At 42.6% G+C, this 288,358-nt stretch overlaps 7 protein-coding genes and 2 long non-coding RNA genes across 16 annotated transcripts in view; 3 read left to right on the top strand and 6 right to left on the bottom strand.

Moving 5' to 3' along the window:
• The first annotated feature begins 93,506 nt into the window (after nucleotides 1-93,506).
• On the top strand, nucleotides 93,507-98,321 carry LOC308384768. Its single transcript, XR_013969393.1, has 3 exons — nucleotides 93,507-93,859; nucleotides 97,275-97,765; nucleotides 98,038-98,321. It is a non-coding gene; the product is annotated as an uncharacterized lncRNA (long non-coding RNA).
• A 16,027-nt stretch (nucleotides 98,322-114,348) lies between these two features.
• On the bottom strand, nucleotides 114,349-116,320 carry LOC308384764. The gene is made up of 3 exons (XR_013969391.1): nucleotides 116,194-116,320; nucleotides 115,558-115,687; nucleotides 114,349-115,124 (listed from the first exon to the last, which is right to left on the bottom strand). It is a non-coding gene; the product is annotated as an uncharacterized lncRNA (long non-coding RNA).
• Nucleotides 116,287-227,106, top strand: thrb (thyroid hormone receptor beta; the record flags this gene model as incomplete). Of its 4 annotated transcripts, none has more annotated exons than XM_080863351.1 (11): nucleotides 116,287-116,703; nucleotides 185,411-185,474; nucleotides 201,928-201,997; nucleotides 203,901-203,951; nucleotides 216,920-217,020; nucleotides 217,094-217,241; nucleotides 217,865-218,070; nucleotides 219,062-219,148; nucleotides 219,276-219,422; nucleotides 219,572-219,830; nucleotides 221,341-227,099. In XM_080863351.1, the coding sequence occupies 9 exons, from the start codon at nucleotides 201,991-201,993 to the stop codon at nucleotides 221,580-221,582; spliced, it is 1,248 nt and encodes a 415-aa protein (XP_080719477.1). In that variant the 3' UTR covers nucleotides 221,583-227,099. The 4 variants fall into 4 exon arrangements, with proteins under 4 accessions (XP_080719477.1, XP_080719479.1, XP_080719476.1 ...); XM_080863353.1 differs by having other exon boundaries at nucleotides 219,122-219,148; nucleotides 221,341-227,096; XM_080863350.1 differs by lacking the exons at nucleotides 116,287-116,703; nucleotides 185,411-185,474; nucleotides 201,928-201,997; nucleotides 203,901-203,951 and adding an exon at nucleotides 214,576-214,909 and having other exon boundaries at nucleotides 221,341-227,106.
• Nucleotides 135,428-151,788, bottom strand: LOC308385212 (uncharacterized protein; the record flags this gene model as incomplete). The annotated part of the gene is made up of 4 exons (XM_080864018.1): nucleotides 151,401-151,788; nucleotides 151,039-151,151; nucleotides 150,757-150,933; nucleotides 135,428-135,548 (listed from the first exon to the last, which is right to left on the bottom strand). The coding sequence occupies exons 1-4, from the start codon at nucleotides 151,407-151,409 to the stop codon at nucleotides 135,428-135,430; spliced, it is 420 nt and encodes a 139-aa protein (XP_080720144.1). The 5' UTR covers nucleotides 151,410-151,788.
• Nucleotides 227,107-236,898: 9,792 nt separating the features above from the next.
• On the bottom strand, nucleotides 236,899-245,993 carry nr1d2b (nuclear receptor subfamily 1, group D, member 2b). The gene is made up of 8 exons (XM_080863349.1): nucleotides 245,658-245,993; nucleotides 243,370-243,600; nucleotides 240,985-241,073; nucleotides 240,485-240,629; nucleotides 239,105-239,805; nucleotides 238,553-238,738; nucleotides 238,263-238,473; nucleotides 236,899-237,744 (listed from the first exon to the last, which is right to left on the bottom strand). Exons 1-8 carry the CDS (start codon nucleotides 245,674-245,676, stop codon nucleotides 237,548-237,550), a joined length of 1,779 nt encoding a protein of 592 aa, XP_080719475.1. The 5' UTR covers nucleotides 245,677-245,993; the 3' UTR covers nucleotides 236,899-237,547.
• Nucleotides 245,994-270,247: 24,254 nt separating this feature from the next.
• On the bottom strand, nucleotides 270,248-273,041 carry rpl15 (ribosomal protein L15). Its single transcript, XM_080862454.1, has 4 exons — nucleotides 272,901-273,041; nucleotides 271,936-272,117; nucleotides 271,702-271,838; nucleotides 270,248-270,607 (listed from the first exon to the last, which is right to left on the bottom strand). The coding sequence occupies exons 2-4, from the start codon at nucleotides 272,105-272,107 to the stop codon at nucleotides 270,302-270,304; spliced, it is 615 nt and encodes a 204-aa protein (XP_080718580.1). The 5' UTR covers nucleotides 272,108-272,117; nucleotides 272,901-273,041; the 3' UTR covers nucleotides 270,248-270,301.
• Nucleotides 273,042-273,458: 417 nt separating this feature from the next.
• Nucleotides 273,459-274,395, bottom strand: LOC308384111 (uncharacterized protein). Its single transcript, XM_080862461.1, has 3 exons — nucleotides 274,262-274,395; nucleotides 274,077-274,194; nucleotides 273,459-273,945 (listed from the first exon to the last, which is right to left on the bottom strand). Exons 1-3 carry the CDS (start codon nucleotides 274,367-274,369, stop codon nucleotides 273,785-273,787), a joined length of 387 nt encoding a protein of 128 aa, XP_080718587.1. The 5' UTR covers nucleotides 274,370-274,395; the 3' UTR covers nucleotides 273,459-273,784.
• A 233-nt stretch (nucleotides 274,396-274,628) lies between these two features.
• Nucleotides 274,629-278,464, top strand: nkiras1 (NFKB inhibitor interacting Ras-like 1). The gene is made up of 4 exons (XM_080862460.1): nucleotides 274,629-274,775; nucleotides 274,987-275,087; nucleotides 275,319-275,560; nucleotides 277,106-278,464. The coding sequence occupies exons 2-4, from the start codon at nucleotides 274,994-274,996 to the stop codon at nucleotides 277,346-277,348; spliced, it is 579 nt and encodes a 192-aa protein (XP_080718586.1). The 5' UTR covers nucleotides 274,629-274,775; nucleotides 274,987-274,993; the 3' UTR covers nucleotides 277,349-278,464.
• Nucleotides 278,465-278,866: 402 nt separating this feature from the next.
• LOC308384109 (ubiquitin-conjugating enzyme E2 E1-like) overlaps nucleotides 278,867-288,358 on the bottom strand; it is a 15,713-nt gene continuing 6,221 nt past the window's right edge. For all 5 annotated transcript variants that reach the window (XM_080862456.1, XM_080862457.1, XM_080862459.1 and 2 more), the window contains exons 4-6: nucleotides 280,922-281,054; nucleotides 280,469-280,616; nucleotides 278,867-279,601 (exon numbers count right to left, since the gene is read on the bottom strand). In XM_080862456.1, the coding sequence (XP_080718582.1) occupies nucleotides 279,504-279,601; nucleotides 280,469-280,616; nucleotides 280,922-281,054 (379 nt within the window). In that variant the 3' untranslated portion in view covers nucleotides 278,867-279,503. The remainder of the gene's footprint in view (nucleotides 279,602-280,468; nucleotides 280,617-280,921; nucleotides 281,055-288,358) is intronic.

Below are 288,358 nucleotides of genomic sequence, written 5' to 3'. Positions count from 1 at the left end.
AGTATTGAGTTGTATTTTTGTTATTGACCAAATACTTATTTTCCACCCTGATTTACCAATAAATTCTTTACAAATCCTACCATGTGGATTCATGAATTTTTTTTTTCACATTCTGTCTCTCACAGTTGACGTGTACCTCTGGTGCAAATTACTGACCTCTGTCATCATTTTAGGTGGGGGAACTTGCACAATCGGTGGCTGACTAAATACTTTTTTGCCCCACTGTAGAATATGATGCTGAATATTAAACAGAAATTGTGTAAACATTTTACATTTTCGAGGGTCCCCATGCTTCCAAGACCACCCTTCAGATACCAATTTTCAGGTATCTGAAAATTGTAATTAAGTTCAATTTAAGTACAATATCTGTACTTTCTATTCCTTACATTTTTAAAACAGGCTCACTGCATTTTGGTTTGACACATTTTGGGAGAGTTAATATGTCATCGCTGCCAGCCTTCAAACGTGAAGCCGATTTGAGCCTAAACAGTAACACATGAAAGGTTTGTGTAATAATCACCAGTGGGTGTCACATGAAAAGAGATGACATGTGCCAAACTCAGGGGTTAAAAGTGGTTTTGTTGTTTCTTTTTTTTTTTTTCTTTTTTTTTTTTTGTGTCCCGTTTGGATCTTTAGTCATCAGAATTGTTGTCTTAAGGCCAAGAAAGATGCCAAGCAGATTTACTTTACCAAGTGGATCATCATGGCCTTGCCATATTGGTCCATTTGATTGACCTTTATTATAATTATGAATTTATTTTATTTTCAGTTGCTACAAACGGGACAAACATGACTGGGGGATAGGACAGGGAGAAAGAATGAAAGAAAGAGAGGGAGAGAAAGAAAACCAAAGGGGAGAAGAGACGGTAAGAAGGGGGGAAGAAAGAAAAAAAAACAAACAAACAAAAAAACAAAACACCTGGGTCTCCTGTATGGAGAAAAAAAACAGAAGAGAAAGCAAACAACAAAGAGCAACATAATAAGAAAAACAGCACCATCACAATAAACTAGCTAGCAGTAGATAACAGTAGATACTAAATAATAAACGATATTGTGCAGCACGCAAGATAGACAGCGCACAATGTGCTTTGAGGCAGCAGCCAAGAAAGCTGTAGTCCATTTGATCGACCTTTGTTGTTATTATTTATTTTATTTTATTTTCAGTTGTTACAGACGGGACAGACATGAGTGAGGGATAGGAAAGGGAGAGAGAAAGATGAAGGACAAGAAAAACAGAAGGGAAGAGGGACAGTGAGAAAGGAAACTTAAAAAGAGAAAGAAGAGAAAAAAATCTCCTGGATCAGCTGTTGAGAGAAAAAGAAGAGAGCAACATACTAAACACAACACCATCACGTTAATCTAGCTAAGTGTAAACAGCAGTAAATACTAAATACTGAATGTTGTTGTGTAGCACGCAGGACAGACAGCGCACAATGTGCTTGGAAGTAGTAGCCAATAAAGGTGTAGTTTATGTCTATGAACAGTGAACACCCGTGTGCACACCTGTGTGGATCAGCGCGCTCGTATTCAAAAGGTTTCCCCATGTAATGGTCTGCTAGAGGATGTAGAGAGCCATAGCCCCGTCCCCCAGGGCATGAAGCAGGCATGGAGGACATCCAGAGGCCCCAGAGTGCGAGAGCCCAAGGAGGACCACTGGAGGGGCATCCGTGCCACCCTCCTGGGAAGAGCTGAGGAGAGCCCCAGATGAGGGGTCACCCAGTAGCTACGGAGCAGAAGCCAGAGGGGGCCGGACAGGCGTGCCCGCCGGCTCTGCTGGCAGCCAGCTGTGCCAGAGTGAACCGAGCCGCAGGCCCAGAGGCCCGAGGGCCCCCTTTGCCCCGGAAGAGGCCTGACCGAGCATCAGGCGCCAGGCCCCGCCAAGTGAGCTGGTACATACCTGAGCGCCCATCCCCGGACACCAAGAACCACCAACGCACCGACCCCTGAGGGCATCAGTCACCGGCAGGGAGTGTGGTGAGGGGAGATAGGCCTCCATACTTTGGAGGGCCTGAGAGTTGCCAGAGAGGTGGAGTGCTATTGAACTTAATAATTCTCAAGCCCTGCAATTCTGCATCTGCTGAGCTGATAATGAAGACTGTGGTCAAACTCATGGAGACCAGCTAAGACAGGACAGAACAACCTCAAGTATGCCACAAGGGTACGACACCAAGAAACTATCAGCCGACTACCCTGCCTCAATACAACATGTAGGGTCCTTTAGGGCATCACAGCAACCAACACAAGCATCCACACAAGGACAGGTCAGAAAGGCTTTGAAAATAAAACCAAAGGGTCAAAGCACCAGGTCCTGGTTGATAGAACAGTACACCAGCACTATAAGACCAGACAGACCAACCTTAGCACCACCTGGATTGGCTACAAGAAAGCCGATGACTCACACATGGATACTGGAGTGCTTGGCACTGTACAAGACTAACAGTATGCTGATAACATTAAACAGGAACCCTGTAGGACTGTGGAAGACAACAATGGAGACAACTGGAAGACAATGGCAGAAGTCACTATCAGCTGCTTATTATACCAAAGCAATGCATTGTGCCCACTGGTGTTCTGCATAGCCTCAATCCTCTAAGCCAGCTCATAAAAACAGCTATGAATGTAGCTTCAGGAGCAGAGTGATCATGAGCCACCTGCTGTAGATGGATGAGGTCAAGCTGTATATCAGGAGTGAGTGAGACACACTCCCACTGATCTAACTCCATCAGTAAGATGCTAGAATGGCCCAGCCAATTATCTGACCTGACTCAAACTGAAAATCTATAGGAAGAGCTAAAGATCAGAGTTCATAGAAGTGGCCCACAGAACCTTCAGGGTTTGAAGACTGTGTGGAAGAATGAGCAATGCATGCAACTAGTTTCTCCACTTGAAGCTTTCATCACCAACAAAGGCTTTTGAATGAAGGATTAAATGAATTTATTGTCTGTTCAGCACTTCAATAGTGTTCAATACTCAGCTGTAAAACAGCCTGTTTCAGTTGTTTTCAATAAATTGCATTCTCAAAAAAAATTTTTGTCTCACGCCCATTTCTTCTGGTTTCATGCTGAAGCTCTACTTGGAACCTTGTTAAGATCCAACCATGCAAAATATGATTTTGTTGACATTTTTTAAATGGTCTTAAACCTTTGATCAGGACTGTGAATATAAAGCTGAAGTGGCACAGGATGAACTCAACGGTGCAATGGATCATCATTCTCAATTTTGTCCAAGCAGTGAGCGCATGCAGTTCTGCCGCTTGAACCCAGTTAGTCATAATCCATGCAGTCTTTCATTTAGCGGGACGAGCGGTTGGTGTATTGTCATATGGAAATAAGAGGAGCTGATCAAAGCTCCCCTTCCCTGGATGAGCTCCTCATTTGTCTCTCCAAGGACTTCCAGCTTGCCAGCCAGTACAGCTCCTAATACAGATGTCTCAGTGCTCATGGCCAACCACCCACCATCATTAAAATTTCATACTGACACACAGACAGATTCCTGCGAGCACTACAGACTCCACTGTATCCACCCGCGTGACTCCTTCTCACCTGCCCTGCTGTAACTGGCTTAATGGACTTGTGTGAGGAGAGCTCCATGTGTGTTCAATGTTTTCAATGTGATCATTAAAGATCAGCAAGTTATATTACATTACAATCATTTCCTCTAGCTCTTCAGCCATCCATATTTGCCAGGAAAATGGGAAATAAGTTTAGCATTTCTTTTAGAAAAATAGTTTTTTATCCAAACGAGCTTGAAAGTCACCTTTATTCTTCAACAAATCCTGAACTCTCTAAGGCAAATGTTTTTTTTTTAATTTATTCTAGTAGTCTTCAGGAATAGTTCTCCAGGCTTTTCAGAGGACAATGCAAAGCTTTTCTGATCCATTGAGTTTGATGCATTTTGTTCTGTTCTCTGTCAAATTGACCCCTGTTTCAATGACCTTGAGGTGTGGGGTATGGTGAGGCCAATCCATGACTGACTGTTCTATTGTGTTGATATGCTTTTATCATCTTGTTGGTACAAAAATGTAATTTTAAGCATGACGTTTTTATATATTTAACTAAAGAAATGCAAACAAATGATCGGTTCTACAAGAGGCTTTTGCTAAGAAAGTGCATATGGACATAATCTATACAATGTATTCTTTGCCACCTTTTCTGTTATGTAGAGACACGATAGCTGAACAAGTTAGATGCAATGTTTGAGTGATTTGTAGGTCAGTGTCAAATGGCTTAACAAGCAAACAAAAAAGGTTTGTCTGAAAATGGTCAGATACAAGGAAAGGATTGAAAATGAATGGAAGTGCAGCCAATATTCAAAAAAACCCTTTGAAAGGCCTTTAGAGAACCAATGAAACTATTACTCAACATAACAAAACAAAAACAAGAACATCTGGATCCTTATAAGTGAAACACTGAGGAAAACCTTTGCAGGAGACCAGACGCTTTTCATTCCATGCTCCTTAGAGTACGATGACCTGGATGACTGAGAACCTACAGTACATGGACATGTTCCTGTATCTCCTGTACTTCCCAACCTCTTTCAGCAGTACTTTACTGCACTTCCTCGTTTCATCTCAATACACACACACACAATACAAACTAGGGCAACGGTCAATCATTACATTACACAGGTTATTTTTCCTTATTCAATATATTGATTAGATTTATGCATAATTAACTACTAGCAGAATCACACATAGATATATTCTATTATAGCACTCTATTACTTGAACCATAAAAGGGCTGATATGAAGTATTTTATTCCACTTCTGAGTAGAATCGGGGGATCTCGTTCTCCTTGACAATTAGATAAGGTCTTCTTTATTTTATTAATTTAGAATGTTTGTAAATTCTTTATAAACGTGCTACACACTTTAGCTTTAAATAAACTGTCAAATAATGAAAATCATAGTTGTTTATTAGTAACATAGTAGCAGCTTAAAAGTCAGTAATAAATATAAGAGGATCTCTGCAGTAGGGCTGGGCCATTTTATACCGTTCACAGTAATACCGGTATAATGTTGGGCAACGATAAGAAAATGAAATATGGCGATAGAATATGGGTAAAACACGCATGTGCAGAGCCTTTGTTTTCATACACACATGGCGGCGAAAGCAGATCGTTGAATGAAACAGATGAACCTGAACTGGTTTGTAAAAATGCTGCAGCTTCACTGGTGTGGAACTGGTTTGGCTTTCGTCCGTCAGATACACAACAAAGCACTATTTTTGGTAGCGCATGGTAGCGGGCCGTCGTTATTACCGTATTGTTTGGAAAATACGGCGCACTTAAAATCAATACTTTGATTTTTCTGAAAGTCGACAGAGCCCCTTATAATCCCGTGCGCCTTATGTATGAACTCTGGTTGTGTTTACTGACCTCGAAACGATTTTATGTGCACGGTGCTCGAAAATCTGTCAAGTGTTTCAGTGCGACTTTGCTAAGCTACGAAGCTGCACTGCTTGATGGATTGTGGGAGCGTTACAGCTGTCGTAGGCGGAGCCTCGCGGAGTGATACGTACTGTGCTTCAACATAATATTACCGTATTGTGTGTGTATAACCTCTTTTTAAGTTGTGTGGATATTATACATGGTTATGCTGAGGATGTGTCGGCCAGTTTCCACTGGAAATGCCTTTTGGTTAAACTGTCAGCAAAGAATTTGCATTTGCACTGTTAAAGTTTATATAACTTTAATGCAAAAAACAGCTGCTTGTTTAAGTGAAAATACATTGATGGGTTTTTTGCACTAATAAAGTTGTGGAGTTGTAAAGTATTTTGTCTAGTGTTAGTTATGTCGTCGGTTATATCGTTATCGCAAATTTATCGTTATCATGATAAATATTGTTGGTCATATTGCCCTGCTCTAGTGTGCATTTTCAGATGCTGCTCATAAACCAGCAGCATCTGAAAAGGCTGCTCCTCCTCAGCCTTGATGCCTCCCCCCCCCCCCTTCAAAAGCCAAATCAAAACCAAAAAAACCCTCCTGCTTTGATTAACAGTTAATGGAGAAGTTAAGACGCATGACAACTCACTGCTCCACGCAGTGATACCAGGATGAAAATCCATCAAGACATTTATTCCATCTTCTTCCCTATTGTTGTTCAGTCATAGCAGGAATGAGCAGGTGGTGCCTTCTGTCCTTTTGTCATTCAGCTGCAGTGCCAGGATCAAGGGGAAAGGAAGTGTCAAAGCTAAATTGGTGACATCTTCTGAAATGATACGCCCTGTCAAACCGACAGCTGGAAACAACAGATATTTTGTAAAGCGGGAAGGTTGACACATTTGAATGTTGTAGCTGTTAAACTGCTAATTTATTTCTTCACAGTTTTCTCTGGTTTATATAGAGAGGGAGTTCGGGGTAGCACTTTTGTTTTGTTTGGTTTTTTTTTCAGGGTTTAGGCAGCATGTGGTTGGAATAGATTGCCTTGGCTCACCCTAGAGTTTATGCTTTTAGTTTTTGGTGTTACTGGAGCAGCAGTAAACCTCACCTTAGGTTCTGAATTTGCGACTGGTCTTCTTGTTTTGGGGACAGCGAGGAGTCTCTTTTTAACCCTTATGTTGTGCTCCCATACCCTTAGACCCCGGTATAACAGCTAGCTTAAGCTTACAAATATAAAGAATATTAAATACAGTTTTGAAATTTATTAATAACAATAAAAATAGTTAATTAAATCATGAATTTGCTTTAAATCACTTTCTTTGGAAATTCAGTTTAGTAGCCACGCGCAGGCCTGACTACTGCCACTACGCCGTTACGTATTTAAAATACAAAATATGAGTAACTGTATTCCGTTACAGTTACCCTTTTAAAAGGTTAAGAGGGAGAAAAAGGAAAAGTACGAGCTGTCACCGAGCAGAAACGGGAGCTGGAAGCATGTAAATATAATAATAACCACTGCAGCCAAAAAGAGAGCCTGACGAGCCCAGTTGTAAGTAAGCTGTTAAGACTCGACTGTACACTGTGTTCGTGTTTTCCTCCGAAAACAATAAGTTCCGTTGCAGCAGCCTTTCAACGCCTCTCTCTGTCTCTCGCTAGCAAAGTTGACCCACACAACAAAGCAAAGCTAGTTTTCAGCTGCGAGCCCGACAAGAACCCGACGTATCAGCCAGAGGTCCCTTTACTACGGTTCGGAGCCGCGGACCTGTTTTATATACGCGCGAAATAGTTTTCTATACGAGATCGCTGCAAAAAGTGCAGCCTTACCTAATGTCCACCTACTGTTACTCATTTATATTAAGATTTAAACATGTAGCTGGTGTTGGTATGGAGAGTAACCTTCAGTAATAGTAATAAATCACACAGCAATAGTACATTCATGTAGTTGTAAAAAGCATGATAATATAATAGGTAATCCAAAGTATTCAGAATACGTTACTGTCACTGAGTAACGTATTCGGAATATGTTGCAAAATACATTTTGGGGCATGTAATAATAATAATAATAATAATAATAATAATAATAATGGATTGGATTTATATAGCGCTTTTCAAGGCACCCAAAGCGCTTTACAATGCCACTATTCATCCACTCTCGCATTCACACACTGGTGGAGGCAGCTACAGTTGTAATCTGTAATCTGTAATGGAATACATTTTAAAAGTAACCTTCCCAACACTGCAGAGACATGACCCAGCCAATCAACTGACCCGAATCCAACTGAAAAATAAAAGGAAAGGACTAATGCTCAGAGTTCACAGAAGGGGTCAAAATAACACCTGAACAATGCAACTAGGTACTCTATACGGGATGTATCTTGAAGCTGTCATCATCAACAAAGGTGGTGTGTTAAATACATTTCAGTAAGCCTGATCAATACCTGTATCATCTGAACTATGGAACATTCAGTTTGACTGCATTTAGCTGGATGTGAGCAGACAGGCTGTCTCTGAACACCTCAGAGTTCACGCTGCTGCCTCTGTCCTGTGTCACATCGTTAATAGACACCAGTGTCCCAGTGCCACTGGCAGCCATGCACACCCGAGCCATCACTGTGTTTTACAGATGATGTGATATGTTTCTGATCACGAGCCGTTCCACACCTTCGTCATACTGTTTTCTTGCCATCGTTCTGGTTGATCTTGGTTTCATCTGTCCAAAGGATGTTTTTCCACAACTGTGCTGGCTTTTTTTTTTTTTTTTGGGTGGGGGGGTGGGGGGGGGGGGTGTTTTCTTTTAAATCAAAGTCCAATCTAGCCTTTCTATTCTTGAGGCTTATGGTCGGCCTGCACCTTGCAGTGAACCCTCTGCATTTAGACTTGGACATCGATACAGCTACCTCTCCTGGAGAGTGTTGTTCACCTGGTTGTGATGGGGTTTCTCTTCACCGTGGAAATGATTCTGTGATCATCCACCACTGCTGTCTTCTGTGGACGTCCAGGTCTTTTTGTGTTGCTGAGTTCACCAGTGCTTTCTTTCTTTCTCAGGATGTACAATCTGAAGATTTTGCCACTCCTAATATTGCAGCAATTTCTCAGATGAGTTTTTCTGTTTCCACAGTTTAAGTACGGCCTGTTTCACCTGCATGTAGAGCTCCTTTGACCACATACAACATGTGTTCACAGCAGAATCTTCCAAACGTAAGCACCACACCTCAAATCAACTGCAGGCCTTTTATCTGCTTAGTTATAACACAGATTGAAATGAAGGGATTGTGTTAAAAATGCATTAGTTCATTTTTATGCAATCCTTTTGTTCAACCTTCACTTCAGCTACATCTGAGTTGTTTCACACGTTGTTTTCCAGTGTGTGCCTGTCTACTGTTTTGTATTTGTCCCACAAGACTGCATCTACAGTGGGGCAAAAAAGTATTTAGTCAGCCACCGATTGTGCAAGTTCCCCCACTTAAAATGATGACAGAGGTCAGTAATTTGCACCAGAGGTACACTTCAACTGTGAGAGACAGAATGTGAAAAAAAAATCCATGAATCCACATGGTAGGATTTGTAAAGAATTTATTGGTAAATCAGGGTGGAAAATAAGTATTTGGTCAATAACAAAAATACAACTCAATACTTTGTAACATAACCTTTGTTGGCAATAACAGAGGTCTTCCATTTTCTGATGATTGCTCCCACAGTTGATTTTTTCACACCAAGCTGCTTGCCTATTGTAGATTCACTCTTCCCAGTCTGGTGCAGGTCTACAATACTTTTCCTGGTGTCCTTCGAAAGCTCTTTGGTCTTGGCCATGGCGGAGTTTGGAGTCTGACTGTTTGAGGCTGTGGACAGGTGTCTTTTATACAGATGATGAGTTCAAACAGGTGCCATTCATACAGGTAACGAGTGGGGGACAGAAAAGCTTCTTACAGAAGACGTTACAGGTCTGTGAGAGCCAGAGATTTTCCTTGTTTGAGGTGACCAAATACTTATTTTCCACCCTGATTTACCAATAAATTCTTTACAAATCCTACCATGTGGATTCATGGATTTTTTTTTCACATTCTGTCTCTCACAGTTGAAGTGTACCTCTGGTGCAAATTACTGACCTCTGTCATCATTTTAGGTGGGGGAACTTGCACAATCGGTGGCTCACTAAATACTTTTTTGCCCCACTGTATATATCGCTTCTGTTTGCTATTTATTCCTGTTAAATAGCACTACTGGCATGGAGCACCTACAAAGGGCTATTCTATTCTGTTCATTTAAAATTTATTGTCATAAAGCAAAGAACCAAAATTAGAAAAACGTTTTCCAAATATTTATGGACCTAACTCAATATCCCGCCCACCAACAGGCGTCATGATGAAGAGATAATTAATGTTATTCACTTCACCTGTCAGTGTTCAAAATGCCTCACTGGTGTATATAATGGAACCTAACAGTAGCTGTTAAAATGTTGCTGATAATACTGTAAACCAGTGGGAAACTGTGAGAAGTCACATAATTAAGGTTCCAGCCAGAGTATAGTGTCAGAAATACTACTTCCTACTACTTTCCTAACAAAGGTAATAATGCACGGTTAGGCACAGAGAATGTTGTGCTGATAGACGCTGCAAAGTACTCAACTGAAATCAAAGGAAGATCCAGCACTTGAGAACAAGATAATCAGCCTCCAATCCCTCTCCTCTTTGATTGCAACCCCAGGGCCTTGAGTCGGTACAGGAGCACTCATTAAAAGCCTAACAGAGAGTCCAGAATGATCCTGGCATATTGCATCCTTTCTAACCTCATCCACAGTACATATACAGAGGTCTGTACGGTGGCTGGGAAGTGCAAATCACATTTACAACATCAACAACAAACATGTTGTCAATTTTTTTAGTTTTTTAATGTAAGTTTTCGGAAATGTTATTTTGTTGTTGATGTTGTAAATGTGATTTGCACTTCCCAGCCACCGTAGGTCTGAGAGGTAGACTAGCAGGGATTAAAACTCATGTAGCAAGTTTGTAGTGTTGAATAAGCTTAAGGTTAGAGAGAACAGCTAACAGTGCCCTGCTGTTTATATTTTGAACTTCCATATATGTTTCCCAAACAGCATTAAAACATGTTTAAAATTTCAGTATTCTGGGAACCTAAGTGAGTTATATTTGTATCTTCTAATAATCAGAATACTTTATGAATCCCAAAGGAAATTATCTATTATTATTTATTATTATAAATATGTTCAGTATTTTGTGCTTTGTCTGTTTTTTCCCGCTGAGAAGACTTGTTTGAGTTTCAAAGTATTTTTTACATGCTTTGTATGACTAATAACTGCCTGCTTTACTGCCTGGTTTCAGTTATTGTGTAAATGTCCTGTTTATAAGGTTGGAGAAACCTGCAGTCAGCTGAGACTGAAGACGTCACCTGATGATGATGAAACGTTTCTCCCACTGAAAACGTCCAGATGAACAGCATCAACCTTTTTGGGTGTTGCTGATTTACCCATGAAACAATATGAATGTAGCCTCTATTTATAATTCATTAAATCATTATTATTATAAAACTTCTATTAACTCACCAGCAAACAAATAATAATAATGGATTGGATTTATATAGCGCTTTTCAAGGCACCCAAAGCGCTTTACAATGCCACTATTCATTCACACACTGGTGGAGGCAGCTACAGTTGTAGCCACAGCTGCCCTGGGGCAGACTGACAGAGGCAAGGCTGCCATATCGCACCATCGGCCCCTCTGGCCAACACCAGTAGGGTAAAGCGTCTTGCCCAAGGACATAACGACCAGGACAAAGAGTACGGGGATCGAACCGGCGACCTTCCAGTTACAGATGCGCTTCCCAACCCCCTGAGCCACGGTCGCCCGCTACAAACAGCTAATTTGATAAACTGTATATGTTTAGCAAGTGACTGCTTGTAAGTATCACTTTTAGTTTGTCTTTAACAATCCAACGTGTTGCACGTCTATTTCATCCCATGTCTACTTGAAATGTGAATAACCAAAGTATATAATGACTGTGAAACTGTATTACTCTTCAGCACTATTGGAAAGCAATACAGTCCTGATAGATGTTTGAGTCTTATCACAGAATTATCATTATTTTTATGGTCAAATTAGAACAAATGTAATTAAATTGGCCTGCTATATAAAACAGCTTTAACTGTACTTGTAAATTGTAACTACCTGTGGGAAATTCACAACAAACCAAAGTGACTGGGCACATATATAGTGGAAGTCTACACGCTTTCATTGACAGCAGTGGAGTTTCTTCAGGTCTATCGATGGCTGTTTCCAAGCTCCCTTTAGTGCAGCAGCTGCAGAGCTTAGATCCCACTAGAATATTATGAAACTGACCTAATTTTCAAGGCTTGCTGCAGGCAGTGAAATTGTGCCTTTTGTAGTTTTCATTTTAGCCTAAATAATTGATTCAACCCTCCTTTGCCTGTAATCTTTCATTTAGAATACCAGCCAGTGACAGACTCAAGGTTTGTGCCATTATAAATTAAAATGGATAAATGTGTAATAACTGCTGTTTCAATCAAATTTTAAACTCATGTGACATGATTTAAACTTCCTGGCAAAAAATTTAAAAGCCACATCTTAGTCATATGTATGCACTCATTATTTCTAGAAATGCGGGGGTTTAAAGTTAAACTTTAAATGCAACAAAGATAATAAGACTACTAACCTTTAGCCAAATGTGTCACTGGATATCTGACACATATTTGGTTCACTGTAAATCATGTACAACATGAAGCATGCCTGCCCAAAAAGAGGCCTGCTGGCTCTCTTCCCCATATGGTGGATATACACAACACCCAAAGTTTGTTTAGTAACTCCAGTCATGTGCTCACCCAGTGACCAGGGTCTGATGAAAGATTCAGAGTAAGATTATGGAAACTACCATTGCTGCTCATGCTTCTACTGTGTGTGCTCGTCTGATATCGCTTTCTGTAAATACAGCTCATGCTTCAGCTGTCTGCAGCAAGAAACCCACAGACACAGCTAACAGGTGGATGTGAGTGTTCTGCTGACAGCCCCTCAGCTTCCATCTCATTGAAACAACTTATCAGTGGAGAGAGGCCCGAGTGCCTCAAATGGATTTGACCAGTCGGAATTGAAACAACCATTTTAATATTACTCTGTAGGAGCTTCTAACTGTGAAGTAGACTTTCTGTTTTCCTCACTGTCTTCCTGTGAGACATGTATCAAATCGTATTCAAAAATCTAAATGATCCACTTGTCAGCTCGACCCTCTTCCCACTGTGCTAGTAAAGCTTGTGTTCCCTCATTGGCTCCTCTCATAACTAGTATTATCCACTCTTCCCTTAACACTGGGATTTTTCCTCCATCCTTTAAAACTGCTTCTGTCACTCCGATTCTCAAAAAGCCTGATGCAGATCCCAATAATTTTAATAATCTCCACCCTATATCAAACCTCCCCTTTATTTTAAAGATCCTTGAGAAAGTTGTTGCCTCCCAGCTTCACTCACATCTCAAAGACCATAATCTCTACGAACAATTTGCATCTGGTTTCCGCCCTGATCATAGTACAGAAACTGCTTTGTTAAGGATTACTAATGACCTTCTGATGGCAGCTGATTCTCATCCTTCTGGATCTTCGTGCGGCATTTGGCACAATTTCTCATAATGTCCTCCTAAGCAGATTAGCATCCATTGGCATTAGTCACACCTGGTTCACCTCATATCTCTCAGACCGCACCCAGTTTATCCAACTTCAGTCACACTCTTCAAGTCTCTATCCTGTTTCTGCTGGTGTGCCCCAGGGTTCAGTATCAGGGCCTCTTTTATTCGTTATCTACATGCTCCCCCTTGGCTGAATATTCCAAAAATATATATAATATAATATATTATCAGTTTTCATTGTTATGCTGATGACACCCAGCTCTACATTTCCTCCAAACCTAATTCATCCCTCCCACCTACTTCCCTCTCGAACTGTCTTATGGAGATCAGATCCTGGTTCTCCTCCAATTTTCTCAAACCTAACAGTAATAAAACAGAAGTCTTACTCGTTGGCACGGCCTCTACCTTAACAAAATCTCACAGTTTTTCCATTAAGATTAAAAATTCCCCCATCCTTCCCTCCCCGCAGGTTAAGAGTTTGGGTGTCATATTTGACAGTACTCTCTCATTCCAGTCTCACATCAATTACATAACCCTTTCTGCATACTATCACTTACGTAACATTAACCGACTTCGTCCCTTCCTTACTCCCCATGCTGCTGCCATCCTCATCCATAGTCTTATTACTTCCCAGATCGATTATTGCAACTCCCTCTTATTTGGTCTCCCCAATAAGTCCCTCCATAAAATTCAACTTCTTCAGAATTCTGCAGCTCGGGTCATAACTCATACTCCCTTAAGAGACCATATTATCCCATTTCTTCAACAGCTTCACTGGTTGCCCATAGAAGCCAGGATAAACTTTAAAATCTTACATCTCATATGTAAGTGCATCCATAACCTTACCCCTCATCTCTGTGATCTGCTTCATATCACCACTGTTTCCTGCTCTCACAGATCTTCGTCTGTCACTCATCTTGTTGTTCCTTCTGCTCGTGTCATCACTGTGGGGAACAGAGCTTTCCGTCGCTCTGCTCCTCGGCTCTGAACCTCACTTCCTTCAGCCTTAAGAAATATAGATTCCTCAAAACCTACTTGTTTTAACTGGCTTACTCGATTTAATACAGATTTTACTTGCTGTCAAATCGTTTTTTGTTTTTTAATTTGTTGTTTGTGGTTGTAATTTGCTGGTTTCTGTATTTTAATCTATTTTATTTGACTGTTTTATTGATGTCTTTTTCTCTTTGTAAGGTGACCTTGGGTTTTAGAAAGGCACCCTCAAATAAAATGTATTATTATTATTATTATTTGAGAAGTCTCCTAGATGTTGTTGATCTTAACAATGCAGACTGTCCAAGTATTAGAGAATAAGAATACATAGATTTAATATTATTCTTGATATAAATGAATATTAATTTAAGGCTGAAACCGAGAGTGAAATAGCTGGTCCAATGCTTCCTTTGCTTTAACTTTATTTTCTCTCACGTATTTACTTTATTGTTGGTGACTCCTTTTACACTGTGCCATGTCTAAATTTGCTGATTGAAAGAGCTCTCTCTGTTCTTGCCATGTTGCCTTTTTCATGTTAAACTCTAAGAACACCGAACGTGACACCTGAAACACAAAGGGAGAAGAACTGATAACCTGACAAGAGACAAAGGGGAACTGTCACAATATAAACACAGCAGGGTGATTAGGAAAAATAGAGATACATGGGAACACAGCTGGAACGAATAGACATAACGAGACGGGGGAAGTGAACTGAGCACACTGAACACGGGACTGTCAAAATAACACAGGAAGCACACCGAGACGTAAACTAAAACACACGGCTTGACACTGAGAAACACATGGGAACAAGAAAAAGAGAGAAACATGGGAACAGTTTAGGGATATGAGACACGGAGAGAGAGAGACAAAGATGGAAACAAGAGATGCTGTAGGAAACTAAACAACCTCAACATTAACCTGAATCACTAAAGATAAACAATATCATCAGAAACATATAGACATAAGAAAAGCAAACTAATTCTTCAAGGTCAAAACAATAAAACAACAAGTCCCAAAACACAAACACTGGCTCACAGAACCAGAACCGTGATATGGGCAATGTGAGACTGCAGGACAGTAAGACAGACGAGCTAATGACAGTCAGTAAGGAATCAAGGGGAGTTGTGTAGTTGTGTTTCACAGAGACACCACTAAGGGAAAACACTATAAATCCCATTATTACCATCAATGCAATGGTTCAGGCAAAGAGGAATAAATGAAACAGATTCAGCAGTGTAAAAACAGTCATGCAATTAAAACCCTAAATGTAAAAAAGTGTTTAAATTAAAAGTACACAATGTGTCTCATTTCAGAATCATATATTATAATTATTGCTTCAACACAAGCAGGAGCTAATCTTGTATAAAAACAATCATTTGTATGTTGAAAATAGTTATAAAGTGTCATTATTGCTGCATCTCTGATTCACATGTATGTTTTTATAGTTTCAGCATGAACTCTTTTATTTTCTTCTTTTTTTAATAATGTTGTGAGTTTTCACGTGGCATCCTGGTTGTTGTCCCCTTTTCCTCCCTCCACTAACCAAAGAAGTCCACTGTGGCATGATCCACTCTTCAACAGTGTTCTCTTCTACTCTTGTTTATGTTTACAATGTCTACAAGCTTGAGTAATTGCTGTAATATTTCCATACAAAGATTCATATATTTTTGTAAATTTCATATTATTTCACCGTGCAAGAACGCTTCTTTTGGTACATTTGGCACACAGCTTGAGCCAACAGAGCTAAAATATAAGCTCATCACTCTCAGGAATTAGATGCATTCATTTACCAAAGATACCAGCTTACTGCTGGAGATTGGCTTCATGGTCATCAAGTTTAAATACAATGCTGTGCTTTAAGAGGAATAATCAAATAATTAAAAATTTATTCTAAATTTGAATAGTAAAGTCAAAACAGCAATGATTTGAGTGGAAATGGAAATCATCCATACCCATACTGGGGTATGGATCAACTGGATTAGACCCAGAGATTCAAGATTGAGTCTTTTTGCTCTGGATTTTGTAGCAGTTAGACCATCTTGAAGGAAAGATTATTGTAATGTGGTTTAAGTTATGTTCTTTGATTAGTTGTTTTTCATGGTTTTGTGTTTATAGTTCCTAGTCTTTAGTTTTCTGTCAGATTGAGTGTATTTCTTTTGTCATGAGTTGGATCAATAAGAGTGAGAAAGTCTTTTATTACACTCACAGCAAACATGGATGTTAAACTCACCAACTATTAAAATACAGTTATATCCTAAGACTCCCCAGCAAGTTGGCAAAATCAAGATTAAAATCCTTGACACATTTTGGTGGTACTTTGAATCTAGTTTAGAAGACAGGTGACAGCTGCCAACAACAACATACTGAAGCAGCCACCTTAACCAGTGATCCAAGGAGAGCTAATAAATGAACAAGCGCAGGGAAAGTGTTCCAAGAAAGACAGAGTGTTATGTCCACCACTAGTCGAGGAAGACTTCCTGGCTTATTTGTCAGATCAAACTTTTGCAGTTTAACTGGACAAAGACTCAGAAGTGTTTGGTGTTCAAAAATGAGTAAAACAGAGCCATCAGGGCAACATAAGAACAAACAGCAGACAGAGGAACCTAGAGAGACGGCTCACCATGCACACTGCCGTGGTCTTCAATAGAAAAACAGGCCGCTGGACAGACCACTGACCTCTATCATTTAGCAGTTAAATTGTCATTCTTAAGTTAATTGCTTTATTATTGCAAACAGATGGCAAATAACTGCCAACCTGATTGCACTCAATCACAGACTGAGAGCACACTGATTCCATCGTCTTCACACAGATCTCCTCCCGGTCTTCAAAGCAAACAATTCAAAAGCAGCACGACTTCAAATTCAGTGATATTGGCTGTCCCCGAATCACCAACCAGTTTCCTCAGACAGCTTTACTGTTGCAGTGCAGATTGTTGTTTTTTCTAAGTAAACTTTCCCAGTAAAGCCCAAAACATGGGTGAGTTATGCCCAGATGTAGCGTTACTAAACATTGCTTTCATACATTTATTATAAAGATGAAACATTTGAATATTGAATAACACATTTAGTAAAGTTCAGAATATTTTACTTTTCCACATACGGGCCAATTGACATATAAAAGTCGTTCCAAACAGACTTACAAAAAAAACCCAAATAAATACAGCAACATATAACAACTGGGCTGACCATTGCTGCCAAGTAAGATACAACATCATAAACACACAGTAAGTTCACAGTTTACATATCAATGTCTGGTAACCCAGTGTTTGTGTTCTTTGTTTAAGTTATACTCTTTGAATTATGTTTTTCTGTTTGTATTGTATTTATGGTTCCTGGTTTCTGTTCTTGGTGAAGGTTTAATTCTGGCTCTTCCAGAACTCTCCATGTTTTGGATTTTAGCCAGTCCTACATGGAAGGCAATCCTCCCCCAAAATGCGTGACAATGAGTAACAATGTTCTAATCTTTTGCACCCGATGTGAAACGCCTCTGTGTGAATTTAGGTATTTTAAGTGGGAATGTCCTAATTTACTGTTTACCAGAAAATACACGTTTTAAAGAATTACATTTTACGGAAAAGTCTTTTCTTCACTTTTGATTTATGTAAGTACTGGAGTCCCCTAATATTGTGACAATTATATTAAAGATATATATCTACATGTCCAAATATGCTAAACAACATGTTTTCATAGGTTGCGCTAATTTCGTCACATGACTGTACGTGGTTAAGAGCCATGCTTACAGTTAAAGCTTTGTGCATGTCATCAAGCACCTTTGGAATCATGGGGCCTTAAAAAAGCAGTGAGCATCAGTCAGCGTTAAATAAAAAAACCCACCTGTTAAGCACAATTACAGACGACAGAGACTCACAGTGAGCGAATGGTGAAACTCCCGCAGTCTGAAATGAGTCTTCATTTGATCAAACTAGACAAATGAACTGTGAAAGTTATTGACACACAATGAACAACTCTTCATTTCATGAGGGAGGGAGAGCGATGGTAGCCATAATGCCAGACCCATTTTTCACAACTGTTCCTTTTTCAGAGTAACCATGCCATTAATAATACATTAGCTTTTTATGAAATGAGAACCGGGGCAGCTAAGTTTCCCCACGATGCATGTTGAAACACATAATGTACAACTCAGCCCATTTATAAAATTGTGGCCTAATCTACACTTCTGATGACTGAAGTCATCAATAGAGTTGCTGATGACAGCATTAGTCATTAGTGTGAGAGTCGAGGTGGCAACCAGTCAAAGCATTAGCAGTGTGATGTAGGTGAGGAAGACATCCTCTCAACATACCTTACTGGCTTGCAAATCTAATCCAATGTAACTTTACTTAGAGAGCACTTTAAAAACAACATAGTTGAAAGACAGCAATAAAATACAAAAACACATAGTTTCATATTTCATATCAATGAAATATGAAAAGTAAACATAAAAACTGAAAATGATATTTACAATAAATAATACTAAAAAACCAAAAAATGATTAAAACCGACTAGATGCTAACTCTGGTACCAGTCTTGAAATGCAGAGAAGAAAAGGTGCATTTTTAAATCTGGACCATTTATAAGTGTGACTGTGAGGCCTTAACAGTAACAACATAAAGTCCATTGCAGTACTGAAGACAAGTGGTCACAAATGCTTGGAACGGCCTCTCTCCAAGCCACTAAAAGAAACAAACGAAACAGCTAAAAAAGCTTTGGCAGTTTGTATTTATGTGTTTCTTTATTTTTGTTTTTAAATGTTCACCCCAAAGTTGATGACAACTGATCTGACATGCAAGAGCACCAAGTGGGGAGGTGTTACACCTGGACCAATAGAGATAAGAGATAACTCTTTATTGTCATTGCAGTCATACCTAGTACAACGAAATTGGAAACTGTCCCACGTCGGCACTACGCACAAAACTACACAACACAAAATAGTAACTTAACTTAACAAATAAAAATGAGTGTATGTTTTTATTGCACAATAGTATCATTATTATTGTTATTAGACCCCCCAAAACTCCAGGGAGGTAGCCAATCAGGTCAGCTGTTAGCATGGATTAGGGCTATTGCGCTGTTGTAAAAGCTGTCCAAGGCCTAAATATAATAACCTCGGTGCTATTCTCTTTACAATGTAACAAGGTTAAAGCCAGCCACTCTGCTGTCTTTCAGGGATTCTAACACAGGCCTGAGAGCGCCAGGGTCACTGTGTTTCGTAAACCTTACTGTCATTCGCATAAAAATGAAATCAGACATTGTGTTTTTTAAATAAGTGATCCCAATGGGAAGGAAGTAAATACTAAGAAGTGGCCCAAGGATGGAACCTTGAACCACTCAACTTAGGAGGGAGCATGATGAACAGAAATGACCAAGAGAGACAGAAACCCCTTTGTCAGTCATGTACCAATTGAACATGGCAGTGCCTGTAATGCCAGCTTGGTGGAAATATCTTTCAAACTTTCAAAAGTGCAGACTGTGCTCTGGAAAGCTTTAAAAATTAACTGAAACACCCAAAAATGCTGTGAGTGTTTAAAAATACAGCACCTGAGAGGCCACTACTAGTCTAAGACTGAAGAGCCAACAAAGGCATTTCAGCAGAGCTGTACCCCTGCATGTTTACAACTTCCAGGTACCCTGCCTGAGGTCAGGTTGATGTTTGTGAGCTTTTGAATATAAGGTCCAATAGTGACCCAGACTTGTTTATAACTGAGCAGAGAGGAGAGCCAGGTTAGAGTAACAATTTTCCCCAGAGATAGAGGCACAAATTCAAACCTGTGGTTCAAAACTGCAGAAGGAATGGTAATAATAGAAATGTCTTAAGAAGGTCTAATAGTTCAAATCTTGTCGATAAGGACTTTTTTTTAAATCCACATGTTCCCACAGCAGCTTGTATACAGATGGATTTGGGTGAGTTTAGTTTCAAATACTAAATGAGACATTTAATTTACACACAGACTTGCGATGCAATTATTTCCAGACTACTACTTCTTATTAGTCATCTGGTCAACCATGTGTCCTTTTTGTTTTCAGTTGTTTGTTTTGCTCTCACACATATCTCCTGAGTAGTCCTAGCCTGTTCTCTGGCAAATCTCTCCAGCTCCTCCAGATTTGATGGTCTTCTCACAAAAACCTTTGTCTTCAGTTTGTCCCAAAGATTTTCAGCAGGATTCAAATCAGGGCTTTGTGCAAGCCAGTCAGTAATGTTCACTTTGGCCTTCAGGAGGTAGCTCTTCACCAGGAGCTCTTTGGGTCACTGACATGTTTGAAGACAAAGTGATGACCCAGACCCAGTGCCAGTTTTGCAGCTGACTGCTTGAGGTTTTCTTCCAGATTCTTCACAGATTCTTCTTTCTTCATGACTCTTCACACCTTGATGAGAATCCCAGCCCGGGACACACTGAGGCATCCCCACAGCATGATACGTACACTATTGTGTTTCAGTGTGGGGATGGTATGCCTCTCCTTTCTTTCACCAAACATAAGCAGCATCTCTCCAAAGAGCTCTATTTTCATCTCATCTGACCAAATGACAAACTTCCAGTATTTATAATCTTTCTGCAGGTCATCCTTCAGTCTAGTTTGTGTATCTTCTGCATTAGTGGAGTTTGCCCTTTATTGTGCAGAGTTGTAGGTAGGGCTGCCACGATTAGTCGACTAGTCACAATTACGTCGACTATCAAAATTGTCGACGACTAATTTAATAGTCGACGCGTCGTTTGAAGCTTTGTTAGATCCCAAAAGACGCAGGAATAAGTAGCAGGATTTAAGAGTGTAATAACGGACTGAAACAGAAGATGGCAGCACTGCATGTACAAGGATGCCAGCTGCCGTTAAACCCCGAAGAAGAAGAAGCTGTGTCCCAGAATTCATAGCGCGGCCCAGCGCAGTTTCCAACAATGGCGGCAGCTAGTTAGTTTTAATGTTACTCTTATTATTCTTTCTGGGTCACAAAATAAACGTTTAACATATTTTCAGGCGAGAATGTAGCTGTGTAAACCTCAAATATCTGCTCAGTTTATCAAGACATCACATATTTTCAAAAGCGCTCCGACGTTTTCGGAGACGTCTGTTACCCACTAGCTCGATAGCGAGCCGGGGGCTAGGCTCACTAGAGCCGTGAGAACACCGGACTCCCGGCTAATCGTTTTCAAACCCACCGCCGTCTTTCGCTACTCAGGTTAAACATGATATATGAGTCACTTAGATAACTTAAAAATGTTATTGTTTGGCTTTTTTTCAGTGTTTTATTTGTTCCTGAGTAAATCGGTTTGGCTGAGATTAAAGTTTTTACACAGCTGAATAAACGTCAAGCAGACAGCTGATTATCAGAAGTGTGAGATGCTCAGAGTTTACTCCGGTGTCCTGTTATATTTTAGATAGCAAGGAGTTTATTAAACTTCACCGAAACAATCTGCAGATTTCATTAAAATTTAATAAACTATCATCTTGTCTTTATTTGTAGTTAGCACCTTAAACACTTAAAGCTGTCAGCTAATGATAGTTATATAAGAGCAGATGCTGCTGGTGCAATAAGCTTACCTGTACGTCCAATGGATGATGATCTGATTAGTCGACTAATCGCAAAAATAATCGGTGACTAGTCGGCTATCGAAATAATCGTTTGTGGCAGCCCTAGTTGTAGTGATTGTCTTCTTTGAAACTACAAATCCCAACTTGACTAAGTCATTCACTTGACAATTGTTTTTTTTTTCTGGAATACTTCTGTTATTGTGTGCAAATAGAAATAATTTATGCTTTCTCAAGAAAACTAGTATATTTAGAAATTTTCTGTTGAAAATATTTTGTTCTGTTCAAAAAGCACTTTGGAAACTTCATCAAAAAAGCGCATTTTAAGCTAATGTTAAAAGTAGAAAGGGTTACTGTCTCCCAAATTTAAAGTGGGAGCTGATTCTATAAGAGAGGGGCCTGAAAACTGAAGGCTCTACTTTTAAAACAATACAGTGACGATACTGTGAGATCCTTAAGATAAACTATGTTGCCAAAAGTATCCACCACATCACTTTCATAAGCACACGTCTACAAAATCAAGCATGCTCCTTCAGCAAACATTTATGAAAGAATGGGTTGCTCTCACTGCATTCCTGCATGATACCATGACAGGACGCCACCTGTGCATCGAGTCGAGTTGTGAAATTTTCTCACAACTAAATATTCCACAGCCCTGTCCTTTTTCTGTCCTGCTGCAAATAAAAGGAGAAAAACTGTCACATGGTGATTTCCATTATTTTCACAAGAAACATCCAACATTTTAAGAGTGAAGAGCAAAAGTAGCAGCTGTTAGCTAACTACTCCTGTTTGCTCAGTACTGGTTTGTACAAATTAACAAACTGTGGTATTTGAACCTTGGTAAAAAAAAACAACTTTTTTACAAAAGATATTAGAACAGCAGTCATACTGCTTCAAGGTATTTCCCGATGTTTATGCCTTTTGTCACTTGCATTTCAAGTCTCCACCATCTGTAGGACAATTAAGCGGCGTGACCAAAGTGAATTTTTTCTCAGAGCGTTGTGAGATTTGACAATCACACAGTTGCATCAACCCTTCGGTCTGGATTTGACTCTTTTTAAACCATTTTGTCCTTGATGTGTCAAGCGAGAAAATGTTCTCAGGCACAGATGCTCATTAATACAAAGTGTGAATATCTAAGGACACCTCAGAGGGATCGCAGAAAAGAAATCCTAGTTGTGGAACAGCAGAATATTTATGTGAACTGTACTTTACCTCATATTGAACTTCATTTCACTCATTCACTCTCATATTCTGTTTCATATTTCTAATACAAGCAGCCATTCATCTCTTTGTAAGACCAGAATTACATTCTTTCATTTTTTTCAGCTAAGCACAGCGTTTCGATTTACATTTTGGCATGGTGGGTTTTATTTAGCCATAAATAGTGCAGAGCTTTATCTCTGTAACACACATTTACACAATTTGTTCTCACTTTTTCCTCCATCTCCCAGGAATCTCTGTTTCCCTGGATCTCTTTCTTTGTTTCTATGTACACGTTTATTAAACTGCAGTAGAGCTGAAATGTCTGACATTGCATCCGTGTTTTGAAAAAAGAGAAGTTGGTTTCTCTCACCTGCCAAAAAATGCTTTATAGCATTGTAAAATATTTGTGATGTGTGGTTTAGTCTAGGGATTTAGTAGGTTATATTCATTTAGCTTAACAAATGCCTAAAACATTTAATCGAATAACAAACAGATCGAAACAGAAAGCAACACAGAAATGCAGTACTTTTTATCATACTGCCCACTGCTATTTAATGTTAAGGACTGCACAAATTTGCACACAGTCGCACTAAACTATATCAAGATTTATGTTTGACAAGCAGCTCCAGGTGAACATTTATCCACAATAATGAACGTGTATTTCAGCAGATATATGTTCAACCTCCAAAGACCTGTTAGCAAATCTTAAGCTCTCTTTCTACATGACTTACATAAATATTCCCCTGAACATAATAATAATAAATAATATTAATATGTTTTATTTATAGGCATCTGTCAAAATAGACGCAAATAAATAACAAAATCACAGTATGGATAAAATCACATCATAAAATGAAAATCAAACAGAATAGGCAAGCTTTACAAAATGTGTTTTAAGGCTGGCTTTAAAGATGAGTGAGCATCCAGTGTTTTTCCACCATTTTCCTATTTTATCTCCGGTACCTGCCCAGTAGGCGGAGCCTCGATACTGCTCAGAAAATACTGCACAGAACAAGGAAAGAACAAAATATTGCACTGGCAATAGCAGCGACAGTGTGATTGTATGAGAGAGGTCTGCTCACACTCTTAGTTTGCATTAAAAGTTCTGACAGCTGTTTTTCAGTCTGTTGGTTTTTCAACTGACGGATCTGAATCTTTTTCCAGAGGGCAGGATGTTGAAGAGGTGGTGGTTATGATGGAGGTGGTCTTTTATAATTGCCCTGGCTCTGGAGAGACATCTCGAACTAGCAATGGAGTCCAGGGAGGAGCGTGTACAGCCGATCACCTTCTCTGCAATTCTGATGACCCTCTGGAGTCTCTTCTTATTGGCTGTTGTGCAACCAGCGTGCCACACAGAGATGGTGTGCACCACCACACTCTCAGTTGTGGCTCAATAGAAGGACACTAGTAGGTCAGTCTGCAGCCTGTTCCATCTCAGAACCCTCAAGAAATGGAGGCGGTGCTGGGATTTATTCATTAGGGCTGGTGTGTTTGTGGTACAAGATCGGGCCTCGGATACGTGGGTACCGAGGAACTTAAAGGAGGGCACACTTCCCACATTCCACCTTTTATGGAGAGGGGAGGGGGATCAGTTCTTGTTTTGCGGAAGCCCATGACCACATCCTTGGTTTTCCTGGTGTTGAGGGTGAGGTTATTGTAGTCACACCATTCTGTCAGATGAACTGTCTGGACCTCATCTCTGTAGGCGGTGTCATCATCGTTGGTGATGAGCCCCATCAGAGAGGTGTTGTCTGCAAATTTGATGATGATATTGCAGGGTGCGTGGGGATGTAGTCACTGGTGTAGATGGTGTATAGGAGAGGACTCAGCACACATCCCTGTGGTGAGCCAGTGCTGAGTGACAGGGTGGATGATCTCCTTGACTGATTGTGTTCGGTCAGTAAGAACATTTCTGATCCATGCACATGTAGGGTCCAGTTTTACCAGGTGGGATGATGGTGTTAAAAGCCCAGCTGAAATCAATGAAGAGCATCCTTACTGAAGTCCCAGGATTCTCCAGGTGATGCAGAGCAGAGTGAAGGGCAGTGGAAATTACCTTATAGGCAAACTGGTGGGGGTCGAAGCTAGGTGGGAGGCAGTCCTTTATGTGCTTTAGGACCAGCTTCTCAAAGCACTTTATAACTACTGGAGCAGGGGTGGCAAACTCTAGGCCTCAAGAGCTGGTGTCCTGCAGGTTTTAGATGTGTCCTTGATCCATCACAGCTGATTTAAATGGCTAAATTACCTCCCAAACATTTCTTGAAGTTCTCCAGAAGCCTGGTAATGAACTAATCATTTGATTCAGGTGTGTTGACCCAGGGTGAGATCTAAAACCTGCAGGACATCGGCTCTCGAGGCCTGGAGTTGGAGACCCCTGCTGTCACGGTCTGACTGGCAGACCGTGGGGGGTGTGGGGAAGGGGGACCCAGGTGCGGTGCTCTATGTACAAGCAGTGCGTTTATTTACAGTGATGGAACTGATACACAACAATAATACATCCCCGTGTGCTCCCGACTTCCACTCCGTGTCTTCTCCCAGTGTTTGTGCCCATGTGTCTGCTCCCTCGTGCCAGTGCACTCTGTGTCTGCTGCCCTCTCATCCAGCAATCCTTCCTGGGAAAATAGAGGCAGTAGTTAGTACCCTCAGTTCACTTGGTAAGCTCACACTCACAAACAGACCAGCTGGAGAACTGACGGGAAGTCTCACGAAATGATCCCGTGTCGGTGGGAGCTCCAAGACTCTCTTAAGTAGCTCCCCCAACGAGGCCTGATCAGCAGCAGGTGTGTGGCTTCGGGTGTGGCCAGTCCGCCAGCAGGGCCACACCCACCAGGCCTGAAGGCGCCCGCAGAAACACATACACACACAAGCAGGGATAACGAGGGACAGCAATACAAAATATATATTATAATATTAGTCCATAAGTGCTCAGGGAGCGACCCAGGACCCTGACACCTGCACTGGAGTCATGGGTCTGTAGTCACTGAGGCCACTGATGGTGGTGGACTTGGGGACTGGGACTATTGTTCCTGACTTTAGGCAGTGAGGGACAGTGACATGTAACAGGGAGAGGTTGAATAGTCTGGTGAACACAGGAGCCAGCTGGTCAGCACACTCCCAGGTATTCTGTCAGGGCCAGCAGCTTTCTCTGATTTACTTCTCTGAACACACTGCAAACCTGGTGTTCTTGGAGGCTAAATGTGTGGGGCTGTGCTCAGAGGAGGCTGTGGGCAGGGCGGTGTGCATAGTAGAGGTGTCTGCACTTCTCTCGAAACGAACAAAGAAGTGGTTAGGTTCCTCTGCTAATGAGATGTCCATGTTATCTGTATTTGTCCCGTTGCCTTTGTAATTGGTCATTTGTTTCAGACCCTCCCATACCGATCTGGAGTTGCTATCTGAGAGGTGATCTGATAGCTTATTTGAAAAGTCAGTTTTGCTGCTCTGATGCCTTTTTCTGCTCTTGCTCTGCTGTACATATCCTGGTCCCCAGATTTGTATGCAGAGTTGCGTGCCTTTAACAATGCCTGAACCTTGCTTGTCATCCAGGGTTTATGGTTGGGGTAGAACCGGACCCGCTTTTCCGTGGTGGCAGTGTCCATGCAGTGTTTGATGTAACCCAGCACTGCAACTGTGTGAGTCTCGAGGTCATCATGTTCAAAGGCACTCCACTCTGTAAGGGCAAAACACTTCTGCAACTGAGCCAGAGCTTCCTCAGAAAAGGTGTTAATGGTTCTGATGGTGGGCTTTGTCCTTTTCCTGAGTGGTGTGTATGCCGGGACAACGAGCAGAGAGAGGTGGTCGGACAGCCTCAGGGTGAGGGTGAGGGGAACAGATCTGTAGGCCTGCCTGATATTTAAGTGAACATGGTCCAAGGTGTTTTTCCTTCTCATACAGCATTTCACATGTTGAACAAATTTAGGTAGCACAGTTCACAAGCATGCTTTGTTGAAATCCCCTGCAATGTACTCCCTCTGGATATGGCCATTGCTGTTCAGATATTGAGTCGTGCAGGTAGGCTAGGCAGTTCTCTAGGCAAGTAGAAAGGTCTGCACATGACAGACATTGCCTCTATGTCCGGGGAGCAGACTGTGGTGATGATCTTAGTGTTTGTGCACCAGTTGTTATGTGTGTAAATGCACAAACCTCCTCCTCTGCTTTTCCCCGCTGTAGTCTTTCTCTCGCTGCGGTGCATTGTGCGCCCTGCTAGCTGCAGTGTCAGGAATGTCCTCTTGTAGCCATGTCTTCGTGACACAACAGTCGTGGACAAGTGGCTGTGCGGCGAGAAGTAGGATCAGTTCATCTATTTTGTTAACGACCGACTGTGCGTTGCTCAGGAAGATGCTGGGGAGCGGTGGTTTAAAAGGCTGCTTCTTTAGCCTGTCCTCCTGCCTCCTGCCTGTAACGGTTCCTGTTCAGGCGCCACTCTGTAACGTGGTCTGGCGAGGAAGGAGCAGCTAGCAGGTCCAGCGGGTGTGTGGTGTGGAGGTTAGCCGGACAACTTGGAGGCCAGTCAGTTAAATAGAACAAAAGACCTTTTTTTGAAATTAACAGAACAAGACCATACAAGCCAGATCTCCACGGCTCTACCCTATTTGTACATACATGTGCCAGGGTTAGGTAGACACCGGCGCCAGGCGCCAGGCTATTACAATGGTACAGCCTCTCAGGGTTCATACGCCTTTTTCAGGGTCAAATTCAAGCACTTTGTAAGCACTTTCAAGGTCCACTTTCAAGCAGTAAGACTGTGAAAATTGGAACAAATCATCCTAGGTGAACTTAAACACCTTTGTTCCCGTTTTGTTAAGACATAGAAAAACGCACCACACAAAAATACTGCAAAGGGAAACGGTAGCCTCATATGCATATTGTGTATAAACTCAAAATGCACATTTCACTTAAAAATTAAGATGTGAAAATGTGAACAAATCAACTTGTTAGAGATATTCTTCTCCTGTTGAAAAAAAAAACAAAAAATAAATGAGTCTTCTCATCAGATATTGATGCTTCTTTCCTGTATGACACAAAAAATAGGAGACAGATGTTTGTTTGTTTGCTTTTTAAGTTAATTCCCAATAAAACTGTTCTATTGCTAACTACATTGCTGTCTGTATTATTGCTGAAGTCCTAAATGATCACCTTTAAAGTGTTTGTGCTAATAACATCATGTACAGTCAGACAGGCATGGAGAACAGCACTGACTGGGAGGCTTTGAACAGATCACATAGTTCAATTCAACATATACGACTTTAAGAATGCACAAGCATCTACTTAAAATCTATTTATTTAATCTATCATCTGTGATATTATTATGTACAATTCTAATGTACTTTGCACATCTCTCTTAAATAAACAGGCAGCCTTAAAAGTATGAAATATTCATATACAAATACACATATAAATGTGTGTACTGTCTGAGTGTGAGCTTGAAGACATTTATACTGTTTAAGTAGTTTAATGTGTCGGTGCTGACGATAAACACATTTTGAATGAAAGCCGGGGAACTTTGGTAGCACAGAAACAAGAGGCTATTCTTTGTGACCATATGGATCACTCATATTACCATTACTCGGGCGACTGTGGCTCAGGGGGTTGGGAAGCGTATCTGTAAGCGGAAGGTCGCCGGTTCGATCCCTGGGCTCTCTGTCCTGGTCGTTGTGTCCTTGGGCAAGACACTTTACCCTGCCACCTACTGGTGTTAGCCAGAGGGGCCGATGGTGCGATATGGCAGCCTCACTTCTGTCAGTCTGCCCCAGGGCAGCTGTAGCTACACCTGTAGCCTCCACCAGTGTGTGAGAGTGACTGAATAGTGGCGTTGTAAAGCGCTTTGGGTGCCTTGAAAAGCGCTATATAAATCCAATCCATTATTATTACTTCACCCAAAGGCACCAAGTTAATACTCAAAAAAGCTGCAGCAATACACACAAATATAAACAGTACTTGGTGACAGCTTTGCGTTTAGCCTCTAACCCTCTGGTGTTCAGGGAATAATTGGCTGTTTTTGTTCTCTATATTTCACCTTTAAAAACGGTTTATCTTGCCAATCTGTTACTTTCTCATTTTGACAAACTGTATCGGCACAATTTATCTACATTCAGACAAAATTTAAAACATGAGTAGAAAAAAGTGATATTTCTGACTGTAAAAACCACAAACATGTTTAAAGAATCAAATAGAAATTGTACATTTTGTACATTTTTAAAAATATGCACAAGTTTTGCAAACAACAAAGCTTTATGGTACTGTTTACTTGTTTTCCATGTGGAGGCAGCGTTTACACTGCAATCTGCCTTTGGTGGCTTTTTTACAGCAACTGTGACGTTCACTTGTAGAACTGACACACAAAACAAAACAACGACCACACACACACTAACTACACAAGACGACACACTAACTTGACTCCAAACACAAATCTATCATGTTTCAAAACTCGCTCTCCCTTTCTTTCACTCGCTGTCTCTCGCCCGTGTCACTCCTAAAAATCCCCCTCTTCCTAAACAACCACATGCCACATGTTGCGTCCGTCGACCCCAGAGGGTTCATCAGAAAGCCTGAAGTTGGCTAGTTGTGTAACGGGCTAATGTTTAAAGCTTTCACTTGAGTAACTCATATTACTGCTACTGCTAAGTAATGTTAGCTAAGTTCACAGCATATTCCATAAATGTCCAGGCCATAACTAACTGTATAACAGCGCTGCCGCATTGCATCACACTCAGTGCACTTCAATCATTTCTCCAGCAGGTTTGACAGCAAAATAATCATCATAATGTTAAAAATGAGCATGTGTAACGTACACGTACTGGGAAATTATTTACTAGGACTCACCTATCATGTGACTGCAGAGCGCAAACTCCGCCATTGTTGTTTTCCATCAAACACTCATTAAAACAGCAGCTGCAGGTATGTTAGCGCACTCATCCCCACAGTTAGGGGAGGGGCGGGGTCACATATTGAAACAGACAGAGGTGCAAGGCAGCCCAGGCAGAGACATTTTGCTTTTACATTTTTTTCTCTACCTATTAAAAAAGTGAGACAGTTATTTGTGGAGAATGAAATGCAGTTACGCTTTCAAGCACTTTTAAGCACCACATCTGAAATTCAAGCACTTTTCAAACCTTAAAAAGACAATATTAAAATTCAAGCATTTTCAAGGATTTCAAGCACCCGTACGAACCCTGTAAACAGATGCACAGAGAGCAGCATCCTCAGCTGTAATGGCTGCCGCTGCACTCACACCAGGAGACTCTCCAACTACTACAATAATTGGACGACACCCCCTAGCAGTGCTATACCATAATAAGGGTTGTTAGATACCGTCTCCTCTGTATCGCTCACCGTTCAGGATGCTCATCTGGCAATATCCCCTCCAGAGTCTCATGCTCTCTACCTGCAAAGTAAGCCACAAATTTGGTAATCTTCACCTCACCAGTCCCAGCTTCCCTGGCTCAGTTCATAACCTCACTCTCCCTTTGTTTACAGTATCGTCAGAGAGCATTCCCTTCGTGTCATTGCCTACCTTTGTGTTTGACAATAAACTTGTGAAAGACCTTATCACGTTTGAATCTGCATTTGAGTCCACTCCCACATACTGGCCTTCTGGCCCCCATGACACAAATAGATCATTGTTAGTAAGGGAAAAGACTAGATCTGAACAGCCAGAGATTAGGGAAGAATAATTAATGTCAGTAAAGTGAGAGAGAGGATTTAGCCACCTGAGCAGGAAGTGGGTAGAGGCGACAGGTAGAAGGTTTAGATTTCCTAATAAATCCAGATATTTCCTCAAAAGTCAGGAGAGTGAAAGTAGAGACGAAAGAGGAAGGGGGGTCATACAGTGTGCTATATGTGGAATTATCTAGAGCCAAATGCTGATCTATGTATTACTAATCTTGGTATTGAAAAAGGCCATAGAAATATTGCACTGCTAAGTGCAGTAAAACTGAGATGGAAAATTGTCAGGTGGCTGAAGAAGAAGAGAAAAGACGCCTAATATTCACTTCACCCGACTTGATTAATGTTCTTAATTCTCCCACTGAAAACGTCCAGATCAACAGAATCAACTTTTTGGGATTTATTTCTAAAGGTGCTATTGACATTGAGGCATGACATGAATTCTCACCAGATGTTGGTAACACCGCCTCCAATCCACACATGCAAAGACATCCAACCATACATGCCTATAAATTAAGTTATGTATAATAATGAGAAATGACACCATTAAAATTTATTTAGTACTTCATATAGAAGCCTTTATTGGTGATGCGTCCCTCAAGGTGCCTCCTGTAAAGAGAAACTAGTTGCACTGGATTTAGGTCAGGCGATTGGCTGGGCCAGTCTAACAGTTTTCTTGGTTGTATGGTTTGGAATCATCGCCTTGCTTAAACATCCATCCTCATTTCATCCTCATCATACTGGCGGATAACAGCAAATTTGTATCAAGAATTTCTCAGTACATTTTTACATGTCTCAGTACATGTACAGTACAGTCTACAGTATATGTAGAAATGCTGTTGAAGTTGCATCCTGTTCTAACTGCAAAAAAATAGATTATGCAGTATATGTTGCAACATATTTGTACCATCATGTGAATCTTTGGAAAACATTTTTTAAATGTGAAATAAAAGTATACCTGGCTTGCCAGTGTGCTCACTGATCTCTTCAAACCTGCTCTAAATGTGTCGAATCAAAGTGTATAGAGCAAAGCATGCTGGGTAAAGAGCCCCAAGCAAATATCAGCTATGACAAATGTGGCTTTGATGGATACAAATTGAATTATTCAGACTCTGAGGCTTTGGGATGGATGGGGAAAAATCATTGGTTTGCTTTCTCATGCCCATCCTTCATGCTATGGAACAATGACAATAGCAGAGGCAAAACAGAGGTCATCATATATCATCTACTGCATCACACAATTAATCAATACTTTTGTTTGCTTGTTGGTGCATGTGTGTGAGTATGGGAGAAAGCAATGGGGATACACAGGTGGAAGGAGAGTTCTATTTCAGTCCTGACGTGATCAATTCACCACACTAAATTTGTTCAAGTCAGTGTGAGCAATGGCAATCTAAGAGACAACAGCAAAAGTCAAAAGAGCTTATTCACAAGTAGATACTGCTATATACAGTGAAACACACACACTTTACTGAGGTGTAGCTTTAAAAATGCATTATACCATTAAATACACAGAATATGTCAGGATGTTGGTCAATGTGTTTGTTGGACTTCCTTTCAGATACTAGATAATCCAGCTGTTATGTAGCTACTCATTTGGCAAATTAGGCTGTCAATCTCCCTCCCATCACCCCAACCAGCTGCAGCAGCTGTCTCCCTCTCCCTGAGCCTGGTTCTGCTGATGGTTTCTTCCTGTTAATGGGGAGTTTTTCCTTCCTAATATTGACAAGTGCTAGCTCAAAGGAGGTCATTCGTATTATTGTAAGGTCTTTACCGTATGATATAAAGCATCTTGAGGAGACTCATATTGTGCTATATAAATAGAATTTAATGGAATTGTCCAATTAGTCACTAACATGTTTAGTTTGCAAATTAGTAACAGTTGAGTTTTGTCTGTTTTTGTGAGATACAGTAAAGTCACTATAGTTTGTTGTTTTTTAGGATCTATCCAAAGAGGCAGTGTATATCCTGGATGCCAAATGCATGTCTTTGGACTGTGGGAGGAAGCTGGAGCAATGGGCGAGAACCAACGCAAACACAGGGAGAACATTCAAACTGCACACAGAAAGGCCATGGCCAGATGGGGGATTCAAATCCAGGACCTTTTTGCCAAAAGGCAATAGTGCTAACCATTGTGCTACCGTGCTACCCTGCGCTAAATTTTACTTCACAGTAAATGACAAAAAATCATGAAGTTCTTTGTTATTTTATGACATTTTTATGTTCACATTAGTAAAGAATGAGCAAATCATTCTAGTTTGTTCTGAGATGATACAATTTAAACTTTCCTACATCTGTTTTCTATGTTTTCGTCAGCAATATCATTCTTTGTGGGAGGAAAACTTTAACAGGAAGAAACCTCCAGCAGAGCCAGGCTCAGGGAAAGACCGATCTGCTGTAACCGTATGGAGGTTCTCCAGAAGAAGATTATAGATATCCATATTAAACATACGACCATTTCCAAGCAGTTTCATGTTTCTGTGACCACGACTGCCAATATTATTAAAAACTATATGGTTCATGAGACTGTAGCCAGCCTCCCAGGATGTGGTTACCAACCCCAGGTTGATACTGCAAATGTTAGAAAAACAACCAAGGAAACCATCGGAAAAGATTCAGTGCTAAACTCCAGACTCAAGGTACGTCACTTTTTGATCCTACCATCCATCGCATTTTGAACAGTAATGGGCTCCATGAAGACCCAGGAGAGCTCAGCTACTAACAGAAAAGCACAAAAAAGCCAAACTGGAATGAACCAAAATGCATGTTAATAATAACGGATACTTTATTGATCCCCGTGGGGAAATTCCTCTCTGCATTCACTTAGTGAAGCAGTGGGCAGCCATTGGGCACCAGGTGAACAGTGTGTAGGGACGGTACCTTGCTCAGAATTACCTCGGGGTAGCTGTTCAGGGTAATTGAACACCTGACCTTCCGATGATGAGGCCTACTCTCACTACTGAGCTATCCCTGCTTGTTGACATGTTCAAAACTTTCTGGGAGAACGTCCAGAGTTTTCCAGACACTTACATCAGCTGTAGGTTTGCAAAAGGAAAAATTAAGCTTTAAAAGAACAAAACACCTACTGTGAAACATGGAGGGGCTAGGCTGGCACGGGAACCTTGAATCTGTGAACAGTACAATGAAGTCTCAAGACTATTAAGGCATCTTGGAGCAAAACATACTCCTCAGTGTCAGAAAGCTCAGCCTCAACAAGGTAATTACCTAAAGCACACAGCCAAACGCAGTCAACAATGGCTGAGAAACAAGCCACTGTACTCTTCTTAAATGGCCGTGAGCCCGGATTTTGATCCCGTTGAAAATCTATGGAAATATCTGAAAATTGGAAATTCCACCTGTTAGTACTGACTGCTGCAAAACGTCGTAGGACCAAATATTAAAGTAAGGCAGCATATTTTTTGTTCGCGCCATTTACATATATTATACAAAATATTCAACCAAATCAGTGATCAGGAGCAAAGTCAGAGTTTATTGTGAAATAAAAATGAGGCATGTTAATTAAAATGATTTAAGAGATTATTTTTTGTTTGTTTGCTATTATTGTATAAGGGTACCAACAAATGTATACGTCTGTATCTGTGAAATACTATTTAGATCTGTATGTTTTTATTATAAATATTTTGATTCTTTTTAATAAATTAGGTGGTCAGTTTACTTACATAAGTAGTATGTCACACAGATTGCTTCACTATACCTGTCTATTAATCTGTTCCCCAGGACACAAAATAAATCCTGCTGGATAAAAATTAAAATGTAAACCTCGTCTCTGAAGCCAGAACCTCCTCTCTGCAGTGCAGTGCACATCACTGTGCCTTTGGTGTACAAGTAGCATACTGGGTGAAATATAAAAGTGGTCATTAGTATTCTGTTAGCTGCACAGTCAGCAATATTATTTGTTCTGTTTTGTTTTTTTCTTTCCTTCTTGCTTTTTTGGATGTCTCTGTGGAGTCCGTCTCAATAGGTGGAAATCAATCTATTATTTAGGAAAAACCCATATCCCAGTATCATTTGCTCGATGGCTTAGGCACCATAGAGTCCAAAAGCTTTAGTATGGATTGTGCCTCTGAGAAGTCAGTGCTGTCTTTGTGAGATCAAAGCAACTGAGAATAAAATGATCTGTGCGGTGTTTAAGACAGCTCTGAGGGCCTGCAGACGTGAGTGGACTGCCTGGACTAGGTCAGAGCGCTCAGAAGAGGTGATGGATTCCATCAGGCCCAAGGTGAGATGGATAAAAGGTCAAGAACAGAAGCCTGCTGCAGTGTACATCCAAGAAAAAGTGTTGCACGTATGTGGCAGTATAAGGTAATGTCTACAGTTTTTGCATGCTCGGCCACAATTTATTTAATTTAATGTTCAGCATCGATACAGCTCATACATTCAGCAAGCGTGTAAGTAAAACATGAAGAGAACTGGACAGCACTTAAGGATTTCTACATATACTGTAAAAAATAAAAAATTATGGGGACACTGTGATGTTTGGATTAAGTGATTACTAAAGTTAACATAGAGAGATCAATCGGTGAGAAAAATGTTTAAATAAATATGAATAGTATTAAAAGTATTGGTAGCAATGATACATCTGAGTATTTTTTTTCTCTGTAAGTTTTTGATGCGTAAGAAATTAATGAATTCATTACTAGTTAAGGTTAATGAAAACTTGGCTCAACAGAGCTCTGACTCAGAGAAACTTGGATTTGTTCTTAATTTCTTCGAACAGTGATGAATAGTAAGATGCCCTAGCTTCAGTGGAGCTCAGTGAAGCTAGGCCATACCTTGCAAAGGATATGCTAAGCATCACTGGGCGTATCCATTAGACGACCACTTGTAGTGGCTGAACCCATATGGAAAAGATATATATAAATCTTATAAAGTTTGTATCTGTCTTGTGTGAAACTTGTATGAAAAGCATATAAGAGTGAAAACAGATATAAGGTCCCTTGAAAAATTATATAATGAAACTTGTATGTTTTGGATACTTCCTAAAACAATGTATGAAAGTAATGAGAAAGTGGCCACTTTCATGAGTAAATCATGTAAGCCTTATATGTGATTACTCATGAAAGTGGCCACTTTCATGAGTAATCACATATAAGTTTTTACGATTTCTTTTCCATATGGGAAAGCATGGAAAGCCTGGCTAGCACACTATGGTCAGCAGTCCGTCCCCTGGATATCCTAGCAGAGCAATGTTGCTGTTGATGTTGTAGCTCCGTCTGGCTCCACAGTGGATACTTTGGACATGAACACCAAGTGCATCAGTAAAGTCGGTGTAGGAAAGCCAGATTGAATAATTCTAAGGTAGTGTACCGTATAGTAGATAAGACAGACACGAGTATGGAAAGCTGAATAAATAGAGCAGGTAGAGGCAAACAGGACCTGAATCCACATGATGTTGTTGTGTCAGAAAACAACCTGCAGCTGATGCTGACAGATGACAGCAAGTATGGCCCAGAACACACCAGCCAAACAGGTAGGGCAACAGAACACAACAGGCAGCAAAGGCAAGCTTGTCTGACTATATTATACTATACTACACCTTTATCCACTAAACTGAGAAAAAATCAAGTCTTTGTAAGATCAGTCAATATCAAGAGAGCGGCAGCAGCAGCCAAATGTGCCAAATCCGCAGTCGTGTTGAGGGAGAAGAGGCAAGCATACGAAGGAAGTGAAGAGGTATTCCTACTAGGATGTTAATTCCTTCACTTCCATTGCATCGCTTCACTCATCATGTTGAAAGACAGCACACTCTCTGCCATATGAGCACTTTTGTTAATGAAGTGACACTGAAAGAAGACCAAGTTCTCCAAGGAATATTTAGTTACCGAGTCTCAAATTACTGTTGAACTCTTGCCATTTGGAACTATTCTTTGCAAATGTACTTAAAACCAAGACTTGACACTCTGTTTACTGCAAACTCTTTTTTTTGTTGTTGTTGTTTTTTAATCCACTCACAGAGCTGCGCGCGTGTGCAATTGTGCACTGCTGGCACGTCTCTGCACACAGAAAAAATCTAACCTGAATTGAAATTAAAATTAAAACTTTAACAAATCTGTTTTGCAGTGTTAGTCAGTGACTGGCTGCTCCCGTATGGGATTACAATGACGCCACCTTATCCCACAGTCCAGCCAATGATGGGATTCACATTCGTATATACGCAGCTAATCAACATCGCTGACAGGCTATGACAGCGTCCTTATGTGCGACACCGGTGTTTTAGCAAAGCGGCTGATGTGGAGTGAAGCCACGTTGATGACTAGTGATGGGATTTCCGGCTCTTTTTAGAGAGCCGGCTCTTTCGGCTCCGAACCGGCTCTTCAGGTTGTTTTGTTGCTTTAATTTATTTATTATTAACAACAATATAAAATTATGCACAAAAGGAATTACTAATGTAAAAAAAAGTGGTTTTATTTATAAATGTTTATATATAAACATTTATGCGATGCGGTGGCCCCTAGAGACAAAGCACGTACAAACTCCAAAACGCATTTCTAGCATGAACTGAACTTCCAAAACAGAGCTACCTAGATCACTTAAATTAAACAATCGAAAGCATATGTGTATTGTTTGTGTATTTTTACACAAGCACTTATATATATTCAAATAATTTTTTTAAAAAAGTACATTTACCTGTTACTACCACACACCAAATCCGGTCGTTGGTACTTCCTGGCTTGTGTAGCCACCAGGTAACAAAAGCTCAACACTGCCCCCTAGTGTCCTGGAGCACTTCTGTTGTTTTTTGTACGTGTTTTGGAGTTTAGGCCACCGTAAATATACTTTTATTCATTCACTCCACATAAAATGTAATAAATAAATCATATAATGCAAAAGCCAACTAGTCACAGTTCAACTTTTAACTATTTAAATTTTCAGCTTTTTCCTTTTGAACAAATTTAAAGTGAAACAACACAAAACACTGCAAACCACAACACAATTAAATATAAGTTGAAATATGAAAACAAAAAGAAGATGCACATTCTCTGTCATATGGGCCCACATGAATAAACTTTCTGAATCCTTTATCATCTGCAGCTGAAAATAGTTGTGGATGTTTACTATACCTTTCTAATGTGGCGTTGTTGTCCCTGGCTCTCTCTCTCTCTCTCTCTCCCTCCCGCTCTGTTCCTGTGCTACTGAGTGTAACTACCGCCCCTCCCCCCTCTGCCCAGTGCAAAGCACAAGGCTGGCATGCAGAGTGAAGCAGAAAAAAGTGCGAGAGAGAGGGTGAGAGAAAGAAAAAAAAAGATAAGGAGTTGGCTCGCGTCGTTCATGTCAAAGATCCAGCTCATTTCGTTCGCAACTGACACATCACTATTAATGACAACGTGTACAACCATTGGAGATGTGAGCAGGACAGACGGAACAACTGACAGGAAAAGTGTGGACTTTATACCAGTTTTTAAATTGTGTTGATCGGCCACGTAAAACCAGAGTTATGATAAAATATCTGCAATGTTTGGTTTTCTTCCTGAATACTGTCGTTGTTTATATTTACTGCAGGAAGAAACGGTAAAAACGGCGTTTTATAAGGAAAACGCTCGAAAGCCTGCGAGCAAAAACAAACCCCCTCCCTCAGCCTTTCCTATTGGTGGAAAAAATGTACCATGTGGACCAATCAAAAAATGATATGGCAACATGGCCTTTAGTTGTTTAGGGAGGGGGAAGTTTTAGGAGTGACGGCGGTGTTTTGAGATGTGAGAGATTTGCGATGTTTAGCACAAATCTTGTGTAGTTAGTGTGTAGTGTAGTCCAGCGGTCCCCAACCTCCGGGCCTCGGACCGGTGCCGGTCCGTGAGTCGTTTGGTACCGGGCCACGATTGTTGAGGCTCAGGTGTGAAATGTGTGGTTTTCAGGGTTTTTTATCGGTTTTCAGTTATTTTGTTATCGTTTTTATCGTTAACTCGGTTTTCCTGGGTCTTTTCACGTGTGTTATGAATAAATCTTCTTTTTTCGGTACCGGTACTAGTTTTATTTTGTTGTTTTTATCCGCGACACCTTAAAGGCCGGTCCGTGAAAATATTGTCGGGCATAAACCGGTCCATGGCGCAAAAAAGGTTGGAGACCGCTGGTGTAGTCAATAGTTTTGTTGTGTGTCAGAACAACGAGGCGACTGCTGAGTGTTACAGGTGTTACAGCAGTGACACATCTGCTGCTGTCAGGCCTGCAGGTATCAGGCTGTTGTTCTCCTTCATCTCATAGTGGACAGAAATTATTTTTTGGAGCGGCACAAATAATTTGTGTGGCATCAGATTTGATGCAGAACAGCTGATTGTTCTGTGAATAGTTTGAAATGTTTGTTTAAAAAGCGCCTTGGCTGCATTTTTAGGTAAACAGCTGCAAAACACTTTGTTGTTTGCAAAACTCAGTTACTTTTTTGAAGAAGTAACTATATAATTAGTTAGAGTTACAGACTTTCTCCCAGACCACAGACTCAGAATACAGTCAGAGCTTTATTTAATAAAAAAAAAAAGAAAGAAAGTTGTGTTTTCAAAATTGGAGTTGAAGTTATTTTTCCTTCCAATAGTGTTAACATGCTGCACAGGACAGGAACAAGATTTTTATAATTTTCATTGTAAGTGGGCTAAAGCAGTTAATTAAAAGTAGTCTAACATAAATGCTGTAATTAGATTACTTTAATAAACATGTAACTTGGATGGATTGGATGCTGGCGTGACCACAGTGCACACGTCTGCTGTTGCTCACAGTGGTCCAAGGGACGCTCAGGGAGTTTGTGTGTTCGCTCAGACACGTGAAACATTACAGGGGACATTATTTCCAGTTCATCATCAGAATTATTGGACACTGTTTTTTAATCACTCATTAATGTAGTATTAAAAAGGAATCAACGCAGTTTTGCATTTTGCTGCCGTAATTCCTTTTCAGGTAATCATCACACTTCTTGAAGCATGCTTTAACAGGTTATTAATTTTGCATTAAATATAAACGGGCAGTTTTGCATTTTGCACCCTTGATTCTGGCTTCAGGAACTACCACAGATATTTCTACGTAATCATCATGCATCTTAAAGTTTGCTTTCATCAGTTATTAACATGATACTAAATAGAAACATCCGAATTAATTAACTAACTAATTAACATTATATCTCCCTATTAGTGATCACACATTCCTCTACTAATATGCATAATAATTAGCAAACTTAAGTCAGATAAGATGCTAATGTCAGAGCTGAAGCTAGTAACCTGTGAGTTAAAGGACAAATTAAAAATTCCCATTTATTTGATTAGCAACATGACTGGATATTCACTCTAGGTATTAAGAAGCTCCCTTTGAGAGAAAATACAGCATAGGAAGAACGATGTTAGTGCACAGGGGGTCATCTGATTGTTGGGGTTTCATTCTGATAATGTAGGGTCTTTAGGCTGCAATGAAAAGCACTTTGTTGTGAATTTGTGCTATATAAATAAAGATTAATTGAATGATAAAATTATAAACATCCTAAATATTTTGGTAATTAACTAAGTTTTTAAAGTCTTATGGAGGAGATTATGTTTTAGAATGACTTCTTGGCAAACCGTCACACATATGGACAGCTTCATGGATCCTTGTTTTCAAGGTGAGGTTGCCAAGTTTGATGGGAATGTGGTGCAAGGAGGGTATGCATTACTGAAATAGACACTCATTCATGATTCCACCCCCTGGTTTTGACCATGCTAACAAAACCAGACCTGCTTCCACTGGTCCTGTTGCTTGGTTTGTGCACAAAGTTCAAATATGTGAGGATACATTGCAGGTACAACAAAACTCTGATGTCTTCTTTTTACAAGACGTGAAGCAGTGTCAGATGAACTGGAACTGCTTCTGAGGGAGGGCATTATTGAATGTCTCTCCCTGGACTTCACCTATTTTAGTCACAACAAGAAGAGACAGCAGACCAAGACTGTGTTGATTTAAGTGAACCTAATAAAGCTTTTGTTGCCCACAGCCACCCCTTGACCCACAGGGATGAGCTTTTGAGTGAGCTCAGGGCTGCTTCTGTTTTTTCCACCTGTTTTCCATCTGTCCCCTGCGTACCACCAGCTTGTACTGCACGAGGACAGTCATGACCTCACTGCTTTTATCACAAACAAACGACTTTTCCACTACTGCCGTGTTCCTTACAGTTTGGCCTCTGCTTCATCGGCGCTCCAAAAAGTTATTGAAACTGTGCTTAAAGTTCTACCCAGTGTGCATAATTATTTCGATGATGTAACTGTTGCAGGATCTTCTGTGCAGGACACGATGAATGCCTGCGTGATGTTCTCAACATGCAAAAATGTTCATTTAGACAGTCCAGCCTCAGATTCCTAGCTCTCCAAGGATGATATTCTTCCTGACACAGATCATAGCGCAGCCATCCGTGATGCCCCACCACCAGTGTTGGAGAGTAACGGAATACATGTACCAGTGTTGCGTATTTAATATACAAAATATAAGTAACTGTATTCCGTTACAGTTACCGTTTAAATAGGTAACAATAAGAATACAGTTACTTTGTTGAAATAAATAGAATACACGGGGGTCACTTCCTGTTTCATATGTTAGGCTATCCCTTCTTCATTGCTTCTCCAATTTTTGTGATTAAATCCAATTAGGCGCAGGTTTAGCTCAGTTGGATGAGCATGCAATAACATGGCTCATAGCTGAGAGTGACCGGCAGCCCTTTTTTTAAAAGAAATTTAAAAACATAATAATTTTTACTCATTTTCCATCTGGGATCAATACAGTTTCTCTGATACTGATTAACGAAAATCCAAACAAAACACGCAATAACAGGCTCTAAATTACGTGTCATGTTAATGTTGGTGGTGTCAGTTACACAATGGACCCAGAGCCAGCACAACAGAGCAGCAGTGCACGGGCAGGAATGCATTTGTTACCTGGAAATTCTGACACCACTTCGTAAGAAGAATGGGACGGTGAAACTTCAGTATCTTCAGTGTACTATTGCTGATATTTGATATGTGATATTTATTAGTATAAATGAAGGCTACTCGCCACTGAGCTAACATTGTTAGCTGGGGTTAGTTCATAGACTGCAGACTGTTAGGCCGTTTCTAAATACTCAAGTACAAGAGTCCGTACTCGCATTCTCGCTAGCCCGGACTTCAGAAGTTCACACAGGAGTCCAGACTTCCCGAGAAGGGTTATTCTACAATTGGAACGGCAGTGTATTTGATGACATCACAGCTCCATCCCCTCCGAATTTAACTGTGAATAATATTTGCAATGAAAATTACACATGATGTATTAGATTTCTTTAAGAAAAAAAAAGATCATTTAAAAAAGTATCTTAAGCACTTTGGCAGAATTCGCTTTTACTTATCATCTGTTTCATAATGTCTAATAAGCTTCATCGCTCTTAATAAACATGGTACACATGTATGCCTGAATAAAAACAAACAAGTGAGATGTTAGAACACTTTTATTAGTATTGTAGTAATTACTCAAAACTTACAATAGACAGTCGCTGGAGTTTGGAAGAGAACTGAACAAATATTTAAAATATAATCTGATTGTTTTTGGAGCAGCCTTCAGGATCTCCACGCATTAACATGCTGTTATAGACTTGATGGATAGCATGAACAACCTGCTAGCTGCAAATAGTCATGTGCAGTTCCACATGATTATTAACAGACAAAAGAAAACATACGAGATCGCTGCAAAAAGTGCAGCCTTACCTAATGTCCACCTACGGTTACTCGTTTATATTAAGATTTAAATCTAGTTGGTGTTGGTATGGAGAGTAACCTTCAGTAACAGTAATAAATCACACAGCAATAGCACATTCATGTAGTTGTAAAAAGCATGATAAGATATTAAGTAATCCAAAGTATTCAGAATACGTTACTCTCATTGAGTTACTTAACGGAATACGTTACAAAATACATTTTGGGGCATGTAATCTGTAATCTGTAGTGGAATACATTTTAAAAGTAACCTTCCCAACACTGTCCACCACCATGTGATCTTGCATCTGTGCGTTCTGGGGTTAATCTCTTCGACTCACTTTGCTACAGTAGTGGAACCAATGCGAGCTGTACTGGGAGATGCTGCTGACTCTGGGTCCACACAGACTGAAGGGGCTGTTCGCAGCTCTTAAGGGTGAAGGTTTGTGTAGAAACAACTGGTTTTGTACTTTGCAATGTCATTGATATGTGATAATTTTGTTATACAGTAAATTCAACTGTGAGAGTTATAAAATACCCATTTACTTTGTTGGTTTTGAGTACTTAAATAACCACTTAACTTGAAGTGATAACAGTTATGACATCATATACATCAGGTAACTAAGGTTGATGTTCATCGATGTGTTTTAATGGATACATGCAGTTTTTCAAGTAAGGGGGGATGTTGTGTTCACCATTAGGTGGCCTTTTAGGATGAGGCTGAGCTCTGAGGGACCGGCGCATAAGACCAAATGTGTGGGAAAATGCATCCCTTATGCTGCTGTACTGGAACCAATCAAGTGGCTATTAAAGCCGTTCAGAGGAATTCTTGTCTAATTGCTGTTTCTCCTTCACGCTGACTTCCAAACCTAACACTATGGATAACTAAAAGAAATAAAGAATTTCACATCTATTTAGTTCTCCTGTGATTGGCTGTTCTGGCAACTCGTCGTTATAGGGCATGATTTTCAGGAACAAAGTAAATGGCTCTCGCCCCGCAAGAGAGTATGAAGAGGATTTTTACAACACACACCCCTCCACCCCCAAAACTAGCCCTCTTATCACTGTTAAAGGGGAGACTGGGGGTGGCTACATGCCAGGGACAGTTCCCTTGCCAGACACAGTGGATGGGTACAAACGCTTGGCACAGTGTGGAAACAGATTTGCCAACAGCTACTCTGGCAACCATCGACTCTGAAGGTTCAGTGAGAGGTGAATCATCTATCACCAGAAGCAAACACAGAAATGCAATGACATACCATACAATACACACTGCCACGAGCTGCAGCTGCAAATATCAGCAGCCGGAAACTGCAAACCAAAAAAATGACAATTATATTAAGAACCAGCCAATGACAAGTCACCTATGTGTTTCCGTCCACAGACTGCTAAGTGGATACAAACATGTAAATATGAAACGCTTTGTTTTGTTTTAAATTAACGTCATTAGATGCAACAAATTAGAAGGCCCATGTTAAATCTCCTTACTTTTACTAAATGAGTGAATCACCAACATCACCAGTACCACAGCTGCAGCAGTTAATTCTCTTAAACACTTCACTAATGCAGCAGTATTGAAGCTAATTTCTAATTTCACAAAAACACAAATTTTGTCTCAGTTTCAGAGATCCCTTTTATAAAGCCAGTTACTAATTTATGATATATAATACAATCATATTTGACATGTCAACTTTACATGGTGAAATATTAACACTGAAATTAAAATCAGTAAGCATGATAATCATGTTTTTTTCACAAGCACAGATCGCTGAAGTGGTTTAAACCTCCGTTTTTTGGAGTCATGACCCTCAGGAGTGTTTCTGCGATCTCTCTGCTTCAAATGTTATCTGCCAGTTTGTCCTCTTCACTTACACAAACTGTAGGTGCAGAGCATCTTACACTTTACAGTTCACTAACAAACTAAAACAGACATGCAGTCCTGTTGTGATAGCGTGGAACAGGTAGGATACTATGTCAGTATCAGATTATTGGGGTTAAAGAAATAAATCATTCGTTATTAATGATAAAGAATTAAAACAAAGTAAACTAAAAACTAAAACCAAAGTCACACAATCTAATTTTTGAAAGGCACAAATGTTTGAGAAATACATGCAGAGCTAAAATTAGACAAATGTTTTATTGTTTCAACCTCACAGGAGAATAACTTTAGTGAGGCTTGGTTCAAAGATTGGAAAACCACCTACACCAATGAAAAATCAAATATGATAGAAATTGATGTCAAAGGATGATTTGAACCTCATTCAAGAAATGCAACAGTTCCTTAGCCCACAGTCCACTTCCACCCAAGTATCGTCAAAGTCTACATACCAGTTCAACCAGATCATTACAATATTATATTTACTATAAACTGAGAGAAGCCAACCAGACATGCTCCTCCCACCTCTCAGCAGGGAAAAGAAGAAACAGTGTGGGCGTAAGTCTGTTAACTTCACTTTACTTGTATAGTTCATTATAGCTATAACTTTATGCATCTTAAAATTCAGCTATGTTCTGCTATTTAGTAATATGTGTGGTTGCCTTAATTACCTTCAGAAAAGCCTCAAACAGGAATAAAATCCTGGGTGATGCAGAGGCAGCAGGAAGTTCAATGAAGGTGAGAAGAGAGGGAAGCGGCAGTCCTCACCAGAGGAACTACAGCACTGTAGCAATTATGTCAAATATAAATTCACATTTTTAGAAAGTTTGACAGATTTGCTGTGGAAGGAGAACCTCCACAGCTGAGCTGCAAAACTAACATCAACTTTGCAAGAGTCTGATAAAGTTGAACTTTGCAACACTGCCCATTCGCTCTTTGACTAAATGAGTGGCAGCAAACTGTAAGCAACACATTCTCAATTAGAATGTTTTGCCTTTATGATTAACCCTCTGGGCTCCAGGGTATAATTGACTACTTTTGATTGGACCTCTACATTTCACCTTTAAAAATTGTTCATCTCGCCTTGTTTGGTATCACTATTTTCAGCACAACCTCAAATATCTGAAATTGGAGTTATTGTTTCATTTTTACTATATTAGCACAGCTGATCTAAATTTAGACAAAAAAATTAAAATCCGAGTAGAAAAAAGTTATATTTTTGACTGTAAAACCCACAAACATGTTTAACGAATCATTTTCATAACTTGAAATGCAAATAAAAATTATACATTTCTAAAAATTATGCACAAGTTTTGCAAACAACAAAGTTATATGGTACTATTTACCTAAAAATGCAGCCAAGGCCTCAGACTTTTTTTATATAACCATTTAAATCTATTTACAGAACAATCAGCTGTGCTGCATCAAATAAGAAGGCACACAAATTATTTGTGCCAGTCCAAAAACTAGTTTGTGTTCAGTATAAGACAGAGGAGAACAGCACAGGCTTAAACCCTGCAGGTCTGACAGCAGGAGGTGCATCAGTCCAGCGTTTACACTGGAATCTGCCTTCAGTGGCTTTTTTGGAGCAAGTGTGACATTCAGCAGTATGACTGACACACAATACAAAACAATAACTACTCAACACACTAACTATAACCTCCAAACACACTAAATGTCACTAATGTCTCACATGTGAAAACTCGCTCTCTCTCTTTCTCTCGCTTGCCTGCTTTCTCTCGTCGGTGTTGCTCCTAAAACTTCTCCTTCTCCCTAAACAACCAAGTGACACATGTTGCCATATCATTTTTTAATTGGCTGACATGGTAAACTCTAACACCAATAGGGAAGGGAAGGGGTGTTTTTTCTTTCTCTTTTTTCACTCGCAAGCGGAGAGTGTTTGCTAGCGCTGTCCGTAGAAAACGCCGTTTTTACACCACTGTTTTGTTCAGAAAAAAGCGTTGCGTGTATTTTTTATCATAACTGTGGTTTTATGTGGCCCATCGACACAATTCAAAAACTGGTATATAGTTTGAAGTCCGCACTTTAACCCAAGTTGAAATGGAGACTCTGGGTCGCTGCATCTTGTAGCTGTGTCGTCTTAAATTGGTCATGTGATTTTGACACGCCCCAGAGGGTTAATTAAAGAGTGTTGACACAAAACAAATAAGTATTGCATAAGAAGTAATTCTTAGGGCACCTATGTTTGAGATACAGATTAGAAGGAGACAATAAGGGGAGAGGAAAAAGGTGGGAGACAAAGTGGGAACAAATTAGAGATAACAAGAGGAAGAAAGTAGAACTAAATACAAAGTACCAGAGACAAGAGACTATCAAAATAAAACAAAAAAATAACAGAAGAAAAATCAGAGCACTTCCTAGTCCAAACAAAACAGAAAAAAGTCTGGGGGTTGGCCTGGCAAAGAGGCAAGACAGGGAGGGTGAAGCGGTTTAGGAGGTCGGCCCAGCCACTGGGCTAGGTTCAGAGGCAGAGGCTGGTGACAGGGAGGAAGAGATGTTGGGGACCAGCCAGGAGGCCCACAACAGAACCAGAACTATCAGGAGGCTGACGGCAGCAGAGGTGACAGGATACCTCAGGTGGTTCAACTGTAGGCTGGTATCAGGGGGGTGTCATGTTCCTGGGTTTTTCACCCAATGTTTTGTGTTTCTTTGTTAGATTCTTTGAGTTATTCATGGTTCAGTTTCCTAGCCAAATCATTTGCATTTCTTATTCTTAGTTATTTTATTAGTCTTTGGCTTCTTGTTGCTGTGCCTCTCCCGTGTTCTACGTTTCACGTCTAATCACTGTCGTCTTTGTGTTCGTTCTGTGTTTCCTTTCTGTCTCACCTGTCACTTTTGTTTTCACGTCTGTCTCTTCCCGGTCCCAGTGTCAATTCTCTGTTTTGTGTCTCATGTTTCCTGTTTTATTTTGACAGTCCCTTGTCTCGTGTTCATTGTATTCGGTTTTGCTTCCTCCCTGTCTCATTAAATCTGATTGGGTCCTACCCCTGCCTGCCACACAGCACTATGTATGGGGATGATGGAGATGTGGCATGGCTGGGATTTGGCAATGACATCAAAGACCATCGGGTTGCTGCTTATCAGTTTGTTACCCGTTGAAGTTCAGGGTCTGGGTGTTGGGCAGGTATCTGGCATTCACTCAGCTAACATCACTCTGGGTTCTTGGCTAACTTAGCATTAGCAGGTGATTGCAAGAGTCGCTGTTGTGTTAACAGCATAATACAGTTGTTTCTGTACTGGATGCAGTTTGAACTTTATCATCTCGCCCTCATTCTTTTGTGGAATAACAATAAAAATAATATATTTATATTTATACCCACGCCCTAGACTGTGCCACTATTTTCCTCCTTGGATAGATGAACTGAAATCAGTTCACTTCAGCGCAAGTGGAACCAATAAGCAGGATCAATAGGCAAGCAGACTAATAATTCTAAGGATTTGAACTGGGAACCAGTAGTTCGATTCCCATACCTCGTCAAGGTATTCGCCATACACACACAACTATGGGCGCACTAAGGTTTGTCACATGGAGTGTGCATGCAGCTGGCTCCAGAGAAAAAAGGTTAAAAGGGTTTAACCAACTTAAATACCTACAGGCAGACGTTGTTTTATTACAAGAGACTCACAGGCCTGTCACAGGCTTGAATGAACTTAAAACACCTGAGTTTCCTAATGTGTTCTCAGCCTGTTATAATTCTAGACAAAGGGGAGTAGCAATTTTAATACATAAAAATATTAATTTCACAGTACTCAATACAGTTATAGATCCAGAGGGCCGATTCCTAATCGTTAAACTATCTATACTCAATCAAAAGCTATGTATTGTAAGTATATATTGTCCAAATGTTGATGGCCCCTCATTCTTCCACAGATTCTTTAGTACACTCTCTGAACACCTAGATGGCACACTTATTCTTGGGGGCGACTTCAACCTGGGGCTAAATGAAGACATGGATAGGCTCAATACAGCAGGAACTCAGCGCAATTGGCAGGCCACAAATATAATCAAACAGTATATGAGCGACTTTGGTCTTTGCGATGCATGGCGCTCCCTTCACCCCAACAGTAAGGAATATTCTTTCTTCTCACATGTTCATCACTCTTACTCTCGTCTGGATTATTTTCTGGTCAGCAGCTCACTGCTGAGTGACATTTCAGACACTGAGATTCATCCTATAGCTGTCAGCGATCATGCTCCTGTATCTTTAACACTAATGCACAAGAATAATACTACGCCAAGTAAAAACTGGAGATTTAATATATCACTACTTAAAGATGAAGACTTTATTAAATATTTTAAAAAAGAGTGGACTTCATATTTGGACTATAATGACACTCCCGGAACATCAGCTTCTGTTCTCTGGGAAGCAGGGAAAGCTGTGATGAGAGGTAAAATAATTTCTTTCTCATCACATAAAAAGAAAAAAGAAAACAAAAATGTTCAGGAATTAGAAAAAAACATCAAATCCTTAGAAAAAGCCTATGTGTCCCACCAAGATCAGGAAACATTGACCAAAATACGCAAAACAAAACTAGAATTAAATGAAATTATTAAGAAAAAGACTCAATTCTTAGTCCAAAGACAAAATTTTGAACACACTAACAAATCCAGACAATTTCTAGCTAACCATTTAAAAATCAATAAAGAACAAACAACTATATGTGCTGTTAAAGATTTATCTGGGAATACAATACATGACCTTAAAAAAATAAACACAATTTTTGGGGATTTCTATGAAACTTTATATACACCACAAATAAACCCATCTAAAAACTAAATTGATCAATTTCTCGACAACATAACTCTTCCAAAATTATTAGACACTCAAGCAATGGCACTGGATTCGCCACTGACGCAAGGATGAACTCCAGGGAGACCTGATAAGCGTGCCCAATAATAAGGCTCCAGGTCCAGAAGGCTTTCCAGCAGAATTTTACAAAGAATTCTGGACGATTCTAGCACCACTTTTTTACAAAACGTTGTTGGAAATCAAAGAAAAGGGCAGACTACCACAAATGTGAACTCTGCAAGTATTAGTCTCTTACTGAAACCAGGCAAAGACCCTGTATATCTCTCAAGCTATCGTCCAATATCCCTTATAAATGTAGACCTTAAAATAAGTTCTCTCAAAGAGATTAGAGAAAATAACCCCCCTCTTAATTCATCCTGACCAAACTGGTTTCATAAAAGGTAGGCACTCATCAACAGATATACGTAGATTACTTAATTTGATAGACTACTCATACAGTAAAAACTGTCATGCGGTGTAGTAGGACTCAGGCGCAGAGCAGAGTTCAGGGGAAAACAACGTTTATTTACACAATCACCAGGTGCAGATATATACAGTGAGGGGAACGAGGGTCCTAGGTCCGAAAGGGAAGTCCGGGATTGGAGTCACACACACGTTAGCTCTTCTTCTTTACAGTGGTTGAAACAGCAGGTTAGTCACGGGTCCGGGGAAAACTGTGCACAGGAGAAAATAAGGTTACACAGAGATCGCAGCAAGTTTAAAAAGCTTAAGGATTTGAGGCAGACGTTCACTGACGTGTCTAGCATAATCATCCAGCAGTGAGGCTGTCTGCGTCCCGGCCTTAAGAGTCCAAACAGGTAATCAGAGCCTGACGAGATGCAGGTGTGTGCCAAGGGCAGGAGCCTGCAGTGAGCTCCGCCCTGGCGGGGAGGAGAGAGGAGAATGTACACCAAACACATGTGGCCTTGTGCAGCTGGCCGGGCAGACACGGGGACCATGACAGTCCCTCCCCCGTTCAACGGGAGCCTCCCTGCGACCCACCAGGCTTACCTGGATGCCTGCGATGGAAATCCTGGAGCATGCCCTTGTCCAGGATAGCTGCCCGAGGCACCCAGGAGCGTTCCTCTAGCCCGTAGCCCTCCCAATCCACCAGGTACTGGAATCCCCTACCACGGCGTCGGGAGTCCATAATGCGGGAGGTGTCATACACCAGCTGGCCATCCACGAGCCGGGGGGGCAGGGGCCTGCAAGGAGGGCACAACGGGCTGGAGAGCACCGGCTTGATCTGCGACACATGAAACACACTGTGGATGAGCATGTTGCTAGGGAGTTTGAGGCGTACAGACACAGAGTTAATGATCGCTGCTATAGCAAAGGGACCGACAAACTGAAGCGACAACTTCTTGGATTCAGTCCGCAAAGGCACAAAGCGAGTGGACAGCCATACCTGTTGGCCACCGCATACTCCGGGGCAGGTGTTCTACGGCGATCCGCACGTATCTTATTCTGAGCTGCGGTGCGGAGCAGGTGGAGGTGTGGCTGTTGTGCGCATACTCTATCCAGGGTAGTTGTTCGCTCCAGAGGGACTGGTTGTGGGAGACGACATAACGGAGGGCAGCCTCAAGCTCCTGGTTTGCTCGCTCGGTCTGACCATTGCTCTAAGGATGAAACCCGGAAGAGAGACTGACTTTGGTGCCCAGGGCGGAGCAGAATTCCCTCCAAACCCGGGAGGTGAACTGTGGACCCCTATCCGAAACCACATCGTCAGGGATCCCGTGGAGCTGGAAGACGTGAGTGGTGAGGAGTCGAGCTGTCTCCAAGGCAGAAGGCAGCTTCGGAAGGGCGACGAAGTGAGCCGTAGAGAACCTGTTTTTAAGCAGAGTGAAAGCATGCTGGGCGGCAACACCCCAATGAAACGGTACTTTGGGAGAGGTTAGTTTAGTGAGCGGAAGGACGAGTCCCGGATGAATCTCCTGTTGAAATTTGAGAAGCCCAGGAAGGGCTGCAGCTGCCAGCGGTTGGGGGGAACCGGCCATTCCACCACCGCTCTCACCTTCTCCGGGTCGGTCCATAGGTTCCCTTTCTCGATAATGTAAGCCAAGAACGCCACCGAGGTCACATGGAACTCACACTTCTCCTCCTTCCTGAACCCCATGAAGGCTTCACCAGACTCTTCAACCTCTCACTGGATCAGGCAGCCATCCCATCCTTTCTAAAATCAGCCACAATCATCCCAGTGCCGAAGAAGTCTCCCATCTCCAGCCTGAATGATTACCGCCCTGTGGCCCTCACACCGGTAACCATGAAATGCTTTGAGAGACTAGTCCTTCAGCACATCAAGGATTACCTCCCCCCAGAATTCGACCCCCACCAGTTTGCATACCGTGCAAACAGATCCACAGAAGACGCCATCGCCACAGCCCTCCACGCTGTACTGAGTCACCTAGAGCAGCGGCAAAGCTACGTCCGAATGCTCTTTGTGGACTACAGCTCAGCCTTTAATACAATCATCCTGGACATCCTCATCACCAAACTGGTCACTCTTGGCCTCCCTCCTCTCACATGTGCCTGGATTAAGGATTTCCTCACAAACCGGCCCCAGACTGTAAGACTCGGCCCTCATCTCTCCTCCACTCGCACACTGAGCACCGGCTCCCCACAGAGCTGTGTGCTGAGCCCCCTCCTGTATTCTCTCTACACCCACGACTGCAGCTCAACCCACAACAACAATCTCATCATCAAGTTTGCTGATGACACCACGGTAGTCGGACTCATCTCGAAGGGAGACGAGGCAGAGTACAGAGAGGAAGTCCTGAAGCTGGCAGCATGGTGTTCAGAAAACAACCTGGCACTGAACACTAAGAAAACCAAAGAGCTCATTGTTGACTTCAGGAGACACAGCACTGACTTGGCCCCCTCTACATCAACGGGGAGTGTGTGGAGAGGGTCCACACTTTCCGGTTCCTTGGTGTCCTCATCTCTGCTGACATCTCCTGGACAGACAACATCTCAGCGGTCATCAAGAAGGCCCAACAGCGGCTGCACTTCCTGAGAGTCCTCAGGAAGTACAAGCTGAACTCCAACCTGCTGCTGACCTTCTACCGCTCGTCCATTGAGAGCCTGCTGACATACTGCATCACGGTATGGTACGGCAGCTGCACCAAAGCAGATAGAGTGAGGCTTCAGAGTGTGGTCAAGACAGCACAGAAGATCATCGGCTGCCCTCTCCCCTCCCTGATGGACATTTATTCCTCCCGCTGCCTCAGCAGAGCAGCAAACATTATCAAGGACAGCTCCCACCCTGGCTTCAACATGTTCAGCCTGCTTCCCTCAGGGAAGCGCTACAGGTGCATCAACACAAAAACCCACAGACTCAAAAACAGTTTCTTCCCCAAAGCGATAACCACCCTGAACTCACACATGCACCGATAACACAGCCCCCCACTTCCCACTTCCTCTATGGACCACCACTGTGCAATACCAATTCTATGTGCAATAACTCAACTGTATATACATAACACTATTTATTACATATTACTTACGTCTTGTTGGCGTACGTGTTGATGGCCCGGATCTTGTTCTTACCATTCAGCTGACTCCTCAGGACTTGCCTGACCCTCTGCAGGTACTTGGTGGTTGCAGCTTTTCTAGCGGCCTCTTCATGGTTCCCATTTGCCTGCGGGATCCCCAGGTACTTGTAACTAGGGATGGGTATCGAAAACCGGTTCTTGTTGAGAACCGGTTCCAACTGTTTCAATTCCTTGGAATTGTTTGCCGTTTTTTCTCCAAAACTCACAAACCAATATCGTCTCAGATTATTCAATTAACTGCTCAAAATCTACAGTTCTTCCGATTAATTGCTCCTTCCATAATTCTTCATCTACCCGACTGCAATCTGGAAATATTGAATATTTATGTATCAATATCTCTCCTAAGCTTGCAGAATTAACTAAATTAAACCACATCCCACAAGTCAGTAGAAGGCGATCTGGCTAGATGGAAATCTTTACCCATATCACTCATGGGAAAGGTTGCCGCTATAAAAATGATGGTCTTGCCAAAAATAAACTATTTTCAATGATCCCAAGTAAGCCATCACAAGACTGGTTCAGATCTCTAGACTCATATATTTCTAAATTTCTTTGGAAAGACAAACCCCCGCGTATCAGCTTAAAAACACTACAAAGGACCAAGGACAACGGAGGACTAGATCTGCCTAACTTTAATCACTACTTTTTAGCCAACAGGCTTCAATTCATTTCTAGAATACACCCTCTTAGATGAACCCTGGATAGATGTAGAACGGGCACTATGTAATAGTCTAGAAATTTCAGACCTACCATTTATCAGCTCAAACATCAAACGACATGAATGCTTTAAAAGCATCAACATCAGCTCTTCTCTGACAGCATGGTGGGAGTTTCTAAAAATGACAGAGTCTTCATTAATCCCATGCAAACGTACACCTATCTGGAACAATTCGGACATATTACAAAACAATAATATGATAAAATTTTCAGATTGGAGTGGTAAAGGAATCAAATACTTAGAACATGTACTAGAAGGAAAAGAATTTATTTCGTTTGACAGACTAGTTACACAATATGGGATCAACAAGATTTTTGGAATATCAACAAATTAAATCCGTAGTAAAAAAGAAATTTAATCCCAGTGAAGCTGAATTACAAACACCACCAAGTGTGGTACATTTTTTTAATCTAAAACCCCCCCAAATTATTGTCTAAAATATACAGAACACTTTCTAAAATAGATGAATCAATATCCCTTCCTATTGCAAAATGGGAAGCAGATTTATCAATCAACATAGACCCAATCCTTTGGTCTCAGATATGCTTAAAAACCTTTCAATGGATCAGAAATCCCAGTTTGCAATTAATACAATACAAAATATTATATAGAGTGCACTATACTGGTCATAGGATGTTCAAGATGGGCTATACGCCTTCCAACAACTGCTCACACTGCACAGCAAATACACCGGACAATTACATTCACGCTCTTTGGTTCTGTCCACCAGTTCAGAAATTTTGGCGTGAGATATGTGAAGACTTATCGAAGTGTCTGAAATGTAACATTCCAGCCTCCCCTTTAGTATGCTTGCTGGGCAACTTGGATGAGGTCACTGCAGAAATAAACACAGCCCACGTTGTTTTTACGGCCCTATGCATTGCCACGAAAATGGTCCTCATTAACTGGAAAAATAAAAATAATCTTAATTCTAACCAATATAAAAACCATCTAATGGATCACATTAGTCTCGATACAGCCTCTGCCATCACATTTGATCAAGCCCTCTGGGCTCCTTTGATCGGCTTCATCACCTAGTGGGGGTGGGGGGTCATGGTTTGGTCCTGCCTTCGCTATTGTGGTTGATATGGGGGTAGGGACGGCCTTAGGGCGTCTGGAGAGTCCCTAGGGACGTTTTCCCTGGAGGGCCTAACCCAGGGGTTGTGGCCATGACCTGGTTAGGGGCTCTGGTGGCTCGTATATGGTGTTTTCCTTGTGGCTGCGTACAGCGGAGATGGGGGAGGGTCTGTGCTGGCAGACGTTGGTTACTGGCCTGGTAGCCTGGCTGCCCCTGGGTGGGTCCGGGATGGACGTGGATGCTTGGGGATCTGGGGGTGCTCCGCCCTCGGGCTGGGGCTCTGGCTGGGCCTTCGGGGCTTGGGTCCTGGTTGTTGTGTCGCCAGTGTTGTGGGCGGGTGGGTGCATGGGGGCTCAGCCCCGGTGCGGGGGACCTCTGGTGCAACGGCCCAACTGGAGGGCTCTCTAACTGGTGGGGAGGCTGTTACATCTTTGCAGGAGGTCTCCTCTCTACAGGAGCTCATTCTTCAGGTGGGGGAGAGATATAGGAGAGGTGGAGAATGAACTCAACCTGGGCGTCTATTGTCTTGTGTAGTCTGGGAGATGATTGGATGATGGGGTGGGTGCAGTTTTCTCTGCGGTGGGGTGGGGCAGTGCTGCTGCTGTGGGCCCCGGTCCGGATGGGCCTGGGCCCCCTTGCCCTGGTGGGTTCCAGAGTGTGGGGGTCCCTACTTGGGTCAGCGGGGGAGCTGGCCCCAGGGAGGGGCCGCTTGCCCCTCCCCTTCTTCCCTCCCCATCCTCAGCTGCCTCCCTCTTCCGGCTCCACCACATCCACACACACGCAGGGCTTGGGGTGCAGGTGTGTCACTGTTATGGCCCCTGGCCTCAGGTGGCCCCGCCTTCCTCTATGGAAATCAAAGCGTTCCAGGACTCACAGGTGATTGGCTGGCCAGGGACCTATGCCCGCCCAACTTCATGCAGATCAGAGTGTGCCAGACCACTCACACCATTGGCTGCTGAAGGAGCCATGAATATGACGGACCAATGACGCGGCTGCCTGCATTTACCTGGGAGTATAAAAGGCTGAGGAGTCTTCATTTGTGGGGGACTTGTTGATGCGAACAGACTGTGTAGACTGCCTTTGCCTTTGTATTGCTGCCCTTTGCAACCTTTGTGTTGAGTAACTGCCTGAGAGATGTTTAGATGATTAGTGTTCTACTGGTGTTATTAGTGTTATTTGAATGAGTTATTTGTTATGTTCGTTTAAATCACCCCATTGCGTAGTGAGTTGTTTCACTAACGGTTTTCAGTTGTGTTAATAAACCTTATGTTTTTCTTTTTATTTAACCCTCCTGTCTCTGGGCTCATTTATGTTACATCCCCTGTCGCCTAGCAGAGCCGGGTCGTAACATAAGTGGGGGGGAAAAAAAGAAAAAAAGGGGGCATTTGTTTTAGAGTAGCCTTATCACTTTAGGTGCTATGTCGGCTGCGTTTTGTTTACAGCACTTTATAGATGCCCCATCTATTGAGCTTTTGAATAGCTGTCAATAAAATGATTTGCTGAAAATTGTGGATCACTTTCAGCTGCAAGTCTCAAAAACCCTCCGTAAGTGTGATTTGAAAGCTTTAGTGGTGGACAAGTTGGTGGGAGCTGGTGTGATTCAAGCGCCTGTTTTGCCTGTGGTCTCTGGTGTGCCAAGCCAAGCTGCCGTAGTTGAGGAGGGCCATAAGAATGGTTCTAGTGGGGATGGCGAGGGGGATGAGCGGGGAAAAATGCCGCGCACGCTTCCTCGCTATGATCCACTCTCCTCTGGGAGTTCAGAAGGCAGAGAAGGAGCTCGGCTGAAGGTGCGGCTGGCACGCCTCCAATTGGAGGCTGAGGAGAAGGCCCAGAACAGGCGGGCTCAGCTAGAGCTTGAAATAAGAAGGCTGGAGATAGAGGCAGACAAAGCCGTTAGGCTGCGAAAGCTTGAGCTGGAGCCTCAAGCCTCATCTGTCTCTGCTGAAAATTCCAGCTCCACCTCCTCGTCCGCTTCAACTTTTGATATCAGCAAGTGCATTTCTTTAGTGCCCACCATTAGAGAAATTGAGGTTGATACATACTTTGCAGCATTTGAGCGTATCGCTGGCGCATTGCAGTGGCCTATTGATATTTGGCCTCTTTTGTTGCAGTGCAAACTGTCCTGCAAAGCCCAAGAGGTGGTGGCTGCACTTTCTTTAAAGGACAGTTTAGATTACTCGTGTGTTAAAACAGCTGTTTTGCAGGCATATGAGTTAGTCCCCGAAGCCTATAGGCAGAGGTTTCGCCAGTAAAAGAAATTGCCGACCCAAACTTATGTGGTTTGCTAGAGAAAAGGGGATTCTCTTTGATAAGTGGTGTGTTGCTTCAAAAGTGAGTGACTATGATGCTCTGCGCGAGTTAGTTTTGATGGAGGATTTTAAGAAATGCATTCCTGAGCGTGTTGTGCAATATCTAAATGAACAGAAAGTGACTTCTCTCGCATCTGCTGCTGTTCTTGCTGATGAGTTCGTGCTCACTCATAAAGCCTCGTTTACTGGCAGTGAGAAGCCACGGGTTAGCGCTGTGCAACAGCCCCACACGGCTAAAGTGTCGGGGTCCAGGGAAAACCGTGAATGTTTTTACTGTCATAAAATTGGACATGTGATTGCTGACTGTTTAGCCTTAAAACGCAAACATCAAATGCTCAGCAACCCAAAGGGGTGGGTTTTGTGAAAGCTGAGGCCTGTAATGAGGTCCATAGTTGTGGTGGTAAGGTGCCAGACCCCTGTTTCGAACCATTCATTTGTGATGGCTCAGTATCGCTAACCGACAATCCCTCTGATTTAAAACCTGTGCGTATTTTAAGGGACACTGGAGGTTCTCAGACAGTCATCCTCTCGAGTGTTTTACCATTTTCTGCTGAAAGTGAATGTGGTTTTAATTCTGTTTTACGGGGGATAGAGATGGGTTACGCTCCCAGACCAGTTCACAGAGTTTTTATCAAATCAAAACTTGTTACAGGATTTTCCCCTGTTGCTGTTTGCCCGGCCTTGCCAATAGAGGGTGTGGCCATGTTGTTGGGCAATGACAACAAGGAGGGTTAGTGCTCCCTTGTCTGGAGGTTTTAGACAACCCCCTAAATAAGAAGACTTCTGAATTTTCCGTGCACCCAGACTGTATCCACCCTGGGCTGTATCCACCCTGGGCTGTATCCACCCTGGGCGATTACTCGAGCACAAGCTCGTAAAGATACTGATGTTGCCCTCTCTAATTCGGTGTTGATGTCCTCATTTTCCGAGGAGAATGATGTACCAACTAAAAGAAACAATGTTCTGTCACTCCCAGACTCAGTGAAACCTGAGGAGCCTGATCCATTTCCAAAGGTCTCTTCGCTGCCCTTGACTAGAGACCAGCTGTCAGCAGCTCAATTAGCTGATGAAACACTGCAGAGCTGTTTCAAACGTACGGTAAGTGCTGAGCAAGTCAATAAAAAGCAACAAGCCTATTTTGTAGAACATGATGTTCTAATGCGTCAGTGGTCTCCACCTGGTGCAGAAGGTGCAGAATGGAGTAAAGTCAAGCAGATTGTCGTGTCCTCTGTGTACCGGCAGAAAATCCTGGCTCTTGCCCATGAAAGCCAGTGGTCAGGACACTTGGGCATCACAAAAACATACCAGCTACTATTAAAGCATTTTATTTGGCCTGGTATGAAGCGTTGCAACCGCAGTTGCCATGTATGTCAGATTGCAGGTAAACCTAATCAGGTCATACCCCCAGCTCCGTTGTGTCCCATTCCTGTAGTGGATCAGCCATTTGACCATGTCATAGTAGACTGTGTGGGTCCACTACCTAGAACAAAATCAGGAAAGCAATACCTTCTCACAATCATGTGTGCAGCTACCCGTTTCCCCGAGGCTGTCCCATTACATAAGGTTACAGCAAAATCAGTTGTTAAAGCGTTAACAACATTCTTTTCCGTGTTTGGTCTGCCAAAGGTCATACAGACTGACCAGGGCTCAAACTTTCAATCTAAGTTATTCAAACAAGTGGCTAGCACTCTAGGTGTCAAACATATCGTGTCCTCTGCTTATCATCCTGAATCGCAATCATCCTGCCATCGCATTAGAGCGGTGGCATCAGACCTTAAAGGCAATGCTACACAAATACTGCCTAAAGTCTGAAAAGAGCTGGGATGAGGAGTTCCATTTATGTTATTTGCTGCCCGTGACGCTGTGCAGGAGTCACTTGGTTTTAGTCCTTCTGAGCTGGTATTTGGCCATAGGCCACGCAGACCCCTCAAAGCTCTGAAAGAGGAATTTTTGGCCCCACACGGGGCGTCCAAAGTAAATGTAAGCAGGTATGTAAAGCACTTCCGTGAGCGTTTGAACCAAGCCAACGCTCTGGCTAAACAGCACCTTGCTGTTTCACAGGGAAAGATGAAACGCCATTACGATAAGGCTTCTGTTAAAAGAACCTTTCAGGTGGGTGACCAGGTTCTTGTGCTCTTGCCTGTTCCGGGCTCAGCCTTGTCTGCTAGGTATAGCGGCCCCTTTAAAGTCTGTGAAAAGAGAGGGGAGACTGATTATGTAATTTGCACTCCCAACCGCAGACGCAAAACATGCGTCTGCCACATAAACATGTTGAAAATATACCATCCTCAGTCGACACCAGAGCCTGATGGCATCTGTGCACCTGTTGCAGCCTCAAGTCACCTAGAGAAAAGAGGGGTGGACGAGGTTGATGGTTGATGAAGTTATCCCACCTGTTCTAGATCCCATCTGTCTAACTCAGAAATGCTGAAAGTTTGCTTGAGCATCTGTCTTCAGAGCAGCAAGAAGACATAACTCTCTTGATTAATAAATACACCTGTTTATTCGGGGATGTTCCAACTCGCACTACAGTGCTAGAGCATGATATTGATGTCCAGGGAGCTAAACCTATTAAGCAGCATCCTTATCGAGCCAGCCCCCATAAACGCTTGCTCATGAGACAGGAGGCTGACTATTTGCTGCAACATGGCTTAGCGAAGCCCAGTCAAAGCCCCTGGAGCTCACCTTGTATAATGGAGTCTAAGCCAGATGGCTCGCCCCATTTTATTACAGACTTCCAGAAGGTGAAGGTGACTGTGGCTGACTCACATCCTCTCCCAAGAATTGAGGATTGTGTGGACAGTATTGGGACTGCTCAGTATGTCACTAAATTAGATCTTCTTAAAGGTTACTGGCAGGTCCCTTTAACTGAACGTGCCACTAACATCTCTGCCTTTGTAACACCTGATGACTGCATCCTCTGTAACACAGAGGATGCAGTCTCCATCGCACTGCACTCTGTCCTCTCACACCTGGACAACAACAACACCTACGCCAGAATGCTGTTTATAGACTTCAGTTCAGCGTTCAATACAATCCACCCCTCACAACTCATCAGGAAACTGACAGACCTGGGCATCAGTTCCCTCATCTGCAAATGGTTACTGGACTTCCTGACCAACCGCCCCCAACATGTCCGGCTGGATAACCACTGCTCATCTACAATCACGATGTGTGATGAGCCCTTTCCTCTACTCCCTCTTCACCCACGACTGCAGACCTGCTGATGGTTCCAACACCATCATTAAGTTTGCAGATGACACCACGGTGATTGACCTCATCAGTGACAACGATGAGGCCGCCTACAGGGAGGAGGTGGATCGTCTGGCTGAGTGGTGCGACAGAAACAACCTGCTGCTTAACACCAAGAAGACCAAGGAGCTCATCGTGGACTACAGGAGGAATGCTGACCCACATCCACCCATCCACATTAAGGGGACGGCTGTGGAGCGTGTGAGCAGCTTCAAGTTCCTGGGAGTCCACATCTCCGAGGATCTCACCTGGACGACCAACTGCTCCAAGCTGGTCAAGAAGGCTCACCAGCGCCTCTTCTTCTTGAGGACTCTGAGGAAGAACCACCTGTCCTCAGACATCCTGGTGACTTCTATCGTTGCACCATCGAGAGCATCCTGACCAACTGTATAACAGTCTGGTATGGGAACTGCTCTGCCTCGGACCGGAAGGCGTTGCAGAGGGTCGTGAAAACTGTCCAGCGCATCGCCGGAGCACCACTTCCTGCCATAAAAGACATCTACAGGAAGCGGTGTCTGAAAAGGGCTGGGAAAATCATCAAAGACCCCAGTCACCCATCACATGGACTCTTCACCCTCCTGCCCTCTGGGAGGCGCCACAGGAGCTTCCGGACTAAGACCACCAGGTACCGGAACAGCTTCTTCCCCACAGCTGTCAGACTCCTGAACTCTGCCTCCTGACATCTGACCCACGTTAAACTCATGGACTGAACATACACACACCCACAATGGACAACTGTACCCTCAAACACACAATAATAACATGGACTGAACCACCACTCACAACCACTAGCACTTTATATAGCCTCTGTAGAAACTATCTACACCCTCACTTATCTTAACTGCACTACTGTATAGCTCTGTGTAAATAATCATTCTGTACATTCGATAATTTTTAATCCTACAACTGTTTACAACTTGCATAGTTCCCATTTCTGTATAGCTGTATATCTCAGATTCTGTAAAGTTATTTATTTCATATTCTGTATAGTTTTTCATATTTATATCCTGTTCATAGCCTGTACATAGCTTGTACTCACTACAGCCTGTACATACTTATAGTTATAGAATATTCACAACATACTTCATACCGTGTACATTATAACTGTCAAGGCTCTGTGTGCGGGCAGGCAGAGATGAGGATCCAAATGCAGGACTCGAACACAGAATTGAAACTCAAAAAACCTCAGCTTTATTGCTGGCAGAAAAACAAACATGGAGTGAGGATGGAACACTGAGACCAAGGACACACAGGCATAATTCTGAGGGTACGACGCGACACTGAGCATGGGAAAACACAGGGCTTATATACACAGGGTAGTAACGGGGGAATCGGCAACAGGAGGGAGACACAGCTGGGAGAGATCAGGGCTAACGAGACGGGGGAGCTAAGCTGCACACACTAACATAAGACAAAGACTTTCACAATAAAACAGGAAACATGAATTACTAAACAAGCATGCAGACTTTACACTGAGAGACAGACAGAATGACACATGGAATCTGAACTAAACTAAACGTGAGATATAACTGAGAACAAATCCTTAAGCACGGATAAACAGAAACAAGAAACTAATAATAATCATCATCATCACTACGAGAAGAAAACAATCCATGAAGCAGAAATAAACCAAAACATAATAAACTCAAAATACTGGGTCCAACGGACCCAGAACCGTGACAATAACATACCATAATAGACCCATTTCTGTAATATACTCACATATCTATATTATTGCTAATATATATTGTAATATATCTATATCACTAAAGCACTTCTGGATGGATGCAAACTGCATTTCGTTGCCCTGTACCTGTGCATGTGCAATGACAATAAAGTTGAATTCTATTCTATTCTATTCTATTCTATTCTATTCTATGATTTTCTACAGTACACAGTCATGGCATTCGGCATGTGTAACTCTCCTGCCACCTTCCAGAGGCTGGTAAATAAAGTCCTACGTGGCCTGTCCAACTGCAGTGCCTACCTAGATGACCTAGCAATTTATACTGAAACATGGCAAGATCATTTGGAAACTCTACGTCAGGTATTTCACTGTTTGGCTCAAGCTACTCTAACTCTCAACTTCGCTAAGTGTGAGTTTGCCAAAGCTACAGTGACGTACTTGGGCAGGGAGGTGGGACGTGGACAGGTCCGACCCATTGATGCCAAAGTGGCAGTGATTAAAGAGTTCCCCACACCTACCACCAGGCGTGAGTTGCATAGGTTTCTAGGGATGGTGGGCTACTACAGAAACTTTTGTAAAACTTTCTCTTCTGTGGTCAAGCCACTGACTGACCTACTCAGCCCAAAGGTTGAGTTTCTATGGTGAAGTGAGTGTCAAGATGCTTTGAGAGTGCGAAAGCCCTTCTCTCCCACACTCCCGTGTTAGCAGCACCTGATTTGACGCGACCATTCAAACTTGAGGTTGATGCCAGTGCTGTCAGGGCTGGGGCAATGCTGTTGCAAGAAGACTTGCGGGGTTTGGACCACCCTGTTTGTTACTTTTCCCGCAAGTTTAATAAAAATCAGTTAAACTACTCCACCATTGAAAAGGAGACCCTGGCTTTGTTGTTGGCTCTTCAGCACTTTCACGTATACCTGGGGTCCAGCATGTTACCTCTTGTTGTGTACACTGACCACAACCCACTTGTGTTCCTTGGTAAACAAGACAGCGCGGCCACGTCCAGACGCCTTCCGTCTATATATATATAGACTGCATATATATATATATATATATATATATATATATATATATATATATATATATATATATATAGACTGCATATAGATATATATATATAGACTGTAATACAAACCGTTCAGCACATGTCAAGGAGCGTGTCAGGCTACATTTCACTGTGTGTTATACTTGTATAACTATGCATGTGACAAATAAAGAACCTTGAACCTTGAACCTTGCTCGCATGTTTAATCATAACCAGCGGCTTGTGCGCTGGGCTCTGTTGTTGCAGCAATACAACTTAAGTATTTACCACAAAAAGTGGTCTGAAAATGTTATGTTCATTTTCCTAGTGAGTTGTTTCACTAACGGTTTTCAGTTTTGTTAATAAACCTTATGTTTTGCCCAGGTCTGGGTACGGCTTGCTCTTCTGGGGGCAGGGGTACCTGGACCTGGGATATAGAGTATGTTTGGGGAGTGTGATTGTCTATTTGTGTCTGTCTCCACGTCGGGTGAGTGCCGAGTATTTGGTTGTGTATATGGTAGGGGTGGGGGAAAAAATCGATACTGTGTAGTATCGTGATATTTTGTTTGCTAATAATGTATCGATACAGGGACAGCAGAAATCGATATTTTGTTACAAAAAAAGTTTTTGTGGACTGGAACTCTGACTTCAGAGCATGTTGATCCTTTTTCTGAGCAAGAATCCTGACATTCCTTCACTGTCCAAATGTGTTTAACAGCAATAAACATGACAGTTTACTTATTTTAGTTTAAGACATGTTTTATTTTAATTAAGTTTAAAACTTTTTTATTTAATGTAAAATTATATTTTGTTTTAATTTACTTTCAAATTCTTCAGTTGCTGAATGGGCTGCATAGTTATCATATTGCATAGTTCAGAATAGCTGTAATTGTACCAGATGGTTTCAGTTAAGTTGGACTAGACTGTAATACAAACCGTTCAGTTTGTCAACAATAAAACTGAAATGAGAGAAAGACTGAGTGTGAGACTTTGTTATTAGATAAAATTAATATTGATAAAGTTTACCTTTATGTACAGAATCTGAATATCGCAAAATATTTTTAAAAACTTGCAATAATGCCGTATCGTGCATTAAGTATTGTGATAATATCGTATCGTGGGATGTATGGGGATTCCCACCTCTAGTATATGGGGGTGGGAATGCACGTTTGTGTCTGCGTGCACCTGTTCGTCTGTGTCTATATGTCAGCTTGGGTCTTAGACTCCACCTCTCTGGGTGCATCTCAGGCTCTCCGAGGTATGGAGGCCCATCTCACCACACTCCCTGCCGGTGGCTGATGCCCTCAGACGTTGGTGTGTTGGTGGTTCTTGGTGTCTGGGGCTGGGCGCTCATGTATGTACCGGCTCACTCCTGGTGGCCGATTGGCGGGGCCTGGTGCCTGTGGCCCAGCTGAGCCCCTTCCGGGAGCTGAGGTGCCCTCAGGCGTCTGCCCTCAGCCACGGAGCAGAGTGCTGGGTGACCTCTTGTTTGGGCTCTCCAGCTCTTCCCAGGAGGGTGGTACGGTTGCCCCCCTGGTGGTCCTCCTTGGGTCCTCGTATTCTGGATGTCTGGGGCCTGGATCTCCTCCATACCTGCTTCATGCCCTGGGGGACAGAGCTATGGCTCCCCACACTCCCTAGCAGATCGTTACATGGAGAAACCTTTGGAATACAAGCGTGCCGATCCACACAGGTGTGCACACAGGTGTACACACAGGTGTTCACAGACTAAAACTACACCTTTCTTGGCTGTTACCTCAAAGCACATTGTGCGCTGTCGATCTTGCGTGCTGCACAATATCGTTTAATATTTAGTATCTACTGTTATCTACTGTTAGCTAGTTTATTGTGATGGTGTTGTATTTATTATTTTGCTCTTTCTTGTTTGTTTTCTCTTCTGTTTTTTTTTATCTGCATACAGGTGATCAAGATGTTTTTGTTTGTTTTTCTTTTTTTTTCTTCCCCCCTTTCTCACCGTCTCTTCTCTCCTCCTCTATTTTTCTTTCTCTCCCTCTCCTTCTTTTATTCTTTCTCCCTGTCCTATCCGCCAGTCATGTCTGTCCCGTCTGTAACAACCGAAAATCAAATCAAATAAATACATAATTATAAGAAAGGTCAATCAAATGGGCCAATATGGCAAGGCCATGATTCAGACAACAATTCTGATGGCTAAAGATCCAAACAGGACAGGCAAAAAAAAAAAAAAAGAAGGAAAGAAAACTAGGCAAACAACTGCGCCAGTGTAAAGCAGCAGAGCTCCACCTCTCATGAAGAAGATGAACAGCATCTCCATTCCCCAGTAGTGCGGTTCATACCCTGGGGTGAGCCAGGACATTTATTTGAGAGTCCTTTCTAAAACAGTGAGCCAACTGCTGCCACACATCCAAATCCATGCTTGCTGGATCCAATCTAGTTACATTCATTTGTCGTATGTCACTGTGTGGCACAATGTGAACCCAAATGCAGGACAGAAACTTCAAAACAAATTTGCTACGTGTGACTCTTCTGATCCTCTACAACTCGGACAATAAATACTCACCAGATAATGAGGGGAGAAAAAACAGCTAGGAGACATAGTGGGAACAAATCGGGGATAACAAGACAAGAAAAGTAAAAGCACAAGAGAAGACTGGTTAGATAAATTAAAAGCCAAGTGGTAAAAAGTGGTCTCTCCTCCTGCTTTCTATGATTGGCCATATCAACCTTATAAAAATGGTTGTGTAAAAATGTTTTAGATCTCTCTGAGAACGTGTGCATTTATCTACCAGTGTCTTTTCTTAAAAAATGTGCTTCTCTTATTCTTTCCTTTGTGTGGAGGAATAAACCTCGTATCTCCAAAGCTAAAGCCTGAATCCTCATTAGTTATGGATTATTCCCCTCCAGCGCTGCTGTTTTTGGACAACTGCCTTCCTATGCCGCCTTTGGTGATAACTTCATTCTTAGAAACTCTGATGATTTGGAACCATCTGCATTTCCCTTTTTTACTCTTCTATGACCAACAGCCATCGGCCAGCGCTGATGAATACAGTCTTCCTCGATTGAAAAAGAGGGGGATTGTGCTGTTTCAGTCAGAATCACCAAGACAAAACTCGACAAAACTGTTGGTACTGTCTCCCTCTTATGTGATAAATGTGGTGTCACAGAAGAGTCACTCTCACAACTGTTTTGGTGTGGTCCTAGACAATTTCTGGAGGGCCATTTTTGAAGTTTTCTAAACAGTTTGTTAGGGACATCCAACTAGACTGGAACCTGGCCATCACTTGCTGCTCTGAGAGGACTTGGCCACTTCCATCTCACCAAAGGAAACTCCTCAGGGAAGGCATGATAAAGAGAATAATCTTACTAGATAATCTTACTAGAATGGAAATCCTATCATCACCTCCCTGTTTCAAAAGGTTGCTCAATGAAATACTACTTCTCACTAGACTTGAGCAGATTCATTGCTGTAAAGGCAAGTCTCTCACCAGTTTTCAGGCCATCTGGAAACCATCCCTGGACTTTCCTGGACCAATTCTGGAATTGCTTCATGCTGCTGTATGCTTGATGTCCACTTATCACTATATTTGTAATCCTGTGACTTTGTATAACATCTCTCCACCCATTGTTTTTGTTTCATTGCGTTTTTTGTTTGTTTCTCTTTTGTATAAAATGTTCTTAAAAGTTCCATTTAAAAAAAGACCCAAAACCATGATACCCATAGTATGCCAGCAAAATAACTCCCACACAATTAAACCATCACCACCAGCCAGAAAACTTGACACAAGGCAGGATGGATCCATTCATTCAGGTTGTTTATGCCAAACTCTAATCCTACCATCCAAATATCACAGAAGAAATCAAGATTCATCAGACCAGGCAACGTTTTCAGTCGTCTATTGTCCAATTTTGTTGAACATTGCAAACTGTGGCTTTAGTTTCCTGTTCTTAGCTAACTGGACTTTATTAATTATATATTTGCATTAAAAATCCTTTGAATGTGTCTACAAAATGAAGTGCCTGGTGAGTATATATATAAAGCACACTGTCTGCTGCTGTGTGTTGCATGTAAGAAAGAACAACTTCAGACAATGTCGTAGCCTGATTCCCCCACCAGTTTCCAGAGATCATGCATGAAAAGGGAAGAGCAGTTCGATTACCAGCTAATAATCACTATTCTTCACAATGTTTAGGCTAAATACTGCACATTATAGACTGTATGGCTTCAGTCACAAAAAAAACATGCCCTAAAATGAGAAACCCCACTAATCCAGAGGTTAAAAGCAAACAACCACTGTTATTATTTAAGAGCTTTTGGCTTAGGTAGCAGGGAGTGACAAAGAATACAGGTGGATTATCAAAGCAGCAAGCCTACAACGCACATGATAGAGCATTAGGTAACAAAGAGGATTATTCAAATAAGAATCAAGTTATTAGCATTGCAAATTAGAACAGTATTTAAAGCACAGCAACATGCCCTTCAAATATCTCCTGCTGCAGAGAAGTCCCAGCTCTCCTCAGTGTTAAAAAAGTTATAAGGCAGGAAGAGTTAGCACTTCCATGTTAAACTTTACCGCCACACTGAATTATCATTGGATCCTCCATTTCTCATAGAAACTCCTCCACCTCCTCATAATCTCTTCATTGCTATAATGGAATTGTGTCGTGTGCCACAAATTTTTTAAACCACCACTGAATGTAATGTAATGTATTGTAATGGTTATCAGAATCATTTTAATCCACCAGCATGCATAAGCTCTTTAATCAAAATCACATTTTTAATGCAAAATGATTATTATTAACCACATGAATATTTTTGATTAAGATACCAAGTTACAGTTTGTTACTTGCATTCCTGAAAAGAAAAAATAGTTTTAGTAGTTAAACATTATACTTGATTATTTCTGACTTCTCAGAGAAGTCAATGTAAAGTTTAGTTATATAGCACAGGGTTGACCTAAGTGCTGAACATTAAAATTATATAGTTACAAGTAATATTACACTAAAAATCCAGAAGATTTTAACACAATACTCAACATTTAAATAAATTAAAATGAAATAAATAAAACCAATTAATAAAATCAAAATGGACAATACAATGCAATCAACTAAGGCCCATAGCCTCAAACTTGAGAGTAGTGTAATTTTATACCTGATAACTTTGGGTTGCTGAATTTCACTGTGATTCCACATTTTCTGGGTGCCAGTTTCTTCTTATTTCTACAAATAATTATTAGAATGTAGATAAAAATATCATAGCATCCTATTCACAGTTTGGTATAATGTCTGAATTATTTATAATGCCTGAGAAATCATATATATATACATACATATATATCTATAGATAGATAGATAGATATCAAACGACACAATTCCATTATAGAAATGAAGAGATTATGACAGTATTACCAAGACTACATGAAGTACCCTCAGAAGGTCTGCTAGATGATGTTAATGCAGCACTACGAACGATACCTACAAACACCATTACTGCACCTGCTCGCCTGACTACAGTGGGACTCAGAGCCTTTAGTTGTTCTGCCCCGAGACTTTGGATGCACTTCCTCTTGCTCTACAGACCACACACTGTCTCACCACTTTTAAATCACTACTCAAAACTCATCTGTTTAGAATTGCATACACCTGATCTGTCTTAGACCATTTTTACCTTGCTCAGTTTTTATATTTGCTTTTATACTTTTATGACTGTTTATGTCTAAATTTTATCTACCATGTTTGCTATATATACATTTTTCTTATGTTTTTTTATGGTATTGTTTACGTGTTACTGTAAGGTGACCTTGAGGGTCTGAAAGGCGCCTATAAATAAAATGCATCATCATTATTATTATTATTATTATTATTATTATTATTATTATTATTATTACTGAGACTAATAAGCTGATCAGCGGCGTGTCGAATAGTATAAATGGCTGGTACAATAGTACACTTCCCCATATGGACACCACCATTATTATGTATTATACAAATGAGGTGAACACCTCAACAGCTAAGAAACCAGTCAAAACAATGGAATGATGCAGAAAGTCGTCTTTTTTCTTGATTCCTGTTTCAACATCCCATCTGCATTCACAGTCATCAGTGACAGCTCCTTATCTAGCTAATGAAGCATAACAAACACACTGATGCAATTTTTACATAAGGTTCATAGTAGCAAATCAGTATGCCAGTTAAGTTCAGTCTTCCACTGAACAAGATATCTTTCATTCATTATTGATGTTGTGTGAGAGGCTCTTTCCCGGAAGGCACCCTAAGATTCCCATAGCCAGACACAGCATCAAAGGCTTCCATATAATCTTGTCTACTTTTTTTCTGACCTATCCACATCCCAACTCTCTACATTACATGGTTTGTAATTACTGCTTTCCCTTGCCATGCATGTTTAATTACGTCATAACTTACAACCTAACAGTGAGAGCGATATTTGTGATATCTTTATTAAGAATGATTTTTACAGTTAAAGGTAAATATTTTGCATAGAAACAGTCTTACTAGGACTAGGATTCTTTAGCTGGATGGCGATATACGATATATATCTCGATTTTTTTTTTTAAAGCCGTAAGGTAAGAACAAAAAGAGAGTTCTTAGTCAAAGCTGTGTCCCAGATGTCACACAGGCACTTTTATTAACATACAGCGCAGATGTACAAGAAAAAAATACTCAGAAATAAATTATCAGCATTCATTAAATGATACATTTCCATAAATAAAATAAAACAATGTTGTTTTTGTGCATAACAAAAACCTCACAATTGTGCAGTCAAAATGTAAACTAACAGATGCTGAGCATAATAACAAGCAGCTGCTCTGTTCCCAACTTCTACTGCGTGACTGACAGCCTGGAGTTTGAAATCCTCCTTGTAACCATGTCTCTGAACAGGTGCCATTTGTGGCCCTTATACACACACAATACGGTAATATTACGTTGAAGCACAGTACGTATCACTCCGCGAGGCTCCCGACTACGGTAGCCGTAGGGCTGCTCAATTAATCGAATTTTAATCACGATTACGATCTGGGCTTTCAACGATCATTAAAAATGACTGAGCCGATTATTAGCCCCTCCCTCATTTATCCGCGACACCTTAAAGGCCGGTCCGTGAAAATATTGTCGGGCATAAACCGTCCGTGGCGCAAAAAAGGTTGGAGACCGCTGATTAAGAGGACCCGAGGGAAGCTCGGAAAGCTAAGCAGAAGTTATTTGGAGAGTGACTGCCGTTGGTTGAAAAGAGAGTTTAAAAAAAACAAACTTCAGTGGTGTTGCACACTATTTTATATTATTTTTTAAAGTCATTGTTAACCCTTTAAAGCCGGTCAGAGCAGCACGCTCCGTGTTGTGTAACTATTTTTAAATCCCTGTAGAACCTGAACCGTGTAAGCTAGCGCAATAATTTGTTTTGCATATGAAACCGGAGGAGTTGTACTTACATCTGATGCCATCAGCTTGTCCTCGGTCATGGTTTCCTTCCACATAAAGCTTTGCAAAAATTGCATAAAAAGCGCTTGCAGGAACAAAAACATAATATTCCAGAAACACGCTTTGCCGTTCCTATCAGCTGTTCGTAACACTTCCCACAGTGAAATGATGCACCTGCTGTTTTCTTTGCAAATTTGCATCATAGGATTGTTTTTTGTTTTTCCTGCAGTATATAAAAATTGCTGTATCTCCAAAATAAAACTATGAAGACACTCAAAATAAATTTCCTGTTGTTGTAAACTATTTTTTGCAACTTTATTATATTTAAAGTTTTGAGGGATAAACCTCTTAAATTTCTCCAAGTAGAAATATATGTAAACAAAACAAAAGCGATTTTCAATTTTTTTTGTAGTTTATTGCACTTTTTTGCAATTTATGTAATTACTATGGACTTAATGCATACATATTATTAAAATATGGGCTATAACAGTTGTATTGATGTATAGCAACTTGAAATGCTCCCACAAATGGCACTACAGCATGTAAAAAAATAATATAAGCTCTGGTGGACTTGGTTCTATAGTAGGTCTTAAAGGGTTAAATAAATATCGTCAAATAATCGTGATCTCAATTTCAGTGAAAATAATCGTGATTATCATTTTTGCCATAATCGAGCAGCCCTAGGTAGCCGTAATGCTCCAATCAAGGAGCATTATCAAGCGGTGCGGCTTCATAGTTTACCAAAGTCGTACTAAAATATTTTTTGACAGATTGCCACATAAAATCGGTTCGCGGTCAGTAAACACGACCAGAATTCATACATAAGGTGTTGATTTTTGAGAAAATGAAAGGATTTTAGGCCGTCAACGGGTTAGCGCAGTGAGTGCGGTCAGCTCGTTAATGCGTTGATGCCGTGCAGCCCGCATGGGGCGATCCGTGGTAACTTGTTAAGGGAGATTTGCTGTGTTAATGCAGTTATGCGTCATTTTAACAAGATTAACGCTGATAGCACTAAAATAATAATCTCCAAATGTTTTCTTTTTACCGAGCAGCTCCTCTTTGATAGCTGCCATGTCCGTTTTGTGCTGCCTGCAGGTGAAGCGATGGGGGAGTTGTGTTCAGTGAAGGAGAGGCAGAGTAACGCTGCGTAGAGACAAAAGTGGACGAAAGAGAGGCAAACTTGCAGCTTCACAAGTATTTATTATAACATAACATAGACTATATTGTCAGATCTTATATCTCATATAAAAATATATTGATATATTTAATCCTTTAAGACCTACCAGACTCACCTGTTCTCAGCTGCATTTGAATAAAGCACCAAATCCACACTTTAAGCTTAAATTTCAAAACTTACATTTAACTACTGATTTTATTTACTGTTCTGATTTTATCTGTTTTGATTTTATATACTGTTGTTTGTTTGTTAATTAGTTAGTTAGTTTATTTTCTTGTTTTATTCAATTTTAAATCATGCTTTTTATTTGTTCTTGTTTCTAATGTCTCTGTAAAGCACTTTGAATCACCTTGTTGTTGAATTGTGCTATACAAATAAACTTGCCTTGCCTTACCATAGAACCAAGTCCGCCAGAGCTTACATTATATTTTTACATGCTGTAGTGCCATTTTTGGGAGCATTACAGGTTGCTATACATCAATACAACCATTATAGCCCAAATTTTAATATTATGTATGCATTAAGTCCAAAGAACAACATAAATCCAAAAGTGCACTAAACTATAAAAAAATAGTAAATCGTGCAAAAAGTTGCACAAAAAAGTTTTAAACCGCAGGAAATTTATTTTGAGTGTCATCGTAGTTTTATTTTTGAGATACACCAATTTTTATATCCTGCAGGAAAAACGAAAATAAATATCATAATGCAAACTTGCAAAAAAAACCAGCATGTGCTTCAAAATAAACTATTTCCAGCAGTGCCTTTTGGGTTCTAAGCATCCCAGAAACTATTCAGAAAAGCATAAAGCCAAATATGACTTTTAAAAACACCAGTATAGGCTTATAAGGCCTTGAAGGTAAAAACTACATTTTCCGCAAGAATGACATCACTTCCAGTTTTGGCCCGGTAATGGCGGACATACGATAGTTCGCGCTGACGTCTATTCCAACCTAGTTAAAAGCGTGTTTCTGGAATATTGTGTTTTTGTTGCTGTAAGTGCTTTTTATGCAATTTTTGCAAAGCTATATGTGGAAGGAAACCGTGACCTAGGACAAGCTGATGACATAAGATGTAAGTACAACTCCTCCGGTTTCATATGCAAAAAAATTAATGCGCTACCTTACGTGGTTCCAGTTCTACAGAGATTTAAAAATAGTTACGCAAAACGGAGCGTGCCCGCTCTGACCGGTTTTAAAGGGTTAAAAACTCAATATGTCGCCCAGTCTTAAGTCTTACTATACTGCACATTATGCATCTTAAATAGTTACGTGGACTGATGCTGGTAAAGCAGCAACGCTGATCATTTTATTAAAGATGAAAGAATTTAGACAGTTTTTCATTCTCAGTGATGCCACAGTGTTTCTTTTGACTTTGGGACCTGAAGCTGACGGAGTTTTGGACCCAGATTACTCCGAGAGGCTCCTGACTACGGTAGCTGTAATGCTCCGACAATCCATCAAGTGGTGCGGCTTCGTAGCTTACCAAAGTCGCACTAAAATATTTTTTGACAGATTTTTGAGCGCCGTGTAGAACATAAAATCGGTTTGAGGTCAGTAAGCACAACCAGAATTCATACATAAGGCGCGCTGTTGATTTTTGAGAAAATTAAAGGATTTTAATGTGCCTTAGAGTGTGGAAAGTACGGTATATACAGTAAATGTAGCTTATGGACAAGTTCAGTAAGGAAAATCTGTAATCACTGCTGCTTTCTTGGGTGCTCAGCTGCTCGTCTGTTCGTTACACCATTACCACTTTCCCACCATGTCCAACACAATACTGACATCATTACTCTAGTCCAGTCACCTTCTTGCCCACCTTATTTCAGCCAGTCAGCGTCCACTCAGATTGGTTTACAAATGTTTCGTCTTTCTCCCCATCAGACTTTCCCTTAGAGCTCCATCCAAGCCTCATCGTCACCACCACCATCAAGACCCCAGGAGGTCCCGTCCTAAATCCTATCACTGCTGTGATTCTGTTCTGCTAACATGGTTATTGACGTTTAATGTGTTCATTTCTCTATCTCAATAAAACATGTTAGTCTCAAGTCTTCTTATTGAAATGAATCTATGATATATATTTTTTAAATATCTTTCTTTTAGGATTCTTTGTTGGTTTGGGGTTTTCTCTGTGCGTCATATTTTTTTCTCAAGTCTTCTTAGTTTTGTTATCTAGATTTTAGTTTCCTTACATTTCATCTCTTGCTTCTGTTATCATGGCTCCCCTGTGTTCCTCACACCTTCTAAGTCAGTCTTCTCTCTGTGATTGTTTGCCTTTCTGTCTTTGTGTGAAGTCGAGCCTTAGACCTCTAAATTTCATCATAGAATCACTTAAGATAAAAATAGCAGTTTCAGTGGTATTTTCTGACATTGTCTTTTACAGTAATGTTAATATTTCCCTATATTGTCTATTGAAGACCATATAGGTTAGAATGAAAAACGGTTCGACTGTGCGTTACTGCAGTTAAAAGGAGATAAAGAGTTAATTTCATGGTAAAACACATTTTACCTTTACCTGTGTCTGCTTTTCATCTGTACTCTGAATCACATTAAAAACATTTGCTAATGTAAACTAGATCACTATAGATTTTGAGCTTATTGTAGCTTTAAGACTGACTAGTCTGCTTCTATATCATTTGTTGCCAGCCAGGGAGTAGGGATGGGTACCGGTATCGGTTCTGACATAAACGGTAGTAACCACACCGAAAAGCAGCGCACATTTCGGGGCTTTATTTCGGTGCTTTTTTTTCCTGAGATGTCACACACTTTAGATTCTAGCCAATCATTTTAAGTTTCCGAGGATAGTAGGCGGGGCCAGGTACGTACGTTCTTTTAGAGCAGAGCTACAGATTAAAAATGCCCAAGGTGAAGCGGTCAAAAGTCTGGCTGTACTTCACAGCAAAATATGCAAACTCAGCAGCAACAAGTGCTTTAAGCTGATACTGTGATACTGTCAAAGGAGGTAACACCTCGAATCCGATGAAACACCTGGAGACGTATAGCGTTTTGTTAAAGCCGAGAAATGCGCTGTATTTGATAGCTTGCTGCGAGACCTCACACTGTGCACATCTACTGTGGGTGTGGTGCCTGTTATCGAGTTAGCAACATCCCCCAAAATCCCGAAGAGGAGAGTCCTGGCCCCTAGCCCTGCCAGTGTAGCAGAAATGATGAGGATGATGATGCAGCAGCAGCCGTTCCTCTGCGTGAGTAGCTTAATGTTGTTCGTGTGTAATTTACGTTGAGTAGGCTAACCACGTTATTACATTAATGCATGTAAGGTGAACTAGCAAACACCGTCATAGCTACATGCGGCTGTCTTCTTGTTTGATGGCAGATACTCCCTTCACCCTGGCCAAAAAGGCTAAAATGACCAAAGAAAAAGTGGAAAACAGTTAAACATGAGAGGTTTTTGGACAAAGTTCGTGTTTTTTCCATTGTTTAAGCACTGCTTCCAGCCAACAGTGATACCATATATGCCCCATAGCTGCAGAAAAGGCTAACATTGTTATCTTTTTACAAAAACCAGCTGAACATGAGAGGTTTTTGGACAAAGTTTGTGTTCTCCATTCTTTAAGCACCGTTTAAGCACCGGCACCGTTTCAAAAGTACCGGTTTGGCACCGGTATCGGATAAAACCTAAACGATACCCATCCCTACCAGGGAGGTGATGGCTACTTTATTATTTTAATTTGTTAAGGATTTTAATTGTTTGTTTGTTTTTTAGAATAGCTCCAGATCCAGCTGAAAGTAATTTAAAAGGATACCTCACCTTACTCAACAGCACTGTGTCTGCTGTGGAAACCTTCTACAGTCACCCAGGATCTGATGTTTTCAACCAACATAGACACAATAACCAAAAAGGCCCAGCAGAGCATACACTTCCTGTGTCAGGGCAGGAAGTTCAGTGTTAGTGTTTCTTCACTAGGAGTCTGTCACAGCAGCGGAGCCACTGTACAGATTGGAAGTTGCTGTTCCACGATTCATGCCATGGACACGAGCCCTGTGCGGGATCTGGCAGAAAACGGCACAGAGTGCTGGGATTTGCACATCCTTGTTCACTGTTTGCCGCTGTAAAGTCCTGCGTTTGGGTCCTCTCATTACCTCAGACCTGACATAAACTGAGTAAAATTATATTCTTCTAAGCTAGCAAAGCTGCTTACTTCAAGCCTGACGTTGTCTTACAGGTGAAAGAATGATTCCAAATCACTGCCCCACAGCAAGGATAACAGCTTATTTAAACCTGATACTGATCAGGTGTCAGCAGAAACTGGTACTGGATCAGAGCAGAAAAAACTGAACTGGTTCACCTCCAGCAGAGTCCCTCAGTGTAAACATGCCGTAACACATCTGCCCATCTTAACCCAGACAATAGAAACAAGTACATTTCTACAAATGTCTCTTTAAAAAAAAACACACAAATGCAAATTTAGTAGGAAAAACTGTGTAAATGTTGAATAACAGGGAATTCTATACTGTAATAAATTATGACCAACAGGCAAACAAATACCATGACCGCATGTCATGGTTGCGTGTTTGGAGTTTATTTTTTGTACACCATAACATTTCAGTTTTAACTTGACATCATTGCCTTTAAACACCAAAGCAATGTGAGCCTAAACAGAGGGAACCTTAACAAAGTAAAGGCATTCACAGCTTATCTCATACAAAGAGCTGAAAGAGGCTAAATCAAAAAAACTGATGCAACATTTATAGAGCTGTACTGAGGCTGCAGGGAACCAAAACAGCATGTTTGGTGCAGATATGAAACTTAATCCTGTGTACCCGGTGTCTGAGTAATTCTGTACTTAGATGTCTCTGTTTTGGTGAACTTTGTTAGGATATTCTGTTTTAAAAGTAAAGTTCTGCCATTTTCTTTAAAGTAGTTTTCTCCTGTTTTGTGGCTGGACAGGGAGTTTAGACATTGTACTTTTGTGTTTTTAGATAAGAATTGTTTTTATTTTTTAGCCAGGATGGGGAATTTTGGTTTTGGCCTTGGAGACCCTGAAGTCTACAGCTTCCTTTCTGTTTAAGTCAAGTGTGAAGCTCTGAACTTGTGAAAGTAAACCATTTAAATGCTGATCTGGCAACACGGTGGTTTGCGCTGTTTCCTCACAGCAAGATGGGCCTGAGTTTAATTCCACCACCTGGCTGGGGTCTTTCTGTGTGGAGTTTTCATGTTCTCCGCATGTCTCTGTGGGGTTTTTCCAGGTACTCCGGCTTCCTCCCGCAGTCCAAAGACATGCGGTGGGGATATGTTAATTAGTAACACTAAATTGGCCATAGGTGGCCATGGTTGTGACAGACTGGCAACCTGTCCAGAGTGTACCCTGCCTATTGCCCTAAGACAGCTTGGATAGGCTCCAGCCCCCCCCCCCCCCCCCCCCCCCGCCCACCTACCCTGGTGACCCTGACAGGGATAAATAGAAGAGAAGCTGGGTTTTATTCAGTAGTTTTAAGTAGTGGAATGCTACATTTCTGTGATACATTTATGAAATGTAGACTGTGCCTCCTAGACTTCCATACCAACTGTTGTGTGTCACAATAGTGTGTCTGCCAGCTAAAGGCACAGCTGGAATATTTTCCAGCAAAAGAAAAGATTGTGAGATAACTTCATTCAGAGACTGAAGATAAGAAGAGAAGAAGAGCGGTTATATTTAAAAAGATAGGACTGCCATGTGAATATTTAAAGCTTCATTTAATGTCCTCATTTTTTCAATCACACACTGGATTTGTATATGATGTGAAGGCATGTTTTGCATTTATGAAACTTCCCATAAAAATGAGGTACACAAAGTTTCTGTTATTCAAATGTTGCATGACGTGGAAGCTTAGTGCAGGATGAACAAGTTAGCGTGACTTCCTTTGATGACTTTACAGTAAAGGTCTATGATGGACTGGTACTCAGTGGCTGTGGTGTTCATGGTCAGTTTGGTTGCATCGAGTGTAACAGATTCATTTGAATTTAAGCAGCTTAGATTCAACCGTTATAGTAATTGTAATATCAGCCAAGATAGCTTAGCTGGGAAACATCTGTTTACATCTGGTTTAAGTCATTGTGTAAATCCACGAGGAGCAGTAAACCTCAGAGCAGCAGCACAGGTCAGGTGATCAAAGCCTGTACACAAAGAAAACCTGCTGGATCGCTGGATAGAAATTATTGCAAGCTGTGATTATGTTTCACACGCAGAGCTACTACAGCCAATTTCAGGGTTCCCCTACCTGCCAAGTCCCACTTGTATGTTAAATTAATATAGCAAAGAGAATGACTTTGTAATTTCTTACTTTTTTCCTTTTCTTTGAATAAAAAAGTCGAATCAGTAGTTTTATTTTTATCAGAGTATTACTTAACACAAGTATCGTTACTTGTAATTATTAAGAACAAAATTTTGCAACCTCTGAATTCTTCAGAGTTTAACTACTGAACTAACCAAGAACCTCTCATGTAATGAGGCTGAATGCTTTTCACTGAAGACTCCTGAGTTTAGAGTTACAACTGAACTAAGAAAGAGAAGCGAGGCGAAGCAGCAGCTACTTCTCTGACACTCGGCCAGCATTCTGTGGAGTGGAGCAAGTCACACTTCAGAATGTCACACAGCAGCCTAACAGGCCATCTCCTATCCCTGAGAGCATTTTGCCATCTGCTGACTGTTACTGGTAATCACATGACCAATCGCATTTTATATGCAGCTTTAACATCATTTCCTTAGGGATCATTAAAGTATTCAGATTCATATATAGTTCAGGCACACGGTGCGTAACGATATGACTCGTGTCATCCATGAAGAAAAAGTCACATTTGAAAAATCCATGATCCATGTGATGGAGCTATAGAAGGAGAAGTTCAACGAGGAATAGGAGATGCACATTAGAGTCAAATTAAAATGTATGGAATAATTAAAGATCTTTCATTTTGGCACAGGGCTCAACATAAAGGCGCTGAAGAAACATTGCTGATGGAATTAAGCACATTATTAATGCAGGCTTACTCCAGGCTATTGCGCCACTGATGTTATCCTTTGATATCTTCCAAAGTCATTAATATTGCATCATGTAGCTGAAGTCTTAATCACCAGCTTCACTGCTGTACTGTATAAAGGAGTATTTTTTTCTGGTGGTAATAAGTCGGAGGCACTATCAAACCAACCATCATTTACAGCTAAAATTGCCATTGACTTTGAAATTCCCACTGACAGCATGCCATTCTGTCATGGCTCCCCACCCCCTCGATGGCATTTCACAGAGGACAATGCTGCTGTGCGCATACAAGTGGGTTAATTAAAAGATTCATAAGTCAGTCTGAGAATATTGACATACTGGAGAGCGATTCCAGCATTAGAAAACATCAAAGGGTTTAAACTCCAGGCATGAAAAGTATGGGAAATGAGCTTTCACATTGAGAAGCGCCTCCAAACCCTGCAGGAAGAGAGGAGCCTCTCTTTGACTCTCAGGTAGCGAGAGCTTGCGACTATGTCCTCATACCACCACCTGCTCCCACGAGGAGGGGATGGGGGATGAGAGCAGAAACACTCAGTGTTAAGAAATGAAGTTATGATATTGTTGTGACTGTTTTCAAGACAAATGTATGAATAAATACATTTATCCAGGGCTTTCCTTTTCCTTTTTGTTGAAATCAGAATTAAATTCTTGGCTTGAAAGCACTCTGAATGAATGAAGGGGCATGCTGGGTGGGAGTGTTGCTGCACATCATATCACGAGGTGATGCAAACCTGCACTTCCCCTGATGGACCGTTTCACAGTCAGGAGTGGGCTGCAACAGGTAAATGCCATCATGGTCATCCCCATGAACATCAACATCATCATTACTGTACAAACCATCTCCTCTCCAGTGCACCACGTTCACCGCTGATGACCACCAGACCACCTCAAATATTACATTTTTTTTTTTTTTTTAAATCTAAAACTAAAATTTCAGGGATGCCGCGACGCACAATGTGACCAAGTGTCCGGATCCATCACTTCCCGGCGGCGCCAAAACAAACCGGTCAGGTGCCCGGACACAAGAAATCACGGTCCCTCTGTGACCCACTTAACAGAATAATTAACAGCAGCGTATTGCTCACAACTTTTCAATAGCTCTTTGCACCAATCTTTAGAATTTCTCATGGAGAAACTTACCCCCGTCGCGCAGCTGCTCTCGGTATGTTTAGTACAAATGGGCATCCTATTTTTTTCTTTTCTTTTTCCCCCGCCCTCAGCCACGCCACCTTTGCCTGAGCGCAGCCGAGCAGGGAAGAGTGGAGGAGGTGAAGTCCTTCTGCCAAAGGCTGCTGCACCCGACCTGATGGCGCGCAGCTGCGCCGCGCTGCCGCAACATGGCAGTACCGGGTCTAACCCCGCGTGACGGAGTGACTGACACCGTTCACCACATGACGAGAGCCTTTAGGTGGTGCTTTAACCCAAACAGTTCATCTTTAACTTTCAGATCTGAAGGTCACGTTTATTTAGAAATTCTGAATTTAAGAAATCATTTTGTACGAAGGAAAGGCGGATGGTGTTAGTCTGGGCTGTCATGCTGGGTTGTAGAGTGGTTACCATAGATTCTTTATAGCACCTAGTATGTACCACTTGTTTGTATAAATGAGGACATGTAAAATTCCACACAGGCATTCAGCACTGACGTTGTTCTGTTACTGCTGTTCTGAGTCCTTCAGCTAAAATCACAAATAAATAAAAGGGAAACCTTTTCCCCTTCTTAATTTTCTCTCAAACCTTATGCGAGTGGAACTACGCTAGCTACAGGTGGGCAGATCGATCGATAGTATTGATACTGGTGTCAGTATCAGATTGATACTAACACAATTGGACTGATACTTTGGTTTTATCCTCAAAGTCCAGTGTGTTTCCCACTGTTCATCCATCTATCCATTCTCTTCCGCAATTCAGGGTCACATGTGGCCGGAGGAGTCGATCGGAGCTCAGGGCGAGAGGCGGGGTACAGCCTGGACTGGTCACCAGTCTCTGGCAGGGTTAGCAGACAGAGACGTTCACATTCAAACCTAAGGGCAATTTAGAATCACCAGTTAACCTCACCCACTGTATCCCACTGAACTGTGTTAAATACGTGTTATTATCTTCTTCTTTTTTTAATGAGAAAATATCCTCACAGAGCACATTTAAACAACAGAAGCTGACTCAAAGTATCTAAAGACAGGAACGTTTACATTCCAGGTCTCTACAAACACACAGTATGAATATATAAGAAGATGGTGTTAACTAATTATTTTTGGGTGGTTAAATTTACAACACTGTTGTGTTGGTGTTCAAGTAGTCAAGTCAAGTCAAGTATTTATTTATTGTCATTGTCAAAGAACAATGAAATTGCGTTTGGGGCTTCCGTACAACCCGTAAAAAATAAATAAAATAAAAAAAAAAAAACACCCCTTAAAACCCAAGTGTAAATATTTAACCCAGTGTGACTTCAGTGCAATGAGACAATCCTTAGCAACAACATGAGAACAAGACAGGTAATGTTCATAGGACATTCAGACAAAGACCTGAGAAACATGACAAAATGCAACAATGCAACCCGTTCAATATTATTATACTGTGAGATATGATGGTTGTCTATTTAAGAAAGAGGGGGGGGGGGGGAGAGAGAATAAAGATATGATGCACCAATGCAGACCAGTTCATTGCTATTAAGAAGTTGGATATGGTTATTGTCCGTGAGAGGGGGGCAGAGAGTTCAGGAGCCTCACAGCCTGTGGATACAGGCTGTTGGCCAGTCTGGATGTTCTGGCCTGTATAGACCTGTACCTTCTCCCTGAGGGCAGCAGATGGAAAAGGTGGCGCGCAGGGTGATGTTGGTCCCGCAGGATACTGTGCACCCTCCTCAGACAGCGAGTGGGGAAGATATTACTGATCTCTGGCAGACTTGTTCCAATAATTCTGCCAGCTTCTTTCACCACCCGCTGGAGTGCTTGCTGATCGGCCTTGGTGCAGCTGGGGAACCACACTAGAAATCCATACGTCAGGACGCTGCTGATGGCACAGTTATAGAAGTTCAACATCAGAGGTCTGGGAATGTGTGCGCTCCGCAGTCTCCTCAGGTAGTAGAGGCGCTGTTGGGCCTTCCGTGCAACTGAGGTGATATGGTTGCCCCAGGACAGGTCCTCGGTCACAGTTACCCCCAAGAATTTAAAACTGCTCACCCTCTCCACCGCCTCACTGCCGATGAAGAGAGGCAGATGGTTGTTATGACCCTTCCTCCGGAAATCTACAATGATCTCCTTGGTCTTTTTGGTGTTTAAGACCAAGTTATTGTCGTGGCACCATGACTCTTCACCATGACTCTTCATTAAAATATGTTCAGAATTTGGCCAGTTCACAATGATTCACAATGATTCAGCTCAAAAATCACAGTACACTGCTCTCCCCTAAATAAGCTCCCTTTACAGGTTACAAGTACCCATACTGGTGTCAATGTCAGCAATACTGCTCTTAATTTACTTGGTATTGGATCGATATCAAAGTTTGCAGTATCACACCGCACAAACACTAACTAGAGATTCTGCATATAGCAGGGGTGTCAAACGCATGGTCCACCTCTTTACCTCGTGTGTGTATTTGTACAGGTATATAATGACTTTAATATATTCCTTTTGGGTTTTTTCTTTTCTTTTCTTTCTTTCGTTCTTTTTTGTCTGCTTTGTTATGTTTTATGCTTTTCTTGATAATGAATAAAAACAGTTTAAATAAATGTCATACAAACCACAAGTAAAAAAATAATAATAATAATAATAATTCATGTTAGTATAAGAAGTACCGTAGGGAATCATCTCATGTTACTGCATTCACTGTGATACGAAGGTCACTTAACACATGCTTGAGGACACCCTCCAGTTTGTTGGCTTTGTACCATCTCACAGTTGGTTTTCATGAATTATTATTCACCGAATAAAGAAGTAAGAAGTATAAAATTAAAAAAAACGCGTGGTCCACGATATCCGGCCCATTCGAAAATTTCATATGTCAGTTAATAATGGCCTGTGTGGGAACTGAATCTTCAGCCCTGCTGAGAATCCATGCAGGCAGGTGTGGCAGACCATGCAGCAGAGACTGGGATCAAACCATTATGTGAAAGAAAGGAGGGCAGATGTTCCAAAGACAACAAGTGTAGTGGTACAGCCCAGGAGAGCCCAAGCATGTCAGGAAAAGGTGAAGAAATGAGTCAAAATGTAAAATGAGCAGCATCTGGCTGCATTTCAGTTATTTGGGTGTCTGAGTCCATAAATGAGCCTCACAGGCCTGAATGTGCGCTTGAAGCCATTTATAATTCTTAGCTTGTTTGATCTGCTGCGCACCGCAAACAAGCACAAGCAGAAATTGTGGACTTTCAACTGAATTTTTGTAAGTTTACAGTTGTTCCTCCTGATAAAAAACCTCCCTTATGGCCGTTCATACTATAAAGATGAGCCAGTTGAACCCCAAGGCCGCGGCACCAGGGGCGAGAGGAAGAACGTGGTTTGACAGGATGTACAGCCAGATCTGTTATTCAAGTATACCCATGTTTGGGCGTTGTCTCGTTGTTACCCCTCTGGTGAACCTGTTTTTATTAACGATTTATTATCAGTTTTATTAACACCAAAATAGCTAAAACTGTTTAACAACCCCCTTAACTACTTAACTTCGGGTTTAACTGACTTGTTATCCCAGACGTGGGGGATTCCAAACTTTGTGATTCATTTTGCAATTAATGGAGTTTTCAATTATTAACATGAGTTCAGGCAGAGTAGATTTGTTTGTTTTCACTCTTTTATTTTAAGTAAACATAAACCCAAAACTCGTGTAGAAACTCCAGAGAGCCCAGAGTCTACAGAGAAACTGGAAGATGATAACCTATGACAAAAACCTGATCTTAAAAGCTCTTCCTCTGTACTAACAAGCATTGTTAAGTGCCTGCAGAATGGGCTGCCTTGCACATCAATCTTTAGACTGGTGAGTCACAAACACTGTCTCATGCATCCTCCAGGTCTTCACTTGAAGAGCTGCCATGGTGCCATGGTCGTCCAGTCCTCCTGTGGGCCTCTGCCATTTCTCTTTGTCTGTCTTTTCTTTCTGTCACTGTCCTTCTCTGTTTGTATGCCGGTTGATCTCTGTGTGTGTGTGTGTGTGTGTGTGTGTGTGTGTGTGTGTGTGTGTGTGTGTGTGTGTGTGTGTGTGTGTGTGTGTGTGTGTGTGTGTGTGTGTCTACTTACAGATCTGAAACTCAGGGCTCACTGATGGACTTGTGGATTTTGTAAATAAATTCTGAATCGAGACCTGCTTGAGGACTTTTTTTATGGCTCAACTTTTACTTGCACTGTAAATAAAATCACTGAACTTGCACTCCTGAGTCTTGTGTTTGAGTCCCTCCAGACTGATCGGTCAGAGCAGCCAGCATCAGTTCACCTGCCTCTACACCCCTTTCTTATATGATGCTGAGTTAAAGCTGAGCACAATGTGTGTATAAGAAAACTGGAAAAGGTCTAAATGTAATGAGAGACATGAAAATGGAAATTCTTGACAAGCTGGCACAAGAGATATTTTCCTAAAAGGCTAAACTGACAGACATGAAATAGAAACAGTCTGCCTTTGAACTTGTCACTAAACATCCCTGCCTTAGGGAGCCTACAGGATATGATCACTGGACAACCAGCATAAATACAAACTGGGAAACTACCAATCAAAGCTGCTCCAAGCTGGCTATAATGAGGTCTGTGTAAAACAGAAAAAGGCTGAGGGATGAAGATGCAGATAAAGGAAAATTTCCAACCTGAAATAAATGATCGTGAAGTATTGAAAGGCCAACGATGCATCTTGATTGGTGCAATGAAAGAAAGAGGCAAAGGCATTTCATCAGATAAAAGATGGCTCTCACGTTCCCCCTCAGGAGGAAGGAGATTGTCGAGATGGAGAGAGCAGTCTCTGAAATCCAGGAGACATGTCCTGCTCTGTCCCCTGAAGAGCAGGCGAGACAGATTTTTGCATTTCATGCTCATCATTTCATTAATGTTGATTAAGTTGTTTATTATCATTGGAGAGAATATTCCAATTAGTCATTAAATATTTTTATGCTTTTTGTTTTACGGATTTGTATTCCTCCTGTGTCAGGACCTGCTGGGACATGTGTAACGTCTCTCCACTAGTACCAACTCGACTTGACTCTGCTCAGTTTCCTTCATTTTCCATGATAACTGAGTACCACCACGATAGGCGTGGTGTCATTATAGCAGCTAAAAGCCCCACGACACAAACATAACACAACAATGGAGGGCGTAGAGTCGATGGTACAGCTGCTGCTCCGTCTATGGTTTTTTGTCAGTCACAGGGACTTTGTTGTTGGTTTATGTGTAGTTATTTGACTATGTGGTGGTTTTGACTTTTGTGAAGGAGTCCCTCTCATGACTCATGACTATTTTCCTCCACTGCTGAAACGGTAATGTGCCAGACAGAGGGCCTGTGGTCAACACATGAAGGACCTCTTGGATAGTCTCGATTAAGACCAAATGACGTTGGTAAACGATCTGTGTCCACTACAAAGACCTCAGCAGGTCTGAGCTCATGTATAAACTCATATTTAGTTAATCGTGCTATAGTTAGCGTTAGTTCTGTTGTACTTTGAGCATAAAGCAACAATGTCATTCATCTGAAACTGTGTCTCTGACTATCTGATGATAGTCTGTCTTCTGTTCCCTGATTTAAACCAACTCTCTTTAAATACTAAAAGCTGGGGGTGGCTGTAGCTCAGGCGGTAGAGCAGGTCATCCACTGATCGGAAGGTTGGTGGTTCGATTCCTGGCTTCCTCTAGTCTACATGCCAAATATCCTCGGGCAAGATATTAACCCCAAATTGCTCTCCGATGCATCCATCAGAGTATGTATGTGAATGTTAGCTATGAAGCACTTAGAAAGATGTGCTTGTGCGAATGGGTGAATGCACAAGTTGTGTAAAGCGCTTTGAGTGCTCAGATGAGTAGAAAGAAGCGCTATATAAGAACCAGTCCATTTACCAGTTAAACAGTTTAGTGGCGGTTCGAGTATTTAACTGTTGTTAGACAATTAACTGAAAAAGAAAAACAATAGCAAAAAATGAATTCAGTCTTCTACTTGTCCAGGATTATTTGAGTAAAGATTACATTAATAATATACCGCAGTAATTAACATGGACACTCAGCTACAGTTACAGTAAGGTGCTTTAGCATAATAACAGAAGGAAAATAATCAAAGCATTAAGACGTCTGTGTAAACGTACATATTCAGAGATACGGTCGATCTCTTCAGGTACTGCAGATGCACAGGGCGCCTCACATATTGCACTGCTTGCCACTGCCTTCCTAATGTACCCCCCCACCCCCCACCCCACCATCCCACTGCCCATTCAGTGGCAAACGATGATGCTGTTATCAACATTAAGGGCTGAGAGTGCATTCCTCTTCCTAGGAACATTATCTGAGCCTCTACTGCAGACAGCCAGAGAAAGGAAAGACTGATTGCAGCAAAGAGGGAGAAAACTCCTCTTTTTGATGCCATATCAACTTGGCACTACTTATCACTCCCATTTGCTGCTGGGCCAGACTATTACCAGAGTGGCTTTATTCACATAGTTCCGACACTCAATTAGTCTCCCACACCCACTTGCTCTGTAGAGCTCAGCACCAGAGACCCACAACAACAGACACAGAGCAGGAAAATGCAGACGAGTTGGCCCACATCAACAGATCAAAGCTCACACCTCGCTCGTGTCTGAGGTAGCGATTGTTTGTGTGGTACATCAGATACACACTATTCATGTTTTTATTTCTGTCACAGTGTGAATACTGAACTGACACAGACCTGACTCCTCATTTATTTTGTACAGAGCAATGAGCAGCTGTATAACTGCTTCACCACACAGGTATCCAGTCATTCAGTGATATGACATCCAGTCCTGAAACAACAGATTCAGATGTAGCCCAGAAACGTTAAAGCTGAGTTTTACAAACCAGGTAACATCCGTTTTTCTTTTTTACATGACTATATATGTATGTTTGATCGATTTCAGTGGGTTTGTTAGCACCCTTCTCCTTCCATACAGCTGGGTAAGGCTCCAACACCTCCACTGCCCAGAACTGGAGTGAATGAATGAATTATTAGGATTTTATTGAATTGTTGTGATCTTGTCGATTATCTATTAACCCTTTCACGCACCGTGGTCACTACAGTTACAGCTGTTCAAACGCTGTTTCCTTGTGTTTGTGTCAGTGTTGATGGTGTACTTGCACATTAACCACTACATTGGACACTGATGGTTCACTCCACACCCTGCCACCCGCTGCTCGTTTAATGTAACTATAGGTGTGTGAGGTGTTTCATTGTAATTATTGTTATTTAACCCTGTCATGCATGAATTATGACAACCTCAATCAGGATTTTTTTCTTAAGTACTTTATTCCTCTTTATTCATCTTTTAATGCCTAAAGATGAATAAAAATACTTAAGAAAAAAATCCTGACGTCATAATTCATGCATGAAAGGGTTCAGCTACACTGCTCAGAAATTAAACACTTCATAAATACAAGGATCTCAGTGGGGAAAAATCATTATGGACATGTTTACTGGGTAATGTATGCCACAGTATTTGATGGAAAATGATCAACCTACAGAGGGCTGAATTCACAGACCAAAAATCAACATGTGGGCCAAAATGTCATCGCAGCAACTCAAAATGGTCTCAGCAGTTTATGATGGTATGCAAAATCAAATTCTTCATCCTTTGGGAACTGCCCATATACTCCACACAAGGCCACACATTATTGTGCACCAGGAGGAACCAGCGTAGGTCTGTGCATCCCTCCTTGGAGATGCCTCACTGACCCATCACCAAACTGGTCATGCTAAATGATGTTACAGGCAGCATAACGTTATCCACGGGGTCTTCAGTCCCCTTCACGTCTGTGGCTTGTGCTCAGAGTGAACCTGCTGTCATCTGTGAAACACAGGGCCCCAGTGGAGGACCAAACAATTCTGGTCTTCTATGTCAAATGCAATCAGGTTCCACAGTACAGGCTCACTAGTAGATGTCGGGCCCTCCGGTCACCTTCATTGGTTGATCAGAGATATTCACACCAGTGGCCTGCTGGAGGTTATTTTGTAGAACACTGTTCCTCCTCACCCAGAGGAGCAGATACCAGTCCTGCTGATAGAGCTTCTGCTGGCCTGTCCAGCTCTCCTAGAGTATCTGCATATTTCCTGGAACCCTCTGTAGGGTCCAAGTACTGTCTCACAGTACCTGTGGTGACACTGACCCCATCCAAATACAAAAAACAAAAAGATGTCAGTGGCCTCCACCTGTGACACCATCTGTAAAACCCATTCCTGATTTGGGGGCTGTCTCACTGTGTCCCCTCTAGTGGGCCTGTTATTAATGTAATTTTCATGAATTGATTGTTCTTGTGTACATTATTTTAATGCCATCAACCCTTTGCTTTACAGGTCTCCCAAGTCTTGGCAGTTAGCAGACAAAAAAATAATCATTTCAGCTGACACGCACCAAAACCTTTTTGCATTTCTTGGGTGTTGTGGGGTCGGGGATGTCACCGAGAATGGCTCAGACCTCACAGAACTGCTTATATGGCTGTTAGTTACAGGATGTGTGTGAACTCTTCTTTTTTTGTTTCTCTGCATTTTGCAAAAATCGTTAGTAGATATACTTTAACCTTAACTCCGTGGGCCATGATTACAAAGGCTTCACATCAGTTAAAACAGAGGAAATCATGTGAAATCTGTGGTTATGATGGACTTTGTGCCTTGGTTTTATCAAACTCTGGCTGATGTAATTGGGTCCTCCTTTGGGTCTGGGTTGTGGTGGACAGGTGAGTCTCGATACAGCCTTTCACGACTCAGAGACTGGACCATGAATGCATCATCACAGAAACAGAAGAATTTATCACCATCAGATGAAAACACTGACAGTGGAGGCTCATCAAACCCCCAGCATACATGAGTTTCTCACTTCATCTCTAATTCAGAAACCACACGTGTATCCATCTCCTTCCTTCGCCCTTTCTGGATTTTCCCGACCTTTTCACTGTGTTGCAGCAGTTAAATGACATTGTTCCAGGCTTTTTGTCGAGAACAACACCCCTCATTTCAGATGGATGATGGTCCATATTCATCCTGTGGTGTATGATTTCTTATCTTTGTCGGCAGGCAGTGGTATAAACTCACCAGGCACCAGAGGACCATCTATTTGCACTACAGCTCAGGGGAAGAGGTCAGTGTGAGGGCATCCCAGGAAACAATAACACAGAGCAAATGATGACACAATACAATAGAGTCCTCTGAAAATGGCTGAATTGTCATCAGGGCTATCATATGTTGGGAAATATTGTGACAGAGATACGGAAAACAAGTACTCCCCCTAGTGTTGAGACACGGGTGGTCTTTACAAACCTCATGTTCCACCTTCAGCAGCATGATGATGCAGTGGACTAACACTGTTACCTCACAGGGTTCTGAGTGTCCAACCACCTTTCTGTGTGGAGTTTGCATTTTTATGCTGTTTCATTAAAACTAGATTCTTAAAGAGTCTGAAGAATCTATTTTAGGATAACCGCTGATTGTAAACTGGCCCTGTGTGGTGTTCTCTCTTTCTCCCCAGTACCCCTGTGTTAGACTCTATCTGCTACATATCTATAATGGACAATTACAAATAGGGAACTAAATCATTTTGTTCACCACACACTAACAGAACAGCTTCACTGAACCATTGACTCTTCCTGGAACCAAGTCTCTGGAAGTCTACTACAAAATGTATTCCTTTGTTTGCTGTTGTGATGATGAAGCTGAGTGTTGTCTAATATGTCGGTGCAAAAGCTCACATATGCATATTTACACTACCAGTCTAAGGTTTGGACACAGCTTCTCATTTAATGGTTTTTGAGGTCGTCACCTGAAAAGGTTTCCAACAGTCTTGAAGGAGTTCAGAGATGCTGAGCTCTTGTTGTTCCTCCATCTCATCCCAAACCATCTCCACTGGGTTTAGGTCAGGTGACTGGAGGCCAGACCATCAGGTGTAGCACTCCATCTCTCCTTCTTGGTCACAGAGCCCTCACACAGCCTGGAGGTGTGTTCGGGGCCATTGTCCTGCTGAAGAATAAATGATGGGATGTGGCTGCAGGATGCTGTGGGAGCCATGCTGCTTCAGTCTGCCTTCAATTTTGAATAAATCCCCAACAGTGTCAGCAGCAAAGCCCCCCCACACCATCACACCTCCTGCTCCAGGCTTCACAGTGCATGTAGAGACCATCGTTCACCATCGCACAAAGACACAACAGGTGGAACCAAAGATCTCAGCTGTGGACTCATCAGACCAAAGCACAGATGGTCTAATTCCTCGTGTTTCTTGGCCCAAACAAATCTCTTCTTGTTGCTTTTCCTTAGTCGTGTTTCTCAGCAGCTATTTGACCATAAAGGCCTGATTCACACAGTCTCCTCTGAACATGTACAGATGTGTCTGCTACTGGAGCTGTGTGGCATCTATCTGGGCTCTGATCTGAGGCTGGTGACTCAGATGAATGTATCCTCAGCAGCAGAGGGACTCTTGGTCTTCCTTTCCTGGGGCGTCCTCATGTCAGACAGTTTCATCGTAGTCTTGATGTTTTTGCGACTGCACTTGGGGCCAAAGCTTTAGCAGTGTTGCAGACTGACTGACCTTCAGTCCTTACAGTAATGATGGGCTGTTGTTTCTCTTTACTTAGCTGATTGGTTCTCGCCATAATATGAACTCTATCAGTTGTCAAACAGAGCTGTGAGCTGTGCACCAACCTGACCGCTGCACAACACAACTGATGGTCCCAACCCCATTAAGAAGGCAAGAAACTCCACAACTGCACCCTGACAGGCTCACCTGTGAGATTTCAGGTGGCCACATCATGAAGCTCAATGACAGAAGGCCGAGGGTTTGCAGCGCTGTCAACAAGGCAAAGGGCGGCTACTGTCAGGAATCTAAACTATAAAACATATTTAGAGTTATTTATCAATTTTCTCTTTGCTACATAATTCCAAATATTTGATGTCTTCAGTTTGTATCTATAACGTGGAATAAAAACAGAAGCACTGAACATTACAACCTCTGAGATGGGGACTTTGGTTTGGGTGAAAAAGAAATGGTTGGACACAAAACTGGATGCAAAACAAGAATAGCTTGAAAAAAAACCTAGAAAAAAAATGTGGAGGACAATGGCCGTCAGCCCAAGATGAGAGACTTGTAGAAATTACTGGGCAATCATCCATAACTGGAATATAACCCAGACATGAGGGTTAAAGTGATGACATCCTGCTAGGACTTTTAATTTGTAGTTGGAACGTTTTATATACCCTTCCTGTCTGTTAGATCAATGTGAATTAACAGTAAGGGCTTAATTGCAAGTTTACTAGACCTGGAGAGGCGTGGCTGCAGTAAACGCATGCGGATGGTGAGTTTGGAGAGTCACCACTTTCAGATTTTATGTTCTTTAGGGTACCAGCTGCTCTAGCTCAGCTTATTAAGTAAAAGCCTGGTGGTAGTGCTGTTGTTGCTTTTGACCTGGCTCTTTGAGTCTGAGAGTTTGTTTTGCTGGAATTTCCTTATATTCTTTTTTTAAATTGCCATTACAATCATAAAATACGATGTGTTTCTTTGTTGTTTGCTGTTGTTAACTGAAATATAAAATTTTAGGTTTCTGCAAATAAATACAGACACACTATTTATTCTGACCATATAGATATGAGCTTAGAAATATGAGGTTTTATTCAAGTAATTTTGTGCCAAATAAAGAAACGTTTCACGACCCTTCTAATTCCACATTTTTCAGTATCTGAGTGGAGAACAGTTCCTGTGTATGAACACTTGATGGTAGCAGCTGACCATGGATTTCATGTTATACAGTTTCACACGGTATCACCAGATAAAACCGTTTACCATAAAGCTGCCACACAAGCAAATAACATATATGACTAACACTGTTTGAGCCAGTATTTTGAGTTGTTATGGTTTGGTTTATTTTTGAATGATGGATTGTTCTTTGTGTGGAGTTTGCATGTTCTCCCCGTGTTTGCGTGGGTTCCCTCCGGGTACTCCGGCTTCCTCCCACCGTCCAAAGACATGCAGCTTGTGGGGATAGGTTAATTGGATAATCCAAATTGCCACTAGGTGTGAATGTGCGAGTGAATGTGAGTGTGAATGGTTGTCTGTCCCTATGTGTTGGCCCTGCGACAGACTGGCGACCTGTCCAGGGTGTACCCCGCCTTTCGCCCTATGACAGCTGGGATAGGCTCCAGCGCCCCCCGCGACCCTGAAAAGGATAAGCGGAAGTGAATGGATGGATGGATGGATTGTTCTTTATGTTTCTCTGGTGCTTTGTTGGGTTTTATGATGAATCTGTGTTTCAGTTATTTTGGTGTGTTTTTGCATTATGGATTGTTTTCTTATTCTCTTGTAGTGCTTGTGGTGGTGGTGATGATGATGATAATGATAGATTATTATCAGTTTCTTGTTTCTGTTTATCAGTGTTTAAGGATTTGTTGTTTCATGTATTGTTTGAGTTGCTTGTGTTATATTCTGTCTGTCTGCGTCTTTGTTTAGTGGGTTCTTGTTTCCTGTTTTATTGTGAAGGTCTGTGTCTCATGTGAGTGTGTTTGGTTCGACTGTGCCCCTGTCTCGTTAGTCCAATTTCTCCCAGCTGTGTCTCCCTCCTGTTTCTCATTCCCCGATTACCTCCCTGTGTATATAAGCCGTGTGTTCGTGTGCTCCCTGTTGTGTTGTACCTTTGGATTATACCTGTGTGTTTTTGTGTTCAGTACCATTGCTCAGTTTTTGTTTTGTTTTCTGCCAGCAAATAAAGCTGAGGTTTTTTGGAGTTACAATTCAGTAGTGATGGCCAAATGAAGCTTTCCGAAGCACTGAAGCTTGTATTGAAAAACGGTTCATTACTCGAAGCTTTTCAACACAGTCCTCTCCGGTGACATCTGGTGGTGAAAATTTTGAAGAGCAGCTTGAATCTGCAAAATAAAACGGACTGCTCAATCATCACTGCTCACTCAAGAGTGGAGTTCTCTCTGATATTGGGCCACCGTTCCGTTGCTTTGAACATGTAATTGGTTTTGTTTTCTCGATTGGGGGGCTGAAAAAATGTAATGCGTATCTGCGTAATACATTTTGATCAATAAACTTTCCCTATTTAAACATGCACTATGGTGGCCTTTCTTTGCTCATAACTCCTTGATGTTGGTAAATACAATAAGTGAGCAATATATATAATATACATATGAGACTGCACAGCACATTATGGAGTATGCCCCTGCTGTGAAGTCCTGCCTCCATCTACTTGTCGTTTAATCACTGGACAGCTGGACAGGTTCATACAAAATATTAGATTAGGCCAATTCCTATACATATTTTTGACCTAGGGGTGGGATTGATTGTGAACTGGAAAGGGAAAATGCTTAGGGGGCTGAGTACGGCTGCATCGTCACTGATTTGTAGAATCATTTTGATTCGATACAGGATCCGATTCAATTTGATTGGAATCTGGAAAGTTTTGCCTCAGTCAGAAATATTACAAGTCTGATCATTTAACAGTATATATCCATAATTTCGTATCTATTAAAAGAAAGCTGACACATGTGAGACTTAATTAGAGATGTAAACAGAGAGTTATGAAACCTGCAGCTGCAGAAGCCAGCGGGAAAAAAGAGGCAAACACAGCGCGGACCCGCCGACACATCAAAATCTGATTCTGACGCGTCGGGTCCGCGCTCTGTGTTTACGTTTGTATGCAGAATCCGTAAACCTGCTCCCAGTTACTGTTTTAGCTGCATGGTGTTTGACGACATGTTGTGAGGTTTAACCTGAGATGCTGGCGTTTCAGGCATGATAACGTTAATTTACAAATCGACACGGGATTTTAATGAATCAATATCACTTTATTCAATTTAGCATGGATTGTAATCAGAAAGGCGATAATCAAAACCCACCCCTAATCAAGAACTTGCAAAGTAAAAACATGATCTATGTAAGGTAGCCCTTTTGTTATTTACATTTAAAAAGAGGATTAGTGTTACTGTGCGCTGGCTGAGTCTGTTTCTTTTCTTAGAAATAGTTTCTCCTGCCCTGGAGAAAATCCACTTGCATGGAACAGAAGAGGCTGTGGAGTGCAGGAAGTACACTGCAAGTTGGTAGATATGCAGGTATTCCTGGGTCCTGCAGACTATCACCTAAAAACAATAAACAAAATGATTTTCTAAACTGTAGCAATGTCATGTACGTATAGTGTCAAATACATTGTTGTAGTCTTCATTAGCTTTAATTCACATGGAAGTGTTCCTGAAGTCATATGCTGTAATGATATTTACATTATGAAAACATGATTTTGGACATTTCAAGTTTTTCACTTCGGCAGATAAAATAAATTGAGCAAAATCAACTCAAAATATTTCCACACGCCAGAACGTCCTCTCTTCCTCGCTGGCTCCATATCTGTCAGTGGAATGATCACCTCGTCGCTATCTGTCACCATCAACACACTCCACGAATCCCGTGGATGATTCACTTCCTTATATCCGTTTGAATCAGGTACCGAAGCAGTTATGTGCGTAATGAAGCTTCGGACGTCACTGGTCACGTGACTTTTGCCAAACGAAGCAAGCCTCGACACAGTGCTTCTGAACCAGTGTGTTGTTTTTTTCGACACACGCTCCGGAGCGTCAGCTTCAAGCGGGCCATCACTACAATTCAGTGTTCGAGTCCTGCGTTTGGATCCTCCTCTCCGCCTGCCCGCACACAGAGCGCTGACAAACTCCTGTTTTATATGTGCTTATACCCTACAGTGAGGAAAGACACTGTCATAGAGGAGCTGAAGTAAGAGTGTGTGTGTGTGTGTGTGTGTGTGTGTGTGTGTGTGTGTGTGTGTGTGTGTGTGTGTGTGTGTGTGTGTGTGTGTGAGTGAGAGAGAGACAATAAACAGCAAGATTCATAGATATCTCAATAGGTCAGAAGTCCTGCTTGTGTCTTTAATAGATTTGTGGCCTTAATCAAACCCAGCAGATAATAAATGAGACCAATCAATAACCACGTGCTTTGAACGCCGTTCCAGAACATAGTTGGGACATGTGCCATGTTACCAAGACCGTGCATAACAGGGCATTGTGTGTCCTCATGTCCACACTTGACATGTTTATTACCTGAGTCAAATACTTTGAAAGATGAAACCATGTCTTACTCTCTCTTTTCATTTTGTTAATATTGAAGATTTTAAAAATACCTTAATCAAATTACAGCATGGTCTTCATGCAGTCAAACATGAAGATTTTCTGTAAGTCGTACAGTTTGTACGTTTTTTGACTTGGTAAATTTATTCATCTAAATGTGTTTAGAAATTAAATATGAGAGCAAACCTGAGTTTAACACAAGCATGATGTCTGTTACATTCACAAGAACGTCAGGACTGAAGTCAGCAGAAAACCATTCAGCCAACATTAGATTCTTCTTCCTTTAGACATGTGTGCTTGTATTTTTCTCATAATTTGCTGGGTCTGAAATGCACCAGGATGTCATTTTTCTGATACACCGGCTACATAGGGGATGACAATGTTGTTGCGTCTGTCCTTCTTATCCTCCCTCGCTGGTGTCTGATCTTCTTTTCTGTGCATCTTTGCTGACTTTAAGAACGCCCATTTAGGATAGCCGCACGTTTTGAGTGCTTCCTTTACATGTGTGTGTTCCTTCTTTTTCCCTTCAGGCTTAGAGGGAACATGTTCTGCCCGGTGGTGTAGGGTCCTGATTACTCCAAGTTTGTGTTCCAAAGGGTGATGGGAGTCAAAGAGGAGGTACTGGTCCGTGTGTGTGGGCTTCCGGTAAACTTCGATGTTGAGGTTGCCGTTCTCTTCAATGTGCACAGCGCATTCCTGGTGAACTTGATGTTTTTATCCACAGCGTTGATGTGCGCAGTGAAGGATTCCACTTCTTGTGTCTTGATTTTGACCCAGGTGTCGTCCACATATCTGTACCAGTGGCTGGGTACTCTTCCTTTGAAAGAGCCAAGAGCCTTCCTTTCCACTTCCCCCATGTAAAGGTTGGCTACAATAGGTGACACGGGGAGCCCATGGCACAGCCATGTTTTTGTCTGTAGAAGCCTTCGTTGTATTTGAAGTATGTAGTGGTGAGGCAGAGGTCTAACAGTGTGCAGATCTGATCGGGTGTGAAGTTGGTCCTGTCCTCCAAGGAGCTGTCTTCTTGTAGTCGTTTTCTGACAGTCTCCACGGCCTCCGTGGTGGGTATGCAAGTGAAGAGAGAGACTACATCAAAGGACACCATGGTTTCATCTGGATCCAGGGGAAGTTTCTGGACCTTGTCGGTGAAGTCGGTGGAGTTCTTGATGTGGTGTGGGGTGTTCCCCACGAGAGGAGCAAGGATGGTAGCAAGGTGTTTAGCAATGTTATAAGTGGCTGAGTTTATGCTACTGACTATGGGTCTGAGTGGGACAGCTTCCTTGTGGATTTTAGGAAGTCCGTAAATGCAGGGTATGGCATCCCCTGGGTAAAGGCGGTGATATGTAAGGCGGTCAATGATCATATTGCCGTACATTTTGGGAGGAACACCCTTCAACTGGTGCGGGACTATGAAAGGGAATCAAGGAAACTAGCGGATTATAGGAACCATCTCTGTTTCAACCTAAGATGCAGACAAAGCAGAGTTGTTCCTAAGAGCCTGCGCCTTGGATCCACTGTCAGGGGATACAGAGCAGACTTGATTCTACAGAGAGCACAAAATCACCTTTTAAGTGAAAGGCTAAGACAGGTCCATTTCACTATAGATGCCCTCCAGATCAAGATCAGCCAGACCCTGCAGGAACTGGAAATCCTTCTACCCTCTCCAATCTTAGAAGAGGTTTACAAGTTTGTGGACAAGGCTCAGCGGGCCCAACACTCTAAAGGAAAAGAAAGACAACGCAGGAAATTCCACACCTTGCTTTCAAAAACACACACTCCTCATTCTGAACCTACACAACCCAGAGAAGAAAACACACCTGATGCCAGTCAGGAGAAATGGGTGAAGAACTTTTCAGACCGGAATCTCACTGAACCTGAAAAGAGAGTATTAGCCAAAGGACTCAATTTTGCCATTTCTCCACAACAGTTGCCCATAGTGGACCTCATCACAGCCACAGAAACCGCCATACGGATTAATAAATTATCACAGACAGAAGCAGAGCAAATCAGGATGAAAGTCTCAGCCACCCTCTCCAGTGCCAAAGTCCCTCCGTCCAACCTCACAATACAAGAAAAGAAGGCTGTCGCTTCCCTGAGCAAAGACCACAACATCACTGTTTTACCAGCTGATAAGGGAAGATGCACCGTGGTCCTAAACACTACAGATTACCACACAAAGATAACTACTCTCCTCAGTGACAACAATACCTACGAAGCCCTAAAGCAAGACCCCACAAGCAGCTACAAAAAGAAAGTTATAGCTTGCCTTCAAGACTTTGAAAAGGACAAAGTCATTGACCGCCTTACATATCACCGCCTTTACCATTAGTAATTAGGACCCTACACCACCGGGCAGAACATGTTCCCTCTAAGCCTGAAGGAAAAAAGAAGGAACACACACATGTAAAGGAAGCACTCAAAACGTGCGGCTATCCTAAATGGGCGTTCTTAAAGTCAGCAAAGATGCACAGAAAAGAAGACCAGACACCAGCGAGGGAGGATAAGAAGGACAGACGCAACAACATTGTCATCCCCTATGTAGCCGGTGTATCAGAGAAACTCAGGAGAGTTTTCTCCAAGCATGACATCCCGGTACATTTCAGACCCAGCAACACACTCAGACACAAACTGGTTCACCCGAAAGACAAAACTCCAAAACACAGACTTAACAATGTGGTGTATGCTGTACAGTGCAGCGAGGAATGCCCAGACCTCTACATTTGAGAGACCAAACAGCCACTTCACAAGCGCATGGCACAACACAGAAGAGCCACCTCCACAGGACAAGACTCAGCAGTCCATCTGCATCTTAAGGATAAAGGACACTCTTTTGAGGATGCCAATGTTCACATTTTGTAAATATCAAATATATGTGACAGGCAAAAACTAGCAAATACTTTTAGCAGTTAGAACAACTTGAATGCAGAATGTTACCCCATCACTTATGGATATATTAGTTTTTCGCCTCTCACTGCTTAAGCCATTAATCTTTCTAGAATTGTTCTTTGAAACAGATGCGACCTCACAAAAGATGTTAACTATGCCAATGTTCACATTTTGGACAGAGAGGACAGATGGTTTGAAAGAGGAGTGAAAGAAGCATCTATGTCCACTGTGAGCGACCATCTTTGAACAGAGGCGGGGTTTACGACACCAACTCTCTGCCATCTATAATCCAGTTTTGAGATCCCTTCCCAGACGCCTTAACGCCCACTCACATCCTGGACCATCTGACCTCAGGAATTCGCATGATAAGGTGGGGCCAGGTTTCACAATGAGCTCACCTGAAACTCTGGCTGATTGTGACCCACACCCAGTTTCACACCTTGGCTCAGGTGATTAGAGGATCATCAGGGGGTTCTTTGTCCCTCTGTGGGGGGAAACTCCCACTAGGTTTATATCTGGGACTCTCCACCATTTGACCTTAGAACTGAAGAAGCTTCTCGGATGAGAGGTGAAACGTCTTCAAGCAACTTAAAGAAGTCCAGACGCTTTTCTTTGCAAGCTCCTTTGACTACGATGACCTGGATGACTGAGAACCTTCACAGACTTTCTGGTTTGTCATTTAAGATTGTTGAGTTTAGACATTTAAAATACACAATTCCACTATTCCAGTGATTTAAAGAATATGAGCTTTTAATATTCATTCAAATGTTTTCTGCCTATAGAAAAACTGACTAATGACAAAAGAACCTTTTATGTACATTTTAAAGAAAGTACATAAAATGAAAGAGGTTGTTCAACTGGTGGAAGTTTGCACCAGTGCTGCTGTTGTTGAGTAGAATTTGTTGTGGATATTTCTCTCTGATTTCATCTCTGATGGAGCAGGTGAAGATGGCCTGGCTTTCCATAGCTGTAACATTTTTGGAGGCTCTATCCAAAGTGGCCTTGGAGAGTATGCTCACACTCTGGGAGGCCATGTTCAAGAGAGGGCGAGGGGGAAGCTCCCAGAAGCCCTGCTGGGAACTACCTCTATCACCACTTCCTGTGCAGTTTGGAGGTTTGTGCTTCCTGCTGCTTCTCTTTAAGGATCTGGGTCTTACCTAAGCCCTGTAACCCGGTGGACCCCAGCATGTCGTCACAGTCGTGTTGTAAATGGGTGTGTTGAACAACACCTGTCAAAGAAATAAGAAGCTACTCATTGTTACTTGAGTCGATTCTGACTTTGTCAGCTTTTAAAATACACTCAACAAAAATATAAACGCAACACCTTTGTTACTGCTCCCATTCCCCATGGGATGGTTGTAGAGACCTAAAATTCATTCCAGATACACAATATAACCATCCCTCCCAAACAGTGGTCACAAATCAGTCCAAATGTGTGGTAGTGGGCACATCTGCCATATTGAGATAATCCATCCCACCTCACAGGTGTGCCACATCAGGATGCTGATCTGACATCATGAGTAGTGCACAGGTGTACCTCAGACTGCCCACAACAAAAGGCCACCCTGGAATGTGCAGTTTTGTCTCACAGCAAAATGCCACAGATGCCACAAGCAATGAGGGAGCGTGCAATTGGCATGCTGACAGCAGGAATGTCAACCAGATCTGTCGCCCGTGCATTGAATGTTCATTTCTCAACCATAAGCCGTCTCCACAGGCGTTTCAGAGAATATGGCAGCACATCCAACCGGCCTCACAACCGCAGACCTCGTGTAACCACACCAGCCCAGGACCTCCACATCCAGCAGGTTCACCTCCAAGATCGTCTGAGACCAGCCACCCAGACAGCTGCTGGAACAATTGGTTTGCACAACCAAACAATTTCTGCACAAACTGTCAGAAACCGTCTCAGGGACGCTCAACTGCATGCCCGTCGTCCTCATCGGGGTCTTGACCTGACTCCAGCTCGTCGCCGTAACAGACTTGTGTGGGCAAATGCTCACATTCGATGGCGTCTGGCACGTTGGAGAGGTGTGCGCTTCACGGATGAATCATGGTTCACATTGTTCAGGGCAGATGGCAGCTGAGAATGTCCCAGTTCTTGCATGGCCAGCATACTCACCGGACATGTCACCCATTGAGCATGTTCGGGATGTGCTTGACCGGCGTATACGACAGCGTGTACCAGTTCCCACGAATATCCAACAACCTCGCACAGCCATTGAAGTGGAGTGGACCAACATTCCACAGGCCACAATTGACAATCTGATGGACTCCATGCGACGATGTGTTGCACTGCATGAGGCAAATGGTGGTCACACCAGATACTGACCGGTTCTGGGTCCCCAGACCCCCAATAGCGCAAAAAACTGCACATTCCAGGGTGGCCTTTTGTTGTGGGCAGTCTGAGGTACACCTGTGCACTACTCATGATGTCAGATCAGCATCCTGATGTGGCACACCTGTGAGGTGGGATGGATTATCTCAATATGGCAGATGTGCCCACTACCACACATTTGGACTGATTTGTGACCACTGTTTGGGAGGGATGGTTATATTGTGTATCTGGAATGAATTTTAGGTCTCTACGTCCATCCCATGGGGAATGGGAGCAGTAACAAAGGTGTTGCGTTTATATTTTTGTTGAGTGTACATCAAATTCTTTAAACTGTTCAAATGCAGTAAAAACAAAAACTGTCACATACCCTGATGCGTTTGTAGATTCCTCTACTGGCTTCCATTGAAATGTTGTTGTTGTATCACAGCTGGGAAAGAAAAGAGTCAAATACTCTCCATAGCGTAAGGTAAAATGTAGATATGAAAATACTCTGAACTCGATGGTTTCTCTTAAATTAAGAAGGTTTATACTAGAAATATTAAGACCGAAATGGCAACAATACATTTTAAATGGCCTAATGGCTAAAATACACTCACTGGCCACTGTTTCAGGTACACTTGCTCACGTACTCCTTAACACAAATATCTAATCAGGTGGTCACAAGTGCATTTAGGCAGACGTGGGAAGCATCAAATATTTTGTTACTGTACTTAAGTACAAAATTCGGGTATCTGTACCTTACTGAAGTTTTTTTTTCTGACTACTTTTTACTTTTACTGCCTAAGTTTGTGAACAAGTACCTTTACTTTGTACACTTTACATTTTCAAAACAGGCTCGTTACTTCTGCGCATCTATCTATCTCTCTCTAATGCTTTTTGCATTCGTTATTGAACCTTTAGCTCTTCTACTGCGCTCAACAGACGAATACACGGGGATCAGAAGGGGAAAAGCAGAACATAAAGTCTCGCTTTATGCAGATGATTTACTACTGTATATCTCTAACCCTGCAAAATCAGCCCCAGTCATCATGGAAATTTTGCAGAACTTTGGAGAAGTGTCAGGATACAAATTGAATTGATCTAAAAGTGTGTTCCCAGTCAACTCTAAAGCAATAGGTAACCCAAGTTGTTTCAATACTTTACCATTTCGGGTTTCTAATCAGTTCCAATGTCTTGGGATAAATATCACTCAGGATTATTATGGTTTATTCAAACATAATCTTTCTATTTTATATGATGAAACCAAAAATAACAGACAAATGGATTAATCTACCGATTCCACTAGCAGGGAGGATAAACATTGTTAGAATGAATATTCTTCCCAAATTCTGATTTTTATTTCAGTGTATCCCTATTGTGATTAATAAAGCCTTAAATTAGACGAGAAATATCCTGTTTCATATGGAACAGAAAGAATCCCAGAATCAAGAAAGGCTACCTGCAGAGACCGACAGGTCAGGGAGGGATGGGGTTACCATGCTTCCGTCTGTATTATTGGTCATGTAATGTTCGTTCCATGTCGTTTTGGTTGCGCACTAAGGGGGCCGACTGGACAACGATGGAGAATGAAAGCTGTTACCCTCCTCATTAGAGGCTATGATCTATTCAGCTCTCCCTATCCCCAAACATGACTTTAAAAATCCTGTAGTCTCTCATACAATTAAAATCTGGACACAGATAAGGAAACATTACGGGTGGAAGGAAGCCTCCATACTAACTCCACTCATGAATAACGCAACATTCACACCATCACTTTCAAACATCTCATTTCTCCAATGGAACCACAGAGGGCTGCACTCAAAGGATTTATTCATCAACAAGGTTTTTCCCACATTCCGGCAACTGCAAGAAAAATTTGACTTGCACAGTAATGACTTTTTCAAATACTTACAGATCAGAAGCTTTGTAAGGAGGCTTTTTCTATCTTTTCCAGATCGGCCCCCAGACTCTGCCTTAGATAACTTATTCCAGTTTGATCCACTCAAGAAAGGACTCCGTGGCTGCTGAGTGAGCCCTCATCTGGGACTCTCCTCAGCTCTTTCTGGGACAGTGGCGCGGCTGCCCCTCTGTTGGTCTTCCTTGGTCTCTTGTGTTCTGGGGGCCTCTGGATGTCTGGAGTTTTGATCTCCTCCATACCTGCTTCATGCCCTGGAGGACGGGGCTGTGGCCCCCCCACACCCTCTAGCAGATCATTAGATGAAGGAACCTTTTAAAAAAACAAGCGCGTCCATGTTCACAGGTGCACACACGGGTGATCACACCCACAAACTACACCCTTTTTGGCTCCTACCTCAAAGCACACTGTGTTCTGTTGATCTTATGTGCTGCACAATGATGTTTAATATTTAGTATTTACTGTCATATTCCCATATATCATTGTGATGTTGTTTATTCTATTACTCTTGTTCTCTTCTGCTTGTTTTCTTTTTTCTTTCTCAACAGGTCATCCAGGTGATCGATATATGCTTTTTTTTCTTTTTTTTTCTTTTTTCTTTTTCCTGCTTGTTCCCCCGTTCCTCTTCTCAGCTGTTTCTCTTTCCCTCTTTCTTTCTCCCCTTCTTTCCCCCAGTCAAGTCTGTCCCGTATTCAGCAAGTGAAAATAAAATAAACAATAAAAGGTGAATCAAATGGACCATTACGGCAAGGCTGGGATGGTCAATTTGGTAAAGTAAATCCGTTGGGCATCTTTCTTTGCCTTTAGACAACAATTCTGATGCAAAAGAGCCAAACGGGACAGGCCAAAAAAAAAAAAAAAAAAAAAAAAGGACTAATAACAGAAGTTCACAATGCATTGTCACAACTGGATGGAACTACCACACTTGACTATCTGAGAGAGGCCTGGCAGTGTGACCTGGGTACGAGAATCACAGACAGTCAATGGACAAAAGCCCAGGAAAATGTAAACTCTTCCTCTGTTTGCATTCGTCATGGACTCTTACAGTTTAAAGTGCTACATAGACTCCATTTATCAAAGTTGAAACTGTCAAAAATGTTCCCCGATGTAAACTCGTCCTGCGAAAGATGTAAACAGCAACCTGCTTCACTGGCGCATGTGTTTTGGAATTGTCCCTGTATAGCAGCATACTGGAATAATGTCTTTCATATCTTGTCTAAAATTCTAAAAAACCACTTAAGCCAGACCCAATCTGTGCTTTATTTGGAGTGAAGCCGGTTGTTGTAAACCTGTCAGCCACCCAAAATAATGTGATACATTTTGTGACGCTGCTGGCACGCCGTTTAATTCTACTAAATTGGAAACAAAAGGTGCCTCCTACCACATCAGCCTTACAAGATGTATTGAGACATTTGCAGCTGGAAAGAATTAAACTCCTATTAAGGGGGAGGTTGGAGGAATTCCATTCAACCTGGCAACCTTTTATAGATCTCTTCAACACAGTGCAGATATAAATGATCACTGGATCACCCCAGGGTTGTTGCCTCTCTCCCCTTCTGTTCATTCTGTACACAAATGAGTGTGGCAGCAATTTCACGAACAGACACATCCTGAAGTTTGCTGACGACACAGTGATCGTCAGTCTTCTAGTGGGGGCGAGTCAGGCCATGGACAGGTTGTAGATGATTTTGTGAATTGGTGTGATGAGTCCTTCCTTTCACTTAATGTGTCAAAAACTAAAGACATGATTATTGATTTTAGGAAGTCCTCTTATAGCTCATCACCCACTATCATTAAAACTGCCGATATTGGAATCGTTGAGAGTTATAAATATCTAGGTGTGGTACTTGACCATAAACTGTGTTTTGAATCTCATGCTGATGCCACTACTAAAAAAGTTCAACAAAGACTGTTCTTTTTAAGGAAAATGAGATCTTTTAACGTCTCATCTGAGATGTTGTCCTTGTTTTATAGAAGTTTTATCGAATCTGTGATGTCCTTTTGTATCGCTGCCTGGTTTGGTAACCTGACGGTGAAGAATAAGAATCGGTTGGGACTTCTGGTAAAAACTGCTAGCAAAATTTCAGGGCGCTGGCAAGATGGACTTTTGGCCATTTACAATAGAAATGTGCTTAAAAAGGCTCATTCTATTGTTAATTGTGTGAACCATCCACTTCACAGTGAGTTTGAGTTGTTGCCTTCCGGCTGCCGTTTTAGAGTACCTCCGAGGAGGACTAAAAGACTCCAGGTCTCTTTTATCCCTACTTGTCTCCTTAATGGCAAATAATTGTCCTTGAACTTTCTATCATTATTATTGTTATTATTATTTTATAGTATTGTTCTGTTTATTTTTATCCTGCTGCTGAACTAATTTCCCCTTGTGGGACAATAAAGAAATTGAATTGAATTGAGCCTCATTGGTAGTTCGATAAATAACATCCTCTGTCCAACTTTTTTTCGTTGTTTTGTTTTGTTTTTTCTTTGCTTAATTTTTACTGTATCTATGTAATCATTTATATTTGAATCTTTGTCGCCTTTATGATAAAGAAAACTTGAAAACCAAATAAAGAGATTTGGAAGAAAAAAAAATTGGGTTTATTAGAACAGGATGGACGAACGACCACAGCACTCTCAGCACAGGGCTGACAGGACTTTCCCCCATATAATAAATATAAAGACAGATTACTATACCAAACTTACAGATAACAGTGCATTTACTGGATTAGTTCTGTTAACTCTTGCTTTTCAAAAAACAGTGAGGAACAAAGTATAATCGAAGTGCTTGCTCTGATGAAGGCGTTTAAACTGGAAACAGCAGCGTAGTGAATAAGGATCCGTGTCCACACATCTCCTGTATCCACTAATCCTCAGCAGTGACAATGCTTAGTTCAAAATCCTCAATGCAGCTTTTTCTGTGCTCAAGATGCTCTCAGCTGTTTAACTTCAGGTAGGGGAGAAAAGTTTGACATATTTCACAACCAATAAATGTTAGAGAAGCCTCTGAAAACAAGGTCACAGTTACTTCCCAAGCAAAAACCTCTGCTTGTGCTCACAGACACTAAATCGCAACAAATAATAGGACAAAAGGGACACAAGAGAGTAAGGGAGGAGCACGCATGAAGTGAGACATGTGTGCACATGTGTGCACATATGTACACACGTGTTCTTAGTACTGCTCTCTAAACACAAATGTGAATCTCAAAGGAGAATAAGAGAGAGCACAGATTTAAACCATGCAGAACGGAGGCTGTGACTCAAAGAAGAAGGCAGGAAGATGATTGGACTAGAGTAACGATGACAGTATTGAGATGGACAGCGTGGGAAAATGGTAGCGGTGTAATGAATAGACTAGCAGCCGAACACAGATCTCGAGAGACCAAAGCAATATCTGCCTGGAAGTCAAGAATGTGCTCCGATCGCCCCAATCGGTCCTGGAATGTGGAAGGCTAGAGCGCTGTTTATAAACCCTCAACAGAAATGCAGCTGTGCAAAGAACAGTGGTGTTCTGGGCACTAAATACAGGATGAACTGTGCCTTATACTAATTTGGCTAAGGGAAGCCACCAGTCCACTTTTTTATTATTGCTTCCAGTATCTCGAGTATCTCTCTATTTAGAAAGTTTTACAGTCTCTGAAATTGTTACATTATGTCTGCACTGTGCTCCCTGAACACTTCATTTGATGGGTTTTCTACTCAAACTGTGATGAACACAAATAACTAAATGCTGTAACACAAGTTACGCATGTAGCTGTGGCCTGTGGGACCACCAGCTGATGGACTCAGTACCGTACTTTAATGTCCAGCTTACTTAATGTTACCCTCTCATGGCTGCTGGTCTGACCACATCTATAAAAGCCAATATTAAGATCTTGTTGAGCCCTTGGTACAGTCATGCAGTGGTTAGCACTGCCAGCTCACAACTACACAGTGCTGGGTTCAAATCTGCCATCTGGCCGGGTCTGTGTTTTTAGCTGCTAAATGCGTCACGTCTGCTTCTTTATTATAAAAATAAGACTGACATTAAAATACCAGAGTCTTAAAAAATCTTGAGTCATGTGGTAAACTGTGGGGTGAACAAGGTGATGAGCATGGTCACCTCTTAATTCTGTCAAGTTTCTTAGAGCTCACCTTACAATGAAATGCCAGTTGGACAACGTGATACATGACCTCAGAAATCAGAATCAGAAAGGGTTTTATTGCCAAATGTTGAGCAGCTTTACAACATTAGGAAATTGCTGCGGTGCTTCAGTGCAAACATGCTGTCATATAACGCTTAAATAGACATAAAAATAAGAATTAAAAGTGCTAAGTAGATAGATATATACATGATATATACATGAGTGCAGGTGGTGATCAGTGCCAAACATGGAATGATGCAGTGAACACAGCGTAGGGTCATGTGTTAGTGGTGGGAACAGTCATACGGTTATTGTTCATGTGTCCAACAGCAGAGGGGAAGAAACTGTTCTTATGGCGAGAGGTTCTGGTGCGAATGGACCGGAGCCTCCTGCCTGAGGGGAGCAGGTCAAACAGACTGTGTCCAGGGTGAGAAGGGTCAGCTGAGATCCGAGCTGCACGCCGCAGAGTCCTGGAGGTGTACAGGTCCTGCAGAGATGGGAGTCTGCAGCCAATCACCTTCTCAGCAGAGCGCACAACACGCTGCAGTCTCTGTTTGTCCCTGATAGTGGCTCCAGCGTACCACACGGTGATGGAGGAGGTGAGGATGGACTCGATGATTGCAGTGTAGAATTGCATCATCGTCCATGTTGGCAGGTTGAATTTCTTCAGCTGCCTCAGGAAGTACATCCTCTGCTGGGCTTTCTTAATGACGGAGGTGATGGGGGTGTCAGTCAGGATGATGGGGGGGAGTGGGGCTGTGTGCTTCCTGAAGTCCACAATAATCTCCACTGTCTTCTGGGCATTCAGCACCAGGTTGTTGTGGCTGCACCAGGACGCCAGGACCTGATACATGATGCAGCATTTTGTCAAGCATTCAAAAGATATCGCAGGAATAATCAGGTTGACCAAGCAAACTATCAGGATCTATTATACATTTATGGTTAATGTCAGTTGACCTGCATCATCATCTGTGAAACAACTGGGCAAGGTGTGTGTGTGTGTGTGTGTGTGTGTGTGTGTGTGTGTGTGTGTGTGTGTGTGTGTGTGTGTGTGTGTGTGTGTGTGTGTGTACTGGTCTAGAGGGATGTGTTGATGTTGACTGTAACAGCATTTGACAGCTCCCAGAACAAAATGCCCTAGTTGCCAAAAGGAATGGGCACTCAACTGCACACAGATCCTTTATAGGTGAAGAAGATCAGAGGGAAGATGGGTTCATGAGGTCAGCTGCTAACAGCATTGAAAGGCTTGTTAACTTAACAAACTAAGTTAACTTTACAAGGGTTAAGGGTTATGATTTCAGAAACCCTGAAAACTCTGTCCATATATAACAATAATAAATCTAAACTTAGAGTAAAATTTAAGTTAAGTTATAACAATGGCCAGACAACTGTCATCGAGTTTAGGACTAGAACTGAACTAGATAGAAATAAACCCAGAATTTGCATACTTTTACTCTCAAGAGACACAGCAGAACCCGCAAGAAATGTGGAAACAGAAGTCTTCCTAGAGCGGGCTTTTCTTAGTGGAGTTTTATCAGCCCAAGCAGCTCGATAGCTAAGGAGGCTTCGTGGTCATCACACCAGCAAATAGGTACTATATTGACAAATTAACCAGATTTTCTCAAGAGATCACAAAAGTCTCCACGCCAACATTATCATGTGTTTAAAGCTTTGGGTTTTCTCCTCCACAGTTGTTGTTGATGAGGCCATCTGCCTGAACTTTAAGTCTTGACCTGAATCCAAAATGGATATTTTTTTAATGATTATTGCTTAATTGGACAGCTGAACTATGTGAGGTGGTGAAAAGATTGCAGTTTACCATTATATCCTAATTATATCACTATATAATAGTGAAGTCACCTATGCTGTTGGATGTGCACAAATACGGGCAACACTGTGTCATGGTGCTGGGTTTGGTGACCTAGTGTTCATGTTTGAGTTTTGTTAATATTCTTTGGCTTTGTGTCAGCCATGGTTTTGGTTCTCTTTACACGTTTGTGCTCATGTTATAGTTTTTAGTCTTTTTCTGTCTCTGTGCCGTCCCAGTGTTTCTTGTTTTTAGTGCCTCCATGTTCCAGGGGCTCTCTCTGTCTCTTCAAATCAGTCACAGACATGAATGTATGGACTGGGAATCTAAAAACTGTTTCGCAAGAGACTTTGCTTTTATCTGAAGTCCCGCTTGAACTTTCTCCCTGTCCGTCTGTATCCCTGATCCCTGGGCAGCTCGGACGCAGCTCCTCCCCGCACCTGTACCAGTTCCTCAGGTAGGAACAGCTGGTGTTCAGTCATTTCCGGCTCCCCAGGTGAGGACAATTGTAAGCCAGTCCTCCTCAGTACCCGTGCCTGTTTCTCAGGTGAAAGCAGCTGGTGTCTGGTGGGTCCCTGCAACTGTGTCCAGGGTGAGGGCAGCTGTGACCCAGTCCTCTCCCACACCAATATTTCTTCCTTGGTTGGAGGTGGCTGGCACCCAGCGAGCTCCTGCGTCGGCTCCTAGGGGGAGGGCGGTCAGGACCCAGCTAGGCCAAAACCCTGGGATGTTTCTTTGTGGCGAGTGGTATTTCCTTACAGGTTCAAGTGATCACCGTCACTGAGTATGCTTGGGTGATGTGCATGGTCTTCAGCAATATACAACATAACATTGTGACAAGATAATCAAGATTATTCACTTCACCTGTGATTTTGACATTGTGACTAAATGTGGTACTTATGCTAATGACAGGTAGATGCAGTGCAGTCTATAGTCTACAACCTGACTTGAGTTTGCAACTACTCGAACCAAATGTATCAGCAAAATTAGAATGTAATGCAATTATCTATGGGCTGAATCCCTGCAAAATTTATTTTTTGGAAAGTACCAATTTCCAAGGCCACTCAATACTTGAATTTAAAAATGTCCATCTGCACCCCAGGGTAGACTCAGGAGCAATGTTCCCTCTAAGCTGCGCGTGTGCACAATTGCGCACTGCTAGTACGGTCTCTGCGCACAGAAAATCTGCGTTGCGCACACACAAAAAATCTAACTTGAATTGAAATTAAAATTCAAACTTTAACAATTATGGGATCAGAACGATGCCACCTTATCCCAAAGTCCAGCCAATGATGTGATTCACATTCGTATATACGCAGCTAATCAACGTGGCTGACAGGCTATGACAGCGTCCTTATGTGCCGGTGTTTTAGCAAAGCGGCTGATGTGGAGTGAAGCCACGTTAATGACAACGTGCACAACCATTGGAGATGTGAGCAGGACAGACAGAACAACTGACGGACAAAGTGTGGACTTTATACCAGTTTTTAAATTGTGTTGATCGGCCACGTAAAACCAGAGTTATGATAAAATATCTGCAATGTTTGGTTTTCTTCCTGAATACTGTCGTTGTTTATATTTACTGCAGGAAGAAACGGTAAAAACGGCGTTTTATAAGGAAAACGCTCGAAAGCCTGCGAGCAAAAACACCAAAACTCCCAGCCTTTCCTATTGGTGGAAAAATGTACCATGTGGACCAATCAAAGAATGATATGGCAACATGGCCTTTAGTTGTTTAGGACGGGGGAAGTTTTAGGAGTGACGGCGTGTTTGAGATGTGAGAGATTTGAGACGTTTAGCACAAATCTTGTGTAGTTAGTGTGTAGTTAGTGTATAGTTAGTGTGTAGTTAGTGTGTAGTCAGTGTGTAGTCAGTGTGTAGTTAGTGTGTAGTTAGTGTGTAGTTAGTGTGTAGTCAGTGTGTAGTTAGTGTGTAGTTAGTGTATAGTTAGTGTGTAGTTAGTGTGTAGTCAGTGTATAGTTAGTGTGTAGTCAGTGTGTAGTTAGTGTATAGTTAGTGTGTAGTCAGTGTATAGTTAGTGTGTAGTTAGTGTGTAGTTAGTGTGTAGTTAGTGTGTAGTTAGTGTATAGTTAGTGTGTAGTTAGTGTGTAGTTAGTGTGTAGTTAGTGTGTAGTTAGTGTGTAGTCAGTGTGTAGTCAGTGTGTAGTTAGTGTGTAGTTAGTGTGTAGTTAGTGTGTAGTCAGTGTGTAGTTAGTGTGTAGTTAGTGTATAGTTAGTGTGTAGTTAGTGTGTAGTCAGTGTATAGTTAGTGTGTAGTCAGTGTATAGTTAGTGTGTAGTTAGTGTGTAGTCAGTGTGTAGTTAGTGTGTAGTTAGTGTGTAGTCAGTGTGTAGTTAGTGTGTAGTTAGTGTGTAGTCAGTGTGTAGTTAGTGTGTAGTTAGTGTGTAGTCAGTGTGTAGTCAGTGTGTAGTTAGTGTGTAGTCAGTGTGTAGTTAGTGTGTAGTTAGTGTGTAGTCAGTGTGTAGTCAGTGTGTAGTTAGTGTGTAGTCAGTGTGTAGTCAGTGTGTAGTTAGTGTGTAGTTAGTGTGTAGTCAGTGTGTAGTTAGTGTGTAGTCAGTGTGTAGTTAGTGTGTAGTTAGTGTGTAGTCAGTGTGTAGTTAGTGTGTAGTTAGTGTGTAGTTAGTGTGTAGTCAGTGTGTAGTCAGTGTGTAGTTAGTGTGTAGTCAGTGTGTAGTCAGTGTGTAGTCAGTGTGTAGTTAGTGTGTAGTTAGTGTGTAGTCAGTGTGTAGTTAGTGTGTAGTCAGTGTGTAGTCAGTGTGTAGTTAGTGTGTAGTTAGTGTGTAGTCAGTGTGTAGTTAGTGTGTAGTTAATGTGTAGTCAGTGTGTAGTTAGTGTGTAGTTAGTGTGTAGTCAGTGTGTAGTTAGTGTGTAGTCAGTGTGTAGTCAGTGTGTAGTTAGTGTGTAGTTAGTGTGTAGTCAGTGTGTAGTTAGTGTGTAGTCAGTGTGTAGTCAGTGTGTAGTCAGTGTGTAGTTAGTGTGTAGTCAGTGTGTAGTTAGTGTGTAGTCAGTGTGTAGTCAGTGTGTAGTCAGTGTGTAGTTAGTGTGTAGTCAGTGTGTAGTCAGTGTGTAGTTAGTGTGTAGTCAGTGTGTAGTTAGTGTGTAGTTAGTGTGTAGTCAGTGTGTAGTTAGTGTGTAGTTAGTGTGTAGTTAGTGTGTAGTCAGTGTGTAGTTAGTGTGTAGTCAGTGTGTAGTTAGTGTATAGTTAGTGTGTAGTTAGTGTGTAGTTAGTGTGTAGTCAGTGTGTAGTCAGTGTGTAGTTAGTGTGTAGTCAGTGTGTAGTCAGTGTGTAGTTAGTGTGTAGTCAGTGTGTAGTCAGTGTGTAGTTAGTGTGTAGTTAGTGTGTAGTTAGTGTGTAGTCAGTGTGTAGTCAGTGTGTAGTCAGTGTGTAGTCAGTGTGTAGTTAGTGTGTAGTCAGTGTGTAGTTAGTGTGTAGTTAGTGTGTAGTCAGTGTATAGTTAGTGTGTAGTCAGTGTGTAGTTAGTGTGTAGTTAGTGTGTAGTTAGTGTGTAGTCAGTGTGTAGTTAGTGTGTAGTCAGTGTGTAGTCAGTGTGTAGTCAGTGTGTAGTGTAGTCAGTGTGTAGTGTTGTTGTGTGTGTCAGAACAATGAGGCGCCTGCTGAGTGTTACAGGTGTTACAGCAGTGACACATCTGCTGCTGTCAGGCCTGCAGGTATCAGGCTGTTGTTCTCCTTCATCTCATAGTGGACAGAAATTATTTTTTGGAGCGGCACAAATAATTTGTGTGGCATCAGATTTGATGCAGAACAGCTGATTGTTCTGTGAATAGTTTGAAATGTTTATTAAAAAACACCTTGGCTGCATTTTTAGGTAAACAGCTGCAAAACACTTTGTTGTTTGCAAAACTCAGTAACTTTTTTGCAGAAGTAACTATATAATTAATATCCCAACATTGGTCATTATTTACTGTATTTTGCAGACAGAGTTACAGACTCTCTCCCAGACCACAGACTCAGAATACAGTCAGAACTTTATTTAATAAAAGAAAGAAAGAAAGTTGTGTTTTCAAAATTGGAGTTCAAATTATTTTTCCTTCCAATAGTGTTAACATGCTGCACAGGACAGGAACAAGATTTTTATAATTTTCATTGTAAGTGGGCTAAAGCAGTTAATTAAAAGTAGTCTAACATAAATGCTGTAATTTGATTACTTTAATAAACATGTAACTTGGATGGATTGGATGCTGGCGTGACCACAGTGCACACGTCTGCTGTTGCTCACAGTGGTCCAAGGGACGCTCAGGGAGTTAGTGTGTTCGCTCAGACACGTGAAACATTAGAGGGAACATTGCTCCTGAGCTGCTGGAAGCATTATATTTACTGCTGGCAAATAGAAGAAGTGGCTGATCTGAGGAAGTCCTACCAGTGGCTGGACAAAGCTGAAAGACAACACAGAGGCACTAATCATAGCAGCACAAGAACAAGCTCAAAGAACAAGATCTATAGAGCCTGAGGTCTACCACACCAGGCAAAGATGCCCCCGAGACAATCCAGCACATAATGGCAAGACACAAGATGCTAGCAGGCAGGTTATAGAATGAACACCATAACCAAGTGGCCGGCATAATATACAGGGACATCTGTGCCGAGTATGGCCTGCAAGTCCAAGCGCAAAATGTCCCCCTAGGGTGGTGGAGAATGACCAAGCTAAGATCCTGTGGTACTTCCAGATACAGGCGGACAAACTGGTGATGGCTAACCAACATCATAGTGATAGAAATACCAAGTGACAGCAACTCTAGTGATTCATTTGACATTGATATTGGAATCCTTCCTAAGCATCGACTTTAATTGACATTTGTTACTTTTAAAGCAACTGTATTTCCCAGCTCTATCTCTCTACCAAACCTGACTCTACTCTTCCTCCACCCTCCCTCATCCTCTGTCTAGCTGAACTTAATTCTTGGTTCTCCTCCAACTTTCTTAAACTCAACAGCAATAAATCGGAACTTCTTCTGGTTGGCACTAAACGACTGCTATCCAGAATTAACAATTTCTCTCTCACCATCAATAACTCGCTGGTCCCTATCTCTCCCTCTGTGAAAAGCTTGGGTGTCATTCTCGATAGCACATTATCCTTTAACTCACATATCAATAATATTACACGTGCAGCATATTTCCAACTCCGTAACATTAATCGCCTCCGCCCCTTCCTCACACCTCACGCCACTGCCATTCTCATCCATAATCTTGTTATCTCTAGAATTGACTACTGCAACTCATTATTATTTGGCCTCACACAAAAATCTATCAACAAGCTCCAACGTGTCCAGAACTCTGCTGCCCGTATTATTACTAGGACTTCTTCTACCCACCACATCTCCCCAATCCTGAAGCAACTTCACTGGCTCCCGGTCAAATTTCGCATCCATTTTAAAATAATTCTGTATACATTCAAGGCTATTCATTCTCTCTCTCCACCGTACCTCTCTGACTTATTACAGATGAAGCTCCCATCCCGCTGCCTCAGATCTTCATCTTCTCTTTCTCTCTCTGTTCCCTCTGCTCGTCTGATCACAATGGGAGGGAGGGCCTTTAGTTGCTCTGCCCCTCGACTTTGGAATTCCCTACCCCCGGACCTCAGAAATATTAGCTCATTCTCTCTTTTTAAGTCCACCCTTAAAACTCATCTGTTTAAAATTGCCTATTCTTAAATTTCTGTATGTTTTAACTTTTATCTTCTATTTTTATCATTGTGTATATTTCCAGTTTTTATCTGTTGTACAGTGTCCTTGGGTGCTTTGAAAGGCGCTATTTAAATAAAATGTATTATTATTATTATTAAAAAAGTTGTCTGATAGTTGTGCTAACATTGCTATCATGGCCTTCAATGCAGAGATTCAGCGTGTTGAGAACTCACATAAAATTGCATAAACAGGGCAGTCGTCAGCCTCCTAAAATGCTTGTGACGAAGTGGTAGGCTTGAACTTATCTACCACTTGTCCCTTAAACATATTGATAATTTATCCCATGTTATTTTACAGTTGGCCATAATGCTTTAGTTTAGGCACTGCTGGTGTAACTTTGCTCTACATACCATCCTGGGTTTGTTTGTGGCAGCACAGTTTACATCCATGCATATGCTCTTAGAGCTAATACTACTCAACCTTCAGGTGATTTAAATGTTCTTGTGTTGACAGGTAAATGTCTGGTAAATTATGTTAGCTTATGTTGCTTTGTTTATACTTACCTTTGGTTGTCCCTTTGTTCTGGTCATATACTCAAAACAGGTGTGTGGGAGGGGCTGACCCATCACTTCCTGTTTATATAGGGTCACCATATCATTGACCGCCTCACTGGGTGCAACCAAACGAAGGGTTTTTCCTTTTGTATAGTATTGTTTGTTTTTTAAGTAGCCTTTGAGTTTATGCAGTGTTGTACCTTTCAGACCATTTAGCTGTGTGAATGGGTTTGTCAATGGGGTGAATAATCTTATTCCTGTTTCTTTGTTTAGGTTGCATTGTTTGGGGTAACCTATTTCTTAATGGTAGAGACTAATGAGGTTCAGGTGTGTGTAAAACTGTATAAAACCAGTAAGATTTTGACAACTGGGGTTGTTGTAAGATGCCAGGAAATAAAGTACCAGTCTGCTGATGCCATCTACTTATCGCTTTCCTTACTTGCTCTAAAGTGCCTCGCAATGTTCAAAATATACTTCATTTTACTCAAATCATTCATGAAACTCCACATCAGAGTAAAAATAAATACAGACCATGAAGAATGAATCTCCAGGCAGATTGTCAGCTGAGCTGATCTTCTTAGCTTGGACCAGATATTCAAACTTTGTATTTTGTACTTTGGAAGGTGGACAAATGTCCTGAATATGCCATTCACTTGTTAAAACCATCCTGTAGTCTTTAGGCTTTGTATTGTTTAAACTATTTTAAGTTTGTATGTTTAGATTATATTTGAACTCAAACAGAGTTGAAAATGTTTTATTAATCAGTGCATTTTTCTTCGTAGCCGAGCAACATTTGATGATGATTTCTCTACTGCATCCAGTTATCAAATGTAGCTTTGTCTTGTATAAAAATGTGAGTCAAGAGTCAAATGGCTTTATTGTGATTTCAACCACATACAGTGGTTTAGTACACAGCGAGAAAAGACGGCGTAAATCAACACAGGACGACAGAAAGTGCACGTGTGCAACCCCAGAAAGAACAGAACGATGTAAGCACACAACAGTGCAACAGGAAAGTGCAATAATGACAGTGGGTTGTGCAAAAAGACTGAGCATTGTGCAAAAGGTACTTGAGGTAATGAAATGTATGAAGGTACGTGTGTGTGTGTGTGTGTGTTCCTGTCTAGCTATCTTTGTGAGGACCGAAATCTGCATTCTACTATACTTGTGAGAACCAGCAGTCGCTTGTGAGGACACACAACCCGGTCCTCACATTGTTGAAGGCATTTGAAGGCATTTTTGAGGCTCAAAATGGGGTTTTAGTGTCAGGGTTACAATTAGGTTATGGTTAGGTTTAGGGTCAGGGGCTAGGGAAACCATTATGTCAATGAGGGTCCTCACTAAGATAGCTGAACGGGGTTGTGTGTGTGTGTGTGTGTCTCAGACCAGTGTCTGAGTGTTCAGGAGACTGATGGCCTGTTTCGTAGTCTGGCCCGAATGCTCTGGTACCTCTTGCCAGAAGGCAGCAGGCTGAAGCCTTAAATGGTTTAAGTCAAGTCAACTAATTGAGGTTAAGAGTCTGAAGAGAGTGTGAAAGTAAAAATGAAAAAAACCTGGTTTAATATAATTACAAGAATTACAAACTGGAGCTCTGGAGTGACGCTGACTCTTCTCGCTGTGCTGTAAGGCCATCTGACTATATGCTTGAAGTGATCTACAGGAATTAAGGACAAACACTACTTCACTAGAAGCAAAAGCCTTGTGAAAGCTGTGATAAGTGTCAAACCAAGTCTTTTATACAAACCACAGTTACACTGATCACTAACCAAAACCCACATGTCACTGACTCTTAGTCTTAAAATGGTTAACAGATCATTTACAGTTGTATGAATCGTCCCTGTCAAGTTGTGATCAGACAGAATTCTGTCCAAGGTTTGAATATTCAGTCCTGCAAAAAGTTCATTTAAAACTATTAAGAACGTAGTAGAAGCACCTGTGGTATAAATGTGAAACCCCTCAGTAATTTTCATTACTTGACATCAAAGTACCTGAGATGAACCTGGTAATAATTTCACATTTCTGCATTGTCTCGTTCTCAAATGTTCACATTCAGCAGATTTTCAGAAAACTTGACCTCTGATCTTTACCTTGAGGCTGCGCTAACTGAGATTCGAACTCATCCAAGGCTTTAGTAGATCCACCTGTGGTGTCGATTTCAAAATCCGATGTCACCTTGTTCTCCAGTCATTACACTCACAACTTGGAGGGTTGCCCACCCTGCACGGTGAGGAGGATCCCCGCCAAAAGGAAAGCAGTGAGGAAAAACCCAAGATGTTATATTTCTGGTAGACAGAGTAACTTTTGAAGTCACAAATTTATTACATCACAGTATATTGACATTCAAGTTCAGATGACCTAATTCTCTATGATACAGCCAGATTAACATCCTTCTTTTCATCAGTGGTTTACTTTAATAGTTTTCACTGTTGTTGCTGCAGTCTGTGAAAACAAGAGCATTGCTGTGGAAATCCAACCTTACTTAATGTTCTGCACACACGTGAAACAATGAATCGAGTAAATGATGGCTTATGTGAAACAAAGACACGATTAGAAAACAGTATTCAGGTTTCTGCATAAAGCATTTGTTACATACTTGTGTGCACATGCATAACTTGCATTCTAATGTAGCTATAGAAAGTGACGCAAAAATGACTAAAGTTCAATATATGTGCTGTATTTAGGCCAGTGTTGCGTATATATGCAGTAGTAGTGTGTTAGCCCACCTCACACGAGTGCAGAATAAAGCCGGAGCAGCGTTTCCTGCCCTGTCGGCATGTACCAGGCGGGCCTACTGTACCAGCAGCCAACCGCCATCGAAAAAGAGCGAGGAGAAAAAAACTTGGAGTTTGTAATAAGGGCGAGGCTTATTTCGCGCAGTTCCTGCTCTGCTCTCTAATTCCCCACAGCGTTCAGTCGGAGAGCTGCTGTCGTCTGTAATGTGTCTGAGCTGCTTCTTTTCAGCGTTTGTTTTCGCCTCCACGTTGAAGTTTTCAGCGTCCAGAGCAAACACTGACACAGTCGCTCACACCGTTAGCTCACCCTGCACTCAGTCCGCTCCGCGCGCATAGACCTCGCCTGATTTGCACTGGCGCGGGTCATTTCAGGTTAAACCCTGGCGCTGTGTCCCGTTCACTTTAACCGACGGAGATCAACGCTGGTTCCAGTTGAGGCGGAATGCACACCCACTGGGACTCCGAGTGATATTTGGACACGGGCTTCGTCTTGCATATGCGGTATGTTTGTTTTAGAGGGTGGGGTTGGGGGTATTTTTGACAGCAGTCTTGCTATTAACAGCAGCCTCTCCAGAAACTAGCTGTGCGCCACTGTGGTAGCTAAATCGCGGTGCGTCGCGCTTCCTAAGCTAATGTTCATATTAATTTTTAACATAGCCGCAAATGTGTTTATGTCCTATGAAGGGACGGCGTATAACGAACTTCATTCACAATTCGTGCAATTCAAGTGCCGTGCTAATCGTGGGATTGTTGGTTCGTGGACAAACGTGACTTGGACCTCAGCAGAAGTGTCGGGTTCTGTGTAGCAGTTCGGTGCGCAGTTCTTTTTGAAACAGCAACGTTTCATAACACATATTTAAACATAACAGCGATCTGACCCTGCTCTCCGCGTCCACGGCGGTGTGTGTTGTCGGAGTGAGGCAGCAGGAATAAAAGAAGAATTTCGCTAAAAGTTAAAGTTTTTTTCCGTTCCCGGCGTGTTTTACCGTCGCCGAATTGCACACTTGCTTGTAATAATGCAGAAACTTTCATCCGCGTTTTTTCATAGTTGGCTAATGTCAACAGAAAGCGAGAGGCCGTGCAGTTGTCAGATATTTGGCTCGAGGTTCTGTCAGGAAAACAGAACAGCGCGTACCCCGGAATGGCTTTGATAAAGACTTGAGGGAGTTGCTTTCGGGCCCAAGTTATCGTTTCCCTCATAGCTCAGAGTATCCCACGAGCAGTGAGCACGGCTCGGTTTACTTCTGTCACTTGACTTAAATACATGTATGTCACCTACATTTCCGCCTTAACCTTTGCTTTCGGTTTAACAACAGGAACTTTCACTCAAGTGTCCAGCTAACATCTGGCGTGTAAAACAAGCAGACCCTTCCACAGTGCATTAGCGACTTTAGTGTTTGGGATTACATAGAGTCGGCGGCGCTGGATGATTGGCTCTAGTGGACAGAGTCGATCCCAAGTGTTAAGCTATTTACAAACAAGCGTCACCTGTCCTACGTGCCTCGCCGTAGTGCGATATTCGTTTAACAAGCTGTAGTGATACTTTCACGCACTGTTGGGGGGGCTAACGCGTGCGAGGCTGAGCGAGACAGCTGATTGTGGGAATTTGTGTTCTTTTGTTTTTGTTTCGTTTTTGCCTTGATGCTGTGATGAGAGGCTTTATGTGTTGCACAGCACTTACTATATGACTGCAGCTGCTGTTCCAAGTGAACAGTAACAGCATTAATCCAGGTGAAAACGTTGCCCTCTGTGCCCAAAACATCGAAAGATCATTTCAATTATAGAATTCAGAATTAACAGACATTTTCAAGCACCGTACGTTTTATTTCAAAAAGGGAGAAATTAAAGGAAGCAGTGGTTTTGAATGAATGGTATTTAAGGTCATTCTGTCTTTGCAACTTTTTGCAAGAGCGTGTGAGGACAGTATTCACTTGTGACATCAGTATATCTAATCTGCACTGTTTGCAGCAGAACCAGCTGCAGCAAATAGATGTAATGTGTTGGTTGGCTGTTGTTAAGCATTTGTGTGCGTTGAAACCTGTTTGAATGTATTTAAGGTGGAGCCTTGACAGTCGTCAGTTTTGTCCCCTAATAAAGAAAAGCTGAGGCGCCGCAAAGTAGGTTTCTGACAAGTCCGTTAATAAAATTCTGAGAGATCAAAGGTATTGTGCAGATTTCATTTCTAAGAAGCTTCTATCAGCTGTTCCATTATTCACAAGGGGTCGTGGCAGCAAATAGCTCTGCATATTTGATTTGGCAGATCATTATACCCGATGCCCTTCCTGATGCGATGCCAGGGACCTTTTGCATGTTAGACAACTGTGTAAACCATTACACTATTTTGCTGCTGTGCTCAGTGACTGTGTACATTCCTGTTTGTAGAGTCTACATGTTTCTGGGTCACACTCGTGTTTATCAACCAGGGTAAGAATCCAGATGAATTCAGAAGGTGCAATTTCAGAGTTCCTAGTCTGAATAGGGTTTCTTACTTGGAAAGTCAGAGCAACACTACCAACAATCCGAGATGGTGGCAGTGAACATAAACAGTAATAAAACGGAAACTTTGAAACTGTCCTGCCACTTTTTCTATTTGTGACTCACTAAATAAGCACTGACCAGGCTCTATCATGAATGTACTTCAGCAGTACGAGTCTTGTGCTGTGATGCTTGACGGCTCTACCTTACTAAGAAGCTTTCTTTTGAATGCACAAACTCGGGACTGAAAACACTTCCAATTTCCGAGGTACCTGACGCAGTCTCTTGTTTGTCCATTATTAACAATGAGCAATAACATTACAGACCAGCCAACGATGCCCCTGTGATGAGTTCACACAGCAAGACTGCGTGAACTCATCTGTGTATGCAGTTAATGGGCATGCTAATGCAAACAGGGCACATTTGAACCACAAATACTATTTGAATTTAATGGGAACGATTTGACTTTTTTACTACCGAAGACCTCAAACTGCTCCCCGATGACTGCGCGTAGCTGTGGCAGACTGGCTAGCTTTACCTGACAGTTTGCACTCGACCTCCTTTACTAATTATCACGTAAAGAAGTTCCACACAGGGCTTATTGAAGCTGTAGTCGCCTCTGGTTTTATCCTTTTACTCTTTTAATGTTTGCACAGTGCCAATAAATCGAATCAGTGTCACACTATCTCACAGTATATTTGCTTGAAGTTGGTAGTGCATTCTTTTATTTGTGTTTGCAAACAGCTTTGCTAGGTGCCACTTTCCATTGCCACCAGATCATCGTATCTCACCAGGCACCGGTAAGAATGAGAGGGAAATGGACGTTTTAGAGCAGCGGTCCCCAACCCCCGGGCCACGGCCCGGTACCGGTCTGTGAGTCGTTTGGTCCCGGGCTGTGAGAGTTGAGGCTCGGGTGTGAAATTTATGGTTTTCAGGGTTTTTATTGTTAACTCAGCTTCCCTGGGTCTTTCCCGTGTTGTAGTTGTGCGTCTTATTTTGAAAGAAATGTTTACACGTTACCATAGCGACCAGAGAGCATTAAGGAGCAGAGAGGAGGACGTTACGCTCAATGTTGTTGGTGCACTTCAGGAGGACGCTGCTAACAAAATTCAAATTCAAATTCAAATTTTATTTGTCACGTACACAGTCATACACAGTACGATATGTAGTGAAATGCTTGGACAACTGCTCGTGACCTAAAGAAAACAAAAAAGGAAAAGGCTATGAATAAGATAGGAAATAAATATGAAAAATTAAAAAGGGTAAATTTAACTAGGAAGGAATAAAATATATATTAAGGTTAAAAATGAAATAACTGTACAACACAAATTAGAATGAAGGGTAAATTTAACTGGGAGAATAAGATAAAATATATAAATTAAAGTTGAAATTAAAATAACTGTACAACAAAATACACAATATAGAACCATATAAGAATGTATGAAGAAATCTAAATCTAAATAAATATATACACAATAACAGCAGCTGTACAAGTATTAACTGGAAATGAAGAATATAGTGACCAGTGTTGTGCAAAAAAACAATGTGTGCAAAAACAATGTCCAGAATGTCCAGTGTGTGTGTAAGAACTGTATGTGTGGGTCAGTACTGTGTGGTGGTGTGATTGAGAGACCGTATCGCCTGCGGGAAGAAGCTCCTCCTCAGTCTCTCTGTGTTGGTCTTCAGGGAGCGGAATCGCTTTCCTGACCTCAACAGAGAGAACAGTCTGTTGTTGGGATGGCTGAGGTCCTTCACGATCTTCCTGGCCTTGGTCCGGCACCGCCTGCTGTAGATTGAGTGCAGGTCAGGGAGCTCGGAGCGGATGGTGCGCTCAGCTGACCGCACAACCCTCTGTAGAGCTCGTCTGTCCTGCATGGTGCTGTTCCCGAACCAGGTTAAGATGTTTCCCGCCAGGATGCTCTCTATGGTGCACGAGTAAAAGTTCCTGAGCACCTTGGAGGGCAGTTGGAAGTCTCTCAAGCGTCTGAGGTGGTAGAGACGCTGTCGGGCCTTTTTCACCACGGTGTTGATGTGACAGGACCATGACAGGTCCTGCGTGATGTGAACTCCGAGGTATTTGAAGCTGTCCACTCTCTCCACTGGGCACTCGTTGATGACGGGGGTCTGGTAGTTCCTCTCCTGCTTAGTGCTGAAGTCCACTATCAGCTCCTTTGTCTTACTGACGTTTAGAAGGAGGTTGTTCCTCTGGCACCAGTTCTCCAGATTCCTAATCTCCTTCAGGTAGGCCGTCTCGTTGTTATCAGAGATCAGGCCCACCACGACGGTGTCGTCAGCAAACTTGATGATGGTGGTGGAGCTGGTAGTGGCCACACAGTCATATGTGTACAAAGAGTACAGCAGGGGGCTCAGAACACACCCCTGGGGGGCTCCAGTGCTGAGAGTGGTGGAGGCTGAGACATGTCCGCCCATCCTTACTGCCTGTGGTCTGCCAGTTAGGAAGTTGGAGATCCACTGACACATAGATGAGCTGAGTCCCAGATGCTCCAGCTTGGTGGTGAGTGTGGAGGGAATTATGGTGTTAAATGCAGAGCTGTAGTCTATGAAGAGCATTTTAACATAATTCCCCCTTCTAGTGTCCAAGTGAGTGAGTGATGTGTGGAGGAGATGAGAGATGGCATCGTCTGTGGAACGATTTGGACGGTAAGCGAACTGTAGTGGGTCCAGTGTGTCTGGTAGTGAAGAAATGATGAAGTCTCTGACCAGGCGTTCAAAGCACTTCATCACTACTGAGGTGAGGGCTACAGGGCGATAGTCATTGAGAGAAGCAGGGTGGGGTTTCTTCGGGACAGGAACAATGATGGACTCTTTGAAGCATGTGGGGATCACCGACTGAGATAGAGAGATGTTGAATATCTCAGTGAACACAGGAGCTAGCTGGTATGCGCAGTCTCTGAGGATACGACCTGGGATGCCGTCTGGTCCTGCTGCTTTCCTGGTGTTCACTCTCTTGAAGGCTCTCCTTACTTCATGCTCGGAGATGACGAGCACGTTTCCGGTGCTGGCAGTATCTTCCTGTCTGCAGCCGTTAGCGCCGCTAACACTAGCATTGTTGGAGACCTTAGCTGCAGCCTCGAAGCGAGCATAGAAAGTGTTCAGCTCGTCTGCCAGAGTCACGGCCGCGTTCGTCATACCGGTCGTTGGTGCTTTATAGTCCGTTATTGTCCTTAGTCCCCGCCACAGGCTCCTAGAGTCACTCTGTTGGAGTTGTGACTCTAGTTTCCTCCCGTAGCGCTGCTTCGCCTCTTTCACCGCCCTCCGCACGTTATATGACGCGGCTTTGTACGGGTCCATGTCCCCCGTCATGAGTCCCGTGTTGTAGGCAGCGGTGCGGGATCTCAGAGCGTCGCGGATGGTTTTATCCACCCACGGCTTCTGGTTGGGAAACGTTGTGATAGTCTTTGTCTCCACGGTATCATCCGCTAGTTTCCCGATGAATCCCACAACCGCTTCCGTAAACACGTTGACGTCATCGTCGGAGCTGTTTCTGAACATGCCCCAGTCTGCGTCATCGAGTGCGTCCTGTAACGCGGCCACCGATTGATCCGTCCAGCGCGCGACCTTCCTCTGAACCGGAACTTCCTGTTTCAGCCTTTGTTTGTATTTTGGCATGAGGAAGATGGCGGCGTGATCAGATTTGCCAAACGGGGGGCGGGATTGTGCCTTGTAGCCGTCCTTGACCGTAGTGTAGCAGTGGTCCAGTGTCCTTTCACCCCTGGTGGGGCAGGTGATGTGTTGATAAAAGTTCGGCGCTGCGCGTTTGAGGTTGGCGCTATTAAAGTCCCCCGTCACAATAAGCGCAGCGTCCCGGTGTTGTGTCTGGTGCTGTGTGAGTGCCTCATGCAGCTCGCATAAGGCGGTGACCGTGTCCGCTTGTGGTGGAATATAAACGGCACTTACAATGACCGATGTAAATTCCCGAGGTAGATAAAAAGGACGGCACATGATGGACAGTAGTTCCAGATTTGGTGTGCAGGAGCGTGTGAGAGGAACAACGTTCGCACTGTTGCACCAGTTGTTGTTCACCATTAAACACACGCCGCCTCCCCTTGACTTCCCCGAGTCCCGTGTCCTGTCCATGCGGTGAACCGAGAAGAACTCGGCCGGCTGGATGGCGTGGTCCGGCACCGCTGGGTTCAGCCATGTCTCGGTGAAGCAGAGGAGATTGCAGTCCCGAATGTCTCTCTGGAACTTTATCCTGGCCCTGAGGTCGTCAAGCTTGTTCTCCAGTGACTGGACGTTGGCGAGCAGGATGCTAGGCAGAGGTGTGCGGTGTGCACGAGCTCTCAGCCTGTTCCTGACGCCGGCTCGCTTCCCTCTAGGCCGCCGCCGCTTCCCTTTGTTCTCCCTCGAGATCTCACTCGGCCAGCTCGGATCCGGAGTTAAAAACTTCGAATTGTGAGTACATTGTATACCAATAGAAACAAGAGTGTCACTGTCATACCTAATGTACCCAATGGTGATGATTTTGCCGATTTAGAAACGCTGAAAGCTAACTTAAAAAACAAAGACAAAGAAAAAGTGGTCGGAACAGTCGTGACGGCAGCCGACCTCACCGGCGCCATCTTCCCAAAGTTACACAATTACACACTGAATTCACGTTTATTGTTATATTTACTAAATACCAGTTTGTGTCGTATCTTTTATTTTGTTGTATTTATCCGCCACACCTTAAACGCCGGTCTGTGAAAATATTGTCTGACATGAAACCGTCTGTGGAGCAACGAAGGTTGGGGGCCGCTGCTGTAGACAAAAAAGGACTGTTTGGTTAATTGAAACCCATTCTCATCCTAGTGTGCAGCTAAAACGCACACTTCTCTTGTTTCCTCTGCTGTGGCTTATGCTAGATTTATTGAGTGTGGTGTGTGCGAAGTCTTTGGATACTTTCAGTATCTTAGCTAACTCTTTTATTTCTTTTGTCTGGAAGCCTTATTATAATTTGTGTGCACATTCTTTTAATAACCATGCTGTGGTAGTCGTAATCATCATTTTTGCTCACAGAATGAGAAGTTTGGTTTGCCTGAACAAAGTCGTCTGGGTTGGAGTGAAATTCAGAGTCCATGGAAAAAAATAGAATTTCTTGGTATATGCTGTCAGGTATATTTCTTAGAAAGACAACTGGAATTTATACACTTTATACACTTCAAATCAGTCACTGAATTTGTGCAACACGTCAAATGATCGATGGCTCTAATCGCTGCATTATGGCTTTCATAGTTGCATAGCCACACCATGTGTGCAGTGACAGGGAGAATCTGTCAGTCTCTGCTACATCAGTTTTCACTGTTGTTATTTGATCCTGTGATGTTTGGGTATCACAGGATTTTAGACAGGCTACTGGTAGCCACTTTTAAAATGAGCTAGCTGCCTGCTGTCTGTTTATTACTGAACACAGTGATGTTCACAGAGGCAGCTGTTGTTATGGAGCTTCCTGTTTGGCTCTGGTAAGAGCTCGACCGTAGTCCAACAGAACCTTGCTTAGGCCCAAGCAGCTGGACCGTGGTATGCTGTGAGGGGAAACATAAAGTGTCCGTCCCGCCTATCAGGTCTTGCACTCGTGCTGCAATCAGCTGATTTCAGTTGGCGTGTCAGAGGAGGGAAATTGCGATACAGGCTAAAGCATGGATTATTTTTATTGCACAAAAGGACACGATAAACGGTAAATGTCCTGCATCCAGGACAGAAACAACTGCACTGTGCTGCTAACACAACTTTGGTTCTCTGCAAGCATCTGCACAGACAGCATGCTAACGCTAAGCTAGCCAAGGACCCAGTGTGAAACCTGAGTGAATGCTGAACACGAGCAGCAGAGCCTGAACGTCAACAGGTAACAAACAGCCTCCTCTTCTACCTGTTCAGGTTCCTAAAGCAGAAGCACTGTGTCGATCACCTTTTTGTGCTGCTGTTCAGTTTCACGTTGTGCGATCAGCTTCGTATTCACTAAGATCTTAGAGACGTGTGTGTCCTCATTCGGGATTTGTGTTGGTGTGTGAGGGTGTAGCCTCTGGTTTATATTGTTAAATTATGAGTGTGTTTCACAGAGTAACATGAAAGTAACGTTACAAGTAGTGTAATGAATTACTTTTCCCTGGGAGTGATTACTGCATTACTTTTAAGTAAGTGTTGTGTGTAATATGTGTAATCGTGACAAATAGAAAGCAGCGTACCTCCACAAACACGCAGAGCATCAGATTCATGTGGATGAGTGGAATTTCCTCGTTGCTGCTTAGTGATGAGGGAGACTCTCAAAACGGAGCCAATGAGAATCAATAATTCATATAAATCAAATGATTGGAAAGCTTGAAAGTTCATTTTCACTCCAAAGTAAAGGTATAACTCATTTGATTTAAATATGATTTATTTTCTGTCAAAAGTGAAACAATGTACAGATAAATGTGCTGTGGAACATCACACCACAGAATTCTAAATATAAAAAATAGAAGTTGAATAAAATAAATAAATTCTGAGCAAAAACAAACAAAATGGAAAACTAAATTCTTTGGTCACTTCCAAATAAGTAATGTAGATATTAGCACATAATACTGCGGTCGGCAGGAAACCAGCCCGTCTGTCTCTGGACACGCTGGTTGTCTGTGTGTTGTTGCTGTGTGTTGTTGCTGTGTACTGGGCCACGTTGTGGATTTCCTCCAATACTTTGGCCTGACACTTGTGATATACACTTGTGTGAAGTGTTTTCAGCTGAGCGTTGTGTGCCTGGAGTCAAATGGTTTGACCACACAGAACCCCATAGTTACCAAAATAAGTTGGCTCCCGTTATCTTCACAAGTCTTTATTTTATAGTGCGCTGCGTCTGTCACGATGTGGCTGGAATGAGTTCTGTCGACTTTATTTCGACAGTCTATTTCTATCTGGTCGTTTAGTCTGACGTCACTAGCCGTGTCTGGACCTAAACTCCGCTGCAGGTCCATATATCAAACGATCACTATGGCATTACTGAGAGTTGAAAACTGTCTAAAGTCTTTCATCTTTAATAAAATGATCAGCGTTCTGCTCTACCAGGTGTAACAATTGAGTTTAACATCCAGGCATCCATGAAAACAGAATTTATGACATTTAACGGAGTTAGAAGTTAGCAGGGAGTTAGCTCGCTAGCTTCTATCTAAATACAATATAGCATGTCCTGGCTGCGGGGTTTTGGAAACAAATTAAAACGTACAGCTCTGCTATCACTTCCAACATAAATGAAGACAGAAAGCTAAACAGCAGTGACGTTTGTAGGGTTACTGAAGTTGGGCTAGCTGGTATATAATGATGTGCTACGTGACCGCTAGCGACACAGCTATGTTAGCATAATATAAACAAGCTAACTTTTTTTCCACTTGATAAAAGTTACCGTGAGTGTTCTCGGTGGTCAGGAACAAATGTAATCGCATGGCAGGATGCTGTAAAAGGACCAAACTTCAGCCAGGAGAACAACTGAGATAATCCATCCACAATACGAGGTTAGTCATTCATATACTGCTGCATGGGCTGGGCTGTAGTTACATCCCAAGGTTTTAAAAACTGAGCTTAAATAAATGATTAGCGGTAATAAAAGCCGAGGGAGGTCAACAGTGATCACTGACTGTTTTAGGAGCTTTTTGAGATCAAATAGAAGAAAATACATAACATTAAACATGTTAACAACACAAAAGCCATATTAAACGCAGACTACTTTAGACCCGGAAGTAGGATTCGTCACGTCATCACTTAACGACCGGACAGAGGGAAAGTTATTTTGAAATGATTGCCATTTCATTGCCCTGTCCTACTAACTGGCCTTGAGGAGTCAGATGAGCTTGAGCATAGTAGAGATGATCCTGTGTGGTAAATCAGTCCTACCTAATCTCCCTGTGGTCCCACGTTGTTGCTGACACAGCCCTTAACCTGCTGTGTTGTGTTTTTTAAAAAAGGCTTTGGATCTCAGTTCCATCCACATGAATGCAGCTTTCCTACAGTTGTACTCGTCAGTGAGCTGATGCCTTAAATGTTCTTCAGGATAAACACGTTCACTAAGTTTTCGTGTGTCTGAGAGAAGCTGGTAAAATATGAACGCCTCAGTTCAGCAATGAACTTAGTGAGCAGCAGTAAGTGGCACAGTGACGTCTGAGCCCTTAGGTTTGTTGTCTCACTATTGGCTGCCCTTACTTATTGCCCTAAGTAGATGTGGGGTCTTGTTGAAGCTGAAGGCAAAACCTGCAACTGTACTCAAACATGCAGTGTTTTGTAGGTTGTAAACCCTTTAAACTAGTGGCAGCTCGTTAAAACACTTGAAAGTATGTGTCAGGATGCAAAGTGAAACAAACCTGATGAACTGTTTTATGTTTCTGTAGAGTTTCACACAGTTTCACTGGATGACTGAGTGAGTGCTTAATTGAGTGGCTGTACAAACCAGACAAAGCTCAGTAACAGCCTTTCTACAAGTTTGAACATTCTGCTCTTTTTATTGTACCTGATACTTCATATATCCCACAGACCACATCTGTCTGTGCTCTGATCAAAGCATTCATCCAGCTGATGGCTCAGATATGTTGTGTTTCATCACACTGGCTCTTTCTTTCAAATGCAACCTCTGCTGTTCTTGACCGTAGTTAAAGCTCAGCTTTACGCCTCAGGGACGTGCGATTGGGAAATCTTATCTTCAAAAGACAGCCGAAGTCTCGTCGCTGTGAACCCAACACGGGGTTCTATGAACGTGTTGTGGATTTCATTATTTCATGGCAGAACTGTTGTATTTTGCATTTTGCTATGGTCGGGATTGTTGTTCCTAACGTTTCCTCCCTGCTGCAACATCTTTGGCAGTTACTAAAAGTCTGACTAATGCAACAGTTTGTGTCCAAAATGCTATGATTATGTGTTCTTTTATGGAATTCAAATAGTGGTGTTGCCACTCTGCTCAGGAATGCTTGGACACAGCTGGAGCGTGCTGCAGCAGCTGTTTAGAAGATCAAATCTGTCAGTGTTTGCAGAGATGTAGAATAGAATAAAATAGAATAGAATTCAACTTTATTGTCATTGCACATGTCACAGGTACAAGGCAACGAAATGCAGTTTGCATCCATCCAGAAAGTGCGTTAGCAATAATATAGATATGTGAGTATATTACAGAAATGGGTCTATTATGGTATGTTATAATGTACACGGTATGAAGTATGTTGTGAATATTCTATAACTATAAGTATGTACAGGCTATGTACAGGCTATAAATATGAAACTATACAGAAATATGAACTATGCAAGTTGTAAACAGTTGTAGGATTAAAAATTATCGTATGTACAGAATGATTATTTACACAGAACTATACAGTAGTGCAGTTAAGAGGTATATAAAGTGCTAGTGGTTGTGAGTGGTGGTTCAGTCCATGTTATTATTGTGTGTTTGAGGGTACAGTTGTCCATTGTGTGTGTGTGTGTAGGTGGTTGTGGGTGTGTGTATGTTCAGTCCTTGAGTTTAACGTGGGTCAGATGTCAGGAGTCTGACAGCTGTGGGGAAGAAGCTGTTCCGGTACCTGGTGGTCTTAGTCCGGAGGCTCCTGTAGCGCCTCCCAGAGGGCAGGAGGGTGAAGAGTCCATGTGAAGGGTGACTGGGGTCTTTGATGATTCTGCTTCCTGTAGATGTCCTTTATGGCAGGAACTCGTCATAAACACAAACCTTTGTGTTGCATTGGTCATTATCAGGGCATCAAGTAAACAAAATGTTTACCTTTGGAATATGGAATCTCACATAACATAGCAAAGGTTAAATGTAGTGTGTGAGTACGCAGCGTGACTTCAGGCACAGCTAGTGTCTGTTTGGATGCATGACATCAGTCCAGCAAACCTATCAGAGTGTTGCCACATCTGTAACGAGCTCTTTGTGTCACCTGCAGGTTTTCCAACAGTTAACTAAAGCTAACTCTTATGCTAAGCAATATTTAGCTGCTTTTCTTTCAGTACTTACTGCAAACCATGCTCAGCTGGATCCAAGCCTGAACTCTGATTGCTAAGTTAAAATGCTCCAACTAAACTTCTTTTCATAACAAGGATCACTGCAAAGGTCTGCTTGCTATAAAATGTCGAGGGGTAGAAATCCTGCCTGTGCTTTTATTGCCAATGGCGTGCAAAGCTGTCAGCTGATCAGCAAAGATCTCATCTGTTCATTTGGGTGCTGCAGCTTCACTGGGACAAGTTCTGTTTTGTTTCTGTGATTTTCTTTTCTTGCTTGATAATTGCAAGAAACAGTACATTTAGTTTTTTTACACTCTTTTTATTACTACATAGGTCCATGTGTTATTTGAGCCTGACATATACTTCCCCTTCAGGGCTTCCCGTGGAAGCATTTCTACACTTTGGGGGGTAATTGGACAGTTTCTGTCTGCTGTGTTAACAAATAATGGGGGACTTCATTGAAATTAACCCAGAGGTTGTTGGTTTTGAGTCCCTGTTCAGTTTAACATCAAAGGCTGAGTGATTTGATTAATGAACGGCTATTATTATTAGTAGTAGTAGTATAACACACACAAGGACTTTCTTATGTAAAATAATAATATGATTGTGCACAAAGTCAGATTGGTGTTGTTAAATTTTTTTAAACGAGTTTTCAATGAATTCCCCGACAGCCACATTAGCCATCTGTCGTCATTAACATAGCAGACTGCAGTTATGTAAAAGATGACAGATAGCAGATGGAATATTGAGCTGTGCCATGCTGAGGCTGTGCAGAGCAGCGAGGGGACCACAGCTGGACTGAGGAGAGTCCAGAGTGTGGAGGACCAACCTGAGCTAATAGAAATACAGAGCAGCCCGGTCAGTGTGCTTCAGGCCCGAGGAGCAGAGGGGGCAGGTGGAGCAGCGTGAGGCTGCAGGCACGTAATAATCTTCACCCAGCAACTACTACGCTTACACTGATTTGTTCAAATGTGCTTTTTATATTGTTGTAGCCAGCTTTAGGTCAGTTTTAGCACTCAGTCAGTTTAGTCGTTCACACACACACGTTAGCGTTATGCTAATGCTGTCCTTCTGCAATAATAAAATAATGAGTTGATGGAGCCGTGCATCTGTTGGACGGCTCCATGTCCGTGTGCCTTCCTGCAAAGGAAATCTGTGAATCCTACGAGGGACGGCGAGAAAGCATGAACATAATGAGACTGCTGTAATTTTGTGGGATTTTCCCGCATTACAAGTGCTACATTTGCAGGATTTGATTACATAATATTGGCGATGTAAGTCTCGCCCTGTACACGGTCTCGTTGTCTATAGAAAGTATTTGGTTGGCACTACTATAATGTGTGAATCTGTCATAGTGACGAGGAGGAATAAGTCTTGACAAACTGTGCTGGGTGGTGTGATCTGTGCCTGGCTGTACACACTGTACTCTGCAGCTGTCAGAAACAACTGCTCACATACAGACAACTGTCCAACCTGTGAAGTCATGAAAACATGCGCCCTCGTGTTGTCTCGGCTATCAAGTGTAGCAAGTTGAATTTTAATGGTGAAATGTGTCCTTTACACGTTATTTTTCAAGAAAGACAATCAGAAAATGAAATGTCGTAGTTAGACGTTACACTGCCACAGCTGGCCTGTGCAGTGATGCCACACGCTATCAAACGATCACTGCTGCGAGTGAGAAGAACGTCAGTATCATTTGTGCTCCGTGCTTAGAAATAATGTGCATTTGGCTGAGTATGCTCATTAAAAAAAACAATGTTAAGAGGTCTGGTACGCCGTGTACACGTGGGATTATGCTTAGAGCTCACACCTTGGCATTGCAAATTATAAGCTGTGAAAAACGTGGTGTTAAAAGTGGCCTTTGATGGGAAGTCACTATTAAAGGAGAAGCTATGGTTAACATTAGGGCAACAGCATTAACATTTGCTGCCTACTTTTCAGTATTATCAGTCGCACCTGTCAGTCATTGCTAGTTGATAAACCATGTTAATGTAACCGGTAACTAGGTTGTTTGTTCTAGAGTATTCTGTTGCTTTGAAAGTCCCAGACTGAGGCTGAGAAGTCCACCAACAACTAGACTGAAGGCTGGCAGCACAGCACTGCCTGAGACAACCAGAAGTACTCTTTTGTTTGGGCACTAAGAGAATCTCAAAAAGTTACATTACTGTAGTTTTTGCACTACGTCAGACAGCTTGGATATCTGTGTAGAGAACATGCCTGATTAGTTTTGTCTTTTTGGTTCAACAAGCATTAAAGATGTACAGATTGTACTGTTGTCCTGATCCTATCCACTGCTCTATGTTTTACACAACCACAGCACTGTAGTGAGGCATAACAAAAGCAGTGCTGTCTGTGTGTCTCTGACTCCTCTTTGACACACAACGTCAGGTTTTGGCAACTCCCTGTAAACCTGCCTACAGGCTGCAATCACTTGTTCAGGGGTGTGTCTCAGAGGGGCCTCGTTCAAACTCATTGTGAGCTGTTGTAATAGAAGTGTAATTATTTCTTGGGCTGCAATGGTTCATTGAGTGACTTGATGCTTCATATGATGCATGAGTCTCACCATGTGAGTTGCATGCGTTTCACCCACATCTGCACCCAGACATGCTGGTGAAAAGCATCCAGGAGCAAAGCTTTGAATAAAGAGTGCGACGTTAAGCCCAAGCAGCTCCGCGTTTTCTCAACCGAATGTGTGATAGCACAGCAGCAGCTGTGAAGATGCTGTTGCAGTTTAACGTGGAGTCTTTTTAAAACCGCAAAAAGCAAAATGCCCAACCTTTACCAAGACGATGAGCTCGAGTGGTGTGAAGGGAAACTTTTTTTGTTCTCTTTTGCAACTATAATCAGCATTGAGGTCTTTACTGAGAACAGCTGCCAGGAGTCCTTAATCAAAGCGCCTGGTTAACAAGCTCCAGCGTGAAGGAAAGCTGCTCCCGTCTGCTGCCATTTGTTTTCAAATCATCCTGGAGACACAAAAGATTGCTTCTTTTAAAATAGGAACAGATTCCAAGAAGACAGACTAAAGGCTGGATATTAGGTATACCTCACTGCGCTATTTTTCAAGTTCAGAAAATATTTTCTTCAGAATAAAAATGATGTTTTTGGCACATAAACAGTGAAAGGATTTAATTCTGTAACTTTTATAAAGCATGTTTGTCTGAAACAGGTCTGTCCTCCTGTAAATGAGACATTGAGTCAGTATAAATAAAGGTTAAATGAAAAAAACTGTAGATAAAATGTATGAAAACTATGAAAACCAATGAACAGTTTATTTCGCTTTTGAATGTTTAGTATTGCTCATTAATAAGACAAACGTATTATCAGATTAGTCGGTGTCATAATTGATATAATGCTCAGTTACTAAAGTTATTAATAGCTACGGGCCCATTTTGAACTAAAAGAACAGCAGTAAGTATTGATGAGCAGTGTCAGTGTGAGTAATACTGTATCAGTCCCTGTCTGTGAGTTTAACATTAGCCTCATCAGGACAGAATAACAGGCAGAAACCACCAAGCCTTTGGCAGCGTCCTATTTTTTATAGACATGCAGCTCAAACTTCAGGGCGTGACTGCTACTTCACCCTAGTTTGGATCATATTTCCTTTTTTGTGCATTTATATTACTCCTGGTAAACTGATGCTCAGTAATATACAACATCTGTAATCGCATTTTGAATCTGTAGAACTACATTGGTTTGTATTTTTAGCAGATATTTCAGTAATACTATACGTTTTAATACTTTAATCCTTAACACATCAGCTTACCCAAAGGCATTATATAAAGGGTTAAATTATTCATTTACCAACCTGGAAACGTGGAGTGATAATCAGCTGGACGATGATGGAGACTGTTCAACAAAATTAAAGGAGCTCTTTGAATAAGAACACATCACATGTCAGTGGTAATGCTGGATATTGGTACTGATGCAGCCGGGATCATTTTCTGTCGTGTGATGGAGTTATAAATTACTAACAAACAGGGCGAAATTCAAAGACGCGCTTTGTGTGGCCCCCACGTGCTTGCGTGTTGTGGGGTTGGGGCATGCTCCTGATGAGATGACAGACGTGTCCTGGGGGACGGCCTCCCACCTGTGCTTGGGGTGAACCTGCTGTTGTCTGTGGAAAGCAGCGGGAGCCAGTGGAGGACCTGCACATTCTCAATACCAGTGCTGGGCAGTGCTCACAGGGCCAATGAGGAGGATGTCGGGCCCTCGGGACACCCTCAAGAAGTTTGACTATTTGGCCATATTCACGCTGCCGTACTGGTGGTCGTTTTGTAGGGGTGTGGTTTCTGGAGCAAATACTGACCCCACTGGTGGGTTAAACAGCTTGTATGGCCCTGTGCAGCTCTCCTTGACTAACTGCCTGTCCCGTGGAAGCTCTTCCATGCTCTTGAGACTGTGCTGGGAGACGCAGCAAACCTTCTGACAATGGCACGGTCCTCAGCAGGACCAGGCCTCATGCTACCAGCAGTGACCCTAAAACTGAGCCGTCCAATCGTCAGTGTTCACAGCACAGACCGATAATTGGTCAGTCAGTGACACATGTCGGATTATAAGCTGGTCTCTTCCTTTCATACACAACACCCTCACAGCTACATGCTAACATGTCGTTCCTGTTAGAGCTCCTCACTGTAAGTGTGGACACAAACTCCCCCATAGTAAAGTGTAGGTGGACCAGCACACCAGTGTTCATAACAACAAACCTAACTGGGCACTAACCCTCGCCCAGCTGGAAGGACATTTCAAAAGTTAATAAGGGAAAGTCGCCGAAACAAGAGAGACGGCCACAAGCTGCAGCCTCAGTGAAAGCAATGTTATGAGCAAAGGATCAAAGCAGTAAAAATGAAAAAAGACCAAAGGGTTGAACTTATGCAAGTATCTGAACTTTGTTTTGTTAGATATCTGCATGTAAATCTCCCCTGCAGACATGATATAGTTCAGTTGTTTGACTGCAGTTTAGGGGAAACTGGAAGAATCTTGTTTTTTGGATATATGCTATTGGTTATACAAAAGAATGGTATCTGGGATTTTAGCATTGTTTTGTTGTATTTAATAGTGTATGGTGTTTGGGTTGGATAAACAAGGTAATCAAAGTGTATGAAAGCTTTAAAATAATGGGTTTAATGTCTGTTTCACATCAGAAATGTTGATTTCAGTTACAGGAACTTGAAATGTTGTCATAGACAAGAGTTAACGAATGAAGAAACTTTACAGAGAACACGCTTTCAAAGAAACTACTGAAAAAGAAATCTGCTGAAGAGATATGAAAACTGTCTTTTTCGACTTCTTTTGTTGTTCAGTCTTTTTAGTGTGGAACTGGAAACTAACAATATTTCACGACTCTGGGCTCGTTGTTATTGGCTGTTATTTTATCCATTAAAAGAGATGACGTCATGTGTTTGGGCCTATATAAGCTGGGTTTCTTCCAGGATGGCAGTCCTCCTCCCAGCAGGCTAGGCTCTTTCAGGCACCCAACGGCGGTTGTCCTTATTCTTTGGATTTGGTTGTGTTGTAGACCTTTGTAATTTCAGTCACTTGTTGGTTAAAGATTTGCACCTAGTTTTCTTTCACTCTCTTCTCCCCCTCAAGTTAGGGTTAGTAATAGTGCTAATAATGCTAAAGTTGTTGCTGTCTGGATCTTTATGTCCTAAACAACACGAGCATAACACGAGTAACTGCTGTGGCTAATGTTAGCACCGGTCATATGTTGGTTTTGTTTCAGAAATAGTGATGTTTTAATAGTGTTTATAAAATGTCAAAACCTAGGTACGCCTGCTGTTAGTGTGCAGTGGTGCTGTGCAAAGTTGTGTGTCGGCTGGATGAGGCCAACACGACACTGTTGGTGTTGATACCGTTGCAAACAAGTATCTTGTATCTAGTTTTTGTACCAATTAGTATCCAAGTATGTTTTCTTTTTTCTGACGAGCGCTCTCTTGATCTGAGCCCTCAGAAACTCTTTCTAATGATATGAAAACAAATACATCGCTTCATTTACGAGCAGTGACTCCATGAACATCGGGTCAGCTGATGTTCCCATTTATCAAAAGAAAAGCGTATGTATATTTTATTATAAGACATGACAGGATGAAAGTGTTTTTTAAATATCCTGCAAAATCCAAATTAAAACGACAGCCTGTATTACAGCCTGTGCTAACATCATCAACCAGTCTGTTAAGTGTTTAGTAGTAGAAGATTTAGTTTCTTCCAACATTGCACAGCCCAAATATTTGGGACATAATGTTATAAAATGTGAGTTGAAGCCCAGAAACATTAAGGAGTCTTCTTTTACAAAGAGCTGACGAGGCTGTGGCCCGGCAGCAGACAGGACAGCCTGCTGCTGTGTTGTTGGGTCAGTTACTAAATGCCAAACATGACTGAGCTTCCTGTAGGTGTTTTGTAACATTTCTATTTTCCACTAGTTTAGAGGAGTTTTATTAGAGAAGCGCTTTGCCATTAATGTGTAATAGTAGGAAATCATAGTAATCGTGGGTAACAGTGGAAAGTTGAGGCTTGTTGAGTTTGCCTCTGCATGACTCTCATTTTTGCCCAGAAGAGGTTTTTTCCACAGTTGAAACGAATTTTTGAGTCTCAGTACATTTAGCCGAGTCCAAACTCCGGCTGGGTCATGTAAGGGCACTCAGACTTAAAGCTCGTCCAGCTTTGTTTTGGCTCACTGCCTCAGCCACTCGTGCTCTGCCTTTCTGCTGTTGGCTGTTTGCGCTCAGCAGCAGGTTACTTCTAATATCTGTATGTTTGGCTGCATGTACAGTAGTGCCCTCAGTTCTGACCAGACTTCCTGCCAGTGTCATTCATAATAGAATAGTACAAAGTCAGAGTAAGTAAGTGTGTATATATAGTTCAATTCCACCATCAGGCCGGGTCTTTCTGCGTGGAGTTCTCCCCGTCTTTGCGTGGGTTCTCCCACCCTGAAAAAAGAAATAAATATATTTCTACATTGGTAGAGTCCCGTTATAAAGCCATGACAGGTCGCTAGGAAGCTAAACTTCCTAGCGACCTGTATTGTTTACACACATTGTGATCTGAAGGCTGCGATTATCTGAGCCAGAGCTAGCTGGCTATGACAGATCGATGTATATGGGGGCCTGTCTGTAGGTAGAAGATAAATACATACTTCTGGGGTGAACGATTGGCAGATGGAAACTTGACAAAGCAGGCCAGAACGGGGGAATGTGTGACAGAACCCATGAAGGTCCGGGCAGGTTGTTGGCTGCAGAGCAGCAGGGGAAACAGCTGCACTGAACAGTGAGTCTAGAATGGGGCTAATTCTGGCCAAGAATAAAATATGGAGCAGTGTGTCTGAAATGGACCGGTGTGACGTGGAACACTGTGGACAGAGGATGAGAGAGAGGGACGCTGCAGGTCCAGTGACGAGGCGCATGTGAACGTCGTGGTAAACAGTGCTCTAGATAAACAATCATGACTTTATTCAATGTTTTTATTGAATTGTAACCAAATGTGAAGGCAATTTTAAAATGAAAGCAATGACTGGATAATAATAATATTAAATAAATAAAGGCGATACATAGCAATACAAGTTAAAAACAGTAAAAATGTAAAAACTAAAAGCCACAGAATTAAGACCTGTAAGAACAAATGTGTCTTCAGCTTAGTTTTAAAAACCTCCACAGAGCAGCCTGCCTAACATCTTGAGGGAGGTTGTTCCACAGAAACGGGGCACGAAAAGAAAAGCATGTTCTCCAATAGTCTTTTTTCTGGCTTTAGGAACCTTTGGAAAGCCAGAGTCCTGAGATCAGAGAGCAGGGGATGGAAACTAAAGGTGTAAAAGGTTGGAGACGTATGAAGGTGCCGATCCGTTTAAAGCCTTGTAGGTGAGCAGCAGGACCTTAAAATCTGCTTGAACCTGACAGGGTAGCCAATGCAGAGATCTCAGAACAGGGTGATGTGCTCACATTTCCCGGTTCTTGTTCAAATGCGAGCAGCTGCATTTTGCACCATCTGTAGACCTCTGAAACTTTTCTTTGGTAGGCCAGAAAGAAGAGCATTACAATAATCAATATGTGAGGACACAAATGCATGGACAAGAACCTTCTGAACCTCAGTGTGGCCTATCCCAGCTATCACAGGGCGAGAGGCGGAGTCCACCCTGGACAGGTCGTCAGTCTGCCGCAGGGCCAACACATAGAGACAGTCATTCACACTCACATTCACACCTACGGGCAATTTAGAGTGACCAGTTAACCTAACCCCACTAACTGCATGTTGTTGAGTCAGATAGAAAACAGTAGGTGATGTGTAATAGCAACAGTACAGCTTCCTTCAACAGAAAAAGACCAGAGAAATTAAAAAAACCTTGAACAAACTATTTTTTCTGCCTTTTATTGGGTAGTTTTTCAGAAAAGAAAGGCGGGACATGTGGGAAAGAGAGCATTAGAATACCATGCAGCACCAGTCCAGCCCACTGGGCGTGGGACCTCTGCTGTTTGGGACACTTTCACCCATGTAGAATGCGCCCGAACCACTCACTCAGTCTTTTTAAATGAAATGTGGCTTTTTATTCAGTGTGGACTGTGCAGCCCTTTACTATCAGGCTGTGCCAGCAGCTGGCTGATTCTTTTGATATTTGACTGCAGATCACGAGACGCTGATCGGTGATCAGTCTGTCAGTCGGGCTGCAGACTGGATCTGTTTTACCTCAGAGTACTGAGGCAAAAGTCAAGCGTCACATTGGGAGCTAGTTTACCTTGTATTATAAAACAAATGATGCATTTTAAGTAAATCACACCTGATCGCTCTGTGATCGTGTCACAGCCTTAACAGGAAACAGGAAGTAAAGTCCACAGGTTTAAAGGGGTGAGGGCTCACTTGGAGAAAAGTCATAATTGCCCCCAAAACGCCAAGTTTCCTGAGAAGTTAAGTGTAAAGTAAGCCGACTAAATAGTTTAAAAGGATTTCATTTAATTATGATCTTCAGAGAAGTTTTATTGTTTGTATTGCATTTCCTCACCCCCTCCTCAGCTTATCACTGAGCCAGCCAAACAGAAGGAAGTACACATGACAGCGAGGCACAGAGGAAGTGTGTGGGCGTCTTTTCATTATAAAACTGGCTGAACAGGAAATAAAATATGAAGTTATGGCAAAATGTATTTTTGTAATTGATCAAAAAATGTATGAAAATTCCAAAGGACCAAGAGCCTGATGGTTTGATCAGCACTGCAAAGAAAGAGTACGTTTAGCATTTCACTTTCAGCATTTAGAAAATAAAGATGACACATTTGTTGACCAAACTGGTGCTGCTGACGATACTGGGAGAGAAAATTCTCAGTGTCAGTGTTCAGTAACTGGGGCTTTGAGAGACATAAGGCTAATTAGATTTACAGGCATCCAAGTAATCAGATGACTCAGCCAGATTTGGAGGAAATGGCTGAGAAGTAAACAAAAGGCTTTGGTGCTTCTGTCGCGGCTCTCCAACTGCTCTTAATGTTGGATTGAGAGCAAATCAGATTTGGCCTCACACCTTAACCTTTTTACTGCGATTAGTTCCAAGTGGTTTTATTTGAGCTAAACCTGCTTTGTTATTTCCTTTGATACAGGAAATGAATATGGAAGTTGAACATCTCAATAAAAAGTATAATCATTTGGAAAATAATAATAAAAATAACAGAAACATTTAGAACTTTATCAAAGATTTGGTTTTCCTGGGAATGTACTAGGAAAGGTTGTAACCTATGCAAGGCGTCTAAATATCCAGGTACAAGCCTGTGTGTGTGTGTGTGTGTGTGTGTGTGTGTGTGTGTGTGTGTGTGTGTGTGTGTGTGTGTGTGTGTGTGTGTGTGTGTGTGTGTGTGTGTACTGTAGATGCCTTGATAAAACTGGGAGTAAATGGGATAAATAGATGTCATGTTCAGTTGCAAACCATGTAAATTAGACAACAGTGCACCGGATTGCTACGAAAGCACAGCCTGACTTTCCTTCTGAAACCACAAAGCTTTAAATATTCTATTATAACTGATCATTTTGAGTCACTCAACAGTTTGGATCATTTGCTTGACTAAATGTTGCTGCCCTTGCTAATCAGCCAGTCACTGGTGAACATGTCAGTCCGATGGTGGTTACCTGTGAGTTTGAAGATGTTGCAGTGCAGCAGTCACTACCTAGGCCTACCTGCCTGCAGACATGTGGCCTCTCTCTCTGTGGCAGTAGGATGAAAACAAGCAGGGAAAGTAAACAGAACAGTAGTTGGAGTGGTTGTAGGTCAGCTGTGTTAGAGTAAAGTCACACACTGACCAAAGGACAAACTTGTACCTAGTGCTTCTTGTTTAAGCTCCTTAAAGATGACTCTGTGCAATCATTCAGCCTAATCATTTAAATTAAGCAAATTAGCAGGCAAGTAGTGTCTGTCTATCTAGTGTCTCTGCAGATGTATGATACATATATATTTACTGAGGATGTCATATGAGGCTATGTCTTTTGTCCTTTTCTAACAGTTGAGTAGTGCATTCTCAGCTTACTTAGCCTCCAGGGTGGTTTTTAATTAGCATTTCAGCAAAATGGCTCAGAACTAATGTGTCCTTTATTCTGTTGGAAAGAAAAAGTTCTTTGACATTTCTTTAAGTGTAACCCCTGTAGATTTTCAAAACACTGATGTTGAGCACAGAGGTTACTGTGCAGCATACAAATGTAAGGTTTATTAAACTGCAACAGCTTCCAGAAAGCGCACACACACACACACTGTCAAAGAAAACACTGAAGTGCTATTGGATACATTAAGTAAAAGATGTAGCCGTTGTAGGTTTCCTGCGAATGGAGCCTTAGCTTGACGCTCCACTTAGTCCCTCTTTCCATATCCAAAAAAAACCAACAGTCCTTGATAGTTTCTCAATATTTACTTCAAAGGTCCAAACAGGTGCACAGCAACAGAATTCCAAATTATGAAAACTTATGAAGCTCAATTCAAAAGAGAGATTGCGAGGACAAAAAACCAAGTGGCTCCACTCTCCTCTCACCTAACTTCCTGTTTTTGCTGCACTATCAAAATAAAAACATACATTTCAAATTAAACTGCATGTAGGCTCCTACAGCCATGTTTTAGAATTGTTGATGTTTGTGGTTTCAGTCTGTATGCACCCGCTTGTTTTTGTTGTTGTCAGCTTTCTGTAATTTGTTGTTCTTCCTAAAACATTGTCATGGACTGGCCTCCCCAGAGCCCGACGGTACTGAAGAGTTTGGGATAATGTTGACAGAATGGAATAAAAGGCAGCAAACTTCGAAAGAAGAGCTTTCTAATGTTCCTAAAAAGCCTGGAGAACATAAATAAATTACAATAAAGCTCGCCTCAGGTAGAAAGACGTCTATTACCTCCACCAGAGAGGCGTTTGGTAGCGTCTGTTTGTGCTTGCATGTTAGAATTCTGTCAGTAAACATGACGGCTCAAATTTTAAAATCAGTTCTCAGTAGGGACGTAGAGTGGGGTCATGTTAACTGTCCATTCAAACCTGGCTTACATCCACCACGGCCCTCAAGGTCAGCTTCATTATTTATTGGGCGAATACTGACAAAACGCCTTATAACTTAAAAACAAGTTTGGCATGTATGAGCTACGTATAGAAAGTAAAGCGTGAAGTAATCATTCTTGGCTCTGTGGCTCTTTCTTTGTAGTCGACCTTATCCACTGTGTTACGGGATTTAATGCAAACTAAAATGGACATAAAGGAAAACAGCAAATGCAATGTTGATTTGTGTATCAGGACCATGTAGCCTGTGGGACAGCTTCCTGTCCTTTATGAAGAACCCCAGTTTATGATATGAGAAAGGGAGTGAGCAGATATTTTACGCTAGTTAGAGGAAAATTGCAGGAATACTTATTAACATTGATGATGGCTCTTTTCCACTTGTATCCCTTAAGTTCTTCCAGTTAGCTAGTTTATTTACTGGTCTTCAGTAAATAAACTGAAATGACTGCCACTGAAACTTAATCAGTGCTGTTAAGCTTGAGACATCCTCAGTGAGTAGTATGCTGATAAAGCATGTGTCGTTAAGCTTCTGCTAAAGGCTGTTAAACGGTAATAAATACTCCAGGAGATTTCTGTGGTGGTATCTATTCTGAAGAAACGGGTTACCACGAAAATGTAACAGACAACTTTCACTTTCAACTGGGGACAGCTCTCTTAACCAAAGTGTGTGGGAAGGTACTGTCGCAGGAATTTAGCACTTTCAAATTATAGACTTCATTTACAAAAGACAAAGATGGCCAGCGGGACGCTGATTTTAGAATCTTTTCTAACAGCACGTCAGTATCCTGAGGAGTTTGATAATCGAGCCTGTTCAAGGTGAAACATTCAAGAAAGGGAAATTGTTTTTGGAAATGTGCTTACTTCAGCAGATTAAAACAAATAGTTATTTTTGTGGAGTGAGTGGAGGCAGGAGCAGCGCTGTGCTTTACCATCATATGGAGGGGACATGCATGTTGGACGTACAGTGGTGCAGTCTTCATGTTCATTTCAATTCACTCTTTCCTTCCAGTCAGGATCCATTTATTGTGATACACGAGTTCATCTAAACGTTTATATAATGTTAACTAAGCGACCACAACGATAACTGAGTGTATATATATATATATAGGGGTGCAACGATATTCGTATCGATATTGAACCGTTCGATACAGTGCTTTCGGTTCGGTACGCATATGTATCGAACAATACAACATTTGTAATTTATTTTATCAACTTTCCTTCTGACGATGCTGTCTGTGTTGAGCGCTCAGTGAATCTGCGTTCGACTACTCCGCCTAGGCTGCACTGTCGAGCGCAGATCCACTGAGCGCTCCACACAGACAGCATAGTCAGAAGGAAGAGCGCAGGGCAAGCTAGCAAGACAGAAGTTAAGCTCTGCTTGCAACATGGCAAATTGACCCTCATTCAGATCTGGCGTTTGGAATTATTTTGGTTTTCATGTGACGTATGACCCTGAAGGTAAGCGAGTCATGGACTAAAGTAAAACAGTATGTTGGATGTGCCATGCAATGCTCAATTACATTGGTGTGAACTAGTGTGTTAGCGCAGTTAGCTCGTTAACGTGTTGGCCGTCTAGCCCCATGCACGGAGCGATCGGCGGTAGCTCGTTAACGGAGATTTGCCGTGTTGTGGCGTTAAGGTCATTTCAACGAGATTAACCTGAAAGCACTAGTGGGAACACAACGAATATGACTGCACATTTACACCGACATCATCCTAGTGCAAAGACAAAAACAACAAGCATGCTACTAACTTTAGCCGAGTCATTTAGACAGCTGTTAGCACATGATTCTCCTTATGCTGCTGAGAATATAGCCCAGAAGAAGCGGATAGTATAGCTTTTATTTTGGAAAGAGACATTTCTCTGTAATAAACTCTCTTTTCCAAAGATGAGTGATTCCTCAATCAGATACAGGGCTCGCAATATCGCTAGCCCGACGTCCCGGAGCTAGCGATTTTTTTCAGTCGGGCTACCAAAATCTATCTCTTCCCTGCCTGTCGGGCTATTGTAGGAAGGAAAAATATATGTCAATGCTTTTGCATTCTTTCAGAAATGTAGCTGGGTAATTATGTCATTGGGTGAGCCACTGTCAATATGTGACATATTGAAATCGCGTTTGAATTTGCGCTTGTTTTTTTGCTTTCACTTTGCAATCGTGCGAACTGTGTATAGAGAGCGACAGCACTGATCTGTGAGTGATGATAATTTGTGCACCAATTCCTCTGACATCGTCTTATTAATCGTTAGCTTACTATGCAAACATGACAAGTGAAATCTCCCGCAGCTTACACATGTGAGAGGTTGATCGCGCAGAGAATCGCTGAGCTTATGTGAGTGCATGTGTAAAAGCAGCAGGATTTATATTTGACTACGATGACCTGGATGACTGAGAACCTTCACAGACAGATATATATTTTAGTTCTGCTGAGCCAAATAAGACAGGTCAGGGTGAAGAAGTGACAGCCAAAGAAAAGCTTACCACAAAACGGAGAAGTTATGACAAATCAGACTATAAGGAAAAAAGAAAGTGCAGCTTTATGGTTTCATGGACAAAAGAATTTCTGTGGCTGCAATATGACGAGCTAAATAACCAGGGCTGCACATAAGTGGTCCGCAGGTGCGCATTCGCTGTCAAAATAAAAAACACGCACAAGGGTTAGGGTTAAATTTAAAAACTGTACTTTTGAGTTAAAATATATATTTATAATTTTAATAAATGACAAATTAAAAATGCATGAACATTTTTTTTGTATCGAAAAAATATCGAACCGTGACACCAAAGTATCGAACCGAACCGAACCGTGAATTTTGTGTATCGTTGCACCCCTAATTAATAAATATATATATATATATATATATATATATATATATATATATATATATATATATATATACATACCACTCATCTTTGGAAAAGAGAGTTTATTACAGAGAAATGGCTCTTTCCAAAATAAAAGCTATACTATACGCTTCTTCTGGGCTATATTCTCAGCAGCATATTAAACATATCAGGTCCCCATAAGGAGAATCCTGTGCTAACGCCTGTCTAAATGACTCGGGTAAAGTTTGTAGCATGCGTGCTTGTTGTTTTTGTCGGCTTCCACTTGTCTTTGCACTAGGATGACGTCGGAGTAAATGTGCAGTCATATTCGTTGTGTTCACACTAGTGCTGTCAGCGTAAATCTGAAATGACGTTAACACCAAATCTCCGTTAACGAGCTACCGCGGATCGCCCCGTGCATGGGGCTAGACGGCCAACACGTTAACGAGCTAACTGCGCTAACACACTAGTTCCCACCCATGTAATTGAGCATTGCGTGGCACATCCAACATACTGTTTTACTTTAGTCCATGACTCGCTTACCTTCAGGGTCATCCGTCACATGAAGACCAAAATAGTTCCAAACGCCAGATCTGAATGAGGGTGGGGGAGGTTCAGTTTGCCATGTTGCAACGAGCTTAGCTTCTGTCTTGCTAGCTTGCGCTGTGCTCAGTGGATCTGCGCTCGACAGTGCAGCCTAGGCGGAGTAGTCGAACGCAGATCCACTGAGCGCTCAACACAGACAGCATCGTCAGAAGGAAAGTTGATAAAATAAATTAAAAACTTTGTATTGTTCGATACATATGCGTACCGAACCGAAAGCACTGTATCGAACGGTTCAATATCGATACGAATATCGTTGCACCCGTAGTATTTAACGCTCAATTCATTGGAATAAGCAGACTGGTTTCTTTGAGCAAAGCCAATCGTTTTTAGAAGGGCAGTTCGATATAACGATATATATCGTATGATGATATAAAAACGTCCATCGTTTCATTTTACGCTATCGTTTGTTTCGTGGTGTCGCAAAATAAACTGTTACGGCAATATTTTTTCATGTTTTGATGGTCACTGTAGTGGCTATATTAATTTCTTAAAGTTCTCTCTTTCTCTTATATTTAATATAACCACACTAGCACCTGTTTTTATGGGTTGTCGTTAGCAACAATGACGGTAAAACCATCGCATGTCCGCTTGTTTATTTTCCACATAAACCTTACACAATAAAGGTCAAGATCCTGTTGAGACTTTTCAAAATAAACTGAACCACGTGAAAGAGTATGCAGAGTATTTACGGATGAGAAGCAAAAAAGAGCCGCCAGGTGCTCCAAATAAACCTTAGACTCAAACATCTTCTCCCCGCAGCACGCCGTGTAATAAATACTCACAAAGAAAATGGCGGCCGTTACAACTTATGTCTAAAAATGTATCGTTTCATGCATTGGTTAAAACACTCCAGCTACACGACGCCCAGCTGGAAACACTTCACGCAAGTTGAGCTGCCCGAGATTCACAGAATTTACAGAAAATGTTACATTTTTGTGATTTATATCGTTATCGGACGATAGATGTCTTATATTGGGATATGAGATTTTGGTCATATCGCACGGCCCTAGTTCTTAGGAAAGAATAATTCGTCATGCAGCGAATGAGGTTATGCATCTGAAACAGGAGGGCTGATTGACACAAGAAACTGATTTGTTTGTTTTCTTTCTTCTTCTATGTGATTGGATAATGGGAACCATCCACTGACACCACCACAGGTAAGTTTTCTTCATTCCTTTCATGTTGAAGGAGAACAGAGTACCTCAGCTAGCAGGTGTTGTATTTGCTGTGCTGCAAGAAATATTCCATTCCCATTTGATTTTTGTGTATTACTGTTCATTTGAGTTTGTCCTCGATGGTTGTTTGGCTTCCAGCTGGAATGTGACATTTGTGCAAAATGGTAAAAAGCAAAGTTTGAAGTCTGACATTTAGCATCTCTTCATATTCATGTTTAATTTGCTCGGAGTTGAATTTTTTGCTTGCGTGGTATATGTTGATGCTCAAGTGTAAAGGATAAGTTGGAAAGGTTTTTTTTACTCTTCCGCTTCAGTTTCAGGTCACGGGAGTTGCTGGTCCGCTCTGTGCACTGAGATCATTTAACTGGTCACATTCAGCTCTGCTGATATTTAAATGGGTTGTTTTTGTAGAATCACTTGAACTGTTTTGTCAGCAGATTTGTCATGTAGTTTATCAGTTTCTGTAGTATTCCTGAGCAGTTAACACAGGGCCCTGTGTGCCTTTTAAACACTATATGCACATCTGTGCTTACAGCACGAGCTCTGGTTGTATGGCCTAATGTGATCTTATTGTAATCAGGAGTGGATTTATGTTAGGTATGAGGAGCTTATGAACCCCCTGGCAGGCACCGTGGAGTCTGCGCTGTCTTTTCATGCTTCAGGGAACGTTGGAGAAAAAAAATGGTCTCAGGCTTAGATGGAGTTGAATTATTCATGGCGATAGAGTGAGAGGAGAAGTAAAAGCCTTCATTTTTGCTTTCTGCCCCTGGCTGTGCTGCTCTTTGGTGTGATTGGGTGAGTAGGGGTAAGAAGGCACATGATTATGCTTGTAGAGTATCAGTACCACATGGACTATCAGGGTAAGAGCGTTAAGAGGGTATTAAGACCCAGTAAACCCACTGGGTACCAGTCTGTAAGAGCTGTGAAGGATGTGGAGGATACTGATTTCTCCACAAGCAACAGTGGCTGGCTACTCCAGCTAATTACCAATGATTCACTACCATCAGGGAGGCTTGATGTCTTTGGCATTGGCACAGAATGGACCTGATGTAAAATTCCTGTTACCTGTTGATGTGCATAGCCAGGGAGGAATGACTGTTTCTGACCTGTATATATTTGTCTAGACTGGTCAGTTTATCCTAAACCAGAGATTTTCTATTGAACAGAATGAACTGTTTGTCACCCAAGTGTCACACAGGCCTTCTGGGCTTATTTTGTACTTTTGGCTATAAAATAAAAACTTTTTATTTGTTTTTGTTTCTAATGTCTCTGTAAAGCACTTTGAATCACCTTGTTGTTGAATTGTGCTATACAAATAAACTCGCCTTGCCTTGCCTATAAATTTACAAAATAACTCAATACTCTCTTTCTTGAATTTTCTCTCTAGCACATAAAGTTAAACATTTACCTGATGTGATGTGCAGTAAAATCGTCTTTCTGAATTGTGTTTCTAGCACAGGCTGTAATGGAGTTACTGTTAGAGTTAAAGAGAAGGCTTAGCCAAAGCAGTCAGATTAAAAGGACACCGTTTACCTTTTTAAATAAACAAGTAGGTGAATATCACACGCCCTTAAACAATGCCAGAGCACAACTGCAAATATGCTTTTGTGTGGGGAATTCAAAGCTGTGCAGCAGCCTTACAGTCTGTGGGTCATCTGCTCAAATCTGTGAGCAAAGGTTGCACCTCAACAAGTCTGCCCCATCTTTGTGAAAGATGTCCATCACAGCTTATATAATCACAGCCTCTGTCTGTACTGCACATGCTCAGTTCACCTGTTGAGGAGGCATAATAATAAATCAACGATAAATAAACTCACTTTCCCCCTTTGTATATCTCTACAATACTGTATAATAATGATCATAATTCTAGTAGTAGTTGTAGTTGTTGGTATTAACAAATGGTCAACAGTTGATGTGTTCATCCACCTCAGTGCTCAGTCCTGAAAGTTTCAGTGAAGTCTGTCATATTCTGTGAAGCGTATCCTTACTAATGAAAAGGTATGGGCTCAAAATGTGGTCATAAATATTTTGTACTTGTAAATCAGGATTTGTGCGTGCGTAAAAAAGATTTGTGTGTGGACTTAGCCAAAAAAACCCTGCAAGTTACAAGTACAAGTTTTGACCCTATTTTTCTTCCTTTCATCTGATTGGCCAGTGTCATGTCAATCACAAATGTAACTATCCAATCAGAGAACAGATGGGTTTGGCTGTCGGAGGGGTGCTTTTTTGGACTGCAGGTCCTTGAAGGGTGATACAGTTTGAAGCTGGAGGATCTCTATATAAATATCCGATAGCAGCTAGGTCCCCTAACTTTCAGCAGCTGTTGAAAGGATAAAGTTGTGCTATATCAGTGGTTAGAAATACCATTATTATTTTAGGATTAGTTTAACACAAAGTCTGGGCTGACCCGGGACCATTGCTGTGAGTCACAGTGCGCAGCATAAAGGTCCTTTCACATCGGATGCAGGGGAAAGCGCATCAAATCCGACTTCTTTGACCCTCTGCGACCATCTATCCCATCATGGTGTGACGGTGTGAACGGCACAAATCCGATATCTTCAAATCCGATCTGGGTCACTTTGGTATGTGGTGCTGAATCCGATACATATCTGATGTTTTAGAAAGCGACTGCTGTTTGATGGTCAGGTCGCATTAAATCCGTCTTTTACGTCACCGACACAAGACAGACGCCAACTATCAGCGCCCGACATGGTGAACGCTTCTATCCAGGGAAACTGCTGGGAAGACAGCGTTGGAGAAACGTGAACATTTTCTTTGTACTGTATAATCTGCAGATTCTGACAGAAATCTGCAGCTAGAAGCAGCGCTCCTCTGAAACAGCAGTAAGGATCATTATTAGGACAAATGTAAATAACAAAACTTTATAACTTAAAGCAAAACTGGGAAACGTGAAGTCTGAAGTCTTTACATTAAGGCCATCAGTCACACATACTGTTGCTCTGGGTCTAAACAGAGCGTCGTGTGTGACGTCTTCTTTTGTGCACGCGGCCGCTCTGAGCGTTCACACTAGAGCGCGTTTGATCAAAAGATCAGAATTGAGCATCAAGACCTGCAGAGTGAACGTAGCCTCAGACTGTTTCTTGAGTTTTACAGTTAGGAATATGTCTCTGTCTACAATGTGCCGTCTCTCAAGACAGTCAAAACCCTTTAACTGGAACTTGATCAGTCAGGCTAGAATCAAAAGTACTGATGTCATCAGGACATCTTCACACTGAGCCAACACCTCTCTGTTACAGAGCTGAGGACGCCTTTGTGCCCAATATCTAGAATAAATATCTACATTTAACCTACAATGACAAAACCAACTCAAAGTGCTCTGACTAAATCGAGTTTGTGCGATTGTCTCTACATTGTGACTGATGAGACTACAAACCATTATACACATTTAACAATTAAATGATCTGACAAACACATTTGTTTCATTTTCTGCTCATTTTATTTCCAAATTAAGACGCAAATTCTGTGAGTAATTATGAAGATAATCACTCTGTCACTCTGTTTCTGAACAGCCTCCTCAAAGATCTACAAAAAGAAGCGAGGGCCCTAACGACACAGTTTCTCGGCCTGTCTTTCTGGGAACCTGTGGATCCATTTTGTGCGTTGTCCTCACTGGCAGATTGTTGCGTTTTGTTCTCACTGGCTGGAGAAACGCTTTTGTTACTTTCTAAACGTCTCAGCGCGTGACCGGAGCCGCTCGATGCTTTTAGCTCTGCTTTTAATAGCTCCACAACGGCTGCTACAAAAGTCGCGTCACCCTTTTCCATCACAAACTGAAGCACGTATTTGGATCCAAATATGCGACACAGGTCTTTGTACATTATGATGTACAAGTTTTTTACAGTTTTTAGAGGAGTCAAGTCTCCCCCAATCTTCTCTCTTATATCAGTCACTATCTGCTGAAAATTCAGCTTTACAGCAGTTGTTTGTGTTTTCTCAGAAACGTGAGCGACTAAATTTGCAAGACACAAAGTGAGAAAGGTATCGGTCTCTGCGGGCGCAGGAAGCGCCCCAGACGAGCACTGCGGGGCGTCGCTACATTTTTCTTCACTCTCTGAACTCTCACGGTCAAGATTTTGGACATCAGTGATTTGAAATGCATCACTGTTGCCCTCGCTACCCACATCTCCCTCACCTACACAAGCTGGAGTCTGTGTGCTTTTAAAAGTCTCTGCAGACTCTGGTTTAAAGTCGTCATCTTCCTCAGAGTTTGGCGAGTCAACAATGCTGTAGCTGCGACTCTCACCATCTACAAAAGGGGGAGCTAAGGTCTTTGTAAAGTCCTTTAAAATGTTCGCTACACTGTGAACCATCCCAACAAAGTTTGTTGGGGATGTGGATCTATCTGATTGCAAGGACGTGGACCCTGTGATACGACTCAGGGCTGAGTTTACGTTCTTTGCAATCGACACTGAAAATAAAGTCAGTAGTTTGTCTGAGTCACAAGACCGCCGTTGCCCAAAACCCAAGACCCAACCGAAGCAGTAATGAAAGATGTTTCTGAGGCTGGCCTGAATATCATCCTCTGTCACCCTGCAGTCACTGCACCCATCAAGCAGAGGTTCAACCTTCATCCTGAAAAGGGAGAGAAGAGAAACGTAGTCATCTTCCCACACTATCACTGCTTTGTCCAAATCTACAGGCGTCATTAAAAGAAACCACATGGACGACTTCACACGTGATGTAAACGAAGCAATGCTGTGTCCTCTGAAAAACCCCTCCGTCACCAGGATTACCCGATGAACCATCTCATGTAAAACGTCTAAGAAGAAGAAAGACTGAATCTGTGTTAGGCCCTACTCTGTTCTCATTGTACATGCTTCCTTTAAGCGCTATCTTTGAGAAATATCACATCGCTTTTCATTATTATGCCGATGACATTCAGATCTACTTTGAGTTAAATGATGACCTAGCTTTGTCCTTGAATTGTTTTCGAGAGTGCATGTGTGAGGTCAAGCAATGGCTCCTGGCAAGTACTCTTATCCTCAATGATAAGAAAACTGAAATTGTGGTCTTTGGCAGTAACGTTCTCCGTGCCAAACTTCGTGATGCTTTTGGTTTTCTCACTAGTTCCTTTTCCGACACTGTTAGGAATCTGGGCGTGTTACTTGACAGCTCTTTTAAACTTGATAAACAAGTGTCTGCTGTTGTTAGATCCAGTTTTTACCAACTCCGCCTTATTTCTAAGGCCAGGCAGTATATCCCGCATAAAGACCTGGAAAAGCTCATCCATGCCTTTGTAACTTCGAGACTGGATTACTGCAATTCACTCTATTTTGGTCTCCACTCTGCCCTCCTTCACAGATTACAGACAGTCCAAAATGCTGCTGCACGCATTCTAACCAAAACTAGGAAGTTTGCCCACATTACTCCCGTCCTAGCTGATTTGCACTGGTTGCCTGTGAAATACGGTATCCAATTTAAAATTCTGCTGTTTACTTTTAAAATCACTAACAACACAGCACCGAGCTATCTTAAGGAACTCTTAAGCTCATATGTTCCTGCTAGGGCTTTAAGATCATCCTCACAGTTACTGTTGGTGCAGCCTAGATCTCGGTTGAAATCTAGAGGTGATCGAGCGTTTGCTCTGGCTGCACCAGAGTTGTGGAACAACCTTCCAATTGGCATCCGGGCGTCTGACTCTATTCAATCTTTTAAATCACGGCTTAAAGCGTATTTGTTTAATCTTGCTTTTTCTACCGGTTAAATGCTGGCCTTGTTTGCAGCGATTTATTCTATTAATTTTCCTATCATGCTTTTATTTGCGCTGTGCATGTCATATCGCCATTGTGTTTTGATGGCATAGTTATATTGTGCTATAGTTATACTTTTTTCTATTGGTGGCTTTTTCCTGTGAACAAATTTTACACTTTTATTTTTTGTTTTTATGAAATTATACTTGTGTTCATTTGTTTTATGTTAAGCACTTTGGCATGCCGTTGGCTTTTAAATGTGCTCTATAAATAAAGATTGTTGTTGTTGTTGAATGAAACTGTTTGATAAAGCAAGCTTTAGATTTACCGGTCAGCGGAGCTTTCTTTGTCTCCACGATCATGGTTATGTGGGCAGCATGAAACCTGTCGGCGTATGACTTTATACACTACGGTGCTAATGTGCCCTATGAGTGCTCGGCACATCTCGGTCAGCAGATCGACGACATCCAAGGAGACGTCATCGGTGGCTAATGCCGTCCACTGTCTGAAAGAAAAACATTGAGACTGGTTGAGCGAAACAAACCTGTAACCAGTGAATATGTCTGTGTATGCTGGTAACTGTCTCGCTGACTTTGAGCTTGTGACTTACCTGAGCGATAAATCGTCTAAATAGTTTCTGAGGCATCGTTCAATGTCTCCAAATCTGAACAGAGGCACGCTGAGATGACTGCACCTCGGTTCAGCACGTTCATCTAATGGGATCTAGAAAGAACAGACAGATGTCAGGGAGCAGGCGTTACACATCCAAAATAACAAGAATTAGACCAGCAGCCAATGTAAGGTTTTTGTCACAGCTGCACAAACAGTATTGGTGCTCATTTTGGATGCTTCTGTAACAGTTAGTCCACCAGTACCACTAAGCTTCTCACATATAATCATTGCAATTATTGCATTTTCAAAATGTCTAAAATATTGATGAGAGGTGGTCTGATCAATTTTTCAGAGTCCTACCACGTTCATGTTTCCACAATCTCGTCCGTGAATTCACGTTTTGGCGACAGCTTTGCACAAATGATCACTTTTTCCAATCTTTCACTCTCCGTCCTCACACTAGATCTGGATAGTTGTGTACTTTTGACCATCAGGGGACCTGACGTGACGTCGGTTCGAACGTTCAGCGCCTTTGGCCGTGGCGCATGCGCATGCTTCGCGTTGACTTCACGTGCGGCTTTTCTGTGTAGTTTTCATGGCATAGCTACTGAGACACGCCCACCTGGCAGTACTGCGGTCTTTTGCGCTCCAGGCATCGTTTGAACGTCTTCGAGTGGAAGTTTAGCTGAAATGAAGGACAGTGTCTTTGCTATAAGAAGCGTTTGTTTAGAGAAGGGCGCAGAGTATGGCACCAACATGTGAACGCAGCTCTCCCAGCCCTGCTTTACAGCTCAGGCCACTAATTAGACAGTTAATGATGATTATGAGTCACCTCGTGAGCTAATGCTATTGGAGGATTTTAAGCATCCTTACCCGAGAGATGAATAATGTTCGTAAATGAACACAAGGTGACGTTAATGTCGAGTTGCGCCGTGCGAGGCTTGAGTCTGGTCGTGAGACCCCCTCACGTCCACATGATGGTGAATACTGTTATTAAAGGATCACCTTGTTGCTGACTGCCTGGCACTGAAGCGTAAACAGCAAGCCTCATTACAACTGAAAGGGCCGGGATTGATTACGGCTGTAGAGCAGCGGTCCCCAACCTTCGCTGCTCCACTGGCCGGTTTAACGTCAGACAGTATTTTCACGGTGTGGCGGATAAATGCAACAAAATAACATGATACGACAAAAACGGTGGTATTTTGTAAATATAACAATAAACGCGAATTAACTGTGTAATGGTGTAACTTTATTAGCCAGTCAAGACTGAGAGTAACATCCTCCATAATGCGCTCTGGTCGCTATGGTAACGTGTAAACCTTTCTTTCAAAATAAGACACACAACTACAACACGGCAAAGACCCAGGGAAACCGAGTTAATTATTAGCCTCAACTCTCACGGCCCGGTACCAAACGACTGGCCCGGGGGTTAGGGACCGCTGACTGTCTGTGTCCTCCACATATAAAATCGATCATTATAAATATTTTTTATGAAGTCTTAGTAACAGAATTTCCTTTTAAGTGTTCAACTTTCTACAATAATGTCCATGAATCCTTTCTATATTTGTTCGTTTTTTCTAAAAAGCGACTAGCAACAAATCTGGCGACTTTTTCTGGTGTTATTGGAGACTTATTTATAATGACTTTTTGACATGAAAGCGCGCATCGCTCCTACTCTCAACAAGCAGCAGGTGCTGCCGTGGGCACCTCACCCGTGCCAAAGCGCTCACAGGCGGAGGATAGTCCTCACGCAGCTGCTATCAGGGTAGGAGATGTTCACATCTTTGCGTCCAAACTGCAAATGAGTGAAGCCGCTGCTCCCGCACTGACTGTAACGCAGTCAGTTCTTCTTTAATGTTATGTTGTTTTGTGGATCACAAGGTTTAAAACTACTTATAAACACACACAGAGAAAGTAACTCCACCAGAGCGCCTATTTCGGGTCACTTTTGCCGGTCCAAGCCCGGGTAAAGGTGCAGGGTTGGAATTGTGACATTAAAACAAAAATTGTTAAAAATTTAATTTGTAGTTCTAAATTCTAAATGCATTTAGGACATTTTTTGCTCACTTTATGTCTCTTCCATGATTTTATTTCTCTCTCCAACAACGTAGGTTACAATTACATTAGCATGACCAATTATGCAAATTAGGCGATGACATCATTTGGCGACTTCTAGCGACTTTTAGGACAACCAATAGCGATTTTCCTTACTGGGGAGTTGGCAACACTGCATCGGAAGCAGCATGTGCTGCTAATGCTAACTGCTAGCTAAAGGCCAAGGATCCAGAATTTGTTGCGCTGGCTGCTGAGCTCTGTGGGGTTTTTCGGCAGCTCTACCTGTACTAGATTCACCTGCTCCTTGTCGTTTCTATCTCTGACTTTATGTCCTCTACAAGAGTTTCTGTTTTTTTATCTTCAAATGTTCAATAAAAACGTATCGCTAATTCAAAATGAAGAAGGCTTTGTAACTATCCCCACTAGTGAAGACTGCCATTTCCACAACACTGCCCCCTCTCCCGAGGTCCGCAGCGCTGTTGAAAAGGCTCTGGAGGTCCCTGTATTAAGCACGTAAACCTGTGACACAAAAAATCACCAAACTCGGACAACCACAGACTGTTTTCCTTCATGGTGATGAAGGAAAACGCTGGGCAGGCATGTAAAAGGGCATTTATTCAGTGTTGCCAACTCCTCAGTAAGGAAAATCGCTATTGGTTGTCCTAAAAGTCGCTAGAAGTCGCTAAATGACGTCATCGCCTAATTTGCATAATTGGTAATGCTAATCTAATTGTAACCTATGTTGTTGGAGAGAGAAATAACATCGTGGAAGAGACATAAAGTGAGTAAAAAAACGTCCTAAATGCATTTAGAGTTTATTTAGAGCTACAAATTAAATTTCTTTTAGCAATTATTGTTTTTTTTAATGTCACAATTCCAACCCTGCACCTTTACCCGGGCTTGGACCGGCAAGTGACCCGAAATAGGCACTCTGGTGGAGTTACTTTGTGTGTGTGTGTGTTTATAAGTAGTTTTAAACCTTGTGATCCACAAAACAGCATAACAGTAAAAGAAGAACTAACTGCGTTACAGCACCCGCTGCTTGTTGAGAGTAAAAGAGATACGCGCTTTCACGTCTTTTTTAGCGACTTTTTTTTAGCAAAAAAGTCGCTAAGGGGTCTGAAAACTCGCTAAATATAGTGACAAAGTCGCTATGTTGGCAACACTGCATTTATTCCCTTCAAAGACCTGCAGTTCAAAAAAGCGCCCCTCCGACAGCCAAACCCATCTGTTCTCTGATTGGATAGTTACATTTGTGATTGACATGACATTGACCAATCAGATGAAAGGAAGAAAAATAGGGTCAGAATTCGTACTTGTAACTTGCAGGGTTTTTTTGGCTAAGTCCACACACAAATCTTTTTACACATACAAATCCTGATTTACAAGTACAAAATATTTATGACCACATTTTGAGCCCATAAAAAGGCTCAGCAGTAAAAGTCAGTATTAGGTGTGCAACACTATAACAGCACTAAAGACCATATTTACCTGTGAACGTGGGGACTGCACTTTGATGTGGACCAAAAGAGCCACACCGAGACCCTTCGGAGGACGTGGTCTGTGGAGCGGTTGGTTTATAGTGTGATGGGATTTGAGTTGTCCACCAGGTATCTGGTGTATTTTAGCTCAATGCCATCCTGTAGCCAGGGATGCTTTGCATTCTGGGACACAGCACCCGCCTTTCTTTCTCTTGCCCCAGACAAATCTGACCAATACGAGGACTAAATGTGGTGTGTAGTGACACATTTTTCTGTTTTTGTCCCTGAGAAGAAAACCCTGGGATAAAGCTACAAGTTTACAAACTTATCAACTGACCAAATGTAACGAACTATAGGTGTGAAAAGACCTTTAGATGGCGTCGAGTGTTTCCATTGAGACACTGTGGACAGCGATACTTTAAACTGAAGAAGACAGCAAACCAAAACAAAGCAGCAGGATGTTGTTTTATTGGGTTTTTCACCCAGCTCTACAAAATGTAAACATGGATTTGTTCTTTGTTTTTCAGGCTTGGGGGATTTTGTATTTTCTTCCTATGTATGTAGATACATATATGTGTGTTTGTAATGGTGACAAATGTATTGGTAGCTGTGTCACGGGGCTGTGATACGTTTTAAATCTTATATATTGTAGAGCAGGTTGAATGACAGTGGAAGGAGCTGTATAAATATGCTTTCACAACATCTATTGAACACTGTGCAGCTTTATATTCAAACTCATGTTCTTCTTTCTTATCTTAGGTTCGTACACTTTTTCAATTCCAAGTGTAACTAACATGTAACATTAACCGTAGATGTGCAGCTAGAAAGGCGCGTTTGTCCGTCTTTTTGGCTCGTGGCTGATGTGCCTTCACCTTTAAGAGGTGCTGGAATGGGAGCTTTCAGCGCTGTTGCCTGTTATGTAAGACCTTGGCTGTGGCGCTCAGAGCTGCGTGGTCCCTGGGCTGTTCCACTGCCAACAAGCACAGGAGGTTTCATCACCCTGCTGTTTCAAAGGGCCCTCTGGACTCTGGATATTATTCAGCACTGCTCTGTAGTTTGCCTAGTTTGCCTCCTTTCCTCTCTCCTTTACACCAGCCATCTGTCATCCTCCCTAGTAGTCTCTCTCTTTTAAACCCTCTCCTCATTTGCTCTCCTCTTCTGCTGACTCATTGCACTCTCTGAAATTATAATGCACTGAAATAGCCGACTCCCTTTCTGTCTGTCTGTCCCTCTCTCTCTCTCACACACGCGCGCGCACACACACACACACACACACACACACGCGCACACACACACGCGCACGCACGCACGCACACACACGCACGCACGCACGCGCACACACACACACACACACACGCACACACACACACGCACGCACGCGCACACACACACACACGCACACGCACGCACGCGCACGCACGCACGCACGCACGCACGCGCGCACACACACACACACGCACACACACACACGCACACACACACGCACACACGCGCACACACACACAGTGTTATTGCACCATTTTGTTTTTATATCTGCTTGTCCTCTGTGGTTTGCACTTCACTGAGAGTGTGCCTGACAAGAACCTGTGAGCGTGGATTAGGCACTCAGATTTGGTTATAATGGTGGAAGCAAGTGAACTTCCGTTATAGTGGGAGCGAGGCATGACGGTTGGGAATCATTTTCCCTGGTGGTGGTCTGCAAAAACATAATGTTTGAATTTTAGTCGCCATCATGGCAGCAGAGCACAGGTTCAGTATTCAGAACCAAATGATGACGTCAGATATGAAAAGTTGTCTGTTGGAACAAATCGCCTTTAATGATCAAAGGCACCAGTTTAAATTCATTAAGGCTTTATCCACGTACCAGTTCAGCTGTCACAGTGTGGGGAAGAAACATTTAGCTTCCTTGTCCATTGTTGGCATGAAAGGTGGCTGCAGGGTTAGCATATTCGTCCACCTTTTTATCTCCATGCCGTTTATCCATCTGTTTTCTTCCACTTAACTGCAGCCAGGTCACAGGGACAGCAGCTTAAGCACAGTAGCCCAGAGCTCCCTCTCATCAGACACTTCCTCCAACTTATCCAGGTGGGAGGACTGAGGCTTTTCCAGGCCAGCTGAGGGTGACTGAAGTTCTCACCCTATCTCTAAGGGGAGAGGCCAGACACCCTTCCAAGCTGATGTCAACCTCTTTTGCCCACAATCTAATTATTTTGGTCACTAACCAAAGCTCGTGGAACAGGAACATAGATCATCGGGTATCAGGCCCTGACATACATTTTGTCCTTGACCCAGAATGAGCACTCCAGCCTTTTCCTGCCTCAGACTTGGACTAATTCTCATCTCTGCTGCTTTAAACTGTTCTGCAGACCACTTCAGTGTGGAGGTCATCACCTGATGAGGCCAACAGCATCCACAAAAGCAGAGATAAAATTCTGAGCCTACCAAACGGAAGCCTTCCTCCACTTACCCCTACAGTTCATAAAAATTATGACTAGACTCTGTGACAAAAGGGAAGGCCTGACGAAGTGCAACACCCACCGAGATCGAGTTGGCAGCAATGCTGACCGAGCTCTCACTGAATGGTGTGTATGAATGGGTAATATACCCCAAACTCTTGAAGCACCTGAGAAGGTATTCAATGTTTCTATAATTAAATATGCAGCCAAGGATGATTGTTTGTATATGTCCATTTAAACACAGATTAAACAGATTAAACACAGATCTTTGTCCCACACGCCATCAGACTGTTTAACTCCTCTCTGGAGGGGAGAGGGAGGGGAAACAGGAGGACAAAGGAGGGGGAACAACTAAGCTGTAGTGCCTCTTCACCTCACTGTGCAATACTTTTGTAAATAGTCAACAGTGCAATAGACCTCAATACTTGAAATGTGCAATTCACTTGTATTTTTATTTTTTATTCCTATTTATTCTATTTATCCCCTTCGTATATTTTATTTATATTGTCTCTGTATTTATATATGTGTGTGTGTGTGTGTGTGTGTGTGTGTGTGTGTGTGTGTATATATATATATATATAATATTCTGTAACTCTGTAACTTCTGTCGGTGCTGTGCTTTTTTGGAAATCGAATTTCCCAGAGGAACCCACCCGAGGGATTAATAAAGTTCTATCTAATCTAATCTAATCTAATCTAATTAAGCAGAATTTTCAGAGTACTTGAACCTTCATCTCACCAAATGGGGTCCATGAACACTTTAGAGGGAATAAACTTTGTCGTATCTCAGGTGGGTTTGGGGATTTATCCCCTATAAACAGTTAGGAATTGTCCCAGGTTAGAGACGGATTTCTCAACAGTCCTGGGTGCTCTTGGTCATAATTTTCTTTCATGATACTCCAAATGTTTTCAATATGTGAACAATCTGGACCAGGGGTGGAAATTAGCAGCCACCACTGGCCAAATGCGGGTAAAATTTATAAAGTGGCGTGTAAATTTGAACAATGCACAAACCACCGTGGCTCCTGACCTGCTGGGGGCAGCAATGTGCCTGAGTTGCTGCTAGTCTGCTCTAAACGCCGTCATGTGATCCGAGCAGGTACTAAAATGTGACGTCAGTAGCGTCAGTCGATGAGTCGTGAGCGCGTCTCTTTCACGAAAATTTAAACCGCCAGTTTTGAAACTGGGCAGCGAGGGACATGGTTGCAAAAAACAATGCACGCAAAGCCACAGACTGAGCAGCAGGTATGTCGTCGCCTCGACGTCCATCTTTTTTGTAGCATTTGTGTCGCTTACTAACTGCGTCACGGGACGCTTGGATGCGTTGCTATGGCGACAACCACGCAGCTTCGATCCGAGCAGGTACTAACGGAAAAGGGGCTTTAAAAGGAAGCAGTAACTTTAGTAATGTGGCGTTGCATTTGTGGAGTTGAGCAGGCGGCAGAAACAAACACTCTTCTCAAGAGGTTTTACGTTAAACGGCAGTTTTAAAATGAAAAAATGGAAAAGAGGTGACAACCGTGAGATACACGACTTCCAGCAGCAAGACTGATAGCTTTACTGTAGGCACAAAATACTCTAAATTAGAGGTCATCAAAGACCGGGGATCATCTAAAGGCCACAAAGAGGTGAAATGCATCATTCAAGGAATTGCGGTCCTGGAGAAAACAGGCTGTGTTGTGTTGCATCAATTTTTAATTTCCACCCTTGGTCCGGGCTTCAGGCAGTCCATTCCAGCACCATGACTCGTCCACTATGAGGCCATGCTGTTGTAATAAATGTGGTTTAGCATTGTTTTGCTGACATAAGCAAGGTTTCCCTGAAAAAGATGTAATCTGATGGGAGCATATTTTGCTTTGAAACCTGTGTATACTTGTCATCATTGATGATGCACCTCATACCAGCCAACATGCAGGCTTTTGAAATGAGTGCCGATAACAAGCCTCCCGTTTAGCCTGCGGGACGCAGCGTCCATGTCTTACCCAAATCGGATTTTAGTTCCTTTGACCTTTGACCTTTGACCGAACAGAAGAAAAACATCTTTGCCTTTTCATTCCAGAATAATGCTTTTTTTCCTCTCTTTTTTTAGCGCAGGACCCAATCATGGGCATCCAGTATTGAATGTTGGCCTTGTCCACTGTGCACACAGATTCCTCTGGATTCTTGGGTTCTTGTGATATTGTTGTAGATCCCAAATATTTGCAGTTTCATTTGATGTATTTTAATCTGAAATTGTTCCAAGATTTTGGGAGTTTTTGCATATTGCTAAATCTCTGCTAATCTGCGTCTGAAGTAGTTTGCCTCTCTAAGATACACGTTCTGTACTCAGTCATTTTAATACCCTTACCCACATCTAAATGTTCTTGTAGATGTGTATTTTTAGAAATACTTCATTTTCCAGCCTTTGTAGCCCTGTCCAAACTTTTGAGACATGTTGCTGCGTCACATTGAAAATCAGCCAACATTTTACATGAAATACATTGTCTGTGCTTTCTGTGAGATTCATATATGGATTCAATATTTGCAAATTACTGCTTTGTGTTTTTATTTACATTTGCACAGCATTTCTGAGATACACTGTCTAAAACTCCAGGTAGTTGAGTGAAGATATGGAGAAACCTCTTTAGTTTCTTTGTAGTTTGCTGTCACCATGGTGAGCAACACAGAGTTTTTAAGGTCAAACTGATAAATAATTCCAATGTTCATTTGTGTTGCAGTGTTCATCGAGATGAGCCTTTGGGATGGGTTTTATAGCCTGCATTTAACTTTCTTCCCTCCATATTTTCCATTTCATTAAAGAAAGTTAATCAGTCAAGGTCTACTTGTTAGCCTAATTTCACCTTTTTGTGCAGATGCACTCTATACAGCTGAGCAAACTGACTGCTGACAAAGATTAGAGCGAAAATTGCTTATGTTTGCAACTCACTCCCTTTTAAGTGATCAAACTGTTGTTTTTCATGAAGGAAGATGAAAACAAATTGGCACCAGACCAGAATACAAATGTGAATTACTGTTGGCAGCCTGTTGGCAAGAAAAGATTGGCCACGGTCAAATTTCCTCAACTAACAAACGAGCTCACACACTACCAGCAAACCTAACTTATCTTAGCTGATGTTGATGGTGTGAGTGTGAGCAGTTTCCCTGGCTGGGAGTCCGGGGGATGCAGTAATGTGACCCAGCACTAATGTAGAATGAGATAATGGGGATATTTATCAGGGAAGACAGCAGTGAAGACCTTACACTTGGCTTTAGATATTCAAAATGTGATCATTACTCTGCTATACCACCCTGTCTTATGTAGCGACTTACAGTTTTATTGTTCCTTCAGGGGCCGTGAATGTAGCCCAACACAAAGGCCTCTTCTAGACTTGCAGCTGTGCATGAGGCTTCAGCTGGACTCACTGCCCTAGTTTGGCCACACACACACACACACACACACACACACACACACACACACACACACACACACACACACACACACACAGAATTGAAAGAGTGACACAAAGCTTTCAGGTTAAACAAGTAATGTGAAAACACTGAATATCCACACTGACTAAAAAAGACCCCGTTTGTCCTACTTGTTGCAGTTGGTGTTATTACTTTTATGATGTGCTCCAGATTTCCAAAACTGGGTGTTGTGGTTAAAACCAGCATTTTTGTCGGGGCTCCAAGATGCCTTGAGTGAGTTACATCTTGCCAGAGTGGTTGTAGTCACTTCCAAGAGGATATGTGTTGGAAAAAGGAATTGATTTTAAGAATAATATGACTTTCGCTTGGATGGTCAAAACTTGTTTCAAAACCCAAAGAAAATTCATGCACAACCTCTGTCAGGAACATATTTGAGGGGAGTTCTCTTTGGTGGTTTCCATCGTTTGGTAATTTAAGCATCCTAATTTTACGAGGATATGTGATTTCAAAAGGATAAAACTGACGTGAATCTCTATGACGTGGAATTATTAAGATGGTTACAAACTATTCTTTGGAAAGACGTTGAGTTGTTCCTCCCACTCTGCATTGGAATTACTTGGTGCTCTAAATAGAGGACATTATCTCAGGTTCTTATTCATGAGAAAAGAAGGCAGTTGGAATTTGACAGATTTAATGGTTCCTACGCTCACCTGACTCCAACAATCCTGTGTAGCAACAGAATCAGACGGCTGATGCAAGCAGGTGACCTCCAAAGCATTTCGGTGAGGAGCTCGGTTATTTGGGAGGGACTCAGGGAAGCGCTGCTGCTCTTCTCTACATCAGAAGCCTGCTGAGGCAGCTTGTGTGTTCGACTAGGATGGGCCTCCTAGGTCAGGTGTTTCGGGCATGTCTGTGTGATGGTTTATGGTGATATGCTAGCTCTCTCTGATGGTTTGCACTGAATTTCATTTTGCTTATTTTTCAGAACTTTTAATGGCTGTAGTTTCACTTTGGGTTTAAGGTTTCAGTGCAGTAGTAGTATTACTGCCATCTTCTGGAGGATGGGATGCATTGTTCACTCTCAAGTGCCGGCACAGAAGGCGAAATGGATTTAGACCTGAAAGAAGCTCAAACTAATTTGATTGTTTAAAGCATTTCATGTTGAGAGACGACATCCAATGTATGCCACAGCAGAAGAGGTTGTTTATAACAGTAAATGGTATATGGCTGACACATATTATATGTACTTGCTATGGCTCTGCAAACTTCAAACCTGCTTAACATCCAGAAGAACTCTCACTGTGCAGTTCAGCTGCTGCTACAAAAAGCAGTGAAGCTCAATGCTACGAGTAGGGTTAGAACTAATGTGCTTTTTATACAATCTAAAGGTGACATTTTTAACATTTTCTCCAGTGTTTGCTGGCCCTCATTTTCGTAAAATTGCATGAATTGAATGAAACAGTCACACGAATGGCCTGCTCAACGTCCTTTAATACGACTCTGGTAGCGATCATTCTGTTCCTTCTGGCACAAAAGAGAAGATACCAGTCCTACTGATGAGTTAAGGACTTTGCAGAGCCCTCTCCAGCTCCACTGGACAGGTGTCTGTCTTCTGGAATCTCCTCTTGCAGAGTGATTACAGACAGAGCAGGTCTGGCTGTGCACAGCAATGGCGATGATAGCTGACCTGAGCATCGCGTCCAGACTGTGGAGGATTTGTTCGAGCACAGAGTGAAACAAACAAATATCTTTCATAGTTGTGATGTTGGAGATGATCTACAGAGAATGAAGGCCTGACATGGGATTAGGGCTGGGCGATATGACCCAAAATTCATATCTCGATATTTTTTTAAAGCCATAAAGTAAGAACAAAAAGAGAGTTCTTAGTCAAAGCTGTGTCCCAGATGTCACACAGGCACTTTTATTAACATAGAGCAGATGTACATAAAATTTACTCAAAAATAAATTATGAGCATTTGCTCCGACCATCAAGCGGTGCAGCTCCGTAGCTTACCAAAGTCGTACTAAAACATTTTTTGACAGATTGCTGAGCGCCGTCCATCCATCCATCCATTCGCTACCGCTTATCCTTTTCAGGGTCGCGGGGGGTGCTGGAGCCAATCCCAGCTGTCATAGGGCGAGAGGCGGGGTACACCCTGGATAGGTCGCCAGTCTGTCGCAGGGCCAACACACAAGGACAGACAACCATTCACACTCACATTCACACCTAGTGACAATTTGGATTATCCAATTAACCTATCCCCACAAACTGCTGAGCGCCGTGTTCCACAAAAAATCGGTTCGCGGCCATCAAGCACAACCAGAATTCATACATAAGGCGCGCTGTCAACTTTTGAGAGAATGAAAGGATTTTAGTCCGTGCAGCACCTCTGGGCTGCATGGCGTTAGCGTGGTTAGCTCGTTAGCGTGGTTAGCTAGCTAACACGTTGACGCCGTCCAGTAACTCGTTAACGGAGATTTGCCGTGTCCATCTTGTCGTTGCCTGCAGGTGAAGCGATGGGGGAGGAGGGGGAGCTGTGTTCAGTGAAGGAGAGGCGAGGCCGAGTAACGTTGTGTAAAGACGAAAGTGGACGAAAGAGAGGCAAACCTGCGGCTCCACAAGTATAATTGTAACCTAACATAGACTATATCGATATAAACGATATTGTCACATCTTATATCTCGTATAAAAATATATCGATATTTTTTAAAAACTCGATATATTGCCCAGCTCTACATGGGATTAAATGTATTTTAGAGATTCTTTGTTTTTGACTTTCTGTGCTGGATGGGTCCAGAGTGGACAATGAGCATGGATTCAGACTTGTTTCCCACCTGTTCACAGGGGCTTATTTTTTCATGACACAATTTGTATTCCTTATTTAAAATAGCTCATCTGTATCTGTTCACGGAAATATTTAACGTCTATACAAGGCTCGACATTTCTTATAAAATATTTGCCTAATTACAGAAAACTGTACATTCATTAAGACTTGAGAAGCTGTCCTGTAATCAAACCATTCCTGGTGACCCTGAATCCTCCCTTAGCTATGGTGCAATAGGCCTACGCTGCTGCGGGTTTCCCATCATGCACTGGCTGTTTCTTCTTCTCTGACGTCTTATCATTCACTGTTTGTGTTTATACACTACTTTGCATTTGATCATTAGTTATTATTAATCTCTGTCTCTCTTCCACAGCATGTTTCTTGTCCTCTCTTCTTCCCCTCACCTCCAACCAATCACAGCAGATGGCCCCGCCCCTCCCTGAGCCTGGTTCTGCTGGAGGTTTCTTCCTGTTAAAAGGGAGTTTTTCCTTCCCACTGTCGCCAAAGTGCTTGCTTGTAGGGTCTGTTCCTTACAATATAAAGTTGCTTGACACAATGCTTTTATTTGGGGCTGTATAAATACAGTTAAATTGAGTTGAAGCCAGGTTTTGTTTTGTTTTGTTTTTTAATGCTGAAATTTGACATTTTAATAATTTTACGAGTGAGAAAAAATATCTTAGGTGTTTATTTGTTTGTTTTCTTAGTTTAAAAAAATTGTTTTGGTCCATTGATGTAAAAACAAAAGCAGAATTTGATGTGGATACAGTCCTTGGAGCAGGAGAGGGAAAATAGCAAAGCGCCTGCCAAACTATGTGCAGGAAGGGAGAAAAGGAGGCGATCGAGAGGCTCAGAGAATGAAGGAAGTACTGGATTAAAAAAACAAGGCTGAGAAACATATTGTGAAGCTATTTTCCAAATGCTGGGATCGCAGATCACAATCAAAGCACACACATGTTGTATCAGCCTTCAGGCTGGTGGCAGAAGCAGCTTTTTGCCTTCTAATAACACATTAGAGCCCATTGATTTCAATGTTTGTTTTTCTATTTTGGTCTTAATTGGAGGCTGGCTCTGCCCTGGCACCATCTCCACCCCCTCTTTCTGTGTGGTTTCTCAGGTCAGAACTGATTTCTTCTCAGTCTCTGCAGTCCATACGCTGCCTTAATTAGCCACAGATCCAGCAATATGACTCAATATGTCTTTGTTACATTCTCCAGAATGGATGTCCAGGGGATACGGGAAGTAACAACGAGTGTCGAGGACACGAGGAGGCTGAATCGGAGCAAAATCAAAACCCACTGTTTTAGGAAACAAACACACCTTCAGCCTGTTTGTGTTTTCAAAAGCAAAGAGAAACGCTTCAAAAAGCTTCTAAAGAAGGATGTAGTTAGTGTAACACGCTCTTCACCACAGAGCAGCCATAAACCTGCAGCATACTGTAAGGACTGAAGTGCTCCACTCTCTCTGACCTTAAGTGCTCCCAGGCCTCAGTGCTGAGAGGAGTCAGCTGCATTGAAGGGTGGTACCTCAGCCTGGAGGAGAGCACAGACCACACCCACACAGGAAACAGTCGGTCTGTTATGGCTTCTGATCAAACGGGATTGGTGAGGTCAATGACTGTAAGAGGAACGCAAAGGTTCTTCTAATCACAATAGTTGTGACGTTGTTGTTTGGAGATATAGATGTTAAGGAAGTTCATTCAGCTTTCAGTAAAGAGGATCGATTTGAAAAACCATGTAATGCCTGTGCTGTCCAAGGAATGACCATCAGCTGTTGTCCAGGTAGCTCCCTCAGGTGATCTGGAGCAGGTTTCCTAGTTATTCCCATTTAAATCCACTTTAATGTGGTCACTTAAAATGTCTTATTCCAGAGTCACCACTTTAGAGGGTGGAGCAGAGCAGGTAATCTACACCCTGGCAGGTTGGGGGTTCAGTCAGTGTGGGAAATATGCTTGGATACGATACTAACTCCAAGTTCCTCCGATACATCTGTCAGTGTGTGAATGTTAGAAAGCACTTAGAAAAAGGATGAATGGGTGAATGCAGTTGTATAAATCACTTTGATTGTTCCAGTAGAGTTAAAAAACACCGTGAAAGAGTCGATTGGTGGATTATAAGGTCGGGTAGCGTTCCTGACACGACTGTTACAGGATCTGCTTCACGCCTGAGCCGGGGATGATTTACACTTTAGACAAATGTGTTATCAGCTCCACTTATGGATCCACACAGATGATGATGATGATGATGATGATGACTATTTCACTTCATTTATACTTCTTTTAGTGGCTTCAAGTTCAGTTCAGTTCATTTTTATTTCAAACACGTGCCTTCACAATCATTACAAACTATTATTCCATTATTTGTTTGAAAAGGAGTAGGTAGAAGTATTTACTTATTTGTCCCTGCCCCCTTAAGTTTTACCTCTCATTCATTTAATTTTTTTTTTGTCTTAAATTAAACAAACAACATATGCAACAAAAATAAAGCAAAACAAAACATACATCAATCAAAAACAAGAAATTAGCAAGCCCCACAGTATAGTTTCTTTCATATGATAAATACAGAATGTGTATATTTGCAGATACACAAGTTATGGAAAAACAACAAACCAAAACAAAACAAAAAAGAACCACAACACCATTACCAGCAACATTACCGTCCTGGGTTAACCCCGTTTTCTTCATTCTTATACTTATTTAAAATTAGGTTTTTATATTTTACTTTAAACTGTTTTATGTTTTGACTGTCTTTTATTTCTTCTGTTAGACTGTTCCATAATTTAACTCCTGCAATTGAGATTGACATAGTTCTTAAAGTTGTTCTAGCACTTTGTATTTTTAAATTCCATCTCCCTCTTAAGTTATACCCACCTTCTCTTTCTATGAATAATTTACAGATTTCTTTTGGAAGCAATTTATTTTTTTACTTTATACATTATTTACGCTGTTTTAAGCTTCACCAAGTCTTGGAATTTAATAGCTTGCATTTTGACAAAGAGTGCATTTGTATGGTCCCTGTACCCTACATTATTTATTAATCTAATGGCCCTTTTCTGTATTATAGTTATTGTTTGTGTGTTACTTTTGTATGTGTTTCCCCAGACCTCTACACAGTAGCTCATATATGGCAGTAGTAAAGCACAGTATAAAATGTGCAGTGCTTTCTGATCCAACATATGCTTTGCTTTCCCCAGGACGGCAATGCCCCGTGCCAATTTCCCCCAAACATAAGTAATGTGTGGCTTCCAACAGAGCTTGTGGTCAATGATCACCCCAAGAAATTTTATTTCATTTACTCTTTCTAAATATACATTGTCAACACATATTTCTACTTTGATGTTTTTCTTTTGGTTTCCAAACAACATAAATTTTGTTTTATCGAGATTCAATGATAATTTATTTATATCAAACCACTTCTTTAATATCGTTAATTCCTGTGTGATCATCCCCAAAACCTGTGGCAAGTTAAAAATGTAACTGTTTAACTTTTGCTTGTAATGTCCATTTCAGTATATTTACATTTTATTCAGAATTAATGAAAGAAAGGTATCTTTTCTGTTGTTATATATTTTAGGATAATAAAAGTATGGAGGCTTTTATTAAGATAAGATTATTATTATTAGTCTCACGGGTGGGAAATGTTCAGGTCACGGCAGAAAGTACAATTTTAAAAGCAGTAAAAGTTAAGAAAAGACATAATAGAATAACGTACTATACAACAAGAATAAAATACTATATACAATAGAATAAAGAACTACTATCCTATTGTTTTGAACTAGAGCTGGGCGATATGAGATTTTTTCATATCACGATATGTTTTTTTCATTTCAGGCGATAACGATATCTATCACGATATAAGCCAAATAACTATATTTGTAAGATTTAAATGTGCCGTTGCTCACAAGTAAAATGTGAAATAATCAGCAGCTTGTTTTTATTTAAATATTTATTTCCCATAATAAGTTCAACAGGGTAGATGTACTTAAGGAACATGAGACTTTTTCAGATAAATAAAGGCAAATATTGTAAACTACACAAAAGGCAGCCGCTAAAGCGTTTAAGTTTCAAAATAGAACAAACGAAACAGACTAAACTGTCAATTCCACTTAGAAACAAAATATTAATTCTAAAAATAAATCTTAGTTTGTTTTACAGAAGAACAGACAAAACTGACTAACTTTTGTCAATATCCAATAAACTGAGAACTAAAAGGAAATTCTCAATCTCTCCTTGTTGTATAGCTGAGCTTTTCAAACAGTTTAACAGTTACTTTAGTCTGACAACAGCCGAATGACGAATTAGCGCTTCCAGTCAGAGACTGAGGCTACGTCCACACGTACACGGGTGTTTTTGAAAACGGAGATTTTCCGTTTTCGTTTTAAAAATAATCCCGTCCACACATAAAGGCAGAAATGAAGGAAAACGCTGCTATGAACATGCCAAAGCAGCAGGTGGCGCTAGATTCCTAACCGTGCAGAAATGTTGGCCAATCAGAAGTCTAGAAGCCTCGGTGGGAAAAAGTAAACAAAGCTGGGGCATAGAAGCAGAACCGAGTCGTATGTGTGGAGGGACAGTAACTGTGTGTATATGTAAGCATTTAAACACTGCAGAGAGTAGAATTAACAGTAACAGTATTGTAGAAATTCATTTCACCGAAACAATAACGTGGCGCACAGTGTGACGCATGCACCAGTTTATTGTATTTCCAGACTTGCTTTCGGCACAATTTACAGTGCACGCTACTCTGTTTTTTGTCAGACTTGAAATAGCCGAAATACCTTCACACTACGGAGCTTCTTTGGCTCTTCCGTTCGACAATCTCTCCGGCGTTGGAACCATCATCTGTTTTCTCTTCGGTCACGCTCGGTTGATTTTTCTAGTCGGCACACTCATTTCCTCCATTACCCGCTGGCTGCTTCCCAAACAAACACACGTGCGGCTTGGCACTTGTGCTGTACGTAACAAGTCACGCGACGTGACGCTGCGGCTGTGATTGGTTCGGCTCTGCGCTACTTAATTTGGATTGGCTGTTCTTTCTTTTTTTTATTAAGAGGACAAGAGCGGCGAGGTCTATCGCAATAGTTAAATTTTTCTATCGAGAAAAAGTTATATCGCGATACATATCGTTATCGTTCTATCGCCCAGCTCTATTTTGAACACGTCATTATTTAATTTTGTGTTTAATAAATCATCAGATTCATTTCAGTTATCTCTGTTAACACAGATTAGAAGAACCGAGTTTTCTTTCTTTATCTAAAAGAAGCAAATGAGGAGAAATTTCTCAGTAATTCTCGTCTTCTTTCAGCTGGTGCCTTTAGGGCTGCCACAGCAGATCGTACGCTTCCAGCTCAGCCCTCTGCATTTCCTCTTTCACTACATCCATGAATTTTCCTCCCAGCAGCTCCATATGAAGCTTTCCGTATCCTTTCTCCTGTCTTAGTGTCACATACAACTCTCTGCATGCTGCACATTCACATGTTCAGATCAGTCAGCCTGATCTCTAACTTTGTCTCCAAGCAGTCTGTCTGATATCCTCGTTTCTAATCCTGTCCATCCCGCTCACTCCAAATGAAAATCTTCTGTCAAACTGGCCTCCTGCCTGTTTATCAGTGCCAGCGTCTCCAAACCATACATCACAGCAGGTCTCACTATCCTGTCTGTCACAAGCCACCCCTGACACTCATGTCCACCCACTCCACCCTGCCGACAGTCTCTTCTTCCATTTCAGATGCTTTAGATCAGGGGTGGGCAATCTCAGTCCACGAGGGCCATGCAGGTTTTATATCTCACCTTGGGTCACCACACCTGAATCGCATGATTCGTCGTTACCAGGCCTCTGGAGAACTTCAGGACATGTTGAGGAGGTAATTTAGCCATTTAAATCAGCTGTGTTGGTTCGAGGACACATCTAAAACCTGCAGGGACACCGGCCCTCGTGGACTGAGATTGCCCAGCCCTGCTTTCGATGGTTGACACCATGTATCTGCTTTCACTGCCTCTGCTCTGTACATGTTCACCTTTCCACTGGTCTCCTTCTTACTCGCACACATATTATATCTGACTTCCACTGAGTTTCCAGTGTGTACCTCCACCTCTTCATGCTGTTCCCACTACAGATCTCACCCCATCTTGAGCAGGTCTCCAGTCTGTCACATGGCTAAGAGGGAAACACAGACAACCACTGGCACATTAGATTTCCCAGTTACCCCAACCCCACTAACTGTATGTCTTTGGACTGTGGGAGGAAGCTGGAGTACCCTGGGAGAGTCTTGGGGACATGCATGCAGACTCCACACAGAATTTGAACGCAGGACCTTCTTGTTGTAAGGCAGCATTGCTTACCACAGCACCAGCATACTTCACCAAATTTTTACATTATCAGAAAAAATCCCAGATGCAGAATCTGTTTTCAGTCTGTCCAAACAAAATCGTATGAGAAGCATGATCCAAGTATGAAAACACGCTGGGCTCTTTGTTGACGGTGACTGGGAAGGACACAATAATAAAAGAGTACATCAGAGGAGACAAAGTCAAGGTTGGACTGGTTTGGACATGCAGAGGAGGGAAAGTGGATCTGCTGAAGACAGAAATGGCAGCAGGAGTAAAATAGTAAGCCCAAAGCACAGGTTCATGCATGTGATGAAGGACGACAAGCAGAGGGTTGGTGTGACAGAATGGGAGAAGGTTGGCAGGTGATCTGCTCATCCCCTAAAGCGGAAGAAGACTGAAAGATTCATGTGAAGAAACCCTCACTCGGGATCTTTAGCACTGTTTTTTATTTGTCTGTTTCTGCTCAGATTAATGATCGTCTTCAAATTGTGCTTTGGTCTGAGACTGTACATCCATCTCAGTGAACAAATCACCTGCACACTTCACCAAAGAGAGATCGGAGTCATTTCATGGATCATCCACATCATTGGTGGCATCTAAAGAATACGTGGGGCCTTTTTAAAGGCTCACACAGCAGGCATGAGCTCGCTTACTTAGACTAAATCGATTAATCAGACTGGGATTGTCGCTGTAGTGAGTTGATCTAAAAGGCTGTTTTCTCTTAACTCAAACTCAACTGAGTATAATATTTATATCATGGAGGAATCACTAGATTATCTGCTGGCCAGGAGCAAATGGGGCTGATGCTGCTTCAGTAATGTCGCGGTCTGGGCTGTGGGGAGGCCGGTCCGTGACTGATGGGGATCTACTGTGCTTTTACTGCACCCACACTCTGTTTTGGCTCATTGCCCTGCTGTAAAATGAAGCTGTTGCCAGCACTGACAGTCCCTCTCTGTATCTATAATTCCATCAACAAAAAGCACTTAACGAAAAGACAGGAAGCCGAGCTGGTGGTGGCAGAGATGAAGAGGCTCAGGTCTTCACTGGGAGGAGCTTTCTAAGTAAAGCTGAATATGATGGTGTTTAATGTTAGGTTTAAGTGTAGAAAAAGTCCCCGTGTGATTCAGGCATGTTGTATGAAGCACGTTGAGTACTGGGTTAGATAGAAAGGTGCTTTATAAGAACAAGAACATTTACCTCTCTGTTTCTGTCTCTTGAAGAATGACTGTCACATGTTTTGTGTCATATTATCTCATAGTTTCTCATATATGCTAAGTTATACTTTGCACAGGTTTGCATTATGACCTGACTCAGCGTAATGCATCGTAACAAAAATGATTTTTCTCTTTTTGTTTTAAATACATGCAAACGCCAGCTGTCAATTTTACTCTTACTGGGAAAATATCTACACGCTGGAGTAGCTGCTGCACTTACATTAACAACTATCGTTTTCATTTCAACATTGTGCTTCATGAGCTATGGCTATATTGAAAATTACATAAAACATATTTAAGACAACATCTGTTTTCTTTTTTAATTCGAGGTCCCAGCTTCCATTGGGTGAGAGGCAGCGTATACCTGAGGAAGGTTACCCGTCTGTTGCAGGGCTAACACACCTGTGGCTACTTTGGAGTCATCATTCTTATCCCTCGACTGTAGGATTTGAACCCAGGACCGTTTTGCTGTAAGGCAGTGGGACCAACCACCACAGCACAAAATACATGATTTTAACCCTTGTCAACTGACAACTTTGAATTTAGCACAAACCAGCTTCTGTACAGCGATACAGCTCATTATAAAACAATTAAAACTAAACAGTTTTCATACCCAACAACGTGTTGTAATCTAAAACTAAAGCTAACTTAGTCAATGCCGTACTATAGAATGAAGCAGAGACTCCTGTAAGGCTTGTATCCTCATGTCAATAACTACAAAACAGCTCCAGGTTTAAAATTAACGTACCGGTACAGATTTCTAAGAACTAGGCTGAAGTACAAAGGTGTAGTATCTACAGTGGGATAAAGTTGATGACTCGTACCAAGAAGCTATGGGTTGTTAAAGGTAGTTGACAAACAGAGGGGGTGATTAGTAAGGCTTTGTGCCAGTAAAGACCATTGAAGTGTTTGCTTTGAGACAAATCGAGGTCAGAAGCACTTACACTTGTCTTAGTGGATCCAAGCACACGATCGGCTGCCAGGAGAGGAAGCAGCAACACATTTATTGGCATTTAGTCACTTTGGTGAAGGAGCAGCTGTTATAGCCCAGTGCATGCAGGACAAGACAACAACAAAACAGCTTGTTTTAACTTCATTTGGATATTTTCTTCTTTCTCCTCCTTCGTTATACCACATTCGTTAAGTACATCTATGACTCAGGCATGGAGGTTATCAATGTGAGGACAGTTTTCTGTCGGTCAAAAGTACAGATTTCATGTTGACTGGCATTAAAGTTAAACTTGACCTATATACAATATTTGTACAGCATTAGAACAGTAGGGCAAAGTTGAATAAAATGCTCGTTTGTATACAGGTCTGTGTAGTGAACTGGTTTGTGTCCTGTCTGTCCTGACCTTGGGGCAAGACTGATTAGTGGCAGCTGTCCATTCCTTCATGTCTCCCTGACAAAGTCTTTATTGTAACTGTAATGATTGTCTGAAGACAAGAGCACAGAGATCTGATGTAGTCGTGAAGGAAGAGCATTAACTGTACAGCTGTTTTTCTGAGCCTGAAAGCAACATGCAGATCTTCCAGGGTTTAAAGCCGAATGTTTAACATCCAGAATCAGAGCTATTAGTTCATCCTGACATCATCGCTTTCACATACTTGTATGTCATGAGACTGGATACTGAATGTTTTGTCTGGGTGTGTGTGGGAGCTGTTGTGCCCCAAATGCATGTAAAGTTGTGGAGAGTTATAGCTAAATGTGTGCGTACACATGTGCTTCCTAAAATCTGTCAGGGCTCCTAGAAAAAGCAGGGGTTGTGTTTGTGTGATATCCAGGTTTCTGCCCCAGAGACATGGAAACTACCCAATCAGGAGGAGCTTTGGAGAAAATCGTCGGCTGACCATTACTGACCTACTTGCAGTCAGGCAGGCTTTGGCACTATTTGAACACAAGTCAAACCAACACTTTGTGAATGAGTCGCAGAGGTTCTTTACTTTAGTTTGAGCTCGGCCTTCTCCCCATGAACCTTTTTTTAAACAGACTTGTTTTACTCTTTTTCTCTGTTTTTACGAGTGTCTGTTGGATTTGTGGTGCCTGAAATGTTACACCAAACATCCACCGCCATGAAAAAACTGCTTGTTTATCCAGCTCTTTGGTACGGGAAGGTTGCCACCCATCTTACTTATTAGCTTACCGTTTTTCTATTCTGTCCTGTCTTTGCAGCCCAGTGTGTTCTCCAGGGAACCTGGCAACACCACAACACAAGTGTGGGCTCTCCTATAGGTGTCTCAGTTTAGTGTTTCGATCACTTCCTACTCTTTGCATGTGTGATAAAGAGCAGAATGCTTGTTCTAGATGAATGGGGAAGGGGTGGGCAACATTTTTCTTTGCGGCTGGTTGAAGCAAAAGGTCTCACATTAAAGAAAACCCCAAAACAAATAGAAGTTGCAGAGCATAATGGTCAGCAGAGATTTCTACAGTGCAAAATCATACATGGCCTTTGGTTCATTGCTGATTGGCCATAGGTGTCATGTCTTTGTGTTAGCGCTGCAGTAGATTGGCCACCTTTCCGGGGTCTGTCTTGCCATTTGCCCGGTGATGCCTTGGGTAGGCGCCGTCCTTCTTGCTACTCTGATAAATGTTTAGTTTTCCTTGTATGATCGCAGGCCCGGCTTAGACATGTTCCACAGAGCATTTCTGGCCCTTGGGCCCTATTTTTCTTACCCATGTGTTTTATAATGTAGGTCAAAGTGCAGCATGTTCTGTGAACAGACTTTGAGCTGATATTACTGGGTCAACTTTGCTCTTACATGAAACAATTACAGAATGAAAGGAGCTAAAATACTAAAAAAAGGTCAGCAGTTCGAGTCCAAAGGTCCTTTCTTCAAATCAGTTTTTTTCTGCACACAAATAACAGCAGAAGTTTTTGTTTGTTTGTTTGTTTGTTTGAGGACTTTATTGTTGTTTATCAGCAGAAATAATGTTTTTTTTAATGTAAATTGTGCTTGTGTTCATATAATGAAAAAAACATGCTCTCCTCGTGTTTTTGTGTTGGGTAGATTCCCAGACTTCACGCTGGCTGTAAGCTAACTGTGACTGTGAGCAATGGTGTCACATGCTTGCACAGTTATTTATGCTTTAGCTTTTGGTCCTGTGGTTGCTTTGCACTGATAATTCTGCATAAACTGCCAACAGGATGTCATTTTATGAACAAACACAGACTGTTCATGTCCGTGATGGTCCATCTACCAAGACTAGCTCAGATTAAAAGGTTGACAGGACATATAACCTGCTAACTAGGGCTGGGCCATATTATACCGTTCACGGTAATACCGGTATAATGTTAGGCAACGATAGGAAAATGAAATATCGCGATAGAATGGGAGTAAAACGCGCATGCGCAGTGCCTTTGTTTTCATACGCACATGGCCGATTGTTGAGTGAAACAGATGAACCAGAATTGGTTTGTAAAAATGGTGCAACTTCAGTGGTGTGGAACTGGTTTGGTGTTTGTCCGTCAGATACACAACAAAGCACATTTTTTTGCAGAACATGCAAGCGGCCGTTGTTATTGTCGTATTTGTCGGACTAAGATGCTCTTAAATCTGGGAGTAATCTGGGTCCTAAACTCCGTATGCTTCAGGTCAAACAACACTGCAGCATCACTAAGAGTTAAAAACTGTCTAAATTCTTTCATCTTTAATAAAACGATCAGCATTGCTGCTTTACCAGGTGTAACTATGAAGTTTAACTTCCAGGCATCCATGAAAACAAAAGTTATTACATTTAACGGAGTTAGAAGTTAGCAGGAAGCTAGCGGAAGTTAGCTCGCTAGTTTCGCTAGTTACCTAAGCATGATATAGCATGTTCTGACTGAGAGATTTCTGAAAAAAATCAAACGTACAGCTCTGCTATCACTTCCAACATAAATGAAGACAGGAAACTAAACAGCAGTGACGTTTGTAGGGTTACTGAAGTTGGGCTAGCTGGTATATAATGATGTGCTACGTGATCGCTAGCGACACAGCTATGTTAGCATAACATTAGCACAGTGAAGCTGGAGGATGAACGCTAACACTTTTTTCCACTTATAAAAGTTAACGTGAAGGTTCCTGATAGTTAGAGACAAATGCAATCGCATGGCAGGATGCTGTAAACGGACCAAACTTCAGTCAGGAGAACAACTGAGATAATCCATCCACAATACGAGGTTAGTCATTAATACACTGCAACAACATGGGAATAGAGCAGCTGCCAGAGAATTCAACATTAATGAATCAATGGTACAGAAGTGGAGGAAGCAAGAAGAATGAGTTTAATAAAGTTTGATTTATCTGACTGCTTTGTTTCGCTTAATGTGCCTTATAATCCCGTGCACCTTATGGTCCGAAAAATGCGTACTGCACACTGCAGTTTAATGTTGCAAAGCACCTCTTTTTAACTTCAGTGGATATTATACATGGTTATGCTCAGGATATGTCAGCCCATTTCTACTGGAAATGCCTTTTGGTTAAACTTTCAGCAAGGAATTTGCATTTGCACTGTTACATTTTTATAAAGCTTTAATGTACATAAAAACCAGCTTCTTGTTTAAGTGAAAATAAATGGAAGGTTGTCTTTTTGCGCTAGTAATGTTGTGGAGTTGTATTTTGTCTCGCATCAATTATATCGTCAGTTATATCGTTATCGCAAATTTTCAAATATATATCGTGATAAATATTTTTGGCCATATCGCCCTGCTCTACTGCTAACAAAGGTACAGTTTGTTATTTGTAATCTGACCATAAACTTTCACCATATAACCCAGTATGTGTTTCCCATCAGCAACAATTTACCGAGTTAGAGCAGAGCGAGTATGTTCTGTTACTGGGAAGAAATGTTTGTTCCACATGAACCCGGCAGCTCAGACGCAGCGTTTCCCCTGGATAGACCTGTAATCTGTGTAGAAGAAGACTGAACATTACTTCCCACCACATCGGACTAATCCAGTGTTTGGGATGATTGTGCAACTCAAACATTATTCTAACATGTTGCAGATGTTCCTGAGTAACTTTCGTCTCTGAACTGTACCTGGAATCTGGTACCGGTAGGCAGCAGTATCCTTTTCCATATTTCCATGGATCTGAAATAATGAATCCAATTTTCTTTCTTCCACAGTAGGTCCACATTTCTCAACTGAAGCGTTTTGTTTCCGTTTCAGAAACCACGCCAGCCTTCGTCTCACAGTTCTGTGACGTTGATATCATTGTTGGCAGTATGTATGTACATGTTACAGTATTAAATGATACTTTGAGTGGGACTGTTATCGGTCATGGTTACATACTGAGGGTTTGGACAAACCTCTCATATAATGTGTTTCTTTCTGAGCAAACAATGCCTCACTACAAGTTTCATCTTCTTCTTCTTAAATATTGCAGACAGGCTGTCAAATACACTGCACTCTGTATTTTGTGTTTGATTGTCTTGCCATGGTCAGCTTTGCATTTTGCATCACAAATGTTGCAGACAGCGTTGTCTGTGTCGACTTTTGTAACCACGCTCGGTACGGCTTTTGTTCTCCAGCCGGTGTGTTTGTTGCTCTCTAACACACGGTCACATGGTCTCATTTTTATTCCTTTTCTAAGCTCGATGTGCTCTGCTACCGAAATGTGACACTGATTCATTTAGAGTACATCAGTACTGTGTAGTATTTATGTAATTTGGTTGTTACAGTCAAACCTATGAGGCTGGTTACCCATCGTACTGCTTGAACACACATACTGTGACAGACATTATCACAATGATGCACCTGACAAAAACAGGAGGAACACACATTACAGCTGATTTGTAATGCTGATGAGAAATATGTTGTGTACAAACTGAAGACATGCAAAAGACCTGCCAGATTTTCTTTCAACAGCTGCATCAAATGATCCAACAGATGGTTTAATGGTAGATAATGGCACAAATACCAGTAACCTGACTGACTCACATCTTAGTATCAGTCTTGTGTGATTCACTAAAATGCTCTCTATCCCAAATTTTGAATTTGGGTGTTATTTCAGTGTGCTATCTTAAACAAAACAAGAAACACAGAGTACATGCTGACAGTACTACTTGGTGCTACAACAGGGCTTTGCATTCGTGAAAACTGTGGATCTTCTATATACAACCCAATGGATCGTTGACACGTTGTGCAGCTGTGCGTCGTGTGCAGCTGCTCTGTATATCCAGTCTCATTTTTTCTCTCAAAAAGGAAGGAAGACTGTGTGGTGATGGTGAGGACATCCTGAGCTATGTGACCGATCTCGTCTTTATAGTAACAATGTAAAAACATAGCTGTGGAGATTAGCTCTGTGTGTTTAAATCCTGCGTTCTGTTTAAATCGATGTAGTTAAAGCTAATCCTGGCTGTCAGTGATAAACTAGTTCTTTACTTTGTGTTGAAGTACTTTTTTTTTAAGCTAACAAGTACTTGAGTTAGGCGCTGCTTCAAGTGCAACAACTTCAGGGCGCAGAGCCTTATTCAGTTTATTTAGACATGTTATTTAATGTGCAGTTAGAAGTCAAATAAATACATAGAAACTGATACACCGGACATATTATACTGCTTATTTTTATACTCATTTTATTTTTTTACATCAAAAAAGAAAATTGTAACTTTTGTATTTTATTATCATTTTTTTATTTTAATTTAAGCTCCAAGTCTCACAGGCCTACAGACAGGCAGGAAACAGCAGAACAAACGCTGTATTCTCCAACCAGTTGGTGGTGTTTGCTGGACTTTGCTGGGAGTCGCTGTGAATAAACAGTTTGCTAAAGCCTCACTCACACAGGCCTAGAGACTGGTCAGTGACCCACTGGAAACCAGTGGCTGCAACCAAACATAAAAGGTGCACCTTTTACTTTGAAGGCGAACTTTCTCGTGTTTGCGGCGGACACACTAGCACAAATTGTAAATGGCGACTTCCACGCAAACAGCAGGCGCCTGCAGCAGGGGCTGTCAGGAGATTGCTGACCGTTCTCTAGGCCGGTGTGTCTGAGGCATGATCAGCTGAAGAAGCATTAAATGAAAAGCTCCCATGATTAGCTGAGTGAAAACAGGTTCAAATAATTGGTTCAGTGGGTAAACGATATGTCATTTCCCACTTGCAGGTTGTGATCAAGCCAAAAAACATCAAAACGCAAATTTGGATCCATTTGTCCCAACCAGACTGAACTGTATTCTTAGCTGTTTATGGTAATGATACGAAGGTAACGTTGTTAACACTGTCACTGCACTGAGCAGCAGACATGCATCCTTTGAATCAACAGAAAAATAATTCACACTTCTGTGTCAGTGCGCGCACAACTCCTCCATCTCACGTAGCAACATCCAGCATATGCTGCTGTGTCAGAGCTGCGACCGTCACTGTGGAGCTGGACTGCTAAAGGCCAGCAGCAGGACCGAGAAGAGCGAGCTGGCACACAAGGTCAATGTTAACAACACTGCCGGGTAAAACAGTGTAAACAAGGTTCGACGGAGCGCTTCAGACTGTGTAAAAGAGGCTAAACGTTTAAAAGATACGATCAGCAGCTGTAGGACAATCAGTTCATCAGATCCTGTTTTTTACACCACGGTACCTGCCTGTCTTTGGCATCTTATGACGTTATTACATGTAATAAGATCAAACTGTATGCAGAAATCGATGTAAACAGATAAAACTAATCAAATTCAGTGCAAAGTAAAATCTGGCATTTAATTATTCATTTTTTGGTCTTTCATTAATTGATCCATTCTTATTATTTTATACATGTATTCCCGTGTGGATAGTAGTTCTGTCTGGTCTAAAGAGACCTGCTCTGTGTTTGGGGTAAATCGTTTGACACTGGGTACTTTAACCTAGTGGGGCCGATCGTGGCCCAAGAGTTCACCTCGTAATCAGAAGGTTGCCGGTTCGAGCCCCGGCTCGGACAGTCTCGGTCGTTGTGTCCTTGGGCGAGACACTTCACCCGTTGCCTACTGGTGGTGGTCAGAGGGCCCGGTGGCGCCAGTGTCCAGCAGCCTCGCCTCTGTCAGTGGGCAGCTGTGGCTACAATGTAGCTGCCATCACCAGTGTGTGAATGTGTGTGTGAATGTGTGTGTGACTGGTTGTGTAAAGCGCTATACAAATACAGGCCATTTACCATTTAACTGTCTTTAGGTGCCAGATAAAAAAAAGACACAAAATGGAGAAAAACAGGTGTGGACACGAGGCTGAAGGAGATACACATCAAACTGTGGCTTATACGTCTCAGTGGAGCTCCTCTGTGTGTGAAGACATAAGTTTCATTAGGATTGGCCCGCCCTTTAAGTGGTATGGTAGAAATAATCTAGGTAATTGTTCATATTTAGGGAGTAGCAGAAGCAGTAGTTCATTCCAAATGATATATTTGTGCTTAGTTTATCCCCTGTCCTTCACTAATCCAGTATCTTGCCCCCCCTCTCATCTCGTCTCCCATCCTTCCTCTGCAGCTTTCTCTCGCTCTTTTCTTCCTTTCTCCCTCCATTGTGAGCAGCTTACTGCAGTATCCTTAAAGTCCCTTGCCTATGTCCTTAGTTGTCCTCTCGTACCCAGCCTGCACTGGAGTGATCTGGAGCTCTGTCAGCTCAAGATGGGTGTGCACTTTGATGTTGGAAGAGAGGATTGTGTGGTGGGTAGATGCTACGATGTTGCTTTATATATTCCTTTCAATAGTTTCCCTTAGCGGCAACTGCTGTCATCAATTTGAAAAGGACTCTTTTCTTCCCTCCTTTTTCCCCCATTCTGGCCCCTCAGACAGTGTCCACGAGGCTGAAAAAATGGGGCAAAAAAACACGCTATTGCTGCAAACAGTCTGCATGCAGGGGAATTGTCCTGACGCGACCCGCGCTCGCTCACAGAGGCAAAGGCAGCAGCGAGCTCGAAGGGAGGCGTCTGTGTGTGAGTGCATGTGTGTAACGTGGGGCTTTCAGCAGGCAAACAGATGCATGACATGCTTGCCTGCATATATTTTTAGCATGTCCATGTCTTAGTGTGTGCACTCCATCCACACACTGTCTCCTCTGGAGCTGTAAATATTACGCGTAGCTGATAGTACTGACTGATACTGGCCTCTTCTTGATATTATAATTATGTCACTATGTGCAAATATGAAACCTATTTTTCGAGAGCATAATGCAGAAACTGGTCACACCATAGTTCTTACATCACAGTGACTCCAACTCCAGGTTTACAGTGTTCTCAGTACTTAATGTAGGACCAATCACATGTTGGTAGACATCGGTGTAAGAAGGCTGCGGGCTCTCGGTGAGTCGGTCCAATCCCATTCAGATATGTCATCGAACTGGGATTCTGAAAGTTTGAGGGCTGGGGTGATGAGCTGCTCTCTATGTTGTGTTTGTTCCTGGAGTGTCTGGACTTTTAGCACATTGCTGCGCTCTTATGAGCTGCCACAATATTAGGAACCTGGTTTTAGTGCCGTCAGTGTTGGTGCATGTTCACTTGCTGGTTTGTTCAGGGTTTGATAGAGTTAACTCTGAGCAGCCTAGCTCACTGTGGTTCTCGCTGTTTGATTGGGTCTCTCATTGGCCCATGGCACTCTCACCGTCCATTCAGTTATCTGAACCGTTGAGCTTACGTTCTTCTGTTTTGACACCTTGAAGGAGTTTTTTAAAGAGTTCCTATAAGGTTTATGTGTCTTCATTCTTAATCAGATTACTGCGTCTCTGTGGTTCCCATTCTTCATCCGTTACCACAGTTTAAATATGTAGAGCTAGTTTAGTCGCCTTCAACTCCTTTTGTTATTGTTTGTTAGTTTTTCTTGTTGTAAAAAGTCTTTTCGGGGCTTTTATTTAGCTGTTGAATATAACGATGAGTTTTGCTTCTAGAGTTTGTACTGAGCGCATCTTTTTTTCCTTTATCTTTAAAATATTTCAAAGGTCATTTAATTCAGCGGTCCCCAGCCCACGGCCCACGGCCCGGTACCGGTCTGTGAGTCGTTTGGTCCCGGGCCGTGAGAGTTGAGGCTCGGGTGTGAAATTGATGGTTTTCAGGGTTTTTATCGTTAACTCGGTTCCCTGGGTCTTTCCCGTGTTGTAGTTGTGCGTCTTATTTTGAAAGAAATGTGTTACCATAGCGACCAGAGAGCATTGAGGGGCAGAGAGGAGGACGTTACTCTCAATGTTGTTGGTGCACTTCAGGAGGACGCTGCTAATAAAGTTACACAATTACACACTGAATTTGCGTTTAGTGTTATATTTACAAAATACCACAGTTTTTGTTGTATCTGTTATTTTGTCGTATTTATCCGCCACACCTTAAACTCCGGTCCGTGAAAATACTGCCTGATAATACTGACCTGTCTGTGGAGCGACAAAGGTTGGGGACCGCTGATCAAAGTTGGTTCAGAAAAGTTGTGTAGGCGCCCTGTTTGTCCAGTATGTCTCTGGTCTGTAAACTGGTTTCTTCCAAAATGTGGTAATGTTGCATAACATGACATTCAGAAACACTGCAGTGTAGATCCCTGGGTCTTGTGTAAAGCACAGTAGGTCAGAGCGCACAGTACCGGAGTCTGCGAGCTAATAGTGAAGGAACTGAGCACTCAGTACTCATCAGGCTGTAAGCATAAAGTTTCGACTTGGGATCAACCCTACCGCCTAGTGGTGTTGGCCAGAGGAGCCGATGGCGCGATATGGCAGCCTGGCTTCTGTCAGTCTGCTCCAGGGCAGCTGTGGCTACGACTGTACCTGCCTTCACCAGTGTGTGAATGTGAGAGTGAATGAATAGTGGTATTGTAAAGCGCTTTGGGTGCCTAGAAAAGCGCCATAATATAAATGCAATCTATATGAATGCAATCTATTATCAATGCAGGATCAACAGATGTGCCCATCCAGATGTTTAACCATTTACAACCATTACAGCTCAGCACATCAAAGCCCTCGTTGACTTTTCTCTCCAGGCCCAGAGAGAAGGTCATTCTTATCTCACTTTTCTTCTCTGTAAACCTTTCACACATGTAACTCATGAAGATGACTAACAGCAAAAGGCGAAAGTGGATGTTGAAATGTGCGTCACATTTTCAAATATAACTCCGATCACTATGGAAACTGAGTGTATCGTCTAGGGTTCCCCCCCTCAGCCACACTCACACACCTTCTTGTCATGTCTTTGCTTTTCGCGTTTCTTCTCCAAGACACACAAACACACACTTCTGACTAACAACAGATGGCCCTCGGTCCAAAAACACTTGTTTGTTGAACATATTTTGGAAGCAGAATTCTCTGGGCCCATATGTACACAGACGTTATAACTGTAGCTGCGTTCAAGTTTCACAAAGTAGAGCAATTTCATACACACAATATATAAAGTAGATTTTATTTTTACTACACCACAAAGACTGTTGACATTAACCAGTCCAATAGGACTACAGGTCACATGAGGCACAGCTGAAGTCCAAACACGCTGTAGGCTCCACCAGGCTGAGGTCATGAACACTACGTTTGTATTAAAGCTGAACAAATCCAGTAGGGAGCCAAAGTCTGAAGCACGATTTGGAGCCTAGTGAAGTAGCTTTGGATTGAACTGCAGTTCTACATTCTTACAGATGTACACAGGACAGTAACTCCAACTGCAGACCTGACCTTCTCCACAGCAGGTTATCTTTGAGATGAACATAGAAAATGAACACCTACCTACCAATCAGTATTAAGAACAGTTGTGTGTTGATTCTTGGACAAGCCCAGGTGTAGAAGTTTTAGAGACAGTCTAATGTTGATGTCTTTCGGTCCTCCTCAGCACCCAGCTGGGTGGCCAGCACGGCGAAGCCCTCGATGCACCGCCAGGAGCCATCTTTAAATGGGTTTCTCCTTCTCGACAGCTCAAGAGACATCCTGGCGTCAGTGTCCTTACAAATGTGGCGCTAAAGACTGAATGACCAGAGTATTCCTGTGGCCAACTACTGGCAATGGATCAATGTAAAATTAGTAAAATTTGAATTATAATGACACCACCTGTTTCAATCAGTGACCACTAAGATTAATAGTAGCATCACTGTGTGACTGTGCCAGAACAATGTCAGACTCTGAAGATCCTCTGCCCAGTTTGACCAGTGACGACACGTGTAGCCGCAGGTCTACAGCTATCTGTCGGGTGGTGTCTAGAAAACAATGTGAGCTTCATAGATAACTGGCAAACTTTCCCCAGTATGGCTGTGAGAAAGAAGCCGTGTCTGCTTATTTCAGCTGACGTAACCAAATATCAGCAAAAGCACTATTTACACATTTACAAAGAATAACAGTTTCAACAGCAGCGCAGAGCAAAACAATAAAGTGTGCATGATTGAACCTGCTGGTTTTTGTCCTATAGTTGCAATAAGACTGTTTCAATGGATCAGTGGCCGTGTGTCAGAATCCAGCCAAAGACGCAGCCATGGCTGTAATTCATTTTACACTTAGCTTTGTTCACCGTAACTATTGTTCGTCTGCCTGTACTCAGAGTTTCTGATTTATTCCAGCCAGGCTAACAGAGGCCTACATTTCACTAGCTCCAACAGGTATATATTAGATCTATATTCACAGCCTTCCCACAGACATATCCATAATTGTAACAGCTGTCATACTACTAACAGTACTGCTAATAATGCCAATAATCAGACTGCTTCCCTTGTGGTCAGGTGACTCTGAACGATCAATTCATTATATGTTTCGTCCGTCTTCCCGTGATGCACTGAACGCACCACGACTACATTAAACGATGTCCTCTCTCCCACACTGTGTGTTGTCCCCTCCCTGTGCTCTCCTAATTAACCAACTAATGAGCAATCGTCAAGCAACAGGTTTCCAGGACCAACTTCATTCCTGCTTTTAATGTTTGCTGCAAGCAAGTTTTAAAAATTTGTTCCACAAGCCTTAATTTAGAAGTATGATCCTAAAGCAGGACTAAGACTTTTACTTGCTGAGTGTATATAAAAGTGGAAAGTACGCTAAGGCTGCAGCTAGGACTGGGCAATATGGCCCAAAATTCATATCTCAATATTCTTTAGCTGGATGGCGATCTACGATATATATCTCGATATTTTTTTAAGCCATAAAGCAAGAACAAACAGAGAGTTCTTAGTCAAAGCTGTGTCCCAGATGTCACACAGGCACTTTTATTAACATACAGCGCAGATGTGCATGAAAAAAAATAAATTATCAGCATTTATTAAATAATAATGCTGCATAAATAAAATAAAACTATGTTGTTTTTGTGCATAACAAAGAGCTCACAACTGTGCAGTCAAAATGTAAACTAAAAGACGCTAACTGTTAGCGCGGTTAGCGCAGTCAGCTCGCTGTCCATCCCCACGCACGGGGCGATCCGCGGTAACAGAGATTTGCCGTGTTAATGCAGTTATGCCGTTAACGTCATTTTAACCAGATTAACGCTACCAGCATTAAAATAATAATCTCCAAATGTTTTCTTTTTACCGAGCAGCTCCTCTTTGACAGCTGCCGTGTCCGTCTTGTGCTGCCTGCAGGTGAAGCGATGGGCGAGGCAGAGTAATGCTGCGCAGAGACAAAAGTGGACGAAAGAGAGGCAAACTTGCAACTCCACAAGTATAAATATAACGTAACACAGACTATATCGATATAAACGATGTTGTCAGATCTTATATCTCGTATAAAAATATATCAATATATTTAAAAACTCGATATATCGCCCAGTCCTAGATGCAGTACATCCCATGACTCTGTTTTTGTTTTGCTTTCCTCTCAGACTGTTTATGAATACAAGTGCATACACAGACACTGTACAGCCTTCATAAGTAAAGCCAGTATACACTGTAGAAATAACACCTGCAGTTTGCCTAAAACAGCGTGTGCTGTCATCTTGGGTAAAAAAAGTTGTCCTTATAACTTGCTGTAATAAATTGTTGTCACCTGTGATTGCAGCAAACAGTGAGCTAACACAACAGAGCTGCAGCTGACTCTGAGCTGCAGTTTCAGCTGCACCTGAATGAATGCATGTGCATGAAATCTGTAGACACTACATACTAATCAGGGCTGTGCACTGTTGTTTTGAATAGACGGCAGTATTAAAACAATTACTGTCTGTCAGATGAAAGTGTGGCAGCAACGTTTCCCAGTGCAGATGTGAAAAACACACATACACACTCCTGTTTGCAGACACAACATCAGCTGTAAGTCTGATTACGAGTGATTAGTGTTTCATTGGAGAGGGATGATCACCACTGCCCTGCACTGAATGTGTTCCTCTCACTCATCAGACCAGCTTCTCTCCTGTAGGCGTCTTTCATCTTTCCCCGTGATCTCAGCATGAAGTTAACAAATGATTTGTTTCTGCTTCCCTGCACATGTTGTGCTGTCATCACTATGATATTCATGGCCATTGTTGACTTCAAGGCTGCACACAGAGAAAAAAGACAAATGGATCCATTGCAAGGCAGCCAGTCCAAAAAGGAAATCCAAATTATAGAAGGGAAGAGCTTTCCCACCTTGTGTCTGCTTCAGCGTGAGGTTTGGATTTCAACTGTACCTACGCTTTAGTTAAATATTTCAATCCAATGTTCAAAACCTTACTGGGACCCTACTGGGATTTCATAGCTAGACTGTGATTATCATCTTAGTTTGTCATTACTCTCCCAAATCTCAGTGTGTGTTTCCTTGTGTTTTCGTAGGTGTTTCTCTGGGGGAGCTCAGCAGCTCCTCAGCACGGCCCCGAGTCAGACTTGACTTATTTTGGTAAGACCTTCATGTTGCTTCATTTTGCACAGTCAGAGTCCTGCAGCTTGCAGAATGCCAATACACAGCATCTCACACACACACACACACACACACACACACACACACACACACACACACACACACACACACACACACATGTACACACACACACACACACGTACACACACACACACACACGTACACACACACACACACACACACACACGTGTACACACACACACACACACACACACACACACACACACGTGTACACACACACACACACACACACACACGTACACACACACACACACATGTACACACACACACACACAATTAAACTCAAATCTTTGTTTATATCTTAGCCTAAGTCATTATGTGCCACAGCAGGCTCTGTTTATTCTGTTTGTTGCCTGTGTGTGTGTGTGTGTGTGTGTGTGTGTGTGTGTGTGTGTGTGTGTACGTGTGTGTGTGTGTGTGTGTACGTGTGTGTGTGTGTGTGTGTGTGTACACGTGTGTGTGTGTGTGTGTGTGTGTACACGTGTGTGTGTACACGTGTGTGTGTGTGTGTGTGTACACGTGTGTGTGTGTGTGTGTACGTGTACGTGTGTGTGTGTACGTGTACGTGTGTGTGTGTGTGTGTACACGTGTGTGTGTGTGTGTGTGTACGTGTACGTGTGTGTGTGTGTGTGTGCGTACGTGGTAAATAAAATTGGACATACATCAGCTGAAGAACTCGATGTCAAACATATTGTCATGTTTACCTGCTTCTGCTTCTTCTAACGTTTGTCCTCCACTAACAGTCCAATCCGATCGTATGTAACGATAAATGAACTAACTGTGGTTCCACCATGACAAAAGCAAACATAGTTCTAGTCCTAATAATAATAATAGTCCTATGGATAGCTGCATTCTTCATGAAGACATGAAATATAGACAGGTATGCTTGTGTCAGCACTGCAGTTCATTCAACAAAATAAAGGCTTGACAAAAGCTGTGGCGGTATCACTGCACACAACATGACTATTGCAGGTGCTATAATGGGCCCAGAACATCGGTCAGCGCATAGACCGTTTAGAAGAAGCATCAAAAAACGTTCTTGTAAAGTCTCCTTACAAAGTCTTTGGTGTCTTGAGATCAGATGTGATGAGCACGAGGTAGATCCTCTGTCACAAATCATCAGCCCTGGATGATCCTCTCTCCTGACCATCATTTAGAAAAGTTTTATTCTACATACCAGATGTTGACATGTGTTGGGTCATTGTCGTGCTGGACGACCCGTCCGTTCCCCGTCTCCAGTGTTACAGCGCGTGGCCCCGTCCGCTGGCCCCTCGGTGCGGTGAGGTTGTCCTGTATCCTTGGCAGAAAAGCAGCTCCAAAGCATATTTCCACCCTTGTGCTTGGCTATGAGGATTGTGTTCTTTGGGTCATACTTGGCATTTTCTGTCCTCCAAGCGGATCCGCTTGAGTCGGTGGCAGAGAGCTTGATTTTGGTTTCATCTGACCGTAGCGCTTTCTACCAAGCCACCTCTGAATCATTTAGACAAGCTGCCAAATACCAGTGGTGCATTGTGCACATTCACAATCCTGTCCCTGGTGTCCTTTGACAGCTCTCTGGTCTGTGATAGGTGGAGAGGTTGGAATGGAAGAAATTCATTATGTGGACACAGAATGAGTTGAGATCAAGAGTGTCTGTCACTGACTGACTGTAACAAGTCGATGGGAGCAAGAATTCTGGCCAGGAGATCAAATACTGGCTGTCTGCTTTGTGTTGATGGTCTGTCTCTCTCTAAATTACCATTAAAAACTACAGACTGGTTTTGTTTTTTTAATGAGCAAATTTTAAAGTTCACCAGGGGATCAAGTAATTATTTCCCTCACTGTGTCTTTATGTCACGAACAGCGACTGAGCACATGGATTCATCACATTTGGTGAGGTGAAGGCGCAGAGCTTTGTTCTCCTGTCTGCAGGACAATAAGGCTTTTTTGCAACCACAGATGTCCCTGATGGACATTTAAAAGAGTTTAGGGCACATTTGCTTCAGTGTCTCTTTTCAGACTCTGAAATTGTATCAATATTTTATACTTGGTTGTTGTGAAAGGACATATTTTAACTGAAACCATACTATAAAGTGGAACAAATCTGTCAACCTGAAGGTAATTTTGATTCAAAATCAAAATCACAGACACGTGTCTACAAATAGCAGGCTGCAGCTAACTCGTTTGGGTGGAAGTCCGGTGGTTTATGCTACTGTGCTACCAAGCCTGCTAATTAGACAAGCCTGTGTAAGCTTTTATTCACCATAGCAGGGTGCTAGGCTGCAGTGCTACATTGCACATTAAAGAATGATGCTAAGGTTAGGAGGAGACTGCCATCAAACATATGAAAACATATAAAAACGAGCGATTCCTGATTGTTCTCTTTTATTCTTACTGTAGCTCAGGAGACAGAGCAGCTCAGCTTCTTATCGAAAGGTTCGTGCTCCAGTCCAAGTGTCCCGTTACTCTGTGCCGCGTTGATCAGAGTGTGAATGTTAGGAAGAACTGGGGGGGAAAGGTTCTTGTATAAGTTGGGTGTGAATGGATGAATGAGGCATGTTGTATGAAGGGCTTTACCATATCACTGATTCATAAATGCAAATTATTAGCTGTAAGTTGAATTAATGAAGTTATGGTTACAGTGCATTTTGGATTTAATGACTGAAACATTTCATAGGATAAGTAATATGCTGATATTATTTGCAGTGATGAAACGGAATAAGAGTGAAATCATAGTCACCCAGTTTCTTTTTATTAAATCAATAAAAGGTTTTAATCAAGAAGCAGGTTGTGATACTAAGCTCTGGCTGTACTTCACGGTAATTATGTCAGATAACATTTCATGTAAATCAGAAGGGACCTGAAAGTTACGTTCCTCACTAAAGTAGGGCTGGGTATCCTCACTGATTTCAAGAATCGATCCGATTTGATTTGATTTGATTCGGGGAAATTTTGCCTCAGACAGTCAGAAATATTATAATTCTGATCACTTATCAGTACATATCTATATTTTTATATCTATAAAAAGAAAGCTGACACTTGCGAGACTTTTATCAGAGGTGTGAGCGTCACAGCAGAGGCCTCTGTGCTGAAGTAGCTGAGGATAAAACAGAACAACATGAAGGCAGTTTTCCTGGCCTGGGTTACAGAGTTACAGAGGTTTAGAGACACAGCATTTTGCAATTCTGCATAATCTTAAAAAGTTTAAATTTGTTCAGTATTGAACAGCAGAAATGAGGCTTTCTTTTCGGAAGTAAGTAAAAAAAAAGAAAGAAAAAAAACAGTCTGCATTCCAAGTTTCCTTGGGTCAGATGCTACTGCCCAAATACAAGTTCAGTAAATATCTCCCTGCACTAGCTGCCTGTGACTAATCTAACATCCTCTAATTAAAAGAAACATAGATTTCAGTCAGCAGTTGTTTGGACAGTTATCTAAAGCCACCAGCTACAGTCACAGACTTCTGCAACCATATAATTGAAGCTGTGGCCATTCCAGCATGATGTACAGTATATTGCAAGCAGGAAATACAACAGTAAGTACAGTACGTACAGTAAGTATAGAACACAGTTTTCTAAGTAAATATTTTTGTATTATATATTTGTAAAGGTGCTATTGATGTGAAATGTTGGTAACAACCCATCCAAAGAAATCAAATCCATAAATTAACTTATAATAATAAGAAATGAAACAGGGGGAAAGTATTGAACACGTGAAGAAAGGGAGGTGCAAACAGGCAGGACAGTCATGACACCAGCAGAAATCTGTCAGAAATGAGAAAGTAAGGCTGGTTCAGTCCCAACTGATGGTCATTACCAACACGTCACACAAGAAACATCTCATGATGGCCAACAGGAAGACAGATGCAATTATTTTAAAGAAAACGATGAGCTGTGCACTCAACTAACATGGCCTGTACATGCGCTCACTCATGCAGGATCCATCGCACTTAGACAAGCCTGTGAGATACGGGGAGGATATAGTCTGGTCAAAACCGAACGCTTTGGATGCTGTAATGCACACCGTGGTTGGAGGCCAAAAGGCTCTCATCCCCAAAACACCGTACCAACAGTGACGTTTGGAGGTGTGAACATCATAGTGTGAGGCTGTTCTTCAGCGTGCGACACTGGCACGTGTCATAATCAATGTCCCCTGTAATGTTTCACGTGTCTGAGCGAACACAAACTCCCTGAGCGTCCCTTGGACCACTGTGAGCAACAGCAGACGTGTGCACTGTGGTCACGCCAGCATCCGATCCATCCAAGTTACATGTTTATTAAAGTAATCTAATTACAGCATTTATGTTAGACTACTTTTAATTAACTGCTTTAGCCCACTTACAATGAAAATTATAAAAATCTTGTTCCTGTCCTGTGCAGCATGTTAACACTATTGGAAGGAAAAATAACTTCAACTCCAATTTTGAAAACACAACTTTCTTTCTTTTTTTTTATTAAATAAAGCTCTGACTGTATTCTGAGTCTGTGGTCTGGGAGAGAGTCTGTAACTCTGTCTGCAAAATACAGTAAATAATGACCAATGTTGGGATATTAATTATATAGTTACTTCTGCAAAAAAGTTACTGAGTTTTGCAAACAACAAAGTGTTTTGCAGCTGTTTACCTAAAAATGCAGCCAAGGTGTTTTTTAATAAACATTTCAAACTATTTACAGAACAATCAGCTGTTCTGCATCAAATCTGATGCCACACAAATTATTTGTGCCGCTCCAAAAAATAATTTCTGTCCACTATGAGATGAAGGAGAACAACAGCCTGATACCTGCAGGCCTGACAGCAGCAGATGTGTCACTGCTGTAACACCTGTAACACTCAGCAGGCGCCTCATTGTTCTGACACACACAACTACACACTAACTACACACTAACTACACACTGACTACACACTGACTACACACTGACTACACACTGACTATACACTGACTACACACTGACTACACACTGACTACACACTGACTATACACTGACTATACACTGACTACACACTGACTACACACTGACTACACACTGACTATACACTGACTACACACTGACTACACACTGACTACACACTGACTATACACTGACTATACACTGACTACACACTGACTACACACTGACTATACACTGACTACACACTGACTACACACTGACTACACACTGACTATACACTGACTACACACTGACTATACACTGACTACACACTGACTACACACTAACTACACACTGACTACACACTGACTACACACTGACTACACACTGACTACACACTAACTACACACTGACTACACACTGACTACACACTGACTACACACTGACTACACACTGACTACACACTAACTACACACTGACTACACACTGACTACACACTAACTACACACTGACTACACACTGACTATACACTGACTACACACTGACTACACACTAACTACACACTAACTACACACTAACTACACACTAACTACACACTAACTACACACTGACTACACACTGACTACACACTGACTACACACTGACTACACACTGACTATACACTGACTACACACTAACTACACACTAACTACACACTGACTACACACTGACTATACACTGACTACACACTGACTACACACTGACTACACACTGACTATACACTGACTACACACTAACTACACACTGACTACACACTGACTATACACTGACTACACACTAACTACACACTAACTACACACTAACTACACACTAACTACACACTGACTACACACTGACTATACACTGACTACACACTGACTACACACTAACTACACACTAACTACACACTAACTACACACTGACTACACACTGACTACACACTGACTACACACTGACTACACACTGACTACACACTGACTACACACTGACTACACACTAACTACACACTAACTACACACTAACTACACACTAACTACACACTAACTACACACTGACTACACACTGACTACACACTGACTACACACTGACTACACACTGACTATACACTGACTACACACTAACTACACACTAACTACACACTAACTACACACTGACTATACACTAACTACACACTGACTACACAATAACTACACACTAACTACACACTGACTACACACTAACTACACACTAACTACACACTGACTACACACTGACTACACACTAACTACACACTAACTACACACTAACTACACACTGACTACACACTAACTACACACTAACTACACACTGACTACACACTAACTACACACTGACTACACACTGACTACACACTAACTATACACTGACTACACACTGACTACACACTGACTACACACTAACTACACACTGACTACACACTAACTACACACTGACTACACACTGACTACACACTGGCTATACACTGACTACACACTGACTACACACTGACTACACACTGACTATACACTGACTACACACTGACTACACACTAACTACACACTGACTACACACTGACTACACACTGACTATACACTGACTACACACTGACTACACACTAACTACACACTAACTACACACTAACTACACACTGACTACACACTAACTACACACTAACTACACACTGACTACACACTAACTACACACTGACTACACACTGACTACACACTAACTACACACTAACTACACACTGACTACACACTAACTACACACTAACTACACACTGACTACACACTAACTACACACTGACTACACACTGACTACACACTAACTATACACTGACTACACACTGACTACACACTGACTACACACTGACTACACACTAACTACACACTGACTACACACTAACTACACACTGACTACACACTGACTACACACTGGCTATACACTGACTACACACTAACTACACACTAACTACACACTGACTACACACTGACTACACACTAACTACACACTGACTACACACTAACTATACACTGACTACACACTGACTACACACTGACTACACACTGGCTATACACTGACTACACACTAACTACACACTAACTACACACTGACTACACACTGACTACACACTGACTACACACTGACTACACACTAACTACACACTGACTACACACTGACTACACACTGACTACACACTGGCTATACACTGACTACACACTAACTACACACTAACTACACACTGACTACACACTGACTACACACTGACTACACACTGACTATACACTGACTACACACTGACTACACACTAACTACACACTGACTATACACTGACTACACACTGACTACACACTGACTACACACTAACTACACACTGACTACACACTGACTACACACTAACTATACACTGACTACACACTGACTACACACTAACTACACACTGACTACACACTGACTACACACTGACTATACACTGACTATACACTGACTACACACTGACTATACACTAACTACACACTGACTACACACTGACTACACACTAACTACACACTAACTACACACTAACTACACACTGACTACACACTGACTACACACTAACTACACACTGACTACACACTGACTACACACTGACTATACACTAACTACACACTGACTATACACTAACTACACACTGACTACACACTAACTACACACTGACTACACACTAACTACACACTGACTACACACTGACTACACACTGACTACACACTGACTACACACTGACTACACACTAACTACACACTGACTACACACTAACTACACACTGACTATACACTAACTACACACTAACTACACACTGACTACACACTGACTACACACTAACTACACACTGACTACACACTGACTACACACTGACTACACACTAACTACACACTGACTACACACTAACTACACACTAACTATACACTAACTACACACTGACTACACAAGATTTGTGCTAAACGTCTCAAATCTCTCACATCTCAAACACGCCGTCACTCCTAAAACTTCCCCCGTCCTAAACAACTAAAGGCCATGTTGCCATATCATTCTTTGATTGGTCCACATGGTACATTTTTCCACCAATAGGAAAGGCTGGGAGTTTTGTTTTTGCTCACAGGCTTTCGAGCGTTTTCCTTATAAAACGCCGTTTTTACCGTTTCTTCCTGCAGTAAATATAAACAACGACAGTATTCAGGAAGAAAACCAAACATTGCAGATATTTTATCATAACTCTGGTTTTACGTGGCCGATCAACACAATTTAAAAACTGCTATAAAGTCCACACTTTTCCCGTCAGTTGTTCCGTCTGTCCTGCTCACATCTCCAATGGTTGTACACGTTGTCATCAACGTGGCTTCACTCCACATCAGCCGCTTTGCTAAAACACCGGCACATAAGGACGCTGTCATAGCCTGTCAGCCACGTTGATTAGCTGCGTATATACGAATGTGAATCGCATCATTGGCTGGACTTTGGGATAAGGTGGCATCGTTCTGATCCCATACGGGAGCAGCCAGTCACTGACTCACACTGCAAAACAGAATTGTGTTAGGATGCCTGGGTCGTTGACCCAGGGTTTTGAGTTTATTGTATTATTTATCATTTCTATTCTTTGGTTTCTTCGTTAGAGTTCTGTCTTATGGTTTATGTCTCTGTGTAATCCTTAGTTGCTATATCCTCGTGTCCAGTCAGTGTCTGTCTGCCCTGGTCCCATGTCTTTGTTCCCTTTGTTGTAGTGCCTGCATGTGAGTCTGTGTCTTTAGTCCAGTCTGTGTTATGTTTCCTGTTTTATTTTGAAGGTCCATGTCTGATGTTAATGTATCTGGTTTTGCTTCCTTTGTCTCGTCAGGCCTGATTTGCCCCAGCTGTGTTTCCCTCCTGTTACCCATTCCCTGATTGCTCCCTCTGTGTATTTAAGCCCTGTGTTTCAGTTTGTCCGTGTTGGGATCTACCCTTATCTTGCTGTGTGTTCTGTCAGTCTTCTGGTGTAAGTTTATTTTGATATATCCAGTTATGCTGCATTTGAGTTTAGCATTAAAGCTGTTTTGAGTTCAAGTTTTGCCTCCGAGTGTCGGCACCTTGGGTCCTATTCCTGCCTGCACACAGCTGTTCATAAAAAATTGTTAAAGTTTTAATTTCAATTCAGGTTAAAAAAAATTTGTGTGCGCAACGCAGATTTTCTGTACACAGAGACCAGCAGTGCGCAATTACGCACGCGCGCAGCTTAGAGGGAACATTGGTCATTATGTATATTATGGTAAAATGGTAAATGGCCTGCATTTGTATAGCGCTTCACACATTCAGTCATCCACACACTGGTGATGGCAGCTACATCGTAGCCACAGCCACCCTGGGGCGCACTGACAGAGGCGAGGCTGCCAGACACTGGCGCCACCGGGCCCTCTGACAACCACCAGTAGGCAACGGGGGAAGTGTCTTGCCCAAGGATATTTGGCATGAAGCCAGGAGGCAGCCTGGGATCAAACCACCGATCTTATGATTAGTGGCTGACCTGCTCTGCCACCTGAGCTACCCATTATTATTGTATATTAATAATAAAAATGAAGGGATGATTAATGGAAGAATGTACTGAGACAATCTTGATAAAAATCTGCTGCCAGGATGATGAAGCTGAAACAATGATGGGCATTTCAGTGATCCCAAACACATCCAAGGGAACGCTCAGCTGGTTTTACAGAAAGAAAATAAAGCATGGCCCAGCCAATCAACTCCAACTGAAACTCTGTGGAAGGACTGAAGCTTGGGGTTTATAGGACTGTTTATGTGGCCGAATGGGCCGAAATCACACCTGAGCAATGCATGTGCATCGTGTTACCAGCATCTGGTGAGAGTTTCAGGTCAGAGGCACCTTTAGAAATGCATTTACTTAGAAACTTAAAGATGTGTATAGTACCTGTTTTACCTGCTGTACACATGACTGTGTGGCGGGCGTGGTTGTGGTCAATCCAAGGTGCAGGCACCTGCCGTGCCCCAGCCGCTCCCACCTGAGGAGTGGGTATGGTCGCTGAGGCAGGCTGCACCTTGGCTGGTCGCACCCTGGGGGCCTGCACGGGGGCCTGAACAGTCCGGACCTCCTCCACACCCACGCCACCGGGGGACGCTGGTGGGGTGGTGTCGGCCAGGACTGGATCCGAGCTGCCAGATTCTTAATCACCTCCATATGGTGCTCGGTCTGGTCCTGCAGCGTGACACCGCTGCCTGCTCCTGTTGCTGCCTGTCCTGGGTTTCGGCACCACTTAAGTGAATGCACAGCAGACCTGACCACATGTCCATGCTTTCCAGCATCTTTTATTCGCCACACGATTTACGCACACGGTTGCTGTACACACACAGTGGCCGCAGCTCTCCCACTGCCAGCCGTACTCGCATCAACAATAAACCCCACACTCAGGACCAAGTACCATTTATGCAGGTCGGCGTGATGAACCGATGCAGCTCCAGTGCGTCAGCTCCCAATGCAGCCGTGCCACAACCACGCCTGCCAACGTCTGTCTATTAAAAATGAAGCCTAACAGATGGGTTGTGTCTCTCTGAGGAGATTAGTAAGTGAAAATAAAAAGGTTTCACTTAAATAGGAATATTTATTGATGATGACTTTAGGCACCAAATATCATTCATGGGTCTGCAGGTGACTGGCAGCTCCAGCTGTCATCCATGATGTGTGTTCTTGCTGCTGAGCATGACTTATTGGTCCCATTGCTCCCAGTAGATTATTCGGACCTACTCAACTCACGGTGCACGCAGTATAACAAACCACAGTGGGCAGCCTCTGTGTACAGAGAATTTAATGTAATATGATAAGTGCACTGGAGACTTGATCATTCAGCTGATTCTTCTGTCAGCTTGAATTCTTTAATGAAAGCACCATCTGCTCTCCCTTGTGTGATGCAGGTTGCCATGATGATGAGCGTGTATCACGTCGCATTGTGTGTTGCAGCTTTGTAAATCAAGTATTAGAGCTCCAGGCGTAGTGGCCGTCCGATGAAGATGGACTCTTATCTAAATGCCAGTTCAAATAACATGCATATTGGTCAATATGACGGTTATTGTTGACTGTTCCTTGTAAGTGCTGATTCATGATGCATGATGTAAACTGAAGACTGGGCAGGGCTGACATTTGGCTTTAGATAAGGCTTTTTCAAAACAACCACAGTTATCATTTTTATTATCATTTATTTGTCTGTTTTGTGCATTAGTTTAAATTGTCAAGCGACACAAATTCAGTGCAGAGATGAACTGTTGAACTATGGTTGAACTGTGAAAGCTACACGGTTGTTTTACTATCAAAATGAGTAAAAACTGACAATCCTGCCTCCGAAGCAGTTAGCAGCAAACTATACTTGAACCTCAGGTGACCAAGCTCTTATATACAACAAGTATAACTGGTCGTTTATGCTCCCATTATTATTTTATGCAGGAATACTATTTTATCACCCCTATACTTTATCTGTGACAGATATTCTAACATTTAAAAATTCTGTTAACATTGTTTCACCGATTACGTTCATAATTTTTGTGGACAGATTGTCTCGGGGCAGCCTGAGGCTGAAGATGTTGTGTTTCGTGGCCATATGATCTCATGTCTGATGTATGCAGGTGATGTGTGTAGCGGCCAGAATGAGAATTAGCACGTTTGAGATCATCGTCCTCAGACAGAAAAATTCCCCGTGCCATCTCCGTGTTGGTGTCCGAGGCAGAAGAGTTCAAGTATCTGGAGGACGCTCACAAGTATGAAAAGGATAAATGGGAAATGACGGCGAGATTGGACACTGTAATGGTCTGGTGTGGTGAAGAGAGAGCTGTGTGTGAAAGTGTTCTCACTCTCACATAAGGCCACAAGTAGCAAGTGAGGCCACATGGGCTGTGACAACAAACAACGAGGTCTTCATTGTTGGACCGTTTTTTAAATCCTTTATTTCCAGGCTTATTTCAAATATTTTATGCGTGAACCCTTAAAATGAGAAAAGTTAAAATGAGATGCCCTATAACAGAATAATTAGAAGGTAATTTAAAAAACAGAAGTTGCTATAAAATCAAAGAAATATATTTCTCACAACTTCAGTCACCCTGACTATGCCAGTGGGCCAATTCATGGAAAAAAGAGAGAAATTCTTGTTTGTGTTGTTGCTCGAAAATGTCAAAACGTGATTCCGTGGATGCACCACCCACAGACATCTTATTTGGGTGTTGGTGGGTCTTTGAAGAGGCTCCACCTGGAGTCTCCATAGTTCTCCTGGGAGACTTTAACACTTTGACAGAGACCTGGAGATGCATGATGGAAGGAAGAGTCTTGAGTTCTGTGCTAGGCATGGGTTGGCCATAACAAACACCATGCTCAAGCACAAGATGTGCATAGTGTACATGGCAATGATCGACTTTGCTGTTGTATCATCTGATAAGAGCAGACCTGTTATTTGATCACTGCCTAGTGAGTTAAATCAAAGGGCAGGGCGGCTGCTAGACGAAGCTGAAGCTGAAGAAAGCAGCGACAGTATTAAAGGGCCAAAAGGACGTCAGCAGAGGAGGTCACAGAAGAGGACTTTTGGGAGCCCTGTTCTGGCAAGCTCTCTGTGGACTCAGGAAGGGAAACCAGGGCTTGGCTCAAGCTGTGCTCAGCCAGAGGGAAGAACTGGTGACCCAGATTTGGGATATTGTTTAGCAGTGGAAAAAGGACTTTGATGATCCGAGGCAAAACTTCCAGTATAGAGAAGGCAGAGCCTGAAAACTCATGGGAAGCCACATCTATCACACTGACAGAGGTCGCTGCGTTAGTTAAGAAGCTCCCTGGTAGCAGCGCTGGTCGAGATTCACTTTGAGAGTCACTGTTTCACTGTAATGGAGAGAGTCAAAATATCAATCTAAATTGCAGACAAAGCACATTACAGTTGCATGTTATTCAATGAAATGAAATAAAATTCAGTGATGTCCTATAACCCAACAACTACAATCAATCAATTACAAATACTCCGTGTTCATAAAGCACACCTGTCCACAGACTTCATTTCTTCCATTCCAACCTCCCCACCTCCATGGCCAGACCAGAAAGTCAATGAAAAACATTGTAGACCACAAGAAGCAAGAAGCTTGGTGAAAAAGTGACAACTGTGACAACAGAGATGCAAGAAAAAAAGACTTTAAATTGCTTTTGGTTTGACTCCATACAAAATCTTGCCTCATGGGGTGAGGATGATGAGAAAGGTCAGGGATCAGCCCGAAACCGCTTGGGTGGAGCCTGATCAGTGATCCCAATGATGGCAGTTGGGACTACAACCAAAAACTGATAACACACTACGCCTTAATGAATTGAAATCTTGCAGCATCCACCAGGTCATGTGCCTAAGAAAGCTCAGGTATAGGCCCAACTTAAACTTTCCAGTGAATATTCAAATGACTCAGAGAAGCCATGACGGAGTGGCCGAGCCAGTCTCCAGACCTCAGGTCTGTAGGTGCAGAGAGCTGAAGCTTCAAGTGTCCAAGCGACAGCCAAGAAACCTGAAAGATTTCATTCCTATAAAGAGGAGTGGGCCAGATTCTCGCTGAGATGTTCGCAAACCTAGAGACCAACTACAAGAAACGTCTTACCACTGTGCTTGTCAACACGGTTTCTCCAAAAGTAGTAATGATACTCAAATTATGACTTTGGTATCATTATTTTTTTGTGGATTTTTGGTTGATATACAGTTTGAACTTACGTTAAAAGTTAGAGACTGTTCATTCCTTGGTAAGTGAGCAAACTTTTAAGTTATAGGGTGAGGAGCTCAGACATCCAGAGGGATCTTAGAGTATAGCTGCTGCTCCTGTGTGTTAATAGGTGGGTTTGGTAAGGATGCTTCCTGAGTACTTCCCTTGGGAGACTTTCCAGGTAAGTGGAAGATAACAGATGGATGGACAGTTGCAAGTAGAAACATGTAGCGGTGGTCATAAATTACTGCACTTGGACACTTGATGATTGATTGATTTTTGTGCTGGTAGTCAACTCAGACACAGAAAAGGAGCTACTGACCAAACCAAAACGAGACCCGGGCTACTGAACTTGCCAAAAGAATAATTAGCTGGACTACAGTACAAGGAAATGAATTAAGGTGTGACCAAACTACACTTTGATAGTGACCGTGCTTATGACAGTAATGGCATGTTTACATTTCAGCACTTGTAAAAGTTGGCATGAATGTTAATGTAAGCAAACCTGGAAATGCATTGTATGATTTTGTGCTGCTCTGTTAGCTAAACACCACTGCAACGGCTTTAAGTGTGTGCAGCAAACCTTTGATCCAGACTTTCATGCAGCTTCAGTTTCTGTCAGCTGGGTCTGGTTTGAAGGACGCATGTGGTGACGGTACATTACAGATAGAAAACTTGTTTAAAAGTGGAGCACGGTGATGCACGAGCATGCTTTTCATTTATTTTGTGTCTCTTGCGTATCCGTTACCCTCTGCCTAAAGGTTTTACAAGGTAATTACACTGGAAGAAAATAAGGAAAACTAACTAATAACAGACAATGAAGATAATGAAGGGAAATTAAAATGCTCAGCAGTTAAAATCTGCAATTCTCCAGTTCAATGCTGAGAGAACAAGGTTACAAGTTCAGACATAGATCAGCTGAACTTTTATATAAAAGTATAAAGGAAATAAAAATGGACAATGAAATGCCTCATTTAGTACTCGTCAGTAACTATCAGTTAATCTGGTCCTTGGATGATAGCAGCGAGGAAGTGTACAGCATGTGCCCTATTACAGGCCTATTTCCTGTTTCCTGCCTTACCTCAGGATTCTGAACACATACATGTAAGTCACATCTCGTTCTTTATAGCCACTCTGTTTTCCCTCTGTTGTTGCCTCAGATGTGTCTGTGGCCTGGCTGTAAGTGACAGGTGGTCGAGCAGGTCACCTACTAACTATTCCTGTTTGCATCCAGACCTTTGAGATGGTCCTCAGGAATACCCACACGCGTGTTCAGTGAGTGTTAATCTGACCTCTGCTTGACTTCAGTTTTTATTCATTTCTTTTTAGTTATAATGTGTTGAAGCCTGCATCCTGACCTGTTCATGATAATATTTGCATCCTCCAATCGTTTTATTAACCTTGAAGATATTTCATGCTGACACTTTTTTATCGGCTGTGCAAGTGTCAGGTGTAGCACAGTGACAGTACGTGAGGTTTGATCGGCGTGCAGTGAGAGGATACGTGCTTATGTGAGCAGAGAGCGGCCCTCCATGTTCTTATCAGTCCAATCTCAATCAGGTGGAGTCCTCTTGTTGTGGCTTCAGCTACAGGAAAGTGTGATGCATATGTGGCCTCCTGAGGACAGCTGCTCAAGGACATTCAGCTTCCTGCTTTCTCGTCTTACTGTAGCAAGTTACAGTTTCAGCTGCACCCTGGTCAGGTACAGTAACAGCCAGATAGCGTGCTGCACTGTGCACTGTGGATGTGCTGCTGTGGCTTTGATTCATTTATTTATTATTCATTTTTCAATAAACCGCTGCACTGACAGTTGTTTATCAGACTCAGCATCAGATGTATCGCCCAGTGAAAAGACAAGAGACATTATCTGAATTTTAAAAGCCAAATAGTGAAGTTAACATTCTGTGTGGGTCGTCCTTGTTGGTCTCGTTGGCTGTTAAGCCTCTCACCACAACCCTGTGAGTCATTCTAGCATTAAAAGCTCAAAGGATGAATCATCCTGTCAGTGTAAAACATTTAATCCCTGAGATATTTTAATATAGCAGTACATCTAAGTTTCTTTACATGATAACGATGTAAAAGTTAGCTCATCCCCCAGTTTTGTTAATTAACTGTGAGACCACAAGAATAAAAACATACATTTTATAGTAGATGATGGAAAAACAAAAGCTTGTCTCTCGTCTCAGTGTTTGTCTTTCTCTTCTGTGGTGTCGTGTGGACGGCAAAGTCAGGCAGAGTCTTTATCGTCACAGAAAGCTGTGAAACGTGCAGGATGGATTGGAGTCTTGGCCAAACCAATTCTGGGCCCCGGGCCTTATGTTGGACACCATGATTGTGATGATGTCACATGATCTTTGTTGGCACATGAAGTTGTTGCATGAGTGCAGTTGTTTTAAGTGCTGCATGCATTATAAACACCTATTTTACACAAAGGAGCATCAGTGCAAATAAGAACTGCTACTAAGAGTAACCTTTAGCTGACAAACAGTGAAACAAGGACGTTGCAGCAGAGTTGAACGCCTGGTGTGTGCAGTGTGTTGTTTGTGTGTTGGATGCACACTAACAAAACCTCAGAGGGAAAGAAATGATACCTGGACCCTGAGACGTAACATGAGCATGTAACCACTAGATGTCATCCTGCACAGAGGACGAGAACTGAGAGCTGGCAGCCTGTGCAGTTTCGTTTAATCTAACATTGGGTGATCACTCCTGTACACTTTATGTTTTTAAAATGACGAGCTGTGAGGAAAAGACGCTGTTCAGAGATGTGTGTGAAGCTGCTCTGTTAGATAAAGAATGACTGAGCGTTTGTTTCTGTGTTTGGGTAGGTAGGAACCCAGAGGTCTGATGAGGCTCTGAGGATGACGTCTTTGCCTTGAAGCCCCACCAGTATGTCAGGTAAGGCTCACACTGCCAGCTTCACTCCAAATATGATGGAACCTAAAGAAAAGTCTTATTATTCTCTATTTTTTAGTTGGTGTGAAAGTTGATGTGAAAACTAAAAAAACAGCAAATACTCTGTTTTACTGGTTAATTCTGATCGGGGAAACAACACTGAGCAAAGTACAAGCGCACAGGTTAGCACTGTTGTAACGCGAGTAATCCAACGCCGAGTGCTTTCAGAACACTGTGTTAGACAACAGAAGTAAAGAAACATATGTGACTTGCTACACAGTAACCAGCAGAATGACTTTGTGTCACCACTTCTCACTGAGCCGGTTTGACATCAGGACCTCTGCTTCACAGTTTATTTGTCAGCTGCTCGGCAACGAGGTCAGAAATGAAGTGTGAGGTTTGCTGTGGCACCCAACAGTTTCTGCACATAATCTGACAGCAGTCAGTCATTCAGCCTGGTGTTAAACAACTGAGATAATAAACCATTAACTCCTCAACAGTTCTTTAAAAATCAGTTTTTACTGCAGTTCAGGATCAAATTAGTAGTGTGCAACTCCATTAAGCTAATATTTGCTTTAACATGTACAGTATGACAGAGTTGAGTCCGATCCAGGACAGACTGCATGATGGTGCTACAAGCTGTGGAAGCAGAGAGGAAGCAAAAGGGAGTCGAGACCTAATAATAAGTTTAAGTGTTTGAATTATGACCATCCTTTTACAAGAAGGGATTTGGAAAGTACAACAAATGAATTTGCACCAATAGGAACTTGATTCGTATCATAGCTGCAGTTAAAACTGCTGCTGCGTTACCATGAAACTCAACTTTTCTAAAACCTATTTTTAAACTGCATTTTCATATTACGATAGCAAAGAAACAGAAACAAGCACATAACAAATGCTAGTGAAGAAGAAATCACCAGATATCAGTATTGGTCTTAGAAATAATCCACTTTTTCCATTTCCTGACCTGTTATTAAATGATTGCTCAGCCAGTTTTTCCCTCGACTGTAGCTGTTGGCTTTAAAAACATGGTCAGGTCTCAATAATCAGCTTGTAAAGATAACCTAACATTTTAACCTGGTAGCTGTAACTGACAGAAGATGCTCACACTCGTAGCAGGGAGGCCCCTTCGAGCAGCAGGACTGATGCAGTGTTTGTTGGCAGAGATCAGTGACCAGTACAAAACCCCGACCACTGCATGTCACACTCTACACTTTGGTTGGACAGTGATAGTCTGCCCTCACCACCAGAGGTCCACGTTGTCTTAGAGTGATAACAATGTTTTAATCAAGGTGATCAGTGTTAAACTGTGAAAAGGTCTCAGCTTGAGCCTGATGGCAAAATCAGCTCTTTTCCACACACACACATATTAACCATTCATTTCTATAACATGGTTCATCCCTGTTCACACACACAGCAGCACCACTTCATTCGGCCAAATCGAAGCATCAAAAAGGCAAAGAAATGTGAAGATGGCAGGACGCTGCACGCAGCCATGCTGCCCTATATTAAACAGCCAAGACAGGATGTAGCTCTGCATTTATTTACTTAACTAGCAAATTGGGCATCAGTGAGGTCAGCGGGGCTGGAATTGGATTTAACCAGCCTGGGCGACCTCAGTGACCTGGCCATCCCTACATAGCCGACAGACTTACACTCACATGTTATCACACTGACAAAATGAACTTAAGCTTTCATTCACCATGTAAGCTCCAAGGGGACAACGACTGCTTTGGTATCTGAGATGCTGTTTTAGTTTTTACATGAACCTGCTGCTCTGTTGGAACAACTTCTGAAAGCTTTTAAGTTCATGTACGAAGCAGAGCAGCATTAGCTTCTCTCTCTCTCAGCTGTTTTATGACAACGTCGCTTGTGTTTTTTAAAGTGCCTCTCCCATCTATTTTAGAGCCAGCAGAAAAATGCTCCCCCCGCTGGAAAGATGAGGCCATTCAAAATGGTAATATTTCTCCTCCCTCTCTACACTGCTGTTTCCTTCTTCTGTCAGCATGGCGCAGCTTTGGATTTGTTAAGGAAAAACTTCGAAAGGGCTTCAAAAACTGGAATTATTTGATTTAAGAACATTTTTGTGTAGATTCAGTTCAAAATAAATCATATCCCAGTTGTTTCAGTTTCACCGATGTTGGGAAGCTGCAGACATCACGTTACAACACGTAGAGTAACTGAACTCAGACGTTTAAACATCAGCTCATTTAGAGTTTGCTTTCAAAAAGTGGGACATTCACTTATTGTAATAATAATAACAATAATAATAAAGAGGAAAGAGGTTCAAAATGTATAAGTAAGTAACGCTTTATTTGCACCTTTAACCCTTTAGAGCCGGTCGGAGCGGACACGCTCAATTTTGTGTAACTATTTTTAAATCCCGGTAGCTCTGCAACCACGTGAGCTAGCGCAATAATTTGTTTTGCATATGAAACCGGAGGAGTTGTACTTACATCTGATGCCATCAGCTTGTCCTCGGTCACGGTTTCCTTCCACATATAGCTTTGCAAAAACTGCATAAAAAGCACTTGCAGCAACAAAAACATAATATTCCAGAAACACGCTTTGCCGATCCGATCAGCTGTTCGTAACACTTCATACTTGGAATAGACGTCAGCGCGAACTTTCGCACGTCCGCCAGTACCTGCCCGAAACCGGAAGTGACGTCATTTTCGTGGAAATGTAGTTTTTTACCATCAGGGCCTCATGAGCCTATGCTGGTCTTTTTAAAAGTTATGTTTGACTTTATGACTTTCTGTGTCGTTTCTGGGATGCTGAGGACTCATATTGCACAGCTGGAAATAGTTTATTTTGATGCACCTGCTGCTTTTTTGCAAATTTGCAGTATAATATTTATTTCCGTTTTTCCTGCAGTATATAAAAATTGGTGTATTTCAAAAATAGAACTATGAAGACACTCAAAATAAATTTCCTGTGGTGGGAAACTATTTTGTGAAACTTTTTTGTATTTACAGTTTTGAGGGATAAGCCTCTTAAATTTCTCTAACTAGAAATATGTGTTAAAAAAACAAAAACAATTTTCAATTTTTTGGTAGTTTATTGCACTTTTTTGCAATTTATGTAATTACTATGGACTTAATGCATACATATTATTAAAATCTGGGCTATAACAGTTGTATTGATGTATAGCAACTTGAAATGCTCCCAAAAATGGCTCCACAGCCTGTAAAAATATGATATAAGCTCTGGCGGACTTGGTTCTGTGGTAGGTCTTAAAGGGTTAACCAGAACCCTGAAAACAAAGGTCAGTCGAACACAAGTCTAAAAAGCTGACTCTCAGCTGTGTGGGAGAGCCCACAGAGGGAGAGATTCTGGGGTCACTGTTACTCCTTCATTTTCAGCGTAATGCACAGCCCTGATCACATGACCCAGGGACCTGCTGAGCACATACTCAGATGTGTGCAGGTTCTTTTCCATGCAGAGCTCTAAAAGTGATATGTGAGGACGAAGAAGCCTCGCCGCAGCATGCTGGAGACATTTGGCTTAGACTAGTGAACAGTGAATTACAGTGTTGAAATATATGTATATATATATATATATATATATATGTATATATACATATATATGTATATATACATATATATATATATATATATGTATATATACATATATATATATATATATATATATATATATATATATATATATATATATATATATATATATATATATATATATACATACATACATTGGGTGAATGTGCAGTAGTAGCAGCAAGCAGGTGAATTCTGTACATTAATATGAATAGACATCTGACTATTTTACAGGATAGACAATATAAACATATTTAAACATTAAATATCAAAAAAAGCACCTCACTAAACTACACGGCGTAACTCTGCTCATAACCGTAGCACGTCGCAGCAGTGTGGTCACGTGATAGAGCGGCTGTGTGTTTGTAGCCTCACTACCAAACCGGCATTTCATCTCTGAGGAAGTGATCCCAGAGAGAAGTAAAGCAAGTGTGTAAGTTCATCTCTGAATGTTTGTAAAGCATTCCAGCGTTAAGCTTAACAACCGATATATGGAGCGACTGCCTCTCTCTCTCTCCTGCTGCTACTTCAATCATGAAACTGATCAATGATCAGCTGATCGTCTCTCTTCTTTGTTTTTGGCCCACTTTGCGCCAGAAAGAGGAAACCAGCGGCTGAACAACAGCAGCACGTTTAAGCTTGACTGTTGTTAGGATTTATTTAATATTACTTTCTACACCAGGATCTTTTTCTACAGCTGACGGCTGGTAACTGTGCAGGGGCGGATCTAGCAAAGTTTAGCCGGGGGGCCGATAGGGCATGAACAGGGAAAAGGGGGCACAAAGACATACTTTTCTTTCTTATTCTCATTTACAATGTTGAGCTTTTAATAAATAATTATCTGAATCTGACACCCAAAGTTTTAATCTGATGTAAAATATATAGAAGTCCATTACTGTATATAGTAACTGTTAAGTCTAATATACCCTAGTAAGCTATAGTACTTTTTCCTTTGGGAACCATCTGTGCAGTCTGCAGTTCTGTTGAAGAAAGATGTTGAATCTGTTTAATTATTCTTGAAAAATAATTGATTTCTGTGCTTTTTTTTTTTACATGTGCATTAAATTAAAGTTGATTAAGCATCATGAGGTGGAGGGCGGGGGGTGGTTCCCTATTTTATTTTTTTGCTGGGAGTTTGCAGCCCTATTAGTTAGGTTGTTTAATATTTCTGGTAAGTACTCTTTAAAATACCAGAGTAGGGAGGATGGAGCAGGTTTACGTTTATTAGATTGATCAGTTTTGCTGAACTATGAAATATTTTGGGTGCAGTGTGTTTTTTACATACAGGTATAACAGAATAGCTTTAGTGTTGTTGTTTAGTTAAACTCGAGTATAAACTTATACAAAATCCTTTCAAATTCACAGATCTGACTAAAGGTAGATGTTTCTTTCTGTAGGTACTGTGGACACAACAGAAAACAGCAGCCATGCTTTGGCTCACTCAATTAATCAAAAAAAATCTATATACATATATATTAGGAGTGCAACGATATTCGTATCGATATTGAACCGTTCGATACAGTGCTTTCGGTTCGGTACGCATATGTATCGAACAATACAACATTTGTAATTTATTTTATCAACTTTTCTTCTGACGATGCTGTCTGTGTTGAGAGCTCAGTGAATCTGCGTTCGACTACTCCGCCTAGGCTGCACTGTCGAGCGCAGATCCACTGAGCCCAGCGCAAGTTAGCAAGACAGAAGCTAAGCTCGTTGCAACATGGCAAATTGAACCTCCCCCACCCTCATTCAGATCTGGCGTTTGGAACTATTTTGGTTTTCATGTGACGGATGACCCTGAAGGTCATCTTAGCGTCAAACAGGAAGTTTTCATGATTCTTTTGGACCAAAAGGCAGAACTGATGGCGGATGGAACGAATGTTTAATTGGAAATTAGTTTGAGCGTACAGTTAAAGGACAGTTACTTTTCAGTTTCCTTTCAGAGCATTTTTCAACTAAACAGAGGAGCGGAAAGTGTAGAGCATCTGTCTGTGTGCTTCATGTGTTAAAGGACAACTCTTTAGATGGTGTTGAACTCTGTTTAATAAGAAAAATCCCTTTTGCAGATTTAACTTTGATTGTATTCTTTCTGAATGAATAATATGAATCATCACGTTTCCATTTTTCCAAACGTAAACAAAAACAAATGACACCCCCCACCCCCCCGCCCCCTCATGCATTTGTATCATGTCCTGAATGTGGAGCGTTTTAAGTTTACCTGAAATGTTTTTGTCATCTTTGTTTTCATTTTCCAGTTGTGTATTATGCAAAATCGCATTCAGTAATATTTGGCTCTTAAACTCTCTTCCCATGATGCTTTGCACACTGCCTCTCAGCAGTCGCTCCTCTCTAGACTTCTTAATAAAATCGGTGCTGGAAGCGGACACGGCTGTAAGAACAGCATTTTTTGTCTCGCCTGGAAAACCTTTTTTGGACTTTGCTGGTGATCTGCACTCGATCCCTCATAACAGGATCAGGTTGTAGAATATAAACACAACCCTACAAGTTTGTCTAAATTCTGCGATTCGTGTTCATAAACAAGGTGATATTTCTTTAACAATATGATGATTCATTCAGCAAATGTTTGCAGTTCTGGGCGTGTTGGGCGTCTAATCCTTGTGGAGTTGTGTAGAGAAGGCAATGACAGTATTTATAATGAGAAAAAAGGAAGAGCAGGATTCAAAACAAGTTCACCCACCTTATCCTAAAGTGCAGGATAATCCTCTCCAACTTTAACCTTTACTGAGGGTAGCCTTCTGTTGTTCCCCTCAGCTTACCCTGAACTTTAAGGGAAAGGTTAGCCAACTAATGTGGCCTCCTCAGGTAACAAAGAGTAGCCAGGGACAACTGGCACTGGAGATCATGTTAACTGAGGGCCCCTGGATAAAAGAGATTCCTCACACCCAAAAATTGTTAATGACCAGCTTTGAACCCCCGAGTCCTCAAACGATCAAGGGAGGGAATGTACAAAAGCCCGCCGCGGGGCCAGTGTGGTAAAGAGCCACTGGGAGCGTAGTTCGTCTCGTAGGTGCACGGCACGGAAAGCTGGGGCGTTTTTTGGTCAAAGGCCTCGCTGGTTACTTCAGCTGTTGGCAGGAATACCTCGAGTCATCCATTAGAGACCATGCTGGATCGTATTTGTACATTTGTATTTTTTACATAGGGGAGGAAAAAAGAGACAGCTGGCATTTATGTGACCACCCCGGGTAAGTAGGAAAATTCATAGAGGCTCGTAATTTACTGTAGATTTTCCTTTTTTAGTACTTGTTGTTTTCCAGATACTAAAAGTGATACACCGGGCATCTGAGTATATTGCATTTTACCATATTAACATTCTCTATTTTAATATTTTAATTTTAATAAAGACATAAGTGCTTTCAGATCTGCTACACTTGCTAGATTGTCTTCTCAAAGCTCAGTGACAAAAGTATATATTTAAAGAAATATATATATAAATATCTTAATAAATGATATTTATGTGAGTCATATGCAAATATTAAGGTTATTTTCTATTTATGCTGTTTTAATACTGCATTTAAACAGCTTTTCAGCATCTAATAAAGCTTCACTTTATGTGACAAAGACGAAGAAGACAAAGAATTGGAGATTAAAAAATGTGACAAATGAACTAAATTCGTCACTAAAAGTCCAAAACGTGGCATAGAAAAAAGCGTAGACAGTCACACCATCCACTCAGACAACAGATTGTTTCATTATTGACAGGCGTTAAACTCTGTCTGACAAATGCTTAACAGTTGTTAAGAAACTACAAACAAGATTAGTTCAGGACCAGGACATCACCTCATCAAAAAGTTAAACTGGTATCAAGCCCTCTTTGCAAGAAGATTTGCCTCATAGGACCAGCCTCTTACCAGCTGTTGCATGTTGATCACATCTACTGGTCACACACTCACACTTATTACATTAATGGAGTTGCTAATCCCACGATAAGCTTTTTTAACTGTTCTCCCAGGCAGATCAATCAAACGCTGAACACTGAAACGTATTTTTAACGGAACAAGTCAAAATGTTCAATCTTATTACACAGTCACTACTCTTTGTTTAAGTAGATAAAGCAGCTTTATAACTCACCTCCACGACAGGTATTTTTAGCTATATACTATTATTACTTATCACTTGTCTTTAAAGCCTTATTGTTGTTGTTTTTATTACTGATCTTCAGCTGATCTCAGGAGTTTTCCAACTTGCATTTTAATAAGAAATCTTTGAGTCTTACAAGTACAGCAAAGCATGTTTGACAGCAGCCTGTATTTAACGGTAACTGTTCTATCTGTTGTTCCTGTCTTTAATGAAGAACCAATTAACAATTAGAGAGCTTTCCATAAATAAACAACAATCAAGGTCAAGGTTGTCTGTTAAAAACATTCAGTCACAGAGAGGCAGACATCCAGAAGAAAAATGGTAATGAGGAAAGTTTATTAATAACACAGTAGATCGTTTTCTTTTAGCACAGCAACAAAGCTTTCTCGTATTTCCCCATGAACTCTTTACTCATGCTGGTCTTACACTAGCCAGCTTCTGTCTATAAACACACACATGTAGATGCTACAGTATATGAGGATTATTGTATGTAATGAGTTCCCTTTTTTGTACAAACTTTGTGAGTCCTGCACAAGGCATAGAAAAGTGGTTCTCTACTCCCACCACCACGTTTCAGATTAAAATGTAATAACTTTGGACATCTGTTAGTTTACCACCGTACCACCCTGAGCTTGTCTGGTTTCAGGAGCTAAGCAGGGTCGGGCCTGGTTAGTACTTGGATGGGAGACGTCTGTTACACATATTTATGTCTTGTGTGTCAGATGTATATTATTATTTCTTACCTATTTGATTAAATATAAAATTAAGTGTGAAATTTGGTACACGGTGTGGTAGTTCTTCAAGAAGGGGGATCGGAGAAAGTCTACCAGCTTTAGGGGATCGTGCTTCTCAGCCTCCCTGGGACTATGTCAGGGTACTGGAGACGAGTATCCACCTGGTACTCAAACCTCAGATTCTGGAGAAGCAGTTTTTGTCTCGGTCACAGAAACTGAGACCAGCTCTTCATCCTGTCAAGGATATTTAAGCGTGGGTGGGAGCAATGTTCCCTCTAATGTTTCACGTGTCTGAGCGAACACAAACTCCCTGAGCGTCCCTTGGACCACTGTGAGCAACAGCAGACGTGTGCACTGTGGTCACGCCAGCATCCGATCCATCCAAGTTACATGTTTATTAAAGTAATCTAATTACAGCATTTATGTTAGACTACTTTTAATTAACTGCTTTAGCCCACTTACAATGAAAATTATAAAAATCTTGTTCCTGTCCTGTGCAGCATGTTAACACTATTGGAAGGAAAAATAATTTCAACTCCAATTTTGAAAACACAACTTTCTTTCTTTTCTTTTTTTTATAAAGCTCTGACTTGTATTATGAGTCTGTGGTCTGGGAGAGAGTCTGTAACTCTGTCTGCAAAATACAGTAAATAATGACCAATGTTGGGATATTAATTATATAGTTACTTCTGCAAAAAAGTTACTGAGGCGTTTTTTTAAATAAACATTTCAAACTATTTACAGAACAATCAGCTGTTCTGCATCAAATCTGATGCCACACAAATTATTTGTGCCGCTCCAAAAAATAATTTCTGTCTACTATGAGATGAAGGAGAACAACAGCCTGATACCTGCAGGCCTGACAGCAGCAGATGTGTCACTGCTGTAACACCTGTAACACTCAGCAGGCGCCTCATTGTTCTGACACACACAACACTACTGACTACACTACACACTAACTACACACTGACTACACACTAACTACACACTGACTACACACTGACTACACACTGACTACACACTGACTACACACTGACTACACACTAACTACACACTGACTACACACTAACTACACACTAACTACACACTAACTACACACTAACTACACACTGACTACACACTGACTACACACTGACTACACACTAACTACACACTAACTACACACTGACTACACACTAACTACACACTAACTACACACTAACTACACACTAACTACACACTGACTACACACTGACTACACACTGACTACACACTAACTACACACTAACTACACACTGACTACACACTAACTACACACTGACTACACACTAACTACACACTAACTACACACTAACTACACACTGACTACACACTGACTACACACTAACTACACACTAACTACACACTAACTACACACTAACTACACAAGATTTGTGTTAAACGTCTCAAATCTCTCACATCTCAAACACGCCGTCACTCCTAAAACTTCCCCCGTCCTAAACAACTAAAGGCCATGTTGCCATATCATTCTTTGATTGGTCCACATGGTACATTTTTCCACCAATAGGAAAGGCTGGGAGTTTTGGTGTTTTTGCTCACAGGCTTTCGAGCGTTTTCCTTATAAAACGCAGTTTTTACCGTTTCTTCCTGCAGTAAATATAAACAACGACAGTATTCAGGAAGAAAACCAAACATTGCAGATATTTTATCATAACTCTGGTTTTACGTGGCCGATCAACACAATTTAAAAACTGCTATAAAGTCCACACTTTTCCTGTCAGTTGTTCCGTCTGTCCTGCTCACATCTCCAATGGTTGTGCACGTTGTCATTAACGTGGCTTCACTCCACATCAGCCGCTTTGCTAAAACACCGGCACATAAGGACGCTGTCATAGCCTGTCAGCCACGTTGATTAGCTGCGTATATACGAATGTGAATCGCATCATTGGCTGGACTTTGGGATAAGGTGGCATCGTTCTGATCCCATACGGGAGCAGCCAGTCACTGACTCACACTGCAAACAGAATTGTTAAAGTTTTAATTTTAATTTCAATTCAGGTTAGTTTTTTTTTTTTTTGTGCGCAACGCAGATTTGCACAACATTGGATGGGAGTAGTAGTAGTACTAGTACCATTCAACCACATCCCTTAAGTTATTGTGCAGGGCGGGTGCTTTGGGAGTATGGGATATCATGCTCGTTGTTGCAAGCTATTTGTCCCTGCAACACCAGAGCTGGTCTGCATTGGTCTGACTGTTTCTTGGTGGGTGTTGGACTCTCCCAGGGCTGCTCGTTGACACCAATGCTCTGCATCATTTTTATGAACAGAATTGTAAGCACAGTCATGGGGCACATAGTGTCTGGTTCAGTTTTAGCTCTGGCAGATGACGTGGTTTTGTTGTTTCATGGAGTAATGACTGCCAGCTTGTACTGGAGTGGTTTGTGGCTGGATTGAGCTGTGCTCACCCACAGAGACAGGGTGTAGAGTCCAGATATTTGGGGTAGAGCCCGTGCTCTTCTGTGTCGACAGGAGGCAGTTGGGATGGGATGATGACCAGGGGCACCTCCTCTGTGGGGCGGTCCAGTAATGTCCCACCAGGCGGAGACCTCGGGGTAGACCCAGGATACGCTGGAGAGATGACATCTTTTGGTTGACTTGGATGGATATGCAACATACCAAAACAGACCTTTAAACAGATTGTAATAGGTGATTGTGGCACTGTTACTATTTTCAGGTGGTCTACTTTTTTTGGTCAGTCTTAACTAGAGACATTGGTGATGCTAAATTAAAAGAAAAAAGAGTTTTTATTTTAAAAGCTCGTCCATGGCATCATGCAGAGTTTCAATGATTTGACATGAAATGATAATTTACTGTAATTCATAAATGGACTATAATATTTGGTCATCTGCCTCGAGATGCATATTAATGTCAGTGACTTCCATTCTTAATTCATATTTTCTAATGATGCTGACCCGCTGTTTGCCACTTTAACACCTGTGTGTGAAAAAATATTGTTTACCGTGCAAATTTGAAATACATTTAAATCTCAAGGCTGTCATTATTATTGACGCGGACGCCTCATTAGTATGACTGAGCATAACCTCTCTGGGATTAATAAGTGCCTTTACAGAAACGGACCACACAATGTTTCATTGTTTAAATCTATATATATAGATATATATAAATATATAGAGATATTTAAAACACTTTTAGACTCAACTAATTTTGCAAACAATTAGTTGAGTCTAAAAGTGACAAGAAAAACAAATAAATTGGAATTTTTGGTTTACAAATTTCCACACTAAATGTTTTTCAGCAATTTAAAATTCTTTGCGCAACAAGAGACAATAAATCTTAGTGCTATTTTGTACATTTACATGCATTCGCACAGTTTTTCATGGCGCAATCCCTGAATTTGATTTAGCTGCTGACCTAAACCAAAATGTTATTTTGGTTTTTGTGCAGGTATTCATTATTCTAAGTAAATCCCAAATAATTGCACTAATATGTGCCCTATCTTTCCATAAGCTGCACAGCAGGATCTAAATACACATTAGAGTCTTATTGGTGAAAAATCAGGGCCATGTGTTAAAACCCTTCTTAGAACCTTCTTAGTGTTGTAGTACTCACCAAGTGGCTTCAAGCCTAAGGGACCTAAGGGAACTTGTTAGTCGGTTCTGTTAAAATACCCAGAGGATAAGCAATGGTCAAAATGTAAAGGCCAAGGTTATGAGGTTAGGAAAGGATCGCGGTTAAGATAATTCTTGTATCATATGCGACCCCTCCTCAGGCAGGTTTTTTAACCATTTGTGTTTTCGTGGACCAGCTTTTCTTTAGATTTGTGTGTGTGAGATGTTTCTTACAGTAGGTGCATCATGTAATGTCTTAATCTGTGACATCGCCACTGTCTGTGGTACATCACGGATTTGTGAAGTGTAAGATTAGAGCCTTATGTCGTCATAAATCTCTGCTTCCCAATTTGGCCGGGTGGTGGCGGGTGGGGCAGTTGCAAGGTGTTGTTTGTGGTCTGTGGATTTGTTGGATAAAGCGTTTGCTCCTAAGTACGGTCAACTCCATCAGGTCCTTTCAGATCAGGAGTTATTTTCTTCATTTCGTGGCTTGATGCCAGCTCAGGCTTTTCTTTTTTGAGAGAAGATAGTTCTCCGGGTAGACCCAGAAGTTTTTATGGTGCTCTGCTGAAGGTCTTCATCATGAACTATTGCATTCCGGACATGTACGAGATGCCTCACACCGGCGTCGGAAGCTATTCGGTGCAGGGAGGTGGGGAATATTGCATGTACTCGGACGAAGGGTCCGGGTATGGCAACTGTGAGCCTCAGCCCCTTCATCATCCACCCTGCATGGAGCAGGCTTGGTCCCCCAGCCAGCACTACTCGTGCTCCTACGCCGCGGGTCCTTCTGTTTTTAAGAGTGAGTTTTGCAGCATGGAGGTCCCTCTCAGTCACTTCCACCAGCCTGAGTACTTCCCCGAGATCAAACCTGAATTTTCACACCTGCGGTGGATGCAGAGTGCGCACAGAAAAGGTACGACATGCAGGCTGTGATTATTTAGCTCTTTAACAAAGTACCTGAGGGGCTGGAACTGCAGCTCGGACGTGTTCAGGTTGTTTAACTTGTTGAAGTTGCGAGTAACTTAAACAGTCTCCACTGTCTGTAATTAACTGGGTTTGTGTGTATGCAAGCATGTGTGTGTGTGTGTGTGTGTGTGTGTGTGTGTATTTGAGTTTAGTTGTGTGTGTGTGTTTGAGTTTAGCTGTGTGTGTGTGTGTGTGTGTGTGTGTGTGTGTGTATTTGAGTTTAGCTGTGTGTGTGTGTGTGTGTGTGTGTGTGTGTGTGTGTGTGTGTGTGTGTGTGTGTGTGTATTTGAGTTTAGTTGTGTGTGTGTGTGTGTGTGTGTGTGTGTGTGTGTATTTGAGTTTAGTTGTGTGTGTGTGTTTGAGTTTAGCTGTGTGTGTGTGTGTGTGTGTGTGTGTGTGTGTGTGTGTGTGTGTGTGTATTTGAGTTTAGTTGTGTGTGTGTGTGTGTGTGTGTGTGTGTGTGTGTATTTGAGTTTAGTTGTGTGTGTGTGTTTGAGTTTAGCTGTGTGTTTGTGTGTGTGTGTGTGTGTGTGTGTGTGTGTGTGTGTGTGTGTGTGTGTGTGTGTGTGTGTGTGTGCGTGTGTCTATAATATAACAGACTTGTAATACACTTGCTCAAACTGATGATTGGTCCTTCTTGATCATCGATCAATGATGTCTGGGATTTTCGAATTAAGTCCGATAAGCATAAATCCAAGACATAAGGCATCGTGCGCTGGTCTGTGATCAGGGCTTGTAGCTGTGTTTGATTGAGGTAGACGGGGTTCCTTATTGATTGCTGTTGAGGCAACAGAAGGCTGACAAAAGATATTGATCGGTTTGTTAACCTGCTGTCCTGGTGACAGAATTCACTCAACCCAATCTCAAATACAAGATAGACTCCACAATATTAGAGTCTACAAAGATTTTTCCATGAAGTGTGTTAGAAGCATCAGAGTTTACCTGCCACTCCACACTCTGCTGTTAGCAAGTGTGACCACCTACAGAAAAGAACAGGTTTTGGCAGTTTGCTCATCTAGAGCATTCAGGTAACTACTAAAACAATTCCACAGGTTCCCAAGAGCCAAGGTCTCAACAAATTCACCCCATCGTCAAACTACGCAATATTCAGAAAATGCCAAAAATCCAAGACCAACATCTCAGACTCTACAGGCTTCAGTTAGCATGTTCATAGCAGTAGAATTAGAAAGAAACTGAACAACTATCGCTTGTTTGTAAGCGTTGCCAGAAGAAAGCCTCTAAAATAACATGACAGCATGGCTTAGACTTAGGAACAAACCTCAACACCACAAGAACTTTGCAAAGCAGCGATGTCAGGAGATAAAGCACCTTGTTTGGAGAAAACCAAACACAGCAGGGCAGTACAAATGCTGCATAGCAACTGTCGAGGACAGCAGTGGAGCAGTGATGATTTGGACTCGTTTAGCAGCCACAGATCCTGAATACGTTATAGTCTCTGAGCTGACCATGAACGTCTCTGTATACAAAAGTATTCCAGACTCAAGCTAAAGCTAAGGCCTTGGGGGGAGTGGTGCCTGATCAAAATCTAGACCTCAACTCAGTGTCAGAGCTGTGCATGAAAACTTCCCTGCAAATCTCAACAAAGTGAAGAAATATTATAAAGAAGATGGGCCAGCGACAGACGTGCCCACTGCTGAGTCATGGGGGGTGTAGTTTTTAACAGGACTACAACGAGTCATGTTACATCATTCTGTAGTGTGTATTTTATGCAAATGCACACATTCATTCATATATGTGTGTGTGTGAGTGTGTATACAATTATCTTTTTACTACTGTGCAAAGAATAGTACATTGCCCCAATTTTAATTAATATCTAATAAAAAATGAATGTGTTTGGACAAACATTGTGAATGGCAGTCGTCAAATTTACTTGACATTCGTTTGCCTTATTTTTAAAATTAAAACAAATCCAGTTGTCTCCTTCTTTTCTCTCTAGGGTACATACCAAGTTACCTGGACAAGGATGAGCTATGCGTAGTGTGTGGGGACAAAGCTACAGGCTACCACTATCGCTGTATTACCTGTGAAGGTTGCAAGGTAAACCATGTGACCACATGGCCTCAGCCTTCGCCGTCTCCCTGTTCTGATCACGTCGCCTTCTGTTTTCTAGGGATTCTTCAGGCGGACAATCCAGAAGAATCTCAATCCAACTTACGCCTGTAAGTACGAGGGCAAATGTGTTATTGACAAAGTGACCAGGAACCAGTGCCAGGAATGTCGCTTCAAGAAGTGCATTGCAGTGGGAATGGCAACAGACTGTAAGTGGCCTCAGTAACAGGATATTTGACTCTTGTCTTTATAGCTTTTATGTCACTTTTGCATTTCTGCTGTTCTTCAATTGGAAAAAAAGAATTCTGACATTTATTTACAAAAACAATGCCATTTATAAAGAAAGTGCAGAATTAGTAACAAAATCAACAAAGAAAAGTTGGATTTAAAGAAAGTTCATCAGGGTTTGTCATCACCTGAAATATATTTACTCCAAATAAAAGCAGTGATGATTTTTCACCACATGGAAAAACAAATAATGGTCTCCATATTCACATTTTGTTTGATTGTGCCTTTCACATTTTTCATACAATGGAAAGTTTGTTTTCATGTGTGGGTCATTTGACTCTTAAAGCCTCCTGCTACATTGTATCTGCATCATTTTCTGAACGTCCAAAACATAAAACGGTTCAAAACACAAGAACAATCATGAAGCATGAACAAGTGTCACCTCAGCGGGATGTCATGTTCTGTGTTGGAACAACTCTGCACCTCAGCGAGTCATCATTTTATGCCCCCCTACCCTCCCCCCTCCTCTCCCTCTTTCCTTTTCCTTCCCGTCCACTCTCTTGGCCTCCCTTGGCCCCCTGCTGACCCCCTTTATTTGCCCCAGTGGTGTTGGATGACAGCAAGCGGCTTGCCAAGCGGAAGCTAATCGAGGAGAACCGGGAGCGCCGTCGGAGGGAGGAACTGCAGAAGACGGCGTGGGACCGACTGGAGCCCACCCAAGAGGAGTGGGACCTCATCCGTATGGTGACCGAAGCCCATATGGCCACAAACGCCCAGGGCAACCACTGGAAGCAGAAGCGGAAATTCCTGGTGAGACATCGTCCTCCTCCTCCTTCCCTCCTCACCAAAGCCTTGATTGTATCGATTACTGTGCCCTGTTCAAACCACCAACCCCCCTGACCCCCACCTACCTCCCCCTCCCGCCCATCTCAGCCCGCTTCCAACCCGTCCCAGCCCCCTTCCGCTTCATGTCCCCGTCTCCTCCTCTTCCACCACCACCACCACCATTGTTCCACTGTTCCCTATGTTAATATGTCCATGTGTTTTTTTGTATCTCCTTGTAGAGTGGGGAGAATTAGCTGGACGATGGAGAAAAGTGTTTCCTCAACGCAGCAGCACTAATTTATATTGGAACATCTTACTCTTGTCTTATGTTTTGCCGAGCAGCAACTTTTAATTGCTAATACTAATGACTTGCTTTTTTTCGTGCTGTTTAATTTTCCTCTCTTTCTGTTTGTAGCTTTTGATTTCACACCTCACTCTGTTTTTGACTAATTTTGCTTTTTCTGTTAAGTTTGATTACTCTGTCCGGACTGAGAGTCTGTCAGCTGTTTGTTGGCGTTATACTGAGTTTCTATGGCACGATTAAAGGGAACGCTCATTAATCGCAGAATTATTTGATCGGCGGGGTTTGGCAAAAAAAGAAGGCTTATTTTTCAGGATACTGGGGAAACGGGGGGGAAAGACTTTCCCTGCAGCAACATGAACACAGCCTAATCTGTCTGCAAACTTTCATGGCCGCATCTGTTGTTTTTCATGCAATTTGTTTCAAAAAGTGTTGAAAACGTGACCAAAGATTTGATTGAGGTCTCATACAAAGATCCGATGAAGAGCGTTCCCGAGGACCCGTTTGATCCGTGGTCCCGAGTCTTGCTGTGGAAACTCGTGTCCTATTTCTGTCTTTACCTGTTTTCTGTCTGCGCACTCTTTCATCTGTCTTCAGTTTTAACTTGTTTTATTTTAGTTGGCTTGACACGGGTTCTTCATTGAAACTTCACGATTCCTGTTGATTATCCAACAGGTCGAGGAAGCAATGCTTCTTAATGAAATAACATGTAATTTATTCTATACTTCTGACCAGAGTGCAGCGGGGGTGAAGGAAGCTAAGGTAAGACACACAGATACACGGTTCAGTTGAGTCTAACGACGGGTTTTCAGCCATTTACATGTAAAACGATGGATAAATAACAAATGATGCGATGAAACCAGCTGATGTCCACTCCTCGTTCTTTCAGCCTGAGGATATTGGTCAAGCGTCCACGGATAATGCACCTGAAGGAAGTAAAGTGGACATAGAAGCCTTCAGTCAGTTTACAAAAATTATCACCCCTGCCATAACCCGAGTGGTGGACTTTGCCAAAAAACTGCCTATGTTCTGTGAGGTAGGTTTGTTTGAGTGGAAAGGGTGACTGTGAATGTGTCACTGAGTGGTTAAAGCTGTATATTCAGATTGAATATGAATCTTTCACAGTCTTTGACATAATGGAAGTTCCACCTGTCCCTAAATAAGCCATTCTTCTCTTTAACCCAGCTGCCTTGTGAAGACCAGATCATCCTGTTGAAAGGCTGTTGCATGGAGATCATGTCGCTGCGGGCTGCTGTTCGCTACGATCCAGAGAGCGAGACCCTCACACTCAACGGCGAGATGGCAGTGACACGAGGTCAGCTCAAGAACGGAGGCTTGGGCGTCGTCTCAGACGCCATCTTTGACCTTGGCGTGTCGCTGTCCTCCTTTAACTTGGATGACTCTGAGGTGGCTCTTCTGCAAGCTGTTATCCTGCTTTCATCCGGTAATCGCCTAGAGTGCACACTTACCCGAGTACATAAGAGGTTATTAAAGGGTTTTCTTTCTCGCTCTTCTAGGTCTCGCTCTGTTTTAGCACAGCGGCGTTACTGCGTTCTTATTATACCGTTGGTAACGTCGGCTTACAGGGAACAGATTTTTAGGAAGTACAGCAGCGTGAATCTGCAGCTGCACAGCTTGTGTGAATACTTGGTTTTGACATGAAATCTATATCAAACCACAGTTTAATCAATTAATCACCGTAATCATTGTGAGGAGCTTTGGCCTGTTAGCTTGTTTCTGGCTCCACTGGCATTTCTCTGTAATACTCTCATTGAAGATCAATACTCGTGTGCTTTATGGTGCAGACCCATCTGTCCTGACACTTTACAGTATCCACTGACGGTTAGATAACACTGCTATTGGGGCAACGAATCGCTTTGGGATAGAAAGTTAATTATTTGTGTTTATTGATCATCTTTAAATTTTAAATTTTTTTTGTTTCGTACTATTTGTACCAAAAAAGAAAAATAATTGTGAGTACTGCAATAAATAATAACTGACACTGTAGTGTATCCACAGCTGCGCCTGTGTTTAACTCATTTTCAGTCAGAAATGACATAAGAGTCATTCAAGGCATGAACACAATGTATTTGTACTGGATCTTTATTTTGGACATGTTTAAATAGTATAAGAACAACAAGAGAGAAAAAACAGACAAACAAACAAAACAATAATAATTATAAATAACTTACATGTTCAGAAACGAGCAGCATGAGCTCATTTAATCCAACCTCCTGTTCATGCCGTCTCCATCACAAGTTCTTCATTATAATTTCTTACATGTATTTTTTTATAACCTCGGTAACACGTATAACGATATATATATGTTTACAGATATATCTACTTATATAAACCACACACCTGATCAGAGCCCTACCTCCACCACATTTGTTCCAAATCATCCCAAATAATACAGGAATTGACAAATACAGCAACCAGGTGATTCTCCATAAAAAGCTTTTGACTGAAACTGTGCGCGGTGTGCAGCGTGTCCTTAAAAACAACGAGGACAAAAGAAGAAGAACAGTATTTGACAGTTGTGTTAAGGCTGCTTCCTCATGCACAGGGCTTCATCACAGAAGAAGAAGCCATGCCTAAGTGAGGGAAACAGGAGGAATAGGCTCAGATATGCCAAATACACAATAACTGGGTGGAAGGAGGTGAGGGAGCATCCACACAGCAGCCAGTGGTGCTGGAGATCCAGTTAAGTCAGATTTGGATCCAACTGGGATGATCTTCATATTCCAGTATGACAGTGATCCCAAACACATAATCAAATCAGTCATAGATAGACCCTTGTGAGTTGTAATTAAGCTATTGTAAGCCATCCTTCCTATTAGCAAAGGAAGACCAAAGGTTATCAGGGTTCTCTCAGCACTGTTCCTCAGGGACAAACGCTTTACAGCTCTGCAGGACGCTGCATAACAACACTGTTGGTGTGCTTGTGTCTTCAGATCGTCCAGGCCTAACTAGTGTGGAGCGAATCGAGCGTTGCCAAGAGGAGTTCCTGTTGGCCTTTGAACATTATATCAACTACCGCAAACACAAAGTGGCACATTTCTGGCCCAAGCTGCTAATGAAGGTGACAGACCTGCGGATGATCGGCACCTGCCACGCCAGCCGATTCCTCCACATGAAAGTGGAGTGTCCCACCGAGCTGTTCCCTCCTCTGTTTCTGGAGGTCTTCGAGGACTGACCAGTGGATTTCTGTGTGTGTGTGCGTGCGTGTGTGTGCGCCTGGGCACCCTGGTGATCTCAGGGGTGGAACCAGCAGAAAGCCCGTCACAACGAACCTTCTAACAGCACTACTGAGTGTCACTTCATTCCACCTTAGAGTAGCTCTCTGGTCTATTTTTGGATGAAACCATTCCTGACAGTGCGGGTACATGTGAATAGCTTTTTGACTTTTCTGGTTTGTTCTGTTATTGTTGTCATGGATATAACATCTCACCTCATATTTGACTCTAGGTTTTTTGTTTTCATTATTGCATCATGGTAATCTTATCAACACTTGTTTGTTCGTTAGAAGCCAAGCACATGTTGTATATTCCTTCCTTTATGTTGAAATACTCGGCTGCTCGCCTCATCCACGACACGAGACGCCGTCAGCAAACCCGCTCCACTTTACCGCATTAATATATCAACCTTCGTCCATCTGGTGAGTGTCCAGTCTGTCCGGTGCCTCGCCATCCTACTGTGACCGTTAAAAACGCGTACTTTAACGGACGGCAGCTCGCAGGTGTCTGCAAGTCTCTCGGCAGCCGCACATTACGAGGTTAAGTTGCAACGCTGCATTCCAGAGCTGTCGGAAAAACAAACGTCAGCTCGAGACACGCTCCGAGCGAGAAACCTGAGCAGGATTTTGCAATATTAGGGGACCTGTGTGTCTTTTCTCAGTTGATGTTGCAATGCTGATTGTTCCCATTAAACATGACCAAAGTTTCAAATCATTTACTAAATATATGTAAAAACAATCCCAGCACTTGGACTGCTATTAAATCGAGGTTTCCAAAGGTTTTTCTCGCACCTTCTGTGACACTCGTTTGCTGCAGGCGGTAGAGCTCGTCCTGAGCCAGGCTTCCCGAAGCCGTCCTATTGGAAGAAAGTGGCTCGTTAGGTAAGGCGAACCTTAACGAGGCAGCGCTAAACAGGATGCTTTTAGTCAAAGGATAAACCGATAGTCTGCATGACGCACAAATCTAAGGACACTAGTCTGTTGGAGTGTCTCTACTAGAGTAATGAGTCCCCTCAAACTTCACACGGTGGCAGTGCACACTGCAAACACAACTTCTCTCTGGCCCTTCACACACACACACACACACGCTGGGCTTTCAGCTAACAGTAAGTCTACTTACTCAACCCTTAAAATGATATGTGGCATTTTGCAGGATATTGCATAAATACTGTTGCACTACAGCAGCATATATGGGCCAGCGAAATAGTCAAAGGTCAGCTCTCTGTTTATGAGCAGGAAGCATCTTTGTGTCTGGCTGAAAGCAAAGAGTGTTTATGAAATCAGAGTGTGGACACTAATAAACTGAGAGAGTGTCTCTCGCTTGTTGTTAATTGCCTTTGGACTTATTGTCAGACAGCATGATATGACCGGTGCTTTGATACTTTATAGACTAATGATTAATTAGCACAACCTCAAAGCATTTCATATGCAACTCTGACAGATTAACTGAAAATGCAGAGGTTCTGTGCGTTCAAACCTGTACAGTGCAAAAAATCTTGCTCAAGTTTCTGTTTGTCTTTATTTCGACAAGAAACAAAACAACGAAACAACAAAACCAAAACTGCGATGTAGACGTGAGCGACAGTGAATGGAATGCAGAAGCAGCATTAAAATGAGCCGCTCGTCGTGCCGGAGACTCGTCACACGGTGGCACTGAGGCCAGGATCGTCTGTGTGTCACAGTACTGCATGTTGTGCCAAAACCAGGTGAACAATGCCCTCACTGCATCCTCCCTCCACTTCCTTAGTTGAGTATAAATTGGCTCCCTGTCGGTCCATACACAGGCTGTCCTATTTGCTGTGTTTCAGTCTGCGGTTGGAACTTCAACTATAAGACCAGCATTAGATTTCAGTGTTTCATCTCAGCCATGTTGCCTCAAAGTCAAATAATTAGTCAGCATTTTTTCTGTTTGTTTAGTGTCTCCGTGAGTGGACGTGGGCTTTCTATTAAAACAGTGAAGTCATGGTGCTATGGTGAGTTGGGGCTATGGCTGATTGAAGCGTATTGTTATTTACATGTCTGAATAAGAGCAGGATGGCATGCATATAGTACAGTAACACACATGCACATATACAGAATGTACAGTACATCTGTGCAGCTGTTGTGCAGCAACTGATCAGCCACAACAATAAGACTGGCACAGATGCTGGGTCCCACTCGGGTACTGGCAGTGGTTTTTGGAGTGGGCCTCTGTCTGCCTCGGTTGGAGGGTTGGTAAATGGGAGAGTTTACCAGCAGAGAAGACCAGTGTTCACCTGTAACTGGTTTTAGTGATGTGGCTGATTGGTGTATCGCTCACACAGATAACACATGGGTCCGACTCCACGACTGTGACCGACCTGTGGCATTCGGAGGCCAAGTAAACTGTATGCTTCGCCATCACCAAGGTACACTGACGAGGCTGGTGAGATTGTGAAAAGTAGAGCTCTTTGTTCTTTAGCCTCTGGTTTTGTTTTTTTTCTTGAAAAAGCCTCGGTATGGTATTGCCGTTTGCAATCTGACAGACCTCGGCTCTTTATATTTCGCTTTTTCGAGCTTCACACTACTCCTCAAAGCAGCTTGTATTTTATTTTGTTTCTTCTCATTTCTGTGAAGTGATGCCTTTTTATCAAAGCAATAGAATTGCTGCAGTGTTTGCATGACCCGGACCTCACACATATACACCTCGCAAACTGTACAGATTCAGATAAATGCACAGACAATCAGAGGGAGAGGCACCCGAGCTCAGGCTGGTCCCCGTCGACATGAAGGGCCGGGCCGGGCCGGGCCCCGCTGAGACGGAGCCATTCAGAAACGTAACGGTTGGCCACGTTTACATGCACCCCTGCGTCTGCAGCCAACGAAAGACTTTGTTATGTGAAGAAGCCTTCGACGAAAGCTGTCAGAACGCGCATCCAACATCAACGAGCTAGACTCATTAACGTAACATCACCTGTGTTTCTAATGAAATAAATGTCTTCATGTCTCAGTAGCAGGGGCTGGCTGCACAAACACATCAGAAGTTGGCTGACTATCTAATGTTCAACCCAACAGTCCCAGGATCTCAGCTCAGGACTTCAATGTCCCTTTGGTGTGCTTCTGTTGGTTAGAACATGTAGATTGAACAAAGTCATGTAAAAAGCATCATTTTTATGCGGTAAACATGGTTTGTTGTTGCACGTTCCCGGTTCTTAGGCTCTCTTTCACGTCTTTTTTTAACTAAAGACTTTTAGTCTAGTCTCAGGAATTTGGCAGTGTAACTTTTCAGACATTCAGCTAAAGTAGCAGCAACTATTGTTTGCAGCCCGAAAAACAAAAAGCTGTGTTTGCTCTTGATTTGGCCTGCCAGTCCTCCACCAGGATAGTTGTTGGGCTGTAATTAGCCGCTACCTCATGAGCGGGGAATTTTGGCCTGGGAATCAAAACTGGAACTTTGTTACTGCTGTCAAATGTAATAACAGTTCCCGAGTTTGTGCAGATGATTCTGTTTTCCTGTGCAGGTAAAGAGACACTAAGAAAGCTGCACAGATTTTAACCACTGAAAGTCCAAAATTAGGTGATTAACAGCTTTATGTGTAATGTGTTTTTGTAGCGTGCAGTAGATTGAACAAAGGTTTCTTTAACAGGCTGATGATATTTCTGTGAAACCACACCCCCTCTCTGAAGCTGCCCGACAGCGCAGTCATTCTCTTTGTGGCTTCATGTTCAGGATGCTCATCATAAGCATAAAATGAGCCACTGTGTGATCAGGACAGTGACAGCCGTCAGTTTCTTTCACATCAGCCCGTGTTCCTCCTTACTTTCTAGTTTGTTGCATTTTTCAATTTGCTGACTTCAGCTACAACGAGGGGATTACTGAGACCACCTCCCTCATGCTAAACATACAGTTTGAATATTGCCCGATGGTTTATAGGTCAGTGTGGAGTAGCTTAACACAAAGAAGAAGAAGAGATGAAAGTCAGAGCGTTGCAGGCTTACTCGTTGGAGGCAAAACATAAAGGCAAGGGTGGCTCAAAACTTTTGCACAGTACTGTATCTAAAGCCTAGCCCTGTGATTGGATGGATGGAGCCAGCCTGTCTGTGCAGCCAGCCCCGTTGTCAGAGAATGAACTTGAAGGTAGAGACGTCTCACAGTTATCATAAAAGTCACATAGATACTGTAAAACTAATGCAGGTCACAGTTAAAGAACTGCTGAAAAACACAATAATCAATAATCATGAAGAAGAACCAGTGTGAAACAGTGACCTGGATAAAAACAATGAGGAGGGCATTATTTGGTTTCTGTAAAAAAAAATATAAATAACCTGTCAGTAATACTTTCACTCATAAATGTAATAAAGTCGAGCAGTTCATAACAATAAACCTGTCAGTTTTATGGTTGAGGCAAATGATGGCCTTGATGTAGTAATATATCATCAAACCTGTAAAGTTATTTCAGTCTGTGGGCGCTCTAATATGAATCCTGAAAGTTTAGCTTAAAAAGCTGGAGAGCAGCCGGGCTCTTTGACAGCTCCTACCCACGTTCCTCTGGGTTCTCCCGATGACTTTGTTGGCATGTTGATCAGTTATCTGAGCGTTTTACTGAAAAAAGCACTGAAGAGGAAGTGAAACCAAAACAAGGAGTTAAAACTTGCAAAGATCTGCAACAGTCAAATAGTTCACAGCAGGATGATGAATGCAGCTTTAATCCAAAATAATCGACATGTTTTTTTACACTTTGATACATAGTTTCACTTTTCTTTTTTTCCTTTTTTGCGGGACGGCTATAAATTGGGTATCTTGTATCCTGGCTGTGTTCACTGAGCACATACGCAGAGCTGTGGTGCACGTAAACGTCGTCATTGCTCACCGCTGGTTAGGAACATGTTCATTTTACCTGAGGAGGTGAATGTTGGCCGTGATATCTCCCGTGAGTTGTTGCTCGTAAGGTTTCTCAGTTACAACCAATAGCAAGAGTTGCGCCATAGAGAAGCTATTTTACAGTACAAAGGAAAAGGATGTATATTTTCAGACTGCAGATTTTTTTTACGGATGTTAGCATAATATGAACATATTGTTTTTGCATAGTGTTAAAAAGATACAGTGTTGCTCTCAAATGTATTTCCACATCTGATGGAGACGTATTTAAAAAAACAAATGATAAAAACAGTTAAATTAGCTGGATTCATGTCCAAAAGAAACCACACATGAGCACGTTTAGGGACAGCGTGGTCAGAAGGAGGCGGTCATCCACAGTCGGCACAGATTTCTCTTCTCTCCTTGTGTGTTTGAGTGTCTTCTTGTTTAAGTCATCTGTTTAATGCAAACCGGGAATTCGACCAGGAGGTGCAGAGAGATGTGAAAGTGAATCTGTGGCAGAAAAAAAGGAAGAACAAAGAATATTGTGTTCCTCAAACGGCTGTTGGACATTTTCAGCTTGGAGGACTGATGATTTTGATTTTGCCTGATGGGGGATGATTGCAGAATTTGTGATTTGGGTCTTAAGAATAAAGATGGTTTTGAGAGAATTTGATTTGGTGTCTTCACTTATTCAGACTTTGTAGGTGCTCTGTATGGCTGTTTGAATGGTTCACTGTGCACCCATTTTATGAAACACAGGTTAATGTGCAGTGCTGTGCAAAAGACTTGAGCCCACCTCGTTCTTTGTATTTTGCTTTAATTTTGCTCCGTGAATCGCTACCTTATCGTGGTGGAGGGGTTTGTGTGTCCCAGGGATCCCAGGGGCTATGTTGTCTGGGGGCTTTTGCCCCCTGGTAGGGTCTCCCATGGCAAATTGGTCCTGTGAGCGATTCAGAAGACCCTTATGAAGAGAACATCAAGGGAACAGTTTACTCTGCCCGGGATAGGGTTACCGGGGCCCCGCCCTGGAGCCAGGCCCGGGGAGGGTGCCTGAGGGCGAGCGTCTGGTGGCCGGGCACAGCCTGAAGAGGAGACATGGGCCCATTCTCCCGCAGGCCCACCACCCACAGGAGGCACCATAGGGGTCAGGCGCATTGTGTGCCGGGTGGCGGCCAGGAGCGGAGGCCCTGGCGGACTGATCCCCGGCTACCAAGACTGGCAATAGGGACATGGAATGTCACCTCTCTGGTGGGCAAGGAGCCTGAGTTAGAGCGTGAGGTTGAGAGGTACCGGCTAGATATAGTCAGGCTCACCTCTACGCATGGCTTGGGCTCTGGAACCAGTCTCCTGGAGCGGGGCTGGACTCTGTCTCAGTCTGGAGTTGCCCCTGGTGAGAGGCGGCGGGCTGGGGTGGGTATTCTAATATCCCCTCGGCTTGCTGCCGGTACGTTGGGGTTTTTCCCGGTGGATAAGAGGGTTTTTTTCCCTGCGCCTTAGGGTCGGGGAACGGGTCCTGACTGTCATCTGCGCTTATGCGCCGAGTGGCAGTTCAGAGTACCCAGCCTTCTTAGAGTCCCTGTGGGGGGTGCTGGAAGGTGCTCCACCTGGAGACTCTGTTGTCCTGCTGGGAGACTTCAATGCTCACGTGGGTAACGACAGCGAGACCTGGAGGGGCGTGATTGGGAGGAACGGCCTCCCTGATCTGAACCCAAGCGGTGTTTTGTTATTGGACTTCTGTGCAAATCACAGTTTGACCATAGCGAACACCTTGTTCGAACATAAGAGTGTCCAGAAGTGTACGTGGCACCAGGACGCTCTAGGCCGCAGGTCGATGATCGATTTTGTAATCGTATCACCAGACCTGTCACCATATGTTCTGGACACTCGGGTAAAGAGAGGGGCTGAGCTGTCAACTGATCACCACCTGGTGGTGAGTTGGATCAGGTGGCGGGGGGAGGACGCTGGACAGACCCGGTGCACCTAAACGCGTAGTGAGGGTGTGCTGGGAACATCTAGCAGAGGCCCCAGTCCGCGAGATCTTCAACGCACACCTCCGGCAGAGCTTCAACAGCATTTCGAGGGAGACTGGGGACATTGAGTCCGAATGGACCATGTTCAGCGTCTCCATTGCCGAAGCTGCTGCATTGAGCTGCGGCCGTAAGGTGGTTGGTGCCTGCCGCGGTGGTAATCCCCGAACCAAATAGTGGACACCAGAAGTGAAGTGAGCCACCAGGCTGAAGAAGGAGTCCTATCGGGCTTGGTTAGCCTGTGGGACTCCGGAGGCAGCCAACAGGTATCGACAGACTAAGCGCAATGCGGCTCGGGCAGTGGCTGAAGCAAAAACTCGGGTGTGGGAGGAGTTCGGTGAGGCCATGGAAAAAGACTTTTGGACTGCCTTGAAGAGATTCTGGCAAACCGTCAGGCGTCTCAGGAGGGGAAAGCGGTGCTCTACCTGCACTGTGTATAGTGCTGGCGGAGCGCTGCTGACGTCGACTGAGAAAATTGTCAGGTGGTGGAAGGAATACTTCGAGGACCTCCTTAATCCCACTGACGCGTCTTCCGAGGAGGAAGCAGAGTCTGGGGATGAGGGGAATGACCCGCCAATTTCCGGGGGGGAGGTCACTGAGGCAGTTAAACAACTCCTTGGTGGCAGAGCCCCTGGTGTTGATGAGGTCTGCCCCGAGTTCCTGAAGGCTCTGGACGTTGTAGGGCTGTCCTGGTTGACACGCCTCTGCAATGTTGCGTGGAGATCAGGGGCAGTACCCGTGGACTGGCAGACCGGGATGGTGGTCCCCATCTTTAAGAAGGGAGACTGGAGGGTGTGTTCCAACTACAGGGGGATCACACTCCTCAGCCTCCCTGGGAAAGTCTATGCCAGGGTGCTGGAGAGGAGAGTTCGTCCGCTAGTCGAACCTCAGATACAGGAGGAACAATGCGGTTTTCGTCCTGGTCGCGGAACACTGGACCAGCTCTTTATCCTCTCGAGGATACTTGAGGGCGCATGGGAGTTTGCCCAACCAGTCTACATGTGTTTTGTGGACTTGGAGAAGGCATTCGACCGTGTCCCTCGGGGTGTCCTGTGGGAGGTGTTGCGGGAATACGGGGTGTTTGGCCCATTGCTACGGGCCATTCGATCCCTATACAACCGTTGCAAGAGCTTGGTTCGCATTGCCAGCAATAAATCGGACTCGTTCCCGGTGGGTGATGGGCTCCGCCAGGGCTGCCCTTTGTCACTGATTCTGTTCATAATTTTTATGGACAGGATTTCTAGGTGCAGCCAAGTGGCGGAGGGCTTTCACTTTGGTGGCCTCAGAATCTCATCTCTGCTTTTCGCGGATGATGTGGTTCTGTTGGCTTCATCGGGTGAGGGCCTCCAGCTCGCACTGGAACGGTTCGCAGCCGAGTGTGAAGCAGCGGGAATGAGGATCAGCACTTCCAAATCTGAGGCCATGGTTCTCAGCCGGAAAAGGGTGGAGTGCCCACTCCGAGTCGGGGATGAGTTCCTGCCCCAAGTGGAGGAGTTCAAGTATCAAGTCTTGTTAGCGAGTGATGGGAGAAGGGAGCCGGAGATCGACAGACGGATTGGGGCTGCGGCTGCAGTGATGCGGACGCTGCACCGGTCCGTCGTGGTGAAGAGGGAGCTGAGTGTAAAAGCGAAGCTCTCAATTTACCGGTCGATCTACGTCCCTACCCTCACCTATGGCCACGAGCTGTGGGTAGTGACCAAAAGAACGAGATCGCGGATACAAGCTGCAGAAATGAGCTTCCTCCGAAGGGTGGCTGGCCTCTCCCTTAGAGATAGGGTGAGAAGTTCGGCCATCCGGGAGGGGCTCAAAGTAGAGCCGCTGCTGCTCCACATCGAAAGGAGCCAGCTGAGGTGGTTCGGGCATCTGACAAGGGTGCCCCCTGGGCGCCTCCTGGGTGAGGTGTTCTGGGCATGTCCCACCGGGAGGAGGCCCCGGGGCAGACCCAGGACACGCTGGAGAGATTATATCTCTCAGCTGGCCTGGGAACGCCTTGGTATTCCCCCGGATAAGCTGGAGGAGGTGGCTGGGGAGAGGGAGGTCTGAGCTTCTCTGCTTAGGCTGCTGCCCCCGTGACCCGGCCTCGGATAAAGCGGATGAAGATGGATGGATGGATGGATGTAAAAAGTGGTCTTAAGTAATATTTCCCTGAGCTTTCTGATGATCTTTCAAAGTTTTTTTTGGCTCCTAATTTTCATTCCAGTTCTTGTGCCTGATGATTTAAAGACGTTTTCTTTGTTGTTGTTAGTTAAACCATTAAACACTGACCTATCAATCATTAAAGCATAAAACAGGAATTTAATGTAAGAGAGGAACCAGTGTTGTCTACACACGAGGGACAACGTTAAAATGATATCGTTTATTCCCATTTCTTTAGGTGAATCTCCATAAAAATTAATTAATTAAAGTGAAGTCCATGAGAATTGGGGTGATCACGGTCCTGCTGCTGTTGAACTATAAGGTATGGTCTCGTTTGGAGGGGGGCCATCAAGAGGTCATTCTTAGCGAAGGGAAACGGGGAGAATAGGCTGAGGTTTGCCTTACACTATAACTAATCAGATAAGAGAGATAAGATAAGATAGAACTTTATTAATCCCTCGGGTGGGTTCCTCTGGGAAATTCGACTTCCAAAAAGCACAGCAACGACCGAAGTTACAGTTACAGAACTGTTATATATATATATATATATATATATATATATATATACACACACACACACACACACACACACACACACACACATATATAAATACAGAGACAAATATAAATAAAATATACGAAGGGGATAAATAGAATAAATAGGAATAACAGCATTGTTCATAATGTCCATCAGTTTCTTTAATGTCCTTTTCTCTGCCACTGTCACCAGAGTGTCCAGCTTCATGCCGACCACAGAGCTAGCCTTCCTGATCAGTCTCTCCAGCCTGGATGAGTCCTTCTTTGCTGTGCTGCTCCCCCAGCACACCACAGCATAGAAAAGTACTCCAGCAACCACCGACTGGTAAAACATCCTCAGGAGCTTCCTGCAGATGTTAAAAGACCTCAGCCTCCTGAGGAAGTACAGTCGGCTTTGGGCTTTTTTATACAGGTGCTCTGTGTTGCATGACCAGTCCAGTTTATTGTCCACCCACAGCCCGAGGTACTTGTACTTGTTGACCACCTCCACCTCCTCCCCCTCTATCTGAACCGGCAGTGGACCTTCTCTGGACCTCCCGAAGTCCACAACCAGTTCCTTAGTCTTTGAGGTGTTGAGTTGCAGGTGGTTTGTGTGACTCCATGCGACAAAGTTCCTCACCAGACTTCTGTACTCCTCTTCCTGATCATCCCAGATACACCCCATGATGGCCGTGTCATCTGCAAACTTCTGAATCAGTCAAATTTGAAATGTTTGTTTTGAATTGTCATCAATATGTGTGAGCGAGGACAAGGGAAGGTGAAGGTCTACAGTCGTGTATAAAATATGGTGGAGCCTCTTTCATAGTTTGACCCAGTTATAAACAGAAAAGCCAGATTTTGATCCAGCATGTGAAACCATCTGGAAATCACCTTATTGGCAATGATGATGATTCCAATGCAATAAAAGAATAGCTGGAAACACAAAGACAGTGGAGCACTCTGAGGGAGCCAGCGTCCCTGAAGAAGTGTGGATCACAGAGAGAGAGCAAAATGTAGCCAACCTACAAAGAAGCACTTTGGAGTGATACTCAAGAGATGCGGAGCGTTGTCCTGAAGGCTGCTTAAAGACAGCTGCCTGAGAGAGTTCAGGTTGTGCTGAAGAATAAAGGTGCTCATAGCAAATGCTGACTAACAACAGAGGTCGATCATCTTGTTAATAATTTCACCTCCTCACTACGTACGACTCTGGATACTGTAGCTCCTGTGAAAACTAAGGTCTCAGATCAGAAGTACCTGACTCCGTGGTATAATTCTCAAACACGTAGCCTAAAGCAGATGACTCGTAAGCTGGAGAGGAAATGGCGTGTCACAAATTTAGAGGATCATCATTTTGCTGCTTTATAAGAAAGCCCTCCGCAAAGCCAGAACATCTTACTATTCATCACTGATTGAAGAAAATAAGAACCCCAGGTTTCTCTTCAGCTCTGTAGCCAGGCTGACAAACAGTCAGAGCTCTGTTGAGCCAACCATCCCTTTAACGTTAACTAGTAATGACTTCATGAACTTCTTCACAAATAAAATTTTTAGCATTAGAGAAAAAATTACCAGTAACCATCCCACAGATGTAATATTATCTACAGCTACTCTTAGTACCATTGATGTTAAGTTAGACTCTTTTTCTCCAATTGATCTTTCTGAGTTAACTTCAATAATTACTTCCTCCAAACCATCAACGTGTCTTTTAGACCCCATTCCTACAAAACTGCTCAAAGAAGTCCTGCCATTAATTAATTCTTCGATCTTAAATATGATCAGCCTATCTCTAATAATCAGCTATGTACCACAGGCCTTCAAGCTAGCTGTAGTTAAACCTTTACTCAAAAAGCATCTCTAGACCCAGCAGTCTTAGCTAATTATAGGCCAATCTCCAACCTTCCTTTCATATCAAACATCCTTGAAAGAGTAGTTGTCAAACAGCTAACAGATCATCTGCAGAGGAATGGTTTATTTGAAGAGTTTCAGTCAGGTTTCAGAGCTCATCACAGCACAGAAACAGCTTTAGTGAAGGTTACAAATGATCTTCTTATGGCCTCTGACAGTGGACTCATCTCTGTGCTTGTCCTGCTAGACCTCAGTGCAGCGTTCGATACTGTCGACCATAATATCCTATTAGAGCGATTAGAACATGCTGTAGGTATTACAGGTACTGTGCTGCAGTGGTTTGTATCATATCTATCTAATAGACTCCAGTTTGTGCATGTAAATGGAGAGTCCTCTTCACACACTGAGGTTAATTATGGAGTTCCACAGGGTTCAGTGCTAGGACCAATTCTGTTTACATTATACATGCTTCCCTTAGGCAGCATCATTAGAAGACATAGCATACATTTTCACTGCTATGCAGATGACACCCAGCTCTATCTGTCCATGAAGCCAGATAACACACACCAATGAGTTAAACTGCAGGAATGTCTTAAAGACATAAAGACCTGGATGGCCGCTAACTTTCTGCTTCTTAATTCAGATCAAACTGAGGTTATTGTACTCGGCCCTGAAAATCTTAGAAATATGGTATCTGACCAGATTCTTACTCTGGATGGCATTACCTTGGCCTCCAGTAACACTGTGAGGAACCTTGGAGTCATTTTTGACCAGGACATGTCCTTCAATGCACATATTAAACAAATATGTAAGACTGCTTTCTTCCATTTGTGCAACATCTCTAAAGTTAGAAATATCCTGTCTCAGAGTGACGCTGAAAAACTAGTTCATGCATTTATTACTTCCAGGCTGGACGACTGTAATTCATTATTATCAGGAAGTCCAAAAAACTCCCTGAAAAGCCTTCAGTTAATCCAAAATGCTGCAGCAAGAGTCCTGACAGGGACTAGAAAGAGAGAGCAGATTTCTCCTGTTTTGGCTTCCTTTTAAATCCAGGATTCAAAATCCTGCTCCTCACATACAAGGTCTTAAATAATCAGGCCCCATCTTATCTTAATGACCTTGTAGTACCATATCACCCTATTAGAGCACTTCGCTCTCGCTCTGCAGGCCTACTTGTTGTTCCTAGAGTATTTAAAAGTAGAATGGGAGGCAGAGCCTTCAGTTTTCAGGCCCCTCTTCTGTGGAACCAGCTTCCAGTTTGGATTCAGGAGACAGACACTATCTCTACTTTCAAGATTAGGCTTCAAACTTTCCTTTTTGCTAAAGCATATAGTTAGGGCTGGACCAGGTGACCCTGAATCCTCCCTTAGTTATGCTGCAATAGATGTAGGCTGCTGGGGGATTCCCATGATGCATTGGGTGTTTCTACCTCACTCACTATGTGTTAACAGACCTCTCTGCATTGAATCATATCTGTTATTAACCTCTGTCTCTCTTCCACAGCATGTCTTTATCCTGTCTTCCTTCTCTCACCCCAACCAATCACAGCAGATGGCCCCGCCCCTCCCTGAGCCTGGTTCTGCCGGAGGTTTCTTCCTGTTAAAAGGGAGTTTTTCCTTCCCACTGTCGCTAAAGTGCTTGCTCACAGGGGGTCATATGATTCTTGGGCTTTTCTCTCTGTATGTATTATTGTAGGGTCTACCTTACAATATAAAGCGCCTTGAAGCGACTGTTGTTGTGATTTGGTGCTGCATAAATAAAATTGGATTGACTATCATTGATGTGTCTGCACATTTCAATACATTTATGAACTAATTTCCTGTTTTCCTTGCAAAATAGAAAATATAAAGACACGGCACTACATTAATAGAGTCTAGCTCTTGTCCTGTGAAGTCATAAGTGAACACACGATAGAGGATGTTTGAACAGACAGGTTCCAGATTGTGCTCTGTTTACAGGACAGCAATCAAACTGAAGTGGACACGTGGGTGGAGCCGATGGTTCTCACTGATTATCGCAGACAGAGGTCTGAGTTTAAAACTTTAAGTGTTACCACCATCACTCGGTGGTAACACTGGAGCTCTGTGTGATTTGGTCGAGTGAATGTTAGTGTCTGTTTACTCGGTGCCACTCCCGGAAGCCAGGGACGCAGACTGAGCTGCACTGTTGCCATCTGCTGATGGATGATAAGCACGACTTGGTTCAGACGTCGCCTTTCTAAACCTCGTTTTACTGAATCCCTCTGGTGTCACAAGAACGTATTAAAGAAAGGCCATAGTCAAACCTTCATTTCATTCAGTGCTGCATTTTTAAGAGAGAATTACATAGATGTGTGTGCGTTTATATGTCAACCCTGCTGTGAAGGTCCTATTTTATTCACTCCTTGAGGCATTGAATAAAACCGTCTGAAATTTCTACTCTTGTCTGAACCTTTCACATGATTAATTAGCTATTGGTGATCCATAACGATCACACGTTTTACTTTCATTTCTACTTTACTGTTCTTGAAGAGCACAGGAGAGGATAATAGGTGTGATTTTGCATCTGTATTCCATCAATGTGATTAAAATGCATTTAAGGCGTTTATTTCAACTGTTTAGGAATTACAGGCATTTTTATACATAACCTCCCATTTTCACAGGCTCAGAAGGACAGCTGACTGACAAGCAGTCTGACAGGAAATGTCTGGATTCTTCCCTCATGTCGTTAGAAATAAATCACATGACACACCTGTGGTTGATCCACTATTTAAAGGAAGAAACACACAGGCCAGCTCAGACGGTCAGAGCAGTTCATACAATCATGAAGCTGAAACTGCACTTTAAATGAGTTGCAGTTACTACAGGAAGTATCATTATCCAAGTATTTCTGCTTAGCGCTGTTGCCTCGCAGCAAGGTGGTTGGTTCAGCGTCGCAGGCCGGGGTCTGTGTGGAGTTTGCATGTTCTCCCTCCTGTGTCTGTGTGGGTACTCCGCCTTCCTCCCACAGACGTGCAGTTAGTGGGGTGAGGTTAACTGGTGATCGTGAGTGCGGTCTCTCTGTCCCTGCAACTAACTAGCGATCTGTCCAGGGTGTGCCCCCGCCTCTCACTCTGGGACAGGTTCCAGCCCCCCAACGACCCTGATAAGGATAAGTAGAAGAGAATATTCACGTGTATGCGAGACGATTAAAATTCAAACTGAGTTCTGTGTCGCCGGCTTCAGAGATCACTCAGTTTTACTCAAACTGCACTAAAGCTGCACGTGGTCTCAGATAAAAGTGCGCATATTTTTATATATTTTTTTAATCACACGGAGAAACAGTAACAAGCAGAAAGTTTGATTATCTGAGTCATGCTCAGGAACAGCTCCTCGTAGGCCTCCCCCGTCCTCCTCATGATGCATTTTGAAAATGAAGACGCAGGTCAGAGGTCAGAGGATGGAGACGAGGCAAAGGCTTCTTAACTGCCGAAGAGAACATTTTCCTACAAATAGGTAAGATGCAGTCGTCATGATTATCGGGAACGACACGTTTTAAATAACCACAGCTTGTACACACCATTTAGAAAATTTATTCATTCATATTATTTATATACACACACATACAGTTATGTTTATATGATAATATATTTCTATAGAAATCTATGCATACTGCATCCTTTCAGAACATGTCACTGCAATAATAGAAGTCGTGGAGAATAAAAGGCTGAGTGTTTCACCAGCAGCTCTGCTCATGTCTTTACATTACAAACACTTTTACAATCAGACTTATGTGAAATCGTCATACATGGACCTGCATCAGCTACAGAACAGAGTCTCTGTAAAAACGTAGAGACGTGTAACGAAGCGTGCAGAAGCTGCTGGTGACTACGAGGTGACATTTCTGTCCAGACTCTCGGAGATGTCACGAGAAAGAAGACAAAGTCCACAATTTCATTTCATGGCTTCAGTCTTCATTTATACTGATCTCAGTAAAGAGCGACTCTGACACGTTCGATTTGTCACAATGCCCAAATAATTTAGAACACAAAACAAACAAATCATGGCACGAACACACGTGGATGAAATCAAGCGTCTGCTTCCCAAATCTGTCCAAAGACGCCACGTTCAGGTTTCCCTGCTGCTCCAACTGAAAGCAGCTTTCCTGCACAGACTCCTCAGTTTCAGCTGCTTTTAAAGAGAACTTTACCTCCAGCGGGTTTTTCGTCCCGCGAGAGCAGCACCAGTTCAATTTAACGTGCACCACCGCAGGGAAACGTTTAGACTCAGACCCAGAAGCAGTCACATATTGCACTATGAATGCAAAAATACCATCGACACTATACAGGAAAGTGCATCTAATCTTTGTACAGCTGCTACACACAAACACGAGAGACATGTACACCAGTCAGAGTGTCTGTGCGTCTGCATTACCGTCACACAGGCCGTCACGCCCTACAGTACAACTTCCACTTGACTTTTTAGACAAAGAGCTAAACCCAAAGGCCCGTGCAGGTGTGGTCGGGTGGAGCTGGTGCTCCAGGCGGCCTTTAGGGCTGCTTTTGTCTCGGGTGCAATGTTTTCAGGTGAAGTGGGGGCGGACGGCGTCAAGTACTTTAGGAAAGTTCAGGAATGGACCTTGAAGGCGAGCAGCTGCTCAGAGTGCATGTTGTTGAGGGAACGCAGGTCGGGCAGCTTGAGCAGCAGTTTGGTGAAGATGGAGGCCTCGTTGGGGTGGTTCTTGGTGATGAGGCTCCGCAGGGCGCGGATAAGCGTCTCCTGCAGGGCCTCCACGGAGTTCACGTTCTCGATGCCAGATCGATCTGGGAGAGGAAGAGGTAGCAGGGAGGAGAGGCCTCAGTTAGCGATACGTTGACAAACAAGAAAAACGGCCGTGTGACCCGCGTGGTTAGTCGCAGTCTCGTGTCAGGTTAACGTGTTTGTGATAATGACATGATGGACTGTCACTCTACAGCATATGATTGACCAAAGTCAGTGTTCAGCGTGTCCGTGATGCTCTAGGAATAAATGCAATTTTGCACAAACTGAAACCGTTTGCCTCACGTGTGCTCAGGTCACAGCAGAGGAATATTTTAAAGCCTGACTCAGTTTAAATGTGTTTACACTGAAACAGCTGAGCTCAGTCCTGCTGTGAGTGTTCATCAGATAAACAGCAGGTGGCGCCAACTCGCCAATCTGTACCATTACAGTGCAGTCAAAGCTCAGGCAGGAAAAACAAAGTTAATGAGCCAATTTTTCTACCTGTTCTCATCATTTTGGATACAAACACTGACGGTGGTTTATGCGTCGCTATCAGTGGATGGATCGTCTGATAACCCACCTGCAGAGACCAGAACCACAGCAGTAAACAGGCTCATCTCCTCCTCACTGAGACCCAGGTTCATGAGCTTCTCACTAAAGTCAAACATGGAGTTGAGCAGGTCCCCGGCCCCCAGGGCCCTCAGACTGTCCACGCTGTACCTCTTCCCTCCGAGAAAGGTGACAGTGCGGTCCTTCACGTCAAACAGCGAGGCAAACCGAACCACCAACACCTGCAGGCCACAGAGTGCCCCAGATTACTACAGACAGACTAAACAAGACTGCAATACGTAAGAAAATTCAATGAATTACCTCAAAGGTGCCAGCCTTCAAAAGGCTGACCTGGTCATGCTGGGAAAGCTCTCTGAAGCCTGGGATCTTCTTGGCAAACTCGACCACCTCCCTGACCGCTGGGGTGAAGCTGTGGGAGAATTCCTCCCACACCTCGTGGCCGGACTTCTGAGGGTCCACGTGAGGCGAAGTGTTCATCGGACAAACCTGCAGATCAGAGCGGGCCTTCAGTTTGGACACGAGTGCATCCACACCTCTGAAACCTCCTTTTCACTAACTAATCACAGACACGATGGCTTCATGCTGCTGTTGGGACAAACGGAGTGATTTTCATTGCGCTCTAAAACAGAAGCTTTGTTTTGGTGAGACTTCTAGAGTTTGTTTTTGCCCTAAAAGCAGCTGTTCTATTCACATCTATTCATGCATACAGAGGCAGGAGCATCTATCCAAACAACAAACAGACACTTTCATTTAAAAGGCTTTTTATTTTACAAAGTCCGCTTTTACACCTTGACATTGATTTTTAATGGCTTGCCTAAACTGTTACCATCCACTGCCCTCTGTTCAGCTTACCAGATGCATCCTGTTGCCTCCTCTCCACAGGGCAATGCTGCACGATCCATTGGTGGAGCCTTCTGTGGACGGTGCCCTGAAAGCTCCATGTGTATATGCTGGAAAGTGGCTGGTGGCAGCCGTCCTGGACAGCCCGAAGGGGCACTGGTTGACCTCCTGACCCTGGGGGTCAAGGCTCAAGGTGGAGTGCCGGGCCACCGTGACCGGGCTCTTGCGGTGGTCCCAGGTGCCCTGCCGCTCCTGCGTCTGGTTGTCGGTGGGGGTTTTGGCGAGGCCACAGCCGAGGGTGTTCGCGGGCTGCGAGGCCTGGGATGGCAGGCTGCTCTGCTCCTGGTTGTACATGAAGGTTTCCTGGTGGGCCCTGGTCACCGAGCCGATCACCTCCTCCTCGCTGCTGTCCGACGCGCTGGGCGAGGCCGAGCTGGGGCTGGTGTCCATTGACGCGGCGAGTTCTGGGTCTAAGCTGGAGTCTGATTGGCTGGAGTGAGGTGAGGAGGAAGGAGAGCAGGAGGCGGCGGGGACGGCATCGTCTGAGGTAGGCTCGGTGGCGCCGGCTGGCAGCGGTTTAACAATGGGCAGGCTCTGGCTGCTGTACAGCTGGCTTTGCAGCTGGCTGTTGTTCATCATGTTGTTCATGGCGCTCTGCATCTCCAGCAGCATGCGCTGTTTCTCTCGCTTCGGGATCCGGCCGAAGCGTACAGCTGAAGAGCGAGAAGAGAATCTCCTTGATTTTTGCCCAAGTCTCAGACATTCGTTAAACAGGAATTTAAAAGGAGGACATCTTACTCTTCTCCAACCGTTAGCTTCACACCTCATGATTACTGCCTTCAAAACAAATCCAGTCATACTGAGAATTACTGCCCCTTAACCATGTCGTCATTAAACTCCAACGTCCTTCCACAGTCAGTGATGCTGGACTATTTCCATCTGTCACTACTAACTGAGCCAAAAGGACTAATGAACGGCATCTTTTTAAAACAAAAATAACAGAAAAGGCTCAATTAAAAGTTTGAGCTTCGTGATTTCTTTGTTAAAAGCGTTTCTTAATGTTGTATTTTGAACACTTTGGTTTTCATGTAGCGCTCTCCTGCAGAATGCCTCATTTTCCATTCACACGCATTCACACAGGTACGTTGTTTCTCTGCTAACACTCACACGAGCAGAACTCTGCCTGAGGAAACTTTGGCAAGCAGACGGGGGAATCTAACCACCAACCGTCTGACTAGAAAATGACACTTATTCGCTTTTATAGCTTTGAAATTGACCGTAACCTGTTTTACGTGTTAGAAAATGGCGTGCTGAGCGTTACTCTGTGAAACCAGCCTCGCTAATCTCTTCACCGAACACAGCGCGAGTCAGTGAACGAGCGCGGGTACTCACAGTCTCTGGACATGCCCACCAGCAGGCATTTCTTGAAGCGGCACTGCTGGCAGCGGTTCCTGTTGATCCTCATGATGGGGCAGCTCTCGTTCTTCAGGCACTTCTTGTACTGGATGTTCTGCTGGATGCTCCTCCTGAAGAAGCCCTGAGTGTGTTCACAGACACAGGCAGCTTACTTTTGTCCTCTTTCTTAGATAAATGAACAGTTTCTACAGTGTGACTTATAACTGTCTGAATTATGTGCGTGTTCGCCCTCTAAGGAGCGCTGTGGTATGTAGCACACTGTTCTCCAGCTAACTGGGCCACACAGCACCATGAAGCATGATGGGTAACAGATATAAATAAAGGCAGAGTGAACTAGTTTCAGTCTGAGCTGTGCAGATGGCTAAAGTGACCCACTTCAACCAAAGACGCCGCAACGCTCGTGTCTGTGTCGCACAGAGACTCATCCTGTGCTGCCTGCGAGTTCACACTGCGTCGTATCAAAGAGGCAGCCTCACCTTGCAGCCCTCACAGGCATGGACGCCATAGTGAAATCCAGAGGCCACGTCCCCGCACACTTTACAGAGCAGCACCAGGCCGTTGATTTCTGAGAAATACAAAAACAAATTCTTACAGTTTATCTGGAAAAAAAAACAAAAACTGGGAACCCACCGATTATTCCCAACGAGGTCACCGAGTCATTACGCCAGTGCTCCTCCTGAACAGTAGGTGCCGCCACTCACAAAAAACCCCAAACCCTCTGCATCAGTCCTGGTACAGGAGTAGAAGAAGAGGAAACTAAACCACTCTCAAATAACCTGCTGTGCTATATTATGTGCAGGGCTCGCACAATCGCTAGCCCGACGTCCCGGAGCTAGCGATATCTCTGGTCGGGCGACCAAAATCTATCTCAGCCCCGCCCGTCGGGTTATCATATAGCCTGACGGGCGGGGCTGAGATAGCTAGCTAGCTCCGTGGGGCTAGCGATTCTGCGAGCCCTGATGTGGTACAGTTCACATCACTGCCCGTCACTACAGCCTCAACATCACACTGCTGTTTCTGATAAACTGCTCTGTGAAGGTTTATGTTGAGAATTTATTTATAGACACAAACACGTCACATGTAAAAGTCATTAGCCGTCTACAGGAAGCTCGTGCTGGCTCCGTCTTGGGTTTCTCCTAAACAGCCTCTGGTTTCATTTCAACCGTCTTCAGAGAGAGAACATTAGTTGTGAGATGTTCTTGGTGCAGTGACGGTAGGGCTGAACGATATATCGCATTTGCGATAATATCGCGACATGATCAAGTGCAATTTTCTAACCGCAAAGGCTGCGATTATACTCTGGACATGTCCAAATTCATGGGCTGCATCCTCCTGAGGCCGCATTTGTAGACCGATTACGTCACAGCGACGCGCCGAAGGCTGTCCAAATTACTACCATATCCCAGAATTCATAGCGCGGCCCAGCCAAACTCCAGTTTCCAGCAATGGCGGCCGCTACTAAGTTTTAAAATTACTCATACTAATCTTTCTGGGTCACAAAATAAACTTTTAACATATTTTCAGGCGAGAAAGTAGCTGTGTAAACATCAAATATCTGCTCGGTTTATCAAGATATCCCATATTTGCAAAAGTGCTTCGACGTTTTCAGAGACGTCTGCTACCCACCAGCTCGACAGCTAGCCGGGAGCTCGAGGGTTACTGATGCGGCCGAGAACGGCACAACTCCCGGCACATCATTTTCAGATCACCGCGGAGTTTCGCTGCTCGGGTTAAACGTAATATATAAGTCACTTAGACAACCTAAAAATGTTATTGTTGGGCTTTTTTCAGTGTTTTGTTTGTTCGTGAGTAAATCGGTTTGGCTGAGATTAAAGTTATTAGATTAGATAAAATAAAACTTTATTAATCCCCCGGGTGGGTTCCTCCTTGGTTTTCACACAGCTGACTAAACGTCAAACAGAAAACTTATTAAACAGAAGTATGAGACAGTCGAGAATTTACACCAGTGTCTGGTTATATTTTAGATAGCAAGAAGCAGACGGCCGAGTTTATTAAACTCCACCGAGACAGCGGTGACGCTAATCAGAACTAGACCGTCCAATTTCACGCCTTTAAACTTTAAAGGCGTGTTTGTGTTGTGTTTATACAATTGCTATTATGTTTGCACTTTATGTGTAATGTTACTGACTGCAGAGATCAGTAAGATGTGTGTATTTTTTATTTATTAGTTTTATTTATTTAATATTATTTTTTAATTGAATGACAGTCTAGTAGTTCACAGATGTCGAAAAACTGAGTGTGGTAAAGCCACTGATTTTTTTTATGTATATTTCTGCAATCTGCACATTGTACTGACTTTCATTTTAATGTTTACACCAGGGTTCCTTGTCAGCACTTTATGCTCAGATGTTTGTAAGCTAAAAATAAACTATTGTGTATGTTCAAATATACTGTTGTGATTGAAGAAGTTAAATAAAAATGTCAGTCATCAATTCATGCATCACCTCATGTCATCATAACAGAGGTCTGTCTTCCAGGAAAGAACAGTTTAAAATTAATGTAATATAGTATTGGCCATACTATATGATGTATTGCTTGTCTTTGTTTAATAATACAGAAGACAAAGACCTTAAAAAATAATCGCATATCGCATCGCAATCGCAATATTGGGGCAAAAAAATCGCAATTAGATTATTTTCCATAATCGTTCAGCCCTAAGTGACGGCGGCTGAAACAAGCTACCTGGAAGTTAAAATGTCAACATTTGTTTTGGGCAGATTCCAATAATGTCCTTGAGATGTTTAAGTCATATAATGCTCTCACTGACCTGACATGCTGCACTGATTCCTAGACTTAACACAGGCAGCATCTGAAGACACATATGAGAGTGTCCAACTTACTTGTGATGCCAGTCTTTGCTGTGGACGACGAGCGTCCACCTTTCTGAGTCCGTGGCAATTTTAGGCCTCCTACAGCCATCGTGGGGTCGAGCGGCTGCCTCAGCTGTCCGTGGCTAGGCGGGGACCCGCGGGGCGGGGAGGACGACTGGTAGCTGCCATTGGAGGAGTCGCTGTGACACGACTCTGGGCTGGAGGCAGAGCTGGACGAGCTGATGTAGGCTATTACGCCTCCTGGCGAGCGATCAGCAGAGAGGGGAGGAAACGGACTGTGAGAACAGGGACTGTAACAACGAAGCAAAGCCTACTGTGTGAGCTTGCACTGAAAACTTCTCATGTATTTTATGAGGAAAATAGACAGTATCAAAGATGAATGTAGCTCCTGAAACGTGACCTGTATTGGTCTAATGGTCTGCAACCAGCCCTCGTGTCCCTGTGACCTCTGTAAACGCTTTCCTCACTTTACTTTCAGGTCATATGAATCCATTCAGTCAATTATGGTCTTTATTAGAGTCAATAAGGACGCTCACCCAGGAGCTGCTCAGTGGCTAACCGCTCCTCCAATCACAACCATCAGAGGATGAGTGTGTGGTTCAGGACCCACCCCGTGCTCCTCATATGCAGTCTCAGAACAGCAAGACGGCAACGGAGAGAAACGCTCAGCTGAGGGCCTGACAGACACCTCAGTAATGGGTGACCTCACTGTAATAAAATGAGTCCATCTCGTGCCTGATAACACATTTCTGATTTGATTTTAATGTGCACTTTATCAAACTTTACTGATTGTTTCTGCATTAGGACAAAAAGGAAACTCACTTCATCGTCACACTCTACTGCAATCACAAGAAGCTACCAGATGTGCGTGTCTTCTTTTGCTCGTTGTCAGTTACACCGTTTATTTCATCGGTATAACCTGAGCCCTGTTTGAACGCTGTAATGTCGCCATGGTTTCTGTAGGTGGCGCTTTTCTCCCTGACTTACCCCCCCAGCTACAGACACCTTCCCTGTGTGAAAACCAACCAGCTTAAAGTAAAGAGGGCAGACGAGAATACGACAAACATTTCTTGGGCCAGTAAACGCCGCAGAGACGGGCTGCTGCACCAGGGAGCTCCACCCTCAGCACAGGCTGACCTGATTTCTTCCTCTCCCATTCTTTATGATTAGGTAACAGCGATTACATAATGTCAGCCTGGCAGGGGTGTGTATGTAGTTCAGTCATTCACAGTCGTAAAAACAGATCGAATACATGCCTTCATTTATACACTTTTCATTTTAAAAGAAATATATAAAAATTGTCCCCCATTAATACACAGCAAAGGAAAAGTATGAGGTGAAAAAGTGCCAGTGATGACTCAGAGCTCACGCAGCCTCTTTGAATGCTTCAAAAATGAGGTTTAGTTCATGGGATTATCAGGTTACTGTGTATCCAGCATCATGAGTGAAACAGGAAAATATGAGTCAAACCTGTAACTAACTCAGTGACCGTCTCCAGCTCTAATGTTTATCTAACTCTGCGTAATTAGATCATTTTATACGAGCTGGAAACAACCGAGGCTGCGTTTACGGCCCTCGGGAAATATCTTAGTTCGAGTGCTGTCAGCGGACAGACGATGAGCTCGAGAGTTGAGCAAACGAAGACAACTGTGGACTTCCGGTTTTTTATTATTATTTTTTTATTCAATGTTGTTTTTATTAAATCAATGGTAACATAGAAACTGAATACAGCGGGTCATATCGCGACGTTTATTATTAATCATGTTACTAACGTACGTTTCTTACACAAAAAGCCTTCCCCGTCCCATGAGCAAAGCACCACAGCTGCTGGTGTTGGGGTTTAAACGCACCCCACCTGGAGCACGCATGCGCTTTCCCCGGGAAAACTAGGTCAGCTCGCGTTGCCATGAGAGGCCTCACGTGTATCACGGCGAGACTGCACACATCGAGCTGGGAGAAATTATGCAACGCCTACGTCACTGCACCGCGCGGCCAATGAGCTGAGACGCACGGGGAGCGTAAACACAAGTGCACATGGCTAGGCTGGCGGGTCCATGTGAGCCGAGATGACTGCAGTGCCACGGAAGCCAAACACTGGTGTAACAACAACCGCCCACGGTGGCCCTAACCCACTTTAACAGTAACAAGTGGGTTCGACAGAAAGTCCACAATAAACAAGAAATACAGTCAGAATGTGACCGGTCGTGTTACTTTTCCGGTTCGACTGAAGCCAAAGGCAGGAGGTAAGTACAGTACGCCCCCCGTCGCCGGGTGCAGATGCTGTCAGGCGTACTTACCAGCTTTGGTGGACTCCATGTCCTGTGAGTCTGGGGGTTTCCTCCTCTGCTACCTCGGTGCCAAAGCCGTTTTCTCAGTTTTAGTGTTCAGCAACTGAAAAGTCGCTGATTGGTCCCAGTAAGAGAAACTAACCGTCTTTAAGTTTGAACCAAAGACATAAGCCTAGTTCAGACCCTACACGCTACGGTCGGCTTTACAAGCAGCCCGGTGGAGATGTACTTTCCCCCTAAAACAACCAGAAAATCGGCCGAGGCGACGATCAAATGTGCAGCGTTCACTCGTTCCTGGAGCTCCAGTCCAGGCGTGTGCTCGACGGCTTTCTGCTCTGTTTCGAGTAGCGATCAGTGTGAAAACCATGTGACCCAGTTCACTGACTCCTCCCTCCCCTCCCTGCAGCTTTGCACTTGTGTCAATGTAACCCACTGACATACTTTCACCAGTGAAACGGAGCAAAGATACTCGGCAATGTCAGAAAAGACGAGCGGGTTGCGACACAGCATCTCCTCCTGATAGCGTTTATCATATGCTGAAACATTTCATTGAAGTCCAAAAGTTTCAGGACACCTTATATTTATCTATGTGACAGTGCACTGATGTTCCTGCTAAAGCTTCCACTGTGGCCCACTGCAAGTCTGAAAGCTGCAGAAAAGACCACTTTGATTAGATTGAACACAGTCGTGCAGGGACACCAGCATTACTATTTAAAATGTTTGACATATAGTTCAGCTGCAACATAATATCTTTTTTCTTTCCAAAGTCAACTTCTGCACTTTTGTCGATTTTGTAATAAGTTTGAATCTAGAGAAATGGACATTTTTTTAAAATCTCTTTTGTAAATGGACGGTTCGTTTGAGCAAAGCTTTTTCTGCTCCGGTCCACTCACGCTACAAAGAGTTTGATACTGTTCGTATAAAAGATGTAATATCTTCTGGGTCTGAAAAGTGAAAACACAGGTACTTTAAAGCAGTGGTGAAACACTACAAAGGCTGATTTACACCATGGAGCCCTGCTCTAAAAGCTGACGTAGATGCAACAGTTTCTGGGAGCTGCGTTTAAGAAATAAGAGCTGAAAGTTAACGTTTTTTAGATCATGTTTAGCACCATTTTGCCAGAACGTAGCATCACAGGGTCAGTAGGTTTGTTACGGCTCTTAGACTTACATTGGTTTACGTTAGCAAACTAGTGACAGAACCGATAACTCACTCGAAAACAAGGGGACTAAAACTAAAAACTAGTCTAAGACAGGGGTGGGCAAATCCAGGCCCCGAGGGCCGGTGTCCCGCAGGTTTTAGATCTCACCTTGGGTCAACACACCTGAATCACATGATTAGTTCGTTACCAGGCCTCTGGAGAACTCTGGGACATGTTGAGGAGCTAATTTAGCCATTTAAATCAGCTGTGTTGGTTCAAGACACATCTAAAACCTGCAGGGACACCGGCCCTCGAGGCCTGGAGTTGCCCACCCCTGGTCTAAGAGGACCATATTTGTGCTGCCTCTGGCTGCAGCAATGAGTTTTATGTTAAGAAACCAGGACATACTGTCCCGACATTCACCTGTTAGGTATAATGTTCATGTTGATGAAACACAACTTTATAAATGAGAACAGTAATAACAGGAAAGTTTAGTCTGTACAGGGTTTTGAAAAATCCCCATTTTGACACTCAAGCATTAAGTGCTCAGAATGAAGTCATGTTTAAGAATTACTGTACGCCCTGGCTGATATCCAGGCATGGCTCTAACTGTAAATCAGCCCATCTAACAGTTGAGGAACACCCACTCGTGTTCTGCGATTGGATAACAATCTGGTTTGAGTGGGCACCTCTGTTGGTGATCTTTATCAGGTTGAGAATGATACAGAACCGTCACTAAAGCATTTAGATTTGGTACAAATGATGGGCGTGATGACCATCTTTACCTTCCCCGGCTGGCCAACCAACAAAGATTAGTCTGTAGTCTGGGAGGACGAAGCTTGTAAGGAGCTGAAGGATAAAGCAACCACTCTGTTTGTGATTATGTAACAAACTAGAAGGCTACTGGAACAATGTTGTGTGGACAACTCTTCATATTGTAAGATAAAAACTTAATGGGATCATATTAGGAAACTGGTCCCATTAGCTTCAAAAGGCAAATCTCAGAACGTCTTTCACTAAACTAAGTCTTCAGCAAAACAGCAACCTAACAAAGAAATGTCAAAGAGAAAAAAGTAGAAACTTTGACTTTAAGAGTCATGATCTTTATCCAGTAAAATGGAGAACATGTGAGGAAACCCACCAACATCTTACGGCTGAAGTTCGTCCGAATGAGCTCAAGCCATCGAGGACTGAACAACAGCTACAAGAACTGTTTAGTTATTACTTCACAAAGTTGCCCCACAGGATACTGAAAACAAAGGGTTTTTTTCTCATAGAGATGTTAATTTTATACTTAATTAAATGAGTAGCTAGCCCATTGGCATGGTAGTTAGCACTGTTAACTCACAGCAAGAAGGCTCCCATCCAAGGACCTTCTTGCTGTAGCTCAGGAGGTAAAGCTAACTGGTTTGATCCCTGTGTGCCGATAGTGTTAGGGCAGCTGTCCCTTTAAGAGTTCTGATACCTGGTGACATCACAGGAAGCAGGAAGTAGTAAGGTTTAGTGAAGTTTGCACATGGCCAAGGAGACTGCCATGAATCCACATGCATCTGCCTTCAATCCTTCGTCTTTTGGAGCATCGTCTGTATGTATATTGTTTATTTGATGCTTATCTGTAGTTCTGTGGTTGTATTTTGTGACATGAGGGAAGTTTAATGTGTAACTTTGATACGTTGTTGAAACCACATGTTTAGAGCACGGCTAATGCTTATTCTTGCAGCTAAAGTGCTACGCTACGTTGATTTAGATTATTGTAGACTTGTAGGTACAGTGTATATGTAAGATTTAAAGAATATACTGTAATTGTAATTGTGTTATGTTTGTTTCACACTTTCTACATCATTAAACCTGTGGACAAAGAGTAATGGTCTTCAGAGTCTTGATGGAAGAAAAGTGTTGAACCTTGCTGCCAGTTCCTCTTCTGTGCAGTGTGAAGAGGGAAAGACAGTACAGTGAAAAGACGTTGAGTTACAGACAAGGTAACACAGTGCATGTGACAACAACTACTGCTATCACGCTACATAGCCTCTACTTGCCTACACTATGGATTCAAAGCCATCATCAGTGAAGACACGGTCTTATGCTTCTATGTCAACCACACGTTCTCATGGATCGGCTACCAGCACTGCAGCTGCAAGAGCTAGGGCTAATGCTGAAGCAGCAAAGGCACGTTTAGCGTTTGCAGAGCAAGAAATGAAGTTAAAAATGGAAAAGGCTCGTCTGGAAGCTTCTATAGAAATGCTGACCACAGAAAAGGAAACTGCTGCAGCTGTAGCAAAGGCAGAAGCTTTAGAAGCAGCGGTTGGCGTTAGTGAAGGAAAACACAGTTGTAAACTTCCTCTCATTGCAACATCAGTCGACTCTGTTGAGCGTACAAAAGAGTATGTGGAGAAACAAGCCGAAGTATCAAGAGACATCCAGATGGCATCACAGGAGGATTTACCCTTGCAGGATGAGACACAGCAGCCGCTTCCTGAGGAACCTTTGCATAATACGGTGTGCATGCCCCGTCTCAATTCGCTGAGTGATGGTCCCCCCAACGCTGCTATTACTGTCTTTGATACTCCACTGCCTCCTCCATGTAAACAAAATAGCCTTAATCCCTTTGTCACATCAGATGTGAATCGCAACTCAGCTCAACAGACAGAGCACCACTACTACGGAGCACTCAAAGAAAATGATTATGAAGATTTTCTAAGGCCTTCATGCAGTGTAACTGCACATCAGCCACCCTGGAAGACCAACAGCGCCATGGAAGCTCTTCCCCATCACCCATATGGTAACTCTCAGCGGCCTAGTTACTCCACTGATCCACATGTGACAGACTTTGTCAGATTTCTAGCACGACGTGAGATCGTTACAAGTGGTCTACTACAATTTAACGATAGACCGGAAAACTACAGGGCCTGGCGACGTTCATTCCAGAATGCGGTGAGAGACTTGAATCTAACAAGTGATGAAGAAATGGATCTTCTTGTCAAATGGCTGGGAAGTGAATCAGCTGAGCATGCAAAGCGTATTAGGTCCATCCACATAAATCAACCAGCTAAAGGGCTGAGCATGATCTGGAACCGACTAGATGCTTCTTACGGTTCATCTGAAGCTATTGAGAAAGCGTTGTTCCAAAAACTGGATAGTTTCCCCAAAATTGGCAATAAAGACTACTCCAAGCTCCGGGACCTCAGTGATTTACTGATGGAACTAGATGCCGCCAAGGCCGAGGGAGATCTGCCTGGTCTTTTGTATCTTGATACCCCCAGAGGTGTAAATGCAATAGCCCAAAAATTACCATATGGTATACAAGAAAAATGGCTTTCTCATGGATCCAGTTACAAACAATCACATTGTGTAACATTCCCCCCATTCTCAGTGTTCGTTTCTTTCATCTACCAGCAAGCACAGATGAGGAATGATCCAAGTTTCAACTTTGTTTCTCAAACCGAGATGGTTAAAATGGAAAAACCTCCTTGGAAAAACAGTAGACAAAGGGAGATTTTAGTCAACAAAACAGAAGTGTCACCTGCTGCTCGCTCAGACAACAGAAACAAAAACAACGTGGAGGATCCAGATAGGAGATGTCCTATACATAAGAAACCTCACACATTACAAAAGTGTCGTGCCTTTCGAGAGAAACACTTTGAAGAAAGAATGAACTTTCTCAGGGAGAATGGCATCTGTTTTACGTGTTGCAACTCCTCAACGCACACCGCGAGTGAATGCCAAAGTATCATTAAGTGTACTGAATGCAACAGTGATAGACACTCATCTGCTCTACATCCAGGTCAGGCACCGTGGATAAAGAACATAAGCATTCCTTTGGAGCATGGCGGGGAGCCAGAACCCACACAAACTTCAGAAGTTACTGCTCAGTGTACCGAGATCTGTGGAGAGGACCGCACTGTTAAGAACTGCTCCAAGATCTGCCTGGCCAGAGTCTATCCTAAAGGAGAACGTGAAAAGGCCATTAAGGCCTATGTTATTATAGATGAGCAGAGTAATAGATCTTTGGCTCACTCAGATTTCTTTGAGAAGTTTGACTTGCAATGCCCTACTGCATCTTACACACTGAAGACATGCTCTGGTGTGACTGAGAACATGGGGAGGATAGCTTCAGGCTTCTGTATAGAGTCAATGGATTGTAAAACAGTTCAGCTACTACCAGGCCTGTTGGAGTGTAGTGAGATACCAGACAACAGAGCAGAGATTCCATCACCAAGTGCTGCTCTCCTCCATGATCATCTAAAACCAGTTGCTCACCTTATTCCAGAGTTTGAACCTGATGTTCCCATTATGCTCTTACTTGGACGTGACGTCATTAGACTTCATAAGGTTCACAAATACATCAATGGCCCGCCTGATGCCCCCTATGCTCAGAAACTTGAGTTGGGATGGGTGATTGTGGGCAATGTCTGTTTGGGACGTGTTCACAAGCCACGCAGTGTGAACACGTACTTCACCAATGCTCTTGAACAGTCTCGTCCTACTATTTTTGAACCATGTCCGAGTGTTCTCCAGGTTAAAGAGAGATATGGTCCCGAACATTCAAAGTGTGCCTATGATGTAGAAGATGGTGGGCTAGGCTGCACAGTGTTCCAGCTTACTCGAGAGGATAATAAACCAGCACCATCGTTTGAAGATCTTGCCTTTATGGCAATAATGAAACGAGAGCTCAAGAAGGACGCCAGTAACAGCTGGGTAGCTCCTTTGCCATTTAGGCAGCCAAGACAACACCTCCCTGATAACAGACAGCAAGCTCTTAACCGCTTCAGCTCCCTCAAACGCAACTTAGCAAGGAAACCTGAGATGTCCCAACATTTCTTCTCATTCATGGGGAAAATATTCGAAAATGGTCATGCTGAAGTTGCTCCTCCTCTCACTCCAAACCAGGAACGATGGTATTTACCCATTTTTGGAGTGTACCACCCAAAGAAGCCTGGCAACATCCGTGTTGTTTTTGACTCAAGTGCACAGCATGAGGGAGTGTCTCTGAATGATGTTCTCTTGAAAGGACCTGACCTCAACAATCTACTTCTGGGAGTTCTGATGAGGTTTCGCAAGGATGCCATTGCAGTAACTGCAGACATCAAGCAGATGTTTCATTCCTTTCTTGTGAGAGAAGAAGATCGTAACTTCCTACGGTTCTTCTGGTTCAGAGACAACAGTCCTACACAGGATGTCATTGAGTACCGCATGACCGTACATGTGTTCGGTAATAGTCCTAGTCCAGCGGTTGCCATTTACTGCCTCAGGCAGTCCACGATGGATGGAGGACCACATCATGACCCCGAGGTGAAACAGTTTGTTTGCCATGACTTTTATGTCGATGATGCACTTAAATCTTTTTCAAGTGTAAAAAGTGCTGTCTGTCTGTTGAAGAAAACTCAGGATGTTCTGGCAAACTCCAACCTGAGGCTCCACAAAATCGCCTCTAACAGCAAAGAGGTCATGGAGGCTTTCCCACCTGAAGATCGCGCAAATGACTTGAAGGATTTGGATCTGAGCTCAGATATTCTACCTGTACAGCGCAGCTTGGGACTAAATTGGAACTTGGAGTGCGACATGTTTGTTTTTAAAGTCAACAAAGAAGAGAAGCCTTTCACACGCCGAGGCATCCTATCAGTGGTAAATAGCGTGTATGACCCCTTGGGATTTGTGGCTCCCGTGACCATTCAAGGGAAGCACATTCTAAGAGAGCTCACACAACAAAGATGTGACTGGGATTCTCAGCTCCCTGAAGGGATGCAGGAACAATGGAAGTCTTGGCGGGATTCACTAAAAGACCTAAGTTGCGTGATGATCCCAAGAGCCTATACCAAAGCCTTTCTTTCAACAACAAAGACGAGAGAACTGTTTGTCTTTTCTGATGCGTCAACAATGGCTATTGCAGCAGTTGCCTATCTCAGGGTGGTGGACGAAGCAGGGAATACTCATACTGGCTTTGTTATGGGTAAGGCGAAGCTGGCACCCAGACCTGAACACACAATCCCCAGACTTGAGCTTTGTGCAGCTGTACTTGCCGTGGAGTTAGCAGATTTCATATCATCAGAGCTTGACATGCGCATCGATGCTATCACCTTCTACACTGATAGCAAAGTAGTGCTCGGATACATAAATAACGAGACAAGACGCTTTTATGTGTATGTCAGCAATCGTATTGTCCGCATCAGAAGGTCCTCTCATCCTAAGCAGTGGAAGTACGTGTCTACAGGGGAAAATCCAACAGACTGTGCGACAAGGTCTGTACCGGCTGCCTTTCTCTCAGATACCTCTTGGCTCACTGGACCTCCTTTTCTGACTGAGCCTATGCAAGATTCTCTAGAACCAGAATCCTTTGAGCTTGTGGATGCAAACATGGACGCTGAGATCCGCCCGCAAATCTCTACTTTGCAAACACAGGCTTCTCGCACACTACTTGGGTCCCACCGTTTCTCCAAATTTTCTTCCTGGCAAGCTTTGAAACGTGCCATTGCTAATCTCCTTCACATTGTGAACAGCTTTCACACACGTAAGGTCAAAGGGACCATGCAATGCAAGGGGTGGCATTTCTGTCAGAAAGCAGGTACACCTGATCAACTCAGTTTATCAGAGCACGTCATTATTCAAACTGTGCAGGAAGAGGCATATGCTGAAGAGTTGGCCTGTCTCAAAAACAATAAGGTGATCCCTCAAGGGAGTCCTCTTAGGACCCTGGATCCCTTCATTGACGCACACAACGTCCTCAGAGTTGGTGGTCGGATAAGACATGGAGAGGTTCCTCATGAAGAAAAGAACCCTAAGATCATTCCTTGTAAGTACCATATTGCAACATTGCTGGTCAGACATTTCCATGAACAAACCCTGCACCAGGGACGCCACTTCACAGAGGGTGCCATCTGTGCAGCAGGCTACTGGATAATAGGTATGAAGCGATTGGTGAGCACTGTCATCCACCATTGTGTCACATGTCGAAAGCTTCGCGGCCTCCCTGAACAACAAAAGATGGCTGACCTGCCATCAGATCGCCTCTCTATGGAACCTCCATTTACCTACGTTGGACTGGACGTGTTTGGCCCATGGAGTGTTGTTGCACGGCGTACAAGAGGTGGTCTCGCCCATAGTAAGAGATGGGCAGTTATATTCACTTGTATGGCCGTTAGAGCAGTCCACATAGAGGTCATAGAATCTCTGGACACCTCATGCTTCATCAATGCCCTCAGGAGGTTTCTAGCTATTCGAGGTCCTGTGAAACAAATACGTTCGGACAGAGGCACAAACTTCGTGGGTGCGTCAACTGAACTAAAGATTCCATCCAATATTGATTCCACGTCTGTTGAGAAGTACCTAGCTGGAAAAGGTTGTGCATGGGTCTTTAATCCTCCACATGCGTCTCACATGGGTGGCGCATGGGAGAGGATGATAGGAATAGCCAAAAGAATCCTCGATTCAATGTTCCTGCATCTTGAGACATCAAACTTGACGCATGAGGTCCTTACTACGCTGATGGCAGAAGTGGTGGCAATTATCAATGCCAGGCCTCTCATACCAGTATCTACTGATCCAAGTGACCCAGTTCTACTAACCCCAGCCACTCTCTTAACTCAGAAGATGGGCACTCCATCAGCTCCACCTGAAGACTCCAATGTCAAAGATATGTGTAAACAACAATGGCGTCAGGTGCAGCATCTGGCCCAGACTTTCTGGAGCAAATGGAGACGACAGTATCTTTCTTCACTGCAGCCAAGAAGAAAGTGGCAGGACAGTCACCCCAATCTGGAGCCTGGGAGCATTGTACTTCTCAGAGATCAGCAGCTCAAGAGAAATGAATGGCCTCTTGGAGTAATCACCCAAGTCTTCCCTAGCCAGGACAATAAGGTCCGCACAGCGGAGGTGAAGGTATCCAGGCAAGATGGGACAAAAGTATTTTTGAGACCTGTGTCGGAGCTCATTCTTCTGTTACATCCAGACAAAGACTGAACTGTTACTCTAGATTAGATTAGATTAGATTAGATAGAACTTTATTAATCCCTCGGGTGGGTTCCTCTGGGAAATTCGATTTCCAAAAAAGCACAGCACCGACAGAAGTTACAGAGTTACGGAATATTATATATATATATATATATATATATATATATATATATATATATATATATATATATATATACACACACACACACACACACACACACACACACACACACACACATATATAAATACAGAGACAAATATAAATAAAATATACGAAGGGGATAAATAGAATAAATAGGAATAAAAAATAAAAATACAAGTGAATGAATTGCACATTTCAAGTATTGAGTCTATTGCACTGTTGACTATTTACAAAAGTATTGCACAAAAGGTATTGCACAGTGAGGTGAAGAGGCACTACAGCTTAGTTGTTTCCCCCCTCCTTTGTCCTCCTGTTTCCCCTCCCTCTCCCCTCCAGAGAGGAGTTAAACAGTTTGATGGCGTGTGGGACAAAGGAGTTTTTAAGTCTGTTAGTTCTTGTCTTGGGGAGAAGCAACCTGTCACTGAACAGACTCTTCTGGTTGTTAATGGCCGTGTGCAGAGGATGCCTGGCATTGTCCATAATGTCCATCAGTTTCTTTAATGTCCTTTTCTCTGCCACTGTCACCAGAGTGTCCAGCTTCATGCCGACCACAGAGCTAGCCTTCCTGATCAGTTTTTCCAGCCTGGATGAGTCCTTCTTTGCTGTGCTGCTCCCCCAGCACACCACAGCATAGAAAAGTACTCCAGCAACCACCGACTGGTAAAACATCCTCAGGAGCTTCCTGCAGATGTTAAAAGACCTCAGCCTCCTGAGGAAGTACAGTCGGCTTTGGGCTTTTTTGTACAGGTGCTCTGTGTTGCATGACCAGTCCAGTTTATTGTCCACCCACAGCCCGAGGTACTTGTACTTGTTGACCACCTCCACCTCCACCTCTATATCTATATACATATATAACCATGTATAACCGTTCTGTATTGTGTGTTAGTTGTGGCATTCTAACATGCCAGGCGGGGAGTGTGCCGATAGTGTTAGGGCAGCTGTCCCTTTAAGAGTTCTGATACCTGGTGACATCACAGGAAGCAGGAAGTAGTAAGGTTTAGTGAAGTTTGCACATGGCCAAGGAGACTGCCATGAATCCACATGCATCTGCCTTCAATCCTTCGTCTTTTGGAGCATCGTCTGTATGTATATTGTTTATTTGATGCTTATCTGTAGTTCTGTGGTTGTATTTTGTGACATGAGGGAAGTTTAATGTGTAACTTTGATACGTTGTTGAAACCACATGTTTAGAGCACGGCTAATGCTTATTCTTGCAGCTAAAGTGCTACGCTACGTTGATTTAGATTATTGTAGACTTGTAGGTACAGTGTATATGTAAGATTTAAAGAATATACTGTAATTGTAATTGTGTTATGTTTGTTTCAGTTTCACACTTTCTACATCATTAAACCTGTGGACAAAGAGTAATGGTCTTCAGAGTCTTGATGGAAGAAAAGTGTTGAACCTTGCTGCCGGTTCCTCTTCTGTGCAGTGTGAAGAGGGAAAGACAGTACACCCTGGCTGCACCAGTCTGTATGCCAAACATCACTGAATGTGTGAATGTTAGCTAGAAAGCACTTACACAGAGAAGGCTTATAAAAAGTGCTTGTATAAAGGGTGAAGGAGGCAAGTCGTGTATAGTGCTTCGAGTGGTCAGACTAAAAGCGCTGTGTAAGAACCATCTACGTCTATCTGGCCGAGGCCTTTACATGTGGAGTTCACTCCGGCTTCCTCCCACGGTCAAACATCCAGGTAGTGAGGACAGGTTAACTGGTGAGTCGAAATGTGAGTGTGAATGGTTGTCTGTCTGTGTGACAGACTGTCAACCTGTCCAGGGTGGGATAGGCTCCACCCCCCACCTGCAACCTAAATTGGATAAGCGGAAAAACGTGGATGGAATAAATGACTAAATGCGTCGTTGTATAACTGGGTTGTGCGTTAGGGTACATGAAAGTTGTCTTATAATTGATCCTCCTCTCCTCACCTCAGCTGGTCACATGGCTGCCCCCCTTTCTTCTCTGCATCCATCCTTCTTATCTGAGTTCAGATTATAGCAGCAGCGCTCTCACTGGTCTGTATGTAGGTTTTTCACACGTTGCTTGAATGAAACAGTGTAAAATGTCATGTGTTGTAGTTCATCTATAGGACCATGTAAATTCAGTAAGTGACCATGTAATTTGTTTAGAGAACGTATGACAGAAGCTTTTGGTTTTATCAGCTGTGGGTTGGTGGAGGTTTACCAAGAGCTAGTGTGACACTCGCACAAATCTCTGATGTTACACAGCAGTGTACTAGTGTATCTGCTGCATCCTTCAGTAAAAATAAATGAACCAAGCCGTCACATGCATATGAAAACAGATGTCAACTGTATCCAACTCTGAACCGCTTCTACTGCTTACAGCATATGAAGCACGTAGCTGGTAGATTTACTGGAACATTCAGAAACTGAAGAGTCACAGCTATGTCAGACTCACTTAGCATAGAGTCAAAACGAGAGTTAAAACATACTAAATATGTGTGATGGTGATTTCTGTCCCTCTGATCACAACTCTGTTCTGTTTTTGGTTAAAGATGTTCACACAAACATCGGAGTAGTTTCTGTGGTTCCCCTGTGAGCCTGCAGCTCACTGCGTGGTCTACAGTGCATCGTTGTTGCGGTTTGTGAACGCCTTCATCTTGTTTTCAGAAGCACGGGGCACGCCTTAAAGCTGAGCAATATACCTACGAGAGAAAAGAGTCTCATTAAGAATGAACACTGTGGATTTTTGACAACCGGCAGCTGTTTTGGAAAAACAGATTCTTCACAATGTTTCTTGTAAACAGAATTAAGTTTCCTCTTCACCTGACTGCCACAGAGGCCGGACTCATACCTGTATGCTGTAGCAAAGACACGTGTCAGTCACTCAGGAATACAACACAGTGTAGAAATATATGATTTCAGATCTTTTAATGATATCCTGGTGCTGGGCTGTGTGGTTCTTCTCCACCATCATGGTGATGATCGGCTCCTCGTGGTTTCACGTGCTTCACCCTCACCTGTCTTGTCGGCTCATCCGCAGTATCTCGTCTGGAAGCTCGTTCAAGATTTCTCTGAAATGACCACATTTCACTTCACCTGCTTCTCTCTGGCACCACCGCTCTGCCAAAGCTTCTGCTAGCCCGTCCTTACCTATTTACTCTCCACTTAGCTGCACTTTATTGAACATTACTGTCAGCTGCCAACTCCCTCCGTGCCTGGCCGACTTCCCCATAACCCCGCCCCTTTACACCTGCCCACTCCACAATAAAGTTGGTCTAACTGCTAGCACCGCTCCAAGCCTGCTCCATGGCCCCAGCCCGAACTCAACCATGACAGACGCAGGGCCTCACATCTGACTCAGGACACTTTGTTATACAGATCATCACCTCTCTGCCACTGTGTGAGACAGTTGGGGTAGTATTGTTTGTGAAGAGTAACAGCTGTGACACCTTTAGTTTTTATGTTATTTGTTTATTTATTTATTGCAATTTAAGTTTTGGTAGATTTCCTGTGATGTCTACTCCTGGAGGGCTTTGGCACCATGTGAACACCTGTGGATGCTTTTGTATTCGTCTTTTTTTCTTGCTGAAATTCTGCATTCTGCTCCTGCTCCATCAATCTTGTGAAAAGGAAATGAGTTTTGTGAATCTGTATTTATAAAAAAATGAATGTTTTCCTTCTCACTGTCACCAAAGCACCTGCTCAGAGGGGCCATGTGATTGTTGGGGTTTCTCTGGATTATTGCAGAGTCTTTACCATATGAAGTGCCTGCGTGACTGTTGTTGTGATTTGGCACAATATAAATCAAATGTAATTGAATTCAAACTCTGATGATGTTTTAGGTTATGGCTGCACGGTGTACACATGAAAGACCTCGCCTCAGAGGGTCACAAGCTAAGATCAGCCCAGTCTCACCCCCACAAAATACAAGCACTGCATAAGGAAGAGCATCCTGTGTAAAACTTATACCAAATCTAATAGATCCACCCACTGTGGGGACTTCTTGGGAAATAAGATAAGATAGAACTTTATTAATCCCTCGGGTGGGTTCCTCTGGGAAATTCGGTAAGGGGAACAAGGATGAAAGTAAATTCACACTAGATTCAGTCAAACACAAAAACTCTAAAACAGTGACAGATAATAATAACTATAAGAAGAATATGTTTACGTCTCGATGCTCAGTCATCTATTTAAATAAATCTCCAAAGGTTGATTCTGTTCATCTGGAAGTTTTCAGTAGGAGAAACGTTTCATCATCAGGTGACGTCTCCAGTCTCAGCTGACTGCAGGCTTCCAACCTTTAAACAGGACATTTGCACAATGACTGAAACCAGCAGCACTGAAGGAACAATGGGCTGTGAGGTCAGTTCCTTCATCTCATGACCATCGACGAAACGTTTCTCCCACTGAAAACCTCCAGATGAACAGAATCAAACTTTGGGGAATAGTATTCTTGCCTCCACCAAAGAGAGTGGGGGGGTTTGATCTTGCTTGTGTGCACGTTTGTCATTCTTTTCGCCTGTGAACACCACAGTTCACGAAGTTTTGAAGCACAAGTGTAGAGTGGAATCATCCATCTTAATAACTCACCCTTGGAAAATTGAGAACAGCCTCAGAACTTAGCAATTATGAAGGCACATTTAAAGTATCATGTCACATTTGACCTTTGACCTGTACTTCTGAAGGTCATAATCATCATAATAATCATGCCATGTAAAGCTCTGCTTCTAGCTGCCATTGTTTGTGTTGACAACATATCAGCATAAAGGAACGATCTGACCACTACTGTGAGCCCACAGGTCAAACTGTCACCTTTAAAACTCTACTGCTGTTGTTTATATTAGTAATATTAATGAAATGATACCTGTATGTGGGGACTCATGTCACATTTGACTCTGATCTCACTTTTACATCTGACTTCCAAAATGTATTATTTTCAGTGCACTGCAAAGTCCTTACAGGACATGAAAACTACAAAGAACAGCAAATGTACAAAATATAATAAAAGTATTAAAAGTAAATACGGCCTGGAGGGTGGAGCTGCCTGGGTGGAGGTTTTGTTTATCGTGCAACACCTCTGCAAATACACACACTGCATCGTTTTAAGCTAGCATGACATGAAAATGCTTGACTACACACACACGCACACGCACACACACACGCACTGCACCGTCTCAATCTCTAATTTCTTTCTTTCTTTTGTGGTTGTTTGTTTGATTTGCTCTGTCGTGCAGGACGGGTCAGGGGTTAGCACTACTATGCAGACTAGTTTACAAGCAGACAATAGAGAGGCAGTAACGTGAGAGCTGTCTGCTGTTCTCAGGTTTCTCTTTCACTATGTAGGTCAGGAAAACAATGTTTTAGCTAAGGTGTTGTCATCATGACCTAGAAGGTTTGTTCACCTAGTAGTCAGCATACCAGTACTTTAATGGGGACGAAGTGGCCTTGCATTTACGTCATAAGCCTTTTTCACCAGTTAACCATGGAAAGTCTCAGAGAATCAGGTTATGGTCCAACAATGTCCCTGGTCAGCAGTAGCACAGAAAGTCCATATTTGTTCTGGGTACTCGCTTTGATTTAAGCGAGGGTCCTGCATGATAGAGCTAGCAGGAGACTGGGAACAGGCTGGCCGCTCGATTAATGTGTAGCTAAAGGAGTTACTGGTTATACTGGTGATCGTCTGACATTGCTGCAATTGTAATAAGTAGCAGTAGAAAGTAAGAACATGACACATTTGGATTTATGAAGCAAATGTGTTCAAACACCCTGATGCTGAAATATCGGAGTCCTTAAAATAGTCATTGTTTACTCTGATGACAGCTTTGACATGAACATGGTTGTATCCACCAAAACTGTACAAAACTGTCAAAATGTTACTTATTATTATTACTTATTATTGACAATCTTGACAAGACACAAATGAACAACTACAGGCCGATCTCAAATCTCCCGTTTTTAAGTAAGATAATTGAAAAAGCAGTTTCTCAACAGCTCAGTTACTTCTTAAAACAGAATAATTGCTACGATGCCTTCCAGTCAGGTTTTAGACAGAACCACAGCACTGAAACCGCTCTGACCAAAGTGTTTAATGACATATTTCTGAATACAGACAGTGGAAAAATGTCAGTCTTAGTTTTACTGGATCTCAGTGCAGCATTTGATACAGTCGACCACAACATATTACTCAAACGACTGGAGAACTGGACAGGTCTTTCAGGAACTGTACTAAACTGGTTCAAAACATACTTAGAAAACAGGAAATACTTTGTATCAATAGGTAACTTCACAACTTGCCTTGCCTATTAGAGATGTCTTCAAACGTTTGACTCACATGGACTGTTACATAGTTACTTGGTTTCTATCTGGTTTTTACATCAGTTCTCAAAGTTTAAACTAGATTCATCACTCTTTCTTTCACCAAGAGAATCCAGTGTTTTGTTTGCCAAATTTGACTTGCAGGTAGAAAACCTTCGACGTGTTTGATGTGAGGTTGTTTTTCAGGAGACGGGGTCGGTCCCTTAGTTCCAGTGAAAGGCACTGTTAATGTTTCAGTATACAGAGACATTTTGGACAATTTAACGCTCCCAGCTTTGTGGGAACGGTTTGGGGATGGCTCCTTCCTGTTCAATGACTGCAGTGCACAAAGCAATGTGGGTCAATGACTTTGGTGTGGAAGAAGTGGAGTCCTGACATCAACCTAAGAGAACACCACTGGGAATAATTAGAGCAGAGCCTGTGAGCCAGGCCTCCTCCTAAACCTCGCAAAGGGTGGGTGGACGTCGCATTAACCCTCAATTCAATTCAATTTTATTTATATAGCGCCAAATCACAACAAAAGTCGCCTCAAGGCGCTTGAGGGATGAAGAATGGGATGTCACTCAAGTTCATATGCATGTCAGACCACACGAGCAAACACAAATACACCTTCAGAAACATATCGTTAGCTTGATAGCATAATTGCCTAAGTCATTTTTGGCCAATGACATAGGCAGACGGACAGGATGATGCAGCAGTGGTAGGGGAGTAAAGTTAGGCAAAAATCTCAATTTGACCAAAAAATGACTTAGGCACTTATGCTATGAAGCTAACGATATTAGAACATTGGTGACATGTTCAATATTTTACCTGCTGTAAATTGTGGACGTTTAACTGTATTTTCACAAGTTTCCTATTGATAAAGACCTGTGGTCATTTACAGTACACCAGTAAATATATCCATATCTTTCCTTATATATTCATATTATATTAGAGGCATTATTGTGTCTAATCATTTTTTAATCATAAAATTCAAACTAATTTCACCTTTTCACCAACAGATGGAGTCTTTCCTCTACTTTGTGCTAGTTTCAGCTATGCAAGAATGATTGGAACTTATTATTGGATCTCCCACTGAAACTTTAAAATAGATGTTTTTAGGAGCAGCACACGGGAGACATGACGGCTGCTGCTTACTGCTGTAGCGCAATATCGTTTTTTGGGTTTTGCTGAATTGCATTTTATGTGTATTTATACTTTTATATTCACTATTTTAATCTGTGGAATGAATGAATGAATTTAAGTATGCTAGTCTGCTGAAATCCAGTTCCTCTGTACAATGCCTGAGTACAGCAACAATAAAGGAATCTTTATCTTATCTTATCTATACTAGAGATGGCACGATACCACTTTTTTATGTCCGATACCGATACCGATATCATAAATTTGGATATCTGCCGATACCGATATGAATCCGATATAGTGTTTTTTAATCAACAAAACTGTTTTTTAAATATCTTGCTGCATTTTGTATAAGTTCATACTCAAGTTTAAAACAACAACTACACTAAAGCTATTCTGTTATACCTGTATGCAAAAAAAAATATTTCATAGTTCAGCAATACTGATCAATCTAATAAACTTAAACCTACACCATCCTCACTATTCTGGTATTTTAAAGAGTACTTAGCATAAATATTAAGCAGCCTAACTAATAGGGTTCCAACTCCCAGCAACAACAAAAATAAATAAATAAAAAATAGGGAACCACCCCTCACGCTCCACCTCATGATGCTTAATCGACGTAATCAACCTTAATTTGATGCAGTGTGAAAAAAAATGCACAGAAATCAATTATTTTTCAAGAAATATTAAATAGATTCAACATCTTTCTTCAACAAAATTGCAGACTGCACAGATGGTACCTTCCCAAAGGAAAAAGTACTATAGCTTACTAGGGTATATTAGACTTAACAGTTACTATATACAGTAATTGACTTCTATTAATTTTACATCAAATTAAAACTTTGGGTGTCAGATAATTATTTATTAAAAGCTAGACATTTTAAATGAGAATAAGAAAGAAAAGTATGTCTTTGTGCCCCCTTTTCCCTGTTAATGCCCTATCGGCCCCCCTGGCTAAACTTTGCTAGATCCGCCCCTGCACAGTTACCAGCGTCAGCTACGTAGAAAAAGATCCTGGAGTAGAAAGTAATATTAAATACATTCTAACAACAGCTGATCAAGCTTAAACGTGCTGCTGTTGTTCAGCCGCTGGTTTCCTCTTTCTGGTGCAAAGTGGGCCAAAAGCAAACTAGAGACACGGACTCGCGACAGAAAAGCCGATCAGCTGATCGTTAAGCAGTTTCATGATTGAAGTAGCAGCCGGAGAGGCAGTCGCTCCATATATCGCTTGTTAAGCTTAATGCAGGAATGCTTTACAAACATTCAGAGATGGACTTACACACTTGCTTTACTTCTCTCGGGATAACTTTGTCGGAGATGAAATGCCGGGTTGCTAGCGAAGCTCCACATGCTATCCAGACCACCGACAGGTCCCGCATGCCACAGCCGCTCTATCACGTGATGCATACTGCTCCGACGTGCTAACGTTCTGAGGTGAGTTACGGCGTGTTGCAAGTTTTGTGAGGTGCTTTCGTGATATTTAATGGATCGGATTACATTTTTTATTTTTCTCCGATATCCGATCCAGTAATTTAGGTCAGTATCGGACCGATACCGATACGTAATATCGGATCGGTCCATCTCTAATCTATACTGTAGCTATCTTGTTTGACCTGGATACATTTTCATCCAGAACCTTTGCTTTTATGGAGGTTTATGGCTGCACACAGGCTTATTGCCTGCCACAGATTGTAGTAAGCTGTATATTAGTTATGTATCAGTCCACTCCTGATAGCACAAATGAAACTTTTATTTTTCTGGTATTTGCATGAATGAGATAATTTATTAAGGTTTTTTTCTTAAATGACTGATACATTTAATACAAACACTGGCCCAGTTACAGGTAACATCTATCTTAAACTGTGTCCTGAAAAGGTCTCTTGCATGTCAGACTGAATCACTAAACGGAACAGGACCGAGGTTTTAACTTCTTAGATGACATTTAGGATTTGGCCTTGAGCTCTTGCAGAATTCCCTCCTCTTGTGCGTTTCATACATCATATATCATCACATGCTATATATTATATTTCCAAAGCAGAATGTATCCTGAGGGAGAACCTTAGTGTTTTTAACAAATGTAAACATGTGACTGATATCAGGTGGGATTCCCTGCACAGCTGCTGGGACTGTAGGATGCGGTTAAAAGCAGCTGGGATTTGTTGCGTGGAAGTAGAGGTGGGAGTGCGTTGATCTTAGAATGGTTGGTCAGTGCTGCTCAGGTCATCTATAAGACGTATGGTGAGATACGTCTTATAGATGCAGTAGCACAATCTGAATACTTTTTTCAAGTAACAAGTAATGTAAGGGATTACTATTGCAGAAAAAGTAGTTACATTACAGTTACATTCCCGTAAGCACGCTGCGGTACAGCGTTACTAAACTGTGATTTTGTTTGTGAGAGTGTCTCGTGACAATGACGTACGAGCGTGTGACGTCCGTGGCAGCAACAGACGTGGATAACATGGAGTGATGGAGAGAGTACGACCGTGCAGCGTTGCGGAAGTAATCAGATTACTGTGAGTTTGAATCTGTTAAAAGTGACACAAACATCAGCGTCTGCTGTGCACTCTGTGTGGGAAGGAAACTTCTTTCTGCAGCGAAAAAATGAAACTTCAAATCTGAGCGAGCAGCGAGCGCGCCGCCACGGCAACGTGACATTCACAGAGAAACCCCCGGACCCCCCACTGACATGACCGCTGTGGGCAAACCTCCACCCGCCCCACTCCTGATAAACAGGTGGCAATAGATTTAAGAGCTGCTGAGTCTTTGATTCTATTTATTTTCTGCTGTGTTTTACTCGCATCTATTTGAAAGAGTGTAAACACAAAACATGATTTTATCTGCTGGAACATGCAGACGATAGGTTTCCATGTTAATGTCTGTTAATGGCAAGATGGCGCCGATTTTTTAGCTGGGATTATGCCCAACTATGATAGTGTTCTTATTGTTGGAGATTTTAATATACATGTATGCTGTCCTGATAAGCCACTGGTAAAGGACTTTTTAAGCCTTATTGACTCTTTTAGCCTGGTACAGTCCGTACGTGGCCCTACACATGAGCACGGACACACACTGGACCTTGTTCTGTCATATGGTCTGCCTGTCACTGACTTGGAGATTTGTGACTGTGCACTCTCAGATCATATGCCTGTGTTATTCAACGTTGGTTTGACATATACCGCAGTTAGATCTGGCGCTGCTACTCGGTGCTGTCGGGTTATTAACCCCGCCACTGCTGTGCAGTTTTCTGCTGCTTTTAATCAGCTCGGCGGCCCTTCTGACTTTGTCTCCTCTGATACAGAAGAGCTAAATTCCTGGTTTTATTCTTGCTGTCAAAAAATCATGGACTCTGTGGCTCCTTTAAAAACCAGGCAGCTTAAGGCTAAACCTGAGCCTTGGTTTAATGAGAGCAGTCGTGCTGTTAAGAGGGAATGTCGTCGAGCAGAACAGAAGCGGAAAAAGGATAAACTGCATGCATCATTTCAAATTCTCAAAGACTGCTGGCATCGCTAACAGAACACTGTTAAAGATGCAAAAAGGGAATATTTTGCAAATATTATTTCTTCCAACTGTCATAACCCACGTGTGTTATTTAGGACCATTGACACTGTTCTTAATACTCCTTTGAATGTCTGTTTGGAAGTTTCTCCTGAGATTTGCAATGGTTTTCTGAACTTTTTCATTGTAAAGGTTGTCACCATCAGGGCTCTTATCACAGCTCCTGACTCTGACCCTCTGTCTCTGTCCCTTGCGCTGCTGTTTTCACTCAGTTTGAGCTTGTGACGCTCTCCTCTTTAGAGGATGTGGTTCGCCATATTAAGCCCACAGGTTCCCCACGGGATCCTGTCCCTCCACAATTCTTTAAAGAAATTTTTCCTAGTATACAACAGTATGTCCTTGACATTATTAACAGCAGTCTGTCTTCTGGTATGGTTCCTCCAAATTTCAAACATACAGTAGTGCAGCCACTGCTTAAGAAACCTGGCCTTGATCACACAGTTTTAGCGAACTATAGGCCTATTTCCAAGCTGCCTTTACTCTCCAAGGTTTTAGAGAAAATTGTTTTTAGTCAACTGAAAGATTTTCTAGATGAAAATGGCATCTTTGAGGTTTTTCAATCAGGTTTTAAAACCCTTCACAGCACAGAATCTGCATTACTAAGGGTTTTTAATGACATCCTTCTGGCATGTGATTCTGGTAACCATGTTGTTCTTGTCTTGCTCGACCGAACTGCTGCCTTTGACACCGTAGACCACAATATTCTAATTTCTCGATTACATGATGTAGTGGGTATTGGTGGCACTGCACTTAATTGGTTTAGGTCTTATTTATCAGATAGAACTTTCTCTGTCAGCCTTCTCGGTTACGAATAGTCTTCTGCTCCTCTGTCATGCGGCGTCCCACAGGGCTCAATTTTAGGGCCACTGCTCTTTTCTCTGTATCTACTGCCTCTGGGTTCTATCCTTAGAAGGCATGGGATCTCATTTCATTGTTATGCCGATGACTGCAAAATTTATTTGCCACTAAAACACAAGGATGGCATCTCCATAAAACCTCTCTTAACATGTCTAGATGACATTAAAGCTTGGTTGGCTCTAAACTTTTTAAATTTTAATGAAAAGAAAACAGAAGTGTTGGTGTTTGGACCCAGTGGTCCCTGTGAGTCCTCCTCTGTTGTTTTAGGATCCCTGGAAGTCTATTTTAAATCTGTTGTTACTGACCTTGGTTTTAAGTTGGACAGTGATTTTAAATTGGACCACCAAATCAGAGCAGTGGTGAAGTCCAGTTTTTATCATTTAAGGTGACTGGCAAGACTAAAATCTTTTCTTTCGAGGCAGCACCTTGAAACAGTGATCCATGCTTTTATTTCTTCCCGCCTGGACGACTGTAACTCACTTTATGTGGGGGTCAGTCAGTCATTGCTCTCACGTCTGCAGCTGGTTCAAAATGCGGCTGCACGACTCCTAGCAGGAACTCGAAAAAGAGAGCATATAACCCCCGTGCTGGCCTCTCTGCACTGGCTGCCTGTGTCTTTTAGAGTTCATTTTAAAATTCTTATGTTTGTTTTTAAATGCCTTCACAGTCTTGCCCCGCCTTACCTCTCTGAGCTTCTTCATCCCCACATACCCTGTCGGTCTCTCAGGTCAGCTGACCAGCTGCTCCTGGAGGTACCGAGATCCAGGAGGAAGCTCAGAGGGGGCGGGGCCTTCTCTATTGTGGCTCCAAAATTATGGAATAATTTGCCCATGCATGTTAGAGAGGCCCCTTCACTGTCCACTTTTAAATCACGTCTTAAAACCCACTTTTATTCCTTGGCTTCTAACCTCAGTGAGACTCAGTTTCTCTTTTAATTGAAGTAGTTATTTAATTAATGATTTCACTCTTTTATTTGTGTTTTATTTATATCTCATGTAATTTTATTTTACAGTTCCAATGTACAGCACTTTGTGTCAGCTGTGGTTGTTTCAAAGTGTTTTTTAAGTAAATATGATGATGATGATGATGATGATGATGCATAAAGTTAAAAAGATGAAAACTAATAAAACAATTTTAAAAAATACTTTTTCATTGGATTCAGTTTCATATGATGGATTATGCAGAAACAATCGAACACGGCTGAAAGCTAACACTGTTGCTTTATTACATATTCAGGTTGTAACTCATGTTTTTGAAAAACAACTAAGTAACTAATTACTTAATCAGTAATGTAACAGGATTACTTTTTGGAGATGTAATCAGTAATTAGTAACTAATTACTTGCCCAACACTGATGGTGAGGGGTCCAAACTCTAGCAACCACAGGTAGGCCTGCAGTCTGACAGCAAAGTGCTCCAGAAGCACAAAATGATACTGTGTAGTCTTTACGATCAGTCAAGCTCTCGTTGAAGAAAGATCTTAAATCTGATTCTGGATTTAACGGGGAACCAGTGAAGTCTGTGGTCTCTGTTTGCTAGTCCCTGTCAGACTCTACCTGCAGCGCTCTGGATCAACCACAAGCTTCTTAAGGAAAACCGAACTTCTTTTCCTGTTGGGTCGTTTCATGATCAATCTCAGAGTCAGGATGTTTGACGCCTCAAACTTCATGAGCACAGAATGACTAAAAATAGAACTGCAACAAATAATCATTTGCTTCCTGTTTCTATATATATTTCTTTTTTTCTTTGACCAACTTTGAGCATCAGTGTCACAGTTTTTATCATAGTTTCATATAAATAGAGTTTTACATTCACTCAGTTTTGGCTCTCTGATTAATCCAGGGGTGTCCAACCCCAGGCCTCGAGGGCTGGTGTCCTGCAGGTTTTAGACGTGTCAGCTGATTTAAACGGCTAAATGACTTCCTCAACATGTCTTGCAGTTCGCCAGAGGCCTGGTAATGAACTCATCACCCAGGGTGAGATCTAAACCTGCGGGACACCAGCCCTCGAGTTCCCCACCCTCTGGATTAAACAAATCCTATGGCTCTTACCCAGCAGGCATACAGAGCTCAGACAGAGCTGATGTGGGTCAAAATCATCCAGGTGTGTTCCCTGCTAACCCTGCAGGTCGAGTCCTGTTGCACTGGTTATTTCACAATTTAGACTTTAAAATCACACAAAAAATAACCAAACCACTTGAACTATACTGAGCTGGTGCTGATGTTGTTCTTATGCTTAGCCTAAAGCTGCACCTCTTCCCGTGTTCTCAGTTGATGATAGTCACCCAACAGGAAAGCAGCCGGGCATCCAGAGGAAGTGTGGTGGAAATCCAAATCGTTCTGAACCAACCGTCTACCACGGCACAAACGAGCAGATGAAAAGCACAGAATGAATTCACAGGTTGGACTTCAGTCCTCCTTCTAGTGTCCCTGCTGGAACCTGGAACTGTGAACGAACTTCTACGGCCCACCTGCTCACTTCACTTCAATTTGTCCTCAGCACATCTTCACATGAGCATGAATCCCGTCACATACACAGGAATACTTTTACTTCTTAAAACTCTGTTTGGATCAGTCACCATTTATTTGTTTTCTAAGTCATCCAGTGTGTCACTGTCACTCTTTCTGCACCACACAGGTCAGACTGTGCAGGCTCTCAGTGAGGCCTGTTCTATTAGCATCACGGTTATTCTAACACCCGATCCTTTGTACTGGTTAATGTAAACATACTTTTTATTTATTGTATTTTATTCAACATGAGCAAAACTGACCCAGTGTCTTCAACCCCAGGTAACGTGACAATACACCCACCTACTACAGAACTTAATGAACCTTGGGTGGGGAAATATGGAGCATGAAATCAATATGGGGGGAGACGCTGATTGAAGCATCCCTCGTTGCCAGACTGAGTATTTCAAAATCTGCTGTTCTATGGAGCAAAGCATGTGCCAGGTACCACTCCTCACATACTTATGAGAAACCGAAGCAACAGATTTGCTAAATGTTTCGTGGGATGGCAGGTTCAGAGTTTGGTGTAAACAACGCTCAAGCACAGAGGCAGCTCGCCTCCTCCCAGCGTGTGATGGCTGTTTGGGCTTCTTAGTACCAACTAAGAATCACTTCGATTACAGCACTAAGTACAAGGAAACTACAGTGCTTCTAAAAGCCTGCAATAATAATTAATGTGCAATAATAACAGTGTGCAATACACATACACTTATTTTTTTATTACCAAGTTAATATACTGTGTTGTGTTGTTTGTGTTGCGTTGTGATGTCTCATATCGTGTCGTGTTTTTTTAAATGATAATCGCTTTAGTTTTTAACTTACATTTTCAAAGACGTTGAGCTGCAGCTCATCTGAATTATTTTTCTCCAGAGTGCCACAGGTACAGAAAGCTCCCAGTTATTTTAAAATAACCTTGTTCCTAATCCAGTAAAGTGTAAATGTCTTCACTTGCACAGGTCTGGCACGAGGACTTGTCGTGATAACCCTTTGAAAGAGCATCAGTAAAGAGCGTGCTCACGTTCTACAAACACAATGAAACGACACAGATCACCCCCATAAAAAGAGCTGTTTATTTTTGTAAATGTACAGGCATGGCTGGCACGCTCTAACGGTAGCGGTGCAGCTGCAGGGTGTTGCGCCTCTTCCAGGCTGCATGGCGGGAGCCTCCAATGGTCAGGTGGAACTTGTGGCCCTTACCCAGGCCGCGGCTCTTCTTACCCGCCGATGTCAGGCCACGCATCTCTCTGTGCTTGTGCACCGCTCTTGTGAGCCACTGGGTGTCTGGGTTGCGTCTGATGGCCTTGTGGAAGGTATCGACCAGGATCACCTCGAAAAACTTGTAGGTGGAGTCCTCGCCCACCCAGTAAGAGTTGAGCACTCGCAGGGCACCGCAGTGACGGCCAGCACGCTCCTACAAAATAAAAGTCATGTTTAGTCTTAGCAGGGTAATCACATTCTAAAGCATTCAATATCTGCTAGCTCCTGTTGGCAACAAGCTTTGAATCCAATATTCAAAACCCACAGACAATGTCAGACCTGCCCGAGCCACTCGTCACACCGCTAACCTTTGTGTGCTCACGTCAGGAAAACAAAAGCAAGCAGCCTTCACCACTGAGAAAGACGTCTGCACGAGTGCAGGCCTCAAACCTCACCAACGCCACAGCTTCATTTGGGAAAAATAACTTCCAACCACTGCAACTTCCCATTTCACAGCCAGACATGTTCACTGGATGTTTCCCCTTCAGAAAATTCCACACCAACATCCTGTGAAGTTAGTTTCAGTCAGAGAGCTAGGTGTAGCATCACAGGTAAACGTGATAACGTTATGAAAGCTGCTGCACAAGAGAGCGTGCAGTATTCTTGCTTCTTCCAAAAACAGATGCACGTTTTTTAAAGTGGTGATTAAAGATTGTGGATAAGCCCATGTTTGTCAAGTCAATCCCACTGTGCCCACTCATCCCACCAGCTGCATGAACATGACCAGTGCAGTTAGTGTTCCATTAACACTCTGCAGAGAACCTGTCCAATCTGTAAGCGGACAATTTTGCAATAAGGAAAATTGTACACACATTTACATCAAGACAGAGAGCACATACTAAAGTAATGCAGCGTCTAACATTGCACAGCACATTTATACAGGACTGCTGAGGGGTGCAGGATATTGGCCAAGAATATATTATAACAAACAAACAGGAATCCAAACACTTTTCATTTCACAGATCACATCATTCTGTAGGTTTCAACACAAGATACGACCACTGATGAAAACTATTTGCTGGGGTGTGAGTGGCAACTACACCTTTAACATTGTTAATCCACCATCACACTAAGCTACTGTGGGCAGTAAAGTAAGGCATCCTTTCATATTACTAACACGATATTCACATTAATGTAATAAAATGAGTAACAGGCTTAATGATGCTCAATGTCACATTCAGTACTGAACTATCTGACGCTTGGTGTAGCTTCATGAAACCAAGGTTGGATCAGCAGGTATGAACGTACCTCAGCGATGGACTGCAGGCTGCGGGCGAACTTGATTTGGTTGACACCATGATGCACTGGTTTGCCATAGGTAGCACCTTTGGGGACGGGGCGTTTACGACCTCCACGGCGCACACGAATACGGTAGATCACGTAGCCTGTTTCGATCGAACAAAAATATGCAATTACCCGAACGGGTACAGATGATGACAGGTGACAGACGTGGAGGCGAACAACCACAGGCACAGCACTCACCTTGCTTGGCCTTGTAGCCCAGCCTGCGAGCCTTGTCTGGCCTGGTGGGTCTGGGAGCACGGTGGAGGTTGGACAGCTGACGGTACTGCCAGCAGCGGACGCGGAGCAAGAAGCGCATCACGTCGGACTGCTTCTTACGCCATAGCTCCTGCATATACTTATATGCCCCCATGTTGACTTATCTGAGAAGAAAAAGAAACTTTGGTCAAGTCATCTTTGTCAGCTTGTTAATTAAAAGCTCATTAGGCGCTACCTTCCTTTACAGTGCAACCAACAGTTCAGCAGAGCAACACTGTTTACGGCAGCTACGCTGAAGAGCCCAACAGGTACGGTCTAACAAGTCTTTAAATCACTGAACTGTTGGCAAGTTACAAGATTAGTTCGGCACATTTTAAATAGAAATTCATGTATTACTACATTTCAAACGGCACATGGCTGGACGTGACCTGGACTGGATACCTTCAGAATATGAAGGCTACGCAAACACGTCCATGCTTCAGGTTTCCCCAAAAACATTCAGACACATGAAGAGAATGAAATAGCGACACAGCAGATGTAGCCACTCCACGCTTAGCATAAGCTGTATACAAGGCTAGCATAGCCGACAGCAGCACACCGCAGTTGGCCGGCTCTTTGTCGCATAAATACCCACAGAAATAACTCCACAGAAATGCACGCGTACGTGGGACAGTGATCCAAACGCTAGAACTCTACATTTATATAAATAAATCACAGTGGAAACGACACGTTAGCGGTCCCTGGCTACCAGACAGAGAGCATCTGAACGCCACTAAAGCACAGGATTCTAATCAAAGCCTTTAACCTTTTTCCACGAAATAGTCACAGAGTACAGATTGATAACAAAGCACTAAGCTACAGCCCGAGTCACAGATACAGATGAACGGGTATACATGATGATTTTAACGGATTACTATTTGGTCACAAGCACAGAAAAACTCGCTTACATGATGGCGTACTAGCCGGAAAGAGAGAGGGCAAGTACCCAGCATGCCTTAAGGAAAACGGCAGTAGCGTACTTCCGCTTTTCGCAGTGCTCCTGGGAAATGTGGTCTTCTTTTCTCTTCGACTTTTCGCGTTTGTCACTTATGTGGTAATTTTCAGAATCAAACACGCGCTCATTGTCCAGTTTCCAGTGATTTCATTCCTACAAATATAAAGCAAAAATATTTGTAAACATAAAGACAAATTCGGAGCCATAATTTACTGCGTCGAACTGCATATTAATTAGGAGTCAATTACAAAGTCAACATTAATAACATGCGCTAAACTTTTTTTTAAATGTAATTTTAACTTGTCTTTAATCAGCTTTCATATTTTCTACAGATAAAATGAATAAATAAATAAATAAATAAATAAATAAATAATAACGTACACGCGAGCAAAGTTGGTGATCTTCGAGGGCTCTGACGTAGTGATGGACAGATGAAGCCCCATGAAGCACTGAAGCTTTTCATCCAATTGGTTCACCCCAACGCGAAGCTTCTTGAAGCTTCATTTGCTCTAGCAGGACACCTACTGGACGTAAAAATAATAGCTGGCATGAATTTGAAGAGTGTGGCATTTTGCACACAGCCTGTAAATGTCAACAACAAAAGGAGTGTGTAAAACATGTATATTGTAGTGATGGCAGTATACTGTGTATATTTATAGTGGCAGTATGGGAAATGATTATTTGGAAATGCTTGAAATGGAAATGATCATTTACTGTGAGGTGAGGTGTGGTTGGGGTGTGGACAGTGGTTGTGCTTTTGTAGCGTTGAGGTATGGACAGCTACACACTGAGGCTTTGAGCCTCAGTCCTGCCTGTTCACATTTTATTCTGTAAAAACTAAATTTTCACTGCTTTTATGACCTTTTTAGTGGGGAGAACATAGCTGGGATTTAATGATTTAACAAATCTTTTGAATCCTTTGTCCTCCACAATGCTAAATGGCTGGGAGTCCTCAATCACCATGCTGACCAGGTCTTCATCTATTTGAGATTGTTCTCCTGAGGAAAGACAATAAAGATAAAGCACAAATATAAATAGCACACACGTAACTTATAACAGTTGTATAATATTGTTATATCATTTAGTAACATTACTGCATCCTATATTATCACTGCATTTGATGGCTCACCTGGTCTTGCTCCACGATCGGTGTCCCCCTTATTCTCATGCAAAGCTCTGTAGTGCCTAAGCATGGATGAGGTGTTGCTGTTATATCCCAGCTCCCTGGCACATAGCAAACACTTCACCTTGTACAAAAGTCAAGACAGCTCAACATAAATTGTATTGCACCATCAGTATCATGAAAATACATACCTTGTTGGGAGGAATAAGATCAAAATGTTCCCACACAGGGGAGGACATCCTCCTCTTCTTAGCTGGCTCCATTCTCTCCTGACTTTCCTCACTCTCATAAACCTCCATACGGTCTCCAAACTCTCACTAACCGCAACTCTCCATCAAACACCCACATTTTTGAATGAAGTCTGAGGGGTTTATATCGCTGTCATATCTCGCGGCAAAGTTCGAACCACTTCATGAACCAGTCACGTGGTACAGCCGGGCAGCGAGGCTTCGGACGTCATCATTTTCAGCTCCTCCCATAAATGAAGCAAGCCTCGATACGCGCTTCGCGGAAACGCCCCCTCCATTACTCGACACACGCTCCGAAGCCTCGATACAGAACGTCCCATCACTACTCTGACGTATGGTGAACTGCGCATGCGCTCTGACAGAACCTGTCGCTCTATAATCTCACAGCAGAATGGATCCTCCGGTCGTGGTTCTACGCTTGCAGACCTGACGGAAGCCTCGTATCTTCCTCACTAAAGTTAGCGACTTTTCTCAAACATACAAAGAATTTAAAAATATGTGTTCGTATTTCGGCTAGCTGGCTAAACAATAGCTAGCTTTAGCCAGCTAGGTACAAGCTAAGGGTGAACATGTCTGTTGATGTTTTGAGGGGCTGTCGGTCGTTTTGATGTTACTGTGGTTCTAACGCGTTTCTGTACACACCGTGACCTTCTGTCTTGATGTCACAGACTCGACATGGGAAAAGGCTGTAAAGTTGTGGTGTGCGGCCAGGCGGCTGTGGGAAAAACTGCTATTCTGGAACAGCTGCTGTACGGAAACCACAGTGTAGGTGAGGACTGGACGTACAGGGGCGTGATGTTACTTGTTTCAGTGACGAAGCTTTGAACACTCTTTATTTGGCATAGCATACGTACATTCTTCCAGGACATGAATTGTTTGGTATATTTATATTACATGGTGTTGATACATCATGCTGTATGAGAGCATTCCAATAGTTCATTGCCAAGATCCTCATTTGCTGTTTCAGTAACTCTTTTTATTTTTCGTCTGTACCTTTCAGGGTCAGAGTCTAACGAGACACAGGAGGACGTGTATGTGGCCTCTGTGGAAACCGACCGAGGTGTCAAGGAACAGCTCAGGCTCTATGACACCAAGGGACTGAATGATGGACAAGACCTCCCTAAGCACTACTACTCAGTGGCAGATGGCTTTGTGCTTGTTTACAGTGTTGACAGCTTGGAGTCTTTCAAGAGGGTGGACGTTCTGAAGAAAGAAATAGATAAGTCCAGAGATAAAAAAGAGGTGAGGCTGGGTTGAAGTCTGCTCGGGCAAACGTTGCACAGATTGCTGGCATATCATCCCAGAACTTCACAAGTTCTTTTTCTGTGAGCAGATGTCTAGTTTTTGCCTGGTTAAATAATATAATTACATTTAGAGTATTTCTTAACAGCTCTAGTTTCCGCCTCTTAGCTGTACAGCTTTACAGTGAGTGTAGTACTAAACAGTGTAAACTGGACCTTATGGAGAATAGAAAGAGATAAGACATGTTTGGACGTGTCTTTAAAACTTGCTAGAAATCATCTGAATGGTTTTATATAGACAAATCTATACATTTATGAGTATAAAACATGTTTGCTCTTAAAAGTGAATACTTGTATCATTTTAAAGATATGCATATAATAAGGTCACTGTTCCAAAAAACATGACCAGCAGCACCAAGAGAACCTCAGCGTACACGAATAACAACCCACAGACAGAGCAGACCTAAACAGGAAGATAAAGGTGGAGAAAGGAGTCGACGTGTAACACTTAGGGAAGCTACTTTATGTTGCTACAATATCACGGGTGGAGAGGGCAGCTCCACCAGTTTGAGTTCAGGGCCTGTTAGCCTTTTTGACACATTTAACATTACGGCATTTTATTCTCCATAGTTCAGTTTGTTATCTGCTCTGACCGAATTTTGTTTAGACACAGAGGAAGCTGCAAACCTGAACTCTGATAGCATTAGCATTTGAGTTTTAAACTGACTTATGTTTCAGCTTCGCTGTAGTCATCCTCACCGCTCATCACATTCTGACAGCCTGATCTCTGATCACTAAATTAGTGGATCACGCGTTGTTGAAACAAAGGCCTCAGTGAGGCGTCTATGGACCTCCACAGTGCCATGAGCAGTTCCACTGTGGGTGTTTTCGCTGCTACTGCTGACTGTTAAGCTTTCTGTGACTTTGCAGTGTCATCAGGTTTGTTCTGCACACTGTCAACCAAACCTAAAAGCAGTCGGTCAGCCAGATGTTCAAACTGGGATGGAATGCACCAAAACCTTAGTTAGCCGTGGTCATGTGACAAGGATGTTTCGAAACACCTGCGCTGTGTGAGGTCGACGCAGCATTAAAACAAATGCATTTTAAGCACAGACTCATACACTGATGGATGCATCGGGTGCAATTTGGGTATCTCGCCCAGAAACGATTTGACATGTGTGGGAAAAGCTCCAGTGAGCGTCCACAGTCGCAGCTGGGGGGGAACACCACGGGTGTGAGCTTTTATATCGACTGTTTGAAACGCAGTAAGAAGCGAACATGAAGCCTCCTGACTGCGAGTAGACACAGTATTGATATATAGAGATAAAAACATGTTTCGTAGTTTGATAGCCTCAGTATATTTCTATAATGTTGGATTAAAAAAACCCTTGAATGTGTAGAATATTCTCGGACAGGCGGATATTTGGGAAAAACAAAAACTTTACAGAGACGTTGGACTCTAAAATTCCACACTTGCATGTATTCGTGTTTTCTCCTGTGTAAATGTAGATCACTTAAAAGTGACGTGGCTTTGTTTTGGGTGCAGGTGATGGTCATAGTGCTGGGGAACAAAACAGACCTGCGGGAGCGTCGTCAGGTAGAGCACGAGGCAGCACAGCAGTGGGCACGAGGCGAGAAGGTGAAGCTGTGGGAGGTGAGCGTCACTGAACGCACCTCGCTCATCGAACCGTTCACCCAGCTCACCAGCCGCCTCACGCAGCCTCAGAGCAAGTCGGCCTTCCCTCTGCCTGGACGTAAGAGCAAGGGGTCCCCATCCAATGACATCTGACACACTCCTTCCTGCGTTCACTCCCAGCAGCACGCTGTGGACGGGATTTCGGTTTAGCAGTGGGACTCGTTTAACCGTTTGGGATTTTTGCTTGATGACATAATTGATGGCCTGCTTCGAGTATAGCCCTGGAGGAAGGATGTGGTCACACAGGCACTCCTCTGATACAGGAATGTACAGTTTTTCTTTTTTAACTTTTTAAGGGTAACGGCACGCTGGAAATATTCAGTAGGTTATACATCCTTCCAGCGCTGCTGCGGTCACTCATCTCTGTACAAGCTCAGAAGAATTTTATGTATTTTTATTTAAATAGTCGTTTCTTCTGACTGCAGTTTGTCGTGCTTATCATGACCATACGTCTGCCAAGTTTTGGATTGTGCCTGCTGTTGATGAAACTACAGATGGATGCCGCCTCTGTGACATCACCACTTCATCAAGTCTCATGATGAAGCCGTAGATGTGTCTTTGCTGTCAGGATTTTGAAACTAAGGTGGTGACAGCGAGAGGTGGAGCTCACTGTAACACCACACCTCATTGGCTAACATGATTGGCAAGTAGTTAGCTAATGAGCTAGAATAATCAGATTTTTAAACAGGTTATGTGTCCACTATGAAGTGAAACTAAGTAATCCAGGTGTTTATGGTCACAGACGGCTCTTTTCCAGGAATGAGTGTCACACTTGTTCGTCCTTTGAGTTAGGCACCTTTGTATGCTTGAATGATTCACAGATCAGTGTTAAACAGCAGATCTGAAGAAAACTTTGAAAGAACTTCAGGAAATGAAATGTTCTGTTGGATGGATCGATCCTTTATCGTCTGTACCTGTTGACGTGGACAGTGACTTTAACTGAACCAAATATTAGAGAGGTGTCAGGGCCCAAACCTGGTAGAGAAGCAGGCGTTGAAAAGCTGCGTGCGCACAGGTGATCACACGGGGAGGTTCAAACCATCTTAACAATGGAGAACCAAAGATTTGGGAGGGTTTGACCCCCAGCGTTACACATTAAGCAGACGTGTTGTTATTAGATTACTAATATGAGTTCTCCCTTCAAAAACAGGAGGCCAGTACAAACCTGTCGTTTCCCATTCAGTGTGAACGCCGCATCCTTCCTGTCCTCTGATACGACTGCGGCGGTCAAGTATGGCCTGGTAGCAATAATAGTCATGGTACTGCCTTTACTCGTGATGTTTCCTGTACACGCAGGAGTGCAGTCGGTTTAATCCGACAGGGATGTGTTTGCCTTTCTAACTGTAGACGTTGTTGAGAGGAAATATTTTTAACTAATTTATTTTTGTCACTTTATTGAGCCTCATTCCTTTACTTGTGAAAATGGTGATGAATGATGATCTGACGTGTCCTGAAAGTGTTTTAACAGTAATAACATTTAATGTGCTGCTAGTAGAACAGAGGTGAAATATCTTGGCTAATGTACTCTGCTCTGTAACAGTCTGAGGATGCACTGAATAAAATGTAGCCCCTTCATGTTATCAGCTCCTGAAATGATGGGAAACAAGTGGGTCGCTTTGGTTGGTCATGTTTAATCCTTAAAGGGAGAAACAGTGCTGCTCTTCATCGGTACAGAACACAAACCACAACCAACATCCACCTAAACACGTCTACATGTGGAAACAACTTTCTCTAAGTCTGAGCGTGGCAGCAAACGCCAGAGCGGCCCTCGGGTCCCAGCGCAGTTATCCCAGTGTTTGAGTGACTGCTCGCTGTGACAAAGTAAGAAAACCTTCAGACGGTCACTTCAATATGTGAATGAGCTTAAGCAGAAATGGGTGCTGGTAAACGTTAGCTTCTCTTTATTCTCAGCAGCACACAAATACTGAGAAGTGCAGCCTGTAAACTACGGCTGCAGCTCGCAACACTAACTGGAAGTTTAATACAAGTGGAAATTTACACTGACACCACTGACTGGGAATCATGCTGACACATTTCATCTAGTAGTTAAGTATTAATGCCCATCGTCAAGCACGGGCAAACTATTCAAAGAGGAGACACTAAATGTGCTACTGGCAGATCTGATTATAGTCAGGCCAAAGGATAACTTAATACAATAAACAACATAATGTCAGGATTGAAGACTTCAGTTCCAAGATTAAAAAAACATCCTCCTCCCAGGTCGTCCAATCAGCAGCAGCTCGGGCCACTATGTGGCGTAGCGTTTGGTCCACTGTTTGGCTATCCTGTCGTGTTCAGGTCTGTTTGTTGTGTACTGTGTGGCGATGCTTCCAACCAGAGGGTCAGCTGTCAACAAAACAACAACACGTTACTTTATTTACACACCTCCAGCTGGGCTGAAAAACTACAGCAAAGTACACAGAGCTGTGTGTGGGTGACAGTCCTGTTTGGGATGAAACCGGTCATCACAAACACACACAGGCTGAATGTCGTGTGTGTTTTTTTTGTTGTTACGTAGAAGAAAAAACCCCTCTGGCCCAGGACACTCCACAGTGCTCACCGTGGACACGCACTGGTCTGAAATACAGCCTTACTGAGCGCTCACAGCTGGTCACATTTATTCTACCATTGAAGCTACACGTCGTGGCTGATGTAGAAGCCCAACGTCTTATCCGCTTGTGGGTCAAACCAGTACTTCCCACTGCACCACCACGCCACAGGAGTTTAACCTGATCAGTTACATTGTACCACAGCTTCCTTTGAAGTCCTACATGGATAAAGCATGAAAACAACATGACAAAAGGTCTTTATTCATTTTAAAGCTGGATCACAAAAATGGTCCTATTTTCAGTTTTTATGTGGCAGCTGTTGAACACACCGTGGAGTATCAGGACCCAAACACTGAAATTCATGGAACTGCACATTATGTTAAGTACAAGAGAAGCTTTCCTGATGCGGCTGAGAGAAACAGCATTGCTGTCGAGCTTTTCAGACGTGCTGATTCATTTGACTACGGTAAAGCTGCAGCAAGCCGCACATGCATCTAAACTGATGACTCTGCTGCCAACGTTAGCGCTCTGCTGCATGTCAGAGTAGAAGCTACAACTGCAGTGAAGACCCTGGCTTCGTCGATATCTGGACAGGATCTGATCCACGCTTCGATATCTCGGTTTTGTAAGTCTAACAGAGTTTGTATGCACGTGAAGCTCTCACCTGGGTTGCAGTCAGTGAGCAGGGAGCAGATGGACAGTAGGACCTTGGAGATGGTGAGGGCGGGACTCCAGTTGTCCTTCAGGATGTCCAGACAGATCACGCCCTGACTGTTGATGTTGCAGTGGTAGATCCTCGTACGGAACGTCACCTGATCACACAGGTAGAAACTCCATAAAAATACAGCTCGTTACAATCAAGTGTCACTCAAGAGTCAACATTACAGAAGAGCAGCAGCTCGTGGGTTTAAAGGCCAGCACTACATGCCCCCCCTCCCCACACACTCTTTGAAAAGAGTCACACATGAGGCTAAACTGTTTCCACATGAGGTCTGAAACTTAGTTAAGCTGCTAAAATTCATGTAGCTACTCTCCACAGGACAGAGGCGCCCTCTAGTGAACAATCTGAAATAAAACATTCGTTCATGTCTTTTGAATAGCAAGCATTCAGTTTCACCTTGGGTGGTTTGAAGGGGTAGTCTGGTGTGAAGGCGATATCCAGGAAGAACACTCCCCCCTCGTACACGGAGCCTGGAGGGCCCAGGATGGTGGACCTCCACTCATAGATGTTGTCTCCTTTAGGGCCGGCGCTGGAGAACACAAACAAGTACTTAGTGGTTCTTCAATGATACACAAGCTCAGCACTGAGGTTTTATTTCAGTCTTCACTCTGGGGATGAAATGAAACGGTTACTTTGAAACTAAAACAGTATCACTGCACAGTTTACCACAGTGTGTTACTCAGACACCCCACACCTTCATAAATGTTTGTTCATCTTCGCATCAGTTTTCTTATACACCAAATGTGACACACACACAACAACATCATCTTCCTGGCACTTGAAAGACAAGAAGTTCTACAAACACTACTCTAACAGTGAAGTCAGAGCACGCCCACACTGCAGTCTCTCCACTCATCAGGAACAAACCTCTGACACTAGTGCTGTGTGTTTAAAGGCTTATGACTTCTAGAAGGTGTGAAGGTGTGTATTAAATTGGCGGGGGGGGGGGGCATGTCTGGGCTCGTCTCTGCCTGCACGAGGCAACGTAAATGCACAGCACTGTGGTAGTAATGATATCTCCACATCGTAAAAAAGTACACTGGTGCTTTTGCAGAGGATGTAAGATGACAGCCGTCATGCACGGGTCCTGGAAAACACCTGAAACATCAGTATAAGCATCAGTATATCCAACCATCACACAGTGTCGTTCCTCGTTACACACCAACAGGCTGGAACAAACACTCGGCATCAACTGTGTAACTCAAAATGACAGCTCCAACTGGGCTGACACGCAGGAAGTGTTGTTTCATCTAAAAGCCCTGTTTTTAATCCCCACATCACTGCTCGTTACAACCATATGAGTCACTGTCAGTAGACTGGGACATGGACTTCACATGGCTGTGCAGACAACACAAGGACTGAGCAGTAGATGGGATCCAACAGCAGCTAGTTAGACACGTTAACGCTGGCGGTGTTTTCACATCACTGGATGCCTGACAGAGTAACACCAGATACACCTCACAGTTTGCCTTTTCATTCATTAGGACGTTCGACGCAAACGTGGAGAAAAACACGATTTGTTTCATGGAAAACTTCACGCAAAACACAAACGAATGTTTAAATGAACCAATATTGACACACAGTCATTTTCAATTCTATTTTATTTATATAGCGCCAAATCACAACAAAAGTTGCCTCGAGGCGCTTTATTTTAAAATCATGTGACGCACACATCAGGTTTCAGGGACACAAACAGCACCTCGTCACCGCGTCTGTGTTCTTGGTGGCGACAGGAGAAAGAAATGTCAGGCAGTGCTGTAGTGCTGACAGATACAGGACAATGAAGGGCCGGACATTTATGTGCCGCTCCTCCTTCCAAACTAAAACAAAGCTATTAAAGAAAGAACAGGTAAAGCAATGAGTCAAATATTCTTAGAGCTAAATCAGCTCTGAGCAGCATTTTTGCCTTCTTGCATGATTCTGCAGGCTGATGTTTGCTTCATTCTTAAATGAAAAGACATTTTTGTCTGACTTGCAACGAGGGAATCAGACGTCATCTGAAGCGTTGCAGCTATAATCACACAGACTGATTATAAGGCAGAAAATATACAGGAGACAGGTGAGACAGCGAGTGCAGGTAAAAAGAGAAGTCTGCTTTAACATGACAGCTCACGCCACCAATCAGCAGATGACCTGCTCTACCTCCTGAGCTACAGCCACCCCCATAATCACTCAGATCACCGCTGCCTCTTTTCCACGAGCACCTGCTGTGGCGTCATTTGTATGCAATACAACACAGCACAGGTAACGCAGTATTTGCTGTTGGACTGTCCCTTGTTGTCATACCTCATCGTTGGTTTGGCATCAGGGCCCACTGCCTCAATATTTCAGCATGACTGCTGTGAAGGCAGAGCAGAGCAACGCATTTATCAAGCAACACAAACTGAAACCCATCGGTGAAAGCTGCAGTATTAACTGATGGCTAACGTCTGATACATGCTGGTTATGAATAAATGTCGGGAGGAGTTATTGTATGTCACTGAATAATCATGTCTCTGACTCAGCCAGCTGACACCCGTGCTGTCCAATCAAAGGTTGCACAAATGATTGTCTTTGTTCCTGTATGTCTAACCTCTCCAGGGCATCGCCTCATGCTGCCAGTAGTGACCCTGACCAAATATGAAACTAGTGAAAAAACATTCAAAAGCTGAGGAGTGGAAGCATGTCAGTGGGCTCCACCTGTACAAGCATTCCTGTCTCATTGTTGCAGCTGTTGTCATTTCCATTAACACTGAAACTGACTGACAGCGTCCTCTGCTACTTAACTGACCAGATCAATATCCTAGTTTAACTGACACGAGGCATCAGTCAAGATCCAGATTGTGCCAACAACAGATATTCTATTACTTCCTATTAGGGCTGGGCAATATAAGGACGATCTATTTTTATGCTTTATCGCGATATATATCGAGATATGTTAGAAATATGGTATCTAAGCAGATTCTTACTCTGGATGGCATTACCTTGGCCTCCAGTAACGCTGTGAGGAACCTTGGAGTCATTTTTGACCAGGACATGTCCTTCAACGCACATATTAAACAAATATGTAAGACTGCTTTCTTCCATTTGTGCAACATCTCTAAAGTTAGAAATATCCTGTCTCAGAGTGACGCTGAAAAACTAGTTCATGCATTTATTACTTCCAGGCTGGACGACTGTAATTCATTATTATCAGGATGTCCTAAAAACTCCCTGAAAAGCCTTCAGCTGATCCAAAATGCTGCAGCAAGAGTCCTGACAGGGACTAGAAAGAGAGAGCAGATTTCTCCTGTTTTGGCTTCCTGTTAAATCCAGGATTCAAAATCCTGCTCCTCACATACAAGGTCTTAAATAATCAGACCCCATCTTATCTTAATGACCTTGTAGTACCATATCACCCTATTAGAGCACTTCGCTCTCGCTCTGCAGGCCTACTTGTTGTTCCTAGAGTATTTAAAAGTAGAATGGGAGGCAGAGCCTTCAGTTTTCAGGCCCCTCTTCTGTGGAACCAGCTTCCAGTTTGGATTCAGGAGACAGACACTATCTCTACTTTCAAGATCAGGCTTCAAACTTTCCTTTTTGCTAAAGCATATAGTTAGGGCTGGACCAGGTGACCCTGAATCCTCCCTTAGTTATGCTGCAATAGGCTGCTGGGGGATTCCCATGATGCATTGAGTGTTTCTCACTCACTATGTGTTAACAGACCTCTCTGCATTGAATCATACCTGTCATTAATCTCTGTCTCTCTTCCACAGCATGTCTTTATCCTGTCTTCCTTCTCTCACAGCAGATGCCCCCCCCCCCCTCCCTGAGCACTTGTTATAATGTCTTGAGCCCCAATACCTGCAGTCCTGGGGGCAGAGGGGGTGAGCTGCAGTTTGAGCCTCCATCAAGTCAAGTTTTTGATGTAAATATCAACATGTGTGGTAACCACAGAAACCTCAGAATCTCAGCTAAAAGCTCGTATAAACCATTTCTACAACCACCAAACAGTTAAAGAGCAGTCATGTTTTGCAACACGTATGTAAACACAAACAACAAAGCCATGAACTCTTGACTTCATGCAGCCAAACAAACGGCACGTTGTCTTAAAGCTGAGCTCGCACAGATTCCAAAGCTGCAGGTTTCGTCACGCTCCGACCAAACTTCACTGAACCAGCAGCAAAAGAAGAGCACAAATATACTTCACATTTGATAAGCAATAACATGGACTCAGCGATAGTCGTAGTTCGTATCACAGCTGGTTTATTCAGAGGTTTCTTTGGTGTGTGGGGAGACGTTCACATGTTTAAAACTGTCTTCATTTTGCAGTCGATGACTTTTCAGCTGGTGGAATAATTTCGTGGTGCTGCTCCCTTTTGCAGCAATACTTTCACAGCATATTTTGCAGATTGTCGCATTTTGTTCGACATCAAAATCCAGACTGAGAAACGCGTGCTCAGCGCAGGGTAGAACACTTTCTGGTTGGGAGGGGGGTTAATTGATGCATTCAGAGCGTTGGGAGAAGAAAAAGCCTCGCAGTGAATGACGTGCAGGAAGCTTAATATTGCCATGGTAACCTATACTCGATGGTTAGGAGGAAGCCATAGTAACCATCGTGATACGGCGAGTATATTCGATACATTGCACAGCCTTTCTTAAATGTACCGGTGAGGCTGCAGCTCCTCTTTGTGAACATAAAGCCCACTCAGTGCTTCGTGTGGGCAATAATACTGCATCACTGTTGTCATTCCTTTCAATATGGGAGCCCTCCCCTGGTGACCTCTGCAACATGCAAGAACATTTCAGCTGTTGCGTGTTTTTCTTTGACCTTTAACACTGAGCAGAGGACAACATGCTGGAAACATCCACAGCACACCAATGACCTCCCGATCTATAAAAACTAAAGTGTCTCCACACTGTGTGAAATCAAATTAATAAATCAGGCAGTAGTAGCTGTTCAGGCTGAATGTAACTGATCCCAGACACAGGTTCATCAATTTATCTCCTCTTAACTGTTGGAAGGAAGGAAGGAAGGAAGGAAGGACGGACAGATGTGTGACTGAACTGACAACTTGTTTTTAAATCACCTATGGGATGAACGTATGGAGTGGCACAGGGGTTTTCCCTGACTGCAAAATAACAGGATCACAAACTACAGGGTTCATACGCCTTTTTCAGGGTCAAATTCAAGCACTTTGTAAGCACTTTCAAGGTCCATTTTCAAGCTTTTCCAGCAAGCTTTTTATGTATAAACTCAAAATGCACATTTCACTTAAAAATTAAGATGTGAAAATGTGAACTACTTTTGATTTGTTCTCTATATTTCACCTTTAAAAACGGTTTATCTTGCCAATCTGTTACTTTCTCATTTTGACAAACTGTATCGGCACAATTTATCTACATTCAGACAAAATTTAAAACATGAGTAGAAAAAAGTGATATTTCTGACTGTAAAAACCACAAACATGTTTAAAGAATCAAATAGAAATTGTACATTTTGTACATTTTTAAAAATATGCACAAGTTTTGCAAACAACAAAGCTTTATGGTACTGTTTACTTGTTTTCCATGTGGAGGCAGCGTTTACACTGCAATCTGCCTTTGGTGGCTTTTTTACAGCAACTGTGACGTTCACTTGTAGAACTGACACACAAAACAAAACAACGACCACACTACACACTAACTACACAAGACGACACACTAACTTGACTCCAAACACAAATCTATCATGTTTCAAAACTCGCTCTCCCTTTCTTTCACTCGCTGTCTCTCGCCCGTGTCACTCCTAAAAATCCCCCTCTTCCTCAACAACCACATGCCACATGTTGCGTCCGTCGACCCCAGAGGGTTCATCAGAAAGCCTGAAGTTGGCTAGTTGTGTAACGGGCTAATGTTTAAAGCTTTCACTTGAGTAACTCATATTACTGCTACTGCTAAGTAATGTTAGCTAAGTTCACAGCATATTCCATAAATGTCCAGGCCATAACTAACTGTATAACAGCGCTGCCGCATTGCATCACACTCAGTGCACTTCAATCATTTCTCCAGCAGGTTTGACAGCAAAATAATCATCATAATGTTAAAAATGAGCATGTGTAACGTACACGTACTGGGAAATTATTTACTAGGACTCACCTATCATGTGACTGCAGAGCGCAAACTCCGCCATTGTTGTTTTCCATCAAACACTCATTAAAACAGCAGCTGCAGGTATGTTAGCGCATTCATCCCCACAGTTAGGGGAGGGGCGGGGTCACATATTGAAACAGACAGAGGTGCAAGGCAGCCCAGGCAGAGACATTTTGCTTTTACATTTTTTCTCTACCTATTAAAAAAGTGAGACAGTTATTTGTGGAGAATGAAATGCAGTTACGCTTTCAAGCACTTTTAAGCACCACATCTGAAATTCAAGCATTTTCAAGGATTTCAAGCACCCGTATGAACCCTGAAACTAAGACACATCAGTGTGTGTGTCTTACAAAGTAAATGCAACGCACAGTCTCTTATTATGGCCACGTTCCCATATGACAAACATCCGGCGGATGGTTCAAAGGTTCCAGAACAAAACCGACTCAGCACCTCGATTTGTTTTGTTGGAAAAAATGCAACAGTGGCTGTGTTAGCGAGCGCGTCCACACGCAGCATTTCTGCAACCTCAAGTGTCTGTTTGTGTAAACAAATGAAGCCGAACACTGATCACAGCTGAGAGCATCCTGGGTACAGACTGCTTTCACTGCACTAACAGCACTGCATGTCGTTTCTCTCTCAATAACAACTGAAGAAAGGGCAGGATTATGATATCAACACTGTCAACACTGGGACAGGAAAAGCTGGACGGGGTAATTCATGACCTGATGATCCAACTTTAAAGCAAAAAGTGTGGAGGGACGATGCTTCATGTGGCAGGATGAAGCCCTAATGCAGTTCATTCATCCAGACAAATACTGAGCAAGGCTGATGGTCTCCCTGTAATTACTTACATTTGGGTAATGAATAGCATTACATGAACCTCCAATAAACCCTGAAGTGATTCAGTATCAGTGTGTATCCTGTATCAGGCTGTGGTCCTCTGGCATCGTTACCCTGCACACAGCCTTCTTGTCACACTCAAAGCCCACGCTGACGACTGCTCCCTTTTCCCAATATTCCTGCCTCAGCACAGAGTCCACATTAATCAACGCTCATGTTTGAATGAGCCTCTTATTCTGCTCCAACTCAAACCTTTGCTCTCTCAGAAACACTGTAATAAGCTGCCTGACTGACACAGTCCAGTGACTGCAGAGAGGAGGCTCAATGCACAACCCGTTCTCACTCCCAAAGCGTAACATTTTACGCTAGGTGACAAATCGTCACCATATTACGTTTTCGGCTACCCACCACGTTCCTAAATGACGACCGCGGAAAAAAAGAGGACATATGAGAACCGTCTGGACTGAATCTACACATGTTTGCTCTTTTTCTTCAAATCGCTTAGAAACACGCTATTTAACATCATTAAAGACCTGGTTAAGGTCAGGAATAAGGTTATGGTCAGGGCTAGGGATAAGGTTAGGTTTAGGGCTGGAATACAGGGCTGGAACGTCTATTGCACTGGATTCCAGCCATAACCCGCCGCGTACCCTAAGAACGCCGAAGGTCTCCTTTCGCGTTCCTCAGGAACGCCGCGGGACGTGACAAAACGTCGACATGTTACGCCTCGGGAGTGAGAACGCTCTGCAATGCAACAGCTCCACGCTCCTTACAGAACCTCCAATTGAATCTAACGGATCAGCCTGTAAATGTTCTCTCAGTGCTTTATGAATCTCATGTTGTAGCGCTGACACTGCCTCACTGAAAACGATCCAGAGTGATACATCATCCATCCAGAAACAA

Source organism: Rhamphochromis sp. 'chilingali', assembly GCF_963969265.1.
Source record: "Rhamphochromis sp. 'chilingali' genome assembly, chromosome: 17".
NCBI lineage: Eukaryota > Metazoa > Chordata > Actinopteri > Cichliformes > Cichlidae > Rhamphochromis > Rhamphochromis sp. 'chilingali'.
The sequence above is the reverse complement of the archived record's forward strand: the minus strand, read 5'-3'. Positions and strand labels throughout refer to the sequence as shown.

Bases quoted from the DNA above. Each gene is read 5' to 3' on its own strand.
- rpl15 (XM_080862454.1), bottom strand. From the start codon at position 272,107: ATGGGGGCATATAAGTATATGCAGGAGCTATGGCGTAAGAAGCAGTCC. The intron at 271,839-271,935 runs GTGAGTGCTGTG...CGATCGAAACAG, and splicing joins GGGCTACAAGGCCAAGCAAG to GCTACGTGATCTACCGTATT. The intron at 270,608-271,701 runs GTACGTTCATAC...TTTATTTTGTAG, and splicing joins GCCTGCAGTCCATCGCTGAG to GAGCGTGCTGGCCGTCACTG.
- LOC308384111 (XM_080862461.1), bottom strand. From the start codon at position 274,369: ATGGAGGTTTATGAGAGTGAGGAAAGTCAGGAGAGAATGGAGCCAGCT. The intron at 274,195-274,261 runs GTATGTATTTTC...CTTTTGTACAAG, and splicing joins ATCTTATTCCTCCCAACAAG to GTGAAGTGTTTGCTATGTGC. The intron at 273,946-274,076 runs GTGAGCCATCAA...GTCTTTCCTCAG, and splicing joins CGATCGTGGAGCAAGACCAG to GAGAACAATCTCAAATAGAT.
- nr1d2b (XM_080863349.1), bottom strand. The intron at 239,806-240,484 runs GTGAGTACCCGC...CTCGCTCTTCAG, and splicing joins GGTGGGCATGTCCAGAGACT to CTGTACGCTTCGGCCGGATC. The intron at 237,745-238,262 runs GTGGGTTATCAG...TTCCTCTCCCAG, and splicing joins TGTGGTTCTGGTCTCTGCAG to ATCGATCTGGCATCGAGAAC.
- nkiras1 (XM_080862460.1), top strand. From the start codon at position 274,994: ATGGGAAAAGGCTGTAAAGTTGTGGTGTGCGGCCAGGCGGCTGTGGGA. The intron at 275,088-275,318 runs GTGAGGACTGGA...TGTACCTTTCAG, and splicing joins GTACGGAAACCACAGTGTAG to GGTCAGAGTCTAACGAGACA. The intron at 275,561-277,105 runs GTGAGGCTGGGT...TTTTGGGTGCAG, and splicing joins AGTCCAGAGATAAAAAAGAG to GTGATGGTCATAGTGCTGGG.